Below are 222,844 nucleotides of genomic sequence, written 5' to 3'. Positions count from 1 at the left end.
ATGCACTGCATAACTTAATGAAGCTGGTGGCCACACCAGATACTGACTTTCTTTTGACCCCCCCCCTGTTCAGGGACACATTATTCAATTTCTGTTAGTTACAGGTCTGTGGAACTTGTTCAGTTTATGTCTCAGTTGTTGAATCTTATGTTCATACAAATGTTACATTTGCTGAAAATAAGCGCAGTTGACCGTGAGGATATTTATTTTTTTGCTGAGTTTAGCTAGCTAAGAGACAAAGAACACAATCAAATTACAAAAATCTCTAACTGAATGGATAAGCAGAATTGTTAATAAGAATGATCCAAATGAAAAGCTATAGAAATGAAATCTTAATATAATGAGATAATGATACGAGACTTAAAGGCTAGTATGGCTACAATCAAGTTTACAGGACATGTATCGGGTAGGAAGTTGAGCGGAAGTGGGCGTTGCAAAAGGTCTTAGACCCTCGCAAAGAAAAGGGCAACTCATGACGTCAGTAATCTCCAGGTTGGCGCTCTGAAATTCCGAGATGGATGACCGTTCAAAATATTTCTCGAGTTCAGTAGTCTTGAACGCACTGAAGTTGGAAGTCTTTCTTTTACACCTGCTATGTTAGTTTCGTCACTAGTTAACAGCCACAAAAATGGCTAAACCCCACCTCTCTACAATTTATCTTCTTAATTTTATTTTAAATTTAACCCAGTGCATGATTTAGGCAGGAGCTCATAGGAGCAAAGTACCGGAACCATAACATTTCTACTGCTTGAGCTTCTGTTCCTATTATAGAATCTCAGCAAACGTATTGTGGAGCTCCTTCACCTAAATGTAAACAGTACCGTCATCCAAAATGAGTACCTGAAACTATTTCAGTCCAAGTCAAGCACTGACCTGACATTTACACACTGCAAACCTTATGCCTAAACTTAAATTAAGACAAAAAGCTAGCCAATTTTGACTTTGTGGCTGTGTAATCTAGTGTAAACCGTATGTTTGGCATTACGAGTTTCCTAGAGGGGCATATTTTTTAAATGTAACCTTTATTTAACTAGGCAAGTCAGTTAAGAATACATTCTTATTTACAATGACGACCTACACCAGCCTAACCCGGACGACGCTGGGCCAAGTGTGCGCCGCACTACGAGACTCCCAATCACGGCTGGTTGTGATACAGCCTGGATTTCAATAATATAACGCGGCCCTTCTCGTCATTCACCTGCATTAATGGAAAGGTGAATGCATATTCATTCATCTGTCCATTCGAGAAGATTAAGAGGACAGGAAGAGTGGGATTTTCCACTCGCTCCAACACACAAAACACCAAGATGCAGGGTTCAGATTTTTATTGAGAATGTTGATGGTCCATAAAATATCTAAAACCCCAGATAGTTACAATATCACAAAGAACATTTGACGGGGGGAAAAAATTGTTTGCACATCTTGGCAGACACTATGGGATGTTTTTCTTGACCCAGATTAAGCCCCTAATCCTGGATTAAAAAAACATTCTTTGCAAATGCATTTTATTCCAGGACTGCCCCAAACTTTTTGTTATAGGATTAGGATGTGAGATTTACCTGCCAGATTACATGCGTCTATGGGTTAACAAGTGTCCAATAACCCCTGGGACATAAACACTTCCCAGGTTCAGATCACTTCCTTCATTTCACCTGTTAATTTTTTTTTGTGATCAGACTAGTGCGAGGAAGGAATATGTACCAAATTGAATACAAAGACTTAAACATGATTTTTAGAGAGACAAATAAAGCCCGATTTCACCATCCGACAACATGAAATCCTGTTTCAATTAGGCACGGTAGCATCATGGACAAAAAAAATATTAAAACATGATTTAGCAAGTCAATGTGTACACATGAACTCACATGGCAGTTAAACATGATCATACGTGACATTGGATGAGCATGGCATCAAGTGTCGGTTAGGAAAGTGATCAGTGCATAAACTGGTCAAAATATCAAATCAGATCAGCACCCTCAACACATACAATTCCCACCAACATCTATACAGAATAAATAATAAATAATGTATTTAAAGTTATATAAAAAGGACAAATTAACCAAATAATAATAAATAGAGACAAATACATACAACAGTAATCAATTCAAAAGGAATAAACATCCAGCAATGCTCAGCAGTCTCATTGTCTCTAACCTACTACCACCACCTCACTCCACCATCCCGGTTCCCTTTCAGTGCAGTTAAAGTACCTTAGTTGAACCAGCGAACCCCTCCATCTTCCAGTCACATCACCACCACCCAAACCTGGTCGGGAGATAGCCCAATCTAGCCCCTAGGTATTTGCAGACCTATGCTGTGGTCCAATTCTCTCTACCTTTCTCCCATAATTGTGCACATCCATTAGTGTATTAGTCCCACCTTTTGGGTTAGGGGTTGTTTTCCCCAATCGGGCACCAAAAAATAATAAATATCTCAGTCCTTGATAATAAGCATCTTTAAGTCCCACATCTGCTTCCTTATATAAGAACCTGTACCACCCCCCCTACTAAACATCCGCCCTAACCTCTCCATGCAAAACCCCGCCGCCAAACAACCTGTATCTTTACCCTGCCGCCAACTCCCTCTCTTTATCCTCTCCTTATCCCCACAGTTCACTCTTTTCTCAGTCCTTATACACAGTCTGTTGGCCGTGCCCTCTCTCGTCGTGCATGATATGCCTCCTTACGTGGATCCTCCTCACCCTTCGGTCCCCTGCGCTGGCCCCCTCCTCCTCTGATTGGCTGGCCCCAGGCGATGATGACTCCAAAAGGGCCACGCCTCCCGGGCCAGAACCACGCCCATTCTCATAGATGAGGATGTTGAGGGTCTCCTCAAAGATGCGGGCTTCAGGAAACTCCACCTGACAGGGAGAAGGAAGAGCAGGACACAGGGAGGCAAAGAATGGGTAGAGAATTAGAGAATTCTATATTATAGAGAATTCTATATTTAAAGTGCCTTTGGAAAGTACTCAGAATCCCTTGATTTTTTCCAACCATTTTTTACATTACAGCCTTATTCTAAAATGTATTTTTTTTTTTTTTTTTACCTCAATCTACACACAACACACCATAATGAAAACAAAAACAGGTTTAGAAACTTTTACTAATTTAAAAATAAATAAAGTTAAACATTTACATAAGTATTCAGACCTTTTACTCAGTACTTTGTTCAAGCACCATTGGCAGTGATTAAAGCCTCCAGTCTTCTTGGGTATTACGCTACAAGCTTGGCACACCTGTATTTGGGGAGTTTCTCCCATTCTCTGCAGATCCTCTTAAGCTCCGTCAGGTTGGATGGGGAGTGTTGCTGCACAGCTACTTTCAGGTCTCTCCAGAAATGTTAGATAGGGAGACATGTCCACTCCTGCGTTGTCTTGGGTCCATGCTTAGGGTCATTGTCCTGTTGGAAGGTGAACCTTTGCCCCAGTCTGAGGTACTGGGCGCTCTGGAGCAGGTTTTCGTCAAGGATCTCTCAGTACTTTGCGCAGTTCATCTTTCCCTCGATCCTGACCAGTCTCCCAGTCACTGCCGCTGAAAAACATCCCATCATGATGCTGGCAACATGCTTCACCGTAGGGGTTGTGCCAGGTTTCCTCCAGACGTGACGCTTGGCATTCAGGCAAAAGCGTTCAATCTTGGCTTCCAGAGAATCTTGTTTCTCATGGTCAGAGTCTTTAGATGCCTTTTGGCAAACTCCAAGCGGGCTTATGCCTTTTACTGAGGAGTGGATTGCTCAGTTTGGCCTATCCAACTCTAGGAAGAGTCTTGGTGGTTCCAAACTTCTTCCAATTAAGAATGTTCTTGAGGACCTTCAATGCTGCAGAAATGTTATGATACCCTTCCCCAGATCTGTGCCTGGACACATTGCTGTCTTGGAGCTCTACGGACAGTTCCGCCGAATTCATGGCTTGGTTTTTGCTCTGACATGCACTGTCAACTATAGGACCTTAAATAGACAGGTGTGTGCCTTTCCAAATCATATCCTATCAATTGATTTTACCACAAGTGGACTCCAATCAAGTTATAGAAACATCAAGGGTAAACCGAATGCATCGGAGCTCAATTTCAAATCTCATAGCAAAGGGTCTGAATACTTATGTAAATAAGGTATCAGTTTACATTTGTAAAATTTTCTTAACTCGTTTTCACTTTGCCATTATGGGGTAGTGTGTAGTTCAATTTTGGAATAAGGCAGTAATATAACTAATGTGGAATAAAACTAATGGGGTCTGAATACTTTCCGAAGGCACTTTACCAATTAAGTAGGGGGAAAAAAAGTGTTCACACCCCTTTACTTTTTAAACATAATTAAATTGAGATGTTTTGGTCACTGGCATACATACAATGCTCCATGTCAATGTCAAGTGGAATTGTTTGTTGGAAATTTTTTGAAGAATTAATAAAAAAATAAAAAAAGGGTAAATGCCTTGAGTCAAGTGTTCAACCCCTTTGTTATGGCAAGCCTAAATAAGTTCAGGATTGAAAATGTGCTTAACAAGTCACATAAGTTGCATGGACTCATTGTGTGCAACAAGTGTTTAACATGATTTTTGAATGACTACCCCACACATTCCAATTAACTGTAAAGTCAGAGTCGAGCACTGACTTTCAAACAGACTCAACCACAAAGACCAGGGAGGTTTTCCAATGCCTTGCAAAGAAGGGCACCTATTGGTAGATGGGGGGGGGGAGCAGACATTGAATATCCCTTTCAACATGGTGAAGTTAAATCACACTTTGGATGTTGTATCAATACACCGAATGACTACAAAGATACAGGCGTCCTTCCTAAAATCAGTTGCCGGAGAGGAAGGAAACCGCTCAGGGATTTTGCCATAAGTCCAAAGATAGCTGTTTTCAAGTTTGAGTTTACTGGCTGTGATAGGAGAAAACTGAGGATGAATCAACAACATTGGAGTTACTCCACAATACTAACCTAATTGACAGAATAAAAATATTTCAAAACAGGCACTAAAGTGATACATCAAAGCAATTGGTAAAGCACTTTACTTTGTGTCCTGAATACAAAAGTGTTACGTTTGGGGTAAATCCAATACAACCACATTACAGACTACCACTCTTCATATTTTCAAGCACAGTGCTGGCTACATCATGTTATGAGTATTAGGGATGGGCGAAACGGCATACAAATCATACCTACATTTTTTCGAACTTATGGCTGATTCACGATATACACTATATATCCACATAATTTGTCACCTGCTTGTCAAACATTCATTCCAAAATCATGGGCATTAATATGGAAATGGTCCCCCTTCGCTGCTATTACAACCTCCACTCTTTTGGGAAGGCTTTCCACTAGATGTTGGAACATTGCTGCGGGGACTTGCTTCCATTCAGTCACAAGAGCATTAGTGAGGTCAGGCACGGATGTTGGGCAATTCGGCCTGGCTCTGTCAGCGTTCCAATTCATCCCATACGTGTTCGATGGGGTTGAAGTCCAAGCTCTGTGCAGGCCAGGAAAGTGCTTTCAAAATGATCGACAAACCATTTCTGTATGGAGCTCGCTTTGTGCACGGGGCATTGTGATGCTGAAACAGGAAAGGGCTTTCCCCAAACTGTTGCCACAAAGTTGGAAGCACAGAATCATCTAGAATGTATGCTGTACATTAATATTTGTCTGGCCTTATTCTGGCCCCCCAATGGTGGAACAAACTCCCTCACGACGCCAGGACAGCGGAGTCAATCACCACCTTCCGGAGACACCTGATACCCCACCTCTTTAAGGAATACCTAGGATAGGATAAGTAATCCTTCTCACCCCCCTAAAAGATTTAGATGCACTATTGTAAAGTGGCTGTTCCACTGGATGTCATAAGGTGAATGCACCAATTTGTAAGTCGCTCTGGATAAGAGCGTCTGCTAAATGACTTAAATGTAAAATGTATTTCCCATCACTGTAACTAAGGGGCCTAGCCTGAACCATGAAACAAACTCAGATTTGTCCGTCGGACTTCCAGATGGTGAAGCGTGATTCATCACTCCAAAGAACAGGTTTCCACTGCTCCAGAGTCCAATGGCCACGAGCTTTACACCACTCCAGCTGACACTTGGCATTGCGCATGGTGATCTTAGGCTTGTGTGCGGCTGCTTTGGCCATGGAAATCTATTTCATGAAGGTCCCGACGAACAATGCTGACAGCTGCTTCCAGAGGCAGTATGGAACTCGGTAATGTGTAAATATTTGTATGAACATAGTAAGATTCCACAGACAGGTGAATAACAGAAATTGAATAATGTGTCCCTGAACAAAGGGGTGGGGGGGGTTCAAAATCCAAAGTAACAGTCAGTATCTGGTGTGGCCACCAGATGCATTGAGTACCACAGTGTATCTCCTCATGGACTGCACCAGATTTGCCAGTTCTTGCTGTGAGATTTTACCCCACTTCCACCAAGGCACCTGCAAGTTCCCGGACATTTCTGGGGGGCATGGCACAAGCCCTCACCCTCCGATCCAACAGGTCCCAGACGTGCTCAATGGGTTTGAGATCCGTTGAGATCGCCTGCAATGACAACAAGCTCAGTCCGATGATGCTGTGACACACCGCCCCAGACCATGACGGACCATCCACCTCCAAATCGATCTCGCTCCAGAGTACAGGCCTCGGTGCAACGCTCATTTCTTCGACGATAAATGTGAATCCGACAATCACAAAACCGCAACTCGTCAGTGAAGAGCACTTTTTGCTAGTCCTGTCTGGTCCAGCAACGGTGGGTTTGTGCCCATAGGCAATGTTTTTGCCGGTGATGTAAAACAGGTCCTCACCAGACAACAGGCCTACCAGCCCTCAGTCCAGCCTCTCAGCCTATTGAGGACAGTCTCAGACTGATGGAGGGATTGTGCGTTCCTGGTCCAACTCTGGCAGTTGTTGCCATCCTGTACCTGTCCCGCAGGTGTGATGTTCGAATGTACTGATCCTGTGCAGGTGTTACACGTGGTCTGCCACTGAGAACGATCAGCTGTCCGTCCTGTCTCCCTGTAGCGCTGTCTTAGGCATCTCACAGTACGGACATTGCAATTTATTGCCCTGGCCACATCTGCAGTCCCCATGCCTCCTAGCTGGTGGCATGCCTAAGGCACGTTCACGCAGATGAGCAGGGACCCTGGGCATCTTTCTTTTTGTGTTTTTCAGAGTCAGGACACTGAAGAGGCCTTTCTACTAAGTTTTCATAACTGTGACCTTAACTGCCTACTGTCTGTAAGCTGTTGGTGTCTTAACGACCATTCCACAGGTGCATGTTCATGGTTCACTGAACAAATATGGGAAACAGTGTTTAAATCCTTTACAATGAAGATCTGTGAAGTTACTTGGATTTTTACGAATTATCTTTGAAAGACAGGGTCCTGAAGTTTATTTGTGGCTGAAATAGCCAAAACCACTAAGGGGTGTCCACATGCTTTTGTATATATAGTATATTTAGATCTCATGTTTTTGTGTAATGCTTTGTTGTACAAATAACTGTCAAATACACTGCATTTCAAACAGTCAGCAATAATCTAATGAATTCAGGGTTTGTGAAATTATACCTAGGCTAAATATAAGCCAGCAGCATTTACCACCCTGCATCCCACTGCTAGCTTGCCTCTGAAGCAGGGTTGGTCCTGGTCAGGAGACCAGACACTGCTGGAAGTGGTGTTGGAGGGTCAAAAAAAAGATATCCTAATGCCAGTGAATGGGGACATTGCCCTGTTTAGGGTGCAGTCTTTCGGATTGAATGTTAAACGGGTGTCCTGACTTTGTGGTCACTGGAGATCCCATGGCATTTACCATAAGAGTAGGTGTGTTAACCCCTTAGCACAGGCAAAATCCTAGAAGATAACCTGGTTTAGTCTGCTTTCCACCAGACACTGGGAAATGAATTCACCTTTAAGTAGGACAATAACCTAAAACACAAGGTCAAATCTAAACTGGAATTGCTTACCAAGACCGTGAATGAGTGGCTGAGTTACAGTTGACTTAAATAGCAAACCCTGAAAATGGTTGTCCAGCAATGACGGACAACCAACTTGCCAGAGCTTGAATAATTTTGAAAATAATAATAAAATGGGCAAATGTTATACAATCCAGGTGTGGAAAGCTCTTCAAATGTATCCAGAAATACTCACAGCTGGTGAGTATTCCAAAGGTAATTCCAACATGTATTGACTCATCTAGCCAAGATACCGTTTTTTTTTTGTAAGTATGAATTTGTGAGACTTTGAAACAAGAGTACTTTACGTCGTTACACAAAAATGTAAATTAAATCCATTTGAATCCCACTTTAACAGCAAAATGTGGAAAAAGTCAAGGGGTGTAAATACTGACGGCACTGTATATCCTAGCATTTACCTAAACCCTGATGTTGCTAGCCTCCATGTTAGTGTTTTAGCTGTGGAAGCTCAGAGTGAAATTGGTTTAATTGGGCTTACCTTGGTCTGTTTCTTCTCAGTGGCGTAGACAATGGATGTGCAGCACACCTCAGCGATCTTGCGGCCCTCACCGTAGAAGGACCAGCAGCAGATCTCGTCCCCGAGCACGTCCTTGACAAACAGGACACGCCCGTTGAAGCGCAGCCCCAGTTTATCAAACAGCTCAATGTTTTTCAGCAGGTTGTCGTCCGAGTTACTGAAGGAGAGGGAAAAGCAAGGAGTTGGGTCAATTCCTAAGACAGCACCATTGTCAACATACACATGCAGAGAGCATGAGATCCTGACTTGAGATGCATCACCCCTTGGCAACAATGCCTGACATGCATGAAACACTGAAATCTCAAAGTGAAATATTTGGTTTTACATTTCTCAGAGTAGGCAGTAACTAATGTAACTTTTTTGTTGCTTAGCTTAATTGTGGCAGTGCTTGCTAAAATAGAGACTTTGAGCATGGAATCACCTATAAAATCAACAGCAGCTATAACATGACTACCTATTGGATATACCTAAACTCCTGGGCAATGTTCCCTCTAAGCTGCACACACGCGGCCACGCAACTCTCTCAGGATTTTCGCGCAGAACAAATGCTGGCCCGTGCAAGATTGAACTTAAACTAAAAAGGGGCAACTCTAGTGTACACATTTCCTTAAACAGATCGTTTCCTTCTAATGTGGGAATTGTGATCAAATCAACAAAGTATCAGCCACCTTAAGCTTGAGTCAGTCATTTTGATGTAGTAGGCGGTCTTTCAATCATCTGCTGTCAAATATGTGCTTTTGAGATCAAAGAGCAGATTTTGCAACCCTCACCTTGCACATTTGTTGATATTCTTTGCTATTTTGCTAGTTATTTGCCAAGTTATAGCATTTTTTAGTCAGCAATGGGAGAGTGATTGCGTCCAATAAAAGCACAAAACGTGAACATTTCTTGCCATCTTTTAAAAGAGAGTCAGGTAAGAGCTTAGATTTTGTCTTAAAAAACGTTGCATTTTGAGACGGGCTTGAATATGCAAAAAGAAGCCAATAGGCAGAAGGTAGCCTACATTGTCTGATTCTCTATTGTATTAATAAAATTACTTTGATTTTGTAAAATTTGTTTCTTGCATCATACAAACGCAATCGCCTAGAACGCAATTTCCAGTCACCTATTACGCCCTGCATGTTTTTTTAGTCTCATGGAATGTAGGCCGACATTGAACACATAGTAGGCTAAAAGTCATTGCTATGTAAAGCTCCGCCTTATCTCAGCTCACTGGTCACCATAGCTCCAGCAGGAATATTTAACTGGTCATCCCCACCTTTGGCTTCCTTTCTATACAGTTCTCTGCTGCCAATGACTGGAACTAATTGCAAAAATCATTGAAGATAACTCCCTCTCTATGTCTCCAACTTTAAGCGTCAGCTGTCAGAGCAGCTGTACAAAGCCCATCTGTAAATAGCCCATCAAACCAACTACCTATCTCATCCCAATATTTGTTTGTTTTTCTGCTCTTTCGCACACCAGTATTTCTACTTGCACCTCATCTGCGCATCTATCACTCCAGAGTAAATTGCTAAATTGTAATTACTTCGCTACTATTGGCCTACTTATTGCCTTACCTCAATTTTGTACACATTTTTCTATTGCGTTATTGACTGTACGATTGTTTATCCCATCAGCAATTGTGTTGTTTTTGTCGCACTGCTTTGCTTCATCTTAGCCAGGTCACAGTTGTAAATGAGAACTTGTTCTCAACCGGCCTACCTGGTTAAATAAAGGTGAAATAAAATGTTCATTAAATAAAGAACGCAGAGCAGCGGTTTATTATGGATATCCTTCTCCCCATCTAAGCTATTGTTGTATCAACATGTTTTGACAATCCAGGGTAACTCCAAGCAGTTTAATCATCAACTTCCTCAATTTCCACATTATTTATTGCATGATTTAGTTGAGGTTAAAGGTTTAGTGAATGATATGTCCCAAAAATAATGCTTTACATTAGAGAAATACTTAAGGCTAACATATTCCTTGCCACCCACTCTAAAACTAACTGCAGCTCTTTGTTAAGTGTTGCAGTAATTTCAGTTGCTGTAGTAGCTGACGTGTGTAGTGGTGAGGCATCAGCATACAAAGACACTGTGGCTTTACTCAAAGTAGGTGGAATGTCGTTAGTAAAAATTGTATAAAGCAAGGGGCCAAACAGCTACCCTGGGGAATTCCTGATTCAAACTGGAATATGTTTGAGAGGCGTCCATTAAAGAACACCCTCTGTGTTCTGTTAGACAAGTAACTCTTAATCCACATTATAGCAGGGGGTGTAAAGCAATAACACAAGTTCTTCCAGCAGCAGAGTATGATCGCTAATGTCAAAAGCTGTACTGAAACTGAAGTCAGCCCACACAATCCTTTAATCATCAATCTCTCTCAGCCAATTAGTCATTTGTGTAAGTGTTGTGCTTGTCGAGTATCCTTCCATATAAGCGTGCTGAAAGTCTGTTGTCATTCTTTTTCCTGTGAAACCAGCATTGCATCTGGTCAAACACCATTTTTCCCAGAAGTTTACTAAAGGTTGGTAATAGGCTGATTGGTAGGCTATTTAAGCCAGTAAAGGGGGCTTTACTATTCTTGGGTAGCGGAATGACTTTAGCTTCTCTCCAGGCCTGAGGGCACACGCTCTCTAGTAAGCTTAAATTGAAGAAGTTGCGATATCGTCCGCTATTATCCATAGTGATTTTCAGACCCCGGTGGGTTGTCATTGTTGATAAACAATTTTTTCACCTCTTCCACACTGACTCTAAAATCAATAGTTGTTTAGTGGTGTTAGATTCTGGATGAAACTTGGAACATTGTTATACGCAGAAGCATAGCATATAAAGGAGTGAAAGAGACTCGTTTTCACATCAGAAGTTAATCGTTATCTGTAGAAGACAGATGGCTTTGAAATGTGTTGGGTGTATGGGAAGAAGTCACAAGATTGCTATAGGGGAAGCGGACGGACATCTGTGGATTAGGTGAAGGAGGGGTTGAGATCAGATCGGTTCCCCTGGAGGGAGAAATGGTTTATTACCCTATTAACCTGTTCCGGTCTAACCATTATATGTAAGGATTGGAGACAAGGAGGAGGGCCTAAATTGGAGTATATATATATATATATATATATATATACAGTTGCAGTCGGAAGTTTATATACACTTAGATTGGACTTACGACACTTAGACATTCATACACTTAGACATTTTTCAACCACTCCACAAATTTCTTGTTAAACTATTGTTTTGGCAAGTCGATTAGGACATCTACTTTGTGCATGACAAGTAATGTTTCCAACAATTGTTTACAGACAGATTATTTCACTTATAATTCGCTGTATCACAATTCCAGTAGGTCAGAAGTTTACAAATACTACGTTGACTGTGCCTATGAACAGCTTGGGAAATTCCAGAAAATGTCATGGCTTTAGAAGCTTCTGATGGCATCATTTGAGTCAATTGGAGGTGTACCTGTGGATGTATTTCAAGGCCTACCCCCAAACTCTGTGCCTCTTTACGTGACATCATGGGAAAACAAAAAGAAAACAGCAAAGACCTCAAATTTTTTAGACCTCCACAAGTCTGGTTCATTCTTGGGAGCAATTTCCAAATGCCTGAAGGTACAAAGAATAGTACGCACGTATAAACACCATAGGAACACGCAGCCGTCACACTGTTCAGGAAGGAGATGCGTTTTGTCTCCTTGAGCTGAACGTACTTTGGTGAGAGAAGTGCAAATCAACCTTGAAGATGCTGGAGGAAACGGGTATAAAAGTATCTATGTTCACAATAAAACAAGTCCTATATCGATGTAACCTGAAAGACCGCTCAGCAAGGAAGAAGCCACTGCTCCAAAACCGCCATAAAAAAGCCAGACTACGGTTTGCAACTGGCCATGGGGACGAAGACAATACTTTTTGGAGAAATGTCCTCTGGTCTGATGAAACAAAAATATAACTGTTTGGCCATAATGACCATCGTTATGTTTGGAGGAAAAAGGGGGATGCTTGCAAGCCGATGAACACCATCCCAACCGTGAAGCACGGGGGTGGCAGCATGTTGTGGGGGTGCTTTGCTGCAGGAGGGACTGGTGCACTTCACAAAATAGATGGCATCATGAGGACAGAACATTATGTGGATATATTGAAGCAACATCTCAAGACATCAGGAAGTTAAAGCTTGGTCGCAAATGGACAATGACCGCAAGCATACTTCCAACGTTGTGGCAAAATGTCTTAAGGACAAAGTCAAGGTATTGGAGTGGCCATCACAAAGCCCTGACCTCAATCCTACAGAAAATTTGTGGGCAGAACTGAAAAAGCGTGTGCAAGCAATGAGGCCTACAAACCTGACTTAGTTACACCAGCTCTGTCAGGAGGAATGGGCCAAAATTCACCCAACTTATTGTGGGAAGCTTGTGGAAGACTACCCGAAAACATGACCCAAGTTAAACAATTTAAAGGCAATGCTACCAAATACAAATTGAGTGTATGTAAACTTCTGACCAACTGGGAATGTGATAAAAGAAATACAAGCTGAAATAAATAATTCTCTACTATTATTCTGACATTTCACATTCTTAAAATAAAGTGATGATCCTAACTGACCTAAGACATGGAATTTTCACACATAAAGGATTAAATGTCAGGAATTGTGAAAAACGGAGTTCTGTCTGACTTTGGTATCATAACTGAGAATGGGATAAGTGATGATTTTAAATAATTTTATCTCAACAGGTTTTTTATTTGAGAGAAACAGTGGTTTAATTGACCCTGGTCAGTCAAGCGACTGCTCTACCCTCTACCAAGCCTCTAGCCGGCTGGTTAACGCGTCTACTTCTAGTGAATTGGTTTCATTTCAACAATTTACTACTTGTGATGTACTAGATGCCTTGCTTAAGATTGATGATTGATACGCTTAATCCATTTTTGCTGTAGCTCTACAACCAATTGCGGAATCATTAACCATGTGGTGACCTTGAGACCTAAATACTTATTGTCCTCTTTTTAAACTTAATTGCCTAGCTAAAAGATTCAAATCATTGATTAATTCTCAACTAATAACTTTCTTATCTTTGAAATGTATTCTAAATGTTTTAGACCAGGTCATGGCACTCTCTGCTGCATCCCTAGTTACATGTATAAATGATGTGGGTAACAGGATGGATAAAAGGCAACATTGTGCGGGCCTCTTCATTGACCTATCAAAGGCCTCCGATACTGTTGATCACTCATTGCGAATTGTGAGGCTTTCCTCAATTGGCCTGCATGTAATTGGTTTACAAATGACTTTTAAAAAAACCATGTGAAATCTGGACATAACGAAAGGTGTACCACAGGGGTCGATTCTGGGTCTGTACTTTGCAATATGTTTACATTAACAATTACTTTTCTGTAAAAAAAAAAATGTACCTGCACTTGTATGCCGCACCAATGATACTGTCGTGCGTGTATGCCATTGCCCCCACGGTTGACCAAGCGCTAATCGGAACTACAGCATGCTTTCATTATATTACAGAAAAACTGACCTGAAATTAGTATTACATAAATTACATAAAAATTAGATGATTTAAGCTTATGTACTTTGGATGGTTCTTATACTGATCGTGTCCCTGCTTACAAATATCTGGGCATCTGGATAGGTTGAAAAGCTGTCTTAAAAAGCATATTGATGAGTTAGTTAAGAAGTTGAGAATACAAATGGGCTTCTTCTATAGAAAGCGGATTATTCAGTTGACGTTCCTATCGATCCTAGACTATAGCACTGTGCTTTGATACCGGCGACAGTTTTAGTACTCATCACGGCATTCTCTACCAGGCAGTTGTTTGGCCCTCTGATGTGATGTAAGTTTGAATCATTGCCATGTTTGAATTTATAAAGATCTTTTACAAAAACTCCCTTACTAAATCATTACTAAACTTTAGACATGAGTTACCACACCTCGGTCTCAGGGATGCCTAACTGGAAATTCCTTTGGTCTCTACTGAGTTAGGTAAATCAGCTTTTAAATTTTCCTCCACCTTATTTGTGGAACAATTTTCAAAATGTTCTTAAATTTGATGTTTTGGGACCTCTAGGGGAATTAAGAAACCTGATTGTTCTCTTTCTGCTTGCATTTTGATGTGTGTATTTTCTATCATTTCTGTAATTCAAGGCTCATCTGAAAAAGACGCATTGGTCTCAGAAAAGAAAATAAAAAATACCTGGTGTACGAATACTTGTTGTTCCCTCTGTTGTTCTGTAGTTTTACTACAGGCTGTGGGAGACAGGAAACATTAGTACTAATTTAACAGTAGCAAATAGAGCATTTTTTATTACATTTGTTTTGAAAAGTTAAACTGCTGAAAAATGTTGGGTGTCCAATTGAATAATAATTTTTGCTTGTATAGCGCTTTTCAGACACTTTACACAAAGCAATAAAAAAAATCTAAACTCAAATAGACTTAAAAATCAGTATAAGAGCTAAAGCTAAGCAATGATACCAGAGCTAAGGTCTGAGATCAAAGTAAGCATTTCAAGTCAAACCAGTATGCCATCTGTCATGAACAGCCTTCCTACCTATACCAGTCTTCCCTCCCACTTTCTTTCTATGCCTCTCACCTTCCTGCAGGTGTTTATCATTCTCTGTTCTTCTTTGGTTGAGGTAATCATGGGAATACGGCAAACCCCCTCATAGACATCCCTTTGTTTCTGTGGGACATCAAAGGCATTTGATTCACATGAACATCGGACTCACACTATGGGAGGCTGACACTTTGGGCTGGGTATTCAACACACAAACATTGGGATCCAATGTAAGCATTGGAGATTGTATGTGCATAATAGTTGTTTGACTAACATACAGTACATTGCACTTTGAAAGCCTTTTGATAAGACTTACAGATTTAGCTTAAAGACAAAAAAGAGCGAAGGACTAGAGGTCGACCGATTAAAATCGGAATGGCCGATTAATTGGGGCCGATTTCAAGTTTACAACAATCGGAAATCGGTATTTATGGGCGCCGATTTTCCCCCCAATTTTTTTTATATACCTTTAACTAGGCAAGTCAGTTAACACATTCATATTTTCAATGATGGCCTAGGAACGGTGGGTCAACTGCCTCGTTCAGGGGCAGAATGACAGGTATTCACCGTGTCAGCTCGGGGGATCCAATCTTGCAAACTTACAGTTAACTAGTCCAACGCAATAACAACCTGCCTCTCTCGTTGCGCTCCACAAGGAGACTGCATGTTACGCGAATGCAGTAAGCCAAGGTAAATTGCTAGCTAGCATCAAATCTTCTTATAAAAGAATAAATAAATAAATAAATCTTCTTATATCTTATAAAAAAATAAATAATCATAATCACCTGTTAACTACACATGGTTGATGATATTACTAGATATTATCTAGCGTGTCCTGCGTTGCATATAATCTGACTGAGCATACAAGTATCTGACTGAGCGGTGGTAGGCAGAAGCAGGCTCGTAAACATTAATTCAAACAGCACTTTCGTGCGTTTTGCCAGCAGCTCTTCGTTGTGCGTCAAGCATTGCGCTGTTTATGACTTCAAGCCTATCAACTCCTGAGATGAGGCTGGTGTAACAGAAGTGAAATGGCTAGCTAGTTAGCGCGCGCTAATAGCGTTTTAAACATCACTCGCTCTGAGTCTTTGAGTGGTTGTTTCCCTTGCTCTGCATGGGTAACACTGCTTCGATGGTGGCTGTTGTTGTGTTGCTGGTTCGAGAGAGGAGAGGGACGGAAGCTATACTGTTACACTGGCAATACTAAAGTGCCTATAAGAACATCCAATAGTCAAAGGTTAATGAAATACAAACGGTATAAAGAGGAAAATAGTCCTATAATTCCTACAACTTAAAACGTCTTACCTGGAAATATTGAAGACTCATGTTAAAAGGAACCACCAGCTTTCATATGTTCTCATGTTCTGAGCAAGGAACTGAAACGTTAGCACATATTGCACTTTGTTTTTGCATTATTTAAACCAAATTGAACATGTTTCATTATTTATTTGAGGCTAAATTGATTTTATTGATGTATTATATTAAGTCAAAATAAGTGTTCAGTATTGTTGTAATTGTCATTTCAATTTTTTAATTTTTTTTATTGTCCGATGGAAATCGCTATCGGCTTTTTTGGTCCTCCAATAAATCGGTATCGGCGTTGAAAAATCATAAAATCGGTCGACCTCTATGAAGGACATTTAATTTTACTGATACTCAATGATAATTTGCTATGGGTCAGTCTGGGTCTTACCTGCATGGCAGAAGTGCAGTGCTGGACTAGCCCCTGGACCCTGTAGTACTGAGCCTCCTTCAGAACTTCCTCCAGCTCTCGGTGGGACTCCGGAAGCGGTACCGAGCCGTCCCGCATAAAGTTCAGCACCAAGCCAAAATGGCGACCACACCTGTCCAGCACTACCCAGCCTAAGAAAGAGGAAAAATATTGAGTGAGCACTGATAGGCAAGAATCACTCATCTAAATTTCACATTTTTACATGTGTCAATTGCTTTAGGAATTCTTGAGGACATTGATAAAAGAAAAAAGGTAAATAAGTCACATCCCGTCACACGCTGCAAACAGGAGTAAATGGAGAGCACCGTTATTCAGTCGTTGATATGGGTGTAACCATTTGAAATATCAAAACCAGTGCAGTAGCACACAGCACAAAATTGCCCTCTGAGCCACCATAAATCACAACATTCTTCAACTGGTTGTTCAGTACAGCATTGTTTCCAATAAATTGAATGATGCACACCGTTATGTCCTGCTGAACACAGCCCAGTGTTTCCAATCCATTCCTTTGGCCCCCATAAGACTACATGTTTTCTTCCAGCATTAGCAAACCTGATTCGCAACATTTGTGACCATTAGTTGCACAAAGTGTGGTAGTGCTGGACAGGAACAAAAATGTGCAAGCCTGCGTGATCCTAGAATAAAATATTGGGAAACACTGGCATACATAAATAACACACATACAGTTGAAGTCGGAAGGTTACATATACACCTCAGCCAAATACTTTTAAACTCAGTTTTTCACAGTTCCTGACATTTAATCCTAGTAAAAAGTCCCTGTCTTAGGTCAGTTAGGATCACCACTTTATTTTAGGAATGTGAAATATCACAATAACAGTAGAGAATGATTTATTTCAGCTTGTATTTCCAGTGGGTCAGAAGTTTACATACACTCAACTAGTATTTGGTAGCATTGCCTTTAAATTGTTTAACGTGGGTCAAACGTTGCATGTAGCCTTCCACAAGCTTCCCACAATAAGTTGGGTGAATTTTGGCCCATTCCTCCTGACAGAGCTGGAGTAACAGTCAGGTTTGTATAGGCCTCCTTGCTCACACATGCTTTTTCAGTTCTGCCCAAAAATGTTCTGTAGGATTGAGTTCAGGGCTTTGTGATGGCCACTCCAATACCTTGACTTTGTTGTCCTTAAGACATTTTGCCACAACCTTGGAAGTATGCTTGGGGTCATTGTCCATTTAGAAGACCCATTTACTACCAAGCTTTAACTTTCTGACTGATGTTGCTTCAATATAACCACATAATGTTCTGTCGTCATGATGCCATCTATTTTGTGAAGTGCACCAGTCCCTCCTGCAGCAAAGCACCCCCACAACATGATGCTGCCACCCCCATGCTTCACGGTTGGGATGGTGTTCTTCGGCTTGCAAGCCTCCTCCTTTTTCCTCCAAACATAACGATAGTCATTATGGCCAAACAGTTCTATTTTTGTTTCATTAGACCAGAGGACATTTCTCCAAAAAGTCAGATCTTTGTCCCCATGTGCAGTTGCAAACCGTAGTCTGGCTTTATGGCGGTTTTGGAGCAGTGGCTTCTTCCTTTCTGAGCGGCATTTCAGGTTATGTCGATATAGGACTTGTTTTACTGTGGATATAAATACTTTTGTACCCGTTTCCTCCAGCATCTTCACAAGGTCCTTTGTTGTTGTTCTGGGATTGATTTGCACACCAAAGTACGTTCACCTCTATGAGACAGACAGTCTCCTTACTGAGCGGTATGACAGCTGCGTGGTCCCATGGTGTTTATACTTGCGTACTATTGTTTATACAGATGAACGTGGTACCTTGTAAATTGCTCCCAAGGATGAACCAGACTTGGAGGTCTACATTTTTTTTTCTGAGGTCTTGGCTGATTTCTTTTGATTTTCCCATGATGTCAAGAAAAGAGGCACTGAGTTTGAAGGTAGGCCATGAAATACATCCACCTCCGATTGACTCTATGTCAATTAGCCTATCGGAAGATTCTAAAGCCATGACATAATTTTCTGGAATTTTCCTTGTTTAAGGGCACAGTCAACTTAGTGTATGTGGGGGGTTCTCAGGGGTGTGGTATGGAATTAATGTATTCTTAATTCTTCCTGGGGGTCTTGGAAGGAGGGTTTGGGTTCACATTCTTTGGCCTGGTAGTAGATTGGTAAACATGCCCTTGAGCAGGGCATCGAGCCTGGATTCTTCTGTGTGTCGCTCTGAATGGGAATCTGTTGGATGACTGGTATGATGTAGTTATTGAGCGGCTTCATAACAAGTTTACTGTATATTTCAAATATTGTATAAAACATTAAAAAATGTACTTAGTATGTAAACTTCTGACCTACTGGAATTGTGATAGATTAGTTCACTTATAATTCACTGTCTGTAAACAATTGTTGGAAAAATTGTGTCATGCACATGCCAAAACTATAGTTTGTTAACAATACATTTGTGGAGTGGTTGAAAAATGAGTTTTAATGACTCCAATCTAAGTGTATGTAAACTTCAGACTTCAACTGTAGGTCCATACTTACCCTCTGAATCTATGGTGACCTCTGCTCCTCCATTGCACATGCTCCTCAGTAAGCTGTCCTCTTTGCTCAGGGTCTGTACTGTGGTGTAATGCAGGGAGCCCCCAACATTCAGCTTCACATATTTACTCCCCGCCAGACCACCTCCAACCCCCTTCTCCTCGCTGCAATGGCCAGAGGCCTGGGTGGCGAGGATGGAGGCAGCTGCCACACTCCCTGCGGAAGCCTCGGCAGACATCAGGCGTGCTTGCAGTTACAGAAGTTTCTGATTTAAAAACAGGAGACCTCAGTTGGGGGATGTGATTTCAATTGAATTATCAAAAACAAATATCAGTCAACAAACATAAATTAGGTGGATGTTATGGGTGTAATGGTACACGGGGACCTCTGAACAGACAGCACCGTGAACCCGAATGAATACATCAATTGTTTTAATTCAAAATGAAAACACTAGGCCTACAGGCTATGCCTACACTGCATTGTAGGCCTATTGCCTCTTGAGTAAATCTGAGAAGAAAGAAAAATTTAAGTTAAAACTAGAGCCGATGGGCACGTTGTAGTCAAAGTTCTAATCTTAAATTGGTGCATTTCAAACTGTCCTTTTGTGAGGCGCAGCTGGGAACTAGTTCGGTATTGTGGCGAGTGGAAGAATCGATAATCCAGAATTGAAGAATCCTCCATTGTTTAAATCTCCAGTTTGGGAAAACATTGGCTTCCCAGTAGATTAGATTACAATGGCGGTGGACAGTTGTGGATAAAACATTAACAGTAATTCGCCACGGACAACGAGAACAGTCTATACAGCTGCCAACACCACAAATATGTTGACAGATTTATGCCAACGTCACCCAGAGCAAGAAAAAGGCAAAAAAACATGGTCATTCAAGCAGCCCTTGGCAGCTGATTCTGACCGGGCTAAAGAAATTACAAGAGCGAAGGATAAGCTGTGTTTACAATTTTTACAGTCTTTAGTTTATAGCTGTTGATATGCTCCCATTCCCTATGGTTGAGAATAGGCGGTTTCAGTATGGAGCAAGATATCTGCCAAAAGGTTGAAAGTACAGTCGTGGCAAAAAGTTGAATGACAAATATTAATTTCCAAAGTTTGCTGCTTCAGTGTCTTTAGATATGTCTCAGATGTTACTATGGAAGGCTTTTATTGACAATTACATGAAGTTGATGCAAAGAGTCAATATTTGCAGTGTTGACCCTTCTGTTTCAAGACCTCTGCAATCTGCCCTGGCCACATCCTGACTGATGGCAGCCCATTCTTGCATAATCAATGCTTGGAGTTTGTCAGAATTTGTGGGGTTTTATTTGTCCACTCGCCTCTTGAGGATTGACCATAAATTCTCAATGGGATTAAGGTCTGGGGAGTTTCCTGGCCATGGACCCAAAATATCAATGTTTTGTTCCCCAGGCCACTTAGTTATTACTTTTGCCTTATGGCAAGGTGCTCCATCATGCTGGAAAAGGAATTGTTCGTCACCAAACTGTTCCTGGATGGTTGGGAGAAGTTGCTCTCGAAGGATGTGTTGGTACCATTCTTTATTCATGGCTGTGTTCTTAGGCAAAATTGTGAGTGAGCCCACTCCCTTGGCTGAGAAGCAACCCCACACATGAATGGTCTCAGGATGCTTTACTTTTGGCATGACACAGGACTGATGGTAGCGCTCAACTCGTCTTCTACGGACAAGCTTTTTTTCTGGATGCCCCAAACAATCGTAAAGGGGATATAAATCAGAGGAAATTACTTTACCCCAGTCCTCAGCAGTCCAATCCCTGTACCTTATATCAGTCTGTCCCTGATGTTTCTCCTGGAGAGAAGTGGCTTCTTCGCTGCCCTTCTTGACACCAGGCCATCCTCCAAAAGTCTTTGCCTCACTGTGCGTGCAGATGCACTCACACCTGCCTGCTGCCATTCCTAAGGAAGCTCTGTACTGGTGGTGCCCTGACCCCGCAGCTGAATCAACTTTAGGAGAAGGTCCTGGCGCTTGCTGGACCTTCTTGGGCGCCCTGAAGCCTTCTTCACAACAATTGAACCGCTCTCCTTGAAGTTCTTGAGGATCCGATTTAGGTGCAATCTTACTGGCAACAAAATCCTTGCCTGTGAAACCCTTTTTGTGCAAAGCAATAATGACGGCACGTGTTTCCTTGCAGATAACCATGTTTGACAGAGGAAGAACAAATGATTCCAAGCACTACCCTCCTTTTGAAGCTTCCAGTCTGTTATTCAAACTCAATCAGCATGACAGAGTGATCTCCAGCCTTGTCCTCGTCAACACTCACACCTGTGTTAACCTTGTGACTAGGGGGCAGTATTTTCATTTTTGGAAAAATAACGTGCCCGTAGTAAACGGGATATTTTGTTGCTAGAATATGCATATAATTGACAGCTTAGGATAGAAAACACTAAAGTTTCCAAAACTGTAAAAATATTGTCTGTGAGTATAACAGAACTGATGTTGCAGGCGGAAGCCTGAGAAAAATCCAATCCGGAAGTTTATCACAAATCTTCAATAATGTTCCAACTGGAGAATTCCCTTGTCTGTAAAATTGCAATGGAACGCAAGCTAACTATCACGTGAATGCACGTGGTCAGCTAATGGCACTCTGACTCATTCCCCTCTCATTCACTCCCACTTCACAGTAGACACATCAAACAAGGTTTGATGTCCAATATGACCCCATAGACACTGTTTGATAGGGAATGAGTAGAAAAACTACAAACCTCAGATTTCACACTTCCTGTTTGGATTTTTTCCTCTGGTTTTGGCCTGCCATATGAATTCCGTTATAGTCACAGACATCAGTTAACCCGTTTCAGAAACTTCAGAGTGTTTACTATCCAAATCTACTAATTATATGCATTTTCTAGCTTTTAGGCATGAGTAGCAGGCAGTTTAATCTGGGCACCTTTTTATCCAAGCTACTCAATACTGCCCCCCAGTCCCACAGAAGTTAGTTGCTTTAGAGCATCCAGTTTCATTTCCAAAATAAAATGTCCAAAGCTTGTTTTAGAACTGCATTCAATAATAACGTGATACCAGTAGCTGGCGAAGTATAGGCTTGGGCCTTGAGCAAATGACTTGACACAGAATAGCCTTGCCTAGAATAACTGCTTGAGCTGCAAAAGAGAAAGTAGACTGTTTTTGCAAACTGAAAGAGCAAACCATTGCATTTAACCATGGCAAGGTGACTGGGAATGTGGCCGAATACAAACAGTGTAGTTATTTCCGCCGTAAGGCAAACAAACAGGCAAACGGTCAGTATAGAGACAAAGTGGAGTCGCAATTCAACGGCTCAGACACGAGACGTATGTGGCAGGGTCTACGGACAATCACAGACTACAAAACGGAAAACCAGCCACGTCACGGATACCGACATCTTGCTTCCGCATAAGCTAAACACCTTCGCCCGCATTGAGGATAACACAGAGCCACAGACGTGGCCCATTACAAAGAACTGTGGGCTCTCCTTCTCCGTGGCTAACTGGAGTAAGACATTTAAGTGTGCTAACCCTCGCAGGGCTGCCGGTCCAGATGGCACACCTAGCCGCGGCCTCAGAGCATGCGCAGACCAGCAGACTGGAGTGTTTACGGACATACTCAATCTCTCCCTATCCCAGTCTGTTGTCCCGACATGCTTCAAGATGTCTACCATTGTTCATGTACTGCGGGATGCTGGCCTTCTAGGCAGAGTTGCAAAGAAAAAGCCATATTTCTGTCAAGTGTGTATTCTTTTGCCGATCTTAAATCTTTCATTTTTATTGGCCAGTCTGAGATATGACTTTTCTTTGCAACTCTGCCTAGAACGCCAGCATCCCAGAGTCACCTCTTCACTGTTGATGTTGAGTGTGGTGTTTTGCGGGTACTATTTAATGAAGCTGCTAGTTGAAGACTTGTGAGATGTCTGTTTCTCAAAACCAGACACTAATGTACTTGTCCTATTGCTCAGTTGTGCACCGGGGCCTCCCACTCCTATTCTGGTTAGAGTCAGTTTGCGGTGTCTGAAGGGGTAGTACACAGCGTTGTACGAGATCTTCAGTTTCTTGGCAATTTCTCGCATGGAGTAGCCTTCATTTCTCATAACAAGAATAGACCATTACAGGCCATTTGAGTCTGTAATCGAACCCAAAAATGCTCAAGATACTCAACTAGTCTAAAGGACAGTTTTATTGCTTCTTTAAATCAGAATCGTTTTCAGCTGTTTTAACAAAATGATCAATTAGCTAAAGTTTATCATTTTAAAAAGGCTAACAACCGCCATTGAAACACAGGAGTAATGGTTGCTGATAATGGGCCTCTGTACACCTATGTAGATGTTCCATTAAAATATCAGTCGTTTCCAGCCACAACAGTGATTTACAACATTAACAATGTCTAAACTTTTTTTTTTTTTTTTTTTAAAGGGACATTTTTTTTGTTGCTTTTCTTTCAAGAACAAGGCAAGTTCTAAGTCACCCCAAACTTTTGAACGGTAGCGTATATTTTTGTGTTTTTCAGAGTCAGTAGAAAGGACACTTTTAGTGTCCTAAGTTTTCATAACTGTGACCTTAATTGGGTACCGTCTGTAAACTGTTGGTGTCTTAGCGACCGTTCCACAGGTGCATGTTCATTAACTGTTTATGCTTCATTGAACAAGCATGGGAAACAGTGTTTCAACCATTTTACAATTAAGATCTGGAACGTTATTTGGATTTATACATCTTTTAAAGACTGGGTCCTGAAAAAGGGACATTTTTTTGTTGTTGCTGAGTTTATATCAATCGGTCGACCTCTAATATAAATGTGCCCACTTGGAGATCTGATAGCATTTCTGATTGGCTTAACGCACCACCACTAGTAATGTTTTATTCACCTCAAACAGCAAGCAAACAGTATGTTTTTACATCCATTGAGAATTACAATAGTTCCTCAAAGTATTTGAAAAATCTTTCCAGCTCTCTCTCCCTTTTTATAACCACTCGGTGTGAAAGGAAAAAAATGTCATGCTCTGATCCAGTGGAAAAGCCATGAAATAGGCTTCTTATCAGTGCTCGACGTGGACTGAAAACGGTTCCGGAACTCATATTGGGTGCTGGTACTGTTTATACACTGCTCCAAAAAATAAAAGGGAACACTTAACACAATGTAACACAATGTCAATCACACTTCTGTGAAATCAAACTGTCCACTTAGGAAGCAACACTGATTGACAATAAATTTCACATGCTGTTGTGCAAATGGAATAGACAACAGGTGGAAATTATAGGCAATTAGCAAGACACCCCAAATAAAGGAGTGGGTCTGCAGGTGGTGGCCACAGACCACTTCTCAGTTCCTATGCTTCCTGGCTGATGTTTTGGTCACTTTTGAATGCTGGCGGTGCTTTCACTCTAGTGGTAGCATGAGACGGAGTCTACAACCCACACAAGTGGCTCAGGTAGTGCAGCTCATCCAGGATGGCACATCAATGCGAGCTGTGGCAAGAAGGTTTGCTGTGTCTGTCAGCGTAGTGTCCAGAGCATGGAGGCGCTACCAGGAGACAGGCCAGTACATCAGGAGACGTGGAGGAGGCCGTAGGTGGGCAACAACCCAGCAGCAGGACCGCTACCTTCGCCTTTGTGCAAGGAGGAGCACTGCCAGAGCCCTGCAAAATGACATCCAGCAGGCCACAAATGTGCATGTGTTTGTTCAAACGGTCTGAAACAGACTCCATGAGGGTGGTATGAGGGCCCGACGTCCACAGGTGGGGGTTGTGCTTACAGCCCAACACCGTGCAGGACGTTTGGCATTTGCCAGAGAACACCAAGATTGGCAAATTCGCCACTGGCGCCCTGTGCTCTTCACAGATGAAAGCAGGTTCACACTGAGCACGTGACAGACGTGCAAGAGTCTGGAGACGTTGTGGAAAACGTTCTGCCTGCAACATCCTCCAGCATGAACGGTTTGGCAGTGGGTCAGTCATGGTGTGGGGTGGCATTTCTTTGGGGGGGGCCACACAGCCCTCCATGTGCTCGCCAGAGGTAGCCTGACTGCCATTAGGTGAGACCATATGCTGGTGCGGTTGGCCCTGGGTTCCTCCGAATGCAAGACCTCATGTGGCTGGAGTGTGTCAGCAGTTCCTGCAAGAGGAAGGCATTGATGCTATGGACTGGCCCGCACGGGAACGGTCCCTAGACCTGAATCCAATTGAGCACATCTAGGACATCATGTCTCGCTCCATCCACCAACAGACTGTCCAGGAGTTGGCGGATGCTTTAGTCCAGGTCTGGGAGGAGATCCCCCAGGAGACCAGCCGCCACCTCATCAGGAGCATGCCCAGGCATTGTAGGGAGGTCATACAGGCACGTGGAGGCCACACACACTACTGAGCCTCATTTTGACTTGTTTTAAGGACATTACATCAAAGTTGGATCAGCCTGTAGTGTGGTTTTCCACTTTAATTTTGAGTGTGACTCCAAATCCAGACCTCCATGGGTTGATACATTTGATTTCCATTGATAATTTAATAATAATATTTCATTAATTCAGATCTAGGATGTGTTATTTTAGTGTTCCTTTATTTTTTTGAGCAGTGTATTTAGGTGCAGGAGCTCCACAATACTTTTGAGCTAATAGCTCAAGCAGTACAAAATGTGAATATTTTATACAATGTTGCAAGTTAGCTAGCACAAGCTTTTGGCAAGACCCAAGTTAATAGTCAATACAATGTTTCAAGTTCACCTGCAGGCTGCACATTTTGGGGGGAGGGGGGACCAACTGGGGCTTTATGTAGGCAATTTTTACATAGATAGCAATAGAAGTTCAACCTAAAAGTATCATTTTCATTTAATTTGGATAGAATTGATTAACTACGACAATGATTTTTAGATATGAAAACGTTATAAATTAAACGGTTTCACGAAAATGTGCATATGAAAACCATAACTGGATCGGTAGAAAAACAATTTGAATTCCACATGAGAAAGGTTGGAGACTCCTCGTGTAGCTTTATTATTGGAAACTTCTGGAGAATAATGGCAGAATATGTGAAAGCCAGCAGGAGAATAGTTGGGTCAGGTTACATTTGTTTTCCTTCTGGTTACCGAGATCTCTAGGGCCCTTGAGGAATCAAACCGTAAGCGTAAAGCATCAAACTATTATTAAAACACATAGGGTGTGTCTACATATGGAAAAATATCAGTTTAAAAATGGACAAATTGAAATTCAGTCGACCACAACTTTTGTTTTTAGTTGGGGACAGCCCTTGTCCTCGGTTGCAACACTCACAACAGAGTTACAAACTTCCACTGGAAGCAACGTCAGCACAAGAACTGTTTGTCTGGAGCTTCATGAAATGGGTCTCCATTGGCCGAGCAGCCGCACACAAAAAAGCCTAAGATCACCACGCGCAACGCCAAGTGTCGGCTGGAGTGGGGACTCTGTGCTTCCAACATTGTGGCAACAGTTATGTGAAGACCCTTTCCTGTTTAAGCATCATAATGCCCCCGTGCACAAAGCCAGCTCCATACAGAAACGGGTTGACAAGATGTGGAAGAACTTGGCTGACCTGCACAGAGCCCTGACCTCAACCCCATTAAAAACTTTGGGATGAACTGGAACGCTGACTGCGAGCCAGGCCTAATCGCCCAACATCAGTGCCCGACCTCAGTAATGCTTGTGGATGAGTGGAAGCAAGTCCCCGCAGCAATGTTCCAACATCTAGTGGAAATCCTTCCCAGAAGAGTGGAGGATGTCATAGAAGCAAAGTGGGGGGGACCAACTCCATATTAACGCCCATGATTTTGGAATGAGATGTTCGATGAGCAGGTGTCCACATACTTTTGGTCATGTAGTGTATATAGAAAGCACTTGCATTATATAAACAGTTCAGACAAGTAGTTAGCCATCCTGGCTTTAGATACTTTAAGTTAGAGATACTGCACTCTAGCCGAGTAGGTAACATTAGCTAGCTAGCGATCCCTCTACCTTCGTCAGAAACCTGCCTTTCAGTAGGGATGTAAAATGTTCAGCCTGCTGCACAGACCCAATGGACGCTCTAATCTAGAGCACCAGGTTAAATTGTGTTTAGGAGTCTTTTATCATCTCAAAATGATTAAACTAGTGAGAAGTATATGTGATTAATTATATATGGCAAAATAATTCAACGTACAGAAGTGTATACAAAACATTCGGAACACCTTCGTAGTATTTTGTTGCACTCCAGAACAGCCTCAATCCATCAGGCATGGACTCTACAAGGTGTCGAAAGCAATCCCAGGGATGCTGGCCCATGTTGTGATCATGCTCTCCGTAGCCAATATGAGCAAGACATTTAAACAGGTAAACATTCACAAGGCAGCAGGGCCAGACAGATTACCAGGACGTACACACAGAGCATGCACAGACCAACTGGAAAGTTTCTTCACTGACATTTGCAACCTGTACCTGAAGTTTGAAATAGCTACATGTTTCAAGCAGACCACCATAGTCCCTGTGCCCAGAAAGCGAAAGGTAACCTGCCTAAATGGCTACCGCCCCATAGCACTCACGTCAGTAGCCATGAAGTGCATTGAAAGGCTGGTCATGGCTCACATCAACACCATCAACCCAGAAACCCTAGACCTACTCCAATTCGCATACCGCCCCGACAGATCCACAGATGACTCAATCCACACTGCCCTTTCACACCTGGACAAAAGGAACACCCATGTGCGAATGCTGTTCATTGAACGCTGAGCTGCAGTAAACACCATAGTGTCAACAAAGCTCATCACTGAGCTAAGGACCCTGGGACTTAAACACCTCCCTCTGCACTTCCTGACCGGCCGCCCCCTAGGTGGTAAGAATAGGCAACAATATCTGCCACGTTGATAATCAACACGGGGGCCCCTAAGGGGTACATGCTTAGTCCCCTCCTGTACTCCATGTTCACCCACAACTGCGTGACCAAGCACGACTCCAACACCATCAGGAGACTGAAAAGATTTGGCATGGGTCCCCAGATCTTCAAAAAGTTATACAGCTGCACGAGTGAGAGCATCCTGATCGGTTGCATCACCACCTGGTATGGCAACTGCTCGGCATCCGACCGTAAGGCGCTAGAGTGTAGTGCGTATGGCCCAGTACATCACCGGGGCCAGGCTTCCTGCAATCCAGGACCTATATACTAGGCGGTGTCAGAGGAAGGCCCAAAAAAATGGTCAGACTTTAGTCACCCAATCTTAGACTTTTCTCTGCTACAGCACAGCAAGCGATACCAGAGCGCAAAGTCTAGGTCCAAAAGGCACTTTAAGTTTCTATCCCCAAGCCATAAGTCTGCTTAACAATTAACCAAATGGCCACCCTCCCTTTGTTTTTACAGCACTGCTACTCGCTGTTTATTATCTACGAATAGTCACTTTACCAATAACAACATGTTCAAATTACCTCGACTAACCTGTATCCCCGCACATCGACTTGGTACCAGTGCCCTCTGCATACAGCCTCATTTTTATTACTTTTGTTTATTTCGTAACTATATTATTAAAACACTGTTTTGATGGTTAAGGGCTTGTAAGCATTTCATGGCATTTACAAATACAATTGGATTTGACTCCCAATGCTTCAGAGTGGTGTCAAGTTGGCTGGATGTCCTTTGGGTGGTGGTGGACCATTAATACACACAAGAAACTGTTGAGCGTGAAGAACCCAGCAGCGTTGCAGTTCTTTACACACTCAAACCTATGCACCTGGCACCTACCACACCCTGTTCAAGGGCACTTAAATATTTTGTCTTGTCAATTCACCCTCCAAATGGCACACATACACAATCAAGACTAACTACCAATTGGCTATAACAAAATTGGGGAGAAAACTAGGTTAATTTTTTAAGTAATTAACATTAAACTTTTAATACTGCAATAATTCTGATTTATAGATATCATTATTTAAGGCTACTCCTCTTACACCGTACTATTTAAGCTAGAAATGTCTTTCTAACTTTAAAACGTGTAGACTGGTCTGGAATAGTGTGCTCACATACAACTTTTTGATAGCTTTTATACCTCTAAAAGTTCCCATTGTGACATCACTCCAAACATTCCATTCACTATAAACAAATGTCACTTTTAACACAAATCAATTACTTTGACCACTTACCCAACAAATTACACAAATTGAGAGCATATGAAATCTTCCTCTACTCTGCTATTTAAATCTGAAATCAGAACATAATTACTCTGGCACCGATCAAAAACTGGACCATTGAGGAGTGGCCACACATTATTTCAAAAAGCTGAAGCAAGTCATTTTTTCTTCATGTTAAATTATAATCTACAGTAGTTTCCAGCGGTAGTGTAACTACTTAATCCGGTAAAACTACTGGATGAGTCCAAAAACGTGCTGTGATTTAATTTATTTTGACGATTTCGGGTATTTGCCCTGCCTACTTCTAGGCCAGTTATCATCATGTCCAGGTGAAATTTGAATGGGTAACGTTAGCTAGCTTTTTCCAGACACTGCAAGACATCTTGCTAGACAACAAAGTAGCTCGCTACAATCACACTAGTTAACTTGCTAGTTAGTATTTGGCTTGTTACCTAGGTAGCTACATTTACTAACGTTAGTTTCAAGCCACCGTAACGTCTCTGGTTGGATGCTAAAGGCAAGCCGTTAGCTAGCTAACGTACTCACCAGGCTAGCCGACTTGCTAGCTAACATTAGCGGTTAACTTTTGTGGTGGCTCCAAATCTCCAATGCTATTAAAATGAGAATTTAAAACAACGGAAAAAGAAAACACTTAACAAGGTTGCACGAATTAGGGAAATACTATGGTTAATTAGGACGAGGTCATTTTGACATGTTTAGCTTGCTTGACTAGCTAACGTCATCGACAAGATTAGTTTATTATTCGATGGGGTTTAACGGCGTTTGGCCTCCAATAAATGTTGCATTACCGCCACCTAGTAGACTGGAGTACAACTCCCGTATACTTTGCTTTAAAAAAAATGCATAAGTAAACAAATACCCTACCATCACAAAAAAAAAATATTTAAAAGAATAACACCACCCTACTCCACTATTTAAATATATTTAGTCCTACCTCAGGCCAACAATCTGAAAGGATGGGACACCACCACTTAATACACCCTGTTACCCTTCTTTATCTCACACCCAAATTACCTCTCTGCAGCTGCCACCACAACCTCAATTTTCTGCGACCTATGTTTCATCCCTGGAGAACAGTTGATAACCATTGCTATAAATGCTAAAAATCTAATCATACTGAAGCATATCACTTGTTGACCTATCCCCCTGTACTGGTACAGATCTACTACTCACACCACTCCTCTCAGGATCCCTCCCCCTTGTCCCATCTTCCTCTACTTTTTTCACTGTCTCAGCATATGACAACTTCTGCACTACTCTAACCCGGAAACCTCAACCTGCCTGGGACATTTCTGATCCCCAGCCCCATAGGCACCCCTACAATTAACACATACCACTACTTTTCCCAATGCTACACATTATTTTGTCTCATGCCCTTCTGCACACTTCTCACACCTACACACTGCTGCTACATGCCCATAAGCTTGACACCTGTAACAACGTAATGTATTCACCAGAAAAGCTAATACGGGATAACTTATATATCCTAACATCACTTTGTTGGGCAAAGACTCAACATCAAAAGCTCAGTTGGTAGAGCATGGCGCTTGTAACGCCAGGGTAGTGGGTTCGATCCCCGGGACCACCCATACGTAGAATGTATGCACACATGACTGTAAGTCGCTTTGGATAAAAGCGTCTGCTAAATGGCATATATTATTATATTATTAAAAAGAACAGACAATGACTCCTGTTCCACCACTCACGCCACCCTGTCTGCTTCGCACCAAACGACGAGCATCACAAACACCAGGAATCTTCTCCTTCAGTTGGTCAACTTTTACATTTACTGCTACCCCAGCAATCACTCCTTTCAATGGCACCCTTTTCTTGAAAGCAAAACAATTCAATTTTCTTGCCCCCATTCATTTAACGTGGAGTGCCTTCTCCCTCTGACCAGCAGAAACACAAACAATTATCACAACACCACTTTTGGTTTCTGAATCCACAGCACCCAACTCTGTTTTCACCCACCCTGAAATGACAACTGGATCAGCCAAAAGGCAAGGGTCACTCCAACTGTCACAGACTCATCTTTATTGTGCTATTGACTTGTTAATTGTTTACTCCATGTGTAACTCTGTGTTGTCTGTTCACACTGCTATGCTTTATCTTGGCCAGGTCGCAGTTGCAAATGAGAACTTGTTCTCAACTAGCCTACCTGGTTAAATAAAGGTGAAATAAAAAAATAAAATAAAAATCCTGACCCTCAGTGCAAGCCTCGGCTCAGAGAACTTCACCACACCTACTACCTCTGATACCTCCTGTCTTCAGCTCACCCTGCTTACACTTTCTACCATTCTTCTAAAACAAACCATCTCCCCTTTTCCTGCAATTTTTAACTGCCTCAAGCTCACCCTCTTCCTCCATCTCTTTCTCAGACCTCCTCTGCCTCTCTTTTTCCCCTCCATTCCTCCTACGTATTCCAAGTATATGTCTCCTTATCAGTGGCTGTCAGTGCTGTTTATGGGATGATGCTTTTTTTCATGAGCATCAAATCAAATGTATTTATATAGCCCTTTGTACATCAGCTGATATCTCAAAGTAATATAATAATCACAGGCAGAACAGTTGAAACTGGAGCAGCAGCACAGCCAGGTGGACTGGGGTCAGCAAGGAGTCATCATGCCAGGTAGTCCTGAGGCATGGTCCTAGGGCTCAGGTCCTCCGAGAGAGAGAAAGAGAGAATTAGAGAGAGCATACTTAAATTCACACAGGACACCGGATAGGACAGGAGAAGTACTCCAGATATAACAAACTGACCCTAGTCCCCCGACACAAACTACTGCAGCATAAATACTGGAGGCTGAGACAGGACAGCATGGTCTTATTTCTATTACAGCATATTGGATTACTGTCATTCATATTCCATTCAATGTAACATCGATAGGTTTAGGCTACTATATGATACTCAAATTTTCCCTATACCCATCATGAGGTTGCTACAACCTTGCCTGTGAATGAATGTTTACAACGTAGGTGCATACAGGTCGAGATACATTTTTAAGGTGACAAAGAGTGACACATGGACAGAGAGTGACACATTCAATACCGCCTCATTAGTCCAACAGTTGCAAACAAGAGTTTCTATAGGACAAATTCTGGCATTTTATATCCCCGTTTCGTTTGCTTCTGTTTAAGAAAAGTTTTTCAACAAAATCGGCGGACTGAATACACACCTGATCACGGGTAAACACCACATTGTATCGGTTCTCGACCGGGGTAAAAACAGATTCAGGTTGGACATTCACCTGTAGTTTTCCTTACGTCCACCAACAGCAGTTAGGGACCGTCAACATAGTGACGAATTAACCAATACTCCTAAAACTTACATCTCGCACTATTTTAAATTATTATTTTTTATTATTCAATTGCGCCTTGGTCATGTGACCCACACACCTCAAACAAAGTTCATAATGTACACTCAGTGGGCCTACACACTGCACACCCTTCTGTTTGTCCATTTGCATCTCATGAGATTTTACAATGAAAGTTTCACATTTCAATAGCTCCTTAGTCATATGACTTACAACCCTCAAGCTACGTTCAGAATATCCACTGAGTAACTGTATATGTAGCACACCCTTTTGTTTGTATATTTTCATCTCACACGATTTTACATACATTTTTCAAACTTTCTAATTTCAATAGCTCCTTGGTCATGTGACTTACTGGACTCAAACAAGGTTCAGAATGTCAACTGACTACCCTTATATATTGCACACCCTTTAGTTTGTCCATTTTCATCTCAAACGTTTTTACATGGATTTTTCAAACTTTTTAATTTCCATAACTCCTTGGTTATGTGACCTACAACCCTCAAACTACTTCCAGAATATCCACTGACTACCCTTCTATATTGCACACCCTTTAGTTTGTCCATTTTCATCTCAAATGATTTTACATGAATTTTGTAAACTTTTGAATTTCAATAGCTCCTTGGTCATGTGACCTACTGATCTCAAACAAGGTTTAGAATGTACACTCAGTGGCACCTTTTGCAATGTGTAGGCCCCCTGAATGTACATTCTGAACCTTGTTTGAGGTCAGTAGGTCACATGATCAAGGAACTATTGATATGTAACATTTTGAAAAATGTATGCAAAATCACCTGAGATGAAAAGGGACAAACAAAAGGGTGTGCAATATAGAAGGGTAGTCAGTGGACATTCTGAACCTTGGTTGAGGTCAGTAGGTCACATAACTAAGGAGCTATTGAAATTCAAATGTTTACACTCCCCAACTAATTCAACTAGGAATATGGAATGCTGCTCACATTTCCCCATGTTTATTAGCTTTGGGAAGCGAATTAATGTCCAAAATGTGAAAATAAGACATGCAATTTTTACAACATCCTGACACTTATTTGGACTTTGTGGCTTAAGTGGTTTGAAAGCTATTGAGGTTTGAAAGCGCAAATATCTGGTGAATATCCAACCTGAAACTATCATTACCTTGGTTCCTTCTCGCCTCTATACACTCTCCTCCTCTCACCTTTTCCATTCCTTTGTAGACTTGAATGCACAACACATCAGCTGTACGTGACCAGGCGGGAAAAAAAACTTTCCAAGCCAAACCATGTCATAACTGCAACACACAGCCTACATCGTTGTCCCCATATTAGCTAAAGTAACGTCCTAGTCAACATAGCTAACATAACTAATGCGTTAGTAAACATGCTACAATCATGCAGTAAAGTAAGTGTTAAGTCAGTAAGCAGTTACACTGGTGGGCCCCAGTGGCAATAAATTAATAAAACCAAACGCTTACCTTGACATGGAAGAGTTCCAGTGTTGTAGAAAGAAAGAGAAGCGCTAATAAGGTACACAATAGTACATTTTGGTAGACAGAATGTGCTCTTTGGTAAAAGGGGTGAATCGGTCATCAAAAAGAAAGGAGGATCAAGGCACTCTTCATATAATTAATTAAAATGTCTTTATTTGTATAGCATGTTCAATAGAAACAAAGTTTTAAAAATCCGACACTGGCTTTCGTCAGGGAGAAGGCCATGCAGCCGAAACGCGCCAGATTTTTTCAACTGTGTTGGATAGTCATAGCCAGCTAGCTAACATAGCACCCGTCTGTTTGAGCAGGGTATCTGAGTAGGGTAAACTAGCCAGCGGCATTTGCTAGCTAAGTAAGTGAAACTGAAAGTGGAAAAAAATTATGAAGTCTCTCTCTCTTGCTCCTCCATTTTTGAAGAAATTAATTTGTTCAAAACTGTTCAACTATTGTCTTTATGTCTCTGAGTCACTTACTCACCACATTTTATGCACTGCAGAGCTAGCTAGCTGTAGCTTTTGCTTTCAGTAGTAGATTCATTCTCTGATCCTTTGATTGGGTGGACAACTTGTCAGTTCATGCTCCAAGAGCTCTGATATGTTGGAGGACGTCCTCCGGAAGTTGTCATAATTACTGTGTAAGTCTATGGAAGGGGGTGAGAACCAAGAACCTCCTAGGTTTTGTATTGAAGTCAATGTACCCAAAGGAGGATGGAAGCTAGCTGTCCTCCAGCTACACAACCTACTGTTGAGGGTACTGTAGACCATCAAATCAAATTTTATTTGTAACATACACATGGTTAGCAGATGTTTATGCGAGTGTAGCGAAATGCTTGTGCTTCTAGTTCCGACAATGCAGTAATAACCAGCAAGTAATCTAACCTAACAATTCACAACAACTACCTTATACACACAAGTGTAAAGGGATGAAGAATATGTACATTTTTATTTATTTATCCGTTATTTTACCAGGTAAGTTGACTGAGAACACGTTCTCATTTGCAGCAACGACCTGGGGAATAGTTACAGGTGAGAGGAGTGGGATGAATGAGCCAATTGTAAACTGGGGATTATTCGGTGACCGTGATGGTTTGAGGGCCAGATTGGGAATTTAGCCAGGACACAGGGGTTAAACAGCCCTACTCTTATGATAAGGGCCATGGGATCTTTAATGACATACATCTTGTTCTTGCCTTCTCAAGGGACGCCATTTAACCGGCTGTCACAATCTCTGTACAATCAGCAAGAACCCCTCGGGATGTAGTGCTCAAAAGTGCATCCCACTTATAAAGCAGCTGCTTCGTCTTGATGTTCTTCTTTATCAAAAGCTACCACAACGCTTTTACATTTCAAACAAGCGCACTCTTGCAGCCACCATCCCGACAAGATTAGCTCCAGACAGCAACAATAAGACTTCCGGTTTTACGATTTTGTCTCAAAAATAAAGGTCTGCGCTAAAACGCTATGTGTATACTAAATCATTATTTTCTTGCAGCTTTGCATAGTCATAGTGCATAATTTTACAAATATGTTCCAAAATTATACAATGACATTAAAAGCATTACAATTTCTCAATGTACTTCACCTCATAATGTAGTAGTAGTTAATAGTCAGTATTAGTAATGTTATGTATGTGACTGGTGCTATGCTTATAAGTGTTTCTTGGTCCTTACAGATCCTATCAGAGTTTTAATTTGTTTTCAGTTTGCTGTATAGATAGATGATTATACCAAATATTTTTCTATTACTAACAATGTTCTATCTGTGATTATACTGTATGGCCTAGCGGCTTACAGCCTCATGTGTATTATACTAGTTGCACCCTCTAGTAGCTAAAAGCCTCATGTGTCTTATTGTAGTTCTGTGAAACCATAATGCTATGTGCTGTGCCTAGCAGTTGTCATACTATCTATTGGGTAATTCAGAGTTTGTGACTATTTACCCATGCAACAGAACACAGCCGCCAATGCAATTCTCTGTATATGGAATACATATTGGACTGTAGAGGAAACAGTTTCAAATCAAATCAAATCAAATTTTATTTGTCACATACACATGGTTAGCAGATGTTAATGCGAGTGTAGCGAAATGCTTGTGCTTCTAGTTCCGACAATGCAGTAATAACCAACAAGTAATCTAACTAACAATTCCAAAACTACTGTCTTATACACAGTGTAAGGGGATAAATAATATGTACATAAGGATATATGAATGAGTGATGGTACAGAGCAGCATAGGCAAGATACAGTAGATGGTTTCGAGTACAGTATATACATATGAGATGAGTATGTAAAAAAGTGGCATAGTTAAAGTGGCTAGTGATACATGTATTACATAAGGATGCAGTCGATGATATAGAGTACAGTATATGAGATGAATAATGTAGGGTAAGTAACATTATATAAGGTAGCATTGTTTAAAGTGGCCAGTGATATATTTACATAATTTCCATCAATTCCCATTATTAAAGTGGCTTGAGTTGAGTGTCAGTGTCAGTGTCAGTGTGTTGGCAGCAGCCACTCAATGTTAGTGGTGGCTGTTTAACAGTCTGATGGCCTTGAGATAGAAGCTGTTTTTCAGTCTCTCGGTCCCAGCTTTGATGCACCTGTACTGACCTCGCCTTCTGGATGATAGCGGGATGAACAGGCAGTGGCTCGGGTGGTTGATGTCCTTGATGATCTTTATGGCCTTCCTGTAACATCGGGTGGTGTAGGTGTCCTGGAGGGCAGGTAGTTTGCCCCCGGTGATGCGTTGTGCAGACATCACTACCCTCTGGAGAGCCTTACGGTTGTGGGCGGAGCAGTTGCCGTACCAGGCGGTGATACAGCCCGCCAGGATGCTCTCGATTGTGCATCTGTAGAAGTTTGTGAGTGCTTTTGGTGACAAGCCGAATTTCTTCAGCCTCCTGAGGTTGAAGAGGCGCTGCTGCGCCTTCTTCACGATGCTGTCTGTGTGAGTGGACCAATTCAGTTTGTTTATTACCCGTCTCAGCTAAAGTGAGTTGGAAAAAGTATCTACTAACCAAATATGTTTAGTTTTGGAGGGGGACTGTGTCGTACGGACAGTTGCTGGCTTTTTACTCTACCCCTTCCATAGTCCCCAATGCAATACACTGTATTGGACTGTCTACTACCCGTCTCAGCTAAAGTGGGGTGGAAGTTTTGTCTTATTGGTTACACCTGTTTCTTGTTTAGGTTTTGGTTAGGGCTATTTAAGCCTGATATACCAGCCTGCTTTTGTGCAGGCTTGTTCCTCTGTTCAATTTTGTGGTTGTGCTATTTGCTTGTTTTCGCTGGACTGTTTGGGTCCTGATTTTGGGCCGGTGTTGCGCCTGGTGTTTTGACGTGACCATTTACATTACATTTAAGTCATTTAGCAGACGCTCTTATCCAGAGCGACTTACAAATTGGTGCATTCACCTTATGACATCCAGTGGAACAGCCACTTTACAATAGTGCATCTAAATATTTTAAGGGGGGGGGGGGTGAAAAGGATTACTTTATCCTATCCTAGGTATTCCTTAAAGAGGTGGGGTTTCAGGTGTCTCCGGAAGGTGGTGATTGACTCCGCTGTCCTGGCGTCGTGGGGGAGTTTGTTCCACCATTGGGGGGCCAGAGCAGCGAACAGTTTTGACTGGGCTGAGCGGGAACTGTACTTCCTCAGTGGTAGGGAGGTGAGCAGGCCAGAGGTGGATGAACGCAGTGCCCTTGTTTGGGTGTAGGGCCTGATCAGAGCCTGGAGGTACTGAGGTGCCGTTCCCCTCACAGCTCCGTAGGCAAGCACCATGGTCTTGTAGCGGATGCGAGCTTCAACTGGAAGCCAGTGGAGAGAGCGGAGGAGCGGGGTGACGTGAGAGAACTTGGGAAGGTGGAACACCAGACGGGCTGCGGCGTTCTGGATGAGTTGTAGGGGTTTAATGGCACAGGCAGGGAGCCCAGCCAACAGCGAGTTGCAGTAATCCAGACGGGAGATGACAAGTGCCTGGATTAGGACCTGCGCCGCTTCCTGTGTGAGGCAGGGTCGTACTCTGCGGATGTTGTAGAGCATGAACCTACAGGAACGGGCCACCGCCTTGATGTTAGTTGAGAACGACAGGGTGTTGTCCAGGATCACGCCAAGGTTCTTAGCGCTCTGGGAGGAGGACACAATGGAGTTGTCAACCGTGATGGCGAGATCATGGAACGGGCAGTCCTTCCCGGGAGGAAGAGCAGCTCCGTCTTGCCGAGGTTCAGCTTGAGGTGGTGATCCGTCATCCACACTGATATGTCTGCCAGACATGCAGAGATGCGATTCGCCACCTGGTCATCAGAAGGGGGAAAGGAGAAGATTAATTGTGTGTCGTCTGCATAGCAATGATAGGAGAGACCATGTGAGGTTATGACAGAGCCAAGTGACTTGGTGTATAGCGAGAATAGGAGAGGGCCTAGAACAGAGCCCTGGGGGACACCAGTGGTGAGAGCGCGTGGTGAGGAGACAGATTCTCGCCATGCCACCTGGTAGGAGCGACCTGTCAGGTAGGACGCAATCCAAGCGTGGTCCGCGCCGGAGATGCCCAACTCGGAGAGGGTGGAGAGGAGGATCTGATGGTTCACAGTATCGAAGGCAGCCGATAGGTCTAGAAGGATGAGAGCAGAGGAGAAGAGTTAGCTTTAGCAGTGCGGAGCGCCTCCGTGATACAGAGAAGAGCAGTCTCAGTTGAATGACTAGTCTTGAAACCTGACTGATTTGGATCAAGAAGGTCATTCTGAGAGAGATAGCGGGAGAGCTGGCCAAGGACGGCACGTTCAAGAGTTTTGGAGAGAAAAGAAAGAAGGGATACTGGTCTGTAGTTGTTGACATCGGAGGGATCGAGTGTAGGTTTTTTCAGAAGGGTGCAACTCTCGCTCTCTTGAAGACGGAAGGGACGTAGCCAGCGGTCAGGGATGAGTTGATGAGCGAGGTGAGGTAAGGGAGAAGGTCTCCGGAAATGGTCTGGAGAAGAGAGGAGGGAATAGGGTCAAGCGGGCAGGTTGTTGGGCGGCCGGCCGTCACAAGACGCGAGATTTCATCTGGAGAGAGAGGGGAGAAAGAGGTCAGAGCACAGGGTAGGGCAGTGTGAGCAGAACCAGCGGTGTCGTTTGACTTAGCAAACGAGGATCGGATGTCGTCGACCTTCTTTTCAAAATGGTTGACGAAGTCATCTGCAGAGAGGGAGGAGGGGGGGGAGGATTCAGGAGGGAGGAGAAGGTGGCAAAGAGCTTCCTAGGGTTAGAGGCAGATGCTTGGAATTTAGAGTGGTAGAAAGTGGCTTTAGCAGCAGAGACAGAGGAGGAAAATGTAGAGAGGAGGGAGTGAAAGGATGCCAGGTCCGCAGGGAGGCGAGTTTTCCTCCATTTCCGCTCGGCTGCCCGGAGCCCTGTTCTGTGAGCTCGCAATGAGTCGTCGAGCCACGGAGCGGGAGGGGAGGACCGAGCCGGCCTGGAGGATAGGGGACATAGAGAGTCAAAGGATGCAGAAAGGGAGGAGAGGAGGGTTGAGGAGGCAGAATCAGGAGATAGGTTGGAGAAGGTTTGAGCAGAGGGAAGAGATGATAGGATGGAAGAGGAGAGAGTAGCGGGGGAGAGAGAGCGAAGGTTGGGACGGCGCGATACCATCCGAGTAGGGGCAGTGTGGGAAGTGTTGGATGAGAGCGAGAGGGAAAAGGATACAAGGTAGTGGTCGGAGACTTGGAGGGGAGTTGCAATGAGGTTAGTGGAAGAACAGCATCTAGTAAAGATGAGGTCGAGCGTATTTCCTGCCTTGTGAGTAGGGAGGGAAGGTGAGAGGGTGAGGTCAAAAGAGGAGAGGAGGGCGTGGTAGACGTGGGGAGGTTAAAGTCGCCCAGAACTGTGAGAGGTGAGCCGTCCTCAGGAAAGGAGCTTATCAAGGCATCAAGCTCATTGATGAACTCTCCGAGGGGACCTGGAGGGCGATAAATGATAAGGATGTTAAGCTTGAAAGGGCTGGTAACTGTGACAGCATGAAATTCAAAGGAGGCGATAGACAGATGGGTAAGGGGAGAAAGAGAGAATGACCACTTGGGAGAGATGAGGATCCCGGTGCCACCACCCCGCTGACCAGAAGCTCTCGGGGTGTGCGAGAACACGTGGGCGGACGAAGAGAGAGCAGTAGGAGTAGCAGTGTTATCTGTGGTGATCCATGTTTCCGTCAGTGCCAAGAAGTCGAGGGACTGGAGGGAGGCATAGGCTGAGATGAACTCTGCCTTGTTGGCCGCAGATCGGCAGTTCCAGAGGCTACCGGAGACCTGGAACTCCACGTGGGTCGTGCGCGCTGGGACCACCAGATTAGGGTGGCCCGGCCACGCGGTGTGGAGCGTTTGTATGGTCTGTGCAGAGAGGAGAGAACAGGGATAGACAGACACATAGTTGACAGGCTACAGAAGAGGCTACGCTAATGCAAGGAGATTGGAATGACAAGTGGACTACACGTCTCGAATGTTCAGAAAGTTAAGCTTACGTAGCAAGAATCTTATTGACTAAAATGATTAAAATGATACAGTACTGCTGAAGTAGGCTAGCTGGCAGTGGCTGCGTTGTTGACTTTGTAGGCTAGCTGGCAGTGGCTGCGTTGTTGACACTACACTAATCAAGTTGTTCCGTTGAGCGTAATAGTTTCTACAGTGCTGCTATTCGGGGGCTAGCTGGCTAGCTAGCAGTGTTGATTACGTTACGTTGCGTTAAAAGAACGACAATAGCTGGCTAGCTAACCTAGAAAATCGCTCTAGACTACACAATTATCTTTGATACACAGACGGCTATGTAGCTAGCTATGTAGCTAGCTACGATCAAACAAATCAAACCGTTGTGCTGTAATGAAATGAAATGAAAATGTGATACTACCTGTGGAGCGAAGCGGAATGCGACCGGGTTGTTGAGTGACCGTTTTCTCTGCCGGAATAAACACGATTGTCCTTTACCCTCTGCTCTCTGCGCCTGACTCCGCACCCAATACTCCTAGAACTGCGTAACAGTACTAGTCAAAAGTTTGGACTCACCTACTCATTCAAGGGTTTTTCTTTGTTTACTATTTTCTACATTGTAGAATAATAGTGAAGACATCAAAACTATGAAATAACGCATATGGAATCACGTAGTAACCAAAAAAGTGTTAAACAAATAATAAGATATTTGAGATTCCTCAAAGTAGCCACCCTTTTCCTTGATGACAGCTTCAATATGAGCCTCATATATTTTCTGTTTGTACTATTTTTTTAAAATGTCATCTTGTCACTAGCAATAGAATGTATAAATGTGTCACAGTCCCCTTTAAGACTAAATCTATTTTGCAATGACTGTACTTGAACTCGACATGATTCTGATTCCACATCCTTTTGACTATCTGGAAATAGGTCAACACAATGAAAGTGATACCAATATGCACAGATATCACATGCTAGCATTGCTCATTTACTGTTATTTGGTGATTTACAGAAACAAAACAGTGTTTGGGTTTATTTTGCTGTGTGACCCATTCCTCACCATATTTATGTTTCACTGCATTTCTCCTTCCCACTCTGTGTTGGTTTGGTGTTTTTGTATCAATTAGTGTACTGTCTTTGACTGGGTTTCACTGACTTAAGTTTGTGCTGTCACCCTTATCTCCTATGTCATTAAATATGGGTGACAGGCTTAAAGGGTTGGTCAACACAACCTGTTCCTCAATCTATTTAACAGATTAACAGCAGTAAATTGGTGTGATTGTTCCTCCACAGAGCAGTTCCTCCATAGAGTATATCAGATCAAACTTTAAACAATGTACACATCTGATATTTTGTCTTGGGCATTCAGTCTTCTGTACATGCACAATATAATTTAAAAGCTATTACAAATGTTTAAAGAATATAACAGATGCTTTTATCCAGAGGGATTTACATGACATTAAAGTGCATTACATTTCATACTGGTCCCCCGTGGGAATCAAACCCACAACATTGGTGTTGCAAAGACCATGCTCTACCAACTGAGCCACACAAGACCTTTCACCATTCAGAGACTTTTATTTAATATTACATTTCAGCAAATAAATAATGCCTTCATGACAAATTATGATGCAAATAATACCTTTACAATGCAAAAGAGTCTCCTGGACCCCTATATTGGCACAGTGAATTAAATTAGATTTACTGTTCAGACAATAAACTGGTAAGAAATTCAAAAAGCATGTCAGTTAAATACTGCATCACAGCAAGCAGCCAAGTTAGCTTATTTTCTTCAACATAGTGCATATACAACATCTTCAAATTTGCACTGATAACAATAATAATCGTTGATAATCATAACATGATTGAGCAGAAGCGGTAAAATATACAATCATTGCGTGCTATAAGCGTGACGACATTCAGATCTTCACCTTTTTCTCAGTCAAGTGGAAATACACTTCAGAAATGGCAAAGAACAATATGAAATGCTGGCTTTGTAATTTTACATTTTACTATGGCAACGAGAGTTGAAACATGAAGTTACATTACATTATGCAATGTTATATTTTGGCACTGAATTTTCTGTATATATGAGCCTCAATATTCCACCAAATATTTACATTCAATGTGTGTATGCATCTCTCTCGCTCTCTCTCTTTCTCTCTCTGTGTGTCTGTGTGTGTATACTGTGTGCAACTGAGCATGAGTGTGTCTGCATTCCTGTCTCTCCCTTTACTTTTTTGTTTCTCTCTATGTGATTTTATCTCATAAATATATCTCAGCTCTCCCTTTTTCTGTCTCTTAACCTCTGTAAGGCACCAATCCTAATTTTAGACAAAAAGTTGGACTGTGGAAAACAGCACACCACTGGGAGACAGTCCTCGCTGCACACAATGAACAGATGAAGACAAGGGCCTAGATTCAATCTGGGCCGTGGAAAATCCACGTTAAAGTGCAACATTTAAAGGTAATTTCCAATTGAACTGACATATGCAGAGTTTACCGTGAATGTCGTCTCCACTAGTGCTGGAACATTGCCTTTAGCATTGTTTTGCATAGTGGACAAAACACGATTGGATTGAATCTGGCCCAAGGAAGTGCAAACCTACAATCACTGACAGAAAGAGCGACTGGGAAATTAGAGACACAAAAAAAAGAAAAATGAGGTGTAAAGACACAAACTCAAAGATAAAGAGAGAGAACAAAAGTGAGAGGCAAGGAAGAGGAAATAGCAGAATGGGAGATGAGGGAAGTGAAAGAAGTCGTCTGAAAGACAAAGAAAATGGTTCCTCTTCCTCCAGATCTCTATCTATCTGTGGGTTTTCATTCTTCTCAAGACTTTTCTTCTTCAAATGGACACCTCATACTCCCGTGTGTCCTAGGAACCAGGTAGCAATGCAACAGACCGAAATAACAATTCATTTAAAGAAGAAAATTCTACAGCAGTTTAGGACATGCAATCTCCAGGATTCATAACGGACTAGAGTATACACTTATCGTTAATTTACAGTCAATAGCATGGCAATTTCCAGCCAAATAAAAAGCTAAGTCACAGATAACATTTTCCTAAATACTAGTCAAAAGGTGAAAGGTTGAAAAAATACGTGGCAGTTTATTAAAGTTGATACAATATAGACAGATAACTCCACAACAAAGTGAAATTCTGCTATACTAACAACCTAGGGTTTGATTCCCAGTTGGTTACACAGACAGGGCTAATCGTGTCCTGGCTAGGGGTTCAGGTTAGCTAGTTCCTACCCAGCTATAGCTAAGGCCTCGATTCAATCGGATCGGGCGTTAACCCGCGTTGGCAGTGTTGGAGGTTTAACAGCGGTATGAAAGGACAAATCGGTGAGCACCTGCTCTTGTGCCACTAACCAATCCCTTTCTTAGTATCCCTACTACCTCATTAGAAGTTCAAAATGTCGATAGAAACTGTAGCTTCTACACATAATAGAAATAATGACAGGCTAATGCATGTTTTCATGTTCATTTGGAGGGGGGGGATTTCTATCAGTTTAATCGAGGTGTAGACAATAGAACATCACACATTAGAGTGTTTGAACATGTAATGCGGCTGCTTGACTTGTTTGGTATAAAGTCGGGTGAGGTTTCGTTGCATGCAATTGCAGAGTCCGTGATAGGGTAACGCAAGGAACCACTTGTGTATTTGACAGCTCCAACGCAGTTCCACCTCAGACACTGCCAAAGCAACCACTATGCGGATCTGATAGAATCTAGCCCCAAAGTGAGAGGGCTTGGGCAATACTCACCCATTATGTACCCCACGCGCTCGGTAGCCAATGTGAGCAAGACCTTTAAACAGGTCAACATTCAATAACATGATTCAGCAATCGCACTCCACACTGCAACATGCAATCTCAATCGCACTCCACACTGCCCTTTCCCACCTGGACAAAAGGAACACCTATGTGAGAATGCTATTCATTGACGACAGCTCAGCGTTCAACACCATAATGCCCAAGAAGCTCATCACTAAGCTAAGGACCCTGGCACTAAACACCTCCCTCTGCAACTGGATCCTGGACTTCCTGACGGGCCGCTCTCATGTAGTAAGGGTAGGCAACAACACATCTGCCACACTGATCCTCAACACTGGGGCCCCTAGGGGGTGTGTACTTTGTCCCCTCCTTTGCTCCCTGTTCAACCACGACTGCGTGGCCAAACACAACTCCAACACCATCATTAAGTTTGCTGACGACCCAACAGTGGTAGGCCTGATCACCGACAACAATGAGAAAGCCTATAGGGAAGAGGTCAGAGAACTGGCAGTGTGGTGCCAGGACAACAACCTCTCCCTCAACGTGAGCCAGACAAAGGAACTGATTGTGGACTACAGGAAAAGGCAGGCCGAACAGGCTACCATTAACTTCAATGGGGCTGTAGTGAAGCGGTCGAGAGTTTCAAGTTCCTTGGTGTCCACATCACCAACGATTTATCATGGTCCAACCACACCAAGACAGTTGTGAAGAGGGCACGACAATGCTTTTTCGCCCCCAGGAGACTGAGAAGATTTGGCATGGGTCCCCCGATCCTCAAATATTTCTACAGCTGCACCATCGAGAGCATCCTGACCGGTTGCATCACCGCCTGGTATGGCAACTGCTCGGCATCTGACCGTAAGAGGGTAGTGCATACGGCCCAGTACATCACTGGGGCCAAGCTTCATGCAATCCAGGACCTATATAATAGGCGGTGTCAGAGGAAAGCCCATAAAATTGTCAGAGACTTCAGTCACCCATGTCATAGACTGTTTTCTCTGTTACCGCATAGCAAGCGGTACCGGAGTCTAGAACCAAAAGGCTCCTTAACAGCTTCTACCACCAAGCCATAAGACTGCTAAATAATTATTCAAAGGGACACCGGACTATTACATTGACCCCCTCTCCATTTGTTTTGTACACTGCTGCTACTCGCTGTTTATTATCTATGTCACTTTACCCCTACCTACATGTACAAATGACCTCAACTAACCTGTACCCCCGCACACTGACTCAGTACCAATACCCCCTGTAATATAGCTTCGTAATTGTTATAGTGTTACTATTTATCCTTTTTTACTTTAGTTTATTTGGTAAATATTTTCTTAACTATTCTTGAACTGCACTGTTGGTTAAGGGCTTGTAAGTTTCACAGTAAGGTCTACACTTGTTGTATTCTACACATGTGACAAATAAAGTTGGATTTGATTAGGCAAAAATAGGGTAAATACTCACCCCTGCCTCATATAGAGGGTTGTTGAAGTCAGACTCCACAGTAATTGGGCTGTATGAGTGGGTGTGAGAGAGAGACTTCCAGAAAAGTGGCTTCCACTGCAGTCTACATACACTGAGGGAGAGGGAAAAGGGAAATAAAGGTTAGAGGGAGAGAATACAGAATACAGTCAACTTCTGATATCTGATCTATGCAATGGCTCAGTACTGTTGTGTGTGTGTGTGTGTGTGTGTGTTAGGTCAGACCATGCCAATATCTGGTGAAAGTAAGAAGAATGCATTTGAATTGTGACTACTGAACTGCACAGCACTTACTTTGTGTAATACATGTAGATTCCACCAATCAGAAGGATGACCAGGATGATTGGCAGGATGATTGCCAAGGCAATGTTCTCACTTAGCATCTGGTGGGAGGGCTCAAATGACTGGGATACTAGGGAAATCATCCAAAATAATAAATGAAAGAAGAAGTTAAAGAAAGGCGATTAAAGGGGAATTTCACCACTTCCAACCTCATTTTCATTATTTCCATTACCATCCCACTGAGCACACCAAGTAATTTCAACGTGAGCAATTAGGTCATATTTGGTTGAGACATTGATCACTCAAGAAGACAGCCAAAAGTTTGTTGAATTCCCAATGTGTTATCAATACGATTGAGACGGAATCTGCAGCATTTACCATGAACACGGGAACATTGACCTTACAATCCGCATGTTTCACAACCCGTGATCAGATTGAATCCAGCCCTATTCTTTAACTTAGATTTTTGGTTGAGATGGAGACGTGAATCCAACATAACAATTATTAACTTGTTGATAAACTGGATTTAAAAATAAATCTGATAGTGGAAATAAAGTTGAAGATCTGACATCGTTTCTAAAGTACAAATTCATCACACAAATTTGTCTATGTTGAAAATTGTTTACCATGACGTTTCTATGTTCTGTAGTTAGAAAGAAGAAGAAAGGTTCTGATATCATCAAATTGCAATAAAAGTAAAACTTTTTGATTTTCAAAACCTACTACGAGTTTCTAGCCAGGGGAGGCATTTTCGTCCTCCCTGTGTCACCATGAATCTCATAGTCTTTGTAAGTAACTGGAGAATGAATATGAGGTTGAAAAGTGCCAGAAATTCCCCTAAAGGAGACGTAGAAGAAGACGAAAAATCACCTTCTAATTTATGATCGTCCAACAGCTCCTCGTATGCCACTGATAGATGGAGAGATGCAGATAATTATTATAAGATCATCATTCTTCATTCCTTCTTTACAAAATGGTCAAGTGTTTCAATTCTCATGCAGATTTTCTTGAAACCCCTCTAACCCCTCTAACCCCTCATCCTCATTTCCAGCAGTCCAATGTAGATTGTCACCTTTGCAGAAGGGTGGTGGACTGTTCCATTGAGATGGATGGCCCGGGACACAGTTGATAATAACCTCCCCAATGAGTTCATAGCCCTCATAGCAGAAAAAACGTAGCGTCTCTCCTGCCTGGTAGCTATGCTTGTACAATGTCTGGTAACCATTGTCTGGCACACCTGGGTTTGGGCATGGGTCGTACTTCACTGTTTAGGGAAAATAAAGATAGAGAGAGAGAGAGAGAGAGAGAGAGAGAGAGAGAGAGAGAGAGAGATTTGTTGTGTTACAATCAGAATTTAAGATCGATTAAATTGAGATGATTTGTTACTGGCCTACACATAATACCCGATAATACCCGATAATGTGAAAGTGGAATTATGAAAGTGGAATTAAAGCTAAAATGTCTTGGGTCAATAACTATTCAACCCCATTGTTATGACAAGCCTAAATAAGTTCAGGAGTAAAAATGTGCTTAACAAGTCACATAAATTGAATGGACTCAATCTGTGCGCAATAAAAGTTAACATTCTTTTTTAATGACTACCTTGTCTCTGTACCCCACACATACAATTATCCGTAAGGTCCATCAGTCGAGCAGTGAATTTCAAACACAGTTTCAACCACAAAGATATATTGGTAGATGGGTAAAAATGAAAATAAACCGACATTGAATATTCTTTTGAGCAAGGTGAAGTTATAAATTACACTTTGGATGGTGTATCAATACACCCAGTCATTACAAAGATACAGGCAGGAGAGGAGGGAAACCACTCAGGGATTTCACAATGAGGCCAAAGGTGTTATAGAGTTTTATGACTGTGATAGGAAACGACTGAGGATGGATTAACAACATTGTAGTTACTCCACAATATTAACCTAATTGGCAGAGTGAAAAAATGAAGCCTATACAGAATACAAATATTCTAAAACCCGCATCCTGTTTGCAACAAGGCACTAAAGTAATACTGCAAAATATGTGGCAAAATCTTTTGGGGCAAATCCAATACAACACATTACCGGGTGCCACTCTCCATATTTTCAAGCATAGTGGTGGCAGCATCATGTTATGGGTATGCTTGTAATTGTTAAGGACTGGGGAGTTTTTCAGGATAAAAAATAAATGTGATTGAGCTAAGCACAGGCAAACGCCTAGAGGAAAGGTTCAGTCTGCTTTCCACCAGATGGAGATGAATTCATCTTTCAGCAGGACAATAACATAGTTGCTCACCAAGACAGGGAATGTACCTGAGTGGCCGAGTCACAGTTTTGACTTAAATCTGCTTGAAAACCTATGACAAAGACCTGAAAATAGTTGTCTAGTATTGATGAACAACCAATCTGACTGAGCTTGAAGAATTCTGAAAATAATAATGGGCAAATGTTGCACAATCCAGGTGTGGAAAGCTCTTAGAGACTTGTCTAGAAAGCTGTAATTGCTGTCAAAGCTGATGCAACATGTATGGACTCTGGGGGTTGAATACTTATCTAATCCAGATTCAGTGTTTTATTTTTCATACTTTTTAATTATTATATATATCTTTTTTTTTTTTACAAATGTTAGAATTTTTCTTCCATTTTGACATTACAGTATTATGTGTTGATCGCTGGCAAAAAAAGAGACAATTAAATCCATTTTAATCCCACTTTGTAACACAACAAAATGTGGGAAAAATCCAGGGGTGTGAGTCCAATAGAATTGCAGTGTTTGACATCAATCTCAACACACACAGACAAACACCCAGGGGAGTGACTCACAGACACATTTGGGGCTGCGATCACTCCACTTGGGGGTGCCTGTATCCCGTCCGTGGCAGGAGATCTGGCCAGGGCCCTCCAGCTGGTAACCCTGGTTACAGGAGAAGCGTACAACTGTTCCAACAGCGAATCCAGACTCTGGGCGTACCGAACGCGCTCCGTTCACCACCTCCCCCGGATCAGGACATTGCTGGACTGCGGACGATAACACAAGACATGACGTAAAATTTTGTATACATTTTTTTTTTAAATCTACCCTAGCACTACAGAAGAAACAGAGCTAAATGAGTGAACAACAGCACACCTATTTTCTGATATGTAGATGATTGATTTGTAAGCCTTGAAACAATTGAGACATGGATTGTGTATGGTGCCATTCATTGGGTGAATTGGCAAGACAAAAGATTTAAGTGCCATTGAATGGGTTATCTACTAGACGCACCGGTTTGAGCGTGTCAAGAACTGCAACGCTGCTGGTAAGAATTATCCACCGCCCAAAGGACATCCAGCCAACTTGACACAACTGTGGGAAGCACAGGAGGTTGGTGGCACCTTAATTGGGGAGGGTGGACTTGTGGTATTGGCTGAAGTGGAATGAGTGGAATGGTATCAAATACATCAAACACATGGTTTTCATGTGTTTGACTCTATTCCATTTGCTCCGTTCCAGCCATTATTATGAGCTGTCCTCCCCTCAGCAGCCTCCTGTGGTGGGAAGCATTGGGGTGAACATGGGCCAGCATCCCTGTGGAACGCTTTCAACACCTTGTAGAGTCCCTGCCCCAACGAATTGAGGCTGTTCTGAGGGCAAAAAGGGGTGCAACTCAATATTAGGAAGGTGTTCCTAATGTCTTGCACACTCCGTGTATGTACATACAGTATATGCAGGATTTTTTATTTTAAAAAATTACTTGAGAAAATCATAACATATATATTTTTTAAATTAAATACATTTTGGCGCCACATATATCATGTTGAATCCGTATGAACTTATGAACCATAGTACGATTAACTGTTTATATTGAAAAGAGATACATGAAACTCCTGAGCTGTCAATCACAATTTCTTATGTAATGTCATATTTTTTATAACTGCCTTATTGTTGCTGGACCCCAGTAAGGGCCTATGTGTTTAAACAAGATAGAAAAAATGCACTCTCCACTGGCGGGAGTATGGTGCCATAGTAATAATTCATTTCAAACCAATTCCAAATGCAAGCTTCATATGTAAATGATCAATTTCAAGCAATTGTTACGTACCAAAATACCAGTAGGTCTATGCTAGTAATTGTTGCCCCATTGCTGATGAGTTTGCAAAGTAAACAGTTAATATTCTTGATTACCAAACCATTTTTGGAGCTGCATATTTATTTATTATGACAATCCTCTCTTCCTATAATTTGACGTTTGCTCTGCACCAGATCCTATAGCTGTACAGAAAATCAAAAATCTGTTTGCCAGCTCACCACCCGACCTGTGTTTGCTGGACCAATCATAGAGCCCAATCACTGTGCTTTTCACTAGCCAATCTGTTGCCGTTTTTTGGCGTTTAGAGTAATCCACGTAGTCTCTGTGCCACAACATTACAAACCTGGCCAAATAATTTCAAGTCATCAGTCTCAAGTCCAAGTCAAGTCATTTTATTTTCTGTCAAGTCGAATCTCAAATCATCAAATTTGTGACTCAGGTAGACTTGAGTCCAACTAACAACTCTGTCTGTTATCACTTGGCTCATGTAAATGTAGTAGTTACCACTTTAACCCCTGTAAGTCTAAGCCCTTCGATCGCAATATCTACTAAGCTAACATATGAAATTGTTTCATAATTTAGCCATTTGATTTGGAATTTTAGGACCCCTGTAGGTATACAAAAATGATATCTATTTTAACTTTTTGCTTTGTTAGCAAGGGATGTTAATACTTTCTGAAGGAATTTTTATTTCTCTCTCTCTCTGGACCTGAGCCCTAGGATCATGCCTCAGGACTACCTGACTCCTGGCTGTCCCTAGTCCACCTGGTTGTACTGCTGATCCAGTTTCTGCTGTTTTGCCTGTGGCTATGGAACCCTGACCTGTTCAACAGAGGTGCTACCTTGTCATGCTGTTGCTCCAGTTTCAACTGTTCTGCCTACGGCAATGGAACCCTGACCTGTTCACCAGACGTGCTATCTTGTCCCGCACCTGCTGTTTTCGACCCTCTCTCTCTCCCTCCCTCTCTCTCTCTCTCTCTCTCTCACTCTCTCTCTAACTCACCTGCTGTCTCAACCTCTGAATGCTCGTCATCCTGAGGTGCTGATCTGTTGCACCCTCTACAACCACTGTGATTATTATTTGACCCTGCTGGTCATCTATGAACGTTTGAACATCTTGAAGAACGATCTGGCCTTAATGGCCATGTACTCTTATAATCTCCACACGGCACATCAAGATTTGATGAGGTTTAAATCTTAAACAACATGCCTATTCATTGTTTGAAGTATAATTGTAGGTCAAAGCTGTGTGCTGGAAAACCTTGATAGAGCAGGCATTGTGGTGCTCATGAATTTCCTTTATGTCTCGGCTTCAGACCAATGACTTCTCACTTAAAACATAGTTTTTTTTGTTTTCATAGAGATAGCATTCGAACCCAGGTCTGGTTGCTAGGCAACCACCCTGCTCCACCCATGGCTACACCCATGGCCACCCTGCTCCACCCATGGCTCCACCCTGGCCCTTCTTTGGACACTGTGTTAATTAACCACCTCCTCACCTCCAGACGAGCTTCAATGCCATACAACTCTCCTTCCGTGGCCTCCAACTGCTCTTAAATGCAAGTAAAATTAAATGCATGCTCTTCAACTGATCGCTGCTCGCACCTGCCCGCCCGTCCAGCATCACTACTCTGTACGGTTCTGACTTACAATATGTGAACAACTACAAATACCTAGGTGTCTGGTTAGATTGTAAACTCTCCTTCCAGACTCACATTAAGCATCTCCAATCCAAAATTACATCTAGAATCGGCCTCCCATTTCGCAACAAAGCATCCTTCACTCATGCTGCCAAACATACCCTTGTAAAACTGACTATCCTACCGATCCTCGACTTCGGCAATGTCATTTACAAAATAGCTTCCAACACTCTACTCAGGAAATTGGATGCAGTCTATCACAGTGCCATCCGTTTTGTCACCAAAGCCCCATATACAACCCACCACTGCGACCTGTATGCTCTTGTTGGCTGGCCCTTGCTTCATACTCGTTGCCAAACCCACTGGCTCCAGGTCATCTATAAGTCTTTGCTAGGTAAAGCCCCACCTTATCTCAGCTCACTGGTCACCATAGCAGCACCCACCCGTATCATGCGCTCCAGCAGGTATATTTCACTGGTCACCCCCAAAGCCAATTCCTCCTTTAGCTGCCTTTCCTTCCAGTTCTCTGCTGCCAATGACTGGAACGAACTGCAAAAATCACTGAAGCTGGAGACTCATATCTCCCTCTCTAACTTTAAGCACCAGCTGTCAGAGCAGCTCACAGATCACTGCACCAGTACATAGCCCATCTGTAAATAGCCCATCCAACTACCTCATCATATTTTTTTGCTACTTTGCACCCCAGTATCTCTACTTGCACATTTATCTTCTGCACATCTATCACTCCAGTGTTTAATTGCTAAATTGTAATTATTTCGCCACTTTGACCTATTTATTGCCTTACCTCCCTTATCTTACCTCATTTGCAAACACTCTATATAGACTTTTCTATTGTGTTATTGACTGTATGTTTGTTTATTCCATGTGTAACTCTGTGTTGTTGTTTGTGTCGCACTGCTTTGCTTTATCTTGGCCAGGCTGCAGTTGTAAATGAGAACTTGTTCTCAACTAGCCTACCTGGTTAAATAAAGGTGAAATAAAAAATAAATCCAGTGTGAGAAACTTGCTAGCAAATATTTGCACTATGGAACTAAATAAATAGTGCACTCTGAACCACAAAACGTATTTGCTAGATTCAAAATAGTGTTGTTGGACAAAGCAAGGACAGTAAACTTCGAAACGTGATAGTTTTATTGGGATTTGCAGATGTTGTTGGTACAATAAATAATTACCTTTAAAGGGAAGGTTGCACAATACAGTGCATTCAGAAAGTATTCAGACCCCTTGACTTTTTCCCTAAAAAAATACGTTACAGCCTTATTTTTTTATATTTTTTTCCGCTCATCAATCTACACAAAATACCCCATAATGACAAAGTAAAAACAGGTTTTAGGATTTTTTGCAAATGTATTAAAAAACGAAATAGTACATTTACATAAGTATTAAGACCCTTTACCCAGTACTTTGTTGAAGCACCTTTGGCAGCGATTACAGCCTCGAGTCTTCTTGGGTATGACACTATAAGCTTGGCACACCTGCACTTGGAGTTTATCCCATTCTTCTCTGCAGATCCTCTCAACCCCTGTCTGGTTGGATGGGGAGCGTCATTGCACAGCTCTTTTCAGGGCTCTCCAGAGATGTTCGATCAGATTCAAGTCCGGACTCTATCTTGGTCACTCATGGACATTAAGAGACTTGTCCCGAAGCCACTCCTGCTTTGTCTTGGCTCTGTGCTTAGGGTTGTTGTCCTGTTGGAAGGTGAACCTTCACCCCAGTCTGAGGTCTGAGCTCTTGAGCAGGTTTTCCTCAAGAATCTCTACTTTTCTCTGTTCATCTTTCCTCAATTCTGACAAGTCTCTGCCGCTGAAAAACAAACCCACATCATGATGCTGCCACCACCATGCTTCACCGTAAAGATAGTATTAGCCAGGTGATGAGCCAGACACTTGGCTATCAGGCAAAACAGTTAAATATTTGTTTCATCAGACCAGAGAATCTTGTTTCTCATGGTCTGATTGTCCTTTATGTGCCTTTTGGCAAACTGAACAGTGGCTTCCATCTGGCCACTCTACCATGAAGGCCTGACTGGTGGAGTTTTTCAGAGATGGTTGTCCTTTCCTGGAAGGTTCTCCCATCTCCAGAGAGGAACTCTGGAGCTCTGTCAGAGTGACCATTGTGTTCTTGATCACCTCCCTGACCAAGGCTTTTCTCCCTGATTGCTCAGTTTGGCCGGGTGGCAACTCTAGGAAGAGTCTTGGTGGTTCCAAACCTCTTCCATTTAAGAATGATGGAGACCACTGTGTTATTGTTGACCTTTAATGCTGCAAACATTTTTTGGTACCCTTTCCCAGATCTGTGGAGACAATTTCTCCGCCCTCATGGCTTGGTTTTTGCTCTGACATGCACTGTTCAATTGTGGGACCTTATATAGGCAGGTGTGTGCCTTTCCAAATCATGTCCAATTAATAGAATTTACCACACATCACACCCTGGTCTGTTTCACGTGTCTGTGTGATTGTCTCCACCTCACTCCAGGTGTCGCCCATCTTCCCCATTATCCCCTGTGTATTTATACCTGTGTTTTCTGTCTGTCTGTGCCAGTTCGTCTTGTTTGTTCAAGCCAAGCAGCATTTTGTCTCAGCTCCTGCTTTTTCCCCAATCTCTCTTTTTCTCGCCCTCCTGGTTTCGACCCTTGACCTTCCCGCCTGCCGTCCTGTACCTTTCCCCCACTTCTCTGGACTATTGACACCTGCCTGCCTTGACCTATCTATTTGCCTGTCCCTTTGGGATTATTAAACTATTCGTTATCCGAAGTGGTCTGCATCTCGGTCTTACATTCATATCTGATACCACAGGTGGACTCCAATCAATTTGTCGAAACATCTCAAGGATGATCAATGGAAACAGGATGCACCTGAGCTCAATTTCGAGTCTCATGACAAAGGTTCTGAATGCTTATGTAAATAAGGTATTTCTGTTTTTATTTGTAATACATTTGCAAAAAAATCCCCAGAAAAATGGTTTCGCTTTGTCATTATGGGGTATTGTGTGTAGATTGATGAGCTTTGAGGATGAGGATTTAAAAAATATATATTTTAGAATAAGGCTGTAACGTAACAAGATATGGAAAAAGTGAAGGGGTCTGAATACTTTCCGAATGCACTGTATATTTCCACATATCTAACAATGAAAATGGATTAAAACATTTTTAAGAAGTATAATAATTATACACTTCGGGACCTCCCAAGTGGCGTAATGGTCTAAGGCACTGCATTGCCATGTGCCACTAGAGATTCTGGGTTAGAGTCCAGGCTCTGTCGCAGCTAGCCACGACTAGGAGACCCATGGTCCCAACATAGTCCGGGTTAGGATTTGACGGCAGGGATGTCCTTGTCCCATCGAGCACTAGCGACTCCTGTGGTGGGCCGGGTGCAGTGCACATTGACACTGTCGCCAGGTGTATGGTGTTTCCTCCGACACATTGGTGCGGCTGGCTTCCGGGTTAAGTGGGCATTGTGTCAAGAAGCAGTGCAGCTTGGTTGGGTTGTGTTTCGAAGGATGCACGGCTCTCGACCTTCGCCTCTCCGGAGTCCGTACGGGAGTTGTAGCGATGAGACAAGACTGTAACTACCAATTGGATACCACAAAATTGAGGAGAAAAAAGGGTAATAATAAAAAAAAAATGAAACAGTTCTCTGCCCACAGTTAAATTCTGCTGGCTCCAAGTCCACTGACACCACCAGTGTTACAGCAAGACGGCGGACGACTTCTGTGATGGAGGTGAATCGGGTAAGTAGGTACTAAAGTGCCCTAAAATGTTATGTCATGTTACTAGTAGATGATTAAAAACTAAGATAGACAGCTATCTAAGTGCAACTAGCCATGCAAAACAAGCTGGCCCATTCAGATTTAGCATGGTGTTTGCTGATGGAATAAGCTAGCTAGATCGTTAGCAAGCAAGCTACAGCAACTCCAACACTGTATGTTTTGCAGAAATGAATGGTGAAATACGAATCAGATTAATGTCATTATTTATTTCAAGGTATGTCTTTATTTTTGCTGAACTACCTGATCTTTATTGGCGGACAACTTGCAGGATATCATGATAGCCAATGTTTGTGTTTGCCATTATACCTGGATTTTACGGTTACTGCTACTAGTAATGTTAGCACTCCGGTTAGCATTTGGCGAGCTATAGCTACAGCGGTTCTTCCTTTAAAGGTTTTGAGCTTATGCCGTGACCGTTTGTGGTAGATAGTGTGGTGCAATTTACCACAATCTGCCACTATCACAAGGGGGAGTTTGAACACTGATCTATCGGTAGTCTAAACTGTGGCACAAATTGACTATCTATTCATAAATTAATGGAGGTGTGAATGTTTCAGTCTGAGAGTCTCTCTTGTCTCTATAGAGTCCGGCATCAGGACCCAAAAATGTTTGCTGGTGGGTGGTCTTGGAGTTGAGCGAGAACTTGGGTAAATACGATGGCGCAATTATACTTGTGGACTAACTATTTTCGAAAAATAGTCACAGGGGGCTTTGGTTTCTCTTCCTCTAAAAACATAAATAAATAATTCAGAATAATAAACTGGCTTTATTTACACATACAAATGGCACCTACATCACACCTGCCCAGACCCACCTGCTCACACCCCCATCTCCAGCGCCGACGTCACTCTCTGCCACATGGCCCCAAACTTCCCCGTTTGTGTTTACATGTCTCAATGAATGATTATAGACGATAGAAGCCGCCTCTTAATGAGTTCTGAGAGCCAATCCCCCCCAAAATAATATACATTTATTTAGCCTAATTGTTTTTATGACTACAGACAGTAGCCTATTATTCCTCTTTTACTCCCTGCATTAATTAATTTGTCTGAAAAGAAACCACGCCTTGAATTAAGAACAGATATATATGCAATGCATTGACACATTGACAACTCAAATTGCTTTAAAGAGCCTTCTAATATTAGACAACAAATAAATATAGTAAAACAATAACTTTAGAAAATAGTCCATTTCTTCAAATTGCTGTGCAGAAAAAGGATGTCATCAAATTCTGAAAAATGTAAATTTCTCCCAAAACGCATATGTAAAGTGATATGTCAAATTGAGACTTTTAATAATGTTTAACAGCACCCTAATTCTGCAATCTTCAAAGGCTCTAGCCAACATCTGCATAGTGGTTGTTTTGACGGTGTCGGAAGTGGAACTGCGTTACAGCTGTCAAATCTACAAACGGCTCCTGGTATTCTACCGGCAGCATAGCCTAGTGGTTAGAGCTTTGGACTAGTAACCGGAAGGTTGCGAGTTCAAACCCCCGAGCTGACAAGGTACAAATCTGTCGTTCTGCCCCTGAACAGGCAGTTAACCCACTATTCCCAGGCTGTCATTGAAAATAAGAATGTGTTAAATAAAGGTAAAATTGAAAAAAATAAAATAAAGCGGACATTGACATTGGCTGCTCAGAGTCGCATTAAGATAAATCCCATGTTGCCTTGCTTACACTGGAATATGAGATGTAATCTACACCTTGATTAGGCTGAGAGAAATCCTCATTATTTAAATTATTTTTTATTTGAGCGTCATTATTTCTATATAGCCTACACTTTCTCGTTCTGAACTTCTAACATGTGAGACGGGTGAGGCTTTGCGACAATGATCAAGAGCAGCTGCTCACTGATTTGAACGCTCCAATGCAGTTCCACCTCCGACACCACCATAACATCAGCTATGCGGGTTTTGGCTATCGCCAGTTAATGCTCGATCTGATTGAATGTAGGTCTTACTCAACCTCTAAGATGTAAAGTGATTTGTAAATCAGCTAGTATGCTCAGTCGGTGATGTGCAACAGAGTCAAATCGAGGCTCTCAAACACATCCGAAGTGTTGTTTGAAGTATAGGGTTGTGTTCCCCTACTCAGCTGTTACATTGCATCAACCAATGAATGCATGCCACTTTGACTGTGCCGTTGGGCACCAGATTGCTATAATATATGATCTGGCATGCGTCAGCAATGTAGTCGGGCAGGAACGCACTTTAGCTCACCTTTGATGCAGGTGGGTGGGCTGTTGCTCCAGGAAAGATCCCATTGGCAAGTGATGATGTCAGAGCCACTGATGTCATACCCCGGTTGGCACTGATAGGTCAACACACTCCCCCTCACGGGAGAGGTGTGGGAGGAGCTAATCCAGCCAAATTCGATTTGAGGGAGGGCAGGGCAGGTGTCATTAGGCTCTACCTCTGGATGAAAAAGAAGATGTCATCAGATGTAGGATAAACCAGGTGCTTGTTCAGGAGTATATAATGTTACAGAACAGTCAGATTTAAATATATCGTGTAGAACACACAATTGAGGTAGAATACGTAATCGTATCGTCTGTTCATATATGTATCAAAGTTATTAACATTTTGCTTCACTGAATATATGCCAGGAAAATGTAGATTTTTGTATTTGTGTGATGTCATGTATGGGCAATCAATGTTTTGCATATCATGTCGTTTATGTGTATGTAATTCTCTGTATGTAAAAGTTCTGTATGTGTACGTACCACGGTAGTGAATAAGGAACCCCTGGCTGAGAATAAATGAGGAGTCGTCAGGGTCACTCTGGAACTGAATAGTGACCTCAGAACCACCTGACACGACCTGGAAACGTTCTCGTGACCCCAGGTACTGGCCAATCACATGGGACATGAGGTCGTGACCATCGAATATGGTGAGAACGTCGTTGTGGCGGATATTCAAACTTTGAGAGCGACAAAATACATGGAGAGGAAAACAACTTTCCCTTTAAATCACAATGTCACTTCAAATGGAATCATAAAATGTCATAATAAAACGTAGCTTCTCACAAACATTGTCATTTCTAATCCTTACAATAAAAACTTCACTGGAAGCATCACATCAGTTTTTTTTATGTCTGTCAGTCACAGTTGAAATGCACCCGGTTATAATCAAAAAGACGTCGCTACACCAGCCACGGAAGTAGCCATCAGTGAAGCAGCGAAACGCAAGGCTCACATTGTTCGACCTACATTTTAACCCTCAAGTATATTCCTTACAAAACATGCACGTTTCTAAATAAACATGCTTATTTTGAGTTCTACCTCCATCATATGGACCTCTTGTGTGGTGGGGGAAAAAACTATGCAAAGGGAGCGCTCATGTTATGCAAGTGAGGTTTCAGAAGCAAAAGAGGCATGGGAAAATTAAAGGAGAACAATTCCCTCTCCCAAATGCTTCAACCACAGCTTCAAAGACCAGAATTATGCCTGTTGGGTGTTGGTGAGGTCAAACTCACATCTGGATGTCCAGTTCGATGCGCTTCTCCTCATTGCCATGGATCTGCCACACACAGTCCTGCCCCTTGGAGTAGCTCTGTGGCCAATCGGGGGACAGAACAGTACTGGAGGGATCGGTCAACTCTCCCCCACACAAAGCTGAGAGGGGGTGGGAAGAGAGGGTGTGGGGTAGTAAGCACAGGAAAAAAAAGTTATTGTAACATTACTTGTATTATTGTCTTTAGTTTTTAGTTTAGTGAATGAAAGGGGCTTTATAAACAAATTATCATAATGTAATGGTAGTACTCAATGGTATTACCTTTACACACAGGCTCGCTCTCATTCCAGTGTGGATCGCTTTGGTCCACACACTCAATGACCCCAGAGCCCTGCTCCATGACAAAGCCCGGGGAGCAGGAGAAGGTGACTGTGGTGCCCAACGGAAAGGTGATGTCACTGCCGCTGAAATTCCCATGGGGCAAGTAGGGCTCATAACAGTGTTCCCCGTCAAAGGCTGAGAGAGAGCGAGAGAGATAAAACAGTTTGCACGTGTGAATATGAGGAGAGAAGTAGGATAATGCATAATATAAGATTAATTCAAGCAGGGTTGATCCCATTTAGTCAACCGGTCGATTGTTTGGTTGATGGTCGACCAAGATTTCTTTAGTTGAGCAGTCGCAATGTTTTTTTTTTTTTCATGGTGCACATGATTCACCCCTGATTCACGCCAGTCTAAGTGGACTAATCCATTGCGGAGGCCACAGGAATGGCACAGTCCATCACTCTAAGACATGATACTGAAATTGTAAATGGTTATATTATGTACACTACCGTTCAAAAGTTTGGGGTCACTTGGAAATGTCCTTGTTTTTGAAGGAAAAGCACATTTTTTGTCCATTAAAATAACATCAAATTGATCAGAAATACAGTGTAGACATTGTTAATGTTGTAAATAACAATTGTAGCCGGAAACGGCAGATTTTTTATGGAATATCTACATAGGCTTACAGAGGCCCATTATCAGCAACCATCACTCCTGTGTTCCAATGGCACATTGTGTTAGTTAATCCAAGTTTATAATTTTAAAAGGCTAATTTATCATTAGAAAACCCTTTTGCAATTATGTTAGCACAACTGAAAACTGTAGTACTGATTAAAGAAGCAACACAACTGGCCTTCTTTAGACTAGTTGAGTATCTGGAGCATTTGTGGGTTCGATCACAGGCTCAAAATGCCAGAAACAAATACTTTCTTCTGAAACTCAGTCTATTCTTGTTCTAAGAAATTAAGGCATTTCCATGCGAGAAATTGCCAAGAAGCTGAAGATCTCGTACAATTTTTGCCAATCTTTTATTTCTATTGGCCAGTCTGTGATATGGATTTTTCTTTGCAACTCTGCCTAGAAGGCCAGCATCCCGGAACTTGGATTAGCTAACACAACGTGCATTATCCCCTATGTATTTATACCTGTGTTCTCTGTCTGTTTATTGCCAGTTCGTTTTTTTGCCAGTTTGTTTTGTTTGTGAAACCTACCAGCATTTGTTCCCCGGCTCCTGTCTGTTTCTTGCTCCTGTTTCCTAGTCATTCCTGGTTTTGATGTTTCTGCCTGCCCTGACCCTGAGCCTGCCTGCTATTCTATACCTTACCCCACCTCACTGGATTATTGACGCCTGTCTGCCCTGACCCTGAGACTGCCTGCCGTTCTGGACCCTTTGCACCTTCTCTGGACTACCTGCCTGTATTTGACCTGTCATTTGCCTGCCCCTGTATTATAAATAAGATAGCGTACCTAATCACGCTGATGTCCGGGAGGGCTCTGGCCTGAGCTACGGCAGTATGGGAACAACATTCGGCCATATGCTTCAGTCTGAAGGAGTTTGTGGCAAAGGAAAATACAGTTTTTGATGCTGCATTGTCTGGGAAAGAGGCTTCAGTGTGGCAGACTACACAATGGAATTACGCACGTTGGCAGCTGAGAGTGCCTGGAACCTGGATGCACTGTCCGACATGTTCCTGCGCAGCATATCGGAGGAAGTAAAAGAGCTACTGACGGATATTGACTCGCTCATCGCCTTGACCATTCAGATTGATGGGCGACTACAGGAACAACGGAAGGAGAGGAGATTCGATTTTGCCCGCCCGTCCATGGATTCCACCTCGCCTCCAAGGTATCCCGGAAGTCCCCGACGGCTCCGTTGTCGAGAGAACCCGAGGCTACCTGTGTTCCCCCAAGGGCCTCCAAAGACTGACGATTTACCTCTTCCTGAGCCCATGCAACTAGGCAGAGCTAGGCTGTCTCCAGCTGAACAGCTATACAGGCTTTACACTAAGAGCTGCCTGTATTGCGGGACTACAGGTCATTTCGTCTCCACCTGTCCACTAAAAGACCAGGCTCACCGGTAGGAGTGAGTACTTTGGCGGGCCATACGGATATCTTTTCCTCTCCCCTTACTTGCACCTCCTTTCATTCCATATTGCTGTGGGGGAACCAGTCAAAATCTCTCTGGGTACTCATTGACTCTGGGGCCGTTGAGAGTTTTATGGATGCTACCCTGGCTTCCGAGTTGGATATCCCCACTCAGCCCCTATCCATTCCCATGGACGTTAGAGCACTGGACGGGCACTCTATAGGCCGGGTCACCCACAATACCACCCCCATCAACCTAGGTGGGTCAGGGAACCACAGCGAAATGATCCAGTTCCTGCTCATTAAGTTTCCTCAGGTTCCCAGGGTATTTGGATTCTCCTGGCTCCAGCAACACAATCCCTTCATTGACTGGTCTGCCGGTGCCATCATGGGCTGGAGACCGTTCTGCCAAGCTCATGGCCTGAAGTCAGCGCAGCCTGCCTCGGGACATCTTCCTGGGAGCTCGGAAGTTGCCCCGGACCTCTCCACCATTCCCGCGGAGTACCAGGACCCCCGGGAGGTGTTCAGTAAGGCCCAGGCCACTTCGCTGCTGCCGCACCGACCATATCACTGTGGGATTGACCTTCTCCCAGGCACCACTCCGCCCCAGGGATGACTGTACCGCAATTCAAGAATGCATGCAACTATTTTTTGTCTGCTATAATAAAGGCTCTATATTGTTTATTTTGTGTTAGAGCTGACTCTCTGGTACATTTATTTATTTGGTGTTGTTTACACTGTTCCGAAAAAACAGCAACTGTTTGGCACACACAATACTAACGTAACACTTGCTCCAATATACTCCTTTTTCTTGATCTTCAGTAGTTTCCAAAGCTAAGTAAAATGTCTTCTACAGATCTGACTTCCCCTTTCCCTGCTGAGCAACTAGTAAACATTCGCCCATTTCGTGTTTCTTTTTTCCGTCCTCTGCCTCCATTTTGCTGTTGACATTACTGTGTTCGGAGTTTGTTATAACCAATTTATTGATGCGATTATGGTGGGCTATAGGTCAGGCCCTATTGGTCACATGCATGCGAGGAGAGCGAGACAACGTGCCCCAGTCAATTTTTTTAACAGTGTGACTATTGGGCTCTTTCTTGAGTCATTTGTGTGACTTAATCAAACAGTGTGCTTAAACCATCAGACAAGCTCAGTGCATACGTAATTGGTTTTATTCAAACACATATATGGAAAAAAAAGTTTAAACATTTTGACCCATCTATTGGTCGAAAGAACACAACGACTCTCAATCGACCCCAAAAATGTTTTTTTTTTTTGTCGTGGACAGCCCTAAACTAAAGCAAGCAGCAGTGTCTGTATTGCACAGTCATATCACAGTCAATTACAAATAAGAGTGAGAAAGAGACAAGAGAAACTGTGTGTACTGATGTTGGGAGCATTTTAAGGTCTCACCCTCATAGCGCAGAGCTAGTAGTAACGGGATGGAAGAGGAGTCGGCCGTGAGCTCCAGGTAGAGTATGGAGCCCTCGCTCACGATGCCACGCTCTGGCACATCGTCCAGGTCTGAGTCAAAGAGCAGGGGAGACATGGAGTTGTTTCCGCTGCGCACAATCAGCCTGACAAAGAGGGAGAAGAAAGGATAAAGGGAAAGAAGGAAGAGTAGAGAGGCGGAAGGTGGGGAGAAAGGGGAGAATGAAGGGCAGAGGGAGTAAGAATAGCGGGTAGGAAGGAAGGACGGTAGAAAGGAAAGAAAGTTAAAAGGAAGGAAAGAAGGGAGAAAAGAAGAGTGAAGGGAGAGAGGTTATTCCTTCAAGACGTTTAATGATTTTATTAGTATTTGTATTTATTATGGATCCCCATTAGCCGCTGCCAAGGACACTACTCTACTACCACATATCTACAACAGAAAATCTGTGTACGTGTGTGTGTTGTGCGTATGTTATCGTGCGTGTATGCAAGTGTCTGCCTGTGCAAGTGTCTCTTCACAGTCCCCTTTGTGGTGCCCGACTACACTACTGGACAGTAGTCAAGGTGCGAAAGAACTAGGGCCTGTAGGATCTGCCTTGTTGATAGCGTTCTTAAGAAGGCAGAGCAGCGCTTTATTATGGACAGACCACTTCCCATCTTAGCTACTGTTGCATCAATATGTTTGGACCAGGTTTAGTGTTTAGTGAATGTGTCCCAAATACAATACTTTTAGTTTTTGAAATATGTAGGACTAACTTATTTCTTGCCACCCATTCTGAAACTGACAGTAGCTCTTTGTTAAGTGTTGCAGTGATTTCATGTGCTGTGATAGCTGACGTGTATAGTGTTGAGTCATCAGCATACATAGACACACATTCTTTATGCACAGCTAGTGGCAGGCCATTAGTAAAGATTGAAAAAAGTAAGGGTCCTAGACAGCTGCTCTGGGGAATGCCTGACTCTCACTGGATTATGTTGGATAGGCTTCCATTAAAGAACACCCCCGTGTTCTGTTAGACAGGTAACACTTGATCCACAATATAGAAGTGGATGTAAAGCCATAACATATATGTTTTTCCAGCAGCAGATTATGATCAAAAATGTCAAAAGCTGCACTGAAGTCTAATGAAACAGATCCCACAAACGTTTTATCAATTTCTCTCAGCCAATCATCAGTCATTCGTGTAAGTCTCGCACATGTTGAATGTCCATCCCTATAAACGTGCAGTTGTTCATTTGTTTACTGTGAAATAGCATTGTGGTAGCACATTGTTTTTTTTTTCTCCAACAGACACCTCCGTCGTGACGTCCCCTGTCTGTGGTGGTAAACAGCCACGAAAAGCATAGCTGAGAACCTTCTAGGCAAGTAATAGTTCTCTGATAGAGTTCAGTCTGTCAAATCAGAGGGTCTGTTGTCCAAACCTTTGGCAGTCTCTATGGGGGTGCAACAGAGTTCAATTCTCGGGCCGACTCTCTTCTCTGTATACATCAATGATGTCGCTCTTGCTGCTGGTGATTCTCTGATCCACCTCGACGCACACGACACCATTCTGTATACTTCTGGCCCTTCTTTGGACACTGTGTTAACTCATCTCCAGGCGAGCTTCAAAGCCTCTCCTTCCGTGGCCTCCAACTGCTCTTAAATGCAAGTAAAACTAAATGCATGCTCTTCAACCGATCGCTGCCTGCACCTGTCCGCCTGCCCGTCCAGAGTAGCCACTACTCTGGACGGTTCAAACTTAGAATATAATACAAATACCAAGGTGTTTGGCAAGACTGGGGGAATGCTAATTCGCATAATAAAAAAAATGTATGTAGCGTCCGAACAGTTTGGTTAGAGACAGCTTGCGCTGTTCTGTGAAGGGAGTAGTACACAAAGTTGTACGAGATTTTCAGTTTCTTGGCAATTTCTCGCATGGAATAGTCTTCATTTCTCAGAACAAGAATAGATTGACGAGTTTCCGAAGAAAGTATTTGTTTCTGGCCATTTTAAGCCTGTAATCGAACCCACAAATGCTCCAGATACTCAACTAGTCTAAAGAAGGCAAGTTCTATTGCTTCTTTAATCAGTACAACAGTTTTCAGCTGTGCTAACATAATTACAAAAAGGTTTTCTAATGATAAATTAGCAAACACAACGTGCCATTGGAACACAGGAGTGTTGGTTGCTGATAATCGGCCTCTGTAAGCCTATGTAGATGTTCCATTAAAAATCAGCCATTTCCGGCTACAACATTAACAATATCTACACAAATTTGATCAATTTTATGTTATTTTAATGGACAAAAATATTGATTTTCTTTCAAAAACAAGGACATTTCCAAGTGACAACAAACTTTTGAACAGAAGTGTACTTGTCGGTTGTTTTGCCCTTCACGCCCATAAACCTAGTCTAGTCTGAATGTACCAGTTTAATGTGGGCTATTTTTAGCACTTTTCTGGAATTCTTGGTTGTTTTATTGCTTTACTGGGCGGCTTATCAGTGGTAGAGATGACAGTGATATTTATGTTTGAGCTGATAATGCAAGGTGAGCTGCAGACAGTGGACTTCCTACTAGGGCAATCCGCCTCAGTGCTAACAGTATACCTCAGGTTCATAGGCGCATGATTAATGCATACAATAGCTGTAGGATTGACATTGAAGGGAGTTAGAAGGACATAAATTAGGTTACTCATATTATGACTGCCAACGGCCCTGGGACAATGCACATTTGCAAGAGCACTACGATAACTCAGCAACACAATGGTAGGGATTATCTGAGCAGGGCTTAAAATCCGTGGGCAGGGTCCAGGAGCCAAGATGATTTGGATGGACTCATATCATTCCTGTAGAGCATCTTCTGTTTCCAAAAGGTGTCAAAGTTATCTATAAAAGCTATGCAACAGATCTACAGTAGTATTTTAGCCAGATGTGTAATACCAGTAGCCTGCTGAATCTTTCACAGCCGTGGCCAGTGATGGCTCCGGGCCTGAAATAACTGGCCGCTTTTTGGAATCTTTCAGAGCCAGAATCAGTTCTTCAAAATCCATTTTCAGCAGTTCCAAGCTAGCCCTCCTAATGCCATTTAATCCTACATGGACTACGACAGCATCAGCCCCCAACAGCTGTCGGAGAATGGTATGAGAGAGCCTCGTAATGTCCTGTACTCTGGGATAGCACAGGGTTTTTTCCCCGGGTACCGAGATGTTTCTCACCATAGAGCTACCGATGATGAAAGCTGGTGAAATGGCTGAGGAGGTCCGGACTTTCTTTCGCCCAGATACCCTCATGGCCCAATGAAGGTGGGAGCTCTGAAGATCTGAAACCGAGGTAGAAGCCACCAGAGAGAAAGACAGAACATGGGACGAAGATGCAGGTACCGCCGCATCTGATCTCAAAGTGGAAGTCCCCAGGGACGAAGGCGCCAGAACCTTTGGATCCAGGGTGGTGAAGCTGTTTGAAGTATGTATCCGGTCCGGGCTTACCACTGCCAAGAAGGCCCCTATTGCCAAAGGCTGCTGCTTTCAACTTTCACGGCGAGTGACGTGCCTCCATGGCTGCTCAGTAGGGTCAAGAATAGGAACATCCACTAAGTCATCCAAAATCATCCTACTATCTCTATTCTCCAGGGAAGGTGGAAACCCCTTCAGGGAGGAATCACTGCAGGGCACCGGACAGTCGGCTGTGGAGAGACAACATGGCGGCAACACTCCCATCAACACAGTTCCTGCAGCGTTGAAAACGTTTGTTTAGCGACCTCCATTTGAAACAGGCTAGCTGGGCTTCAGTGTCTCTCTTCTTGAAAATAATTTACAAGTCAACTGATCAGTCAACTGATTTGTGCAATCAATCTGTGCAGTTAGAGTAGTTAACTCTCTTAACTAAATGCATTATACCAGTAGAAAGGGCCCCAGCTTTTTGGGGGCCCTAAGTGAGATTTGCTTGGGTGGCCCCACCACCTCTCGGGCAAAACATTTTACTGGCCCCATCTTGACGGTGGAGAGATTTTTTTAAAGTACATTTCTGGCAATTCTACACATTTTGTCATGGGGCTTAGAGAAATGCTGCAGTGTTAAAGCAGTATTTTTTGCACTTCTACACATTTTGCCACAGGTTAGAGAGAAAATGTTCACTTTTAATAACTAATTTCCTGCAATTCCACAAAATTCCATGACTTATGCCATGTTAATATGATATCTGAATGAGAGTTACTAATACAATCAATTGGGCCCCCCTGTAGGTCAGGGCCCCTGGGCACGTGCCCTGCATGCCTGGTCAGCATTCAACAAGTTTAGATAGCTGGCTAATTGAGTGACTGTCAGTGACTGACATATTTATTTATTTAATTTAACCTATATTGAACTAGGCAAGTCAGTAAAGAACAAATTATTATTTACAATGACGGCCTACCAAAAGACAAAAGGCTTCCTGCAGGATGGAGGCTGGGATAAAAAAATTAAAATAAATATATAAATATAGGACAAAACACACATCACGACAAGAGAAACAACACAACACTACATAAAGAGAGGCCGAGGACAACACATGAAAACATGACAATGACAACATGACAACACAGCATGGTAGCAACAAAACATGACAACAACATGGTAGCTACACATGCTACACCCTGCTTAAGCCAGTACATGTCCAGGCCCGTCTGAAGTTTGCTAGAGAGCATTTGGATGATCCAGAAGAAGATCGGGAGAATGTCATATGGTCAGATGAAACCAAAATTGAACTTTTTTGGTAAAAACTCAACTCGTCGTGTTTGGAGGACAAAGAATGCTGAGTTGCATCCAAAGAACACCATATCTACTGTGAAGCATGGGGGTGGAAACATCATGCTTTGAGGCTGTTTTTCTGCAAAGGGACCAGGACAGGACGACTGATCCATGTAAAGGAAAGAATGAATGGGGCCATGTATCGTGAGATTTTGAGTGAAAACCTCCTACCATCAGCAAGGGCATTGAAGATGAAATGTGGTTGGGTCTTTCAGCATGACAATGATCCCAAACACACCACCCGGGCAACGAAAGAGTGGCTTCGTAAGAAGCATTTCAAGGTCCTGGAGTGGCCTAGCCAGTCTCCAGATCTCAACCCCATAGAAAATATTTGGAGGGGGTTGAAAGTCCGTGTTGCCCAGCAACAGCCCCAAAACATCACTGCTCTAGAGGAGATCTGCATGGAGGAATGGGCCAAAATACCAGCAACAGTGTGTGAAAACCTTGTCAAGACTTACAGAAAACGTTTGACCTCTGTCATTGCCAAGAAAGGGTATATAACAAAGTATTGAGATAAACTTTTGTTATTGACCAAATACTTATTTTCCACCATAATTTGCAAATAAATTCATAAAAAATCTTACAATGTGATTTTCTGGATTTTTTTTCTCATTTTGTCTGTCATAGTTGAAGTGTACCTATGATGAAAATTACAGGCCTCTCTCATATTTTTAAGTGGGAGAACTTGCACAATTGGTGGCTGACTAAATACTTTTTTTTGCCCCACTGTACATGTATAAGGAATGTATATGGTGGGGTCAATGGAGGGTGGATAAAAACTAGCGGTCTGGAAAGTTACTGAGTGAGGGAAAAGGCCATCACTTGGTTGTGGTCACTGATAATGCTGGATAGCTGTGGATTAGTGAGGAATGTAGGCCAAGGTCAGGTCAGGTCAGATTTTATTACACATATCACATAACTTCCTGCCTAGCAACAGAGTTGTATTGGCTGTCTAGATGTGCAAGGAGGAGAATGCGCCTAATAGTAGGGTATAAGTACTTGTGCTGGCGGAAACCTGTTGTTGTCTTTTCAGCTGTTTGACCCATTGGGTGAATAAACTTGGTTTGAGCTTTGACTAGTCCATTAGATTCTGCAGACGACAGTTGGCATTGTCGGCAGGATTCACCACGATTTACAGTAGAACTCGAAAGTCCGAATCAAGGTAAGCACAGTTCCTACACCTGTTACGATCATTCCAACATCTTGTGGAGATGAAAGTCGTAGGCTGAACAATAATATGACACAGACCTTGAATGCCTGAGCTCATTCAGTAGTCTCATTATATAACGACTGGTTGTAGATTCATGGTATGAGGTAAGTCTAGGAAGGTAAGCCTGAGCAGGGTAGTCCCTCCGGAGGGTAAGTCCTAGGGGGCAAACCCCGAGTGGGTTGGTTCCTGCGAGCACCATAAAGCATAGGGTATGTCCCGGAAGGTAAGCACTGAGCAGGGTAAATTCTAGGGGGTAAATCCTGGGTGGGGTTAATTTCCTGCTAGACCCATAAGGGGGGTGAAAGCCCAGCCGAGGTGGCCGTGAGGCTGTAGGGTGTGTGTGTATGAATGTTTGACATGATTCGTCTGTAGTAACTGTAGCAATAAAGAGAGAGGTTGGTCCACGCCATATTGGGGCGGAGAACCATGACAGATTAGGTGGAAATAGGAGGACAACTGTGAGTAATTTTGGTAATGGTCCTGGAGGTCCTGTGTTGGGAACAGTGGTATTTTATGTTGAGAAATTGGACTAAAACCCAATCACATGCTAAGCTGTTACTACTTAACAGATTGGGGGCTGACACAGTCAATAATTGTCACTGATCCCCTGGTAATGCTGCTCATTCCGTTCACCAGCTCCGGAGGTCTAAGTCACCAGCCTTCTAGACGTCACTAAACTGGATTCATTACCACCAACCCCAGACTGTCTTGTCTCATTACGCACACCTGGATCCCATTCCCCCTGATTAGTATGTGTATATAAGTGCCCTCTGTTCCCCATTGTCCTTGTCGATTGTCCCATGTCCATTGGTCTGTTGTATCGAGTTTTTAGGTCAGTGGTTTACACCTCACTCTTTTATTTGGGTTACACCCCGGTGTTATATATATACAGTTCGTGTTTGTTTTGGGCTTCGTCCCCATCATTTTCATGACGTACTTTATTTTGGATGGACAAACAAAACCAACCCCTATTACGTATTCCTGCACCTGTCTCCTATCATTATACAGCGTGACAAAAATAACATATGGCTTCTAGAGTCCAGGAGACACCCGGAGTGGGAGGGGTAGAAGGGGACAATGTTACCAAAGCATTAGATACACTAAAAAAGGCATATGGCCAGCATCAATAACCAAATAAATGGTGGGAAAAATATTCAAAATTTGACAAAATTGGTCCATATTATCGCGTAGATGGGAAGTTTAAAACCAGACACGAGTGTGTGGATGCAATAGTAGTGTGGAATACTGGAACAGTCCAGACCACAAGATGCAGGCATCCTAACCATGGCATTTTATCAGCAGCGGATGAAAATGGAAAAAGAGAAAAATAGAGACCTGCGATGTAAAATGCAGTAGACAAGAACGAGGCAATGAATTAAAAACTGGGGATATCCGAAGAGCGTGCACATAGATTAGATGAACAGAAGCAGGAATTTGCTATTGTGCTAGACAATAGTCAAAACCTAAATCAGGAATTAGAGGGAGACAAAAACACAAAACAACTTGAACAGTATCAAAATACGTGCGGAGGAGTACAGTGCCTTTGGAAATTATACAGACATTTTGTTAGGTTGCAGTCTTAATCTAAAATTGATTAAATAGTTTTTTCCCTCAATCTATTTATTTATTTGCATTTTTTTTTACCCCATTTCTCCCCAATTTCGTGGTATCCAATTGGTAGCAACAGTCTTGTCTCAACCACTGCAACTCCCATACGGACTCGGGAGAGGTGAAGGTCGAGAGCCGTGCGTCCTCTGAAACACAACCGAACCAAGCCGCACTGCTTCTTGAAACAATGCCCACTTGAACCAGAAGCCAGCTGAACCAATATGTCGGAGGAAACACCGTACACCTGGCGACCGTGTCAGCATGCACTATGCCCAGCCTGCCACAGAAGTCGCTAGTGCGCAATTTTTATTATTTTTATTTGACCTGTATTTAACTAGGCAAGTCAGTTAAGAACAAATTCTTATTTTCAATGATTGCCTAGGAACAGTGGGTTAACTGCCTGTTCAGGGGCAGAACGACAGATTTGTACCTTGTCAGCTCGGGGATATGAACTTGCAACCTTTCGGTTACTAGTCCAACGCTCTAACCACTAGGCTACCCTGCCGCCCCGACAAGGACATTCCTGCCGGCAAAACCCTCCCCTAACTGATATTAAATGTGCATAAGTATTCAGACCCTTTACTCAGCAATCACCTTTGCCAGCGATTACAGCCTCAAGTCTTCTTGGGTATGACGCTACAAGCTTGGCACACCTGTATTTGGGGAGTTTCTCCCATTCTTCTCTGCAGATCCTCTCAAGCTCTGTCAGGTTGGATGGGGAGAGTTGCTGCACAGCTATGTTCAGGTCTCTCCAGAGATGTTTGATTGGGTTTAAGTTTGGGCTCTGGCTGGGCCACTCAAGGACATTTAGAGACTTGTTCCAAAGCCACTCCTGTGTTGTCTTGGCTGTGTGCTTAGGGTCGTTGTCCTGTTGGAAGTTGAACCTTCACCCTAGTCTCAGGTCCTAAGAGGTCTACAGCAGGTTTTCATCAAGGATCTCTCTGTACTTTGCTCCGTTTGTCTTTGCCTCAATCCTGGTAGTCTCACAGTACCTGCCGCTGAAAAACATCCCCACAGCATGATTCTGCCACCACCACGCTTCACCATGGTGATGGTGCCATGTTTCCTCCAGATGTGACGCTTGGCATTCAGGCCAAAAAAGTTAAATCTTGGTTTCATCAGACCAGAAAATCTAGTTTCTTCTCATGGCCTGAGAGTCTTTAGGTGCCTTTTGGCAAACTCCAAGCGGGCTGTCATGCGGCTTTTACTGAGGCGTGGCATCCGCCTGTCCACTCTACCAAAAAGGTCTGATTTGATTGAGTGCTGCTGAGATGATTTCCACAGAGGAACTCTGGAGCTCTGTCAGAGTTACCATCGGGTTCTAGGTCACCTCCCTGACCAAGGCCCTTTTCCCCCAATTGCTCAGTGTGGCCGGGTGGCCAGCTCTAGGAAGAGTCTTGGTGGATCCAAACTTCTTATATTTAAGAACGATGGAGGCCACTGTTTTCTTGGGGACCTTCAATGCTGCAGGCATTTTTTGGTACCCTTCCCCAGATCTGTGCCTCAACACAATCCGCTCTATAGATAATTCCTTCGACCTCATGGCCTGGTATTTACTCTGATATGCACTTTCAACAGTTGGACCTTATATAGACAAGTGTCTGCCTTTCCAAATCATGTCTAATCAATTGAATTTACCACAGGTGGACTCCAATCAAGTTGTAGAAACATCTCAAGGACGATCAATGGGAACAGGAAGCACCTCAGCTCATTTTCGAGTCTCATAGTAAAGGGTCTGAATACTTACAGTACCGGTCAAACGTTTTAGAACATCTACTCATTCAAGGGTTTTATCTTTATTTTTTACTATTTTCTACATTGTAGAATAATAGTGAAGACATCAAAACTATGAAATAACACATATGGAATCATGTAGTAACCAAAAGAAGTGTTCAACAAATCAAAATAGTTTTACATTATGTAGAATTATGTAGAATTGAGCAGCTGAATCTGCAGTTTAAACAATAACACCGCTGTCACCCTGCCACTGATTTGGTAAATAGCTGAGGGATGGGGCTGGAGAAATGTAACCACTCTCAAATTCATAGACTGACCATCCATGAGACTTCTACATGTTTTGATGTTATACAGTGTTTGTTTACAATTACATAGAAGTAAAAACAAGGTTATATTTTGGGTGCTGATGGGGTAAAACAGTTGAAGCTCATGAGGCATTTATAAATTATATTTTTCAAGGATTAAAAGGTATATATCATGAATTTAAAAGTAAAGAAATTGATGTAGCAATCTCAGATTACCCATTTAACATCTTAACTTACTTATCATCATCCTCGTCCAGCGCAACCCTCTCAAAGTGGAGGTGAAGCCTGTGTCCCTCCTTGGCCTCCAGTAGCCAATGGCAGCTCAGATTATTGCCATTGCTGTGGTTACTCGCAGATGGAGGAGGCGGAGAGAAGATTCTACCCACGGTCGCATTTCGGATCCACCCTCCACAAGACACAGCTGACATTTGGGAAGAACAATCAAGAGTCATCAGTTATACACAATGTGTGTGGACACTAGCATTGGGGCCAGCCACAGAAACATCAACACTTCCCTCAACTGTGTGAGATGTGGGGCCTTCCATGGACAAACAATTTCTCATGAGCTCACAGTACCCATACTGGCCACAACAAAGCTACATTGTACGTTTCAGATACACATTTTCTGTGCAGGCCAGACAATTGTTGAATCATATTGACATGGTCAAAGATTCTACAGTCAGAAGGTAGCAGACACTGACCCACACACTGAGGTTCAGGAGAGCTCCAATGAGGTTGAGTCATGTTCAAGCAGGTGGCTACCTCGTGGCCCCTGACCTGGAAGCCAGGGTCACAGTGGAAGTGGGCCTGGCCTCCGGGGTGGATGTCCGTTACTGTCACACCCCCTCCCCCAGGAGAAAGAGGGAATGAGCAGGAGAGGAGGAAGGCTGTTGCATGTAGGACAGATTAAGGGAGTGAGAGACATGGAGGAAAGAGCGAGAGCTACAGATTAATTGCACAAAACAAGGCAGGATGACATGTGAACAAACCATCACACTCAAAGCGCTCACTGGGATGGAATACCTTGATCATTCATGTGAAATATGAGATGTCTTTGATTCATTTTTTATTTTTCATTCAACTAAAATAATAACCTCTAGTTATGGTGTGCTTCTCCTCGTTGTTGTGGACAGCACCCTTATAAGAACATTTTATTGACTCAAATATTTTAGTGGAAAAAGAAAAGATGCCCCTCTGAATTTACCTTGATAGTGTAGGCTGAACATGCCATGATCGGTCTGCCGGAGACTGCGGTAGTAAATCTGCACCTGATTGGTTGAGCTTCGAATTACCTGACCCTCACTCATTAGGGTCTCATTGGCTAAGAGTTCTGGTCCCGTCCCTCCATAGCCAAGGATAGTCAGGGACTCGTCCTTGGACAGTTTCACTTTCTTCACCTGGGGAGAGGGGAGATGGTGGACATCTAGTGACTCATTTAGGAATCATTGAGGGGTAGAAATGCCTAACACTGGTTGCCAACCACCATGTTTACATTATTCAAAACTGGTTCTCCACAATTTCGAATGGATTTCACATTATGTATACCGCAACTGTTTGCTTGCAGAGGACTACTCTGAGCAAACAGGTAGCTGGGGAATCCAAGCCCACCTACTTTTCTTTCTCTTCTACCCCAGTAGAAGATGCTTAGACCTTATTTTTTGATATTTTCAATGGTAATGGTATTGGTAAAAATGAGAATTAAAAACAGGTTCATCCCTTGTTCGACCGTGATCTTGCAGAGTTACTCCACCTCAAGAATTGAATTTGGAGAAAGGCTCGGCACACGCATAATCAGGCTGACTAGCTATCGTACAGGCAAATGAGAAACAAGTGCAGTCAGGTTACCCGGGAAGGCCAAAGTTAGTTACCTTAAGGAGCAGTTCTCTCTCTGTGGGTCTAACCCCAAGAAGTTCTGGAAAACGGTTAAAGACCTGGAGAATAAACCCTCCTCCTCACAGCTGCCCATGTCCCTTAATGTTGATGATGTGGTTGTTACTGACAAGAAGCACATGGCTGAGCTCTTTAATCACCACTTCATTAAGTCAGGATTCCTATTTGACTCAGCCATGCCTCCTTGCCTGTCCAACATTTCCTCATCTCCCACCCCTTCTAATGTGACTATCCCCGATGCTTCTCCCTCTTTTTCCCCTGCCCCGCTATAAAGTTTATCACTGCAGGCAGTCATTGAGTCCGAGGTGATAAAGGAGCTTCTTAAACTTCACCCCCAAAAAACATCTGCGTCAGTTGGTTTAGACCCTTTCTTCTTTAAGGTTGTTGCCCCTATCATCGCCAAGCCTATCTCCAAACATTTTAACCTGTCTCTCCTTTCTGGGGAGGTTCCCATTGCTTTGAAGGCAGCCACAGTTCATCCTTCATATAAAGGGGGAGATTAAGCTGATCCTAACTGTTTCTATTTTGCCCTGTTTATCAAAAGTGTTGAAAAACTTCTCAATAATCAACTGACTGGTTTCTTGATGTTTATAGTATTATCTCTGGTAATCAATCTGGTTTCCGTTCAGGTTATGGATGTGTCACTGCAACCTTAATATTCCTCAATGATGTCACCATTGCCCTTGATTCTAAGCAATATTGTGCTGCTATTGTTATTGACTTGGCCAAAGCTTTGATACGGTAGACCATTCCATTCTTGTGTCGAGTGTTTGTGTCTCTGAGGGGTCTTTGGCCTGGTTTGCTAACTACCTCTCAAAAAGTGCAGTGTATAAAGTCAGAAAATCTGCTGTCTCAGCCACTGCCAATAACCACTGGAGTAACCCAAGGTTCAATCCTAGGCCCCACGCTCTTCTCAATTTACATCAACAACCTAGCTCAGGCATTAGGAAGCTCTCTCATCCATTTATATGCAGATGATAGTCGTATACTCAGCCTGCCCCTCCCTGGATTTTGTGTTAAATACTCTCAACAAAGCTTTCTTAGTGTCCAATAAGCTTTCCCTACCCTTAACCTTGTTCTGAACACCTCCAAAACAAAGGTCGTGATTTAGTAAGAAGAACGCCCCTCTTACCACAGGTGTCATTACTACCTCAGGGTTTAGAGCTGTTGGTAGTCCCCTCATACAAGTACTTGGGAGTATGGCTAGACGGTGCAGTGTCCTTCTCTCAGCACATACAGTTGAAGACAGAACTTTACATACACTTAGGTTGGAGTCATTAAAACTAGTTTTTCAACCCCTCCACAAATGTCTTGTTAACAAACTATAGTTGTGGCAAGTCGGTTAGGACATCTACTTTGTGCATGACACAAGTCATTTGTCCAACAATTGTTTACAGACAGATTATTTAACTTATAATTCATTGTATCACAATTCCAGTGGGTCAGAAGTTTGGAAAATTCCAGAAAATAATGTCATGTTTTTAGAAGCTTCTGATAGGCTAATTGACAACATTTGAGTCAATTGGAGGTGTAACTGTGGATATATTTCAAGGCCTACCTTCAAACTCAGTTGATTGACATCATGACATCAAAAGAAATCAGCCAAGACCTCAGAAAAAAAATTGTGGACCTCCACAAGTATGGTTCATCCTTGGGAGCAATCTCCAAATGCATGTTCATCTGTACAAGTATAAACACCATGGGACCACGCAGCCGTCATACTGCTCAAGAAGGAGACGCGTTCTGTCTCCTAGAGATGAATGTACTTTGGTGCGAAAAGTTCAAATCAATCTCAGAACAACAGCAAAGGACCTTGTTAAGATGCTGGAGGAAACAGGTACAAAAGTATCTATATCCACAGTAAAACGAGTCCTATATCGCCATAACCTGAAAGGCTGCTCAGCAAGGAAGAAGCCACTGCTCCAAACCGCCATACAAAAAGCCAGACTACGGTTTGAAACTGCACATGGGGATAACGATCGTACTTTTTGGAGAAATGTCCTCTGGTCTGATGAAACAAAAATAGTACTGTTTGGCCATAATGACCATCGTTTTGTTTGGAGGAAAAATGTGAGGCTTGCAAGCCGAAGAACACCATCCCAACCGTGAAGCACTGGGGTGGCAGCATCATGTTGTGGGGGTGCTTTGCTGTAGGAAGGACTGGTGCTCTTCACAAAATAGATGGCATCATGAGGACAAAACATTATGTTGATATATTGAAGCAACATCTCAAGACATCAGTCAGGAAGTTAAAGCTTGGTCGCAAATGGTTCTTCCAAATGGACAATGACCCAAAGTTCCAAAGTTGTGGCAAAATGGCTTAAGGACAACAAAGTCAAGGTATTGGAGTGGGCATCACAAAGCCCTGACCTCAATCTAATAGAAAATGTGTGGGCAGAACTGAAAAACATATGTGAGCAAGATCTACAAACCTGACTCAATTACAACAGCTCTGTCAGGAGGAATGGGCCAAAATTCACCCAACTTATTGTGGGAAGCTTGTGGAAGGCTACCCAAAACATTTGACCCAAGTTAAACAATTTAAAAGGCAATGCTACCAAACACTAATTGCGTGTATGTAAACTTCTGACCCACTGGGAATGTGATGAAAGAAAAAAAAGCTGAAATGTGACTGTGAAGCAACACATAAATAGGCAAAGACACACACTATACAGACACATACACATGGATTTTGTACTGTAGATATGTGGTAGTGGTGGACCCCCTTGCTCCTTCGCAAGGGGGTCCTGATAACAACAATACAACAACCAACACAATGTCAAACAAAACAGCAATCAATACAAAACTCAACATTTATGAAAAACAGTTACAGCACTCCGTTACTAGGTCATCAGTTAATTCAGGGAAAACCTATTGAGACCATGGTCTCCTTCGACCATGGTCTCAATGGGCTTTCCGTGAATAAATAAAGAATACAAAAATATCAAATGGATTATAGCGGCAAATGATGTCCGAACTCTGAAAGTTTGTGCAAGCTAGCTACTGTGTGTGTTTGCTTATCCTGGAAGCGGAAGGGCTTAAGCGGTCCTATGTAAAACAATAGATCATGACTAAATTCAAAACGGGGATATCCTACCAGCGTAGGATGCTGCTTTGAAGTGTTGAGGGCACAGCCCCTTCATTATGGTCGCTTCTTGCCGACACATCAAAGCAGCCGTTCCAGACTCTCACATCAATGACGTAGAGAGGCTGGTATTAGCAAGACTAGCTAAATGCTATCAAAACCATAGAATTCCTCAGTGTCAAACTCCCTGAAGGCAGCCCGAAAAGTAACTGCATTTCTTGCTTGAATTTTTTTACCACTAAAAGTTGTTGGAGGGGTCTGAAAAGTCACTAAGTATACTGAAAAGGTTGCTAAATTGGCAACACTGGAGTAGTTCCTGGTTCTGGGTTTTCTTCATGGATTATTTTGACAAATTAGAATTGGGAGAAGGTGGTGCTTAAACTGGCGCTGTGATTTTCAAGCCTATGTGCTTGATAAGCATTTTCCACTAGAGTCACAAAGTCAACACGGGCTATATCGTAAAAATTAATGAAAACCAACATTTGATTTTTGGCTGTCCAAGTGGTTGTTTGAGTGAGAAAGACACAAGAGAACCAATCAGTATAAAAGCACAGCCCCCTTCATTAGACGCTTTGTGCCTACAACATTAAGGAGCCTTTCCAGACCCTTTCCCATATGTGCACTTTTCACTTGCTTCTTAAACTCTAATCACATTGCTTTGTAATTTTTCTTGTGTGCAAAATAATAAAAAAATAAACAATAGTGGTATGATGATGATGACTAACGGTGACTCACCTGAATTTCCACTCCATAACCCGGATACACTGTGATGCTGTAGGTGCACTCCAGAGGAGAGTAAGGGGATGAGGAGAGAGGATCTGGAGACTCCACAATGCCCTCCATCCCAGAGAGACTGGCATTGCACTGCACTGGAGAGAGAAAGTCAGGACACTTGAATGAAAATGCACAAATATCTCAACCCTATGGAAGTAATGCCTATGAAACACTACCATCATCCTAACATGTTAGGCTTGTTAAGGCTTGCAATCACACAACGCATTTACCCGGCATGTGCACCGTGGTGATGGTTGTTGTGGTGATCAAAGTGGTTGTCGTCTCCTCCTCTGTGGGTGATGATGTTACAGTTTTCCCTGCTCCCGATAAGCTAACTGGAGGCGATGAGGTCAGGGCCGTAGTTAGCACCCCTGGTAGCATCACAGTGGCTGCAGGCTCAGTCTGCCCAAGCTGTGGTACAGCCTGAGTAGGGTTGGTGGTTGTACCTGCAATCAAGGCAGAGTGTTTAAACCAGAGATTGGCAACTAAAGCGGCACGCGGAAACCCTCTTTTGTAGTTGGATCAATTTCCAGAAAGTAATTCACACCTCTTTACTTTTTCCACATGTTGTTGTGTTACAGTCTGAAGGAAAAAAGGAAACTGTACACTGCTCTTGATAGTATCACTGATTAAATGAAAACTTGCTATGTCCTCATTGTGGTTTTCCAGACGTGTTTCATACGTCTTATTTATACACTTTTGTAATATTTATGAAATGCATATTGCTATATTTGGTAGCACTTATTTTTCCTTTGCCTCCAACCCCCTTCGATGTGTGGAATGGATGTGGGTGGGGCTTTTGAAAAAATTCACAAAAGCTCTGACAAAGTCTGTGAGGCCGATACGTAAGCTTATTAAAGATCAGTGATACTATCAAGAGCAGTGTGTGGTTTCCTTTGTCCTTCATCTTGTTCAATTGTTGCCATGCACCCGCAAATAAGATTGCTCAGATGTGCGAGTGCCTTTTGAATGTTGTGCTACAGTCTGAAATGAAAATGAATACATTGAGATATTCACTGGACAATTCACAATACTCCATAATGTCAAAATGGAGGGGGGATTCTACTAAGCTAACATATGGAATTGTTTTAAGATGGTCATACCAAAATCTAAATACTACTACTATAGCCCATTACTACTATAGCCCATAGAAACACTATTTGAATTCTGTACAGGCCTATTTCTTTTTACTCTGTCACTTAGATGATTATTGCGGAGTAAGTACAAAAACGATTCCAAAACATGCATCCTGTTTGCAATAAGACACTAAAGTAAATATGCCTAAAATGTGACAAAGAAATACATGTTATGTCCTCAATACAAAGTATTATGTTTAGGGAAAATCCAACACATCACTGAGTACCACCCTTCATATTGTTGATGTTAAATCTGGTTAAATCCACCTCAAATCAGTGCAGATGAAGGAGAGGACACCGGTTAAAGAAGGATTTTTAAGCCTTGAGACAATTGATACATGGCTTGTGTATAGTATGTGTGCTGTTCAGAGGGTGAATGGGCAAGATTAAAGATTTAAGTGCCTTTGAACTGAGTATGGTAGTAGGTTCCAAGCACACCGGTTTGCATTTGTAATTATTAAGGATCCCCACTCTTCCCGAGGTCCAGCAACATAAGGCATGTTCTTACAGTTTAAAATATTACATGACATTACATTTCATAACACTTTACCATTTACATTTTGTGTGTTCCCTTAGACAACTACGCCACATTCACATATATTACAAAAAACATCCATGTGTTTGTGTGTGTAAAGTGTGTGTCTTATCATGTGTACTGTATCAGGAATCAAGGTAAGACCCAAGTGCAGACTGTGTGAAGTAACAATGTCTATTATAACTACAGCGGCAGGCAGGGGTCAATAATCCAGAGTAGGAGCAAAGGTACAGGACGGCAGGCAGGCTCAGGGTCAGGGACGGGCAGAGTGGTCAGGCGGGCGGGTACAGGGTCGTCCTCCTGGTTTTTGACCCTCTGGACACAGAAAAGGTAGGGAAAGTATGGAGGGTACACAAAATGACTGGCAATACCGCAATACAAACAGCTCTGGGTCTCAAGTCTGGTATGTATTCGGCTGGAACCTACCTAAACCTACCGAGCTACATCGGCTCGGGAAGAGGTGAATCGGCAGTCTCCTAAGGCTCTTGGAGGGACTCGGGTAAGCTCGGATCTTCTCGGGGATGTAGACGTCGGGGACTTCTGGAGTTCATCAGCTGCAAGGTGGGATCCCTGAGTGTGCGATTGGGACCACAATCGGACCTCTTCTCCCTCCTACGTGCCCATAGCTCACCATCGATCCGGATGGTTAAAGCGATGCGTGAGTCGAGATCCGCCGGTAGTTCTCGGGCTGCCAGCTCATCCTTTACCTCCTCCGATATTCCGTGCAGGAATGTGTTGAACAGCGCTTCCATGTTCCAGGTACCCTCTGCTAGCGTGCGGAACTCCACTGCATAGTCTGCCACACTGAGGGTGTTCTGCTGAAGCTTGAGTAACTTACGGGCAGCCTCTCTCCCAGACACAGGAGCCTTGAAAACTTCTCTACTCAGCAACTAATACCTCCAGAATGAGGAAGATGCTGGATTGTTGCTCCCATACCGCCGTGGCCCAAGCGAGTGCCCTCCCGGACATCAGCGTACTAATGTACGCTATCTTCGAGTGGTCCGAGGGGAATGAATGAGGCTGCAGCTCGAAAACAAGGGAGCACTGGAAGAGAAAGGCCTGGCAGGATCTGTAATCGCCATTGTAGCACTCTGGGGGAGGTAAGTGGGGTTCCCGGGAAACCGGTGTGACAGTGCTGCTACCAGCCGGGTTATAGAGGGGCTGGGAGGTTACCGTCATGGTAGGCTGCCTAGTAGGCAACCCACGGAATTGTTCCCGCAATGCATCCAAGGCTAGGTCATGACGTTCGACCACGGCCTGGAACCCTTCCATCAGACCATGAAGCAAATTCTCGTGCCTACCAATGGTGGCTCCTTGGGAGGAGGCGGCATTGGGGAGCTGGTCCAAGTCTGCTGGGTCAGTCATGGCCAGTTCGTACTATCAGGAATTAAGGTAAGACCCAAGTGCAGACTGTGTGAAGTAACAATGTTTATTGTACCCACAGGGGCAAGAAAATGACAGGTCAAGGCAGGCAGGGGTCGACAATCCCAGAGTAGGAGCAAAGGTACAGGAAGGCAGGCAGGCTCAGGATTAGGAATGGGCAGAGGGGTCAGGGGGCAGGTACAAGGTCAGGACAGGCAAGGGTCAAAAACCAGGATGGCGAGAAAAAAATAGGCTGTGAAAAGACAGGAGATGACAGGACGAACGCTGGTAAGCTTGACAAACGAGACGAACTGGCACAGACAGAAACCACAGGTATAAATACCCAGAGGATAAGTGGGGAAGATGGGCGACACCTGGAGGGGATGGAGATAAGCACAAGGACAGGAGAAACAGATCAGGTGGCGTGACAGTACTGTATGTGTGTCTCTTCACAGTCTCCGACGTTCCATAAGGTGTATTTGTATCTGTTGTTTAAATCTGATTTTACTGCTTGCATCAGCTGCCTGATTGTGGAATATAGTTCCATGTAGTCATGGCTCTATGTAGTACTGTGCACCTCCCATAGTATGTTCTTGACTTGGGGATTGTGAAGAGACCTTTGGTGGCATGTCTTATATATGGGTGTCCGAGCTATGTACTAGTAGTTTAAAAAGACATGTGCATTCAGCCTGCCAACACTTCTTACATAAACAAGTAGTGATGAAGTGAATCTCTCCTCCACTTTGAGCTACGAGAGATTGACATGCATGGGATTTTTGTTAGCCCTCCGTGTACAATTAAGGGCCAGCCGTGCTGCCCTGTTCTAAGCAAATTGTAATTTCCTGAGGTCCCTCTGTGGCACCCGATCACACGACTGAACAGTAGTCCAGGTGTGACAACTAGGGCCTGTAGGACCTACCTTGTTGATAGTTTTGTTAACAAGGCAGAGCAGGGCTTTATCACGAACAGACTTTTCCCCATTTTAGCTATTGTTGTATCAACATGTTTTGACTATGACAGTTTACAATCCAGGGTTTTGTCACCTCAACTTAATCAATTTCAAGGTTTAGGTTTCAGTGAATGATTTATCTCAAATACAGTACTTATATGTTTTTGAAATATTTAGGACAAACTTATTTCTTGCCACCCTTCCTAAAACTAACTGCAGCTCTTTGTTAGGTGTTGCAATGATTTCCCTCGCTGTTATAGCTGACGTGTATAGTGTTGAGTCATCCGCATACATAGACTCACTGGCGGTACTCAAATCCAGTGGCATGTCATTCGTAGATTGAAAAAAGTGAGGGGCTGCCCTGAGGAATTCCTGATTCTATCTGGATAGGCTTCCATTAAATAACACCCTCTGTGTTCTGTTAGACAGGTAACAAACATCAGAGCGCGATGTATGTTTGTTGTTATTGAATGCTGTCGAACGCTGAAACTGAACTAAAGACCTCGGGTTTAAAAGCTAACAGTGGTTTTATATACTTTTATTTTATTTTGAATCCTGTGGCTCTGTTGGCCTAAATTGCTGTGAGCGCTGCTATCTGTCCTGGGATCCTGCCAGATTCCGTATAGGGGGAGAGACTGCATAGCTGGCTCGGCGGTCTCAAATGGAGGCCGATATTGAACGTTTCCAACTTTGTTAAGGGACAATGTGGACCGCGTTGACTTTCAATGTAGCAACTGCTTGCTTGCGGAGGACTACAGGAGCGAAGTAACTACTCTTAGTAAGCAAGAAGAAAACCTACATAAGCTACTGGGGAACCCACACCCACCTACTTTTTATTTTTCTTCCACCCCAATAGCCGGAAGCCGCTCTGGTGGAAGTTTCATCACCGTATCGGCACTCCACAGCCGACTGGCCGGTGCTAGGCAGGGTTCTCCCCCTTCCCTGTAGAACGGAGCTGATCTCGACCCAACCAACCAGTCATGGAGGTACGTCACTCGCCGTGTAAGTCGAAGAAGATGTCCTCTGGCAACGGGGGTCTCCGTGGAGATGTTGAGCCCAGAACTGACAAAGACCAGAAACAGCTTTGCCGCCCTGGATCCAGAGGTTGTGGCGCCTTCGTCAGTGGTGGCTTCCCAATCAAGATCGGATCCGGAGGTACCTGCGTCTTCGGCTCTGTCTCTCTCTCTCCGGTGGCTTCTACCTCGGGTTCAAATCCTCACCAGACCATGAGGCTGCCTGAGAGACCGGCCCATTCAACATCACCAGCTGTCATCATAGGCAGCTAGCTCTATGGTGAGAAACATCTCGGTCCCCAAAGCAAAAACCCTGTGCTACCCAGGAGCACGAGTACAGGATATAACAAGGCTGCTTCCGACTGTTCTACCACAGATGCCGGGAGCTGATACTGTCGTAATCCATGTGGGGTCAAACGACAACAGGAGGGCTAGCTCAGTGGAACCCCTCGACAACATTCCGCTGAAAAGGCAGAGTTCGAAATTAAAAAATGTTTTTTTCTCAAATATGTAACTTTCATACATTCACAAGTGCAATACACCAAATTAAAGTTTAACTTCTTGTTAATATACCAATCTTGTCCGATTTCAAAAATACTTTTACAGCAAAAGCACACCATATGATTATGTTAGGTCAGAGCCTAGTCACAAAAACACTCACAGCCATTTTCACAAAACTTACTGTATAACTTCTTATACACTGTATTAGGCCCAGCTTTTGGAACTGGTTCCTAGATATGGTTACTATATTGTGATCACTACCTCCAATGGATTTGGATAATTCTTTAAAGCCAATTTCTGCAGCATTAACTTTCTGCAACATTGAGAATATACAGCTGGCGGGTTATACACTCTATCAGCAGGAGAGAACAGCAGCCTCTGGTAAGACACGCGCCGAGGACCTATGCATATATGTAAACAGCTGGTGGACGATATCTAAGGAAGTCTCAAGATTTGCTCACCTGAGGTAGAGTATCTCATGATAAGCTGTAGACCACACTATCTACCTTGAGGGTTTATCTGTATTTTTCTTAGCTGTCTACATACCACCACAGACCGAGGCTGGCACAAAAACTGCACTCAATGAGCTGTATTCCGCCATAAGCAAACAGGAAAACGCTCATCCAGAGGCGGCGCTCTTAGTGGCCGGGGACTTTAATGCAGGGAAACTTAAATCAGTTTTACCTCGTTTCTATCAGCATGTTAAATGTGCAACCAGAGGGAAAAATTCTAGACCACCACCTTTACTCCACACACAGATACGAGTACAAAGCTCTCCCTCGCCCTCCATTTGGTAAATCTGACCATAGTTCTATTCTCCTGATTCCTACTTACAAGCAAAAAATGTAAGCGGGTAGCACCAGTGACTCGGTCTATAAAAAAATGGTCAGATGAAGCAGATGCTAAACTCCAGGACTGTTTTGCTAGCACAGACTGGAATATGTTCCGGGATTATTCCGATGGCATTGAGGAGTACACCACATCAGTCACTGGCTTTATCAATAAGTGCATCGAGGACATCATCCCCACAGTGACTTTGCATACATACCCCAACCAGAAGCCATGGATTACAGGTAACATTCACACTGAGCTAAAGGGTAGAGCTGCCACTTTCAAGGAGTGGGGCTCTAACCCGGAAACATATAAGAAATCCCGCTATGCCCTGCGACGAACCATCAAACAGGCAAAGCGTCAATACAGGGCTAAGATTGAATCATACTACACATCATACTACGCTAGTTGGATGTGGCAGGGCTTGCAAACTATTACAGACTACAAAGGGAAGCACACCGCACCAACAGATCCTGGACTTCCTGACGGGCTGCCCCCAGGTGGTAAGGGTAGGTAACAACACATCCGCCACGCTGATCCTCAACACGGGGGCCCCTCTGAGGTGCGTGCTTTGTCCCCTTGTGTACTCTCTGTTCACTCATGACTGCACCAAGAAAGTTGTGAAGAGGGCACGACAAAACCTATGCCCCATCAGGAGACTGAAACGATTTGGCATGGGTCCTCAGATCCTCATAAGGTTTACCACCATCGAGAGCATCCTGATGGGTTGCATCACTGCCTGGTATGGCAATTGTTCGACCTCCGACTGCAAGGCACTACAGAGTGTAGTGTGTGCGGCCCAGGACATCTTTACCAGGCGGTGTCAGAGGAAGTACCTAAAAATTGTCAAAGACTCCAGCCATAGACTGTTCTCTCTGTTACCGCACTGCAAGCAGTACCGGAGCACCAAGTCTAGGTCCAAGAGGCTTCTAAAACAGCATCTATCCCCAAGCCATAAGACTCCTGAACAGCTAATCAAATAGCTACCCAGACTATTTGCATTGCCCCCTCCCTCTCACCCCACTATGTTGCTGCTACTCTGATATTATCTATGCATAGCCAATTTAATAACTCTACCAACATGCACATAATTACTTCGACACCGGTGCCCCCGCAAATTGACACATTGACTCTGTACCAGTACCCCCTGTCTATATCCCCGCTATTGTTATTTACTGCTGCTCTTTAATTATTTTGTATTTTTCTTATTTTTTTTACCTTTTATTTAACTAGGCAACTCAGTTAAGAACAAATTCTTATTTTCAATGAAGGCCTAGGAACAGTGGGTTCAGGCGCAGAACGACAGATTTGTACCTTGACAGCTCGGGGATTTGAACTTACAACCTTTCGGTTACTAGTCCAACGCTCTAATCACTAGGCTACCCTGCCACCCCTAATCTTATCTCTTACTTTTTTTCATGTATTTTCTTAAAACTGCATAGTTTGTTTAGGGCTTGTAAGTTAGCATATCACTAATTTGATGATTTAATTCCTGTGCTGTTTGTAACAACCCTGGCAGGTTGACTGATAACCTGAATGAGGTTGCAGGCACTAGTTACAGTTTGAAGCTTTTTATTGAGTGTGCAGCTTGATGAAAGCCGGAAAATATTTAAAATCACCCAGAAAATATACCTCTGTTTATATCTCATACGTTATCCAGATACTGACTGTTTGCACTTGGTGGTCTATAGCAGCTTCCCACCCAAATGGGCTTTAGGTGAGGCAGACGAACCTGTAGCCATCATAGTTAAACTGTATTTAACATGAGATCATGAGGGGCACTCAGATCAAAACTGCCATCGATGCGGCTCTGGCCCCCTTCTCCGCCGTCCTGGATGGTGTCCGAGCCGCTGCGGATGAACATGGGCGCCAACTTGACGGCTTTGAACTAGATCTGTATAACTTCAGATTAAAACGGTCACCTGTCTGAGCTCCGAAAACCAAAAGCTGATTGACAAGATAGATAACCTGGAATCCCATTCTCACCGTTGCTATCTTTGGGTTGTTGGTATACCAGAGAAACTACTCAGTTAAGTTCATGTCAGACTTCTTCGCGGAGGTGCTAGGTCCGGCCATCATTCCCTCACCCCCGAAGCTGGACCGAGCATTGGCCCATCCCCAGCGGGAGGAAACGACAACTCCAAGTCAATAGTGTTTATCGTCCGTTTTCAGTACTACCGTGACAAGGAACGTATCCTTCAGAGGCAAGGCAGAGACCAGCTACACTTCTGCGGACACAAGGTGTTCATCTTTCCTGGCCTCAGCACGAGAGTCACCAAGAAAAGAGCTAAATTCCTCAATGTGAAACGCAACCTTCATGAAAAGAATGTGAAATTCTCGCTTCCCTGCTTGTCTCCAAGTTGAACATGCCAGGGGGAAGCTACAGTTTGACTCCCACGAGGATGCCCAGAGTTGGTTCGACAGTCACTTCTGAGCCGTATCTTGAATCTATGACCTACTCTTTTGCCAGGTAGCATGCATAGCCTAGCCTACCCTCCAAGTCGAAAGTGTGTTTAGATTTTTACGGCAGGGCCTTTTTCACCACGTTGCCATTCCTTTTTTTACTCTGCAGAAACACTATATAACTATGATAAAAATGACTAACATGTTTGGGAGGTCCTTTTTATTTGGCTAGATGGCTAGCGTAGTAATGCATGGCTAAAATTCCAGGCTTTTGCAGAGCTTTCCTCTTTTTGATTTTTGATTTAGATACTCACTGGAGGACTTTTAAACCACTTTATTACACCCAATTGATCATTCGTACATGTACAGACACTCAGCCCCTTTTCTTTTTTGTAACAGGGTAACATACTGCGGGACACTTATTTTGCCATCCTTAACACACATTGTACATGTTGCACTGATTGAAGACTCCCTGACTCAGCACCGTTCCGTTTGACTGTTATGGGGTTTTTGTTATCTGTTGACCTACTTTACCATTTTGTGAATGCCTTTTTAAATATATTTCACGACTCACTACTATGGAGCCTCTCTGCGTTTGGATAGGGAGGTTTTCTGTTTATATGCACCGAAGCTACGCAAACTTCAATCTGCTGTCTCAATTCGCTGGGGAAGGAGACTTTGGGTTTGGGTGGGAGGGGAGGGTGAGTGAGCTTTTTTGGTCCTATTTGTATTTTTTATAATAGTTTTTGGGTGCTTTTTTCATCAGTTTTCTCTTATCTTTGCAAATGCTTGGTCTGTTTTCACACCTTTTGTTTCACTCATATTGTGGATGGCTAACAATGCTAATAATAGTCCTATTGAAATAGGCAGGCCTAATCCTATAAAGTTTTTATCTTGGAATAATAAAACGATTAATTATCGAGGTCTAGGCTCTTCTCCCATTTGAAAAGCTAAAAGCAGATGTGATATTTTTACATGAGACCCATATACGAATTAAAGATCACTCAAGGCTCAAAACTCCAGGTTCAGTCAGGTTTTCCATTCAGACTTTAACTCCAAAGTCGGAAGGGTTGCAATTTTGGTTAGTAAAATAATACATTTCTCTACTACTAATGTTATTTTAGACAGTAATGGTAGATATTTAATCATAACTGGCAACATTTGGCACACACCTGTAGTATTGGTCAATGTACACTACCCCGTTTGGGGTCACTTAGAAATGTCCTTGTTTTTGAAAGAAAAGCATTTTTTTTGTCCATTAAAATAACATAAAATTGACCAGAAATACAGTGTAGACATTGTTAATGTTGTAAATTAATATTGTAACTGGAAACGGTTGATTTTTAATGGAATATCTACATAGACATACAGAGGCCCATTATCAGCAACCATCACTCCTGTGTTCCAATGGCACGTTGTGTTAGCTAATCCAAGTTTATCATTTTAAAAAGGCTAATTGATCATTAGAAAACCCTTTTGCAATTATGTTAGCACAGCTGAAAACTGTTGTACTGATTAAAGAAGCAATAAAACTGGCCTGGAGCATCTGGAGCATCAGCATTTGTGGGTTTGATTACAGGCTCAAAATGGCCAGAAACAAAAACTTTCTTCTGAAACTCAGTCTATTCTTGTTCTAAGAAATGAAGGCAATTCCATGCGAGAAATTGCCAAGAAACTGAAGATCTCGTACAATGCTGTGTACTACTCCCTTCACAGAAGGCGCTAAGCAGAATAGAAAGAGGAGTGGGAGGCCCCGGTGCACAACTGAGCAACAAGACAACTACATTTGTGTCTAGTTTGAGAAACAGACGTCTCACAAGTCCTCACCTGGCAGCTTCATTAAATAGTACCCGTAAAACACCAGTCTCAACGTCAACAGTGAAGAGGGCGACTCCGGGATGCTGGCCTTCTAGGCAGAGTTCCTCTGTCCAGTGTCTGTGTTCTTTTGCCAATCTTAAATCTTGTATTTTTATTGGCCAGTCTGTGATATGGCTTTTTCTTTGCAACTCTGCCTAGAAGGCAAGCATCCCGGAGTCGCCTCTTCACTGTTGACATTATTCTTCTAATTTAAACAAAACTCGGGAAGCTAAACTTGAAGAACTCTCTAAAGCCATCCTTGACTTAGACCACCAATATGCCTTGACGCCATCACTAGGGCTATATAAGCAACGCTTGAATTTACAATCTGAATTTGTCCACTATAGAAAAAGAATGGTTACTATATTGCATTCACGTGTTAGCTACTATGAACATGGCGACAGGGCAAGTCGTCTGCTCGCACACCAATTAAAATGCAGTGCTGCAACCCGTCTGATCCCAAAATGAAAGATTCCTCTCATAGCATGATTTCTAACCCTACGGGGATCAATGACACGTTTAAGTCTTTCTATTCCTCCCTGTATACGTCTGCATTTCCATCAGATACTGCCAATATGACTACATTTTTGGGTGAACTGGAGACTCCCACAGTTGAGGCTGAAACTGCAGATGATCTTGATTCTCCTCTCATCCTTGAATAAGTTATTCAGTCTATCAAGTCAATGCAGAGCAGCAAAACTCCAGGGCCTGATGGGTTTCCAACTGAGTTATTTAAGAAATTCCAAATTCCCAATCAATTCAGCAGCGCTATAGCTCCAGCAGTCAGACTTGGATTTTCAGCTTAAGCTGCTCTGGTTTCAAATATCTTGGAGTGAATGTAACTCGTTCATTACATCCCCACCTTACCACTATCACTTATAGGAAGGATTAATGCTGTAAAAATGAACAGTTTACCCAAGTTCCGTGATCTATTTTCAATCTAGGCCGTCATTGTAAATAAGAATTTGTCCTTAACTGACTTGCCTAGTTAAATAAAAGGTTAAATAAAAAAATGTTAAATACATTTTTAAAAAGTTTAACCTATTGTTTTTAGCAAAGTGCTTTTTAAAGTCAATCAAATCAGGCTGCTATACCACGTTTTTCTGTGGAGGAAAGGTACCCAGAGTCAGTAGATCTTTACTTCAGAGATGCAAGTTTAGTGGAGGACTTGCACTACCCAACTTTTTATACTATTACTGGGCAGACAACTTTCAGAAATTGCCATTCTGGTTACATACTCCAGGTGCCACCTAGAGGCACATTCTTGTATTTCTGCTTCTCTTCCTGCTATACTCTGCTCCTCTCCCAGCATCCCCCTCTCGCTATACTGGCAATCCTGTAGTGCTTTACACACTTTTACCACACTTTCCACACCAGTTTTGAAGGCATTTTAAATTCTCCTCTGCATCTACTATGGGTCCTATTGATAAGAATCACTTACTTGCTTTATCTTACTGGACAAGGAAAGACTTATATGTAGAATATATGGATTTTTTTCTAGTTATCCCAACGTGCCCTCTAAATACTCTTTGCATCCATCACACGTTTTCTGTTACCTTCCAATTAGGCATTGTGTCTCCCCCCAATTGTCTGGCTTCCCTGCTCCACGCCCTTGCAAACCCTGGGATGGCATAGTGACTATATTACTTCGAGAGAAAGCAGTCATTTCTCTGATCAATCTGTGTATCATGTCATTGGACAAACATTCCACCAACAAAACTAAATCTGCTTGGGAACGGGAAATGGGTGTTGAATTTACATGAGTGTTGGGATGAGGCGATTGATAAAGTACAATCCAGATTGTCTGAAATATATCCAAATGTAAATGATGTGTGATAGATGTCTCACCATGTGACCTTAGTCACATATTAATTTAATGCTCTAAACTACAAAATTACTGGGATTCTATTTTTAAAATGGTGTTTGAAATTAACCTGCAGCCATGTCCCTTGATAGCTGTTTTGGTATTCCAGAATACTTGTTCTCCTTGGACTCCAAACATGCTGATGTTGCTGCTTTTACATCCTTATTAGCTCGACAGATTTATTTTCCAGTGGAAGTCTGCTCAGCAGCCCCCCTCTACTTCTCAATGGCTAAATGATGTAATGTTCTTCCTAAAGCTTGAGAAAATTAAGTATTCTCTTAGGTGTTCCACTGATACATTTATTAGAAAATGGCAAACATTTATATCATACTTCAATTGCTTGCAGAGGCTCCCCTCTGATGAGATACTTTAAGGTTTCCCAGTAGGTATTTCCAGTGGTCATTACATAATAGGTACAGTCATCAATATAATGCTATCCAGTCCAAGCAAGTTTGTCAAAGGTTTACTAATAATTTATTTACTTATTTATTTCTGATGCTCCACTTTTTTGGATGTGCCGTGTGGAGGGAGGAAGGAAGGTTGGGATATGGGCAAATCTTTATACTTACATTGACAGTATTGGCCGTCATTGTAAATAATAATTAGTTCTTAACTGACTTGTCTAGTTAAATAAATGTGGAAAAAATAAAAATACATTGATGTATATTTTGCAAAACTTATATATATACCATTTTTATAAATTAATTTGCACATGATACCCCATAATGGCAAAGCGAAAACAGGTGACAGAGCTCTAGAGTTCCTCTGTGGAGATGGGACAACCATCTCTGCAGCACTCCACCAATCAGTGGCCAGATGGAAGCCACTCTTCAGTAAAAGCACATAACAGCACGCTTGGAGTTTGCCAAAAGGCATCTAAATCATCTCAGACCATGAGAAACAAGATTCTCTGGTCTGATGAAACCAAGTTTGAACGCTTTGGCCTGAATGCCAAGCGTCACATCTGGAGTAAATCTCGCACCATCCCTACGGTGAACCATGGTGGTGGCAGCATCATGCTGTCGAGATGTTTTTCAGTGGCAGGGGCTGGGAGACTAGTCAGGAATGAGGGAAAGATGAACGGAGCAAAATACGGAGAGATCCTTGATGAAAACCTGCTCCACAGCGCTCAGGACCTCAGAATGGGTCGAAGGTTCACCTTCCAACAGAACAACCCTAAGCACACAGCCAAGACAACGCAGGAGTGGCTTCGGGACAAGTCTCTGAATGTCCTTGAGTGGCCCAGCCAGAGCCCGGACTTGAACCCAATCGAACAACTCTGGAGAGACCGGAAAATAGCTGTGCAGCAATGCTCCCCCATCCAACCTGACAGAGTTTGAGAGGATCTGCAGAGAAGAATGGGAGAAACTCCAAATACAGTTGTGCCAAACTTGCTGCGTCATACCCAAGAAAGCTCGAGGCTGTAACAGCTGCCAAAAGTGCTTCAACAAATTACTGAGTAAAGGGTCTAAATACTCTAAAAACATTTCTAGAAATCTGTTTTTGCTTTGTCATTATGGGGTATTGTGTGTAGATAATGGAGGAAAAAAAACAATTTAATACATTTTAGAGGCTGTAACGTAACAAAATGTGCAAATGGCAAGGGGTCTGAATACTTTCCGAATGCACTGTACATACACTGAACAAAATATAAACGCAACATGCAACAATTTGAATGCTTTTACTGAGTTACAGTTCATTTAAAGAAATCAGTCAATTGAAATAAATTCCTTAGGCCCCAATCTATGTATAACACATGACTGGGATTACAGATAGGCATCTGTTGGTCACAAATACCTTTAAAAAAAGGTAGGGGCGGAGATCAGAAAACCAGTTAGTATCTAATGTGACCACCATTTGCCTCATGCAGTCTCCTTCGCATTGAGTTGATCAGGAGGTTGATTGTGGCTTGTAGAATGTTGTCCCACTCATCTTCAATGACTGTGCGAAGTTGCTGGATATTGGCAGGAACTGGAACACTGTCGTACACATATATCCAGAGCATCCCAAACATGCTCAATGGGTGACATGTTTAGTGAGTATGCAGGCCATGGAAGATCTGGAACATGTTTAGCTTGCAGGAATTATGTCCAGATCCTTGCGACATGGGGCCTTGCATTATCATGCAGAAATATGAGGTTGTGGCGCGCGGATGAATGGCACGACAATAGGCCTCAGGATCTTGTCACAGTATCTCTGTGCATTCAAATTGCCAATCGATAAAATGCAATTGTGTTCGTTGGCCATAGCTCATGCCTGCCCATACCATAACCCCACCGCCACCATGGGGCACTCTGTTCACAATGTTGACATCACCAAACCACTCGCCCACACGGCGCCATACATGTGGTTTGCGGTTGTGACGTTGGGAGCGGCTTATGGTACAGAAATTAACCTTATATTCTCTGCCAATAGCTCTTTTGGACATTCTTCCAGTCAGCATGCCAATTGCACACTCCCTCAGAACTTCAGAAATCTGTAACATTGTGTTGTGTGGCAAACTGCACATTTTAGTGTGGCCTTTTATTGTCCCCAGCCAGCACAAGGTGCACAGCGTTGCTGCGCAGCTATTTTCGGGTCTCTCCAGAGATGTTCGATCAGGTTCAAGTCCAAATTTACGTACACATGGTCTGTGGCACCTTGTGCTGTATAATCAGCTTCTTGACATGTCACACCTTTCACGTGGATGGATTATCTTGGCAAAGGAGAAATGCTCAACAACAGGGATGTCAACAAATTTGTACACACAATTTGAGAGAAAGAATCTTTGCGTGCGTATGAAACATTTCTGGTATTTTTCATTTCTGCTCATGAAACATGGGACCAACACTTTACATGTTTCGTTTCTTTTTTGGCAGGGGTGGCCTCACTCGAGGTCTCAACTTACTGTTGAGAGTTAGAATTGTGGAATACACAAGGTGCAATTTCAAAATATGGTTTTGCATCAGCAGTTTTCTCTTGTGATATCAGTCACTGAAGGTCACTCATGTCAGCTAACATTTTTTTGATTGTAAGTTAGTTTTGTGGTCAGGTACCTAAACTTCTAGTAATAATGGTTGAAATACCAACCGGGGGGGCCCACGTTGATAACAAATCACTTAGTCAGATATCATATTTAAAAAATGCTAACATTTCTCCACAACCTATGGCAAAATGTGTAGAATGGCAGGAAATGAACTGTACATCTTAATTTCACTTAGGGCCCCAAAAGGACTGCATGTGTGAGTCTTTTGTGGCCCCCACCCCATCAAAGTTACTCATCCCTGATTTAAACACGCACAGTTTTGTCATGAGTGTGCTGATTGGTCTGCATCGTGGCCCCCACCTAGCCTACACCACTAATGCCATCGTGATTCTATTTAAGCAGTTGGTTTAGGTATACTTGAAAAATGGTTTTACAAATAAAAATATAGTATTATTGTTATTTTTATTATTAATGAGTAGTAGCATATGAATGAATATCAGTACTGATATAATAATCTAAAACTGCTACTGGTGAGCTATGCTACCTGTGTCAACTGGGGCAAGGCCCAGGTACTCCTTACTCAGAAGGGCTGCATGGATCAGCTTGCCCAATGGGTGGGGACCAGGACTTGCTGTGGGAGGAGCCTCAGGGTCAGAGGTCACAAAGCTCAAGCCTAAGAGGAAAGAGATATATAATGAATTTACTTCAGAGGAAATGGAGGAATTTAAACTATTTTTTTTTAATTCAAGAAACATCTGTCACAAGAAACATTTCTGCATCTCTCTCTCTCACACTTGTGCTGAGCGAATTATCACATTTTTTACAGTAAACTATATATATAGAACATGTTCTATATAGAATAGAACATTGGCCTGTTGGAAACTACAACTCCCAAGCACAGTTCGGGCATATGATCTGATTTATCTCTAGAGAAACTGCAGAAAAATAACCAACATTAATCGCTCAGCACTATCTCACACACACACACACACACACACACACACACACACACACACACACTACCTGTAGTTAGGTGGAGGATGGTGACAGATAGTGTCACAGCAAGAACTGTAGACACCATGGTTTAGTATCAGAACAGCCTGACAGAGAGGGGAGGGAAACAGAAGTGGGGAGGGAAAGAGATTGTAAGGAAGGAAAGAAGAGCAGATACAACCTAAATGATTCCTTACTGCAGTATTGTACTTTATCAATCAGAACAACAGCACCAGCAACTGCACTGATCATATATTAAAAACCTAAGCTTTAGAGCAGGGGTGTCAACATACGGAGGGGGTCCAATCCGGCTCGCAGGTGGAGTAAAAATATTTCAACAGGCAAGAAATATAACCAATTTCAGTGCAGCCCTTCGGACCTCATCGAAGACCGACCGAGGCCCCCATCAGAGCAAAATGAGTTTGACACCACTGTTTTAGAGAGACAGATATTCAAATGTGCAGTCTTGGATCTGGGAATCTGTTCAATGGTCATTTACATTTTTGATTCGTAAAGAATATCGCATACAAATGCGCTTAGCCCAACTGTCTTACTCAATCATAAGCCAAAGGTTATATTTCTCCCTCCATTGTTTACAAACAATAAACAAACAAGGTATAGCTTCAAAATGTTTAAACATGTTTACTTATTTTATTTCACTTTATTTAACCAGGCAAGTAAATTAAGAACAAATTCTACATTTACAAAATGTGTATTAGGGAGGGTTACATTTCCCCAACCCATCCATCCCTAATGTACAAACCCCTCTCAAATTCAAAGATAAATTAATGTAATCCAGGTGATAGTTTAAAACATGTATTTACATTTGTTCATGCTATTGTTTATGTAAACAATGGGGTAAAGTAGTCCCATAGGACGGCGCACAATTGGCCCATCGTTGTCCGGGTTTGGCCGGTGTAGGCGTCACTGTAAATAAGAATTGTGCTAAGCTTAAGAGACATATAAATTCTATCAATGGGTATATCAAGCATTTCAATGTCATTGAACATATCCCCATATCCCATTTTGTATCTTTAAACCTACAATAAAAGTGCCTTGGTAAAGGTAAAATTGCTCAAAACGTGATATCATCAGTAGTGCAGCATTATCATTGGTGCTTTTTATTGTTGTCTTCCACCAATGTCTCATCATATAAATCTATCTCGCAATATAAGATAAAGAGGAAAAGGCTAACACATTTCAGATTGTGAACACGTATTTACATTATGCGGGTCCTAAGGCCCAAGGGGGTTTCGATCCGTGGTCGTATGATATGCCTTCTGTGCTGTCACGGTCACTCAGATCTAAAATACTGTAATAGAGATCATATATCTGTATAGCTACATTAAACTAAACATGATAGGCCTCATAGAATAGGCCTATCGTGTTAAGTTATGCATCGCAGGAGAATGTTTAATTCCTTCATGCTTTCAATGGCGTTCCGTTTTCTTTTTCAAAATATCCACCAAATCATTCTATTTGCCCGATAACCACGCTCACCGGACGGCTATAAAAAACGAATAGGCCTAATTTGTATTTGCGTCAGAGAAAATCAGGAGTATTTTTTTGTTTGGTTTAAGATTTCAATGCAGGTAGCGTTTGCAATGTGATGGATTAGAAAAAGAGACCTGCGCTTATTATTAGGCCTATGCGTAATAGTTAGCAGCGAGGGAAGCATACGTACCTGGAAAATCACGTCCTGATCTATTCCCTTATTATTATGCGCTTCTCTTACACACCGGAATTCGCGTTTCAGTCAAAAATCGGGCTATTGTTGGTTGAGCTACGTTCTCTTTTACAGCGTTCCTTCGAGTCCCTTACGTAAAATACCAGCGCTGATGCTGCACATGAAATGTGTTTAAATGATCATTTGCTCCCACACGGCCCTGCTCTTTGTGTGAGTATGCAGAGCGCTTTGTGACTACACCCCTCTAATATCCTAATCACTACAATTGATCTTCCCAAATATGTGTAAAGGTATCCTGCTGTCTTCTGACTCCGCTCCCCCCTTTCTCGTTGATGGTGTGTCTATACGCCTCTCTCTCTTATTTCTAGGCCCTGGAGCGAGCGGGTGGGTGGAACGCTGGTAGCTGGTTCTACCTGTATGGTTGAAGCGTTGGCGTGTGTGAGGGCATTTAAGTCGGGAGTCATAGCTCACAGATGCGCCCTGGTGGATGTTCGCAGATCTGCATGAACTTGGTTCTCTTGGCGAAGAGCTGTACACCAACAGTGCTGAAACAGCAACACACATCTAAAAGCCCAGGCTAGAGATTGGATAGCATGCAACATTTAAACTAAGATTGCTTATACCAAGCTAATTAGAATACAAAATATATATTTCACTTCAATTGACCAGACGATAAATAAATAAGTCTAAAACAATTTACCCGTCGGTATTTTCCGTAAAGGAGGACATTATACTCTGGCGCTTTGCGGAAACATCGAATGCGGAACAAATTGTATCGAGTTGCACCGGCGCAGCCCATCAAGACAGATAGACAGTGAAGCACAGAAAAAAGAGGGACAGTGGTGAGTCATTAGGCTACAATTAAAATGTATTAGGATCCCCGCATGCACGCATACCAGATACCTTTTAAATGGTAGCCTAGAAATTAACTTATATATTTAGATGTCGACTATTGTCAGAATAAATAGCCTAGACTACTCAATGCTTTGTCCACCCCTCTCTATATTTGGACATTATCCCGGGAACGCTTACAATGATTGTTATCGACAAAAATACAAGTGAAAGGCTGTGATGGAAGTATCTGCGCAGTTTTGCTATGTTGTCAATATGTTTACTGAAATGTGCGCTGACGATGATACCTTGTTAATGCACCGGGAGGGGACAGTTCTAGGGTGTGCTTTTTGTGTAAGCCAAAAAAGACCTTCGCTCATACAGTAAATCCTGTAAACGCGGGATACTGAATCTAATAGGCCTATGTATTTGGATGTGTGCAAGATTGTAAAACTCATTTTAGACAAATTATAATATGATTCCTAAACTGCTATTTTCCCCCCTTTATTTTATCAGGGCGTCATACTGAGACCAAGGTCTATTTTACAGATGAGCCCTAATTTACATAAATTGTAGAAAATACACACATCAAAATATAAATACGAAATGCAAGCAGAAAGTAAAAAACGGTCATACAAAACAAACACATTCATAAGTAACAAGGTCCTCAATCAGCTTTTGCCATAGAGGCACCAGAACATCATATTTAAGAACATTTTGAAGATTTGTGGAACAATAAGGTGCAAGAACACTAAAATGTGATTTAGCTAACTCAGTAGAGACCAAAAGAACTTCCAGAGTTCTCCATCCCTGAGACCACTTATTAGAAGGCATGCTATGGTGGCAGATTGAGAGGAGGACATATTCTGAGCTAAATTGACCAAAACACACCTCCAACAACACATAAAAACGATGGGCTGTTTAGGGGGCGGCAGCGTAGCCTAGTGGTTAGAGCGTTGGACTAGGTACAAATCTGTCGTTCTGCCCCTGAACAGGCAGTTAACCCACTGTTCCTAGGCCGTCATTGAAAATAAGAATTTGTTCTTAACTGACTTGCCTAGTAAAATAACATAAAGGTGAGAGCTGATGCCATCCTGTGATAAACAGTGCTCACTTTGTCAAAGGCAGGGGCACAAAATATTTTGCTTGTACATTCCCAGCAAAGGTTTGGACACACTTACTTATTCCATGTTTTTTCGTTTAAAAAAAAACGATTTCCTACATTAGCCACCATTTGCTTTGATGACAGCTTTGCACACTCTTGGCATTCTCTCAACCAGCTTCATGAGAAAGTCACCTGGAATGCAATTTCAATTAACAGGTGTGTTGTTAATTTCTTTCATTCTGAATTTGTTTGAGGCAATCAGTTGGGTTATCTTCACAACGCAACTGATTGGCTCAAACGCATTAAGAAGGAAAGAAATTCCACAAATGAACTTTTAACAAGGCACACCTGTTAATTGAAATGCATTCCAGGTGACTTCCGACTATCGAGATGACGAGCCAGCACAGGTGTAACCCATACTTACTAGCAAGGTGACACCAAATCGGTTCACCCTATGTGCTACCTCCAAATATAAATGGGAAAACCAAAACTGGTAACACCTTCCAACAGAAAATAACTTAATTCAACTTATATGTGTCACCTTTTACAATATAAACATGGTGTCTACTGACTGTCAACTAGAGGTCAGCCGATTAATCAGAATGGCCGATTAATTAGGGCCGATTTCAAGTTTTCATAACAATCGGAAATTGGTATTTTTGGGCGCCGATTTCCGATTATTATTATTTTTTTTAAATACCTTTTATTTAACTAGGCAAGTCAGTTATGAAAACATTCTTATTTTCAATGACTGCCTAGGAACTGTGGGTTAACTGCCTTGTTCAGGGGCAGAACGACAGATTTTCACCTTGTCAGCTCAGGGGTTCCTATCTTGCAACCGCACAGTTAACTAGTCCAACGCTCTAACCATTGCACTCCACAAGTAGCCTGCCTGTTACACGAATGTAGTAGAAGCCAAGGTAAATTGCTAGCTAGCATTAAACTTATCTTGTAAAAAACAATCAATCATAATCACTAGTTATAACTACTGATCCAGTTTAGCGGGAAATATTAACCAGGTGAAATTGTGTAATTTCTCTTGTGTTCATTGCACGCAGAGTCAGGGTATATGCAACAGTTTGGGCTGCCTGGCTCATTGCGAACTAATTTGACAGAATTTTACGTAATTATGACATACATTTGAAGGTTGTGCAATGTAACAAGAATATTTAGACTTAGGGATGCCACCCGTTAGATAAAATACCGAACGGTTCCGTATTTCACTGAAATAATAAACGTTTTGTTTTCGAAATGATAGTTTCCGGATTCGATCATATTAATGACAAAAGGCTCGTATTTCTGTGTGTTATTATGTTATAATTAAGTCTGATTTGATAGAGCAGTCTGACTGAGCAGCAGCAGGCCCGTAATCATTAATTCAAACAGCACTTTTGTGCGTTTTTGCCAGCAGCTCTTCGCAAGCACAGCGCTGTTTATGACTTCAAGCCTATCAGCCTAATGGCTGGTGTAACCAATGTGAAATGGCTAGCTAGTTAGCTGGGTGTGCGCTAATACTGTTTTAAACGTCACTCGCTTTTTGATTTGGAGTAGTTATTCCCCTCGTGCTGCAAGGGCCGCAGCTTTTGTGGAGCGATGGGTAACGATGCTTCGAGTTTGGCTGTTGTCTATGTGTTCCTGATTCGAGCCCAGGTAGGGGCAAGGAGGGGGACGGAAACTATACTGTTACACTGGAAATAGTATAGTGCCTATAAGAACATACAATGGTCAAAGGTAGATGAAATACAAATGGTATAAAGAGAAATAGTCCTATAAATACTACAACCTAAAGCCTCTTACCTTGGAATATTGAAGTCTCATGGTAAAAGGAACCACCAACTTTCATATGTTCTCATGTTCTGAGCAAGGAACTTAAACTTTAGCTTTTTTACATGCCACATATTTTACATGGCACACATTTTTACATGGCACATATTACTTTCTTCTCCGACACTTTGTTTTTGCATTATTTAAACCAAATTGAACATGTTTCATTATTTATTTGAGGCTAAATTGATTTTATTGATGCTTTATATTAAGTTAAAATAAGTGTTAATTCAGTATTGTTGTAATTGTCATTATTACAAATGTAAAAACATTTTTTTTTTTTTTTAATCGGCCGATTAATCGGTATCAGCTTTTTTGGTCCTCCAATAATCGGTATCGGTATCAGCGTTGAAAAATCATAATCGGTCGACCTCTACTGTCAACAATTAAATACAAGACAAAAACAGCCACCTTTTACTCTATAAATATGTTTCTATATATAGTTGCCTAAAACACAGAAGTTTTGAAAAAGTAGTAAAATCATGTATGTTCTCTCCATGGGGGTCCCACAGGGGGTCCCACACTCCTTCTGTGGCCTCCATTAAAAAAAAAATGCTAGTAAAACTAAGTGCATTCTCTTCAACTGATTGCTGCCCGCACCCTCCCGCCCGACTAGCATCACTACTCTGGACGGTTCTGACCTAAAATATGTGGACTGTAAACTCTCCTTCCAGACTTACATTAAGCATCTCCAATCCAAAATTAAATCTAGAATCGGCTTCCTATTTCGCAACAAAGCCTCCTTCACTCATGCCGCCAAACATACCCTCGTAAAACTGACTATCCTACCAATCCTTGACTTCGGCGATGTCATTTACAAAGTAGCCCCAGGTCATCTATAAGTCTTTGCTCGGTAAAGCCTCGCCTTATCTCAGCTCACTGGTCACCATAGCAACACCCACCCATAGCACGCGCTCCAGCAGGTATATTGCACTGGTCATCCCCAAAGCCAACACTACCTTTGGCCGCATTTCCTTCCAGTTCTCTGCTGCCAATGACTGGAATTAATTGCAATTTCTGAAGCTGGAGTCTTATATCTCCCTCTCTAACTTTAAGCATCAGCTGTCAGAGCAGCTTACCGATCACTGTACCTGTACACAGCCAATCTGTAAGTAGCACACCTAACTACTATTATTATTAGCACACCCACCCCATATTATTACTTGCCCTCTTGCTCTTTTGCACTCCAGTATCTCTACTTGCACATCTATCACACCAGTATTAATGCTAAATTGTAATTATTTTCACCTCTATGGCCTATTTATTGCCTCCCTACATCTGCACACACGCTGCATAGATTTTTCTATTTTTCTTTATTTTGTGTTATTGACTGTACATTTGTTTATGTGTAACTCTGTGTTGTTGTTTTTGTTGCACATTTTTGCTTTATCTTGTAAATGAGAACTTGTTCTCAACTGGCCTACCTGGTTAAATATAGGTGACATTTTTTTTTTTAAAGCATCCTGATAAAAATAAACTTAGTAACACGACTAAAAGCATGATGTGAAAGAACTGCAGGTAAAATCCCGCCTACTGATGAGCTCACACCACATTGTTTTAACCTGTCATCTTTTCCAATAATTGGAACTTATTAAGCTACTCTGATCCCAATACCCAAGGCAAACATTACAGAGCATTTATTTTGAAAGAATATACTATGCATTCGGAAAGTATTCAGACCCCTTGACTTTTTCCACATCTTGTTATGTTACAACCTTACCCTAAAATGTATTAAATTGTTTTTTTTCTCTCATAAATCTACACAATACCCCATAATGACAAAGCAAAAACAGGTTTTTAGAAATGTTAGCAAGTGTATTAAAAACAAAAAACAAAAATATAACATTTGCGTAAGTATTCAGACCATTTACCCAGTACTTAGTTGAAGAACCTTTGGCAGTGATTACAGCCTCGAGTCTTCTCTGCAGATCTTTTAGCAAACTCCAAGCGGGCTTTCATGCCTTTTACTGAGGAGTGGCTTCTGTCTGGCCACTCTACCATAAAGGCCTTATTGGTGGAGTGCTGCAGAGATGGTTGTTGTTTTGGAAGGTTCTACCATCTCCACAGAGGAACTCTGGAGCTCTGTCAGAGTGACCAAGGCCCTTCTCCCCAATTGCTCAGTTTGGCCGGGCGGCCAGCTCTAGGAAGAGTCGTGGTGGTTCCAAACGTCTTCCATTTAAGAATGATGGAGGCCACTGTGTTCTTGGGGACCTAAATGTTGCAGAAATGTTTTGGTACCCTTCCCCAGATCTGTGCCTCAACACAATCCTGACTCTGCGCTCTACGGACAACTCCTTCGACCTCATGGCTTGGTTTTTGTTCTGACATGCACTGTCAACTGTGGGACCTTATATAGACAGGTGTGTGCCTTTCCAAATCATGTCCAATCAATTGATTTACCACAGGTGGACTGCAATTAAGATCGAGAAACATCAATGGAAACAGGATGCACCTGAGCTTAATTTTGAGTCTCATAGCAAAGGGTCTGAATATTTACAGTACCAGTCAAAAGTTTGGACACCTACTCATTCCAGGGGTTTTCTTTATTTGTACTATTTTCTACATTGTAGAATAATAGTGAAGACATCAAATAACACATATGGAATCATTTAGTAACCAAAAAAGTGTTAAACAAATCAAAATCAATATATTTAATATTTGAGATTCTTCAAAGTAGCCACCCTTTGCCTTGATGACAGCTTTGCAAACTCTTGGCATTCTCTCAACCAGCTTCACGAGGTAGTCACCTGGAATGCAGAAGATATACCTATTTAGTTATAGTCCAGGGCTTTATTTGTGTCTGGAAAACTGGCACCTATTGATATCTCTCGCTTCCTCCTTCTATAGCATACTTATCTCCTGCTCTTTCTCCTTTACTTCCCCTCTGTTATTTCAGTTCATCACTGTAGGATGGACTGGCCCATGGATCTGCTCCCATTGCCCCCCTGTGCTGAGCTAGGGGTCCATCCTCTGAATGGGCTCCTGTGGACCCTGCTGCTCCTCTTCCTATGGTATTGTTACAGGGTGGGCTCTGACCCGCCAGCTCCAGGCCGAGCCATCCCAGGTAAGCACAAGTCCGGCTCCAGGCGCTCTGTGTTGTCCCGCGCCGGCAGCTGTGCTGGAGCAGTGTGCAGTGCCACATCAAATGTGGCCACTGGCGATCGGGGGACTCCGTGCATCACCATGGAGACAGGAGAGGAGGAGCAGGGGCAAGGATACCTGACCCCTGTGCTGAGCCATGCCCTGTTCCCACCCCAGGCCACAGCGAGTGGCAGGAAGCTGTATGCAGCACTGCAGGAGTATGCAAAACGCTACAGCTGGGCTGGCATGGGACGCATTCATAAAGGACTCCGGGAGCAGGTAATGTGAAATCTGAAATTTACAGTCATTTCAATTAATGAATGATATGAAATGCCTCATGAGCTTAATACAACTGTCTAACCCCATCATAACCCAAAAGATGATGGTTGGTTGGTCACACTTTATTTGGATAGTACGGATAATCCATCTGTAGATGCTCTACAGATGGTCATACTATCAACAAACTATATTTTCATAAGCAACTGGAAAGGGAAAGGGTGATTGATACCTAGTCAGTTGTACAACTGAATGCATTTAACTGAAATGTGTCTTCCACATTTTACCCAACCCCTTCTACATTTTGCGATTAGGGATAGATAGGTATAGAATAAAGGTAAGGGTTAGGGCAAGGGTTAAGTTTAGTGTTAGTAGATATTTAGTTGAAATGTTACTAATAGTCTGTAGAGCATCTACAGAAGGACTATACAAATAAAGTGTTAGTGGTTGATTTACTCCATTGTTTGTAAACCAAGTGTTTGTGTATCTGTGCCAATACTGGATAGAATTGCCTGTATTTTTAAAAGACACCAGATGAAACCGATATTAAAGGTGAATCAGAATCTCAGGTTCCACCTACACACTTAAGGCCCAATGCTGCTGTTTTTATTTCAATATCAAATACATTTCTGTGTAACAATTAAGTACCTTTTGTTCTGCCCTCACAATGTGTAAACTACAAAGCTTGGCAGACAGCTTACACTCTTCCAATAAAGAATCAGGGAGGGACTGGTATTGTATCTTTAGTAGAAGATATTTAGTTTATAAAACTGTAACAGATACAGAAAGGAGAAAATGTAGTAGAAAAATCACTATATACATTCACACAAATGGATACAAATAAAGAACAGCATTTCTATCACGAGCTAGCAACAAGAAAAATAAGCCTATCTAGCCAACATGACCATGTAGAAATGATGACAATTTACATCAAACATATACACACTAAGTGTCCATATAGCTTAATAACTATAATTTAGCTCTGTCACGAGATATCTGAACACTTAAAATATAGTTATATACATCCAAAACACAAAGAAGCTAAATTCCATCACGAAACGTTAGCTAGCACCCTAACACGCAATGTTAAGTGAATGGGTGATAGTTAGCGCAATTAGCTTAGCATCATCGGAACTTAGAAAACTAGAATAAACATGTAAAAACCATAAATATTCTAGAAACACAATTTGAATTAGCGAAAGCATGTCCTAATAATTCAAAGTTCTTACAAATTTTTCTTTAACCAAATCCTAGTCAAATGGAAAAATAGAGCTAATCGGTCTGTTGTTGTTGCTCGGATTGTTCTGACAGGAAATATCGTTGCACCGAGAGTTAACAAATTAAAAGCTACAGTACCCAACTTCGCCACTAGATGACAACAAAGGATAGTTTGTACATTAGTACAGCTATCAGAACACTCCCCGCTATGTCACTATGTTTACTTTTGGAGGAGTAGGACGACTTCCGAGACAGGTCTGAAGAACACCTTAGGGGTGCCCTGTCTCATGACTCTCACTTCCACTATCCCTGACTTTGTTATAACCGCTTGGTACAGTTTTGACGACGAATCTAACAGGCCGTTCGTTTCGGTGGACTTGTGTGTCTTTTAGTAAGATGACATCTCAATTAATTATTATTCCACAGATAAAGAAAGATGGGCTACGCACTGCTGTACCCGGCCACATTGAAGATTATGGTCAACAGACCACTTAAAGCACTCTACACACCCGAAGAGGCTGCTGTGTTTATTGACTCTCTCCGCGGCATTTGATCACTTTTTTTATTTGAATCTGATCATGAAGCAGTAGTGTGAGTTCTCATGTGCTCCTGTTCAGTAATATGCATATCTTTATTATTTTTCTTGCTAAAGTAACTGCCACTATAGCTCAGACTTAAACATGTGTGAATCTATATTGGTGCCCAGGCTTGGTTTTAGGTGGAAGAGCCCCAATCTTGTTCTATTGATTTTCATTTCCATATATACAGTGGGGCAAAAAAGTATTTAGTCAGCCACCAATTGTGCAAGTTCTCCTACTTAAAAAGATAAGAGAGGCCTGTAATTTTCATCATAGGTACACTTCAACTATGGCAGACAAAATGAGAAAAGAAATCCAGAAAATTTTGTAGGATCACATTGTAGGATTTTTTTATGAATTTATTTGCAAATTATGGTGGAAAATAAGTATTTGTGACAATGCGGACTTAAGAGTCTATATTGGAGAGTTGAAATCCCCTGCATGTTATCTAGTGGGAAAACCCCCTGTTGAATCTTTACATGTTTAATTTTTGGGTTTAGTATAGTTCGGGTTCAGGGTTCATATCGTTTGTTTATGCACGGTGAGATTGATGAGAGTGGGAAAAGGTACCACCCCATCTTTACAGTAGGATTCAGTCTGGATATTGTTTGGTAAAAGTGCAATGGCAGGTAACAGAACATTAGAGGGAGCAATAGCTCCATTAAAAGGAAGAAGGTACTGTCTTTTTTGGAAAAAATAAAATATTTATATTGCTCTGTTGCAAGAAACTAATTTGGATGATAAGGAGCATCTGAAGTTGCAGCAAGGGGGGTTTGGTCAAGTGTTTTCCTCATCATTTACATCCAGTAGTAGAGGTGTAGCAATTCTTGTGAAAAATAACCTACCATTTGATTTGTGTGAAAGATACATTTGGTCGTTTTGTTATAATTAATGGTACTTTAGAAGGGCAGAACATTTCCAAAATGAATATTTACTTCCCTCCCCCCTGATTTCCTCACTAAGGTATTTCTAGACTTTTCAGAATTAAACTCAGACACTGCAGTTGTTGGAGGAGATTTTAATTGTTTGTTGAAGCATCTTATTGACAGGTTTCCCAGTGGTATAGCTTCACTCTCTCCTCAAGCTAAGTCACTTAAAGCTATTTGTGATGATCTGGGGTATGCTGATGTTTGGAGAACCCTTCATCCCTCCATCAGAGTTCACTTTTTTCTCTGCACCTCATGGATGTCAGACTAGAATAGATTACGTTTTTATGCCCAGGACAACTTTGCAGTCTGTTTTATCTGGTAGGATAGGAAGCATAGTCATATCTGATCATGCGGAGGTGATCCTGGACATAAAACTCAGTGGGGCATCCAATCTGTCAAGACATTGGAGGTTGAATACAACCATTCCTAAAGACCATACATTTACATAATATTTTATTACAGAGTTTAAAGCATTTTTCTCTATCAACTTTCAATCAACAGATAACCCCTCGCTCCTTTGTGAGACCTGTAAAGCGTACGCCAGGGGTCTGATTATGTCATACACAGCTACTAAGAGGCGGAAAAAGCGTGAAAAGCAAAAAACGTTAGAGGGTGAATTAGGTACTAAAGGACTACATTAAATCTCCCACTCCTGCCCTATTAAAGGAAATATCAGTCCTTAGATCAACGTTGGACTCTCTCCTAACACAGGACGCTGAAAAGAAAATGAGATTTGTCAGGCAAAAGCTTTATGACCATGGAGATAAACCAGGAATGTATTTGGCGTACCTAGCTAAAAAAGAGAGCTGACTCACAGTCAATTGCTACTATTACTGATTCTGATGGCAATCATTTATATGGAAAATAAATTGATAAATGACTAATTTAAGAAATGTTATGCAAATCGTTATGCCTCAGAACTGACAAATGACACACCCAAATTAATGGAGGACTTATTTTCTAAGATTCAGCTCCCTACTATCTCCGAAGAACAGAGGTCTCTCCTTAATGTCCCTTATTACCGAGGAAGAGATAATGTTCGCAATTAAGAATCTGCAAAATGGTAAGGCCCCAGGACCAGATGGTTTTTGTAGTGAGTTCTGTAAGGAGTTCCATGGCCTGATCCTTGAGCCATTGCGTGATATGTTTAACCACTCATTTTCAAATGACCACCTCCCTCAAACACTGAGAGAAGCCAACATATCACTTATTCTCAAAAAGGGAAACTGCCCAGGCTTGTTCCTCGTAAAGACCCATTTCCCTTCTGAATGTGGATAGAAAATTGCTTTCTAAAATTCCAGCCACAAGATTAGAGGACTCACTGCCACTTATTATGAAAGGAGACCAAACTGGCTTCATTAAGGGCCGTATAAATCATGTAACAATGTCAGGCGGCTTCTTAATGTAATTCAAGCCTACCAAAAAAGTGCTATGGATGGCCTTGTCCTCTCCCTAGATGCTGAGAAAGCATTTGACCATGTGGAGTGGTCTTACCTATTCTTTGCTCTGACTAAATTTGGTCTAGGGGACAACTTTATAAAATGGGTGAAAGTTGTATATGATGATGCTCAGGCTGCTGTCCTCACTAATGGGCTACGGTCAAATAGCTTCTCTATATGCAGAGGTACCAGACAGGGCTGTCCTCTGTCCCCTCTCTTATTTGCACTTGCTATGGAACCACTGGTCAAGGTCATCATGGTAACGCCTGCTATACAGGGGCTGCTCATTGGTGATGTACACCTTAAAATAATCTTGTATGCGGATGATTGCCTGATATTCATCTCTCGCCCCAAGACTTCAATTACATCTCTTGTTAATATTATTGAATTATTCAGCGAATTCTCAGTCTACAAGATTAACTTAAATAAATCAGAGGCTATGCCACTTGATAATCTTCATTCTGTACCTAATACTTCTCCCCCCCTTTCCTTTTAAATGGTCTCCCTCAGGTTTTACGTATCTGGGTAAATTTGTAACTCCTAAATTCCAGCAAATGTACAAAGCTAATTTTGTTCCCTTGTTTGATACAATAATACAGGATCTGGAGCGCTGGAACTCACTTCCGATAGCATGGTTGGGTAGAATATCCCTCTTGAAAATGAACAATTTACCTAGACTACTCTACCCAATTCAAATGATCCCAGTATTACTCTCCAATTAGGTAATAAAGGATGTAAATGGAAGGCTAAGTTCCTTTATATGGAGTAAACGCAAGCCAAGACTTAAAATGGCAATATTGCAGCTGCCAAGTTCAATCTGGATCTGCCTAATATTAGGTTCTATCAGTGGTGTGCCCACCTATGTTATATTTCTGACTGGATCAAAAATTATGACTCCTCTATTTGGTTAGACATTGAGACTTATTTTTTCAAAATACCCCTTACAGGATCTTTTATTTTTCAGAAGTTTCAAGTCTAAAAGTGCAATAATCCCATTACACTTAACACACTCAAAGTATGGAGGTCAGTTCAACATTTTTTGGGAAGGTCAAAACTCTGTTCTTTCCCCAATTCTTAACAACCCATCTTTCCCCAATTCTTAACAACCCATATTTTGGTCCAGGATTTCTGGATGCTGGCTTTAACTTTTGGCTAAATAAGGGCATAGGGCAGACTAAATTATTTATTTGCTTATAAGATTTTATTGTCATTTGAGCAGATGGTTGAGAAATACCGACTCCCAAAGCAGGACTTCTTTCGCTTTCTACAAGTAATTATATTTTGAAGAGCACCATCTTAATTGGCAACCCTGATGTGTCTGTCATTGAAAGAATGTTTTTTTTCCCACAAAGGAATATGTCTAAGTTGGTTTTATGATGCTTTAAGGTCCTTTTCTGCTGTTGACACACAGAGGGTGAAACAAGTGTGGGAGAAAGAATTGTCTGTTACTATTGACGAAAAGGTGTCGGAGGACATTTGGAGATATGCACAAACAATATCTATATGTATTCATACTAGAGCTATCCAGTTAAGAATAATACACATATTGCATATATCCCCAAATCGCAGACATGCTTTTAGCCCCTCTTCCTCTTCTCCTCGGTGTCTTAAATATAAAATTGATACAGGCACCCTAACACATTGTTTATGGTCATGTTCCAAATTACAGTGATACTGGTCTGGTGTTCACCTAATATTACAACAGATTAAAAAAGATTAAGTAAAGTATAATGGGGATAAAGGGGTAGAATGGGTGAGTTATGCGAGGGGAAACAGTGATGCATAATTATGTAATCACCACTTATGAATGAAGAACAGGGTGGGCTATTCCATTGTATTGATCCATTCTAATTATAATATTAAAGATGCAATATGCAGAAATCGCTCTGCCATTTTCTGTTCGCTAAAGTTCGAACATTTGACAAAACAAGCAAGTATAGTGTAATAATGTAATCATTATACCATGTAAACCGTATTGTATTTCAGCTGTTTGAATCTGGTGTACGAAACTGAAAGTAAAAGATGCTAAAACTAAACTTAAGAATGGGAAACTTAGAAATAGTACACACAGAACAGATCTACTGCTTCTTAGACTTGCTTTTTGTGAGAATGACTCACATTTCTATATGAATTTGGTAAGGTCGCCCAAAAGGTTACATGGCTTTAAAATAGTATGTACCCTATATCAGTCCACCTAATCAAAGCAGTCTTATCAGTCTACTTGGAGTTGGCTACATAGTGGGAGGGTGCATAATTGTACATACTGAATGGCTTTCATTATCTGGGAAAATATCCATATCAGGCAGCAGGTGACCGAGCGAGTGATGGAGAATGTGGTGATAAGGCTCGTGAAGTTTGCAAGGGGAGAAATGTCACCATGGACAATTTCTTCACTTCACTGTCATTGATGAAGCAGTTGCTTGCAAAGAAAACATGTCTGCCCGACAACATGAACAAAGTGAGATAGGAGCTGCCTCCCTCTGCACAAAATAAGGCACCTGCACAGCCGTTGTACTCTGCAACAGTGCTGAAGATTGACAAGATGATGGGGGGGAAATTGGAGATTATTACGCACTACAACCAAAGAAAGGTATGTCAAAGTGTGTCAAGCAAGTGAAAGTTACGAAAACAGCTAAATGAAATCAAACTGAGGCCATTGCATGAAGATGCACGCAAGCATAAGCTGACAATAATTGATCATTTTTTGTTGTTGTCTTATCGACACATTCATTATACTTCCATTATTGCTTTTGTGCTGAGTTTCACTATTGGTCAAGGCCAGTTGGTGAATATTTAGTCTACTAATGTTTTTGTCATGGTTGGGGTATATATTTTTTCCGGGAATAAACAGAAAGTCAGTCATTGCATGTCAATTCAGGAGCTGATATTATAAATGTTTTAATTGAAATAATGTAAAGGTTGGGCTAGATTCTTGTCATTACAACTCCTGCACCAGCTAGAGCCAGAGCCATATAGATACATATAGGGCTGTGTTCTACTCATGGATCTTAACTAGGGCAAGTCATTTTATGCAATCAATAGCTCTACAGAAACCTGTGATGCCTAGTAGAAAATAATATACTATTTCTTATCGGTAATGTTATAAGGAAAAGGGGACTTGCATCACAAAGCAAAATAAACTTACCAGTCAGTAGGACAGCATAACATTACCGTTAACAGTAGTAGCTAAGTTAAAAACACCACAAACTAGTAAAAGGAATGACAAACAAATAACATTATAAATTACTTTGTGGTGACGAGCTACGAGTGTTAGCAATTTAGCTAGCTAGCAACATATCTTGAATGGTTGGAGCTTTCCCGTCAATGGAAAGACGGTGGGAACAGAACCAAATTTCAACCAGTCCCCATTGTAGTCAGTGTCCACAAAGTGATCACTGGCCACAGTCAAACACAGCCGGTGAATGACTTCAGGCGTCATATCGACACCATAAGCAGGATAAGCAGCCAGATCACAAAGCTCAATCGTGGTCAGGAAACGAGTGGAAATGAGTAGTGTATTTGTAGCTGACTGGAACATTAATGCACCCGGGTACAATGCAATTCATTTTGGCCAACGTCACTCAGCTACTGGACTACTAACGTTGTTCTCCTTACTTTACTTCAGAGATTACTAACCGCTACCATACCTAGCTACCATCTCTTTGTTTACGTCTTTCGCTCTGATTTCCTTTCTTGAAGACTTATAGTAAAACGCTCCTTCATTCCACCTCTGTAATTATCCATTTTAAAACCACGAAGAAGAGTTTCTACAGGATTACAGACTATATTGAAGACCTTTGCGAAAGCACAAAGTGGCTCTTTGTTTCTTATACTTTTTACATTAAAAAACACATTTAATTGGCAATTCAATGCCGAGACAACAATCATTGTGTATTTCATAATAAATACACTGTTTTTTAGGTAATTTAGGAAATTCAGCATTTTGATATAGAAATACCGAAATCTAAATACTCCCTTGTTGACAGGCATTGGCTGAGACGGATGTTCTGACTGTATATACTGCACTCTTTGAGAGAGGTAGTTAGCAAACCAGGCCAAACACCCCTCAGACACGAATACTCCAATACTCCACAAGAAGGGAATGGTCTACCGTATCAAAAGCTTTGGCCAAGTCAATAAAAATAGCAGCACAACATTGCTTCGAATCAAGGGCAATGGTGATATAATTTATTTGTAAATAAATTCATTAAAAATCCTACAATGTGATATTCTGGATTTTTTTCTCATTTTGTCTGTCATAGTTGAAGTGTACCTATGATGAAAATTACAGGCCTCTCTCATCTTTTTAAGTGGGAGAACTTGCACAATTGGTGGCTCACTAAATACTTTTTTGCTCCACTGTATATCAATGGAATTAATCGAAAAAAAGGACCATTTGTGATGTTTATGGGACATTTTGGAGTGCCAACAAATGAAGCTTGTCAAAGGTAAGGCATGAAATATATTTTTATTTCTGCCTTTTGTGTTGCGCCTGCAGGGTTGAAATATGCTTTTCTCTCTTTGTTTACGGAGGTGCTATCCTCAGATAATAGCATAATTAGCTTTCTCCGAAAAGCCTTTTGGAAATCTGACATGTTGGCTGGATGTAGTGTAGCTTTAATTTGCTATCTTGCATGTGTGATTTAATGAAAGTTAGATTTTTATAGTAATTTATTTGAATTTGGCACTCTGCATTTTCCCTGGCTTTTGGCCAGGTGGGACGCTAGCATCCCACATATCCCAGAGAGGTTATTAATGTAACAAACTTTGGGCATGTATTTGTTAACGATACCACAAACAAATATAAAAAAGGTCCAAGTGTATTCGACAGAGGGGATCAAGCTGATTCTATACCAATTTACAGAGACCAGATCATGAAGGAATGCTTGCTCATGAAAGTTTTTTAGCAAGTGTCTATGAAAAGTCAGGACAGGTTGTTTCACTGAGCAGCCATTTGTAACACAGGCTGTAAAACAGTGATCACTAAGGTCATTACAGAAAACACCTGACTGATACCTATCAGGATTATTTTTAAGGATAACATCAAGGAGAGTAGCCTTTTCTGAGTGTTTTGAAGTCATACCTGATTGGTAATCTGAGAAAGATTTAGGGAGTGCCATTGCTTTAGGACTTGGTCTGGTGATTTTAAGCATGTCCCATTTTAGGTCACCTAGCTGGACAAATTCAGACTTAGTGTAAGGGGCCAGGAGAGAACTTAGGGCATTTAGGGTACAAGCCGGTGCTGATGGTGGTTGATTACACCTAGCAACAGTTAACAAATAGCCATTTGAAAGTTTAATGTGTAAAACCAGCAAATCAAATTGTTTGGGGACAGACTTGGTGGAGACAACCAAGCACTGAAGATGTTCCTTGGTAAAGATTGCCACTCCACCAGCTTTGGAAGATCTGTCTTGCCGAAAAAGGTTATAACCAGAAAGGTTAACATCAGTGTTCAAAATAATTTTTCTTAACCACGTCTCAGTAATGACCAACACATCTGGATTGGAGTTGTGAATCCACACTTTCAATTGATCAACTGTAGGTAATATGCTTCTGGTGTTAATGTGCAGAAAACACAGGCTTTTAAGTGTAGAAATCAGAATTGGGTCTCGCAACAGTAGATGGGCCAGGGTGTACATGCACATTTCCATATATAATCGGCAGTAATACAATCAGGTTATGGTAGAGGACAGGGAGAGCTCTGTAGTGTTCACTTATAACATTTGAATTTGCATTAGATGGCAACAAGATCATATTGTACAGCAATTTTATCAGGTAACATGAGGTGGTTAGAAAGCCAAGAGTCCGTGTAACCAATAGATCCAGAGACCCGAGTGTGGGAACAAACAGACTGTCCCACGGTTGGGTAAAAAAGCAAGTTCATAGTCAACAAAGCATGCAGGAGTCATGAGGCAAATAGCATAAAGCACAAGCTAAAAATATAACAACTTGGGTCTAGCCATTGTAAGTTCAGTCACTCGCCTCAACTGTGCATATTTGCTGGAGAGCGAAACTCGGGAGAGGGGAGGGAGTGTGGAGGGGGTACCTGTACCAGATGGGGAGACGCACCAAAGCACCCACATTACATATACATAAAACAAAAAGTTTATGTTTGAAATGAATGAGCTAAATTAAAACTGTACATTTAACATCCCAACACAAAATGTTCAATACCACCATACAACAATATCATTATGTGTGAGTATGCATGTTCTGTGTCTCTTCACAGTCTCCGTAGTTCCATAAGGTGTATTTTTACCTGCTTGTTAAATCTGATTCTACTGCTTGCATCAGTTATCTGATGTGGAATAGAGTTCCATGTAGTCATGGCTCTATGTTGTACTGTGCGCCTCCCATAGTCTGTTCTGGACTTGGGGACTGTGAAGAGACCTCTGGTGGCATGTCTTGTGGGGTATGCATGGGTGTCCGATCTGTGCGCTAGAATTTTAAGCAGACAGCTTGGTACCTTCAGCTTGTCAACACCTCTTACAAAAACAGTAATGAGGAAGTCAATCTCTCTTCCACTTTCAGCCATGAGAGACTGACATGCATGCCATTAATGTTAGCTCTCTGTGTACTTTTAAGGGCCAGCCGTGCTGCCCTGTTCTGAGCCAACTGCAATTTTCCCAAGTCCCTATTTGTGGCACCTGACCACACGACTGAACAAACAATAGTCTAGGTGCTTCAAAACTAGAACCTGTAGGACCTGCCTTGTTGATAAGAAGGCAGAGCAATGCTTTATTATGGACAGACCTTCTCCCAATTTTAGCTACTGTTGTAATCATTATGTTTTGACCATGACAGTTTTACAATCCAGCGTTACTCCAAGCGGTTTAGTCACCTCAACCTGCTCACTTTCCACATTATTCATTACGAGATATAGTTGAGGTTCAGGGTTTAGTGAATGATTTGTCCCAAATACAATGCTTTTAGTTTTGGAAATATTTAGGACTAACTTATTCCTGGCTACCCATTCCAAAACTAACAGCAGCTCTTTGTTAAGTGTTGCAGTCATTTCAGTCGCTGTAATAGTGTCACGACTCCTACCGAAGGTGGCCCCTCTTCCTGTTCGGGTGGTGCTCGGCGTTCGTCATCACCGGCCTACTAGCTGCCGATCCCTTTTCCCTTTTCTGTTGTTTTTGTCTGATTAGTAACACCTGTTTCTTGTTTAGGTTTAGTTGAGCTATTTAAACCGGTAGGCCCGGCTGCTCTTTGTGCGGGCTTATTTAGTTTCCCACTGTGTATTTTGTGTGAAAGTGCTGGTTGTTTTGGATTTTCCCTCCAGACTGGTGTGGTCCTGGTTTTGGGCAATTGTATATGTGCGCCCAGTTTCTTGGCGAGTACATTTTCCCCGGTGCGTAATAAAGCGCTACTCTGTATCTTCTGTCTCCTGCGTCTGACTCCGCACCCACTACGCCCAGTGCGTTACAAGTAGCTGATGTGTATAGTGTTGAGTCATCCGCATACATAGACACACTGGCCTTACTTATAGCCAGTGGCATGTTGTTAGTAAAATTTGAAAAAAGCTTGGGGCCTAAACAGCTACCCTGGGGAATTCCTGCTTCTACCTGGATTATATTTGAGAGGCTTCCATTAAAGAACACCCTCTGTTTTATGTTAGACAAGTAAGTCTTTATCCACATTATAGCAGTTGATGTGAAGCCATAACACAAAAGCTTTTTCAGCAGCAGACTGATTGATAATGTCAAAAGCTGCACTGAAGTCTAACAAGACAGCCCCCACAATCACTTTATCATCAATTTCTCGCAGCCAATCATCAGTCATTTGTGTAAGTGCCGTGCTTGTTGAGTGTCCTTCCCTATATGCGTGCTGAAAGTCTCTTGTCAATTTGTTTACTATGAAATAGTATTGTATCTGGTCAAACACACATTTTTCCAGGAGTTTACTAAGGGTTGGTAACAGGCTGATTGGTCGGCTATTTGAGCAAGTAAAAGGGGGCTTTACTATTCTTGGGTAGCGGAATGACTTTAGCTTCCCTCCATGCCTGAGGGCACACACTTTCTAGTAGACTTAAATTGAAGATGTGGCAAATAGAAGTGGCAATATCATCCGCTATTATCCTCAATGATTTTCCATCCAGATTATCAGACTCCGGTGTCTTGTCATTGTTGATAGGCAACAATTCTTTCACCTCTTCCACACTGACTTTATCGAATTCAAAAGTACAATTATTTTCTTTCATAATTTGGTAAGATATGTGTAGTGTCAGTGTTTGTTGCTGGCATGTCATCCCTAAGTTTGCTTATCTTGCCAATGAAAAAGTCATTAAAGTAGTTGGCAATATCAGTGGCTTTTGTGATGAATGATTAATTTAATGATGAAGCCAAGTTGGCTTTTTTCCCCCAAAATGTCATTTAAGGTGCTCCAAAGCGTTTTACTATCATTCTTTATATAATTTATCTTCGCTTCATGGTGTAGTTTATTTTTATTTAGTTTAGTCACAGGATTTCCTAATTTGCAGTATGTTTGCCAATCAGTTGTTCTGCCAGACATATTTGCCATACTTTTTGCCTCATCCCTCTTGAACAGTTTTTACAAATTTTCTTAATGGGTGCGTGCTTATTAGTAACTGGAATAAGCAATTTCATAAAGGTGTCAAGTGAAGCGTCTGGTTGCTCCTCATTACACACCACAGACCAGCAAATATTCTTTACATCATCAACATGTGAATCACTACAAAACTTCTTGTATGACCTCTAATATATATTAGGCCCAGACTTTGGAACTTTGTTTTTTCTAGATATCGCTATTATATTGTGATCACTACATCCTATGGATTTGGATACTGCTTTAAAGCAAATTTCTGCAGCATTTGTAAAGATGTGATCAATACATGTTGATGATTTCATTCCTGTGCTGTTTGTAAATACCCTGGTAGTTTAACTGACAACCTGAACCAAGTTGCAGGCACTGGTTACAGTTTTTTCTTGAGTGGGCCAGTCAATATTTATATCGCCCATAAAATATACTTCTCTGTTGATATCACATTATCAAGCATTTCACACATATTATTTAGATAGTGACTGTTAGCACTTGGTAGTCTAGAGCAGCTTCCCACAATAATGGGCTTTAGGTGAGGCAGATGAACCTCACCTAAACCATATTCCTTCAACAATATTTAACATTAGATAATCTCTAAGTTTTACAGGAATGTGGTTCTGAATGTAGGCCGCAACACTGCCGTTGGCATTTCTGTCTTTTCGGTAGATTTTATAACCATGTATTGCTACCACTGTATCATCAAAGGTATTATATAAGTGAGTTTCAGAGATAGTCAGAATATGAATGGCATCTGTTACAAGCAAGTGACTTCATGTACTTTGTTTCTCAGGCTGAATATGTTAATATGGGCTATTTTTAGCATTTTTCTGGGATTCTTGATTGTTTTTAATGCTTTACGGGGAAGCTTATCAGAAGTATACTTGCTCATGTTATTTATATAGGAGCTGATAGTGCAGGGTGAGCTGCACAAAGTGGTCTTCCTACTAGGGCACACCGCATCAGTGCTAACAGTGTAACTGGTTCATTTGCTCATGATTACTGCATACAATAGCTGTAGGATCAGAGGTATTCAGGGAAATTAGTGGGACATAATTTTTAAGTTACTTACGTTGTCTGCTAACGCCCCTGGGATAATGTACATTTGATGCAGCATTATGACGACATTGTCACAATGGCAGGGATTAACTGAGATGGTCTTGGGTCATTGATAAGTCATTGTTTCAACGCAGCCTTGAAATGCATGGATTCCATGAGCCAAGATGGTATGGATGGACTCCATCATTCCTGTACAGTATCTTCTGTTTCCAGAAAGTGTCAAAGTTATCTATAAAAGTGAGTTTTCACACCTTTCCACACCTTTCAGTTAGATTCTTTCCTAGCAGCTTGGTAGCCTCAATAAATAAACTTTATATAAAAGATTTTACCTAGAGATTGTCTTTTACTTTTTGTCTTCGGAAAGTAGGTGAACATTGCTCACTCAACTTTGTGTTGGATGGTATTTACAGGTTCCGCTTTGTTTCTTCTGCAGATTTAGGCTTTTTAGAAGTTTTTTTTCTTCATTGTCGTTGGTTGTAATTTTACAATCTAGGTAATTTTGTCCAAAATCAAGGTTTTAGGTATGGAATTGGAAAGGAAGATTATGATGTTGAAGTTAATATCCTGTATAAATCCTTGCACGTTTTTTTGAATATACTTCCATCCAACGCTAATTCTATATTTAATTCTATATTGCAGAAGAACTCAGGAGTCCTTGCTCTCTGTCTATTCCCTCTCTTGTCTGATAGCCCATCAAGAGTGGATGGCTTCTTTTGTATTCCAATTTATTGGAAAGGCTGCCAAACCATTTACACCTGGCCCACAGATTTGTAGTGCACTTTCACTCCATTCTTTGCCTACCTCTCTACCAATGCCACTAGATGCTATTATCTATTTGGTAACATTCCACATTTCTGTGTGGTTACAGGGTTAATTTTGTGTGGTTACAGGGTTAAAACAGAAATTACTCAAGGTTAATAATTCCAAGTGGTAAAGGTTAGGGTTATGGTTTGGGCAAGGTCTAATACTAAATAAATAAAGGACACGCTATTACCATCGGGTTTCAGTGTTCTCGCAGCTTGCTAGTGCATTGTGATCTGTGGTGGCACAAATTGAAATCAATATTTCTACTGATCAGTCTGCACTCCTAGCCTCACTCAGATGACTGACCACAGCATTCACACCTAGCCAAGCTATTAGACCAGGGGTCTAATGCCCAAAGCCAAGAGTGGGAGCCAGTTTCCCTTAACCATAATGTGTGCTGCCACTCGTTTCCCTGAGGCCATTCCACTGAGGAAAATCACGGCTCCCAATATTAAGGTCCTGGTGAAATTATTTTCAACGTTTGGGCTTCAGCAGGTAGTGCATTTGGACCAATGCTTGAATTTCATGTCCAAGGTCTTCCAAGAAGTGCTACAGCGAATTGTAATTTTTGTAAGTCCCTCTTTGTGGCACCTGACCACATGACTGAATAGTAGTCCAGGTGCGACAACTTGGGCCTGTAGGACCTGCTTTGTTGATAGCAATGCTTTATTATGGATATTTAAAAGAAAATACACTTTATGGAACAGCAGGGACTGAGAAGAGACACAAAGGTACATATACACGCATAGGCGCACTAGCACACACACTCTACACACATGTACAGTAAATTGTAATATTGTTGTATGGTGGTATTAAACATTTTGCTATGTAGTGGTGTAATGTTAGGATGTACAGTTTTATCTTTTCTTTTTTTTTTTACATGTAATGTAAGTGCCTACTATGCTTGGACCCCAGGAAGAGAAGCTGCTGCCTTGCCAACAGCTAATGGGGATCCCTAGTAACTACAAATAGCGTACGCCCGCTGCTCCCGGCAATAGGTCTAGACCTCCCACAGCAGCCAGTGTCCCGTCAGAATCATAGAGGGGGAAAGGAGCTAAATTTGACAACGTAGTTGGAGTCAGCACCGCCACCGCAGAAACAGGCAGTCCCAGCGCTGAAGGCGCAGGTAGATCAGGCACCAGTGCAGCGAAGCTATTCCTTATGTCAATCTGCTCCGAACCTCTCGCAGTTACTCCCGTCCGCTTAGCAGCATGCCGCTGCCTTCGTTTTCCACTACTTGTGAAATGGGACCAGCGCTGATTGGAACATTCTTATTGCTGTTCTCAGTCTACTTCACTACAGGAAGTAGTGGAGGAGAAGCAGATGGAAATAATTTCGTAGGCAGGCAAGTTCCAGGTAGCACAAGCCATTTGGATAGCGACAGATCACAAGGCGGGGAACATCTTGCCCGAGCGGCGTCCAGCCATAGGAGTTAAGAAGGTTCCAATTAGAGTTTTCCCATAAGTTTGCATAGAATTGAGATTTGTTTTCTAAGCATAGCCACCCCATTCCTGTAATCCTCCACCAGCAAACAATGACTGCATTGGAGCTCTGGATTGTCAATATTGTACCGGACAAGAACATAAACTCAGCTTCCACAGCGCTGGAAATGTTCATTAGCTATTCCAGGTGGCGTGAGCTCCATTGCAAGCTGGCTAGTTGGTAGCAGGTGTTGACAAAGGTATCCAAGTTCTTGAGTGTCCCCCGACATTAGCCCAGTCAACTTTCTCTCAAGTCATTGGGCCAAAGAGGGAGGAATAGGATAAGCGACTGGAGTAGTTACCCTCCTTTCTCCTCCTCCCACGCCAAACTGAATGAAGAGGCTCTTTTGGACTCTGAAAAGCAGGAGACACACTCATGTAGCCTAGGCATTGATTTAATACACTGGTCCCGTCCGATACTTTGTTCTGGTGTTTTTGACGGATACTCATGTGTCGGGAATGCCACAATGGCGACTCTGAACAGCCTTCAGCAGCAGCAGGATTACTTCAGAATTGCGCATCTAGCGCAACATTTGCAAATAATAGATACTAATGATATACTTACTCATGATATACAGTACTTCTGCCAGGTTAGCCTACTTTGCGGTTAGCATTTTATTGAACGTTTCGGGGAAGGTTTTTCTGTCAACCCACAAGATGGTTATCACAACTGGCTACACATGGAGTGAGACAAACACGTGTACCACACAGACGGACGGACAATATTGCTGGAAATTAATTGGCAGATATTGTTAGGTTTGGCTTTTTAAGCCAATAGTGGCTAAACAGGGGTGGGATAATGTCAATGTTGTATTGATTAAATAGTAGCTGGGAGATTGCAGTGTCTGATACTTGTGAGATTTGTTTGACAGTTAGTGGTGGAATTGCATGTACTATCAGAATTGTTTGGTGAGCTACTCATAGATGGGCTGTGAGCTACTGGTAGCTCACGATCAACCTGTTGGAGACCCCTTAATTATTCTATCCTTTTGTAAACTAATGGAGGTGTGGATGTTTCTGTCCGAGAGTCTCTCCTCTTGCACTAGTTCTGCATCAAGCAAAAAATATCACCTGGCCGGTGGTCCCGATGTAATGATGGGCGGTGAGTCGGAAGAAGGTGCAACGTTTTAATAAAACAACAAAACCAAGAACACGACACTAACATAAAGCAAACTGACAATACACAAGAACAATCCCAACTGGTGAGTGAACATGGGAGACTGACATATAAAGGGGAGGAGATGATGAAGGTAATGGAGTCCAGGTGTGAATCCTAATGATTAACAGGTGCGCATAATGATGAGTGCCAGGTGTGCATAATGATGAATCCCAGGACTTGTGGTTAGTACTCTGGCAACGTTGTACACCGGAGGAGAGGAGCAGCAGCAGACGTGACACCCGAAGTTGAGAGAACATGGGTTAATAAAATGGTGCGATTTTGATTTTGAAAATAGGATACTTATTATGACTTACATACAAAAATCTGATTTTCATACGTGCATTTTTGTGGAACAGTTTAATTTCAATGATCTTTTTTTTGTTTCTCAAAATCATTGTCACGTGGTTAATCATAAAAATCTGAATTAAAATGATCGTCTCTATGTTAAAAGTCAACTAATGCGAGATTACCAGCCTCTGCCATATGGACACGTTGATACACCGTGAGCCACTGACGGCTAATGAAATGATCGTTTGGAATGCATAGCTTATAGGCCAAAGCAGCAATAAGCCTATACATTCCATTGCTATTTCACACTGAGGATTTATGATTATCAAGGGGGAGATTGTTGGAAAGATTTTTCAAAAAGCTTACTGTTAAGAACTAATCATTTTAATATATACTGAGCAAAAATATAAATGCAACAATTTGAAAGATTTTACTGAGTTATTTCCTATAAAGAAATCAGTCAATTTAAATCAATTCATTAGGCCTTTCATCTACATATTAGGTTTTTATCTAAGGATTTCACATGACTGGGAATGCAGATATATCTGTTGGTCACAAATACCCAGTGGTGAAAAATTACTCAATTTATAATACTTGAGTAAAAGTAAAGATACCTTTTTAATAGAAAATACTACTTGAACAAGACTTATTAAAGTATTTGGTTTAAAATATATTTAAATATCAAAATAAAGTATATAAATAATTAAGCAAGCCAGATGGCACAATGTTTTTATTTTATTTACGTACAGCCAAGGGCACACTCCAAATCAAATTAAATGTATTTATATAGTCCTTCGTACATCAGCTGATATCTCAAAGTGCTGTACAGAAACCCAGCCTAAAACCCCAAACAGCAAGCAATGCAGGTGTAGAAGCATGGTGGCTAGGAAAAACTCCCTAGAAAGGCCAACACCTAGGAAGAAACCTAGAGAGGAACCAGGCTATGTGGGGTGGCCAGTCCTCTTCTGGCTGTGCCGGGTGGAGATTATAACAGAACATGGCCAAGATGTTCAAATGTTCATAAATGACCAGCATGGTCGAATAATAATAAGGCAGAACAGTTGAAACTGGAGCAGCAGCACGGCCAGGTGGACTGGGGACAGCAAGGAGTCATCATGTCAGGTAGTCCTGGGGCATGGTCCTAGGGCTCAGGTCCTCAGAGCGAGAGAAAGAAAGAGAGGAGAGAATTCGAGAACGCACACTTAGATTCACACAGGACACCGAATAGGACGGGAGAAGTACTCCAGATATAACAAACTGACACTAGCCTCCCGACATAAACTACTGCAGCATAAATACTGGAGGCTGAGGCAGGAGGGGTCAGGAGACACTGTGGCCCCATCCGAGGACACCCCCGGACAGGGCCAAACAGGAAGGATATAACCCCACCCACTTTGCCAAAGCACAGCACCCACACCACTAGAGGGATATCTTCAACCACCAACTTACCATCCTGAGACAAGGCCGAGTATAGCCCAACACTGACGTCATTTACAAACAAAGCATTTGTTTAGTTAGTCTGCCAGATCAGAGGCAGTAGAGATGACCAGGGAAGTTCTCTTGATAAGTATGTGAATTGGACCATTTTCCTGTCATGCTACGTATTCCAAATGTAACGAGTACTTTTGGGTGTCAGGGAAATGGAGTAAAAAGTATGTTATTTTCTTCAGGAATGCAGTGAAGTAATAGTTGTTAAATAGTAAAGTACAGATACGACAAAGTAATTTTACTGAAGTACCTTACAGGAAACCAGTCTGTATCTGGTGTGACCACCATCTGCCTCATGCAGTGCAACACATCTCCTTTGTATAGAGTTGATCAGGCTGTTGATTGTGGTCAGTGGAATGTTGTCCCACTCCTCTTTAATGCTGTGCGAAGTTGCTGGATATTGGCGGGAACTGGAACACGCTATCGTACACGTTGATCCAGAACATCCCAAACATGCTGAATACGCATGCCATGGAAGAACTGGGACATTTTGTACAGATCCTGTGTGCATTATCATGCTGAAATGTGATGGCGGCAGATAAATGGCACAACATTGGGCCTCAGGATCTCGTCACGGTATCTTTGTGCATTCAAATTGCCATTCATAATTCATAACAAATGTAATTGTGTTCGTTGTCCGTCGCATATGCCTGCCCAAACCATAACCCCACTGCCACCATGGGGCACTCTGTCCGGGTACAGTTGAAACTTGGATTCTTCCGTGAAGAGCACATTTCTCCAGTGTGCCAATGGCCATAAAAGGTGAGCATTTGCCCACTGAAGGTGGTTACGACTCTGAACTGCAGTCAGGTCAAGACCCTGGTGAGGACGACGAGCATGCAGATGAGCTTCCCTGAGACAGTTTGTGCAGAAATTCTTTGGATGTGCTAACCCAGTTTCATCAGCTGTCCGAGTGGCTGGTCTCAGACAATCCCACAAGTGAAGAAGATGAATTTGGACGTCTTGGGCTGATGTGGTTACACGTGAGGCCGGTTGGACGTAATGCCAAATTCTCTCAAATGACGGAGGCGGCTTATTGTAAAGAAATTAACATTTACATTCTCTGCCGACAGCTCTGGGTGACATTCCTGCAGTCAGCATGCCAATTGCATACTCCCTCAAAACGTAAGACATCTGTGGCATTGTATTGTGACAAAACGGCACATTTCAGTGGCCTTTTATTGTCCTCAGCACAAGATGGACCTGTGTAATTATCCTGCTGTTTAATCAGCTTCTTAATATGCTACACCTGTCAAATGGATGGATTATCTTGGCAAAGGAGAAATGCTCACTAACAGGGATGTCAACAAATTTGTGCGTAACATTTTTGAAATAATGTTTTGTGTGTATGGAACATTTCTGGGATCTTTTATTTCAGCTCATAAAACATGGGACCAACACAGTGTAATTTTGGCAAATGTATTTCCTATTGGCCCACCACTATGCCATTTCTCTCGTGTTCTATTGGTTTTCATATCAACTTTCTTTCGTTGTCCTGAAGCCATTTCCGTTTCTCTTACAATAAAACATGAGTTTATAGTCAGAAATAGGTTACAGTCCAGGTAGCTTCTTCTGACAATGTAGAAACAACAAAAAAGTTGTATTTTCCTTGGTGTGAGCTGTTCTGCACACTGGACAAAGGAAGAGAAATTTGTACGCTATTGTTCTAAATTCAATCACCCTCTTCTTCATCCTCGCCATTCAGTAAATTCAAATTCAATCTTGAAGACATGAACAATTATCGGGTTTATATTGCCCAGTCATTCAGCGACGAGAGAAACACTTTACCGCCTGTGTACCAACGCATAATCAGCGTTCTAACTATCCCTTGCGTCAACGCAATGTACTTTACTCCACAATATAATTTGTTTTTCAGAAGTACAATGACCCAACACCTCTAGGCTGTGTAAGGGCTATTTGACCAAGAAGGAGAGTGATGGAGTGCTGCGTCAGATGGCCTGTCCTCCACAAATCACCCGACCTCAACCCAATTGAAATGGTTTGGGATGAGTTGGACCGCAGAGTGAAGGAAAAGCAGCCAACAATGGCTCAGCTTGGGGGAACTCCTTCAAGACTGTTGGAAAAGCATTTCAGATGAAGCTGGTGGAGAGAATGCCAAGAGTGTGCAAAGCTGTCATCAAGGCATGGTGGCTACTTTGAAGAATCTAACACTTTCTTTGGTTACATGATTCCAAATGTGTTATTTCGTAGTTTTGATGTCTTCACTATTATTTTACAATGTAGAAAATAGTCAAAATTAAGTATCAAATAAAAATGTAAGAAACTTAAGTTAGACCTTTCTGCACATTATTTAGTTGAAATGGGATCTTTCATATAAAAGCTGTAGGTGGTAATAATAATAAGTAATTGTGTATGTGTCATTAATAGTAGTGTTGCTTCGCACGCACAATAATGATGCTGTTGATGCTTCCTTTTGACCAGACATTTTGATAAATAGCCCAATTTCAAATCAATAACAAATATGCAGAAACATTTTTTAATATACTGAGTATACAAAACATCAGGAACACCTGCTCATTCCATGACATACAGTCGACTGACCAGGTGAAAGCTATGATCCCTTATTGATGTAATTTGTTAAATCCACTTCAATCAATATAGATTTGATTTTTATGACCTTTTATTTACCTCTTTACCCTTTATTACCTTTTATTGCATTTTATTACCTTTTATTGCCTTTTATTTCCTTTTATTTCCCTCTTTTTACCTCTTATTACCTTTTATTTACCTCCTTTTCAAATACACCCTGTATAATACAACAGCATGGTCATCGGAATCACAAATAAAACATCACAAATCACCCCAAAAAATAGTTACATTCCTCCACAAATAAGTCCCCAGTCAATACTTTAAATTGCCTGAATGCACCAGAACATCAAGAAGAAATTTATTTTTTGAGTTTTGTTTCAGCAATACGGTGCATTAAAAGTAAAAGCTGATTTACCTAGCTCGATGGAGACCCTAGGAACCTTGAGTTAACCAATCCTGTGAACAGTGTGGCAACTCGGGCGTCTATACTTCAACAGTAAAGTTAGATAAGACAGAAGTTTATGAAGTAGGGCCTTGTAAACAAAAAGGGAGTAATGTAGAGATCTATGGGTCTTTAGCCAAGTTCAGCCAACCTTTTTGATACAGGACGCAGTGATGAGTATCAAAACTGTCACCTGTTACAAAATGAAGGGCACTATGGTATAGATGGCATCCAAAGGTTTAAGAGTAGTAAAAGCTGCACTTTGATAAATAATATCACCATAATCAAGAACAGATTAAAAGGTTGACTGAATATTCTGTTTTAGAGAAAGGCAGGCGAGGGGAGGAGACAAGTTAAAGAAATGTTCAAGCCTTGAGACGTGGATTGTGTTTGTGCCATTCAGAGGGTGAATGGACAAGACCAAATATTAAAGGTAGCCTTGCAGTTAAGAACGTTGGGCCAGTAACCAATAGGTCGCTGGTTTGAATCCCTGAGCCGACTAGGTGAAAAATGTCTGTGCCCTTGAGCAAGGCACTTTTTGCTCCTGTAAGTCGCTCTGGATAAGAGCGTCTGCTAAATTACCAAAATCAAAATGTTTGAACGGGGTATGGTAGTAGGTGCCAGACGCAACGATTTGTGTCAAGTACTTCAAAGGTGCTGGGTTTTTTATGCTCAACAGTTTACTGTTTATCAAGAATGGTCCACCATCCAAAGAACAGTTTGGTTTGGGGGTCACCAAAACCAAAACGCGACACTTGCGTTTATCAAGTTGAAATCAATAGAAGGAGAGTTGGGTGGGGGAAAGAGTCAGGTTGCATGTCCTGTTTAAGAAAAAAAATTAAGTTTTCAGACCCCTTGACTTTTTCCACATTTTCTTACATTACATCCTTATTCTAAAATGATTGCCCACTCAATCTCCACACAACACCCCATAATAATAAAGCAAAAACATGTTTTTAGAAATGTTTGCCAAATATTAAGTTCTGCTTTTCTGATGTATCAAATACTTATGTCATGCAATAAAATGAAAATGAATTACTTAAAAATCATACAATGTGATTTTCTGGATTTTTGTTTTAGATTCCGTCTCTCACAGTTGAAGTGTACCTATGATAGAAATTACAGACCTCTACATGCTTCGTAAGTAGGAAAACCTGCAAAATCGGCAGTGTATCAAATACTTGTTCTCCCCACTGTATATGGTTGGTGAGATGAGGAATTGTAAGGCTGCTATCTATATTTTGGAATGTCGGATGTTGGTTTCGGGAGGCTGCCATTATGAAAATGAAACAAACCACTTTTTCTGTTATTTAACTTCAACAAATCATGATCCCTACAAGTGTTTGCTGTTATTTCAGTGATTGTTTTACTCTCAAATCCATGTATTGGTGTGCGGTCAGTGACTTTTATAGTGAACGCCCAGAATTATCCGTGCCATTTGAGAAAGAACACAGCTATACTTTTCTAAGTCCTGCATGTGTGTATGACAAAATCAACAGTACAAAACCGAAGATATTGATCTGTTGTAACACTAGAACCGCTGGGCCTCGAGGGATCCCCCTTCGAGCTAATGAGCAGTCATTCTGAATGCAACATTCTCACACTGTAATTAATACATGTTATATGCTATTGAAAGAGTAACCATTTGTGTGTATAAAGGCCTTGGATAGCATTAGAATATGATTCGTTTGATTTATTTCAGATAAGACAGGCAATCCCTAACCTGCTTCGGGGGTGCTGCTATATGTTGTGCCCAGCCTCCCTGTGTGTGTTTGGTGTCCTGGTGGTTGGCATTTAAAGAACAGAAAGCAAACATGAAAATATTTACAAAACATCCCTTGCATGTTTTTGTTTGTTTTCATCCTCGGTGTAAAACAATTACAATACATGTGTATTAACCAATGTCTAATGTTTAGTTCTTTCTCTAGAATGTATGAATCTTTCTCTGTGATTTGTCTTTCTCAGGCCACATTAAATGATCGCTCCTCCATCCAAAAGCCTCATCTCTTCTTCCTCCCAGATGTCCCCAGCATTCCTTTTTTCCCACGTGACGCCCATCGACATGACATTGAGGTCTTGGAGACCAACTATCCCATAATCCTCGCAGAGTTTCAGGCGGTCTACCAGAGAGGCATTGATCCAAAGATTGGCTGGACCGGCCTGGGATCTAAGGTACACAAACCTACAACTCCCAATGAGCATGTACCTGTTCAGTCACTGATCTAACCTGATTGGACAATTAGGTGAAAGCAAGGGTTCTCTTACATAGCTTTCACAGATCCAGTCATGTCACATCAGTGAGTCCTTCCAAAGGGGGAAGAGGGAGAAGGAATATATTTTTAACGTCTCCATAGCCTCTGAGCCTGTCATTTACTTCAAATGGAGGCAGTCTGCACCAATGCAGTCAAGCTTCCACTAAGCTTTGGTGCCACAAGTTTGCACTTCTAACTCTTGCTATGCCACAATCCACCGGAAGTTGATTTAAAGGGGGGCTGAACTGACTAGCTACCCAATTTTTTTACTCAATTCACTTGGGCCGGCTGAACTGGTGTGCGACCTTGACAAAGTTGATTGGACATCTATGGGGCTAGTTAGTAGTGATGGGGGGGGTGATCTATACAGTTACATGTCGGGATATTATTTTTGAAGATATATCGAATTGTTTTGACAATATCGCAATATTATTTTTGCGCTAGTTTGCGCTATATTTTTCCATCATAGCTGACTGATCAACACTCATTATCTCATGACTCTCACTTTTCCCTCTGCCAAAGACATATGGTGAGCAATAACTATATACAACTATTTTAGCACCGTTTTGCGCTGCTCTCTCCCATCAGAAAATACACATTAAGTTCTGTCTCTCAAGTAATTCTTAAACCACTTGCAAGAAACCTTTGAATTAGTAGGTAGTGGGGGACAGGTGTATAAGTAAGGAAGCACAATATTTTTTATGATCTAAGCATCATCTAAGACAAGCATAGCAGCTGAAATGATGCCATGTCCAGGTCTAAAACCAGATTGGTGCACATTAAGAATATAATGATAAGTTAAAATGTCTTAGCTGAGAGTTGGCCAGGGATTCTAATACTTTGACAATGCAAGATAGATAACTACCATCCAATTTCCTAGCTAAGTCAAATGGTCTCTGCCTTTGTGTATAGGGAGGACATGTGCCGCTTTCCAGATCTTAGGGATAATACCAGAAACAATTGTCAAGTAAAAAATATAGGTTCATGTTTCTGCAATAAGTGAGGCAGAGATTTTTTTACATGGATTTTTAGCAAGGCACTTGAGACAACAAACGGTTGAAAATAAAGAATGTGTGCCTAGGAGTGGATCAATCTCTGCAAGTAGTTAAAAAAATATATATATATTATTTTAATAAAGGTGGAATTAAAGGAATTTTCAGAAACTATTCTTTCAAATAGGTTGCCAGCTGAGGCAAAATAGCTATTTAAAGCATCAAAAATGTTCATTTGATCTTATTAGAGGACCAGGAATTGTCATAACCTGCTGGGGCAATAAGGGGGTGAAATTTAGCTTCAAGGACTTGACTACTTTCCAGAAGTTAGCTGGATTTCCACCACGCTCAGAAAATGTAAGATGTCAATTTTGCCTTTCTAATCAGAGTTAGACGTCTATATCTCAAATGACAGCCAATCAGATGCAGAATCAGTCAACCTAGCCTTAGCCCAGGTTAAGTTCATTTCCTGTACTTTTTCAGACAATTCATGGGTGAATCATGGATTAGATCTGTCTTTTACCCTTAGTATTTTAAATGGAGCATGCTTATCTGCAACAGAGTTGAACAGAGAGGTAAAACAGAGATGGATAACCCCCCCCCCAGTCACACAACCCCAGGTAAGACAAATGTTACTCATTAAAACAAATAAAAATATATCTGTGATAATGATTTAGGTAGTTTATCATCTTTTATTCAGGCAATTGGACAATGTTCACAGCTCATTAGCAAATATTCCATTGGCTATATATTTATGAGGGACATTTGTCAGAGTAATATCTAAAAGAGTAGATTCATCAGGGTGTTTAAAGTTGGGGTAGGTTGGTTTAGTTATCAGCGGAGTTAAGTTTAGCTCAGTACAAATATCTTTCAGCCTATCTGTTTGCGTTGGTTTGAGAAGCCAGAATTACTATAAAATCCATTTTCGAAATCAAACTTCTGGTATTTACATGAATCAGGCCAAGCCTACAGCTGCAGGATTTCAGATCAGATGGTCAGTCTCTAGCACAAACATGCTATGTTCCGTAGGTAACCCCTTGTTTAAAAATACTGTACGTCTGGCTTGATACAAGAATAAATGAGGGTTAGCTGTTGAGGGCCAGGACTGAAATCCTATCACTTGTTTAGTATATTTGCAATATTCGAACTCAGCATTCTAGCTCCTATTCAGGCCTTCCGTTTTTGACAACGGAGGTTGCTCACAAAATAAATCAAAGTTGTCGATAAAATCCACCACTTTTTCAGGTCAGAGTTGGATTTCATCCATGAGTCCAGTGCAAATATCCGGAAGAAGCGATCAACTCCACGATCGTATGTTGGGATAGGACCGGAAAGGACAATCTGCTTGCCAGTAGCCATTAGCCTGTCCCTCTGGTATTCGAAGTCCCATCTCAACTCCTCCGATTGCCACAACTTGCCCGAAGACAAACATTTTGACTATATTAACCCACTGAGCTAGAATGATGCACTTTCATGCTAGGTTTAGGACCTCATATTGAAACTTATAGAGACCCCAACTGATGTATAGAACATTCTTAAAATTAACTACTTTGGCTTAAAGACAAGTATAATGAAACCTCTAACACAGTACGTTAATTTGACTTAAAGAAAATATGTTTTTTGGATCTAACTTCCTTACCACTTTTTCCATGTGGTTTCTTCCTTCATAGTCTCAATGAAATGATGACCTCTTCTTAAATATTTGGTCAAATCTTTCAGAAACATACCCCTTTGGCTCAACTTAGCCCATTCTCCCCTAGGCTCTATCGATGATACAAATAATGACACACAAATGTAAGTATTAAATTAAATACCAGCCTACAAAAGCCACATGGCTACGTTCTCCTTATTTGTATAGTGGAAAAGCATTGAGGCAACATTGTCAGAACTATAAAATTGTCATACATAAAAAAACAAGTGCTAACGCAGTGCAGCAGTTTGAAACACATACCATACAAACACGTGTGGGTACATGGGTTTGAAATAGCTGTGTTTGTATGGTGCAGTGGTGTGTGTAACATTTATTTAACACAGTAGTTTGTGTGACAAGGCAGGTCTATGTGTAACAGGTCTATGTGTCTCTCTCAGGGCCAAGCCGTGTTCCCCTTGTACAGCGCAGGCGTGTGTGTAGCAGGGAACTGCCGCTCCTGTCCCTGCACCTACCGCACTCTTCTCTCCTTGCGCACCTTCATAAGTAGCAACTCCCTGGGGGCCGCCGGGTTCTGGCTGCTAGGGCCTGGGGCCACACTAGGGGGAGTGTATGGCCCCACCAATACTCGCCTACGCTGCCACCTCGGTGAGTGAGACAGACATGTTCCAGCCCACATATCATTGGGTCTCAGTATGGTTCTTGACAAAGTTTTGCTTACATGCTCTCTGTGCATGATTTTGTCCATTAAATGTGCAGTCTAATATTAACGATCATTGAAATTAATGATATATCGTTTGATAAATGCCTCATGAGCTTTGCACAACTATCTAACTCCAGCATAACCCCCCAAACATGTTTTTTTTTACTTCACTGTTTGTCAACAAAGTGTTAGTATGTAAGTCAGGTCTGATGTATACAATGCAAATCAGTATAATTATATAATTGCCATGAATCTATCCTTTTGACACCACCACTTTTTAGGAGTGCAGACCCCACCTCAGTGTGAGCTGGTAGTGGGAGGAGAGCCTCAGTGCTGGTCAGAGGGACACTGCCTCCTGGTGGATGACTCCTTCCTGCACACTGTCTCCCATAATGGTCAGTCAACTCCACCTCCCACAACAAGGCAGTCACTCTCAAAACAAACTCAAGCTGTGCTCAGATTCCAGTTCCCTTTCAGTCAGTCAATATAGGTACAACATACTATGGGGAGTCGCACTCTCACGACTGTAGTCGAAGGATCTAAAATCCCGCCTGGCAAAGCCAATGAAATCCGCGCCTCGCTGGAAACCCCGCCTTCCATAGGTGATAAGCTTGAGGATTGCATTCATTCCTTCAATTATTCCGCTCTTAACCTCAGTGTGAACAGGAAGGATTCATGCTACTTAAACAAACAATTTGCAAAAATTTGTCTTACATTGCGCCAACTGAACTGTCCGTTAGTGGTTGAGCGTGCTCACCCTATCGACGCTAGGTGCGAAAGATTGTATGGTTCTCATAAGTTTCCTAACGATGAACAATGAATTATTCGTCAGATAGCTTGACCTGGCTATAGCAATAAGTCTAAGAAGCCAGGTTTGCGACCAAGCCCCAATGAGTTAAAAGATACTCAGGTTTGTTGTATATTTCAGGCTCGGTGCATGCTCACGCTGCCCTCACTTGAATCAGCTTGTGTGCAAGATTCGCAGACGATGGGCACTGTTCCCCTACTAGTCTGCGGCGCAGGTTCTCTTGACAATTGTGTAGCATTCTTTAGAGGACTTGGTGTGTCTGATGGTGACTCCTCTCCTCGGTGCCCGTACCTCAGCTGAGTTTGAGCTGAGGGACGTGGAGATGGATTATGCTCTGTTGCCGGTTACAGTCCAAAGTAAACTTTTGAAACCAATCTAGCTAACAAGCGCTGCATAGCGTTTTAGCCAGGTTAGCTAACTCACAGATTAGGGCTAGCTATTCAGGCTTCCTCACGGTGGAATTGCTTGGGTATAGTAATCTCTTGTTTAGTATACATAGCTAGCGTTAAGTCGCTTGGTTATTTTAAATTTCAACGGACTGTGCTGCAGTCAAAGAGGCTAGCTAGCCTAGTTTAGACTAGAAGCCTCAAATTCTAATGTTGACAATAATGCATAATTTCCGGCAAATTGGTGGAGGGTGGCAGAGCTACAGCGGTGTTTCTCAGACCATGAGACAATCCAAAACTCAGTTCTCACAAAAACGTCTGTAGCGTCCAAACTAATATGTGACTAGTTTCAGAAACTAGGCATATGTTGCCCTTCTCTACTTCACAGAAGTGCCATTTAAATGTAAACTTTATTTTTTAAATCAAAATGCATTTCTAGAACATGTGAACTTTCATGTGCCTTAATAACAAACCTGTATGCCATCTGTAAATACGAATACAATTGTTATATTACGAGCCTAGTTGGTTCAGCAACGGAAAAAGACATCGGCAACCTTACCGCTAGCCATGATTGGCTGAGATAATGAGTGGGCTGGACATGCCGAGAGATGAGTTGGGATTGGTCTGCCATGTAGCATGTTTCTGTCTATAACATGAGCTGTGTAGGTAATCCTTTCTGAAGCCGCTTTTTTGAAAGATATCACGTAGTAGCTCTCCACTTACTGGAGGACCGAGTTTTGAAAATCAGTGGTATGATAGCTAAATAGGTGGAGAAAATTCTGCCTAAGGGCAACCATTGCATCCGTGACAGAGAGGGAGAAGCGTCGATCCATGTATAAAGGTAAGATAGTCTAGCAAGCTACATTTTCAGATATTACACGATACTAAATTGTCAGAAAGTAGTTTTCTTTTCAAGTTAAAGTGTACTGTTAGCTAGCTAGCTAACATTATGCGTATGATCTGTGTAGTAATATTATTATTTGCATTGCTAGTTATAGCCTAATGTTAGCTGGCTAACATTGAACCTGGTTGATTAGCTACCTGCAGTTTCATGCAGGGTAGTAATATTATGAGTTGCGATTATGGTTTATTGTTTAGCTAGTTTGCTACATGTCTGAACAACTATGCAAGTAACCACTTCAATAGAATGTTCACGATGTCACTACCACAACTGTCGATAGGCGTACAGTTGAAGTCGGAAGATTACATACACATAGGTTGGAGTCAATACATTTCAACAACTCCACAAATTTCTTGTCATTTAGGACATCTCCTTTGTGCAAGACACAAGTAATTTTTCCCAACATTTTTACAGACAGATTGTTTCGTTTATAATCCACTGTATCACAATTACAGTGGGTCAGAAGTTTATATACACTATGTTGACTGTGCCTTTAAACAGCTTGGAAAATTCCAGAAAATTATGTCATGGCTTTAGAAGAAAAAAAATTGTAGGCCTCCACACGTCTAGTTCATCCTTGGGAGAAATGTCCAAATGCCTGAAGGTAGCACGTGCATCTGTACAAACAATAGTACGCAAGTTTAAACACCATGGGACCATGCAGCCATCATACCGCTCAGGAAGGAGACGCCTTCCGTCTCCTACAGATTAACGTAATTATGTTCGAAAAAGTGCAAATCAATCCTAGAACAACAGCAAAGGACCTTGTGAAGATGCTGGAGGAAACAGGTACGAAAGTACTCTAACCCTATATCCACAGTAAAACATGTCCTACATAACCTGAAAGGCCGCTCAGCAAGGAAGAAGCCACTGCTCGAAAACGGCCATAAAAAAGACAGACTACGGTTTGCAACTGCACAAAGATCATACTTTTTGGAGAAATGTCCTCTGGTCTGATGAAACAAAAATATAATTGTTTGGCCATAATGACCATCATTATGTTTGGAGGAATAAGGGGGAGGCTTGCAAGCCGAAGAATATCATCCCAACCTTGAAGCACGGGGGTGACAGCATCATTTTGTGGGTGTGCTTTGCTGCAGGAGGGACTGGTGCACTTCACAGAATAGATGGCATCATGAGGAAAGAAAATTCTGTGGATATATTGAAGCAACATCTCAAGACATCAGTCAGGAAGTTAAAGCTTGGTCGCAAATGGGTCTTCCATATGGACAATGACCCCAAGCATACTTCCAAAGTTGTGGAAAAATGGCTTAAAGGACAACAAAGTCAAGGTATTGGAGTGGCCATCACAAAGCCCTGACCTCAGTATTATAGGAAATGTGTGTGCAGAACTGAAAAAGTGTGTGCGAGCAAGGAGGCCTACAAACCTGACTCAGTTACACCAGCTCTGTCAGGAGGAATGGGCCAAAATTCACCACATTTATTGTGGGAAGCTTGTGGAAGGATACCATAAAAGTTGGACCCAAGTTAAACAATGTAAAGGCAATGCTACCAAATACAAACTGAGTGTATGTAACCTTCTGACTCACTGGGAATGTGATGAAATAAATCAAAGCTGAAATAAATAATTCTCTCTACTATTATTCTGACATCTCACATTCTTAAAATAAGTGGTGATACTAACTGACCTAAAACATGGAATTGTTACTAGGATTAAATTTCAGGAATTGTGAAAAACTGAGTTTAAATGTATTTGGCTTAGGTGTATGTAAACTTCCGACTTCAACTGTATCTACAGTACTAAATCCATGTGTATGTATATTGCGTGTCACATTCTGACCTTAGTTCCTTTATTTTGTCTTTGTGTTAGTTTGGTCAGGGCGTGAGTTGGGGTGGGTAGTCTATGTTCTTTTTTCTTTGTTGTATTTCTGTGTTCGGCCTGGTATTAATTCTCAATCAGAAGCAGCTGTCGATCATTGTCTCTGATTGAGAATCATACTCAGGTAGCCTGTTTTCCCCATTTTGGTTGGACCTGCCTTGTTGGTAGTGTTGTTAAAAAGGTAGAGTGTCTCTTTATTGTTGACAGACTTCTCCCCATCTTATCTACTGCTCTATCAATATGATTTGACCATGACAGTTTACAATCTAGGTTTACTCCAAGCAGTTTAGTCATCTCAACTTGCTCAATTTCCACAATATTTATTGCAATATTTAGATGAGGTTTAGGGTTTAGTCAGTGTTTTTTTCCAAATACAATGCTTTAAGTTTGAGAAATATTTAGGGCTAACTTATTCCCTGCCACCCACTCTGAAACAGCTCTTTGTTGAGTGTTGCAGTCATTTCAGTCGCTGTAGTAGTTGACGTGTTTAGTGTTGAGTCATCTGCATACATAGACACTCAGGCTTTACTCAAAGTCAGTGGTATGTCGTTAGTAAAATTTGAAAAAAGAAAGGGGCCTAAACAGCTACCCTGGGGAATTCCTGATTCGAACTGGATTATATTTGAGAGGCTTCCATTTTAAAGAACACCCTCTGTGTTCTGTTAGACAAGTAACTCTTTATCCATAGCAGGGGGTGTAAAGCCATTTTTCCAGCAGCAGACTATGATCGATAATGTCAAGAGCTGCACTGAAGTCTAACAAGATAGCCCCCACAATCACTTTATCATCAATTTCTCGCAGCCAATCATCAGTCATTTGTGCTGTGCTTGTTGAGTGTCCTTCCCTACATAAGCATGCTGAAATTCTGTTTACTGTCAAATAGCATTGTATCTGGTCAAACACCATTTTTTTCCAGAAGTTTACTAAGGGTTGGTAACAGGCTGATTGGTCAGCTATTTGAGCCAGTAAAGGGGGCTTTACTATTCTTGGGTAGCGGAATGACTTTAGCTTCCCCCCAGGCCTGAGGGCACACGCTCTCTAGTAAGCTTAAATTGAATATGAGGCAAATAGGAGTGGCTGCTAATCTGCTATTATCCTCAGTAATTTTCCATCCAGATTGTCAGACCCTGGTGGCTTGTCATTGTTGATAGACAACAACATTTTTTTCACCTCTTCCACACTGACTTTACCGAATTCAAAAGTACAATTCTTGTCTTTCATAATTTGGTCACATATGCTTGGATGTGTAGTGTCAGCATTTGTTGCTGTCATGTCATCCCTAAGTGTGCTTATCTTGCCATTGAAAAAAGTAATTAAAGTAGTTTTCAATATCAGTGGGCTTTGTGATGAATGAGCCACCTGATTCAATGAATGAAGGAGCCTTTTTTTCCCCAAAAAATATAATTTCAGGTGCCCCAAAGCTTTTTACTATCATTCTTTATATAATTTATCTTTGTTTCATAGTGTAGGTTCTTTTTATTTTTATTTTGTCTAGTCACAGGATTTCTTAATATGCAGTACGTTTGCCAAATCATTTGGGCTGCCAGACTTAATTGCCATACCTTTTGCCATATCGCTCTCAACCATAACATTTTTCAATTCCTCATCAATCCAAGGGGATTTATTTGATTGGATTCATACATGGCAAAAAAGACCAGTAAAAAAAAATCATTATAAGGAATAAAGTTTTGAAGTGTCTGTCCTATATCTAGGAAATATAAGAAAACTCAGGAAATGTTTTAGATTTTTTGACATGTATTGAACCCCTTTATTTTTGTTGGCACAAAACTACCTCCATATTGGGTTACCTTCAGACAATTCAGACAATGGAGAGCACCATCGTGTTTGTGAGAGTTTCCCCTTTCCACAGTAGGGTCATATTAGTTCGTATCCAAAACAGTTTGTGCTCCACATACAGAAGTTGGCACGTCGGTGTTATCGACTTCAGAAGAGTCCCCTGGTCTTATGAGGGCCGTAGACCAAAACGAATCATCGTGTTCGTGAGCGTCTCATCTTTCCACAGAGTGGTCATATGTGAACGACCGACTCCACTCGGTCTTATGTAGCAATATTTTAAATGTTTTTTTTTTTTTTTACATTGGATAAAAGTAGAGACAGAGCTAGAAAAGTATAAATCATACACTACAGTTGAGGAACAATGGGAAACTAATTCTGCTTTGAAAGTTAATAAACTTGTAACTTTTGAGAAAATGACCCTTGAATGTTTGGTACCTACTGGAGAGCTCTTCTTTGTCTACACTCATTCAGCATCTTTCACACCCTCTTAAGCTTTAGCTCCAACCATCTCTTTAAGGATCAGCTGTCCGCCCTGTCTCTCTGTACTGACTTAGGCACCTCACATGACGGACATTGCAATTTATTGCCCTGGCCACATCTGCAGTCCTCATGCCTCCTTGCAGCATGCCTAAGGCACGTTCATGCAGATGAGCATTGACCCTGGGCATCTTTCTTTTGGTGTTTTTCAGAGTCAGTAGAAAGGCCTCTTTAGTGTCCTAATTTTTCATAGCTGTGACCTTAATTGCCTACCGTCTGTAAGCTGTTAGTGTCTTAACGACCATTCCACAGGTACATGTTCATTAATTGTTTATGGTTCATTGAACAAGCATGGGAAGCAGTGTTTAAACCCTTTACAATTAAGATCTGTTAAGTTAGTTGAATATTTACGAATTATCTTTGAAAGACAGGGTCCTGAAAAAGGGATGTTTCTTTTTTGGAAGAAGAAGAATATAATTGAACTGAATAAAATAGATATTTTCCCATTATGGAGCGAGTAAAGTTGTTGAGCATAAAATCAATCATTTGAAACAGGTCCTGTATGTTATGTATGTCCTGAGTTATTTGGCAACTTTTGTTGTGAACGATACAAAACATAGAATGTCTTTGAAATCAAAACATACAGGGTATATGGGCTGCATAGTGTGACTATAGGCTATTGATGATTTGAGAAAGTAGCGAAAAAAGACTATTCTCAATTTAATCTTGTCTTTACTAATATGTAAAATTTGTTTCGATTTAGAATGGCCCATGGGCTGGAATAGAGGCAGGGGAAAATAAGTAATCTGTATGCACTAGAGTAGCGAATGGAGGCCACAGGCTTTCCCGCCAATCCGTTTTGTAGGCTACTTCGTTTTATAGCGGAGCACGTGCTTTGAGAAGTAAATATAAGAACACTTATTTCACTCCATGCATCAACCACTGATTGAGGAGCATGCTCTCGTTGCCCGACAGGTGATATTACGCCCAAACTCTGAATGCCATGGGCTCATCAACCTTGTTTCTGCAGCTACCCAGTGCTTAATTTTGGAAACCAAGTGAAATCTGTTCAGGAATATTAAAACATATTTCGGCTTCCCGGGTGGCCCAGTGGTCTAGGGCACTGCATCGCAGCGCTAGCTGTGCCACCAGAGACTCTGGGTTCGCGCGCAGGCTCTGTCGCAGCCGCCCGCGACCGCGAGGTCCGTGGGGTGGTGCACAATTGGCCTAGCGTTGTCCGGGTTAGGGAGGTTTTATCCTTGGGATATCCTTGTCTCATCGCGCACTAGCGACTCCTGTGGCGGGCCAGGCGCAGTGCGCGCTAACCAGGTTGCCAGGTGCACAGTGTTTCCTCCGATGCACTGGTGTGGCTGGCTTCCGGGTTGGATGCGCGCTGTGTTAAGAAGCAGTGCAGCTTGGTTGGGTTGTGTTTCAGAGGACGCATGGCTTTCGACCTTCGTCTCTCCCGAGCCCGTATGGGAGTTGTAGCGATGAGACAAGGTAATAGCTACTAAACAATTGGATACCTCGAAATTGGGGAGAAAAAGGGGTAAAAAATTATAATTTTTAATTAATAAAAGAAAAAAAAGAAACATATCACTAAACTGTTGACAGCCCATCTGCGGCTCGAGCAAGGAATAATGGACAGAGAGGAAGATATGTAAATGAGATATTCTGTATTGCTAAAGGTAACGTGTCACCCAATTAATTATGAGAAAAAAATCCCTATTATTAGGCTATTCTAAATTAAATACAAACACTAATTGTAACTAACTGTAATCCGCCCTGCATAATCAATGAACCAACAACATTGCCTCTCTCTAACTCATGGATATACATTTTGGAACCTAGCATAAGGTATCCAGTCCAACCACTATGCATAATAATTACAGTCCACACTCAAATGCTAGAACAATTATGTACCAAAGATATCTTAAATCAGTTTTGTTTGATGTTTTTCTGCCATGCCTAATATGCGGTGACTGTGTATTGTATGATGGCACCATTTTAATTCAGGTTTTTCTTTCAGGCTTGGGCTCAATCATATGCATAAGCTCAAATATGGTATGGGTGTTTTGAATTAATCATCACCTTAGAAAGCGCTGTCTGTTTCTTGTGTTAGGCTTTGAAACAACAACCATGCTGTTGAAATTCTTTATTCAAATTCATCACAGTGAGGTGAGTTTTAAAAAGTACACTAGGCCTACTGTTATGATAAAGTGTTTGATGTGACTTTTGATTGCACCTGTATTGATGTCAGAGTGGTTAAAGGGACAATAGAGCCCTGAGTACCAGGCTAATAAGACCTGATGATAGTTAGCAAGTTGGATACTACTAAAGCATGTCTAGAGTGCATAAACAAGATGGCCGTGGCTCAAAGGTCACATTGAATTTCACGTGGATTTCGTTGGCCTTGTCAAGTTTGACTTCAGATCCTTCAACCGAAGTCACGAGAGTGTGACTCCTCATGGTATGTTGTACCTCGTTTTCCTTCCTCCTGGGAACAGAAGTTATAGTACTAACTCTACGTTCTACAGTAGCTCTGTTTGACTTCTCACACTAGATCCTAGTTAATAAGCTTTTTTGATATGAAAAAATATAACTTTTTTGCTAGTTCCAATTTATATTACTAGCAATATCAACCTTCATAAATTGGTCAATGGCTTTCGAGGTTATGGTTCTCAGAAATGGCTAGGCATACACAACTGGTCAAAAGTTTTAGAACACCTGCTCATTCAAGGGTTTTTATTTATTTTATTATTTTATAACATTGAAGAATAATAGTGAAGACATCAAAACGATGAAATAACATATAATAACAAAAAGTGTTCAACAAATCAAAATATATTTTAGATTTTAGATTCTTCAAAGTAGCCACCCTTGCTGACAGCTTTGCACAATCTTGGCATTATCTCAACCAGCTTCACCTGGAATGCTTTTCCAACAGTCTTGAAGGAGCTCACACATATGCTGAGCACTCGTTGGCTGCTTTTCCTTCATTCTGCTGTCCGACTCATCCCAAACCATCTCAAATGGGTTGCCGTCGGTGGATTGTGTAGGCCAGGTCATCTTATGCAGCACTCCATCACTCAACTTCTTGGTAAAATAGCCCTTACACAGCCTGGAGGTGTGTTGGGTCATTGTCCTGTTGAAAAACAAATGATAGTCCCACTAAGCACAAACCAGATGGGATGGCGTATCGCTGCAGAATGCTGTGGTAGCCATGCTCGTTAAGTGTGCCTTGAATTCTAAATATTTCCCAGACTGTCACCAGCAAAGCACCCCCACACCATAACACCTCCTCCTCCATGCTTAACGGAAATACCCATGCAGAAATCATCCGTTCACCCACACCTCGTCTCACGAAGACATGGCGGTCGGAACCAAAAATCTCAAATTTGACTCCAGAGCAAGGGACAAATGTCCACCAGTCTAATGTCCATTGCTCGTGTTTCTTGGCACAAGCAAGTCTCTTCTTCTTAATGGTGTCCTTCAGTAGTGGTTCCTTGCAGCAATTTGACCATGAAGGCCTGATTCACACAGTCTCCTCTGAACACAGTCTCCTTGATGTTACTTGAACTCTATGAAGCATTTATTTGGGCTGCAATTTCTGAGGCTGGTTACTCTAATGAACTTGTCCTCTGCAGCAGAGGTAACTCTGGGTCTTCCATTCCTATGGCAGTCCTCATGAGAGCCAGTTTCATCATAGCGCTTGATAGTTTTTGCGACTGCACTTGAAGAAACTTTCAAAGTCCTTGAAATGTTCCATCTTGACTGAACTTCATGACTTAAAGAAACAATGGACTGTTATTTCTCCTTGCTTATTTGAGCTGTTCTTGCCATAAAATGTACTTGGTATTTTACCAAATAAGGCTATCTTCTGTATACCCCCTACCTTGTCACAACACAACTGTTCAAACGCATTAAGAAGGAAAGACATTTCACAAATTGACTTTTGAGAAGGCACACTTGTAAATGCATTCCAGGTGACTACCTCATGAATCTGGTTGAGAGAATGCCAAGAGTGTGAAAAGCTGTCATCAAGGCAAAGGGTGGCTATTTGAAGAATCTAAAATATAAAATACATTTTGATTTATTTAACACTTTTTTTTGGTTTCTACGTGATTCCATATGTGTTATTTCATAGTTTTGATGTCTTCACTATTATTCTACAATGTAGAAAATAGTACAAATAAAGAAAAACCCTTGAATGAGTAGGTGTTGTAAAACCTTTGACCATTGGTGTACGTTATTTATTTTTTAAGATATAAACTCAAGCGCATTGCTTTCATTTAGGCTGTGTTAGAGGTGTAACTGCATTAGAGCTGCCAAATCCACAAGTGGCTTCTATTGCGGACATTACCATTAGATGCACGAAATGTATGATGTAATCTTCACCTCGATTAGGGTGACATACAGTACACTCTGTACAAAACATTAGGAACACCTTTGTTGGTTCCACTTTTCTGGGCTCCGTTATTTACTTAACAAATAGGGAATACTCAAAATGTGCACTTCTAAATCATAACAATTTTAATCAAAATACAGCTGTAGACAGAAGTCAAAGATCAAAGATCAAACATACAACTGATGTCTCTCCTGAGTTCTGAAAAATAGGAAAAGTCCAAGTTGCTTTTAATATGCTTGCAGTCAACCCCTAGTGATGTAACTGCCTACGTCAACACCTTCTACTCATGAGACCAAACCCATGCATAGACAGATTTACAAACTTGCAGGAGAGAACAATAGTTCCAGTATTTTTCCACTCTCCAAGTTGCTTTATAGTGGTATGTCTGACTTGTCTCTTATTTCTTTCACTCCCTTGCAGGGTTCTGTGTCTAGGAATCTCTTTTAGCCTTGAGGCGCTTTCTCACAGACACCCTGTTTTGACTGCAATAACGCACACATCTCTCAGATTGTTTCTAGTCTCTGCCTCTTATAAGAAACGGTCTGAGATATATATATATATATATATATATATATATATATATATATATATTATATCTTGCTTATCTGTAGTCCAGGACCCTATTGATGTAGTGAGGGAGGGTTCTTATAGCCCTTCCCCTTCGATTAATACAACATGAGCATAATCAATTATTATAATAACATCAATCATTGAGTGCAGCCCCTAGCATAACCCCAAAGTTGACCCAATCACCTTCCTGATATTGAGTTTCACCCCATTTTGCCCTCAGATCAGCCTCAATTCATCAGGGCATGGACTCTACAAGGTGTCGAAAGCGTTCCACAGGGTTACTGGCCCATGTTGACTAATGCTTGTGTCAAGTTGGCTGGATGTCTTTTGGGTGGTGGACCATTCTTGATACACACGGGAAACTGTTGAGTGTTTTAAAAACCCAGCAGCATTGCAGTTCTTGACACACTCAAACCAGTGCACCTACTGCCATACCTCGTTTAAAGGCTCTTAAATCTTGTATCTTGCCCATTCGCCCTCTGAATGACACAAGCCATGTCAAGGCTTAAAAATCCTTCTTTGAGGTGACATCAATAAGGGATCATATATTTCACCTGGATTCACCTGGTCAGTCTGTCATGGAAAGAGCAGGTGTTCTTAATGTTTTGTACACCCCCATTATTTAGTTTAATAATGTTTAATTTGAGTGTCATTATTTCTATGTAGCCAACACTTTCTCATTCTGAAATGTGAAAAAAACTAACCATAAAACAACTTAGCCTTTTTAGAGCACTAGATGGTACTGTAGTAAGCAGTAGTTTCGCAGACAACAGTTCTGAGAATTCTAACTGTGTGTGAGCATTGGTTACAGTCCCATCAACTCTGTTCAATTTTGGAAGCTAACTCCATAATCACAAGTGCATTATCTGTATAAAGACAGGCATTCAATCTGAACTGAGTTACGGAGCAGCACACTATAACAGACTTTTAATTAAGGGTCATTTATTTTTGAGACAACATTCTTAACATGAATGCAATCTCTGTGAACGTCGGAGAAAATGTCTTTAAAAGATGCATTGTTGGCTGTATATAGTGTGCTGCTCTATAACACATCTTGGATTGAATCTCGGACTTATTTTATAATGTTTTCTTGTTTTTGTTTTTTCGTTAAGGGGTGGCAGAGGACGGGCCACGGGTGATTTTCAGTGTGGACCTCTGGCATCCAAATGTGGCTGCAGCAGAAAGACAGGCCCTGGACTACATTTTCTGCCCTGACCAATGAACTACAACTTCCACTGTGCACATGTTCTAGTTGTGCTCCACCCTTATTTGATATGAGGGAAAGGTGCCCAAACCTCGTCTCGAGGGCTGTGCTCTTCAACCTCAATGTTCATCCAGTCCGAGTATCACTGTGTGTTACCAGTGAATCCACTGAAACAGTCCAAATAGCCAAAGGGAGCTTACCCACAGACGTCAGTTCAATGTCTAGTTTAGATTTTTGTTTTAATGTTTTGTTTTTTACACCTTTATTTAACTAGGAAAGTCAGTTAAGAACAAATTCTTATTTATAGCCTACCCCGGCCAAACTCAGGCGACTCCCAATCACGGCCGGATGTAATAAAGCCTGGATTTGGTTGAGTCGTCAACTAAGCTGAATTCACTGTGAAAATAAATAAATAAATCCCCATGTCATTGGATTTCGGTAAAACGTTGGGTCAAAAAAAAAGACTACAATTTCCTTATGTTGATGACTTCTTTAAAATCCATGTTGATTCAACATCATGCCATACAATTTTGGGGGGTGGAATGACATATAAACAACAATGATTAAACCAGTTTTGACCAGTGGGTAGAAACAGAATGAACGTACAGTCATTTAAGATCAGAACGGGTCTTTGCTGCTTTAAACTGCACACGTGCACTCACACACACATTTGGACTGCACTATCTTAATAGCAAAACATACAAATGACATTGTGGGTTGATCACAGCCTTTTGATAGGTGACCTCATGATGCAAATGAATCCTCCAATAAAACAAGTAAATATTTATTATTTTGTAGAACTGTATCATCACAGTTTTTGCTCAACATGTGTAGACATGGTTTTCATAAGTAACTGCAGAAACTGTGAGGGAAAAAGCAAATTAACCACTGTTTTATCTATTCAGTTTTGTTATTTTGTTGTGCCTGTTTTCTATCTATCCTTTTCTCAAATGTGCCTGATGTTAATTTAAGGTGACCCCTTTTGGCATATACTGTGATCTAGATATTTAATTTTGTTTGACTCAATAGATATTTTGTGAGCATGCTTATATGTATATATATATATATATATAAACTCAGCAAAAAAATAACCGTCCTCTCATTGTCAACTGCGTTTATTTCCAGCAAACTTAACATGTGTATCTATTTCTATGAACATAACAAGATTCAACAACTGAGACAAAAACTGAACAAGTTCCACAGACATGTGACTAACAGAAATGGAATAATTGAATAATGGGGGGTCAAAATCCAAAGTAACAGTCAGTATCTGGTGTAGCCACCAGCTGCATTAAGTACTGCAGTGCATCTCCTCCTCGTGGACTGCAGCAGATTTGCCCGTTCTTGCTGTGAGATGTTATCCCACTCTTCCACCAAGGCACCTGCAAGTTCCCGGACATTTCTGGGGGAAACGGCCCTAGCCCTCACCCTCCGATCCAACAGGTCCCAGACGTGCTCAATGGGATTGAGATCCGGGCTCTTCGCTGGCCATGGCAGAACACTGACATTCCTGTCTTGCAGGAAATCACACACAGAACGAGCAGTATGGCTGGTGGCATTGTCATGTTGGAGGGTCATGTCAGGATGAACCTGCAGGAAGGGTACCACATGAGGGAGGAGGATGTCTTCCCTGTAACGCACAGCGTTGAGATTGCCTGCAATGACAAACTCAGTCCGATGATGCTGTGACACACCGCCCCAGACCATGACAGACCCTCCACCTCCAAATCGATCCTGCCTCAGAGTACAGGCCTCGGTGTAACGCTCATTCCTTCGACGATAAACACGAATCCAACCATCACCCCTAGTGAGACAAAACTACGACTCGTCAGTGAAGAGCACTTTTTGCCAGTCCTGTCTCGTCCAGCAACGGTCGGTTTGTGCCCATAGGCAACGATGTTGCCGGTGATGTCTGGTGAGCACCTACCTTACAACAGGCCTACAAGCCCTCAGTCCAGCCTCTCTCAGCCTATTGCGGACAGTCTGAGCACTGATGGAGAGATTGTGCTTTCCTGGTGTAACTCGGGCAGTTGTTGTTGCCTTCCTGTCCCGCAGGTGTGATGATCGGATGTACCGATCCTGTGCAGGTGTTGTTACACGTGGTCTGTCACTGCCAGGACGACCAGCTGTCCGCCCTGTCTCCCTGTAGCGCTGACTTAGTCACCTCACAGTACGGACATTGCAATTTATTGCCCTGGCCACATCTGCAGTCCTCATGCCTCCTTGCAGCATGCCCAAGGCACGTTCATGCAGATGAGCAGGGACATCTTTCTTTTGGTGTTTTTCAGAGTCAGTAGAAAGGCCACTTTAGTGTCCTAAGTTTTCATAACTGTGACCTTAATTGCCTACCGTCTGTAAGCTGTTAGTGTCTTAACGACCGTTCCACAGTAGCATGTTCATTAATTGTTTATGGTTCATTGAACAAGCATGGGAAACAGTGTTTAAACCCTTTGCAATGAAGATCTGTGAAGTTATTTGGATTTTTCAAATTATCTTTGAAAGACAGGGTCCTGAAAAAGGGCCATTTTTTTTGCTGAGTTTATATATGTGCAGTATCAGTCAAGTTTTTGGACACTCAAGGGTTTTTCTTAATTTTTACTATTTTCTACATTGTAGATTAATAGTGAAGACAAACTTTTAAATAACACATATGGAATCGGGTAGTAACTAAAAAGTGTTAAACAAATCATAATATATTTTTTCGATTTTTAAAAGTAGCCACCCTTTGCCTTGATAGCTTTGCACACTCTGGCATTCTTTCTGCCATCTTCACCTGGAATGTTTATCCAAGAGCCTTGAACGAGTTCCCACATATGCTGAGCACTTGTTGGCTGTTTTTCCTTCACTCTGTGGTCCAACTCATCCCAAACCATCTCAATTGGGTTCAGGTTCGGGTGTTGGGGAGGCCAAGTCATCTTATGCAGCACTCCATCACTCTCATTCGTGGTAAAATAGCCCGTACACAGCCTGGAGGTGTGTTGGGTCATTGTCCCATTGAAAAACAAATGATTGTCCCACTAAGTGCAAACCAGATGGGATGGCGTATTGCTGCAGAATGCTGTGGTAGCCATGCTGGTTAAGTGTGCCTTGAATTCTAAATATATCACTGACAGTGTCACCAGCAAAGCACCATCACACCTCCTCCTCCATGCTTCACGGTGGGAAACACAAATGTGACTATTATCGGTCCACTGACTCTGCATCTCACAAAGATACGGCAGTTGGATCCAAAAATCACAAATTTGAACTCATCGGATCAAAGGGCAGATTTCCACCAGTCGAATGTCCATTGCTCCTGTTTCTTTGCCAAAGAAGGTCTCTTATTCTTAATGGTGTCCTTCAGTAGTGGTTTCTTTGCAGCAATTCGACCATGAAGGCCTGATTCACGCAATCGTCACTGAACAGTTGATGTTGATGTGTCTGTTACTTGAACTCTGTGAAGCATTTATTTGGGCTGCAATTTCTGAGGCTGGTAACTATAATGTACTTATCCTCAGCAGCAGAGGTAACTTCCTGTGGCGGTCCTCGTGAGAGACAGTTTCATCATAGCTCTTGATGGTTTTTGCGACTGCACTTGAAGAAACATTCGAAGTTCTTGAAATGTTCCAGGTTTTGACTGACCATCATGTCTTAAAGTAACAATGGACTGTCATTTCTCCTTGCTTATTTGAGCTGTTCTTGCCATAATATGGTCTTGGTCTTTTACTAAATAGGGCTATCTTCTGTATACCATCCCTACCTTCTCACAACACAACTGATTGGCTCAATGCATTATTAAGAAGGAAAGAAATTCCACAAATTAACTTTTAACAAGGCACACCTGTTAATTCAAATACATTCCAGGTGACAACCTCATAAAGCTGGTTGAGATAATGCCAAGAGTGGGCAAAGCTGTCATCAAGGCGTGGCTACTTTGAAGAATCTAAAATATATTTTGATTTGTTTAACACTTTTGGTTACTACATGATTCCATATGTGTTGTTTCATAGTTTTTATGTATTCACTATTCTACAATGTAGAAATTAGTAAAATAAAGAAAAACCCTGGAATGAGTAGATGTGCCCAAACTTTTGACTGGTACTGTATATACACAATCATGTGGAATTGAAAAGCATAGTCTGTAAGAACAAATCACAGCACTGATGAAGCATGTTCTGCACTGTATGTGAATATGTAGCTAATAAAAGTGTCCAAATATCCTCTCATTCAATATTTACATTACATTTGAGTCATTTAGAAGACTGTCTAATCCAAAGTGATTTTACAGTCAGTGCATTAGTTCCACCACTGAGGTGCCAGCACAGAGAAGAACTGAAATTTGTATGAGTGGGAGTTGGCCCCTCGCAGGGATGGTGGTTCCAAGTGGCCAGAGGTGGCAGAATGGAGTGCTCGTGCTGGAGTGTAGGACTTGACCATTTAGTTGAGGTAGGGAGGAACAGTTCCCTGTGCTACTCTGTAGGCAAGTGAGGATCTTGAATTCAGTGTGAGGTGCTACTGCACAGTAATGTCACAATAGTAATAATAACTTCTATGAAGTCAAATGTAACACTATTTTGGGATTTATATGGTCCCACCCCCATTCTGTGTTAAAACTACTCTGGTCATGGTGTTAATATTTTTTGAGTCAAAACAACACTACAGATGTCAGATCTTAATCTTCACTCTTGTCACAGAGAAATGTCCTGTTGCATCCTGGGAATTCAAATGAGCCTTGTGATTCCTTGAACATGAGCAGTTCTCTTTCTCTCCATGCAGTGGCAGTCAAGTCATTGGGATCTGCTGTCAATAACATTCGCTCTCGCTTGCTCAAACGCAAGGCCTAAGTCTTATTACTGCAGCATTCAAATGTAAAAAACGTTATCTGAAATGTAGCCATACAGATCAACAACCATTATTTTATATAGCTTAATAACACAAGATAGATATTGGTCTCCTCTAGGCGATGGCATACAAGTGTGGAGTGCATCCTAAGGTTACGAAGGAACTGTCAAAATTGAGTTCAACCGTGGCCTGGGGTGGTCGAGTACAGGGTGTCCCAAACTCAGCTTGGGGCCTCCCTTGGGTGCACGTTTTGGTTTCTGCCCTAGCACTGCACAGCTGATTCAAAGAATCAAAGCTTGACGATGAGTTGGTTATTTGAATCAGCTGTGTAGTGCTAGGGCAGAAACCAAAATGTGCACCCAGGGGAGGCCCCAGGCCCCAGTTTGAGAAACCCTGGTTTAGTTGTTAAGGCCGTTGCCTTCAGCGCACATATAGACCTAGCGTGTCGACGTGGGTTTGATTCTGGCCCACTTGGGTTTGATTCCGGCCCACGCCCTTCTGGTACAGATAACTCAATGCCCCCGATTTGACTTGATTTAGTTACACATTTCAAATATGGACAGTCCAGGGATATTTTACCCCCGATCTTGATAAGAAATAATCATACCAGACACTTTTGGATAACATAAATAGGAAACAAATAACATAAGTAGGCTACACCAACATTAGTTTCTATTCCTACAGTGTCGGGTGAATTGCCACAGTTGATTTGCCGTGGTAAATGAGGAAATAGTTTATTTCTAGTGTATGGAATGATTGTGAAATAGATAAATCACTCTTAGTCTGTTAAAAAAGGACGAAGTTGTTCTGATGACAACGACCCGAGGGTGTGTAAGGGGAATTTTAATGATTGTGCTTTTCTTATAACTAATCTCTATGTTCTATTCATGTGTTGTTCTAATAACCAATTTCTGTGTTCATGCAAGTATCTGACTGTACAAATCACCTATCAGTAGCTGCAATTTGGCAGGAGACCCAGACCGTGTTTTGAGAACGAACTAAATATCTGTTTCAAGGTCTCAGCTTAGAGAGAAAGAAGCCTTGTGAGGTGTTGGTCTCTCACATGTTATGAAACCATATTGGTCGGTCACATGAACGAGACAAAACGGTCATTATTAATAAATGATGCTAAATCATGCAAATATAACTTGTCTGTGTATAGCCGTACAAGACAACTGCTGGGACTGCTCCTGATTGACATGCGAACTATGGTGCATTGAGTTGATTGGAACCTCTCCAGTGTGCTGACATTAAACAATGATTCATTTAAGTTTTGACTTCGATTGTCCCTGTGTAAGAATTTCCACGACAGGCAAACATGGCTTGAAAGACTTTGGTTGCAGGAAGGATTCAGGCGGAGAGGAAGAAGCGACGTGAGAAGGGGCTGTCCAGAATAAGCCTTCCTGCCTTTAGGACAACAACTCCCATTGTTAGGGCGGTGCCGTGACTTTACTTTCATTAATCTGAGGACTGTTATTTATCTAATCAACTAACTGTGTTTAATTGTTATGCAATTTAAATTAATCATGTAACAATTGAACTCATTAGGAATTTGGGACACTACGAGAGTGGTTGTTTAAAGAGTTTCGAATTAAACTCCAAAGGTCTTTATCTATCACATCCATAAAACAGTCAACGTACCAATCATAACCTCTTATTTTATCATCATTCTGAACAGTCATAACCTCCTTGGATCTGAAAAAACCCCAGCCTTACTTATGATTCAGTATCATACAAATTGGTTTAAGTATTTATTTACAAGCGAACTAAATAATAACACAGAATAAACATACACACTTAATACATTAGGAAATGGCCCCTAGCGAACTAACACAACATGGTGGCTTTTTACACAAGGACATGGAGAGGGAGAGAAACTGGCGGCGGTTCGTGTGCAAAAGTATATGATTACTATGAGAGTAGTTTCTAAAATGTATCAACGATAAGTGTCTCTTTCTCTCTGTACCAGTGATTGTCTGAGATGGGAGTTTCTTGCCTCTTCCTCATGTTGATATTTAGAATTCAAACCACTTTAGACATGGGCTGCAGCTCCCCGTCTTTCCTAATCTGGGAGATGAGTTCATTTTCTTCACCTCGTGTTGAGGTTCAAAGTTCCAACCATTTCAAACTTGTAGCTACCACTTCACACCTTTCTGGTTCAATGTTAATTTCTTTACCAATACTTTTATGCACTCTGGTCGACAGAGATGGTTGCGTCAGGCTGACATGCTCTCTGACCTCACTTGGGGCGTGGCTACTTAATATGCAAAGTTTATAGGAGAGAAATTCTCTTATGGCTCCTAAAATCACATTCCTATCTTAACATATACTAGTAGTATATTCATATACTACCGGAGACTTCGTAGACTTATGTAGTGTATATACTTTTCAAGTTATAGTATTTCCTTTATAAAATGTTTAATGACATTAATAACATTTGTTTTCTATAGCTCACTACTGACCATTCCCCACATTGTTATGGTAGAAATATTGTTCCTGTATTCACTTTTGAACATTTTAGAGTTTCAGCGGGAAACGGCTGTTAACAAAGGACATTCCTTTGGTTAATACTGGAGAGGGAGACCCTAGGTCTTCTCTCTTTTAATTGAAAACAGGGTGCGAGCTGTCAACCCGGTAGCAGCTCCCTCCTCCTCTCTTCTGTGGATGAGAGAAGGTCTGGTTACAGTTATCCATTGCCAAGCTGATCTGACTAATCTGGATCCTCCCAGGACAGTCATGACAGCTCCCCTCTGGTGGGTTCAGTCTGGGAAGGATTCTGCAAGTTGCAACCCACCATAAAAATGAACACGGGATGTCCTAGTTTGTGGATCATCGTAGTAGTCCCCCTCTGGTGGTTTACCCTGGTAGGATTTCTGCAAGCTGTAGCCTACCATAATAATGGCCAGTAGTCGTTCCGGACCCGTTGTCCGGGCTGGTGGATCTAGGCAGTAACCTAGACAGACGTTAATAACGCACAACATTCACAAAATACATCATTACATTTCTTCCCCAAATGAGCAACATTGGAGCGTAGACGAGACAGACTGGAGACAGACATAGCACCTGTTTTTATTCCTCTTTATTCCCCTATTGCCTGTTGATTAAAGTCTTTCCTGGGTTGTATGGTGAACTTGATTGTGGCTCTATCTATACATGCTCTGTAAGTAGGAAAACCTGCAAAATCGGCAGTGTATCAAATACTTGTTCTCCCCACTGTATATTTCAATTTATTTTCAATCTCTTTTCCAATATACCTTCCAGTAACCCGCCTCACCCAATGTAACACAGATCCGCTATTATTTTTTTTGAGCTTATAGCCAGATCTCCATCAGAAGCTAACCAGCAAATTAGCTACTATCTATTTAATCATTGTTAGCCACTGCCAGCGGCCTTTACCTGCTGCACAGACACCAGAATTTTTTTCGCCTGGATAATACTTGCCAGCCTGCCAGTATCGGACTGTTTTCTCCACTACAACGCCGGATTCCTGCCGTAAACCCTGGACCATTACTCCTGATCATCACAGCTGCCACTGAGGGACCCAGCCCCGAAGCTAGTCCTGAGCCAGGCCCACCTCCCGGCCTACTCTGTGATCACTCAGCTACTCAGCCGATGCCTCTCGGACTCTACCCCCAACACGGCTAGAATCATGATTGATCATCCTTGAGATGTTTCTACAACTTCATTGGAGGCCACCTGTAGTGAATTAAATTGATTGGACATGATTTGGAAAGGCACACACCTGTCTATTTAAGATTCCACAGTTGACGGTGCATGTCAGAGCAAAAACCAAGCCATGAGGCTGAAGGAATTGTCCGTAGAGCTCCGGGACAGGATTGTGTCGAGGCACAGATCTGGGGTTGGGTACCAAAACATTTCTGCAGTATTGAAGGTCCCCAAGAACACAGTGGCCTCCATCCTTCTTAAATGGAAGAGTCGGGGTAGAAGGGCCTTGGTCAGGGAGGTGACCAAGAACCCAATGGTCACTCTGACAGAGCTCCAGAGTTCCTCTGAGGAGATGGAATAACTTTCCAGAAGAAGGACAACCATCTCTGCAGCACTCTACCAATCAGGCCTTTATGGTAGAGTGGCCAGACGGAAGCCACTCCTCAGTAAAAGGCACATGACAGCCTGCTTGGAGTTTGCCAAAATGCACCTAAACAGACACAGACCATGAGAAACAGGATTCTCTGGTCTGATGAAACCAATATTGAACTCTTTGGCCTGAATGCCAAGTGTCACATCTGGAGGAAACCTGGAACCATCCCTACGGTGAAGCATGGTGGTGGCATCATCATGCTGTGGGGATGTTTTTCAGCGGCAGGGACTGGGAGACTAGTCAGGATCAAGAGATAGATGAACGGAGTAGAGAGATCCTTGATGAAAAGCTGCTCCAGAGACCTCAGACTGGGGCGAAGGTTCACCTTCCAACAGGACAACAACCGTAAGCACACAGCCAAGACAATACAGGAGTGGCTTCGGGACAAGACTCTGAATGTCCTTGAGTGGGCCAGCAAGATCCCGGACTTGAACCCGATCTAACATCTCTGGAGAGACTTGAAAATAGCTGCGCAGAACTTTAGAGGATCTGCAGAGAAGAATGGGAGAAACTCCACAAATACAAGTGTGCCAAGCTTGTAGAGTCATATCCAAGAAGACTCGAGGCTGTAATAGCTACCAAGCGGGCTTCAACAAAGTACTGAGTAAAAGGGTCTGAATACTTACACTACTGGTCACAAGTTTTAGAGCACCTACTCATTTAAGGGTTTTTCCTTTATTATTACTATTTTCTACATTGCAGAATAATAGTGAAGACCTCAAAACTATGAAATAACACACATGGAATCATGTAGTAACCAAAAAAGTGTTAAACAAATCAAATTATATTTTATTTTTTGAGATGAGTCAAAGTAGCCACCCTTTGCCTTGATGACAGCTTTGCACACTGCCAAGGCAGTGACAGTTTGGACACTGCCAAGGCAGCAGCTAATCTTCCCGGTGTCCGGCAAAATGTAGGCAATTATACAATTTAAAAAACATTACAATACATTCATTACAGAATTGACAACACACTTAGTGTGTGCCCTCAGGCCCATACTCCACTACCACATACTGTATCTACAACGCAAAATCCATGTGTGCGTGTGTGTATAGTGTGTATGTTCAACACAGTCTCACAATCAATTTGTGCATATATGTACAAAATGCATTTCAGCAAATTTTGTGCGTTTTTGTGCGTTTTTGTGGCTTAATTCGTGAGAAAAGACACAACTTTACCAGTAGGCTACACACAAGCCTTTTCAACAACCATATAGACGGATAGTTTATATTTAATTTTTGTTCTTAAACTCGATGTAGGATCAGGCAAAATCCCTTGAGTTGCGCACCTTATGCAGGTTTGGTCCTCGGTTGGTTGCCATGTGTCCATATCGAGTGGTGTGGTCATGATGTCTAGGTCCGCTTGTCAACGGATGAGGAAAGCATAATGCAACCTAGGAGTTTGGTTTCTAGTTTTGAGTCAGTTGATCCACTTCCATCTCTGACACGTGGTCCCGGCGCGGCTGGCCAAAGTTGTGGGCCCCATGGTTGCCCACTTGTAGATTGACCCATTGGTTGGGTTAAAGAGTCGTCTGTCCATAGGGTGGGGGTTAGGTCCAGTTGGAGTTAGGGTTAGGTATAGTTAGTAGAATGGTTTAAGGTGAGGGTTAAGGTTAGGGTAAGGTATAGTTCACGTATATCACATATGTCAGAGTCAAGGCCCGCGGGCCACATCCGGCCAGCGAGAAGGTTTTTACGGCCCCTGGGATGATCTTGATTTATTATTAGAACCGGCCCGCAGACCGCAGCAAGCCGGCAGATCTTTTACACGCACCAATACTACATTTCCCACAATGCAACGGTGACGCACCGAGCAGTAGGCTGCTTCATTTCAATATTTATTGGCACAGCAGTTGTCAGCATCACAGTAAAATTAACTTTCAGATACCCATCAAAAATGGCAAAACGGAAGGTGGACACTGAGAACCGGGGTTTCAAACAAGGTGGGAGTCGGAGTATTTGTTCACGGAGGTAGCTGGAAAACCTGTGTGTCTTCTGTGTGGAGAAAGTGTGGCGGTACTGAAAGAGTATAATCTGAGACGACATTATGAAACGAAACACGCGGACAAAAACAAGAATATGGACATGGAACAAAGGCTACAAAAGGCAGAGGAATTAAAACGAGGCCTCAAATCTCGACAGGCTCTGTTCAAAAAAAAGCCAAATCACAAGGCCAGGCTGCTGTCAAGGCCAGTTTTATTTTGGCAGAAGAGATCGCTAAATCAGCCCGGCCATTTACGGAGGGGGATTTCATCAAAAACTGCATGATTAAAGTTTGTGACGAAGTTTGCCCAGAAAAAGGCAACTCTTTTTAAATGTGAGTCTGAGCAGAAACACCATTGCCGAGAGAGTAGACCAGTTGTCCATCAATCTAAAAGAGCAGCTTGTGAAAAGGGAAAATATTTCATTGCATATTCCTTGGCTGTGGATGAGAGCACCGACATTTCTGACATTGCCCAGTTGTCAATTTTCATCCGCGGAGTGGACTCCAGCCTAAGCGTGACAGAGGAGTTTTTGGCTTTACGTCCTATGCATGGCACAACTACGGGGCATGATTTGTATGAAGAGGTGTCAAGATGTGTAAATGAGATGGAGCTGCCTTGGGAAAAACTCGTGGGTTTGACAACCGACGGAGCACCTGCGATGTGTGGACACAGGAGCGGACTGGTGGCGAAGATACGGGAAAAGATGCAAGAGGAAAACGCGACAGGTGAGCTGACAGCTTATCATTGTATCATACACCAGGAAGCGTTGTGCGGTAAAGCCTTGAAAATGGAGCATGTAATGAGCATCATCACGCGCACAGTTAACTTTATCAGAGCCAAAGGTTTGAATCACCGCCAGTTCAAGGCATTTCTGACGGAGTTAGAAACGGAGCATGGTGATTTGCCTTATCACACAGAGGTGCGATGGCTAAGCCAGGGAAAGGTGCTTCAAAGATGTTTCGAGCTTCGTGAGGAGATTTGTCTGTTCTTGGACAGCAAAGGGAAAGACACAACACAACTCCGAGACGAAATGTTTCTGTGTGAAATGGCTTTTCTGTGTGACATTACGAGTCATCTGAATGCAATGAACTTGCAGCTGCAGGGTCGGGATCGTGTCATCTCTGATATGTACAGTACAGTGAAGGCATTTAAAACCAAACTGACTCTGTGGGAGACGCAGATGCGGAAAGAAAATTTGAGCCACTTTCCCAGCTGCCAGACCATGAAAGAGAAGCTCTCTACCAGTGCGTTCCCGAGCGCACAGTTGGCTGATAAAATAGGTATGCTTGCCGCTGACTTTCGACGCCGATTTGCTGACTTTGAAGCACAAAAAAGCAGGTTGGAACTGCTCGGTAACCCATTTGCTGTTGACGTGGAAAGCTCACCACCAAACCTCCAAATGGAGTTGATTGACCTCCAATGCAATGATGCACTGAGGGCAAAATATGCGGCAGTGGGTGCTGCGGAGTTCGCCCGTTTCCTCCCGACACAATGCCCCAGCTGCGCATCCAGGCTGCTCAAACGTTGTCTATGTTTGGCAGCACATACCTGTGTGAACAACTGTTTTCTTTGATGAACTTGAACAAAACATCACACAGAAGTCGACTTACTGCTGAACACCTCCACTCAATTCTGAGGATTTCCTCAGCTCAGAGCCTTACCCCGAACATTGATGAACTTGTGGAAAAGATGGGACACCACCAAGTATCACCCTCAACCTCAAACAAGTGAACATTACTGTGCAATCACATATTTAGAGTTTTTACTCAGTTCAAGTTTAAAAGTTAAAGTTTAATATTTGTTTTCACTGCATGTTACTTCTCCTTAAACAAAGTGTTGTTTTTGATTAATAGATTTTTGCACTTTATTTTATTGTATTTCAATCCAATTATATTTTAAAAATATTTCAGTTGAGTGGATGATAGAAAATTGCTATTATTGTTTTTTTCTTTGAAGTAAATTTAGCCCACTTTTGCTAAAATAGAAAATATAGGCTACTGATGGTGCCTTGAATACCGGTTTCTTTCATTTAATGTTCATGTTATGGGGATTTTTATATAAAGGAAATTTGTCTTTTGTGTCTGTTGAAAATTAAAGATTACTGACAGAGCCATAAGAAAATATTGCTTTATTTATCTGATCATATTGGAATATATTTGTTAGGTTTTCAGTAGGTTCAATTAGGTTCACTAGACTATATGCGTCATTTAAACATTTTTCAATGAACATTCGAACAGTCCGGCCCTCGGCTTGTAGCTAAATTTTTATTTGGCCCTCCGTCCATTTGACTTTGACACCCCTGACGTATATGGTTGTTGCAAAGGCTTGTGTGCCTACTGGTTAAATTCATGTCTTTTCGCACAAATTAAGTAGCACATAAATTTGTGTATTTTCGAACGAATTGAACCACACAAAAATGCACAAAAACGCACAAAATCTGCTGAACTACATTTTGTACATATATGCGCGAATTGGATGTGAGGCTGGGCTGGTATGTTATCATGTGTAGGTGCCTATGTTTGTGTTCCTTCACAGTCTCCGCTGTTTCATAAGGTTTACCTGCTTTTGAAATCTGCATCAGTTACCCGTTGTGAAATAGAGTTCCATGTAGTCATGGCTCTATGTAGTACTGTTCGCCTCCCATAGTCTGTTCTGGACTTGGGGACTGTGAGACCTCTGGTGGCATGTCTTGTGAGGTGTCCAAGGTGTGCGCTAGTATTTTAAACAGAGAGCTCGGTACCTTCAGCTTGTCAACATCTCTTACAAAAACAAGTCATGTGGAAGTCAATCCCTCTTCCACTTTCAGCCAGGAGAGATTGACAGGCATGCCATTAATGTTAGCTCTCCGTGTACTTTTAAGGGCCAGCCGTGCTGCCCTGTTCTGAGCCAACTGCAATTTTCCCAAGTTCCTCTTTGTGGCACCGGACCACACGACTGAACAGTAGTCCAGGTGTGACAAAACTAGAACCTGTAGGACCTGCCTTGTGTAAAGCATAACACAAATGTTTTTTCAGCAGCAGATAGAAGCTGCACTGTAGTCTAACAAGACAGCCCCCACAATCATTTTGTCATAATTTTCTTTCAGCCAATCATCAGTCATTTGTGTAAGTGCTGTGCTTGTTGAGTGTCCTTCCCTATAAGTGTGCTGATAGTCTTTTGTCAATTTGTTTACTGTGAAATAGCATTGTATCTGGTTAAACACAATTTTTCCAGAAGTGTACTAAGGGTTGGTAACAGGCTGATTGGTTGGCTATTTGAGCCAGTAAGAGGGGCTTTACTATTATTTGGTAGCGGAATGACTTTAGTTTCCCCCCATGCCTGAGGGCACACACTTTCTGGTAAGCTTAAATTGAAGATGTGGCAAATAGGAGTGGCAATATCGTCCGCTATTATCCTTAGTAATTTTCCATCCAAATTGTCAGATGCCGGTGGCTTGTCATTTTTTCACCTCTTTCACACTGACTTTACGGAATTCAAAAGGACAATTCTTGTCTTTGACAATTTGGTCCGATATGCTTGGATGTGTAGTGTCAGTGTTTGTTACTGGCATGTCATCCCTAAGTTTGCTTATCTTGCCAATGAAAAAGCCATTAAAGTAGTTGGCAATATCAGTGGCTTTTGTGATAAATGAGCCATCTGATTCAATGAACGATGAAGCAGAGTTGGCTATTTCATTTAAGGTGCTCCAAAGTGTTTTTCTATCATTTATCTTCGTTTCATAGTATAGTTTTTTTAAAGCTTAGACACATGATTTCTTCATTTGCAGTACGTTTGCAGTTGGGCTGCCAGACTTATTTGCCATAACTTTTGCCTCATCCCTCTCAACCATAGAATTTTTAAATTCCTCATCACAGTTTTTACACTCATTTTCTTAAAGGGTGCGTGTTGATAATAATAGTAATAATAGTAATAGTAATAGTAATAGTAATAAGCCATTTCATAAATATGTCAAATGCAGCGTCTGGTTGCTCCTCATTATACAACCAAGACCAGAAAATAGGTGTCTTGTTTATTTGTGGAATGTATTTTCTTCTTAATGCATTTGTGCAAATCAGTTGTGTTGTGACAAGGTAGCGGGTTATAATAAAGATAGCCCTATTTGGTAAAAGACCAAGTCCATATCATGGCTAGAACAGCACAAATAAGCAAAGAGAAACAACAGTCCATCATTACTTTAAGACATAAAGGTCTGTGGCTTGGGATGAGTCAGACCGCAGAATGAAGGAAAAGCATCCAACAAGTGCTTATAATATGTGGGAACTTCTTCAAGACATGTTGAAAAAGCATTCCAGGTGAAGCTGGTTGAGAGAATGCCAAGAGTGGGCAAAGCTGTCATCAAGGCAAATGGTGACTATTTGAAGAATGTCAAATATAACATATTTTTTGATTTATTTAACACTTTTTGGTCACTACATGATTCCATAAAAATTATTTCATAGTTTTGATGTCTTCACTATTATTCTACAATGTAGAAAATAGTAAAAATAAAGAAACCCTTGAATGAGTAGACGTTCTAAAACTTTTGACCGGTAGTGTATGTACATGTGATATTATTCGTAAAAAAATTGCTAAAATGTATAAAAACCAGTTTTTGCTGCCATTATGGGGTATTGTGTGTAGATTGATGAGGGGAAAAAAACATATAATTTGTCATTATTTATTGAATATTCGAAACATACAATATACTTGCAGTGAAGCTGCTCAATGACTACATCATTGACCATTCAGAGCGACACATAGAAGCATCCAGGGTCAATGCCCTGCTCAAGGGCACGTTGACAGATCTACCACCAGGACAAAAAACATGAACCTGAACCCTCCAAGATCCCCCCCACAGTTCCTCAATTGCTGTCCCTCAACCATTCGAGACCCCTACAACAGTCACCCCCAGATTTTTTTTTTACAATTAATTCCATTCCCCACCCCCAAGAACCCCCCGCAACGCACCAACAACCAAGAGAATGAACTAAAGAGAAAAAAGGAAAAGACAGAAGAAAACAGCAAACAACAATGCATTTTGTTTTATATACACTGCTCAAAAAAATAAAGGGAACACTTAAACAACACAATGTAACTCCAAGTCAATCACACTTCTGTGAAATCAAACTGTCCACTTAGGAAGCAACACTGATTGACAATAAATGTCACATGCTGTTGTGCAAATGGAATAGACAACAGGTGGAAATTATAGGCAATTAGCAAGACACCCCCAATAAAGGAGTGGTTCTGCAGGTGGTGACCACAGACCACTTCTCAGTTCCTATGCTTCCTGGCTGATGTTTTGGTCACTTTTGAATGCTGGCGGTGCTTTCACTCTAGTGGTAGCATGAGACGGAGTCTACAACCCACACAAGTGGCTCAGGTAGTGCAGCTCATCCAGGATGGCGCATCAATGAGAGCTGTGGCAAGAAGGTTTGATGTGTCTGTCAACGTAGTGTCCAGAGCATGGAGGCGCTACCAGGAGACAGGCTAGTACATCAGAAGACATGGAGGAGGCCGTAGGAGGGCAACAACCCAGCAGCAGGACCGCTACGTCTGCCTTTGTGCAAGGAGGAGCAGGAGGAGCACTGCCAGAGCCCTGCAAAATGACCTCCAGCAGGCCACAAATGTGCATGTATCTGCTCAAACAGTCAGAAACAGACTCCATGAGGGTGGTATGAGGTATGTGGGCCCGACGTCCACAGGTGGGGGTTGTGCTTACAGCCCAACACCGTGCAGGACGTTTGGCACTTGCCAGAGAACACCAAGATTGGCAAATTCGCCACTGGCGCCCTGTGCTCTTCACAGATGAAAGCAGGTTCACACTGAGCACATGTGACAGACGTGACAGTCTGGAGACGCCGTGGAGAACTTTCTGCTGCCTGCAACATCCTCCAGCATGACCGGTTTGGCGGTGGGTCAGTCATGGTGTGGGGTGGCATTTCTTTGGGGGGCCGCACAGCCCTCCATGTGCTCGCCAGAGGTAGCCTGACTGCCATTAGGTTCCGAGATGAGATCCTCAGACCTCATGTGAGACCATATGCTGGTGCGGTTGGCCCTGGGTTCCTCCTAATGCAAGACCTCATGTGGCTGGAGTGTGTCAGCAGTTCCTGCAAGAGGAAGGCATTGATGCTACGGACTGGCCCGCCCGTTCCCCAGACCTGAATCCAATTGAGCACATCTGGGACATCATGTCTCGCTCCATCCACCAACAGACTGTCCAGGAGTTGGCGGATGCTTTAGTCCAGGTCTGGGAGGAGATCCCTCCTCAGGAGACCAGCCGCCACCTCATCAGGAGCATGCCCAGGCGTTGTAGGGAGGTCATACAGGCACGTGGAGGCCACACACACTACTGAGCCTCATTTGGACTTGTTTTAAGGACATTACATCAAAGTTGGATCAGCCTGTAGTGTGGTTTTCCACTTTCATTTTGAGTGTGACTCCAAATCCAGACCTCCATGGGTTGATACATTTGATTTCCAGTGATAATTTGAGTGATTTTGTTTTTCAGCACATTCAACAATGTAAAGAAAAAAGTATTTAAGAAGAATATTTCATTCATTCAGATCTAGGATGTGTTATTTTAGTGTTCCCTTTGTTTTTTTGAGCAGTATATATCATTTTAAAACAAAGGACATCAAGGACAACTAAAATCATAACAGCAATGCCAACTGTATATGTTTGTGTGCATGTCTGGCACTATTACATGTATGTGTGTGTTCTTGTACAGTTGAAGTCGGAAGTTTACATATACTTAGGTTGGAGTCATCAAAACTTGTTTTTCAACCACTCCACAAATTTCTTGTTAACAAACTATAGTTTTGGGAAGTCGGTTAGGAGATCTACTTTGTGTATGACACAAGTCATTTTTCCTACAATTGTTTACAGACAGATTATTTCACATATAGTTCACTGTATCACAATTCCAGTGGGTCAGAAGTTTACATACACTAAGTTCACAGTGCCTTTAAACAGCTTGGAAGGGACAATGTTTTGCATTGGTAGTAGTATGAGTTGGGATTATGCCAGTTTATTGTTTAGCTACTTAGCTAGCTACATGTCTAAACAAAAGATTCCACTTCAGGTGGATTATTACATGACCCATCAAATTAGCCAGGTGTGTCTGGGGGTGATTACGGCCATCTATTTTATTGTCTAGACAATAGTGATCCATCCACTTAACTAGATGTGACTGGGGGGTGGTTATAGCATTTCCTTCACATGACCCATCAATTTAGACAAGTGTGTCAGGTACGTGTCATTTAATAATTATGACATTTTTATCTGGACACTTTGTTTTTGATATTGCAAGTAACTACTTCACTGTACCGTTTACACATTCTGTACCTGGTGCATGTGACAAACTTTTATTTGATATAGTGTGTGTTTACCACATGGCCTCACGTGAATCCTTAAAGAGATGGGTGGGGCTAAGGCTTAAGAGGGTGTGAAAGATGCTGAATGGGTGCAGACAAAGAATAGTTCGACAGTAGGTTTACTGAAACATTCAAAGGCCATTTTCTCAAAAGTGGGGTTACGAGTTTATCAACCTTCAAAGTAGAATTTCTTTCCCATTGTATCTGAAGAAGGCCAGCATCCCAGAGTCACCTCTTCACTGTTGATGTTGAGACTGGTGTTTTGCGGGGACTATTTAATGAAGCTGCCAGTTGAGGACTTGTGAGGCGTCTTTCTCAAACTAGACACTAATGTACTTGTCCTCTTGCCCAGCCTCCCACTCCTCTTTCGCCATGTAGCACTCACTTCCGTCATCATGATTTGAGAGACTAGTCAAGGATCATATCACCTCCACCCTACCTGACACCCTAGACTCACTCCAATAGGTCCACAAACAACGCAATCACACTGCCCTAACCCATCTGGACAAGAGGAATACCTATGTAAGAATGCTGTTCATCGACTACAGCTCAGCATTTAACACCATAGTACCCTCCAAACTCGCCAGACCCTGGGTCTTGGTTCCCGCCCTGTGCAACTGGGTCCTGGACTTCCTGACTGGCCGCCCCCAGGTGGCGAGGGTAGGAAACAACATCTCCACCCCGCTGATCCTCAACACTGTGGCCCCACAAGGGTGCGTTCTCAGCCCTCTCCTGTAATCCCTGTTCATGACTGAGTGGCCATGCACGCCTCCATCTCAATCATCAAGTTTGCAGACGACACTAGTGTTAGGCATGATTACCAACAACGACGAGATGGCCTACAGGGAGGAGGTGAGGGCCCTCGGAGTGTGGTGTCAGGAAAATAACCTCACACTAAACGTCAACAAAACAAAGGAGATGATCGTGGACTTCAGGAAACAGCAGAGGGAGCACCCCCCTATCCACATCGACAGGACAGTAGTGGAGAAGGTGGAAAGTTAAGTTCCTTGGCGTACACATCACGGACAAACTGAAATGGTCCCCCCACACAGACAGCGTGGTGAAGGTGGTGCAACAGCGCCTCTTCAACCTCAGGAGGCTGAAGAAATTTGTCTTGTCACCAAAAACACTCACAAACTTTTACAGATGCACATTCGAGAGCATCCTGTCAGGCTGTATCACCGCCTGGTACAGCAACTGCTCCGCCCACAAACGTAAGGCTCTCCAGAGGGTAGTGAGGTCTGCACAACACATCAACAGGGTCAAACTACCTGCCCTCCAGGACACCTACACCACCCGATGTCACAGGAAGACCAAAATTATCATCAAGGACAACAACCACCCGAGCCACTGCCTGTTCACCCTGCTATATCATCCAGAAGGCGAGGTCAGCACACGTGCATCAAACCTGGGACTGAGAGACTGAAAAACAACTTCTATCTCAAGGCCATCAGACTGTTAAAAAGCCATCACTAATATTGAGTGGCTGCTGCCAACATAATGACTCAAATCTCTAGCCACTTTAAACAATGCCACTTTATATAATGTTTACATACCCTACATTACTCATCTCATATGTATATACTGTACTCTATACCATCTACTGCATCCTGCCTATGCCGTTCGGCCATCACTCATCCATATATTTATTTGTACATATTCTTATTAATTCCTTTACACTTGTGTGTATAAGGTAGTTGTTGCGAAATTGTTAGATATTACTGCATGGTCAGAACTAGAAGCACAAGCATTTCGCTACACTGGCCTTAATATCTGCTAACCATGTGTATGTGACCAATAAAATTTGATTTGGTTAGAGACAGTTTGCTCTGTTTGGTGAAGGGAGTTGTACACAGTGTTGTACGAAATCTTCAGTTTCTTAACAATTTCTCACATCGAATAGCCTTCCTTTCTCAGAACAAGAATAGACTGACAAGTTTCAGAAGAAAGGTCTTTGTTTCTGGCCATTTTGAGCATGTAATCAAACCCACAAATGCTGATGCTCCAGATACTCAACTAGTCTAAAGAAGGTGAGATGTGTTGCTTCTTTAATCAGAACAACAGGTTTCAGCAGTGCTAACATAATTGCAAAATAATATTCTAATGATAAATTAGCCTTTTAAAATTATAAACTTGGATTAACAAGTTAACACAACGTGCCATTGGAACACAGGAATGATGGTTGCCGATAATGAGCCTCTGTACGCCTATGTAGATATTCCATTTAAAAAATCTGCCATTTCCAGCTACAATAGTCATTTACAACATTAACAATGTCTACACTGTATTTCTAGTCAATGTGATGTTATTTTAATGGACAGAAAAAAACATTTATTTCAAAAACAAGGAAATGTCTAAGTGACCCCAAACATTTGAACGGTAGTGTAAATAGAAATAAAGAAATCTCTTACTATTCTCCATGGTTGGTCCTCTTGCTTATTATTTGAAAGTGGAAGGAGTCACAGTAACACACCTGAGCCTGCTTACTGCACAACACACTCCACCAATCAGATTGATACACAAGTGTGTAGGTGTGGGTTATAGGGTGTCTACATTTTTCAACATGCATGACTCTTAAAAAGAGCCTGTTGTTTTTGTAGAGACATCACACCCTTACCTAAACAGCACCCTCATCTGAAAAGTAGAAATCAAAGGGAGAGAAACTGTGAATTTAATAACTGCAGTTGAAATAGCTAAGTAAATGGAAGAATACTCTTATTGCAATGTGAATGGCTCTTAAAAGATTATTTGGTTGTGCATAGTGTAGTCTATGGTGTTGCCAGGGAACAGCACCCTCTTCGAAGAAGTAGGAGGTGAATATCTCCAGCACACAGCTTGACTCTTGCTGCGTTGTTGGACCCCATCCTTGAAACATTGTGCAGCGCAGCAGGCTTCTCTGGCACACGGCAGTGAGCTGCAGATCCCCTCCTGGTCCTCGTGTCCATCCTCATGAAGTTATGTAGAACAAAAAGGTAGCCTTCACACACCTGAATTCCTCCAGGAGGCAGTCCCAGATGGCCCTGGTCACCCAACCTTGCAGTGCCCTACACATTAACTGTAGGCAATCGTTTTGAAGAAATCTCCAGTTACAAGGCATCTGTTGGAATATGAAAAACAATAGTTAGATATTTACATCACTGGATTAAAAGATGCATGGGCACACATGTTCAATAACACGTGACAAGTGACAACAACAGGATCATATCAAGGATAGTGTCACAAATGAATACATAAATAACACTTGAAGTTTGATGATGAGTTGATCATTTGATTCAGCTGTGCAGTGCTAAGGAAAAAACAAAAATGTGCCCCTCTTGAGTCCCCAGGACTGAGAACCACTGCTCTTCATTGGGACTTCTTCATATGCAGACTGGCTTTCATAGCTCTCTTTATCTGAGGACAGAAAACCTCACAAGAAACAGACTTGATAATAGTCAAATTCACCACACTGAATATTATGTTGCTATTATCTCCATCCTCACTTCTAGGGACAGGAACTACACGAAAGTACCTGCCCTATCTAGCAAAGCATCCTGCCTACCGGCAGTTGGGGCTGCTCTCGTTTCACCCTCCTCCATAGCTGTTAGCTAGCTACCTACAACTGCATTTGGAGTTCGTTTTTTTACAGTGATAAATACATCAAGATAGCTAGCTAATATGAAGTTAAAGCTGAAGTCGGAAGTTTACATACACTTAGGTTGGAGTCATTAAAACTAGTTTTTCAACCACTCCACAAATTTCTTGTTAACAAACTATAGTTTTGGCAAGTCGGTTAAGACATCTACTTTGTGCATGACACAAGTCATTTTTCCAACAATTGTTTACAGAAAGATTATTTCACTTAAAATTCACTGTGTCACAATTCCAGTGGGTCAGAAGTTTACATACACTAAGTTCACTGTGCCTTTAAACAGCTTGGAAAATTCCAGAAAATGAGGTCATGGCTTTAGAAGCTTCTGATTTGCGAATTGACAACATCGGAGTCAATTGCAGGTGTACCTGTGGATGTATTTCAAGGCCTACTTTCAAACTCAGTGCCTCTTTTCTTGACATCATGGGAAAATCAAAAGAAATCAGCCAAGACCTCAGAAAATTGTAGACCTCCACAGGTCTGGTTCATCCTTGGGAGCAATCTCCAAACACTTGAAGGTACCATGTTCATCTGTACAAACAATAGTACGCAAGTATAAACACCATGGGAACAAGCAGCAGTCATACCACTCAGGAAGGAGACACGTTCTGTCTCCTAGAGATGAACGTACTTTGGTGCAAAAAGTGCAAATAAATCCCAGAACAGCAGCAAAGGACCTTGTGAAGATGCTGGACAAAACAGGTACAAAGGTATCTATATCCACAGTAAAATGAGTCCTATATCAACATAACCTGAAAGGCCGCTCAGCAAGGAAAAAGCAACTGCTCCAAAACCGCCATAAAAAAGCCAGACTACAGTTTGCAACTGCACATGGGGACAAAGATCATACTTTCCTCTGGTCAAAAATAGAACTGTTTGGCCATAATGACCATCGTTATGTTTGGAGGAGTAAGTGGGATGCTTGCAAGCCGAAGAACACCATCCCAACAGTGAAGCACGGGGGTGGCAGCATCATGTTGTGGGGGTGCTTTGCTGCAGGAGGGACTGGTGCACTTCACAAAATAGATGGCATCATGAGGCAGGATAATTATGTGGATTTATTGACGCAACATCTCAAGACATCAGTCAGGAAGATAAAGCTTGGTCAAAAATGCGTCTTCCAAATGGACAATGATCCCAAAGATTGCTTCCAAAGTTGTGGCAAAATGGCTTAAGGACGAAGTCAAGTTTTGGATTGGCCATCACAAAGCCCTGACCTCAATCTTATAGAAAATTTGTGGACAAAACTGAAAAAGTGTGTGCGAGCAACAAGGCCTACAAACCTGACTCAGTTACACCAGTTCTGTGAGGAGGAATGGGTCCTTCTGTGGCTCAGTTGGTAGAGCATGGCGCTTGTAACGCCAGGGTAGTGGGTTCGATTCCCGGGATCACCCATACGTAGAATGTATGCACACATGACTGTAAGTCGCTTTGGATAAAAGCGTCAGCTAAATGGCATATATATTATTATTATTATAAAATTCACCCAACTTATTGTGGGAAGCTTGTGGAAGGCTACATGAAACATTTGACCGAAGTTAAACAATTTAAAAGGCAGTGCTACCAAACACTAATTGAGTGCATGCAAACTTATGAACCACTGGGAATGTGATGAAATAAATAAAAGCTGAAATAAATCATTCTCGCTACTATTATTCTGACATATCACATTATTAAAATGAAGTGGTGATCCTAACTAACCTAAGATTGGGAATTTTTACTGGGATTAAATGTCAGGAATTGTGATTTTAAATGTTTTAAATGTAAAATGTATTTGGCTAAGGTGTATGTAAACTTCCGACTTCAACTGTAGGTATATTGTGATATTTCATTCACTTAGCTAGCTATACAGTATGTGAAGTTGGCTAGATAGCTAGCCAACTTCACAACTAGCTAGCTCATTTGAGTTAGCATGCACTGTAGCTAGTTAGCTAATAATACATAGTTTGTTTTAACATTTTTGAAAAGTATTTACTTACTTGAATAGGTTCACCCAGCCATGTGAATGATTAGAAACTATTTACTATTTATCTGTGAATAAATTCATGACATCGAAAATGGATTACACTAATTACCCATTTAATAACTAGACCTTCATACAAACTTGCTATGCTGAATTCTTTATGCACAATCGAAAAGCTGCTATATGCTGCCAGCACGCCTACAAGCGAGACACTCTGTGCGGCCCGCGGCGATGTACACAAGCCATCCAGTATAGTAGGGGGCGGTATATGCGCCTGAGTTGTGATCCGCCAATACAAATTTAAAGAAGAAGCAGTTCAGTACACGTTCGGGATGGTACTCATAAAGGAATAGTGAGTACTTTATGCACGCGAATTATATTTATATCATAGCGTCCATCATGACTCTTAGTCGTTATCACAATATATAAAAATGTGTTATTTAATGCATAACATAGCTAATGCAAGGAGGAATTTGAAGCAGTGATTTGGTTCGAGGTAACGTAAGCGGTTGGCTAGCTACTACGGTAGCCACCCAGCTTCAGCTAGTAAAGCTATGTCAATGTTTGTGTTCGATAATACTGGCTGTCTATTAGACTAGCTAATGTAACTCGCAATTGTGGGACATGCATAGCTAGATATCACTACAATATGGCACTCCTTGAGCCGATAACAGGTTTTCAGAAATGTTGAATGATCGGAGATAGCTAGCTGACGTTACTTAGTGTAGAAATATAGCTAACGTTATCTAGCCACTGATTCTAGATAGCTAACGGGATAGCGGCTCTACGGATAGCCAATTTCGAACCTGTCCTTGGTTCGTAGCAAGCTAGCGGCGATGCTAACGTGTGGAATGTAATCTACTATAGCACGAGCTGATGATACCATACAATGGTCCGTATAGCCGACTTCACTCAACATATTGTGGATTTGAGTAAACTCTGTTAATGTTAACACAACTACTTATCCAATTGTATTGACTTGTATGTCCGTTTTCTTTATCCTCCATCTCTTGATAGCCAAGTGTTGTTGCCCTGTTCAGTTGAAGAGGTAAGAGCATGGTTTCAATATTTCGTTTAGCCAAACACATACACTGAACAAAAATATAAACGCAACATGTGACGTGTTGGGTGCATGTTTCATGAGCTGGAATAAGATCCCAAAATTTTAACATTAGTACAAAAAGTTATCGCAAATTTTGTGCACACATTTGTTTAGATCCCTGTTAGTGAGCATTTCAACTTTGCCAAGATAATCCATCCACCTGACAGGTGTGGCATATCAAGAATGTGATTAAACAGCATGATAATTATACAGGTGCATCTTGTGCTGGGGACAATAAAAAGCCTCTGAAATATGCAGTTTTTTCACACAACACAAGGCCACAGATGTTTTGAGGGAGCAAGTATTTGGCATGCTGACTGCACGAATGTCCAACAGAGCTGTTGCCAAAGAATTTAAAGTTAATTTCTCTACCATAAGCCGCCTCCAATGTTTTAGAGAATTTGTCAGTACGTCCAACCGGCCTCACAACCGCAGACCAACCATGCCAGCCCAGGACCTCCACATCCATCTTCTTCACCTGCGGGGTCGTCTGAGACCAGCCACCTGGATAGCTGATGAAACTGAGTTTTCACAACCAAAGAATTTTATGCACAAACTGTCAGAAAACGTTTCAGGGAATCTCATCTGCATGCTCGTCATAATCGACTTCAGTGGGCAAATGCTCACTTTTGAAGGCCACTGGCATGCTGGAGAAGAACATCATCCCAATGTGAAGCATGGGGGTGGCAGCGTCATGTTGTGGGGGTGCTTTGCTGCAGGAGGGACTGGTGCACTTCACAAAATAGATGGCACCATGAGGCAGGAAAGTTATGTGGATATATTGAATGTCAATATAAATCTCAAGATGTCAGTCAGGAAGTTAAAGCTTGGTCGCAAATCGGTCTTCCAAATGGACAATGACCCCAAGCATACTTCCCAAATGGCTTAAGGACAACAAAGTTAAGGTATTGGAGTGGCAGAACTGAAAAAGTGTGTGCGAGCAAGGAGGTCTACAAACCTGACTCAGTTATACCAGCTATTGTCAGGAGAAATGGGACAATTCACCCAATTTATTGTGGGAAGCTTGTGGAAGGCTACATGAAACGTTTGACCCAAGTTAATCAATTTAAAGGCAATGCTACCAAATACTAAGTGAGTGTATGTACATTTCTGACCTAACCCACTGGGAATGTGATGAAAGAAGAAAAAGCTGAAATAAATAATTATTTTCACATTCTTAAAATAAAGTGGGATCCTAAAACAGGGCATTTTTACTGGGATTAAATGTCGGGAATTGTGAAAAAAGGAGTTTAAATATATTTGTCTAAGGTGTATGTAAACTTCCGACTTCAGCTGTAGTTCTAATTGCATTTCTTCAATATGGACATACATTGTTAGATAGGCTATGGCATTTTCACTGATTTCGGGTCTAGGCCTACTGTTAATTACAGTCTGGACATGGACATGCCAAATGTAGTCAATAAGCATGATTTAAATTCAATAGGCTATTGATAAAGACTATAATTCGAATGAAAACTAAATTACATGTTTTTAAATAGGATATGTCTAAATACATTTACAGATGCTGTAATTTCTCCCTTTTTCACAGTAGCAGGATAAAGATCCAATATAAAGGGGACTTGTCCACTCACTGTTGTACTACTTGCAAATGTAATGTTTATAAACAGTATGGACCCATCTTACCGACTTTAATATTTGCACTCCAGAAATAGCAGATGAAATTGCATTGCATCGAGACATGTAGCAGCCTACTTTATCACAATAAACCCATGGATGGTGAATATTCGTAATAATTATTTTAAACCAACAACACTTTCTAATTAGGATCGGGTCAGAAGCAATTTATGATATCATGCTTATCTCCTTCCATGGCATGTGTGCACATGTTGGCCTAAATGTCTTTATGCATTACATTCGCACGTACAAACTAGCTCCTGTCAATTGTATCATTGCCTATGAGGTTTGAATAGTTCGGAGGAGTGTGCGTGTCTTTGGTAATCGGACGAGGGGCCCTCTTTGAAAATGGGGATGGAAAGCCTACTCAAACAAGCTAAATATTTCAAAGCACGCTCAGTAAAACTCATTTATTTATAGGCTAGTTGGCTAATGGACGGGATAAAACGACACCTATATGATGCTGCTAAACCAGCCTTGATTAAGGGGAGGGGAGGCAATACTTGGTTCTTAATTAAATAAAATGGGGGGGGATCCAATAGTTCCTAAATATGAGATTCACCTGCATAAAATTCACTTTAATAATGGAACACTACTACTGCACTGTTGGAGCTAGGGACACAAGCATTTCGCTGCACCCGCAATAACTTTGCTAAATATGTTTATGAGAACAATACATTTGATTTGAATTTGATCTCCAATGGGCACTCGCTGTGCGTCACGGCTGGATAGGCTGCACTTCTGCTCTCAAAATCCATGCCGTCATCAACTGCATTACTGCTAAGACCTGCTTTTTGTGAGTCTTAACTTCCCATTAGTGCTGCGTGAAATTGTCACTTTTGCTCATGTTTTTAAGGACACATCTCAAATATTGCCCCCTCACACGACAGTGCAAGTGAGCTGTTTGTTAGACAGGTAAATGCCAGTGGGGCATTTACATTAGGGATGAAAAATGCCAGAAGGCCAGTTTTTACACAATGAAATTGCAAACTAATGTGCCTATGGCAGCCAAAAATAGAGCCCTATAAGCGAAGGAGATTTTACAAATCTTTACAAATCTCTATTTTACAAATCTTTCATTGAGAGTATTTGAAATGTTTGTATTGTTTGTTGGTTTGGCAATGCCACTGTCAGCCAGAGAAATCTGCTGAGAAGGATTATCACCACAGCAAGTAAGGTACTTGGAGTCACACAGACAGACCTGGATGAGATCTTTATGGTCAGGGCTCTCTGCAAGGCTCACAAAATCATTTTAGACCCAAGCCACCCCCTGTACCCGGACTTTGAACTACTCCTACTCCGCTCTGGGCGCAGGTATAGGGCATCCCTCAGCAGAAAAAAACAGAACTAGACAATCATTTGTGCCAGGTGTGATATCCCTCCTAAATAGCTCGGACTAATGTTCCTATCAACTCAGTAAGGCCAGCAGGCTAGTCTTTTACATTTATTTTTTGTTTTATTGGTATGTAACTTATGAAAGTTGTATTGTCAGTTTTGTTTTGTATTTAAACGTCACTTTAAACGTGTACATGACACTTCAATAAAAAAATAGGGTAAGTAAGGTGATGTTGCGCTGCATGAAGCAAATGCTGGTCATACCAGATACTGACTCGTTTTCAGATCCACACCACTACCTTTTTGTTAAGGCATCTGTGACCAACTGATGCATATCTGTATTCCCAGTCATGTGAAATCCATAGATTATGGCTTAATGAATGTATTTCAGTTAACTGATCTCCTTATATGAACTCTAACTCAGTAAAATCTTTGAAATTGTTGTTTTTGTTCAGTGTATTTCAGGATCTACCACATCGAATACCAACTTCCGTGTCTTTATTTCTCATGCTGTGAACTGATTAAGCTGGTGGGAGGCCTGGCTACATTAGCTACACATGCATACTTATGTAACATCTTCACTCATTTACAGTACCAGGTCGGCCAGCTGTTCTCTGTTGCTGAGGCTAGCAAGAATAACACTGGAGGAGGAGAGGGTATTGAAGTGCTTCGAAATGAACCATATGAAAAGGATGGAGAGAAAGGCCAATACACGCACAAGATCTACCACATACACAGGTGAGTACTTCTGGAAAAATACATCTGGTGTATCTGGCCTACACATTTGCTGTCCTTTTTGTCTATTGCATGCAATGAGCCTACTTCACTATTAGCCTACTTCAAAGTGTAAAAACCGCTGCGAGATGCGTTCTGCTAGGGAGGTAAATACTTCTCAACAGTTAGGGATTTAATGTATTTAATTTTTATGGAAGCGTAACAATCTGTATTAACATTTTCCTATTAAGTGAGCAAGAAAACATTAGGCTAACCTATGCATTTTTACAATCAGATCAAGAAGAAATGGAGTGAAACAGTTCAGTTTTGGCATTGTACAATGATCATCTAAGCTAGCAGCGTAATTTACAAAATACATTTGTTTAGAAGTAGTTGACGTTACAGACTAGTGAAATAGGGTGTTGGAATTGAACATTTTAGAATTTTTTAAGATGAATTAGGTTTCAATACACTATATGTGAACGTTTTCTAATAAATGGTTAAACTTGCCCACTCCAATATCTCTAGCCAACATTTCACAGATTGGAAGTGGAAAGTGTACATGATGAGAGTATGGTTAAGGGGATATATAATAAAGTGGTAACCACCATATCATGTTTCAAACAATCTCATAGACAGAGCCCCACCCATACTGCTTATTGGAAATGACCAAGCTCTGTAATTTATTCAGCTTTTCTTCGCTGGTAGGCCAACACAACAAAGGAAACGCCAACAAAAAGTGTCTTTAAAAGGGCATTTGGCCACCACGAGTCGACAGAACAGCTTCATTGCCTCTTGGCATAGATTCTACAAGTGTCTGGAACTCTATAGGAGGGATGCAACACCATTATTCCTGGAGAAATTCCACCATTTGGTGTTTTGGTGGTGGTGGAAAACTCTATCGCAGGCTAAAAGTTAAATTGGGTTAGGATCTGGTGACTGACACACACACCCTTTAAACCCTCTATACTCCTTTGAGACCCCTCTTCAGATCTCTTCTAGCCATGGTTGCCAAAAATAATGGGCAACTGGGTGTTTTAATACATGACTGTAATCATAATGAGATGTTAATTGTTTAATTGACTCAGGAACCACACCTGTGTGGAAGCACCTGCTTTCAATATACTTTTGTATCCCTCATAATAAAGGAAACACTAATCTGTATATCACGTGGCTTAACATCATCCATATGTTTATTAGACCTACTCTAATTCTATCCAACCATGTCAAGTGCCGGGTATATGTTTTCTAATTTTATAAAAATAAATGGTCTCTACTAAGCGCTGGGTTAAAGTGGAAGTACACATTCACACATTTTGCCTGTCTGTCAAAATGCAAATCTGTAGCCAGAGAGAATTGATCACTTCCCCCCCTTTTGTAACAGTTGCAGTGTATTGAACACAACCTATTATGAGTAGCTTTTTTTGTCAACTTGTAGACTGAGAAAACCACATCATAAAGGGGTGAGCTGGGCTTTCCACACCTCAAACGGTGATAAACGCTGGTCCCCAATACATGCTTTGCAGTTCAAGTAAGTTTTGGGGTACAAGAGGACTTTGCATAAAAATGGTTTGCTGGAAATCCCAATACAGAACAAACCATTGTCACTGGAAAATGGCTTCAGTCAGAGGGTAACTAGCTAGTTGAGTATGTAGAACTTTCAATTACTTTTACTATTAGTGACCTTTTCAAGAAAAAAATTGTTACTGATTGTTTTGATTCTTTCCACCTGTGTTGAAAGTATAAGAACCCTACTTGGAGGACATTTTGTGTTAAAACAATAACTCAAAACTGTTTTTGTTGCATGATTGAATCCATTCTATCCTCTCACTCTTACAGCAAGGTACCCAGTTTCATCCAGATGTTTGCTCCAGAGGGAGCCCTTGTCTTCCACGAGAAAGCTTGGAATGCCTACCCCTATTGTCGCACCAGTGAGTGTTCAGGGCTGTGTGTGTGTGTGTGTGTGAGAGGGGTTTGATTGAGTTTCCTGCTCAAGTGAATAATATTCATAGTATCTGGTTTTCCCTGTTTCTGTGGTCACAATTTCTTCTCGAAAAAAGCAGTAATCTATAGGTTTGTCCTATCGTGATAATGTACCCATAAAACATTGTGATACAGGATGGTAATCGTAACCCAAAAATGTGTGAAAAACAAACTGCTTTAACAAAAGTTTTGCTATAGCTCAAAATCGAATGCGCCAACTGGACGAATCATGACTAAGTATAATGTTTTTGAATGCCTGGGCAAGAGGGTAAGTGCAGGCAGATATGTTCTAATAATCCTTATGGTGGAGCTTCAGTGTGGAACAGGTGTGTATGTTGGAGTCCTGTACTGGTCAGTGTTTTGGACTTGCGCCTGTTCCACGCCGGCCACATCAATTCCGAGCCCGATACCAGACATCGGGACAGATTATTTTATTTGCAACCTGACACATATACAGTGGGGCAAAAAAGTATTTAGTCAGCCACCAATTGTGCAAGTTCTCCCACTTAAAAAGATGAGAGGCCTTTAATCTTCATCATAGGTACACTTCAACTATGACAGACAAAGGGAGAAGAAAAAAAATCCAGAAAATCACATTGTAGGATTTTTAATGAATTTATTTGCAAATTATGGTGGAAAATAAGTATTTGGTCACCTACAAACAAGCAAGATTTCTGGCTCTCACAGACCTGTAACTTATTATTTAAGAGGCTCCTCTGTCCTCCAATCGTTACCTGTATTAATGGCACCTGTTTGAACTTGTTATCAGTATAAAAGACACCTGTCTACAACCTCAAACAGTCACACTCCAACCTCCACTATGGCCAAGACCAAAGAGCTGTCAAAGGACACCAGAAACAAAATTGTAGACCTGCACCAGGCTGGGAAGACTGAATCTACAATAGGTAAGCAGCTTGGTTTGAAGAAATCAACTGTGGGAGCAATTGTTAGGAAATGGAAGACATACAAGACCACTGATAATCTCCCTCGATCTGGGTCTCCACGCAAGATCTCACCCCGTGGGGTCAAAATGATCACAAGAACGGTAAGCAAAAATCCCAGAACCACATGGGGGGACCTAGTGAATGACCTGCAGAGAGCTGGGACCAAAGTAACAAAGCCTACATCAGTAACACACTACGCCGCCAGGGACTCAAATCCTGCAGTGCTAGATGTGTCCCCCTGCTTAAGCCAGTACATGTCCAGGCCCGTCTGAAGTTTGCGAGAGAGCATTTGGATAATCCAGAAGAAGATTGGGAGAATGTCATATGGTCAGATGAAACCAAAATATAACTTTTTGGTAAAAACTCAACTCGTCGTGTTTGGAGGACAAAGAATGCTGAGTTGCATCCAAAGAACGCCATATCTACTGTGAAGCATTGGGGTGGAAACATCATGCTTTAGGGCTGTTTTTCTGCAAAGGGACCAGGACGACTGATCTGTGTAAAGGAAGGAAAGAATGAATGGGGCCATGTATCGGGAGATTTTAAGTGAATCTCCTTCCATCAACAAGGGCATTGAAGATGAAATATGGCTGGTTCTTTCAGCATGACAGTGATCCCAAACACACCGCCCGGGCAACGAAGGAGTCGCTTCGTAAGAAGCATTTCAAGGTCCTGGAGTGGCCGAGCCAGTCTCCAAATCTCAACCCCATAGAAAATCTTTGGAGGGAGTTGAAAGTCCGTGTTGCCCAGCAACAGCCCCAAAACATCACTGCTCTAGAGGAGATCTGCATGGCGGAATAGGCCAAAATACCAGCAACAGTGTGTGAAAACCTTGCGATGACTTACAGAAAACCTTTGCCCTCTGTCATTGCCAACAAAGGGTATATAACAAAATATTGAGATTAACTTTTGTTATTGACCAAATACTTATTTTCCACCAAAATTTGCAAATACATTCATTAAAAATCCTACAATGTGATTTTCTGGATTTTTTTTTTCTTCTCATTTTGTCTGTCATAGTTGAAGTGTACCTATGATGAAGATTACAGTCCTCATCTTTTTAAGTGGGATAACTTGCACAATTGGTGGCTGACTAAATACTTTTTTACCCCACTGTAATTATTATGAGAGCTGGTCCGTTACCCGTCATATAACATCAATTTGTTTAATTGTTTATATGACTCCAGAGTAGTAAGATTTATTATAATAATAATTATTACTACTATTCTTCTTTCTTGCTTGAATAAACTTGTCTGCCTGTCTATTCAACATTTGCATAAAAGGAAACCATGCCATGAATTAAGAAATCTTTTCAAAATGTGATGTATCACTCAAATCACTTTGAGGAAAAATAGCCTTCTAATTAGCCTTCTTACCTAATGAAAGCCTATAATCGACATAACAAAACAATATAGGCCTACCCTTACATTCAATATCGTTTAGATAATCAAATAGTTTAGGCTTAATTCAAACTGAATTCAAACTAAAACACTTTAGTACACTACTCAAAAAAAAAAAAAAAAATAATAATAATAATAATAATAATAAAAAAAAACATATTAATTAGGGCCTATTTCAAGTTTTCATAACAATCGGGAATCTGTATTTTTGGATACCGATTTGGCCGATTTAAAAAAAAATAAAAAATAATAATATATATATATATATGTGTATATGTTTTTTTACACCTTTATTTAACTAGGCAAGTAAGTTAATAACGCATTCTTATTTTCAATGTCGGCCTATGAACGGTGGGTTTAACTGCCTCTTTCAGGGTCAGAACGACAGATTTTTACCTTGTCAGCTCGGGGATTCAATCTTGCAACCTTACAGTTAACTAGTCCAACGCTCTAACCACCTGCCTTTCATTGCACTCCACGAGGAGCCTGCCTGTTACGCGAATACATTAAGCCAAGGTAAATTGCTAGCTAGCATTAAACGTAGCTTATAAAAATCAATCAATCATAATCACTAGTTAACTACACATGTTTGATGATATTACTAGTTTATCTAGCATGTCCTGCGTTGCATATAATCAATGCGGTGTGTATCGTTGCTCTGTGTACCATAAACATCAATACACAGAAGTATATATTTTTAAACCTGCATATTTAGCTAAAATAAATCCAGGTTAGCTCGCAGGCAATATTAACCAGGTGAAATTGTGTCACTTCTCTTGCGTTCATTGCACGCAGAGTCAGTGTATATGCAACAGTTCAGTTTGGGCCGCCTAATTAGCCAGAATTTTACGTAATTATGACCTAACATTGAAGGTTGTGCAATGTAACAGCAATATTTAGACTTATGGATGCCACCCGTTAGAGAAATACGGAATGGTTCCGTATTTCACTGAAAGAATAAACGTTATGTTTTCGAGATTATAGTTTCCGGATTCGACCATATTAATGACCTACGGCTCGTATTTCTGTGTGTTATTATGTTATAATTAAGTCTATGATTTGATAGAGCAGTCTGAGCGATTGTAGGCACCAGCAGGCTCGTAAGCATTCATTCAAACAACACTTTCCTGCGTTTGCCAGCAGCTGTTTATGACTTCAAGCCTATCAACTCCCGAGATTAGGCTGGTGTAACCAATGTGAAATGGCTAGCTAGTTAGCGGGGTGCGCGCTAATAGCGTTTCAAACGTCACTCGCTCTGAGACTTGGAGTGGTTGTTCCCCTTGCCTTGCAAGGGCCACGTCTTTTGTGGAGCGATGGGTAATGTTGCTTTGAGGGTGGCTGTTGTCTTTGTGTTCCCGGTTCGAGCCCAGGTAGGAGCGAGGAGAGGGACGGAAGCTATACCGTTACACTGGCAATACTAAAGTGCCTATAAGAACATCCAATAGTCAAAGGTTAATGAAATACAAATGGTATAGAGAGAAATAGTCCTATAATTCCTATAATAACTACAACCTAAATCTTCTTACCTGGGAATATTGAAGACTCATGTTAAAAGGAACCACCAGCTTTCATATGTTCTCATGTTCTGAGCAAGGAACTGAAACGTTAGCTTTCTTACATGGCACATATTGCACTTTTACTTTGTTTTTGCAGTATTTATACCAAATTGAACATGTTTCATTATTTATTTGAGGCTAAATTGATTTTATTGATGTATTATATTAAAATAAGTGTTTATTCAGTATTGTTGTAATTGTCATTATTATAAATAAATAAAATGTGTCCAATTTTTTTTTTTAATCGGTATCAGCTTTTTTTGGTCCTCCAATAATCGGTATCGGCGTTGAAAAATCATTATCGGTCGACCTCTACATTCTTTTTTTTTTTTGCTGATCACCCATGGGGAACCGTGGGTATACGACCCGATGCAGGACTTAAGTGTCTGTGTGGCACACACATGATGGAGCAGTGACAGAACTGATGAGGAACGGTCTGTAATGAGGTAGCTTATACAGTGCCTTCAGAAAGTGTTCACACACCTCAACTTTTTCCGCATTTTGTTGTTATAGCCTGTATTTAAAATTGATTGTCACTGGCCTACACACAATACCCCATAATGTATAAGTGGAATTTTTTTAAACAAATTAATTAAATGAAAAGCTGAAATGTCATGTGTCAAGTATCCACCACCTTTGTTATGGCAAGCATAAATAAGTTCAGGAGTAAAAATGTGCTTAACAAGTTGCATAATAAGTGGCATGGACTCACTCTGTGTGCAATAATAGTGTTTAACATGATTTTTGAATTACTACTTACATACTATTATCTTAATTCAGCAAAAAAAGAAACATCCTCTCACCGTCAACTTATTTTCAGCAAACTTAACATGTGTAAATATTTGTATGAACATAAGATTCAACAGCTGAGACATAAACTGAACAAGTTCCACAGACATGTGACTAACAGAAATGGAATAATATGGCCCTGAACATAGGGGTAAGGGGACAAAATCAAAAGTAACAGTCAGTATCTGGTGTGGCCACCAGCTGCATTAAGTACTACACTGCATCTCCTCCTTATGGACTGCACCAGATTTTCCAGTTCTTGCTGTGAAATGTTTCCCCACTCTTCCACCAAGGCACCTGCAAGTTCCCTGACACTTCTGGGGGAAATGGCCCTAGCCCTCACCCTCCGATCCAACAGGTCCCAGACGTGCTCAACGGGATTGAGATCCGGGCTCGTCGCTGGCCACGGGAGAACACTTACATTCCTGTCTTGCAGGAAATCCAGCACAGAATGAGCAGTATGGCTGGTGGCATTGTCATGCTGCAGAGTCATGTCAGGATGAGCCTGCAGGAAGGGTACCACATCAGGGAGGAGGATGCCTTCCCTGTAACGCACAGCGTTGAGATTGCCACAAGCTCTGTCCGATGAGGCTGTGACACACCGCCCCAGACCATGATGGACTCTCGAAATCGATCCCTCTCCAGAGTACAGGCCTTGGTGTAACGCTCATTCCTTCGGCGATAAACGCCAATCCGACCATCACCCCTGGTGAGACAAAACCGCGATTCGTCAGTGAACAGCACTTTTTGCCAGTCCTGTCTGGTCCAGCAACGGTGGGTTTGTGCCCATAGGCGATGTTGTTGCCGGTGATGTCTGGTGAGGACCTGCCTTACAACAGGCCTACAAGCCCTCATTCCAGCCTCTCTCAGCCTATTGCGGACAGTTTGAGCACTGCTGGAGGGATTGTGCGTTCCTGGTGTAACTCAGGCAGTTGTTGTTGCCATCCTGTACCTGTCCCGCAGGTGTGATATTCGGATCTATCTATCCTGTGCACGTGTTGTTACACGGGGTCCGCCGCAGCGAGGAGGATCAGCTGTCCGTCTTGTCTCCCTGTAGTGCTGTCTTAGGCTTCTCACGGTACGGACATTGCAATTTATTGTTCTGGTCACATCTGCAGTCCTCATGCCTGTTTGCAGTATGCCTAAGGCATGTTCACGCAGGTGAGCAGGGACCCTGGGCATCTTTCTTTTGATGTTTTTCAGAGTCTGTAGAAGGGCCTCTTTTAATGTCCTAAATTTTCATAACTGTGACCTTAATTGTCTACTGTCTGTAAGCTGTTAGTGTCTTAACGACTGTTGTTTATGGTTCTTTGAACAAGCATGGGAAGCACTGTGTTTAAACCCTTTACTATGAAGATCTGAAGTTATTTGGATTTTTACGAATCCTTTGAAAGACAGGGTCCTAAAAATGGGACGTTTCTTTTTTGCTGAGTTTAGATCCCGCTATAAACCTCAATCCCAAATAAATGGGAGGGATGGGCACGATCCAATCTCACTTGATTTGTAGAAGCACACCACTATAGTAAGAATATGTGCACCAACTTTGGTGTATCTAGCTTTAAAAATAACTTGTATTTGATTTATAGCTTGGATTTGTATGTGTGGCTAATTCTACTGTCGTGTTAAAGTTTTAGTAGGAACATCCTTAATGTTCTATTATCACGTATCTTCCTACTTCTTTTCTCTTTTTCCCCTCTCTACCCTGTTCGTCTTGCTCTAAATCTGGGATTATGCAGTTGTGACCGTAAGTGTTTTTCATTTATATTACCTTATTTTTGTTTACAGTGTGCGTGTATACATTATGCAGACATTTGTACTTATTTTTCTTTTCGCAGAATGAATACATGAAGGATGACTTTTTCATTAAGATTGAGACCTGGCACAAACTAGACATGGGGACCACAGAAAATGTGAGACTGTTTTTCAAGTAATTATTACACTAATGCAGACTTAACACGGTATTGGGATTGGGCAATAATAAAACTAAATATTCTTAAATTCAGAATCTTCTCAATTTGTAATGCCTTTACCAATATATTCTGCATGAATTTATGCAGAGATAATAAACTCTGTATTTATGAAGGTATATGTGATGTCACTTTTTTTCCTATTCTGTTATTACACCAGTGGAAACGTGTTAACAGTGTAAGTCCCCCTCACTTTCTCTTTGAAGCCCCATGGTCTTTCCCCAGAGGAATGGGAGGAGGCTGAGGTTGTTCCAATTGACATCGCTGACCGATCACAAGTTGATGATGTGGTAAGTTCCTTTTAGAGACCCCCTCTAGAGAAAATGAATTATTTGTGTTTAAAATGGATTTTTAAAACCATAACATGTTCTGTTGCTGATTTGTAACTTCAAGAAATTAAATGCATTCCTTAATTGTTGAAAATTACACAATGAGGCTAGGACCACTCTTACCCTCATCTTACCCCAAAAACATCAAACCTCTTGTTCTGTTTGTTTTTGATGTCATGATTTTGTAAATGAACAATGTATAGCTGCAGGGATCTTCAACCTGGGAGCTGCTATCAAATTTATAAAATATTTACATTGAATATGTTGCTCTTTTTAATGAAAACCTGACAACCCATCCACATTCAAAGCCATTCTTCTTGTACCTGTAAAGATGAGACAAATTTAAAAGTTTAAGTATCATTAAAAAAATGTATGTCATTTCATTTAGGCTAAAGTGGGATGAAGATAATCACCCAACATTGAAGAGGTGGTTCCAAACTTAACAGTAAACAGTTGTTTTACATCCCTAGTTGATGGAAGTGGAAACTGAGTTTGGGCAGCACAATTAAACTGGAAAAATGTCTGATTTGAACTCCAGCAGAGGTGCAATATTCATGTGTCAGGGCCACTTTGTCTTACCATTTGAGTGCATAGTAGCAAACTTGGCTGTACCAGTTGCTTTTTTTCCAGGGTTATCACGACTAAACGGCCTTCAACGGCCTTGTCAGCCTTGTCCTCTTCAATTCAAACCAAGTTTTCAAAGGGGTTCAGGGCCAGCGCCATAACGCATCATTTGGTTGGGCCTTTGATTTACATTGGGGGGTGCATTTTCTTCCCTGGGCCTTGTTTTAAAAAATAAAGTGTTTTATAGTAGATATGGAATTAAAAAATGTACTGTAAAAATGTATTACCTTTTTAATGTTGCATGAACTCAGCCAGTCATGATGTTTTCATCTGATTGTCAAACAAATCACTTAAAAAATTAGGTTACATTTGCTTTTCTATTTATTAGGGATTCCTGTTAGCTCCTGCAAAGGCAGCAGCTACTCTTCCTGGGGTCCAAACACATTAAGGCACTTACATTACACATTAAGCAAAAAATAAAATGGTACATCATATAGCATTATTACTCCACTACATATCTATAATAGAAAATGTATAATACAACAATATTACAATTTACGTGTGTGTATAGTGCGTGTGCTAGCGCCTGTGTGTGTGCGTGTCTCTTCACAGTCCCTGTTGTTCCATAAGAGGTTTAAAAAAGAATAATAATCTGATTCTACTGCTTGCATCAATTTACCTGATGTGGATTAGAGTTCCATGTAGTCATGGCTCTATGTAGTACTGTGCGCCTCCCATAGTCTGTTCTTGGATTGTGAAGTGTCTTGTGGGGAATGCATGGGTGTCCTAACTGTGCTAGTATTTTAAACAGACATCTCGGTGCATTCAGCTTGTCAACACTTCTTATAAAAACAAGTAGTGATGAAGTCAATCTCTCCTCCACTTTGAGCCCTAAGGCTGTAACTCAGTAAAATCCATAACACCGGCCCTGCCGTGGTCAAGTCCGGGGACTGAGACCATTTTTGTAGATTTTGATGTGTGCTTGGGGTTATTGTCTTGCTGGAAGATCCACATTTGTCTGAGTTTCAGCATCCTGGCAGAGGCAACCAGGTTTTTCACTAAAATGTCCCGGTACTGGGTAAAGTTCATGATGCCATTGACCTTAACAAGTGGCCCAGGACCAGTGGAAGTAAAATAGACTCATAACAACATCAATGATCCACCACCATATTTTACAGTAGGTATGGGGTTCTTTTCTGCTTATGAATCCTTATTTTGATGACATACCCACCACTGGCGTGCATGGTCAAAGAACTCTATTTTCATGTCATCCAACAAAGGAGAACTTGGAGTTTGCTTAATGGCATTGGCACTTGGATTGGAACCGGTGCTATGGTCAGATCACCTGACAATAGACCTCTTTGGACCCGCACACCAGTGGTGGGTTTGGTGTTAAAATGAGAATACATAAGCAGAAAAGAACCCCATACCTACTGTAAAATATGGTGGTGGATCTTTGATGTTTGGGGCTATTTTGCTTTCACTGTTCCTGTGGGCCTTGTTTAAGGTCCCGCACAGTCATCCTAAATCCCAAGTAAAAATAGTCTTTGAATGACCATAACGTTCCGATAATATTTTTACGCTATTAAAATACTCAGAATTAAAGACCATTTTTATTTCATCTCAAACTATCTGGAAGCCTAAAGGAACGGTCTAAGTGGGCGGGGAGTTTATATTCATGAGCTCGTTACATTCAGCTTGTCAACACCTTTTACAAAAACAAGTAATGAGGAAGTCAGTCTCTCTTCCACTTTGAGCCATGAGAGAATTACATGCATGTTGTTAATGTTAGCGCCCTGTGTACTTTTAAGGGCCAGCTGTGCTTCCCTGTTCTGAGCCAACTGCAATTTTCCCAAGTCCCTCTTTGTGGCACCTGACCACACTACTGAACAGTAGCCAAGGTGTGATGACAACCATGGCATGTAGGACCTGTCTTGTTGATAGTGTTAAGGCAGAGTAGCGCTTTAATATGGACAGACTTCTCTCCATCTCAGCTACTGTTGTATCAATATGTTTTGACCATGACAGTTTACATTCCAGGGTTACTCCAAGCAATTTAGTCACCTCAACTTGCTCACTTTCCACATCATTCATTATGAAATATAGTTGAAGTTTAAGGTTGAGTGAATTATTTGTCCCAGATATAATGCTTTTAGTTTTGAAATATTTAGGACTAGCTTATTCCTTGCTACCCATTCCAAAACTAACTGCAGCTCTTTGTTAAGTGTTTCAGTCATTTCAGTCGCTGTAGTAGCTGACGTGTATAGTGTTGAGGCATCCGCATACATAGACACACTGGCCTTACTCAAAGCCATTGGCATGTCGTTAGTAAAGATTGAAAAAAGCAAGGAGCCTAAACAGCTACCCTGGGGAATTCCTGATTCTACCTGGTTTGTGTTTGAACACCCTCTGTGTTCTGTTAACTCTTTATCCACATTATAGCAAGGGGTGTAAAGCCATAACACAAGTTTTTCCAGCAGCAGACTATGATCGATGATGTCAAAAGCTGCACTGAAGTGACATGGGTCCGTGCATTATCATGCTGAAACAAGGTGATGGAGGCGGATGAATGACATGACAATAGGTCTCGTCACGATAAAATGTGATTGTGTTCGTTGTCCATACCATTAACCCCACCGCCACCATGGGGCACTCTGTTTGCCCTCACAACACCATACACGTGGTCTGCGGTGGTGCGGCCGGTTGAACGTATTGCCAAATTCTCTAAAACGACGGAGGTGGCTTATGGTAGAGAAATTAACATTAAATTCTCTGGCAACAGCTGAGGTGGACATCCTGCAGTCAGCATTATAATGTGTGGTGCAACCAAAGTGCACCTTTTAGAGTGGCCTTTTATTGTCCCCAACACAAGGTGCACCTGTGTAATGATCATGCTGTTTAATCAGCTTCTTGATCTGCCACACCTGTCAAGTGGATGGATTATTTTGGCAAAGGAGAAATTCTCACTAACAGGAATGTAAACAAATGCGTGCACCAAACAGCGGGGATTGTGATGAGCTAATGGGGATCCCTAATAAATACAAAATTCAGGGTAACTGGTACCACAAAAGTGGCTCACCTTTTAGCCATGTACATTTCTATGGCAACGAATGCTTCAGAACTAACCTGCTCTGGGGCAGGCTAATTACATTTATCCTGAATGAAGTGTCTGAGTTGCAACACTGATCAGAATCCCTCACTATTTTTGATACTGTCGCAAAAGCTAACCAAAAAGCAATCCCCAAGAGAGGATGGCTTTCACTTCAGCAGTGATAAATTCATGAACTTCTTTGACAAAAAAGGTCATGATCATTAGAATGCAAATTAGACTCCTCTTTAAATCTGTGCATTTATCCAAAGCTCAGTTGTCCTGAATCTGCACAACACTGCCAGGACCTAGGATCAAGTTAAATAAAAGATAAAAAGGCTGTTGCGCAGCAACTCCGTGCCTTCCTGAAGACAAATAATATACGAAACACTTCAGTCTGGTTTTAGACCCCATCATAGCACTGAGACTGCACTCGTGAAGGTGATAAATGACATTTTAATGGCGTCAGACCAAGGCTCCTCATCTGTCCTAGACCTTAGTGCTGCTTTTGACACCATCGATAACAACATTCTTTTGAGAGATTGGAAACCCAAATTGGTCGACATGGACAAGTTCTGGCCTGGTTTCGATCATAACTGTCGGAAAGATATCAGTTTGTGGATGGTTTGTCCTCTGACAAATCAACTGTAAGTTTCGGTGTTCCTTAAGGTTCCGTTTTAGGACTACTATTGTTTCACTACATTTTACCTCTTGGTGATGTTAACCGGAAACATAATGTTAACTTTCACTGCTATGCGGACGATACACAGCTATACATTTCCATGAAACATGGTGAAGTACCAAAATTGCCCTCACTGGAAGCCTGTGTTTCAGACATAAGGAAATGGTTTTACTTTTAAACCTGGACAAAACAGAGATGCTAGTTCTAGGTCCGAAGAAACAAAGAGATTTTATGTTGGATCTGACAACCTTGATGGTTGTACTGTCTCAAATAAAACTGTGAAGGACCTTAGTGTTACTCTGGACCCTGATCTCTCTTTTGATGAACATATCAAGACTATTTCAAGGACCGCTTTTTTCCATCTTCGTAACATTGCAAAAATCTGAAACTTAGTCCAAAAATTATGCAGAAAAGTTAATCCATGCTTTTGCCACTTATAGATTAGACTACTGGCTTTTGATGATCCTTGGTTAGGGTCTAGGCAGATTATTTGTTGCGATTGCCAATGTAATAAATTGGTGGTCCGATAGTCCGGGATTATGAGGAAAAACATTAAGATCCACAATATTTATTCCATGGGACAAAACTGGGTCCAGAGTATGACTGGCAGTAAGTAGGTTCAGAGACATGTTGGACAAAACCCACTGAGTCGATGATGCCTCCAAAAGCCTTTTGGAGTGGGTCTGTGGACTTTTCCACGTGAATTTTAAAGTCACAAAAAATGTCTATCTGCCGTGACAAGGTCCGATTTGAGGAATTCAGGGAACTCCGTGAGGAATGCTGTGTACGGCCCAGGACACCTGTAAACAGTAGCTATAAAAAAAAGTGATTGAGTAGGTTGCAAAGATTGTGGTCCTTCTGTAGCTCAGTTGGTAGAGCATGGCGCTTGTAACGCCAGGGTAGTGGGTTCGATCCCCGGGACCACCCATACGTAGAATGTATGCACACATGACTGTAAGTCGCTTTGGATAAAAGCGTCTGCTAAATGGCATATATTATTATATTATATTATTATTTCATGACTAGAAGCTCAAAAGATGAAAATGCAGTCATTTTTGTAAATTGAAATTTGCTTTAGTAAATGTTAGTAACACCTCCGCCTTTGCGGGATGCGTGGGGGATATGGTCACTAGTGTAACCAGGAGGAGAGGCCTCATTTAACACAGTAAATTCATCAGGCTTAAACCATGTTTCAGTCAGGCCAATCACATCAAGATTATGATCAGTGATTAATTAATTGACTATAACTGCCTTGGAAGTGAGGGATATAACATTAAGTAACCCTATTTTGAGATGTGAGATATCACTATCTCTTTCAATAATGCCAGGAATGGAGGTCTTTATTCCAGTGAGATTGCTAAGGCGAACACTGCCGTGTTTAGTTTTGCTCAACCTAGATCGAGGCACAGACACGGTCTCAATTGGGATAGCTGAGCTTACTACACTGACTGCTAGTGGCAGACTCCACTAAGCTGGCTATATCATTGTGGAGCTAAGAGGAGTTTAGAGCCCTGTCTGTTCATAGGTAAGATGAGAGCACCCCTCCAGCTAGGATGGAGTCCGTCACTCCTCAATAGGCCAGGCTTGGTCTTGTTTGTGGGTGAGTCCCAGAAAGGGGGCCAATTATCTACAAATTCTATCTTTTGGGAGGGGCAGAAAACAGTTTTCAACCATTGATTGAGTTGTGAGACTCTGCTGTAGACCTCATCACTCCCCCTAACTGGGAGGGGGCCAGAGACAATTACTCAATGCCGACACACCTTTCTAGCTGATTTACACGCTGAAGCTATGTTGCGCTTGGTGACCTCTGACTGTTTCATCCTAACATCGTTGTTGCCGACGTGGATAACAATATCCCTATACTCTCTACATCCGCCAGTTTTAGCCTTACACGGAACCTTACACGGAACCAAAACAGGCTGCGCGCAATCATGTGCTATCGTGCATACATTTATTTTGTCCCCCTACAACAAACGCGATCACGACACGCAGGTTAAAATATCAAAACAAACACTGAACCAATTACATTCAATTTGGGGACAGGTCGAAAAGCATTACACATGTATGGCAATTTAGCTAGTTAGCTTGCACTTGCTAGCTATAATTTTTCCTATTTAGCTAGCTTGCTGTTCCTAGCTAATTTATCCTGGGATATAAACATTGAGTTATTTTACCTGACATGCACAAGGTCCTCTACTCTGACAATTAATCCACACATAAAATGGTCAACCGAATCGTTTCTAGTTATATCACCCCCTAGGCTTTTTCATCTTTAAACTTATATGGTGATTGGCATCTACACTTTCATAGTATTACCACGACAACCGGCAAAACAGTGTCTTTCAATCACCCACGTGGGTATAACCAATGAGGAGATGGCACGTGGGTACCTGCTTCTATAAACCAATGAGGAGATGGGAGAGGCAAGATTTGCAGCGCGATCTGCGTTAGAAATAGCAATTACTTCTATTTTAGCCCTTGGCAACGCAGACGCTTGTTGGCGCACGCAATAATTTAATAACATGTATTCCTAAATGTATTTTGCAACGCGAGCGGTGTAGTCAGGGTATTAGCCAGCATCATCTTCTGATTAGTCTTTACGTCGGTAGCCCTGCCCCCTGGTAAACAATGTATAATCGCTGGATGATTCTTTTTAAGTCTGGTACTGTGGGTAATGGAGTCGCTAAGGACTAGGGTTTTCAATTTGTCAGCGCTAATGGTGGGAGGCTTTGGCGGCTCAAACCCCGTAACTTGTGGAGGAGAGACCAGAGAAGGCTCGGCCTCCGACGCGTTGCTTAATGGGGAGAACCGGTTGAAAGTTTGTCGGCTGAATGAGTGACACCTGTTGAGCATTCCGACAGCATTTCCTTCCAGAAGCCATGAGAATATTGTCATGTGGAATTTGACTGCAGTCATGACTCGTAACAGCCCTATTCATACCATGGATCATTTAGCTATTTGATCTAGACTTTTAGGACCCTTTTAGGTATAACAAAAATGATGAATTTGGCCTTTACTACTATAGTCCATAGAAACGCATTGAATAACACATTCATAAATGGCAAGAAGAGTCAAAAAAGAAATCATATGGTTTTAATGTTTCTGGCCTATATCTAGGAGATGTAATATTTCCTGAGCTTTCTTATCTTTTTTTTGCACATTTAACCCCATTTATTTTTGTTCGCACTGAAACTACCTCCATACTTCCATTTATTTGTATGAGTTACCTTCAGACGAGTTCCGTGGGGCTTGAAGGGGTCTCATCTTTCCATAGAGTGGACGTAGTTTCGTTTGTAGACTGTTTGAACGCTACAGATGTTTTTGTCAGAAGACCCATGGTCTGTCAAACACCGCTATAGCTCGGCCATCTTCCACCGCAGATGCAGAAGGCCGACATAGGCTGATGCGGTGGATTGAGACGTAGCGCATGCGAAAAACAAATATCTCTAGCATAAGCTGAAAGATTTTGATGGGACTTTTTTTGTGACATAAGATTGACACATGGGTGTGTCAATAGACTCTTAAGGATTTCATAGGAATGGAATCATTCTTCTAAAACTGTCTGGCTAGCTAATAAACATACAGTGCAGATAAGTACTTCAAATTAATTGTTTTACAACACATTCTTTATCACAGCACTGGCAAACCATGGTTGATTAACTCCCTGACCAAAATGTTAGACTTTTTATACCATTTAAGAAGGTTCATGTCTAATTCCTTATTCTATGCATACTGTAGTCTATATGTAAAATGTATACATATGAAGTACTTTTTCTCTGTTTTCACATGCAGGACTATAAGCCAGAGGAAGACCCAGCCATCTTCCATTCTGAGAAAACTGGAAGAGGACCCCTGGGACCAGGATGGAAGGCATGTCTGAAATTACACTTGTTCTGTTTTAATTTACCATATTTTACCATAGATTTTATGTATCGTAAAGGCAGCATGACATTTCAAAGTAAAAGAAGCATATTTGTTTTCCCAATCTAGCATTGAATAGAAAAGTGATTTACATGTTAAATCTGGGTATCCTTTGCCTCTCTCATTCCTCCCCTTGTTTGTCTATTCAATCTCTCTTTTACTGTGTAGAAAGAGCTCCACAACAGTAACTGTCCCTATATGACTGCCTATAAGCTTGTAACGGTGCATTTCCGCTGGTGGGGGCTGCAGGGACGAGTGGAGAACTTTATTCACAAGGTAAGAGCTTAGAAGAGCTAAGAGCATCATTACATTCACTAGACTTGTTGCTGCACCGTCTTCATAGATCCCCAGATTTGAAACTTTATTGAAATTACAACCTTTTCTTACCTTTGGATGTGGCTTGGCAATGCAAGATTCTTGCTGCGCAGCTCAAATTCACAGTGAACATCACAGTAGTCTTTGTTTTTATTTTGTCTTTTGTCTTCTTGTTTGTACACTTTGTTTTTACCCCTTTTTCTCCCCAATTGGTAGTCAGTCTCTGCAACTCCCGTACGGACTCGAGAGAAGCCAATGTTGAGACCCCTGCGTCCTCCGAAACACAACCCAGCCAAGCTGCGCTGCTTCTTGACACAATGCCCGCTTAACCCGGAAGCCAGCCGCACTAGTGTGGTGGAGTAAACACCGTACACCTGGCGACTAAGTCGGTGTGCATTGCGCCTGGCGTGCCATAGTAGTCGCTAGTGCGCGATGGGACAAGAACATCCCTGCAGGCCAGACCCTCCCCTAACCTAGACGACGCTGGGCCAATTGTGCGCCGCTCATGGGTCTCCCGGTCGCGGCCGGCTGTGACAGAGCCTGGACTCGAACCAGATTCTCTAGTGATACAGCTACGCAGTGCCTTAGACCACTGCGCCACCTTTGCCAACAACTTTTAATGTTAAACATTTTACACTGTTGAATAATAGTGTGAAATAATCATTTCACTCGTCAATAATGCAACAATTCACAAGCAAATGAAATTTTATTTGGCACATGCGCCGAATATAGCAGATATAACCTTACCCTGAAATGCTTACTTACAAGCCCTTAACTTCTTGATGCACCCATCCCGTTACCGGGATCATTTTCGTCAACATCTGCTGAATTGCAGAGCGCCAAATTCAAATTAAATTACAAAAAATATTACATTTTCATGAAATCACAAGTGCAAAACACAGCTTAGCTTGTTGTTAATCCACCTGGCATGTCAGATTTCAAAAAAAGCTTTTCGGCGAAAGCATACCAAGCGTTTATGTAAGGACATCTCTCTCAGCAGACAAAACATTACAAATGGCTAATAGCCAAGTAGATTTGTTACGAAAGTCAGAAAAGCAATAAAATGAATCGCTTACTTTCGATGATCTTCGGATGTTTGCACTCACGAGACTCCCGGTTACACAATAAATGTTCCTTTTGTTCCATAAAGATTATTTTTATATCCAAAATACCTCCATTTGGTTGGCGGGTTATGTTCAGAAATCCACAGGCTCTAGCGGTCATGACCGGGCAGACACAAATTCCAAATAGTATCCGTAAAGTTCGTAGAAACATTTCAAACGTTTTTTATAATCAATCCTCAGGTTGTTTTTACGATATATAATCGATAATATTTCAACCAGGACTGTAGCTTCTTCAATAGGCGAGAGAGAGAAAATGTCTGCTCCAAGCTGTTGCACATGCAAAACGCTGCTGGCACCCAGCCATACAATGATGCGATGTGATCTTTCTGGCTCATTTGTCAAAATAAAAGCCTGAAACTATGTCTAAAGACTGTTCACACCATGGGGAAGCCATAGGAAAAGTAATCTGGTTGATATCCCTTTCAATGGAGCGAAGGCAGGCAATGGAACAGAGCTTTCAGGAAAAACAGCACTTCCGGGTTGGATTTTCCTCAAGTTTTCGCCTGCAATATCAGTTCTGTTGTACTCACAGACAATATTTTGACAGTTTTGGAAACTTTAGAGTTTTCTATCCTAATCTGACAATTATATGCATATTCTGGGCCTGAGAAATAGGCAGTTTCATTTGGGTACGTTTTTCATCAAAATACTGCCCCCTACACACAACAGGTTTTAACCAACAATGCAGTTCAAGAAATTGAGTTAATAAAATATTTATTAAGTAAACTAAAGTTTTAAAAAAAAATCTACAATACATTTACATAACAATAACGAGGCTATATACATGGGGGCACTGGTACCGAGTCAATCAAATTGTGTTTGTTCACATGCGCCGAATACAACAGTGAAATGCTTACTTACAAGCCCTTAACCAACAATGCAGTTTTAAGAAAAATACCACAAAAAATAATTGATAAAAGTCTCAAATAATTAAAGAGCAGCAGTAAAATAACAGTATGGTAGGAGCAACATTACGTACAAAATAAGTTACAAACCATGTGAAATAGCACAGTTGGTTAAGAGCCCATCCCTTCCGGCACTATATAATGTGAGGGGTTGGTCGAGGTAATTTGTAAAGTGACTATGCATAGATAATAAACAGCGAGTAGCAGCAGTGTAAAAACAAAGGGTGGGGTGTCAATGTAAATAGTCCAGGTGGGCCTTCCTCTGACACTGCCTAGTATACAGGGTTAGACATCCCTGAATCCGGGTCTGGTAACTTCTACGTCTGAAAGTTAGAATGAGGTACGGTATGGTGGAAGTTTATGCAAGAGGGCAAAAATAAACAAAAAAGAACGCAATACATCGATCTACAAGACTTCAAAGGGAGCCAGGCTACTTTCTGATTCAAAATCCAATGTGTACTGAACCTATCACCCGTAATAAAGCGCAGTGCGCTATGATCTACTGCATCCAATGGCTTCAATACCGTGGCAGCTGCATTTATATATAGATGATATCGCCATAGCCAATAACCGGAATGAGTGTTGACGGAATGATTTGTTTTCTGCTGTGTAACGAAGGACCGTACCTGTTTTTATAGAACAGTGATCCCTGAGATAATTAGCAAAGACACCACTGGACAAGTACTTTTGACCTAATTCTGACAGATAGCCCCCAATCAGTGAGGCATTTGCTGGATTTTTTTGCATTCATCCGTGTGGGTTTTGCAATCAGTTGAGTCAGGTTAAAGTCGAGACAAATATTCTTAAAATGGTCTGAGGCCGGGGTAAGCCAGTCGAAGTTAAAACGAATAATTCAGATAACAAAGGTTTTAAATACTCAAATGGTACCAACACCATCCGCCAATGGATTTTGGCTTATAACCAAGAGCTTTACGGCAGTCCTCTGAACTCTGTCGCAGACGTCATCATTTTTAAGAGGTCTTCTCACAAAACCGACTGTCACCAATATCGTGAGGGGAGACTCTCACGAACAAGAAGGTGTTGGTTGTGTTGCTCTGCGATGCACACAAGCTTCAGGGTAGTCGTATAAAGGTAACCCAGTACCAGGCTGTAAAAAGGACACAATGTGGGGTAAAAAGTGTCACAAAGTGTCATAATAATGTGACCAAACATGGGTCTAAAAAACGCATGTATTTATTGTTTAGTTCTGATGATCCTGTCTTGTATATTAACTTGAACCATGAGTCTACATGATAGCAGTAACCCAAAACATGTTTGGTTTTATTTGACCATGTCACTGCCTAAATACCACAAAGTCACATGGTTAAAAAAAGGTATCCACATTTACACCTCTGCTCTACTCTGCAGTAGTTGTTTGGTTCTCAACAGGGGGAGGAGGGTTTTTATTGTATACTGTTGTACAATACAAATATTTCCCTAATGGGTTAAATTGTTCAAATTGACAATGTATGTGACAAAACAGAATTTCAACAGTATTTCACTCAACATTCCAAATGGCACATACATTAGTGCTGATATAACATGGAGCAAGATAAAAGCAGTTGAATGTCTCAGAATTGGATTAAGAGCCAAACTGGGTTTGGGCTTAACAGCAATTTGTATGTAATGACAAACACGTAATCACAATAGAAAGATACGTTAGGATTTTCAGAATAACTGCTCCAGTCTATATAACCATCCAGGGCAGCGAGAGTTTTACTAGAATAATTCAGTTTTGTCTTCAAGAAAAACATATATTTAAATGTGTTGTTTTTATGTTTTATGAACCGTTTCACTTAAACTGATCTACTGTAAAATGCATATCCCTACCAGAGTGAGCCCTCAAAGATCCCAACAAAGAAATCTATTGTCCTGCATGATCTCTTTGTGGTAGCACATTCCAATTAACTTTTTTTATATATATGTAAAGCAGATTGACATGCCCTACTAGATTTAGGATTGATCAATAAGAAAATTCTAATGTGAGGCCTTGCTTGTGTAAGAAAGGTTGAGAACCCCTGCTCTCGCGATTGCTTAAAAACACATCCTCTCATTGTCTCTTCCCTTTCATCTGTACTGATTGGAAAAAACTGGTGAAGACAATAGGGTAAAAGGTCATCACTAGACTGGTTTGTACCTAGTCACTTTAAGATCAGTGCAATGACAATTAGAAAAAGGGTTCCATAAGAATATATCTCTCACCCCACTCATATCCCCTCTTCTGCCCTCCATCCCTCCCCCTCCTGGAGCAGCAAGAGAAGCGCCTCTTCACTAATTTCCATCGGCAGCTCTTCTGCTGGCTAGACCGTTGGGTGAACCTAACCATGGATGACATCCGCCGGATGGAGGAGGAGACACAGAGAGAGCTGGACCAGGTATGCATTCATAAACCTTGATATTGAATGAGTATTGGGCACCATTTTCCGCCTGCTAAACAGTCCTTACTATTACCTGTACAGTCTCCAATGGTGTTCAATTTGGTGTTAGTACTGCTCCTTTTTCACAAGTGCATTATCTACTTTAGAGGAGTTCTGCTCATTGATACCTTTTACTCTTGTAAATGGCACATATGAAACCAGATCGAGACAAAGTGCATTGGAAATCTCAATGTAAAAATTGTTTGAATGTGTGACAAAATACATAGTGCATTCGGAAAGTATTCAGACCCCTTGACTTTTTCCACATTTTGTTACGTAACAGCCTTATTCTTAAATTGATTCAATTGTTCTTTTTTTTTTCCATCAATCTACACACAGTACCCCATAATGACAAAGCAATAACAGGTTGATATTTTTATGTTTATTCAAATGGAAATGTCATAATTTGTCATTTTCAGAAAGTACTTTGTTGAAGCACCTTTGACAGTGATTACAGCCTCGAGTCTGCTTAGGTATGACGCCATCAGCTTGACACGCCTGTATTTAGGGAGTTTCTCCTATTCTTCTCTGCAGATCCTCTCAAGCTCTGTCAGGTTGGAGTGTCGCTGCACAGCTATTTTCAGGTATCTCCAGAGTTGTTCGATCAGGTTAAGTCCGGGCTCTGACTGGGCCACTCAAAGACATTCAGAGACTTGTCCTGAAGCTTCTCCTGCGTTGTCCTGTTGGAAGGAGAACCTTCGCCCCAGTCTGAAGCAGGTTTTCATCAAGGATCTCTACTTTGCTCTGTTCATCTTTGCCTCAATCCTGCCTAGTGTCCCAGTCCCTGCCACTGAAAAGCATCCCCACAGCATGACACTGCCACCACCATGCTTCACCGTAGGGATGGTGCCAGGTTTCCTCCAGACGTGACACATGGTATTCAGGCCAAAAAGTTCAATCTTGAATTCATCAGACCAGAGAATCTTGTTTCTCATGGTCTGGCAGGTAGCCTAGTGGTTAGTGCATTGAGCCAGTAAACGGAAGGTTGCTGGATCGAATCCCCAAGCTGACAAGGTAAAAATCTGTCGTTCTGCCCCTGAACAAGGCAGTTAACCCACTGTTCCCCTGGCGCCAAAGACGTGGATGTCGATTAAGGCAGCCCCCCCCCACCCCGCTCCTGTGATTCAGAGGGGTTGGGTTAAATGCAGAAGACACATTTCAGTTCAATACTTTCAGTTGGACAACTGACTAGGTATCCCCCTTTTCCTTCTTTAGGTGCCTTTTGGCAAACTCCAAGTGGGCTGTCATGTGCCTTTTACTGAGGAGTGGCTTCCACGTGGCCACTATACCATAAAGGGCTACAGAGATTGGTTGTCTTTCTGGAAGGTTCTCTCATCTCCACAGATGAACTCTGGAGCTCTGTCAGAGTGACCATCAAGTTCTTGGTCGCCACCCTGACCAAGGCCCTTCTCCCCCAATTGCTTAGTTTGGCTGGGAGGCAAGCTCTGGGAGGCCAGCTCTAGGAGTCTTGATGGTTCCAAACTTCTTCCTTTTAAGAACGATTGAGGTCACTATGTTCATGCGGACCTTCAATGCTGCAAACATGTTTTGGTACCCTTCCCCAGATCTGTGTCTTGGAGCTCTACGGACAATTCCTTCGACCGCATAGCTTGGTTTTTGCTCTGACATGCACAGTCAACTGTGGAACCTTATATAGACTGGTGTGTGCCTTTCCAAATCATGTCCAATTATTTGAATTTACCACAGGTGGACTCCAAGTTGTAGAAACATCTCAAGGATGATCAATGGAAACAGGATGCACCTGAGCTCAATCTAAAGTCTCATAGAAAAGGGTCTGAATACTTATGTAAGGCACACCTTTTATTTTTAATACATTTGCCAAAATAAAAACGGTTTGCTTTGTCATCATGTGTAGATTGAGAGGGGGAAAACATATTGAATTAATTTTAGGATAAGGCTGTAACGTAACAAAATGTGGAGAAAGTCGAGGTGGCTGAATACTTTCCAAATGCACTGTATATATCCAAAGAGATGTCAAAACCCCCCAGCTAAAACAAACAAATGCAGATAGTTTGCTGTCATTTCAGCTGGAGAGTTTTACATCTTTGTTTGCTGTCGACAGCTTGTTAGCTAGCAAGTGACAAGAATGTTAGCCAGCCTTCATTGATTGCTTAGCAACGAAAAATAATTAGCAACCAGATTTTTGTCCGGACTATTTCTTTGAGGAAAAGATGAACAGAGCAAAGTACAGAGAGAGCCTTGATGAAAACCTGCTCTAGAGCGCTCAGACCTTAGACCCGGGGCGAAGGTTCACCTTCCAACAGGACAACAATCCTAAGCATACAGCCAAGACAACGCAGGGGTGTCTTTGTGACGAGTCTCTGAATGTCCTTGAGTGGCCCAGCCAGAGCCTGGACTTGAACCTGATCGACCATCTCTGGAGAGACCTGAAAATAGCTTTGCAGCAACGCTCCCCATCCAACATGACAGAGCTTGAGAGGATCTGCAGAGGACAATGGGAGAAACTCCCCAAATACAGGTGTGCCAAGCTTGTAGCGTCATACCCAAGAAGGCTCAATGCTGTAATTGTTGCTAAAGGTGCTTCAAAAAAGTGCAGAGTAAAGGGTCTGAATACTTATGTAAATGTGATATTTCATGATTTTTATACATTTGCAAAAATGTATTTTTGCTTTGTCATTATAGGGTATTGTGTGTAGATTGAGAGAAAAAACAAACAATTTAATACATTTTAGAATAAGGCTGTAATGTAACAAAATGTAGAAAAAGTAAAGGGGTCTGAATAGTTTATGAATGCACATATCAATGATGCTGATGCATGATTTTTCCTTGCTCAGAGAAGTTGCTGTCTTGTCAGGACACTGTTGGTACAAGGATAATAGCATTTGTAAATTGCAACATTGAGGTCATAGAGGCAGTACGCAAGGTTTATACAAACCAGTCATTGGATTTTTGTTGTTGCTTTAACCATTGTAGAGCGGGAAGCTCTTTCTGGCAAATGTCAGGGTTTGATACTGCGACCAATCAGTCACATTTGCAGCTGTTTGACTTGGCAGTGCGACACATTTTTTTTATTGGTCTCGGGCGCCATTCGATTGTTTTTTTTTTTTTATCCATTTTTAAAAATGTTTTGACCTAATCACGTTAGATTTTGGTTCACAATTTGCTTTTTTAATGTTTTATTGAGACCGTAATCTGCAATTGACCAAAAATAAACCATCTTTCCAGAGGCAACCATGCCACTGGAATGCCCGTCTCTGTGTGTGCGGTGCACGTAGGGCCTATATGTCTACCACAGTGGCGGACAGTGCCGTTGAAGATGAGGGAGGATGATTTTATTTTCATGACCGTGGCCTTATTCCTATTACAGCATATTGGATGACTCTCATTCATATTCCATTCACCCAGTCTAATGTAACAGCAATAGGTTTAGGCTACTACATGATACTTACATTTTCCCTGTACCCATCATGAGGTTGCTACAACCTAGCCTATGAATGAAAGTTTAAAACGTAGGTGCACACAGTTCGAGAGACAAATTTGAGGTGACCAACCGTGACAGTCAATACCGCCTTGCACAGATTTTCCTGCATCTAGCTGATATGGGGTGTAATCATTAGTCCAACAGTTGCAAACGAGTTTCTGTTGGACAAATTCAGGTATGTTTATCCCGTTTTGTTCCGTTTACTTTCTTTGGAAGAAATGTTTTTCAACAGAATCAGCAGAATGAATACACCCCTGATCACGCGTAAACAGAGTTCACTCATAACAGCCACGTTATCTTCGCTTGTGGACTACAATGCACAACACAGCTGTATGTAACTAGGGCTGTTGCGGTGACCTTATTACCGCAACACCAGCAGTCACTGGTCATGAAGGCTGTCAAATTCCACATGGCCGTTTAGTCACAGTAATTAGGCTTCTCCAAGCTCTGATGCTGCTGCTTGTCATTAGTAGCCTGCCAAACTTGCTAACTGCCTGGTACTCAGCACTTCTATTGTCCCTCTAATCACTCTGACATGATTAGATGCAAATGAAATTGAAAATCTAATCACTTCATGCGAGCCCATGAGGTCATGTTGCGTAACATTTCTATAGGCTATGCGATTGTGGGAGAAAACCGAGTGATGGCCGCTAAAAAAAAAGGATCCCATCAGTTTTCTATAGGCTAGGCCTACTAAATGTATTTCTCCACTTTCCTAATATTAAGCAAATTTCTTATATTTCCAACAGGAGTATAGCCTACCTGGCTGACACGGGGAAATGCATCCTCCAAACGCTATTTAAGTGCATAGATGTCTTTTTTTCAAGCTGCCCCTGTTTCGATACAGGTGCATGATAAGGGTCTATTCTAAATCAAAACAAATTTCACACATATATTATTTAGTTTATGTATAGACAAAATTAAATCAAGAAAAGTCTGATGGTTGACAATAATATTATATATTATCACTTTTGAATGATGCCCAGCATAAGAAACCATACCTTTTTTTGTGACTAGTTCGAATCATAGTCACACACCATATGTAGCCTATCCCATAGGCCTATATGATTTATTGAGGTTTGTAGCACAACTAAAGTGGCCAAATAACTTCTTAAAATTAAGCACATTAATCCACTTTACAAGGGGTGTAGAGGCGAACTGACATATATGAGCAGCATGTGAGTTTGAGGCTCTTTTTGTGCCTTCACCACATTGTCTGTGTGGGTGGTCCATTTCAGTTTGTCAGTGATGTGTACACCAAGGAACTTGAAGCTTTCCACTTTCTCCACTGCGGTCCCGTTGACGTAGATGGGGGGTGCAAGCTCTACAGTTTCCTGAAGTCCACAATCATCTCCTTTTGTTGACATTGAGTGGGAGGTTGTTTTCCAGGGACCACACTCCCAGAGCCCTCACCTCCTTCTAGGCTGTCTCATCATCGTTGGTAATCAAGCCTACCACTGTAGTGTCATCTGCAAACTTGATGATGGAGTTGGAGGCGTGCTTGGCCACACAGTCATGGGTGAACAGGGAGTACAGGAGGGGGCTGAGCACGCACCCTTGTGGGGCCCCAATGGTGAGGATCAGTGAAGGTGATGTTTCCTACCTTCACCACCTGGGGGCGGCCCGTCAGGAAGTCCAGGACCCAGTTGCACAAGGCGGGATTCAGTTCCAGGGCCTCAAGCTTAATGATGAGCTTGGAGGGTACTATGGTGTTGATTGCTGAGCTATAGTCAATAAACCGCATTCTTGTCCAGATGGGATAGGGCAGAGTGAGGGCGATTGCATCTATTGGGGCGATAAGCAAATTGAAGTGGCTGTAGGGTGGCAGGTAAGTTAGAGGATGTGATATGATCCTTGACTAGTCTCTCAAAGCACTTCATAATGACAGAGGTGAGTGCTACGGGGTGATAGTCATTACGTTCAGTTACCTGTGCCTTCTTGGGTACAGGAACAATGGTGGCCATCTTGAAGTGTGAGACCAACTGTTATTTGCTTGACTATCACCGGCTGACAATTTTGTGACCGCCACAGTCCTATATGTGACCAGGCGAAAAAACTTTCCCAAGCCAAGCCTCTACACACAGCCTCCGTCGTTGTCACCATATTAGCTAAAGTAATGTCATAGTCAGCATAGCTAATAGCAGTGGTGGATAAAGTACCCAACTGTCATACTTGAGTAAAAGGGTGTCCTCAGCTGCCGTCCTACGGTCTCAGGCCCTCCGGAAGGGGAGACTGAGAGAGAGAAGTTTACCTTGGAGCATACTTACGATCACACGGCACACCGGATACGACAAGTTGACCCTAGCCCCTCTCAACATACTGTATAAGCTATTGCAGTAGTTGTCATACACGACTGTACACTAAATGTGTTTTGCTATGGCTTAAAATCATATTTTAACGAAAAATGTATGTTGCTTCGTGGAATGTCTGGAAAATGTGTGATTGGATGCATTTTTACATGTTGCAGGGATAAAATGTATGGTTTTTCCTCTGCTTTTTTCAGATGCGGAATGAGGGATCTGTCAGAGGAATGAAAGCAGGAGAAGACTAGACAGAGGGAGGGAGAAATAGATTGGATGGAAGAGAGGGATATGGGGCTATGTTTAATCAACCATTATTCGACCTTCAGTCCCCCCATGGCCATTCACAGCGTGCCACATCACCGAGTCCTTCCACACATGAAACTGTCATCCCTCATCCAGGAAGTGTCTATGTGTACGTGAGAGTGCATGGTTTCTATGAGAGAATGTGTATGAGTGTGTATCTTTGTCATAGTTTTTGTCCTTGCTTTTCCGTTGGCTCTTAACCTCATTATTTGCTGGCAAAATTAATTGTTTTTTACCGAAAAATGTTACACGATATCAACCTTTTTATAATAAGTATTATTACGCTCACTGTTTTTTATTCATTTTGAACCATTAGCTCGTGACTATGCCAGTGAATCCCATAAAAAATCACCCCCGCTATTAAGTCTGTGGTGCATTTCTCCTATTTACACATGTATCTAAATTATGACGATAACCATTCACTTATTTTAATTCAAATGTATGCTACTTCAAGTCTCAGTGGTAGCTTCAGATTGAAGAGAACCTGTGAGAGAGTCACCATTTTAATGCAGACCTATGAACGTTTTGAGATGATTGAGTGGATGACATGTCTTTTAAACTTGAGTGGAACCAGTGGAACCCCTCCCGCCTCTGCCCAGACCACGCTTCCAAAGAGTTGGGTTGGCTAGGGAACTTTTGGAGAGTTGAGTCTGATTTAATAATAATAAAGACTAATATTGACTATCATGAAGCACGGGGTACTGTAGATGTGTTGGAAATACCATCTTTTTCAGTCTGTTTCACCATTCTTGGGTGTCAACTTGACATTTTGAATTTCACTTCTGGTCTGCTTGTTTTTCTTGCCAAAATATTCCCAGGTTCCTGGGATTAAAGCAATTTATGCTTTGCAGCTAATGCCTTTTATTTCATCGATTGAATATATGTTTGCTATATCCAGTAGTACTGACGTGTTGCTATTGTAGAATGTGATACCGATGTATTTGTGTAGAACTGATAGCTAAGAAAAAAGTTTCAGAGGAATTAATACAGTATGTTCGGTGTCAACATAGGTCAAATGGGACAATGTTAATGTTTTACAGACACTACTCGCTCGCTTTGCTTCTGTAGAGCATGACACCGATATCTAATCAGAGCCAAGTAAGCTGCGTTAATTTGAACAAAGCTCTCTGTGTTAAATTGTTTCCATGAATACCTTTTATTGCGTTTAAATGCCAAGCGTGCCCCAGCAGTCTGTGGAAAACTTTACTGGGGTGGCACTTTTCATAGGGACAAGAGGGGCATTGCCACACTTCGGGCTAGATTCAATCCAGACAATAGAAGATCCTCATAATAGTGCGATAATTATGATTTCCGATTGAGCCGACGTATGCAACATTTGCCTTGAATGCAGTCTCTGCACATGTGACCTTTAAATTTCGCAATCTGAATTGATTCTAGGCCTTGATTAATCTACAAAATGGACTGACAAATGTAAAGCCTTATAATATAATAAGGATCCCGACTGTGGATTTAACTTAGTATTGTAACTACATTGTGAGAAGGTAAGTCATCTCTAGGTACAGTTTTCCCGACCAAATTTTGGGGATCTTCATTTTGATAAGAGAAAAAAGTATACACTATGGATAACTGGGGGCTGCATCAACATTTTAAATGTTGTTCAGGTTGGAACCCAGCTGAAGTGGTCTAACCCAGCCCAAACTCTGTCTCCCCCCCCCCCGTGCACGTTTAGTTTTTTTTTCTTCACCACTAACTACAAAACTGATTCAAATAACTCATCAAGCTTTGATTATTTGAATCAACTGTAGTACTGTGACAAATGTGCACTGGGGGCAGGACTGAGTTTGGGAAACCCTGGTTTATGCCCAGAGAGAGAGGCCTGTTCCTGGATAGGGAGTGAGGGCCTTTTTGCCTGTGTATGTACTCTCATGCCCGGAGAGAGATGCCTTTTGCACACAATGTATATAGACTTTTTCTTTTCTTTTTCTACTGTGTTATTGACTTGTTTACTCCATGTAACTCTGTGTTGTCTGTTCACACTGCTATGCTTTCTTGGCCAGGTCGCAGTGGTAAATGAGAACTTGTTCTAAACTAGCCTACCTGGTTAAAAAAATGTTTTTACAAAAAAAATAACTTACCTAACTAGCACCACCTGGCGCACTAACCAAAATACAGGGGATGGTCTGCCCAGGTCTTACCTAGTGTGCATCGACAGACATATACTACGGGTATATGTATGCCTGTAGGCCTCTTGCCTAAGCACTCCCAAGGTGCCTTCCCCTTCCCCCCTGGGAACAAAAACAGAATAATACAAATGTAAGTAAACCATTTCAATAATCAAAAACACTGCATCCTATTGGCACATACATTACCTCAGAAGCAGCGGCTACAAAATACTTAACAAAAACTGTGAGCAACAACCAACACAGGGCATACCAATATGCTCTCTCTGAGCTACAACCAACACAGGGCATACCAATAAGCTCTCTCTGAGCTACAACCAACACCGGGCATACCAATAAGCTCTCTCTGAGCTACAACCAACACCGGGCATACCAATAAACACTCTCTGAGTAACAACCAACACCGGGCATACCAATAAGCTCTCTCTGAGCAACAACCAACACAGGGCATACCAATAAGCTCTCTCTGAGCTACAACCAACACCGGGCATACCAATAAGCTCTCTCTGAGCTACAACCAACACAGGGCATACCAATAAGCTCTCTCTGAGCAACAACCAACACAGGGCATACCAATAAGCTCTCTCTGAGCTAGAAACCAACACAGGGCATACCAATAAGCTCTTTCTGAGCTAGAAACCAACACAGGGCATACCAATAAGCTCCCTCTGAGCAACAACCAACACAGGGCATACCAATAAGCTCTCTCTGAGCAACAACCAACACAGGGCATACCAATAAGCTCTCTCTGAGCAACAACCAACACAGGGCATACCAATAAGCTCTCTCTGAGCAACAACCAACACAGGGCATACCAATAAGCTCTCTCTGAGCTACAACCAACACAGGGCATACCAATAAGCTCTCTCTGAGCAACAACCAACACAGGGCATACCAATAAGCTCTCTCTGAGCAACAACCAACACAGGGCATACCAATAAGCTCTCTCTGAGCAACAACCAACACAGGGCATACCAATAAGCTCTCTCTGAGCAACAACCAACACAGGGCATACCAATAAGCTCTCTGAGCTACAACCAACACAGGGCATACCAATAAGCTCTCTGAGCTACAAACAACACAGGGAGCTCTGAGCTACAACCAACACAGGGCATACCAATAAGCTCTCTCTGAGCATACCAATAAGCTCTCTCTGAGCTAGAAACCAACACAGGGCATACCAATAAAGCAACAACCAACAAGGGCATACCAATAAGCTCTCTCTGAGCAACAACCAACACAGGGCATACCAATAAGCTCTCTCTGAGCTACAACCAACACAGGGCATACCAATAAGCTCTCTCTGAGCAACAACCAACACAGGGCATACCAATAAGCTCTCTCTGAGCAACAACCAACACAGGGCATACCAATAAGCTCTCTCTGAGCTACAACCAACACAGGGCATACCAATAAGCTCTCTCTGAGCAACAACCAACACAGGGCATACCAATAAGCTCTCTCTGAGCAACAACCAACACAGGGCATACCAATAAGCTCTCTCTGAGCAACAACCAACACAGGGCATACCAATAAGCTCTCTCTGAGCTACAACCAACACAGGGCATACCAATAAGCTCTCTCTGAGCTACAACCAACACAGGGCATACCAATAAGCTCTCTCTGAGCTACAACCAACACAGGGCATACCAATAAGCTCTCTCTGAGCTACAACCAACACAGGGCATACCAATAAGCTCTCTCTGAGCTACAACCAACACAGGGCATACCAATAAGCTCTCTCTGAGCTACAACCAACACAGGGCATACCAATAAGCTCTCTCTGAGCTACAACCAACACAGGGCATACCAATAAGCTCTCTCTGAGCTACAACCAACACAGGGCATACCAATAAGCTCTCTCTGAGCTACAAACAACACAGGGCATACCAATCAGCTCTCTCTGAGCTACAACCAACACAGGGCATACCAATAAGCTCTCTCTGAGCAACAACCAACACAGGGCATACCAATAAGCTCTCTCTGAGCTACAACCAACACAGGGCATACCAATAAGCTCTCTCTGAGCTACAACCAACACAGGGCATACCAATCAGCTCTCTCTGAGCTACAAACAACACAGGGCATACCAATAAGCTCTCTCTGAGCTACAACCAACACAGGGCATACCAATCAGCTCTCTCTGAGCTACAAACAACACAGGGCATACCAATCAGCTCTCTCTGAGCTACAAACAACACAGGACATATCAATCAGCTCTCTCCCCCTGAGCAAAGGAACACTGGCTTTTAACTTCTTAGGGATATGGGGGGCAATATTCGGAAGTTTGGATGACTGAGGTGCCCAAAGTAAACTACCTGTTACTCAGGCCCAGAAGCTAGGATATGCATATAATTGGTAGTATTTGATAGAAAACACTCTGAAGTTTCTAAAACTGTTAAATTAATGTCTGTGAGTATAAGAAAACTGATATGGCAGGCGAACACCGGAGGAGAATCCATCCGGAAAATGTTTTGAGGTCACCACCCATTGAAATGGCTGTCTATGGGAAAATCAAAGGAAATCCTCCCAGATTGCAGTTCCTTGGGCTTCCACTAGATGTCACCAGTCTTAGAAAGAGTTTCATGCTGGTTTTTGGAAAAATGAACCAGAAATTGTATTTTTTCTAGGTGGCTCCCATTTTGGCTGTAGTGTTTCCAAGTGTGTGGCAGAGAGCGCGTTCTTTGGTATTTTTCTCCGTTAAAGACAATAATGATTCTCCGTCTTAACTTTTATAGTTAATTAATTCGTTTTTATGGATATAAAGAAGGATATTATCGAACAAAAGGACCATTTGTAAAGGTAAGGCATTTATTATATCGCTATTTCTGACTTTCGTGGCGCACCTGCCTGGTTGAAATGTGTTTTTCATGCTTTTGTATGCGGGGCCCTTTCCTCAGATAATCGCATGGTGTGCTTTCGCCGTAAAGCCTTTTTGAAATCTGCCACAGCTGCTGGATTAACAAGAAGTTAAGCTTTATTTTGATGTATTACACTTGTGATTTTCTGAAAGTTAAATATTTATAGTTCTGTAGTTTGAATTTCGCGCTCTGCAATTTCACTGGATGTCGGCAAGGTAGGACGCTACCGTCCCCCCTGCCCATAAGAAGTTAAGCTTGAGACCCTGGGTCTCAACCCTGCCCTGTGCAACTGGGTCCTGGACATTCTGACGGGCCACCTCCAGGTGGTGAAGGTAGGAAACATCTTCAATCCGCTGATCCTCAACACTGGGGTCCACAAGGGTGCGTTCTCAGCCCTCTCCTGTACACCCCGGAAAGTTCCTCGGTGTACACATCACAGACAAACTGAAATGGTCCACCCACACTGACAGTGTGGTGAAGAATGCGCAACGTCAGTAGGCTGAAGATATTTGGCTTGTCATCTAAAACCTTCACAAACATATCACCGCCTGGTATGGTTACTGCACAGCCCTGAACTGCAAGGCTCTCCAGAAGGTAGTGCGGTCCGCACAACACATTACCGGGGGCAAACTACCAATCTCGAAACCACATGAACACGTATCTTCTTTTTCAACAATTTACAAGACCATTACAATTATAGCTGTCAATACCTAGGTCATTTTTTTTTTCATAGACACTGGTTTGGGGGAATCTTACTTGAGAAAGTACTGTTCCTTCTATAGTGAAGATGTAATTTCATAGAAGGGATAGCCATTCTGTGGACACGGTCCAAAACCATTTTTGATGCCTTATCTGCAGGGATATGTAGTTTTGTTTGTATAAAGTCTGACAATTTGCTCAGATTTTTCATCATTATTCTCAGAAATACCTGTGAAAACCAGGTTCTCTTTCAGCAAACAGGACTGTAGGTCTAATAATGTCTCATGAACATGTTATTGTCACGTGATAATGAATTAACAGTAGTTGTGTTTTGACATTACCTTTGAGCTGAAGATTGTCTTTGATCAGGTCTTTTATTTGGAGCTGGAAGAATTCCAGATTGGCGTTTTAGCTCACTGAGATCTTTGTGCACAACTTCTTTCTAGCATCGATCATTTCTTGTTGATGGACTGTAGTACATTGGTTTCAACCAGAGTTGTTTCCAAGTCAGCAGTGTCCGTAGACAATTTTCTGCATATTTTCGCTCCTTGAGGAGCTTGTTCTGTTGTCTATTGACATGGTAATGTCCATGGAAGTATTGGTGCCGGTGATGCTGTCCATTCCTCAAATAACCCTGAAGAATGCGTTGTCAATGAAAACCTTCTCCAGGATGAGAAACTGAGGTTTCACTTAAAATAAATATCAATTCATGCACCTTTGTATTTTAACCGTGATTGTAGGCTACATCATAATAAGTACACACACACTGGACAATTTTGTCTCCATCTCTACATTCAAAGACTCAATCATGGACACTTACTGACACTTTTAGCTGCTTCTTGTGATGTGTTGTTGTCTTACCTTTTTGTCCTTTGTGCTGTTATCTGTGCCGAACAATGTTTGTACCATGTTGTGCTGCTGCCATGTTGTGTTGCTATCATGCTGTGCTAACCCTCATTTTTGTGTGTTGCTGCCATGCTGTGTTAGGGGAAGGGTTAGCAAACATGTTACAGTAAGAAGTTGCAAAGTAGCTAAAAAGTTGTAAGCAGTTAAAAAGTTGCTAATTAGTTCAAATGCTGAAGTTGTCCGTGATGACATTTGAACTCACAACCTTCATTTGCGTTATACACCCACCCATCCACCCAGACCAACCACCCTAGTTTTGTTTTTTCTTAAAGTAACCATCCCAAACGTAACATATTGTACTAATTTGAGTGTCCCGGGTTTACCTTTACTATGTTATGTCTAGTCTATAAGACCAGGCTACACCTCAGTACTTCCCACCTGCTTCCTGGCTTTATTCCTTCACTGCAATACAAGCACATATTAGATTTTTTTTAAAACAAGATTCTGGATGCTCTCCTCCATTTCATAAACAAAAATAAATAATAGTATGTACTGGGGCAAAGTGATGCTGTCTTTCCACTACTGCATATTCCAGCTTTAAGGTGTTAGAGGTGCCAAAAGCCCATCATTTACAGTTTCACACCTTATGCTACAGTACATAGCCACTAGTACAGGGGTGGGCAAATAGTTTGGCTCAAGGGCCACATTCAGCTTTTGAAACCATGTGAGGGGCCACATACTATATGTGTGACAAAACGTCTGAAGCCTTTGTTCACATTGACACACAACTACTAGTGTACTGTAGGTTTACGTATGTTGCTAAGATTGCAGAACTATTCAGTCACTGTACCATCTCTACCCTTCTAAAGTACAATGCAACTCACATCCACAAAAAGAAACATGAAAAAGCATGTTTATATAACTGGAAACAGCAGATGTCTGATAGAGCTCTGTAAAGACCATCTCTTCTCCTGAAGTGCAATCTGAGTGACACAAATAAGAGCTAAATGTATATAATTTGAGGTCATATCGACAGCATATTATTGAACAGTTCTCAATTCACCTCAACCCTAAAAAAATACATTCTGAGCCACATAGAGCATACATAAAACATTTGGCTTCATGTTCAAATGAATGTAGATCTATTAAAGCAGATTACTGAACAGTTCTCAGATCATCTCAGCCCAAATTAAGTACAATCTGAGCTATTGTTGTAAGTGTTCAATGTCAAATGAATGGTGAAAAGACCAGAATCCAAGTGCATTGCTGGATAGATCTCACTGCAATAACCATCACCATAATTCAATTTTTTTTTAAACATAGTATCAAGGTTTAGGAGAAGACCCAGACTGTTTATTACAGAAACAGGGGGCAGGCAAAGGACAGGTCAGGGCAGGCAGAAGCCAGTAGTCCAGATCAGCGTCCGAAAGGTACAGAACGGCAGACAGGGTCAGGGGTCAGGGTAAGCAGAGGTCATTAATCCAGGGGGGTGTGACAAGATACATAACAGCAGTCAGACTCAGGGTCAGGGCAGGCAGAATTGTCAAAACCGGGAAAGCTAGAAAACAGGAACTAGAGAAAGACAGGCGCACAGGAAAACCGCTGGTAGGCTTGCCGAAACAAAACCAATTGGCAACAGACAAACAGAGAACATAGGTATAAGTACACTGGGGATAACGGGGAAGATGTGCGATGCCTGGAGGGGGGCCGGAGACAAGCACAAAGACAGGTGAAACAGATCAGGGTGTGAAACAGCCTAAAACTATTTAAAACACGGAAAGAAAACATAAGCCTGGCCTACCCCACTCTTGGTGATTACGGTCTTAATGTGAGGAATGGGTCTGTCCACCTCTCTTGGAAAGGGCATCAAAGTGGTAATTTATTCAATTTGACCTTGACATGATTTGTTGAAGTTCATGATGGAGAAAGTTTGTTCATGCACATATGTGAACCTGAATAAAAGTGCTTTTTCATGTTGGGAAACAGTTTCATTCAGTGTGCCACAAAACGGGTCTATTGTGGCTGTGTTGTACTTATCCTTCAAAGAACTGTTACACGGGATGTCTATGAGCTCCAGTTGTGTGTCTAGTGGTGCTTTCTCACTGTTGAAACACGGGGAAACGCATGATACAAATACAGCTCAGACTCAATGTTGCCAAAGTCTGAGAAGCGGAGGGAGAACTTAGCATGCGAGTCACTCAATGTATGTCAGTGTGGTTTTTGGTGCTGCCAGTGTCGGGAAATGAGCGAGAGACCTGTTGCTCATTTGTCTGGAGAACAACATATGTTTGACCTTGAACCCTTTCACGTTGGAATATAGTTAACCTGTTGATCCTACCCCCTACTTTTTCGAACATTCTGTTAAAAATCGCGCAACATTTCAGCGCCCTGCTACTCATGCCAGGAATATAGTATATGCATATGATTAGTATGTGTGGATAGAAAACACTCAGGCGTTTCTAAAACTGGTTAAATCATGGCTGTGACTATAACAGAACGTGCGTTTAATCGAAAAGCGCAGGAAAATCTGATCACTAAAAATTGGAAAATATATCAATGCGCCACTTGAATGTATTGTTGAATGGGAACCACATTACCTGGAGCCGAGATTGCAATTCCTACAGCTTCCACACGATGTCACCAGTCTTGTCAATTGCCTAGGCTTTGTTTCTTGGTCAAACGAAGAAGATACAGCCCATTTCTTCCGGTCTCCGACCGGATATTTTGGTTGAGATTTATCCGGACATTATTTCAAGACGTAGAGCTATAGAATATACATCGCCTCGTGATCAATTTGATCGATTATTAACGTTTACTAATACCTAAAGTTGCATTACAAAAGTATTTCGAAGTGTTTTGTGAAAGTTTATCGTCAACTTTTTTAATTTAAAAAAATGACGTTGCGTTATAAAACGCTGTTTTTTTCCTTGATCACAAAGTCTTCATAGATCGATATCTAGGCTATATATGGACCGACTTAATCGAAAAAAAGACCCAATAGTGATGTTTATGGGACATCTAGGAGTGTCAACAAAGAAGATCGTCAAAGGTAATGAATGTTTTATATTTTATTTCTGCATTTTGTGTAGCGCCGACTATGCTAATTATTTTGTTTACGTCCCCTGCGGGTCTTTAGGAGTGTTGCATGCTATCAGATAATAGCTTCTCATGCTTTCGCCGAAAAGCATTTTAAAAATCTGACTTGTTGGCTGGATTCACAACGAGTGTAGCTTTAATTCAGTACCCTGCATGTGTATTTTAATGAACGTTTGAGTTTTAACGAGTGCTATTAGCATTTAGCGTAGCGCATTTGCATTTCCAGATGTCTAGATGGGACGCCTGCGTGTCGGGTCGACCTAAGAGGTGTTAATGCACAAAAACACCAGAGACCGGTTGAACATAGTGCTAAATTCTCTAAAACAACATTGGAAGTGGCTTATGGTAGAGAAATTAACATTCAATTCTCTGGCAACAGCCATGGTGTACATTCCTGCAGTCAGCATGCCAATTGCATGCTCCCTCAAAACTAGAGACATCTGTGGCATTGTGTTGTGTGACAAACCTGCACATTTTAGAGTGAACTGTTATTGGCCCCAGCACAAGGTGCACCTGTGTAATGATCATTATGTTTAATTAATCAGCTTCTTGATATGCCACACATGTCAGGTGGATGGATTATCTTGGCAAGGGAAAAATGCCTAATAACAGGGATGTAAACCTTTCTGGGATCTTTTATTTCAGCTCATGAAACATGGGACCAACACTTACATGTTGTGTTTATATTGTGTTCAGTAGAGTGAAATAACCTACATAACGACTTGGAATTGACAGGGCAGACCACGGTGTTTCATTTGTTCATTACAAGGTTATGGAATAGTCAGTCCCCTGTAGCATTCTTACATTAGAGGTCTGTAACAGGCTGACCACACCGCTCACATTGCAAAATAAATGTAGAAATCTATGTTATCCAATGTTATTCAATTATTGCGCGCGCCAACGAGTGTCTGCATTGCCAAGGGCTAAAATAGAATAGATCAGTTCTATTTCAGACGCAGATCGCGCTGCAAGTCCTGCCTCTCCCATTTCCTCATTTGTTATACCCACGTGGGTGACTGAAAGACGAACGAGGTCAATGCACCTAATTTATGAAAGTTGCCAATCGCAATATAAAGTCAAGAAAATAAATGCCTGGAAGAAAGAGAGATGACTAGAAACGATTCGGTTGACCGTTTTATGTGTGGAGGAATTGGCGGAGTAGAGGACCTTGTGCATTTCAGGTAAAATAACAACTCAATGTTTATATCCTAGGACAAATTAGCTAGCAACAGCAAGCTAGCTAAATAGGAGAAATTAGCTAGCAAGTGCAAGCTAGCTAGCTAAATTGCCATACATGTTTAATGCTTTTCTACCTGTCCCCATATTAATTGGCTCAGAGTTTGTTTTGATATTTTAACCTACGTGTAGTGATCGTGTTTGGTGTGGGAGACAAAATACGTTTATGCACGATAGAGCGCGATGGTGCACACGCGCAGCCGTTTTGGGTTCTGTGTAATAAGCACACTCTTGGAAGCAGGTGGCCAGTCAGCCTGGCTACCGTCATGGTAACCCAGGGGCTGGAAAGAGGACATCCTTCACAGATGCTCAGACACTCATATCAGTAAATGTCAAGTTTAATGTAAACCACCAAAGGTTGATATCAGCACATGGCAAAATGCACTTATTGGAAAAGAACTTCCAGATAATCCCATGGAAAGAAATGGTCAGCGGCCATACCACCCTTTATTTATCATTGCACCTGTGTAATGATCATGCTGTTTAATCAGATTCTTGATATGCCACACCTGTCAGGTTGATGGATTATCTTGACAAAGGGGAACTGCTCACTTACAGGGGTGTAAACAAATTCTGGCGCAGACAGAGATGGCCGCCTCACTTCGCGTTCTTAGGAAACTATGCAGTATTTAGTTGTTTTTTTACATATTATTTCTTACACTGTTACCCCAGGAAATCTTAAGTCTATTACATACAGCCGGGACTTTCCCGAAGCGGATCCTCTGTTTAGTCCACCACCCAGGACAATGGATCGGAGGCAGCGACAGCAGGCGACCCAAAACAACGGCGCCACAGAAGGGGCAGACAGAGCGGTCTTCTGGTCAGGCTCTGTAGATGGGCACATCGTCCACCGCTCCTGAGTATACTATTAGCCAATATCCAGTCTCTTGACAAAAAGGTGGACGAAATCCGAGCAAGGGTTGCCTTCTAGAGAGACATCAGAGATTGTAACATTCTCTCTTTACGGAAACATGGCCTACTCGGTACAGCCACCTGGTTTCTACACGCATTGTGCCGAAAGAAACAAACTTCTCTATGGTAAGAAGAAGTGTGGGGGTGTATGCCTTTTGATTAACGAGTCGTGGTGTAATCATAACAACATACAGGAACTCAAGTCCTTTTGTTCACCTGACCTAGAATTCCTTACAATCAAATGCCCACCGCATTATCTACCAAGAGAATTCTCTTCGATTAAAATTACAGTTGTATACATCACCCCAAGCAGACACATCGACAGCCCTGAAAGAACTTCATTGGACTCTATGCAAACTGGAAACCACATTTCCTGAGGTTGCATTTATTGTAGCTGGGGATTTTAACAAGGCTAATCTGAAAACAAGGCTCCCTAAATTTTATCAGCATATTGAATGCGCTACCGGGGCTGGGAAAATTCTGGATCATTGTTGCTCTAACTTCCGCGACGCATACAAAGCAATCCCTCGCCCTCCTTTCGTCAAATCTGACCATGACTCCATTTTGTTGCTCCCAGGCCATAGACAGAAACTAAAACAGGAAACGCTCATGCTCAGGTCTGTTCAACGGTCCAACCAATCTGATTCCACGCTCCATGATTGCTTCCATCACGTGGACTGGGATATGTTCCGGATAGCATCGAACAACAACATTGTTGTATATGCTGATTCGGTGGGTGAGTTTATTAGCAAGTGCATCGGTGATGTTGTACAAACAGCGACTATTTAAACCTTCTCTAACCATAAACCGTGTTGATAGCAACATTCGCGCAAAACTAAAAGCGCGAACCACTGCTTTTAATCAGGGCAAGGTGACATGACTGAATACAAACAGTGTAGCTATTCCCTCCGCAAGGCAATCAAACAAGCTAAGCATCAGTATAGAGACAAAGTAGAGTAGCAATTCAACGTCTCAGATGCGAGAGGAATGAGGCAGGGTCTACAGTCAATCACAGACTACAAAAAGAAAACCAGCCCCGTCGCGGGTCCCGATGTCTTGCTCCCAGACAAACTAAACAACTTCTTTGCTCGCTTTGTGGACAATACAGTGCCACCGACATGGCCCGCTACCAAAACCTGCAGATTCTCCTTCACCGCAGCCAACGTAAGTAAAACATTGAAATGGGTTAACCCTTGCAAGGCTGCCGGCCCAGACGGCATCCCCAGCCGCGTCCTCAGAGCATGCACATACCAGCTGGCTGGTGTGTTTACGGACATATTCAATCCATCCTTATCCCAGTCTGCTGTTCCCACATGCTTCAAGAGGGCCAGCATTGTTCCTGTTCCCAAGAAAGCTAAGGTAACTGAGCTGAACGACTATCGCCCCGTAGCACTCACTTCCGTCATCATGAAGTGCTTTGAGAGACTAGTCAAGGATCATATCACCTCTACCCTACCTGACACCCTAGACCCACTCCAAATTTGCTTACCGCCCCAATAGGTCCACAGACGACGCAATCGCAATCACACTGCCCTAACCCTGGGTCTCAACCCCGCCCTGTGCAACTGTGTCCTGGACTTTCTGAAGGGCCGCCCCCAGGTGGTGAGGGTAGGAAACAACATCTCCACCCACTGATCCTCAACACTGGGGCCCCACAAGGGTGCGTTCTCGGCCCTATCCTGTACTCCCTATTCACCCATGACTGCGTGGCCATGCACGCCCCAAACTCAATCATCAAGTTTGCAGACGACTCTACAGTGGTAGGCTTGATTACCAACAACGACGAGACGGCCTACACTTAACATCAACAAAACAAAGGAGATGATCGTGAAGGTCAGAAGGTTGAAGAAATTATACAGGGTGCCCCGGTACAGAGTCAGTGTGCAGGGGTACAGGCTAGTTGAGGTAATCTGTACAAGTGGGTGAGGGGTGAAGTAACTATGCATAGGTAACATACAAACAGCGAGTAGCAGCAGTGTACTAAAGGGAGGGAGGGGGGTCAATGTAAATTGTCTGCTGGCGATTTTTATGAATTGTTCAGCAGTCTAATGGCTTGGGGGTAGAAGCTGTTGAGGAGCCTTTTGGTCCTAGATTTGGCGCTCCAGTACCGCTTGCCGTGCGGTAGCAGAGAAAACAGTCTATAACTTGGGTGACTGGAATCTCTGACAAATTTATGTGCTCTGGTGTCCTCTGACACCGCCTATTATATAGGTCCTGGATACCAGGAGGTGATGCAACCGGTCAGGATGCTCTCGATGGTGCAGCTGTAGAACCCTTTGAGGATCTGGGGGCCCATGCCAAATCTTTTCAGTCCCCTGAGGGGGAAAGGTTTTGGCGTGCCCTCTTCACAACTGTCTTGGTATGTTTGGACTGTGATAGTTCGTTGGTGATGTGGACACCAAGGGACTTGAAACTCGCTCCACTACAGCACCGTCGATGTTAATGGGGGCCTGTTCGGCCCGTCTTTTCCTGTAGTCCACGATCAGGTCCTTTGTATTGCTTACATTGAGGGACAGGTTGTTGTCCTGGCCACAATGCCAGTTCTCTGACCACCTCCCTACAGGCCGTCTCATCGTTGTCGGTCATCAGGCCTACCACCGTTGTGTCGTAAGCAAACTTAATGATGGTTTTGGAGTCGTGTTTGGCCACGCAGTCATGGGTGAACAGGGAATACAGGAGGGGACTAAGTACACACCCCTGAGTGGCCCCAGTGTTAAGGATCAGCGTGGCAGACGTGTTGTTGCCAACTCTTACCACCTGGGGGCGGCCCGTCAGGAAGTAAAGGATCCAGTTGCAGAGGGAGGTGTTTAGTCCCAGAGTCCTTAGCTTAGTGATGAGCTTCGTAGGCACTATGGTGTTGAACTCTGAGCTGTAGTCGATGAACAGCATTCTCACATTCTGTTGGGAATTGGAGGGGGTCTAGGGTGTCCGGGAGGATGCTGTTGATATGAGCTATGACCAGCCTTTCAAAGCACTTCATGGCTACCGACGTGAGTGCCACGACATGGTGGTAATCATTTAGGCAGGTTACCTTCACTTTCTTGGGCACAGGGACTATGGTGGTCTGCTTGAAACATGTAGGTGTTACAGACTTGGTCAGGGAGAGTTTGAAAATGACAGTGAAGACATGTCCTGGTAATCTGTCTGGCCCAGTGGCTTTGTGAATGTTGACCTGTTTAAAGGTTTTGCTCACATTGGCTACCGAGAGTGTTATCACACAGTCATCCAGAACAGCTGGTGCTCTCGTGCAGGCTTCAGTGGTGCTTGCCTCGACGCGAGCATAAAAGGCCTTTAGCTCATCTGATAGGCTCGCGTCACTGGGCAGCTCGCATCTGGGTTTCCCTTTGTAGTCCTTAATAGTCTTCAAGCCCTGCCACAACCAAGACGCGTCAGAGCGGGTGTACTGGGTTTCAATCTTAGTCCAGATTAGTCTCCTGATCCTTGAAAGCGGCAGCTCTTGTGTTTAGCTCGATGTGGATGTTGCCTGTAATCCATGGCTTCTGGTTGTGATGTGTACGCACACTCACTGTGGGGACAACGTCATTGATGCACTTATTGATGAAGCCAATGACTGAGGTGGTATTCCTCAATGCCATTGGATGAATCCCGGAACGTATTCCAGTCTGTGCTAGCAAACAGTCCTGTTGTGTAGCATCCACGTCATCTGACCACTTCCGTATTGAGTGAGTCACTGGAACTTCACGCTTTAGTTTTTTGCTTGGGAATACATTGGCCATGCTGTCAATCCAGCATGACTTCTGCACGTTCAAAACAACTGGAAACTCAGGGGGAAAAACGAGCTCCGACTGGGAAAATGCGTTTTCAACGGTCATCCAATTCGGAGATCCAACCTGAAGATCACTGACGTCATGATTCGACTTTGTTTTTGTCAGAGATCCCAGTTGTCTTGAAAGCACCATAAATCCAGAGTTTGATGACATAATTTGCCCACAAGGACCGCCGCTCCACCTTCCTATTCAAGTGAGCAAAGCACAACAAGGTGAGTCCAAAAAAATGTCTTATATGCTGCTGCATAAATGATGTAATATGCCAAGGAGAAATGAATACTGCAGCTAAGAAAGTAATGCTAAGTTTATTTTGTGTAGTAAACTGTTAGAAACCCATGTGCCTCATCCTAATAATTTGGTCCCTTTGCCCCTCATAACTTAGCCTACTGCTCTGACTTGGTGGTGCACAAGTAGTTTTAGAGATGTAAGAGTAATGTAATCAATGTATTCAATGTAATCATTGAATATTGTAAGAGCTTTCATTGTCTGCTTATATGCCTCCTTTATTTATCATACGATCCTACTTGGTGTACAGGGAGAATACTGTGAGAATGGCCCATGTTCTGAATTCCGTCGCTGTACATTTCAAAAGTGCTGAACAAATTGTTATATTGTCTACGTCCGTCCAAGCTTGCTCATTAATGTCTTAATCAAAATTACGGATAGCCTCTTATGCCATTGTTTCTAAATCTCAATTGTCAGTAGAAACCACCTTTAAGAAAGTCAGCCATATCAGTTGTGTTTTTTTAAGGCATTAAATTAGGCTGAACGAACTGTTTCGCTGCCAAACAAGGCTCCGCTGATAGCCAGGTGAAGCAGTGGTAAAGATTCACTCCATGGTGCTGAAAAGAAAGCTCTGCTGTTGGGACATCTCTATGTAGACCCTAACCATTTGTGGGCACTGTTTGTCACCGTTGTAGTGAAATGAATGTATTGTTTAGTGTTGTGTAGTGTGTAGTGTAGTGTGTAGTGGCTTTTCTGGTGTGAGACACATATATGTATGGTCATATTTTTGATGTTCCATTTAGTTTGTTATTTTATGGGGCCATCCCTTGTATCATTTTCTATGCCTCCTAGGTATTTGCATTTGAAGTCATGCATATGAGTACTGCCACTAGGGGGAGCTGTGACGTCAAATGGGAACATTATTATTATTATTTTTTTTCTCACCTTTATTTAACCAGGTAGGCTAGTTGAGAACAAGTTCTCATTTGCAACTGCGACCTGGCCAAGATAAAGCATAGCAGTGTGAACAGACAACACAGAGTTACACATGGAGTAAACAATTAACAAGTCAATGGAGTTGGGCTACATTGTTGCAAAAGGCATGAGGAGGTAGGCGAATAATTAGAATTTAGCAGATTAACACTGCAGTGATAAATGATCAGTTATGTACAGGTAGAGATATTGGTGTGCAGAAAGTTTAAAAACAGTTGGGGATGAGGTAGGTAAAAAGATGTACAGCTGCAAAGTCGGTTAGCTGCTCAGATCTGGTGAGGGAGATAAAAGTCTCCATCTTCAGCGATTTTTGCAATTCGTTCCAGTCACAGGCAGCAGAGAACTGGAGCGAAAGGCGGCCAAATGAGGTGTTGGCTTTAGGGATGATCAGTGAGATACACCTGCTGGAGCGCGTGCTACGTACGGGTGGGTGTTGCCATCGTGACCAGTGAACTGAGATAAGGCGGAGCTTTACCTAGCATGGACTTGTAGATGACCTGGAGCCAGTGGGTCTGGCGACGAATATGTAGCGAGGGCCAGCCGACTAGAGCATACAGGTCGCAGTGGTGGGTGGTATAAGGTGCTTTAGTGACAAAACGGATGGCACTGTGATAAACTGCATCCAATTTGCTGAGTAGAGTGTTGGAAGCAATTTTGTAGATGACATCGCCGAAGTTGAAGATCGGTAGGATAGTCAGTTTTACTAGGGTAAGCTTGGCTGCCTGAGTAAAGGAGGCTTTGTTGCGGAATAGAAAGCTGACTCTAGATTTGATTTTCGATTGGAGATGTTTGATATGAGTCTGGAAGGAGAATTTACAGTCTAGTCAGACACCTAGGTACTTATAGATGTCCACATATTCAAGGTCGGAACCATCCAGGGTGGTTATGCTAGTCAGGCGTGCAGGCAGCGAACGGTTGAAAAGCATGCATTTGGTTTTACTAGCGTTTAAGAGCAGTTGGAGGCCACGGAAGGAGTGTTGCATGGCATTGAAGCTCGTTTGGAGGTTAGATAGCACAGTGTCCAAGGACGGGCCGGAAGTATATAGAATGGTGTCGTCTGCGTAGAGGTGGATCAGGGAATCGCCCGCAGCAAGAGCAACATCATTGATATATACAGAGAAAATAGTCGGCCCGAGAATTGAACCCTGTGCCACCCCCATAGAGACTGCCAGAGGACCGGACAGCATGCCCTCAGATTTGACACACTGAACTCTGTCTGCAAAGTAGTTGGTGAACCAGGTAAGGCAGTCATCAGAAAAACCGAGGCTACTGAGTCTGCCGATAAGAATATGGTGATTGACAGAGTCGAAAGCCTTGGCAAGGTCGATGAAGACGGCTGCACAGTACTGTCTTTTATCGATGACGGTTATGATATCATTTAGTACCTTGAGCGTGGCTGAGGTGCACCCGTGACCGGCTCGGAAACCAGATTGCACAGCGGAGAAGGTACGGTGGGATTCGAGATGGTCAGTGACCTGTTTGTTGACTTGGCTTTCGAAGACCTTAGATGGGCAGGGCAGGATGGATATAGGTCTGTAACAGTTTGGGTCCAGGGTGTCTCCCCCTTTGAAGCCGGGGCTGAACAAGGTAGCAGTTAGCGGACCGGGGCTAATCAAGCTAGCAGGCCGAATTAGTGAGATAGTGAGTTTTGGAGGTTTCTTCTTCAATCTTGGAGAATGCCTACCACTGAACACTACTAACGTTTCTTCATCTCATCATTTCATCCTGTTAATTCAGGTATATAATGTGCAAAAGTGCAACATAACTCTCAAAATATTGAGTTATCATGGTTAATTGCATTAGTACATGAGTTTGGTGACATTTGAAGGCAATTGGAGGGCGTTTTAATCATGTGAAAAAAAGCTGTTGGTGTTTTCCCCATTGTAAGTAATGGAGGTTGGCTAGGTTGCTAATGGTTTATATGTAAGAGAACTTCCAACAATATTTTATCTCCTATAGCAAGCCTATAAACGAAGGTTCAGTTTAGTTCAGGGAATATATATAAATATGCAATGTTAAAGTGTTAAATATTTGTCCAAAAAGTACATTTAACAGTTCGCTAGATTGATGGTAAACGAATTTAGCTTGGCTCAGCACTAGCTAGCTCTAGGCTAGTTGGTTTTGGTCAATGTTAGCTTACAAGTTGGTGGTTTATAGTGTAATGTTTGTAGCATTGTTTGCACAGGCCTCCAGTAATCGACAACTTTTTAGAAATTGACACTGATAGAAGTAAGTTATATATTATGGGAATTTGTATAAGTATGGTGATTTAAAAAAAACTGAGACCTTTTATTTTTGGTGGATACTGGAATATGGAATGGGAAGATTTAATACTTACAATAGAGTTGTAATGCGTACTTGATTTTGACAAAAGAAAAAGATGAAGAACATTTCATATTTTAATACATCTTTGAGAATGCCTGCTACTGAACACCACTAAAATGTATCTGTCATCATTCTATCCTGTTAATTCAGGGTTGTTATCTACTGACCATGTCTCAGTCCGAGGCGTGTAACACTGGCATGCATCTCAATATTTTTTTTGTTCGTTTACCCCACCATGATTTACATGCTAAATCGCAACTGGCAATAAACTCTAAATGACCACTGAAAGTCACACTCAGTGGCCACATACTTTACCAGTCAGTGTTTCCTGTTTTGACCAGGGGTTATACTCAATGATTTATATATACACTACATGACTGATAGGGGACGCTGTGTTGAAGTCACCTTGCCTCCATGTTGGCACTCCCCCACTGTTGTAAAAAATGCATTTATTAATGTCTACATTAGTTTTCGCCACGTTTATTTTATTACAGACACCTTAATGCATACCTTTAAATTATATTATCTGAGCTAAACATAAAAAATGAACATATATAAAAATATTTTCCTTAAAGTATACCAGGGTTTATATACATCATTCGTTATACCCTTCTAGCCCTCCAGCACAGCATCTGGTCTTGGTGTCAACTAAAGGTCCAGGCTTGCTTTTTTAAAAAGCCAGCAGAGGAATAAAGGGTATGGCTGCTGACCATTGTATATGGTGACTGAAAAGTACCGCAAGAGAAATGCGTAATTTATTTCAATGAGGTTATCTGGACATTCCTTTCCAATAAGTGCAGTTTGCCATGTGCTGATATCAACCTTTGGTGGTTTACATTAAACTTGACATTTCTTGATATGAGTGTCTAAGCACCTGTGAAGGATGTCGTCTCTCCACCCCCTGGGTTACCATGATGGTCACCTGCTGCCAAGAGTGCGCTTATTACAGACCTCAAATGTAAGAATGCTACAGGGGATTGACAATTCCACAATCTTGTAATGAACAAGTCGTTAGGTTGGTTATTTCAGAACTACACTGAACAAAAATATGAACACACATGTAAAATGTTGTCCAATGTTTGATGAGCTGAAATAAAAAGAACCCATAAACGTTTCATACGCACAACATGCTTTTTTCTCTCAAATTTTGTGCACAATTTTTTTGTACATCCCTGTTAGTTAGCATTTCTCTGTTGCCGAGTAAAATCCATCCACATGACATGGATTAGTTAAACATAGTGATCATTACACAGTCCGAGGCGCACCTCGTGCTGGGGATAATAAAAGGCCACTCTAAAATGTGCAGTTTTGTAACACAACACAATGCCACAGATGTCTCAAGTTTTGAGGGAGCATGCAATTGGCATGCCGACTGCAGGGATGTCCACCAGAGCTGTTGCCAGAGAAGTGAATGTTAATTTCTTTAGCATAAGCTGCATCCAACGTCATTTTAGAGAATTTGGCAGTATGTCCAACCGGCCTCAGAACCTCAGACCACGTGTCTGTCGTTGTGTGGGCGAGTGGTTTGCTGACATCAACAGAGTGCCCCATGGTGGAATGGGGTAAACAGCTTCTACACTCAAGCCATAGGACTTCTGAACAATTAATCAAATGGCCACCTGGACAATTTACATTTACCCTCTTTGTTTTTACACTGCTGCTACTCACTATTTTTATTATCTATGCATAGTCACTTTACCCCTACCTACATGTACAAATTACCTCAACTAATCTGTACCCCCACACATTGACTCGGTACCGGTAGCCCCTGTATATTGCCTCATTATTGTTATTTTATTGTGTAACTTTGTTTTTGTAAATATTTTCTTGAACTGCATTGTTGGTTAAGGGCTTGTAAGTAAGCATTTTACTGTAAGGTTGTATTCGATGCATGTGACAAATACGATTTCATTTGAATAAGTCTCTTGGAGCTTTCATTAACTCCTTGACTCTAACCTCACCAGGCTTCTTCGGGGCTACCAAGTCTTTCAGCAGTGTAAAAGTCCCTGAACCCACGACCGATAGAAACAGCTCTTCTCCTGTTGTCCTATATCTCGTTGGCCTCCAAAAACTGTAAAAAATGTTCCTCATACAGTATGTGCTGAAACTATCGATAGCTTCATCATAGCACCAAGCAGTCTCATTAATGAACAATGCCATGGCTCTCGTTAGTCATCGTGCGCGATGATGCAGGTTCCAACTAGCCGCGCAGCTAGCTTGCTCGATTGGTTGTCAGCAAATTGAGAGTTTTACCTCAGAATTCATCTCATCCTCATCGCCAGTTGTTACATCTTAGATTCTTAGACGCTGGGTTCTTTACTGATAACTCTGAGACTTCGCCAATTTGTAAAACAAAGGAATATGTTTATTTCACATTAACACAGGTAACACAGATAGATATGACTATTCGCTGCTTCAGCCCTACTAACCCCTACTGCCTTCCCAGGTGATCCCCTGGCCTCTCATTAGCCAATCACACTCTTTGGAGGGAAGTAACACAATTACTATTTGTTCATTCAAACCATAACCCTCTTTGGAATAAATATGATTGGTTATTCTGAATAATAACATTTCCAATACACCACAATGACAATTTGAATGCACAGAGATACCATGATGAGATCCTGAGGCCCATTGTCGTGCCATTCATCCGTAGCCATCACCTCAGTAATGCACGGCCCCATGTCACAAGGATCTGTACACAATTCCTGAAAGCGTCCCAGTTCTTCATACTCACCAGACATGTCACCCATTGAACATGTTTGGGATGCTCTGGATTGATGTGTACGACAGCGAGTTTCAGTTCCCGTAAATATCCAGCAACTTTGCACTGCCATTGAAGAGTAGTGGGACAACATTCCATAGGTCACAATCAACAGTCTGATCAACTCTATGCAAAGGAGATGTGCATAAGGCAAATGGTGGTCATACCAGATACTGACTGGTTTCCTGATCCATGACCCTACTGTTTTTTAACACATGCGTGTCTGTATTCCTAGCCTTGTGAAATCCATAGATTAGGGCCTAACTTATTTATTTCAATTGACTGATTTCATTATATGTATTTTTATTTTACCTTTGTTTAACTAGGCAAATCAGTTAAGAACAAATTCTTATTTTCAATGATGGCCGAGGAACAGTGGGTTAACTGCCTGTTCAGGACGACAGATTAGTACCTTGTCAGCTCGGGGGTTTGAACTTGCAACCTTCCGGCTAGTAGTCCAACTCTCTAACCAATAGGCTACCCTGCCACCCCACTGTAACTGTAAAATCTTTGAAATTGTTTCATGTTGAGTTTATATTTTTGTTCAGTATAAGCGACAAGAAATACATCCTTCTGTGGCTCAGTTGGTAGAGCATGGTGCTTGTAACGCCAGGGTAGTGGGTTCGATTCCCGGGACCACCCATACGTAGAATGTATGCACACATGACTGTAAGTCGCTTTGGATAAAAGCATCTGCTAAATGGCATATATTATTATTATTATATTACATCTTTCTGAACTGGAGTAAAGTGGATAAAAACGTCATATAGACTGACTCAAGCAT

The 222,844-nt window shown here is 41.9% G+C and overlaps 4 protein-coding genes across 9 annotated transcripts; 2 read left to right on the top strand and 2 right to left on the bottom strand.

The window, feature by feature from the left end:
• Positions 1–1,310: 1,310 nt before the first annotated feature.
• Positions 1,311–30,113, bottom strand: kctd13 (potassium channel tetramerization domain containing 13). Of its 2 annotated transcripts, none has more exons than XM_035770561.2 (7): positions 29,888–30,113; positions 19,254–19,515; positions 16,696–16,865; positions 15,039–15,128; positions 14,642–14,694; positions 8,431–8,626; positions 1,311–2,860 (listed from the first exon to the last, which is right to left on the bottom strand). In XM_035770561.2, the coding sequence occupies exons 2-7, from the start codon at positions 19,486–19,488 to the stop codon at positions 2,624–2,626; spliced, it is 981 nt and encodes a 326-aa protein (XP_035626454.1). In that variant the 5' UTR covers positions 19,489–19,515; positions 29,888–30,113; the 3' UTR covers positions 1,311–2,623. The 2 variants fall into 2 exon arrangements, with proteins under 2 accessions (XP_035626454.1, XP_035626455.1); XM_035770562.2 differs by lacking the exon at positions 29,888–30,113 and adding an exon at positions 29,354–29,766.
• Positions 30,114–42,158: 12,045 nt separating this feature from the next.
• On the bottom strand, positions 42,159–97,171 carry sez6l2 (seizure related 6 homolog (mouse)-like 2). 3 transcript variants are annotated; one of them, XM_052518327.1, is made up of 20 exons: positions 97,086–97,171; positions 96,799–96,930; positions 94,729–94,805; positions 94,250–94,378; positions 78,520–78,735; positions 78,251–78,384; positions 73,745–73,937; positions 73,242–73,427; positions 72,778–72,961; positions 62,902–63,065; positions 59,401–59,595; positions 59,102–59,240; positions 58,350–58,546; positions 57,847–58,041; positions 48,951–49,145; positions 47,210–47,401; positions 47,008–47,046; positions 46,150–46,267; positions 45,838–45,949; positions 42,159–43,478 (listed from the first exon to the last, which is right to left on the bottom strand). In XM_052518327.1, the coding sequence occupies exons 3-20, from the start codon at positions 94,784–94,786 to the stop codon at positions 43,449–43,451; spliced, it is 2,676 nt and encodes an 891-aa protein (XP_052374287.1). In that variant the 5' UTR covers positions 94,787–94,805; positions 96,799–96,930; positions 97,086–97,171; the 3' UTR covers positions 42,159–43,448. The 3 variants fall into 3 exon arrangements, with proteins under 3 accessions (XP_052374287.1, XP_035626453.2, XP_052374288.1); XM_035770560.2 differs by lacking the exons at positions 96,799–96,930; positions 97,086–97,171 and adding an exon at positions 96,383–96,792; XM_052518328.1 differs by lacking the exons at positions 96,799–96,930; positions 97,086–97,171 and adding an exon at positions 96,383–96,792 and having other exon boundaries at positions 94,286–94,378.
• Positions 97,113–147,687, top strand: asphd1 (aspartate beta-hydroxylase domain containing 1). The gene is made up of 6 exons (XM_035770445.2): positions 97,113–97,227; positions 103,042–103,505; positions 127,462–127,668; positions 130,829–131,036; positions 131,373–131,486; positions 143,391–147,687. The coding sequence occupies exons 2-6, from the start codon at positions 103,056–103,058 to the stop codon at positions 143,498–143,500; spliced, it is 1,089 nt and encodes a 362-aa protein (XP_035626338.2). The 5' UTR covers positions 97,113–97,227; positions 103,042–103,055; the 3' UTR covers positions 143,501–147,687.
• A 19,869-nt stretch (positions 147,688–167,556) lies between these two features.
• pitpnbl (phosphatidylinositol transfer protein, beta, like) lies at positions 167,557–200,865 on the top strand. Of its 3 annotated transcripts, XM_035770559.2 has the most exons (11): positions 167,557–167,687; positions 168,353–168,383; positions 172,000–172,145; positions 173,961–174,052; positions 180,530–180,537; positions 180,629–180,703; positions 180,967–181,050; positions 189,216–189,293; positions 189,513–189,620; positions 193,941–194,063; positions 200,072–200,865. In XM_035770559.2, exons 1-11 carry the CDS (start codon positions 167,668–167,670, stop codon positions 200,117–200,119), a joined length of 813 nt encoding a protein of 270 aa, XP_035626452.1. In that variant the 5' UTR covers positions 167,557–167,667; the 3' UTR covers positions 200,120–200,865. The 3 variants fall into 3 exon arrangements, with proteins under 3 accessions (XP_035626452.1, XP_052374290.1, XP_052374289.1); XM_052518330.1 differs by lacking the exon at positions 180,530–180,537; XM_052518329.1 differs by lacking the exons at positions 167,557–167,687; positions 180,530–180,537 and adding an exon at positions 167,817–168,227.
• The last annotated feature ends 21,979 nt before the right edge of the window (positions 200,866–222,844 follow it).

This window comes from Oncorhynchus keta, chromosome 5 (genome assembly GCF_023373465.1).
Source record: "Oncorhynchus keta strain PuntledgeMale-10-30-2019 chromosome 5, Oket_V2, whole genome shotgun sequence".
In the NCBI taxonomy this organism is placed as follows: Eukaryota; Metazoa; Chordata; class Actinopteri; order Salmoniformes; family Salmonidae; genus Oncorhynchus; species Oncorhynchus keta.
The sequence above is the reverse complement of the archived record's forward strand: the minus strand, read 5'-3'. Positions and strand labels throughout refer to the sequence as shown.

What these genes read in the sequence shown, in the direction of transcription:
- kctd13 (XM_035770561.2), bottom strand. Translation starts at nt 19,488, where the DNA reads ATGTCTGCCGAGGCTTCCGCAGGGAGTGTGGCAGCTGCCTCCATCCTC. An exon ending in ACTGCACTTCTGCCATGCAG is followed by an intron (nt 15,129 to 16,695) that starts GTAAGACCCAGA and finishes GATGTCCCACAG; the next exon opens with AAACAAAGGGATGTCTATGA. An exon ending in AACAAGTATTCGTACACCAG is followed by an intron (nt 8,627 to 14,641) that starts GTATTTTTTATT and finishes CCTCTCCTTCAG; the next exon opens with TAACTCGGACGACAACCTGC.
- sez6l2 (XM_052518327.1), bottom strand. Translation starts at nt 94,786, where the DNA reads ATGGTGTCTACAGTTCTTGCTGTGACACTATCTGTCACCATCCTCCAC. An exon ending in CCTTGCCCCAGTTGACACAG is followed by an intron (nt 78,736 to 94,249) that starts GTAGCATAGCTC and finishes CCTTGATTGCAG; the next exon opens with GTACAACCACCAACCCTACT. An exon ending in ATCGAACTGGACATCCAGAT is followed by an intron (nt 58,547 to 59,101) that starts GTGAGTTTGACC and finishes TCGCTCTCAAAG; the next exon opens with TTTGAATATCCGCCACAACG.
- asphd1 (XM_035770445.2), top strand. Translation starts at nt 103,056, where the DNA reads ATGGACTGGCCCATGGATCTGCTCCCATTGCCCCCCTGTGCTGAGCTA. An exon ending in ATAAAGGACTCCGGGAGCAG is followed by an intron (nt 103,506 to 127,461) that starts GTAATGTGAAAT and finishes TGTCTTTCTCAG; the next exon opens with GCCACATTAAATGATCGCTC. An exon ending in GGACCGGCCTGGGATCTAAG is followed by an intron (nt 127,669 to 130,828) that starts GTACACAAACCT and finishes TGTCTCTCTCAG; the next exon opens with GGCCAAGCCGTGTTCCCCTT.
- pitpnbl (XM_035770559.2), top strand. Translation starts at nt 167,668, where the DNA reads ATGGTACTCATAAAGGAATA. An exon ending in ATGGTACTCATAAAGGAATA is followed by an intron (nt 167,688 to 168,352) that starts GTGAGTACTTTA and finishes ATCTCTTGATAG; the next exon opens with CCAAGTGTTGTTGCCCTGTT. An exon ending in CCCTGGGACCAGGATGGAAG is followed by an intron (nt 189,294 to 189,512) that starts GCATGTCTGAAA and finishes TTTACTGTGTAG; the next exon opens with AAAGAGCTCCACAACAGTAA.